The 279,151-nt window shown below is 43.1% G+C and overlaps 7 protein-coding genes across 15 annotated transcripts; 2 read left to right on the top strand and 5 right to left on the bottom strand.

The window, feature by feature from the left end:
• Positions 1-46,980: 46,980 nt before the first annotated feature.
• Positions 46,981-70,839, bottom strand: NXPE3 (neurexophilin and PC-esterase domain family member 3). 2 transcript variants are annotated; one of them, XM_056556275.1, is made up of 6 exons: positions 70,568-70,839; positions 65,962-66,152; positions 56,555-57,306; positions 56,139-56,212; positions 55,007-55,204; positions 46,981-48,335 (listed from the first exon to the last, which is right to left on the bottom strand). In XM_056556275.1, exons 2-6 carry the CDS (start codon positions 66,052-66,054, stop codon positions 47,791-47,793), a joined length of 1,662 nt encoding a protein of 553 aa, XP_056412250.1. In that variant the 5' UTR covers positions 66,055-66,152; positions 70,568-70,839; the 3' UTR covers positions 46,981-47,790. The 2 variants fall into 2 exon arrangements, with proteins under 2 accessions (XP_056412250.1, XP_056412249.1); XM_056556274.1 differs by having other exon boundaries at positions 70,443-70,838.
• Positions 70,840-92,890: 22,051 nt separating this feature from the next.
• On the bottom strand, positions 92,891-103,183 carry RPL24 (ribosomal protein L24). Its single transcript, XM_056556273.1, has 6 exons — positions 103,105-103,183; positions 102,884-102,959; positions 98,498-98,608; positions 96,260-96,396; positions 94,671-94,728; positions 92,891-93,023 (listed from the first exon to the last, which is right to left on the bottom strand). Exons 1-6 carry the CDS (start codon positions 103,107-103,109, stop codon positions 92,943-92,945), a joined length of 468 nt encoding a protein of 155 aa, XP_056412248.1. The 5' UTR covers positions 103,110-103,183; the 3' UTR covers positions 92,891-92,942.
• A 27,332-nt stretch (positions 103,184-130,515) lies between these two features.
• Positions 130,516-162,463, bottom strand: CEP97 (centrosomal protein 97). Of its 2 annotated transcripts, none has more exons than XM_056556272.1 (11): positions 162,277-162,463; positions 158,059-158,201; positions 155,349-155,507; positions 151,352-151,453; positions 149,486-149,599; positions 146,150-146,316; positions 144,334-144,498; positions 144,003-144,133; positions 143,078-143,741; positions 133,723-133,798; positions 130,516-133,316 (listed from the first exon to the last, which is right to left on the bottom strand). In XM_056556272.1, exons 1-11 carry the CDS (start codon positions 162,326-162,328, stop codon positions 132,663-132,665), a joined length of 2,427 nt encoding a protein of 808 aa, XP_056412247.1. In that variant the 5' UTR covers positions 162,329-162,463; the 3' UTR covers positions 130,516-132,662. The 2 variants fall into 2 exon arrangements, with proteins under 2 accessions (XP_056412247.1, XP_056412246.1); XM_056556271.1 differs by having other exon boundaries at positions 162,189-162,327.
• Positions 162,464-168,773: 6,310 nt separating this feature from the next.
• Positions 168,774-176,757, bottom strand: RPP21 (ribonuclease P/MRP subunit p21). Of its 4 annotated transcripts, none has more exons than XM_056556264.1 (6): positions 176,620-176,757; positions 174,366-174,428; positions 172,445-172,545; positions 169,953-170,035; positions 169,602-169,733; positions 168,774-169,451 (listed from the first exon to the last, which is right to left on the bottom strand). In XM_056556264.1, the coding sequence occupies exons 1-6, from the start codon at positions 176,677-176,679 to the stop codon at positions 169,363-169,365; spliced, it is 528 nt and encodes a 175-aa protein (XP_056412239.1). In that variant the 5' UTR covers positions 176,680-176,757; the 3' UTR covers positions 168,774-169,362. The 4 variants fall into 4 exon arrangements, with proteins under 4 accessions (XP_056412239.1, XP_056412241.1, XP_056412242.1 ...); XM_056556266.1 differs by lacking the exon at positions 176,620-176,757 and adding an exon at positions 175,994-176,417; XM_056556267.1 differs by lacking the exon at positions 176,620-176,757 and adding an exon at positions 176,000-176,417.
• Positions 176,758-176,792: 35 nt separating this feature from the next.
• On the top strand, positions 176,793-198,648 carry ZBTB11 (zinc finger and BTB domain containing 11). 2 transcript variants are annotated; one of them, XM_056556253.1, is made up of 11 exons: positions 176,793-176,919; positions 177,874-178,103; positions 178,927-179,158; positions 182,264-183,414; positions 188,425-188,598; positions 188,841-189,056; positions 191,172-191,316; positions 191,420-191,537; positions 195,305-195,463; positions 195,620-195,795; positions 197,514-198,648. In XM_056556253.1, the coding sequence occupies exons 1-11, from the start codon at positions 176,808-176,810 to the stop codon at positions 198,032-198,034; spliced, it is 3,234 nt and encodes a 1,077-aa protein (XP_056412228.1). In that variant the 5' UTR covers positions 176,793-176,807; the 3' UTR covers positions 198,035-198,648. The 2 variants fall into 2 exon arrangements, with proteins under 2 accessions (XP_056412228.1, XP_056412229.1); XM_056556254.1 differs by lacking the exon at positions 176,793-176,919 and adding an exon at positions 177,422-177,534 and having other exon boundaries at positions 197,514-198,646.
• A 3,369-nt stretch (positions 198,649-202,017) lies between these two features.
• On the bottom strand, positions 202,018-209,764 carry TRAPPC2 (trafficking protein particle complex subunit 2). Of its 2 annotated transcripts, none has more exons than XM_056556269.1 (5): positions 209,627-209,764; positions 208,993-209,104; positions 207,164-207,306; positions 202,758-202,845; positions 202,018-202,497 (listed from the first exon to the last, which is right to left on the bottom strand). In XM_056556269.1, the coding sequence occupies exons 2-5, from the start codon at positions 209,083-209,085 to the stop codon at positions 202,399-202,401; spliced, it is 423 nt and encodes a 140-aa protein (XP_056412244.1). In that variant the 5' UTR covers positions 209,086-209,104; positions 209,627-209,764; the 3' UTR covers positions 202,018-202,398. The 2 variants fall into 2 exon arrangements, with proteins under 2 accessions (XP_056412244.1, XP_056412245.1); XM_056556270.1 differs by lacking the exon at positions 209,627-209,764 and adding an exon at positions 209,371-209,573.
• OFD1 (OFD1 centriole and centriolar satellite protein) lies at positions 209,666-277,347 on the top strand. 2 transcript variants are annotated; one of them, XM_056556256.1, is made up of 22 exons: positions 209,666-209,806; positions 219,242-219,357; positions 220,816-221,013; positions 221,553-221,621; positions 221,714-221,744; positions 222,120-222,227; positions 222,745-222,881; positions 224,598-224,771; positions 229,677-229,783; positions 230,450-230,569; positions 233,253-233,326; positions 235,858-235,949; positions 239,997-240,186; positions 243,181-243,311; positions 244,994-245,105; positions 246,194-246,799; positions 249,181-249,316; positions 254,506-254,606; positions 267,242-267,361; positions 269,713-269,846; positions 271,991-272,107; positions 276,952-277,347. In XM_056556256.1, the coding sequence occupies exons 2-22, from the start codon at positions 219,262-219,264 to the stop codon at positions 277,009-277,011; spliced, it is 2,913 nt and encodes a 970-aa protein (XP_056412231.1). In that variant the 5' UTR covers positions 209,666-209,806; positions 219,242-219,261; the 3' UTR covers positions 277,012-277,347. The 2 variants fall into 2 exon arrangements, with proteins under 2 accessions (XP_056412231.1, XP_056412230.1); XM_056556255.1 differs by having other exon boundaries at positions 209,774-209,912; positions 276,952-277,346.
• The last annotated feature ends 1,804 nt before the right edge of the window (positions 277,348-279,151 follow it).

Here is a 279,151-nt window from a genome sequence, read left to right as displayed (position 1 = left end):
TCCGGCAGTGCTGACCTCATTCCACTTCCTGGGGATGCCGCAGAGCCGCTGGCGTATCACCGGCCGCAGTGATGTCCCGCCCCAGCTGGTGATAGGCTGAGCCCACTGTCATATAAGGAGCTCTGGCCGGCTCCTTACATGACAGTGGGCTCAGCCTATCACCTGCCGAGGCGGGACATCCCTGCGTCCGGTGATACACCGGCGGCTCTGCGGCATCCCCGTCCCCAGGAAGCGGAATGAGGTCAGCACTGCCAGACCATGAGGCCTGTGCCGGACCAACGGGGGCTCATAGGAAGGTATGTATGAGTTTATTTTGTTTATTTTTGAGGCCCGGGCATATATAAAAGTGTTCCACTACAGTTGTCCTTTAATTGTAAGAAATACTTTCGTCTTTACATAGTTGAATGTGCTGACAACAAAATCACACAAAAATTATCAATGGAAATCAAATTTATCAACCCATGGAGGTCTGGATATGGAGTCACATTCAAAATCAAAGTGGAAAACCACACTACAGGCTGACCCAACTTTGATGTAATGTCCTTAACCCCTTAAGGACTCAGCCCATTTTGGCCTTAAGGACTCAGACAATTTAATTTTTACGTTTTCATTTTTTCCTCCTCGCCTTCTAAAAATCATAACTCTTTTATATTTTCATCCACAGACTAGTATGAGGGCTTGTTTTTTGCGCGACCAGTTGTCCTTTGTAATGACATAACTCATTATATCATAAAATGTATGGCGCAACCAAAAAACACTATTTTTGTGGGGAAATTAAAACGAAAAACGCAATTTTGCTAATTTTGGAATGTTTCGTTTTCACGCCGTACAATTTATGGTAAAAATGACATGTGTTCTTTATTCTGAGGGTCAATACGATTAAAATGATACCTATTATTACGTACTTTTATATTATTGTTGCGCTTAAAAAAAATCACAAACTTTTTAACCAAATTAGTACTTTTATAATCCCTTTATTTTGATGACCTATAACTTTTTTATTTTTCTGTATAAGCGGCGGTATGGGGGCTCATTTTTTGCGCCATGATCTGTACTTTTTTTTGATACCACATTTGCATATAAAAAAACTTTTAATACATTTTTTATAATTTTTTTTTAAATAAAATGTATTAAAAATAGGAATTTTGGACTTTTATTATTTTTTTTCGTTCACGCCGTTAACCGTACGGGATCATTAACATTTTATTTTAATAGTTCGGACATTTACGCATGCGGCGATACCAAATATGTGTATAAAAAAAAATTTTACGCTTTTTGGGGGTAAAATAGGAAAAAACGGACGTTTTACTTTTTTATTGGGGGAGGGGATTTTTCACTTTTTTTTTTACTTTTACATTTTTTTACATTTTTTTTTACATTTGAATAGTCCCCATAGGGGACTATTCATAGCAATACCATGATTGCTAATACTGATCTGTTCTATGTATAGGACATAGAACAGATCAGTATTATCGGTCATCTTCTGCTCTGGTCTGCTCGATCACAGACCAGAGCAGGAGACGCCGGGAGCCGCACGGAGGAAGGAGAGGGGACCTCCGTGCGGCGTTATGAATGATCGGATCCCCGCAGCAGCGCTGCGGGCGATCCGATCATTCATTCAAATCGCGCACTGCCGCAGATGCCGGGATCTGTATTGATCCCGGCACCTGAGGGGTTAATGGCGGACGCCCGCGAGATCGCGGGCGTCGGCCATTGCCGGCGGGTCCCTGGCTGCGATCAGCAGCCGGGATCAGCCGCGCATGACACGGGCATCGCTCCGATGCCCGCGGTTATGCTTAGGACGTAAATGTACGTCCTGGTGCGTTAAGTACCACCGCACCAGGACGTACATTTACGTCCTGCGTCCTTAAGGGGTTAAAGGGGTACTGTTCCGAACAGCTGTGTGCGGGCTCCCGTGTTCAGGGCCGCCCCTCGTGAAGTCACGCCCGCCCCCTCATGACGTCACGCCCGCCCCCTCAACGAAAGTCTATTGGAAGGGGGCGCAACGTCAAGAGGGCATGATGTCATGAGAAGCGGCCCCGAACACAGAAGCCCGCACACAGCCGTTCGGAACAATAAACTTCCGGACGCTGGCGAGCGGAGCTCCGGAAGCAGGGCAGCGGAGTACCTCTTTAAAACAAGTCAAAATGAAGCTCAGTAGCGTGTGTGTGGCCTCTATGTGCCCGTATGACCTCCCTACAATGCCTGGGCATGCTCCTGATGAGGTGGCAGATGGTCTCCTGAGGGATGTCCTCCCAGACCTGGACTAAAGCAACCGCCAACTCCTGGACAGTATGTGGTGGATGGAGCGAGACATAATGTCCCAGATGTGCTCAATTGGATTTAGGTTTGGGGAACGGGTGGGCCAGTCCATAGCATCAATGCCTTCCTCTTGCAGGAACTGCTGACACACTCCAGCCACATGAGGTCTAGCATTGTCTTGCATTAGGAGGAACCCAGGGCCAACCGCACCAGCATATGGTCTCACGAGGGGTCTGAGGATCTCATCTTGGTTCCTAATGGCAGTCAGGCTACCTCTGGCAAGCACATGGAGGGCTGTGTGGCCCCCCAAAGAAATGCCACCCCACACTATTACTGACCCACCGCCAAACCGGTCATGTTGGAGGATGTTAAAGGCAGCAGAACGTTCTCCACGGCATCTCCAGACTCTGTCACGTCACATGTGCTCAGTGTGAACCTGCTGTCATCTGTGAAGAGCACAGGGCACCAATCTTAGTGTTCTCTGGCAAATGCCAAACATCCTGCACGGTGTTGGTCTGTAAGCACAACCCCCACCTGTGGATGTTGGGCCCTCATACCACCCTCTTGGAGTCTGTTTCTGACCTTTGAGTGGACATATGCACATTTGTGGCCTGCTGTAGGTCATTTTGCAGGGCTCTGGAAGTGCTCCTCCTTGCACAAAGGCAGAGGTAGCGGTCCTGTTGCTGGGTTGTTGCCCTCCTACGGCCTCCTCAACATCTCCTGATGTACTGGCCTGTCTCCTGACAGACACAGCAAACCTTCTTGCCACAGCTCGCATTGATGTGCCATCCTGGATGAGCTGCACTACTTGAGCCACTTGTGTGGATGTAGACTCCGTCTCATGCTACCACTAGAGTGAAAGCACCGCCAGCATTCAAAAGTGAACAAAACATCAGCCAGGAAGCATAGGAACTGAGAAGTGGTCTGTGGTCACCACCTGCAAAACTACTCCTTTATTGGGAGAGTCTTGCTAATTGCCGATAATTTCCACCTGTTGTCTGTTCCATTTGCACAACAGCATGTGAAATTGATTGTCAATCAGCAGTGCTCGTGTCATACCCAACAGGTTCAGGCTGCTATCAGCAGCTGGGGACCCGCCGGTAATGACCAACATCCCCGATCACGCGGATGTCCGCCATTAACCCCTCAGATGCTGTGATGCAATGTGTACGTTAAAATAGATGATCGGATCACCCACAGCGCTGCCGCGGCGACCCGCTCATCTGTAATGGTGGACAGAGGTCTCCTCACCTGCCTCCATCCGTCTCCCGGCGTCTCCTGCTCTGGTCTGAGATTGAGCAGACCAGAGCAGGAGATAGCCGATAATACTGATCAGTGCTATGTCCAATGCATAGCACTGAACAGTATTAGCAATTGAATGATTGCTAAAGATAGTCCCCTGTGGGGACATAAAAAGTGTAAAAAAAAAAAAAAAAAAAAAAAAGTTGAAAAATTTTAAAATAAAAAGTAAAATAAGGTGAAAAATCCCCTCCCCCAATAAAAATGAAAATTGTCAGTTTTTCCCATTTTACCTCCAAAAAGCATAAACATTTTTTTAAATAAACATGTTTGGTATCGCCGCGTGCGTAAATGTCAGATCTATCCAAATATATTGTTAATGATCCCGTACGGTGAACGGTGTAAACGTAAAAAATAAAAAAAAAGTCCAAAAATCTCTTTTTGTCACATTTTATTTCAAAATTTTTTTATAAAAAATGATGTAAAAGTTTTATATTTGCAAATGTGATATCAATAAAAAGTAAAGATGACGGCGCAAAAAGTGAGCCCTCATACCGCCCTATATACGGAAAAATGAAAAAGTTATAGGTATTCAAAATAGGGCAATTTTAGATTACTGATTTGGTACAAGAAGTTTTAGATTTTTTTTTAAGCGGTACAAAAATATAAAAGTATCTAGCCATGGGTATAATTTTAATCGTATTGACTCACAGAAAAAGAACACGTCATTTTTACCGTAAAGTGTACAGTGTGAAAACGAAACCCTCCAAAATGTGCAAAATTGTGGTTTTCATTTAAATTTCCGCCCTAAAAAAATATTTTTTGGGGTTCGCCGTACATTTTATGGTAAAATGAGAGGTTTCATTACAAAGTACAATTGGTCACGCAAAAAACAGGCCCTTATATGGGTCTGTAGATGGAAATATAAGAGTTATGGATTTTAGAAAGCAGGGAGGAAAAAACGAAAACGCAAAAATAAAATTGGCCTGGTCCTTAAGGTGAAATTGGGCTTGGTCCTTAAGGGGTTAAGCACAGGCATGGACAAAGTACAGTAAGTGAGGGTGGGCTAGCACTCCCCTGTGCTCTCTCCTGTCTGATAGTACTCCTCTGGGCTCTCTCCTGTCTGATGGTACTCCTCTGTGCTCTCTCCTGTCTGATAGTACTCCTCTGGGCTCTCTCCTGTCTGATAGGACTCATCTGTGCTCTCTCCTGTCTGATAGTATTCCTCTGGGCTCTCTCCTGTCTGATGGTACTCCTCTGTGCTCTCTCCTGTCTGATAGTACTCCTCTGAGCTCTCTCCTGTCTGATAGGACTCATCTGTGCTCTCTCCTGTCTGATAGTACTCCTCTGGGCTCTCTCCTGTCTGATAGGACTCCTCTGGGCTCTCTCCTGTCTGATAACACTCCTCTGGGCTCTCTCCTTTCTGATAGCACTCCTCGGTGCTCTCTCCTGCCTGATCGTACTCTTCTGTGCCCTCTCCTGTCTGATGGTACTCCTCTGTGCTCTCTCCTGTCTGATAGGACTCCTCTGGGCTCTCTCCTGTCTGATAGGACTCCTCTGGGCTCTCTCCTGTCTGATAACACTCCTCTGGGCTCTCTCCTTTCTGATAGCACTCCTCGGTGCTCTCTCCTGCCTGATCGTACTCTTCTGTGCCCTCTCCTGTCTGATGGTACTCCTCTGTGCTCTCTCCTGTCTGATAGGACTCCTCTGGGCTCTCTCCTGTTTGTTAGCTCCTGTCTGATAGCACTCCTCTGGCGTCTCTCCTGTCTGATAGGACTCCTCTGTGCTCTCTCCTGTCTGGTGCTCTCTCCTGTCTGACAGCACTCCTCTGTGCTCTCTCCTGTCTGACAGCACTCCTCTGGTGCTCTCTTCTGTCTGACAGTACTCCTCTGTGCTCTCTCCTGTTTGACAGTACTCCTCTGTGCTCTCTCCTGTCTGATAGTACTCATCTGTGCTCCCTTCTGTCTGATAGCTCCCCTCCGTGCTCTCTCCTGTCTGACAGTACTCTTCGTGCTCTCTCCTGTCTGTTAGCACTCCTCTGTGCTCTGTGATGTATGATAGTATTCCTCTGTGCTCTCTCCTGTCTGATAGTACTCCTCTGTGCTCTCTCCTGTCTGATAGTACTCCTCTGTGCTCTCTCCTGTCTGATAGTACTCCTCTGTGCTCTCTCCTGTCTGATAGCCCTCCTCTGTGCTAAACAGAAGAACGATGATCCAGCACTTGCAAAACGAATGATATGGTATGGTCGGCTTTACCTGTGTTCAGTGATCTTCAATAAAGCTTTTCGTTTTGCAAGTGCTGGATCATCGTTCTTCTGTTTTCCATTGGCGTGTCCTGCCGGGCATAGATCCGTGCACTGCTACGAGGTGGTGAGCTGGAGTACTTTGCTCTTTCTTTGTGCAAGTTCCTTCCTCTGTGCTGTCTGATAGGACAGGAGAGAGCACAGATGAGTGTCTGCCCACCCTCACTTACTGGGAGGGTTGCCACCTTTCTTGCTTAAAAAAAAAAATACTGGTCTTGCTAATTTGCATAATTCATTATATATGCGTGATTTCACAGGAAGCTCCGTCCATATCCAGACACGTCGTGTCATGTACCAGCACAGCGTCGGCAAATTAACCCCTCAGCCTCCAGAGTCTGGCAGTTAGGTCTACAGCGAGGGGCAGGGGTGGATTGACAACTCATGGGGACCCCGCGCATTTAACGCTGCAGATCCGCCGCTGAAGGACCGCTGCATGGTGGCTTTACATGTGCCTGCTCAGAGCGGCAATACACCACTACGAGCAGACTCACTGCGATGTGCGAGTTGCTGCGCATGCACGGTGTACTCGCACACATCGCGGCCGCTCCCCCTGCTCCATGATCTAGGCCGAGAGCTGCCGCGATGTGCGAGTATGCTGCACATCGCAGTGTGTCTGCTCGTAGCGGCGTATTGCCGCTCCGAGCAGGCACATGTAAAGCTGCCATGCAGGGGTCCTTCAGCGGCGGATCTGCAGCGTAAAATACGCTGTGGGTCCGCTCGTGTGAACATACCCTAAAAGTGGATGATGGGGAGCGCTAGGGTTGCCACCTTTCTTGCCTAAAAATATCTGCTATTCAAATTTACATAATTAAATATGCATGACATCTTGTTAATCCCCCCCTCTGATCCCCCTGTACTAAAATCATTCCAGTTGGTTCCCCCTGTTGCATACTCTTTTACTCATTTCAACTGATCCCCCCCCCTCTATACCCTGTATCATAACCATTCCAATTGATTCATCCCCCCCTTTCCACTGATCCCCTTGTGCCATAACGATTCCAATTGATTTATCCCCCCTCCCACCGATCCCCCTGTGCCATAACCATTTAACCATTTTAATTTATCCCCCCCCCCTTCCACTGATCCCCCTTGTGCCCCTGCTTCCTGTAGCTATTTACCTGACCTGTATATCTTCTGCAGGCTCAGGTGAAGCTTAAAGGCAACTGCCAGCTTTTCTCGGTGCCCGCAGGCGGAACTGATGAGGGACGTCCTTGGCGCAATATCAGGGCATCCCTTGTCAGTCGCTGCAGGCATCGCTGGCTGCTTGTTATGCAGCATGGGCCCCGGCCTTACAACAGTGAGCTGCGGTGGCTGCTGCAGGCAGGGCCAGGGCAGCGGGGCTAAGGGCGCATCATTTGATTCTGACCGCAGTGGCCGAGTACAGCTTTTGCATATTTTTTCTACAAAATTACCAGTAGAGGCATTAAAATACCGGCTGGATGGCAACCCTACTTACTGGACTTTGTCCATGCCTGTGCTTCAGCTTGGACAATGCCATGATTTCTATGAAAAATAAATAACATTTTCTTATTTAAATTTTAATGTTTTGCCAAAAATGTACAACTTATAAAAAGTTTTTGAATCTAACAGTGCCAAATTAAGCTTCTCTAGAGTTTAAAGGGGCGCTCCAGCATGAAGAATTACAATGGCTAGGTGAAAAAACTTCGGGATACCCCCATTGACCACCAGAACAGGGAACCTACTAGTCACAATCTGTCAAAAACACAGCCTGCCACTCCAATGTCTATGGCGCATGTGGAAACAACCAAGGTACCCAGCTGTGTTTCAGACCACCCCCACCAATCTAACGTTGTATGGCTGAATCTAACGTTCTATGGCTGAAATTGGTCACCTAGTGACTCCTTTCGGGACGTATGTGCTATTTCAAAAGCGCAACAGCCCCTGTTATTGCATCCTCTTAAAAAAAGCAACTACGTCCCTAACAGAGTCACTACGTGACTCAGTTCAGCCATATAATTTAATGGGATCCACTGCACCCCTTAAGAGTATACATCAGTATCTCATTTTTGGTAGGATCCTGACAGAATATAATTAAGGCGGGCAGGAACACAGTGTGGACCTAGACTTTTAGGGGATAAATGCTTCTGTCCACTCTCCCTCTTTAAAGTGGTCCTATCAGCAGGTTTTCAGTGTTTAAAGTAAGGGCATGGTGGTATGTAGGGACGGACCCGGATGCAAGAATTACACTTGCCTTCGATACCAAAATTAGCCCACGGCAGTATTTCCCTAACAGGGTGCCTCCAGCTGTTGCAAAACTCCTAGCATGCCTGGACAGTCTATGGCTGTCCGACAATACTGGGAGTCGTTGTTTTGCAACAGCTGGAAGCTCCATTTTGGAAATAGTAATAGTATTAGTAAATTTTTACACCCTAAAAACCTGCTGATAGGTCTGCTTTTTTAATGGAAAGTTGGTAACTATATCTCAAGTTTAAAATAGTTGCCCCTGAAATGAAGGATATGAGAATTCAGAGAGGAAGTTAATGGAAAGTGGAGTAAATTATTTAAAAATACAGTAGAAGGAAAATTTCAGCTCAAAACTATATGGGGTGTTGCTACATAAATCTTTTCTGGGGTTATAACCTAAACTTTTGGCCCTGAATCTGTACATACCTCTTATTAGTTAAATGACCCCTCTAGCGCCAAGTTTAAAAAGATCACAGGAGAGGTGGGGATTACAGTACCGCCTAGTAGCTGACAATCGGGGGGTAGAGGAGATGGCCAGGGCACAGAGGGGAGTGACTAACTGGTGAAGGGGCCGAGCTGTACTGGGCATTAGTGGTCAAGAGGCTCAATGGGCATATACAGATTTATGGTTTAAAACCCTATACAGCCCTCACTTTACACCCTAAAAACCTGCTGATAGGTCTGCTTTTTTAAGGGAAAGTTGGTAACTATATCTCAAATTTAAAATAGTTGCCCCTGAAATGAAGGATATGAGAATTCAGAGAGGAAGTTAATGGAAAGTGGAGTAAATTATTTAAAAATACAGTAGAGAGAAAATTTCAGCTCAAAACTATATGGGGTGTTGCTACATAAATCTTTTCTGGGGTTATAACCTAAACTTAATGATGCCCTATTGACATGGTAAATTGTAAAATGGAGTGTAAGAGTCAGACTCCCTTTTGTGGTTACAAATTAGACCAGAATAATTTAACAAGCACGTTTACTGAACTTTTCTGTCACTTAACCCCTTCCCGCAGAATGTCATATATAAACGCTGGGTTGTGCAGTGCGTTCGCGCATCCCGACATTTATAAATGACATTCAGTCAACCCGGCGATGCGCAGCATCGCACGGGTTAATTAGCAGAAGTCCCGCTGTTTCCAGCAGGGGAAAACTTCTGCTTCACCCCCAGGACCATCCATTGATGGTCCTGGTCAGCGATCACTGTGATTGGTCCCTGTCGACCAATCACAGTGACCTGGGGTGAAAGTTCAGATCCCCCGCACTGCCCGCCCCTGGAAGTCGGGCAGAACGGGGGACGATGGCTGCGGGGGCTCGCGGCATAGGTGGGGGAACACGTGGGGACCGGCGGACTTACCCGAACCAGCAGCGGGACCGAGGAGCAGCGCGGGACCGGCCACGTGGACGAGCAGCGACGGGACCAGCAGGTAAGTATATGGTCCTCAGAAGCAGCAGTGAAGATCTTCACTGCTGCTTCTAGGAATCTGAAAACTACAACTCCCAGCATGCCTAGACAGCCTTTGGCTGTCTGGGCATGCTGGGAGTTGTAGTTTTGCAACATCTGGAGGGCCCCAGTTTGGAGACCATTGTATAATGGTTTCCAATCTGTGCTCTTCCAGCTGTTGCAAAACTACAACTCCCAGCATGCACTGACTGTCCAGGCATGCTGGGAGTTTTAGTTCAGCAACATTTGGCCCTTCAGATGTTGCCAAACTACAACTCCCAGCATGCCCTTCAGCTGTCTGGGCATGCAGGGAGTTGTAGTTTTGCAACAACTGGAGACACACTGGTTGGGAAACATTGTCTGTTTCTAACTCAGTGTCTCCTAACCTGTGTGCCTCCAGCTGTTGCAAAACTATAACTCGCAGCATGCTCTAACAGACCATGCATGCTGGGAGTTGTGGTTTTGCAACAGCTGGTGCACCCCCCCCCCCCCCATTCACATGGACGAGGGTTTTACAGTGGGTTTCTCGCTGCAAGTTTGAGATGCAGCAAATTTTGCGCTGGGAAACTCGCTGTAATCCCCCGCCCATGTGACTGTACCCTAAAAACACTACACTACACCAACACAAAATAAAATAAAAAGTTAAAAACACTACATATACACATACCCCTACACAGCCCCCCTCCCCCAATAAGAATGTCCGGTACACCACTGTTTCCAAAGCAGAGCCTCCAGCTGTTGAAAAACAAAAACTCCCAGTATTGCCGGACAGCCGTTGACTGTCCAGGCATGCTGGGAGTTTTGCAACAGCTGGAGGCACCCTGTTTGGGAATCACTGGCGTAGAATACCCCTATGTCCACCCCTATGCAAATCCCTAATTTAGGCCTCAAATGCACATGGCGCTCTCACTTTGGAGCCCTGTCGTATTTCAGGGCAACAGTTTAGAGCCACATATGGGGTATCGCCGTACTCGGGAGAAATTGCGTTACAAGGTTTGGGGGGCTTTTTCTTCTTTAACCCTTCATGAAAAGGAAATGTTGGGGTCTACACCAGAATGTTAGTGTAAATTTTTTTTATTTTTTTACACTAACATGCTGATGTTGCCCTATACTTTACATTTTCACAAGAGGTAAAAGGGAAAAAAGCCCCCCAAAATTTGTAATGCAGTTTCTCCTGACTACGGAGATACCCCATATGTGGGCGTGAAGTCCTCTGGGGGCACACAACAAGGCCCAGAAGGGAGAGTGCACCATGTACATTTGAGGTGATTTGCACAGGGGTGGCTGATTGTTACAGCGGTTTTGACAAACGCAAAAAAAAAAAACACGTGACCCCATTTCGGAAACGACACCCCTCACGGAATGTAATGAGGGGTGCAGTGAGAATTTACCCCCCACAGGTGTCTGACGGATCTTTGGAACAGTGGTCCGTGAAAATGAAAACTTGTACAGACCACTGTTCCAAAGATCTGTCAGACACCAGTGGGGGGCAAATGCTCACTGTACCCCTTGTTACGTTCCTCAAGGGGTCTAGTTTCCAAAATAGTATGCCATGTGTTTTTTTTTTTTTGTGCGACATGCCCCCCGAGCGAAATTTGCTCTCAAAAAGCCAAATATGACTCCTCTTCTGAGCATTGTAGTTCGCCCATAGTGCACTTCAGGTCAACTTATGGGGTACCTCCATACTCAGAAGAGATGGGGTTACAAATTTTGGGGGGTATTTTCTGCTATTAACCCTTGCAAAAATGTGAAATTTGGGGGGAAACACACATTTTAGTGGAAAAAAAAAATTTTTTTTACATATGCAAAAGTCGTGAAACACCTGTGGGGTATTAAGGCTCACTTTATTCCTTGTTACGTTCCTCAAGGGGTCTAGTTTCCAAAATGGTATGCCATTTGAGGGTTTTTTGCTGTTCTGGCACCATAGGGGCTTCTTAAATGCAACATGCCCCCCAAAAGCCATTTCAGAAAAACGTACTCTCCAAAATCCCCTTGTCGCTCTTTCCCTTCTGAGCCCTCTACTGCGCAGCCGAAAACTTTACATGGACATATGAGGTATGTGCTTACTCAAGAGAAATTGGGCTACAAATATAAGTATAAATTTTCTCCTTTTACCTCTTGTAAAAATTCAAAAATTGGGTCTACAAGAACATGCGAGTGTAAAAAATGAAGATTGTGAATTTTCTCCTTCACTTTGCTTCTATTCCTGTGAAACACCTAAAGGGTTAAAATGATGACTGAATGTCATTTTGAATACTTTGGGGGGGTGCAGTTTTTATAATGTGGTCTTTTGTGGGGTATTTCTAATATGAAGACCCTTCAAATCCACTTCAAACCTGAACTGGTCCCTGAAAAATAGTGAGTTTGAAAATTTTGTGAAAAATTGGAAAATTGCTGCTGAACTTTGAAGCCCTCTGGTGTCTTCCAAAAGTAAAAACTCGTCACTTTTATGATGCAAACATAAAGTAGACATATTGCATATGTGAATAAAAAAATTTTTTATTTGTAATATACATTTTCCTTACAAGCAGAGAGCTTCAAAGTTAGAAAAATGCAAAATTTGCAAAAAACGCTCTGGTCCTTAAGGCCAAAATGGGCTTGGTCCTGAAGGGGTTAAAGTGGTACAATAGTGGTACAATAGTCTTTCAGTCTTAAATAAAGGTACACATTATTAGCAGTTACTTTTACACAAAGTAATGCAATCTCTTAAATGTTGGAAATGTAATGTAACCAGAATTGTAATAGTTTTAATTTCTTCAATCTGGATTCAGGATCCTGTTATTTTCACAGGAGTCACTTTCCTGCTTGTGCTGCCTCACATGGCACCATACCTATTTCTTGCCTTGACCATTATTTTAACCCACCAATATATTATTCATCCCAGCATGACAATCAAGTTGCCTTCTCTGGAACAGCATCCAGCCTGTGCTTCCTATCTGCTTCTGGTGTCAACCCTAGCTCTGCCCGTGGTGTACGCATCCCCCCCCCCCCCTCCAGTGTCTTAACCCCTTAAGGACACAGGGCGTACCTGTACACCCGTGGGAATTCCGGTCCTCGCCGGGTGGGGACCGGACCGGATGCCTGCTAAAATCATTCAGCAGGCACCCTGTGCAAACCTCTGGGGAGGTCAATTCAGATCGCCGATTCTGGGTCAATCGGGTCACCCGTGACCTAAAAAAAAAAAAACGGCACCTCCAAGACAGCACCTATCATCCTTTAGCAGCAGGAGTGCCACCTCACTATCGTCCTGATTCGTTGGCCGTTACCAGACGACGAATCAGGACTCCTGCTGGAGGGGGGGGGGTGTGTCCCTAATAACACCAGTTCCGTCCCTGTTCCGGAGGGCGAGAGTGGGTGTCGGGAGTTGTTAACTGAGTCAGGAGTGGAGTGAGCGGCGGCAGGGGGATCCAGCAGCAGGAGGTAAGGCTGGCCTGCTGTTGTTTAGCAACAACTCCCAGCATGCACAAAAGGGCATGCTGGGTGTTGTAGTTATGCAACTGCAGAAGGCACAACTCCAACTCCCAGCATGCCCTTTGATAGTTTGTGCATGCAGGGGGTTGTAGTTATGCAACAGCTGGAGGCACATTTTTTTCTATGAAAAAGTGTACCTCCAGCTGTTGCATAACTAAAAACCCCAGCATTCACAAAACACTGAGTAAAGTAACAAACTCTCAGTGTTTTGCAACCAGTGTGCCTCCAGCTGTTGCAAAACTACAACCCCCAGCATGTATGCACAGCCAAAGGGCATGCTGGGAGTTGTAGTTTTGCAACAGCTGGACGTTTGCCACAGCTCAAACTCCCAGCAGGGGAAACTCGCTGTAAACCCCCGCCCGTGTGAATGTACCCTAAAAACACTACACTACACAAAATTAAAAAAGTAAAACAGTAAATATACATACACCCCTACACATTTACCCCCCCCCCCCCCCCCAATAAAAATTTAAAACGTCCGGTACGGTACTATTTTCAAAATGGAGCCTCCAGCTGTTGCAAAACAACAACTCCCAGTATTGTCGGACAGCCATAGACTGTCCAGGCATGCTAGGAGTTTTGCAGCAGCTGGAGGCACCCTGTTAGGGAAACACTGCCGTGGGCTAATTTTGGTATCGGAGGCAAGTGTAATTCTTCATCCGGGTCTGTCCCTATGCAAATCCCTAATTTAGGCCTCAAATGTGCATGTCGCTCTCTCACTTCAGAGCCCTATCGTATTTCAAGGCAACAGTTTAGGGCCACATATGGGGTAATTCCGTACTCGGGAGAAATTGCCTAACAAAATTTTGGGGGGCTTTTTCTCCTTTTACCCCTTATGAAACGGTAAAGTTGGGGTCTACTCCAGCATGTTATTGTAAAAAAAAAAAAAAATTTTACACTAACATGCTGGTGTTGCCCCATACTTTTCATTTTCACAAGAGATAAAAGGGAAAAAAATACCCCCAAAATTTGTAACACAATTTTTCCTTAGTACAAAAATACCCCATATGTGGACGTAAAATGCTCTGCGGGTGCACAACAAGGCTCAGGAGTGAGAGCTCCATGTATATTTGAGGTGATTTGCACAGGGGTGGCTGATCGTTACAGCGGTTCTGACATAAACACAAAAAAACCACTCACGGAAGATAACAAGGGGTATAGTGCGCCTTAACACCCACCAGGTGTTTGAAGAATATCCGTTAAAGTTGGACGTGAAAAATTTTTTTTTTTTATTTTTACACTAAAATGCTGGTGTTATCCCAAATTTTTCATTTTCACAAGGGGTAATAGGAAAAAAGCCCCCCATAATTTGTAACACCATTTCTTAGTATATAAATACCCCATATGTGGATGTAAAGTGCTCTGCTGGTGCACTACAGGGCTCAGAAGAGGAGTGCCATTGGGCTTTTGGAGAGCCATTGGGCTTTTGGAGAGCCCCCAAAGTGCCAGAACAGTGGGACCTCCCCCCCCCCCCCCCCCGCCACATGTGACCCCACTTTGGAAACTGCGCCCTTCACGGAATGTAATAAGGGGTGCAGTGAGCAATTGCATCCCACAGGTGACCGACAGATTTTTTTGAACAGTGTTCCATGAAAATGAAAAATTTTGTTTTTTATTTGCACAGCCCACTGTTCCAAAAGTCTGTCATACGCCAGTGGGGTGTAAATGCTCAATGCACCCCATATTACATTTCATGAGGGATGTAGTTTCCGAAATAGGGTCCGTTGTTCTGATAGCATGGGGGCTTTGTAAACGCACATGGCCCCTGACTTCCATTCCAAACAAATTCTCTCTCCAAAAGCCCAATGGCGGTCCTTCTCTTCTGAGCATTGTAGTTTGCCTGCAGAGAACTTTATATCCAGACATTGGGTACAAATTGTTACATAGTTACATAGTTAGTATGGTTGAAAAAAGACATACGTCCATCAAGTCCAACCAGGGAATTGAAGGGAAGGGTGTAAGGGAATAAGGGAAAGGGATGTAGTTTTATAATTCTGCATAAGCATTAATGTTAATTTGTTCCAGGAATGTATCTAACCCTGTTTTAAAGCTGTTAATTGTTCCTGCTGTGACCAGTTCCTGAGGTAGACCGTTCCATAAATTCACAGTCCTCACGGTAAAGAAGGCGTGTCGCCCCTTTAGACTAAACCTTTTCTTCTTCTCCAGACGGAGGGAGTGCCCCCTCGTCCTTTGGGGGGGTTTAACCTGAAAAATGTTTCTCCATATTTTTTGTATGGGCCATTTATATACTTATATACGTTTATCATATCCCCCCTTAAACGTCTCTTCTCAAGACTAAACAATTGTAACTCCTTTAACCCCTTAAGGACATAGGGCGTATCCATACGCCCCCGTTTCCAAGTCCTTAACCCCTTAAGGACTCAGGGTTTTTCCGTTTTTGCACTTTCGTTTTTTCCTCCTTACCTTTTAAAAATCATAACCCTTTCAATTTTCCACCTAAAAATCCATATTATGGCTTATTTTTTGCGTCGCCAATTCTACTTTGCAGTGACATTAGTCATTTTACCCAAAAATGCACGGCGAAACGGAAAAAAAAATCATTGTGCGACAAAATCGAAAAAAAAACGCCATTTTGTAACTTTTGGGGGCTTTCGTTTCTACGCAGTGCATATTTCGGTAAAAATTACACCTTATCATTATTCTGTAGGTCCATACGGTTAAAATGATACCCTACTTATATAGGTTTGATTTTGTCGCACTTCTGGAAAAAATCATAACTACATGCAGGAAAATTTATACGTTTAAAAATGTCATCTTCTGACCCCTATAACTTTTTTATTTTTCCACGTATGGGGTGGTATGAGGACTCATTTTTTGCGCCGTGATCTGAAGTTTTTATCGGTATGATTTTTGTTTTGATCGGACTTTTTGATCACTTTTTATTCATTTTTTAATGATATAAAAAGTGACCAAAATACGCTTTTTTGGACTTTGGAATTTTTTTGCGCGTACGCCATTGACCGTACGGCTTAATTAATGATATATTTTTATAGTTCGGACATTTACGCACGCGGCGATACCACATATGTTTATTTTTTATTTTTTTTACACTGTTTTATTTTTTTTATGGGAAAAGGGGGGTGATTCAAACTTTTATTAGGGAAGGGGTTAAATGACCTTTATTAACACTTTTTTTTTACATTTTTTTTTGCAGTGTTATAGGTCCCATAGGGACCTATAACACTGCACACACTGATCTCTAATGCTGATCACTGGCGTGCATTAACACGCCTGTGATCAGCATTATCGGCGCTTGACTGCTCCTGCCTGGATCTCAGGCACGGAGCAGTCATTCGTCGATCGGACACCGGGGAGGCAGGTAAGAGCCCTCCCGGTGTCCGATCAGCTGTTCGGGACGCCGCGATTTCACCGCGGCGGTCCCGAACAGCCCGACTGAGCAGCCGGGTCACTTTCACTTTCACTTTAGAAGCGGCGGTCAGCTTTGACCGCCGCTTCTAAAGGGTTAATACCGCACATCGCCGCAATCGGCGATGTGTGGTATTAGCCGCGGGTCCCGGCCGTTGATTACCGCCGGGACCGACGCGATATGATGCGGGATCGCGGCGCGATCCCGCTTCATATCGCGGGAGCCGGCGCAGGACGTAAATATACGTCCTGCGTCGTTAAGGGGTTAAGGACCGAGGGCGTATGGATATGCCCTGAGCATTTCCGGCCCCCACCGCTAGCCGGAGGGGAGCCGGGGCTGGACGCCTGCTGAAATCGTTCAGCAGGCATCCCGGCATATCGCCCAGGAGGGTCATTATGTCCCCACATGTCGGCGATTACCGGCCGACCAATCAGGGCGCCTGCTGCGGGTGTCACTCCCGCAACCCGCTCCGCCCCTCTTCCGGAGGACGTGAGCGGGTGCGGGAAGACAACCCCGGGTGCTGGGGACCCCGATCCCCGGCGTCCCTGTTGGGATCGGGGCCCCAGGAGCGGCAGCGAGGGACAGTCCTGCAGTGTGGATCGTTGGAGGTGAGTGACAGCCTCCTGCTGTTGCTTAGCAACAGCTCCCAGCATGCAACAAGGGCATGCTGGGAGCTGTAGTTATGCAACAGCAGGAGGCAGACCACCACAACTCCCAGCATGCCCTTATGGGCATGCTGGGACTTGTAGTTTTGCAACAGTTGGAGGCACATTCTTTCTATGGAAAAGTGTACCTTCAGCTGTTGTGTAACTACAACTCCCAGCTTGCACAATCAGCTAAAGTGCATGCTGGGAGTTGTAGTGGTGCATCTGGTGGTTGCATAACTACAACTCCCAGCATGCCCGTTGGCTGTCGGTGACTGCTGAGAGTTGTAGTTTTGCAACAGCTGAAGGCACACTGAGTTAAGTAGTAAACCAGTGTGTCTCCAGCTGTTGCATAACTACAATCCCCAGCATCCCCAGCCAATGTAGTATGCCTCCGGCTGTTGCATAACTACAAGACCCAGCATGCCCTTCCGCTGTCCGTACATGCTGGGGGTTGTAGCTTTTGCAACAGCTGAAGGCACACTGGTTGCAAAACACTGAGTTTGTTACCAAACTCTGTGTTTCACAACCTGTGTGTCTCCAGCTGTTGCAAAACTACAACTCCCAGCATGCACTGATAGACCGTACATGCTGGGAGTTGTAGTTTTGCAACAGCTGGATGTTTCCCCCCCCCCCAATGTGAACGTACAGGGTACACTCACATGGGCGGAGGATTACAGTAAGTATCCGGCTGCAAGTTTGAGCTGCAGCAAATTTTCTGCCGCTGCTCAAACTGCCAGCGAGAAACTACTGTGAACCCCCCGCCCGTACGACTGTACCCTAAAAACACTACACTACCACAAAATAAAATAAAAAGTAAAAAACACTACATATACACATAGCCCTACACAGCCCCCCTCCCCAATAAAAATGAAAAATGTCTGGTACGTCACTGTTTCCAAAACGGAGCCTCCAGCGGTTGCAAAACTACAACTCCCAGCATGCACTGATAGACCGTCCATGCTGGGAGTTGTAGTTTTGCAACAGCTGGATGTTCCCCCCCCCCAATGTGAACGTACAGGGTACACTCACATGGGCGGAGGATTACAATAAGTATCCGGCTGCAAGTTTGAGCTGCAGCAAATTTTCTGCCGCTGCTCAAACTGCCAGCGAGAAACTACTGTGAACCCCCGCCCGTGTGACTGTACCCTAAAAACACTACACTACACTAACACAAAATAAAATAAAAAGTAAAAAACACTACATATACACATACCCCTACACAGCCCCCCTCCCCAATAAAAATGAAAAACGTCTGGTACGCCACTGTTTCCAGAACGGAGCCTCCAGCTGTTGCAAAACAACTACTCCCAGTATTGCCAGATAGCCACTGACTGTCCAGGCATGCTGGGAGTTTTACAACAGCTGGAGGCACCCTGTTTGGGAATCACTGGCATAGAATTCCCCTATGTCCACCCCTATGCAATCCCTAATTTAGGCCTCAAATGCGCATGGCGCTCTCACTTTGGAGCCCTGTCGTATTTCAAGGCAACAGTTTCGGGACACATATGGGGTATCGCCGTACTCGGGAGAAATTGGGCTTCAAATTTTGGGGGATATTTTCTGCTATTACCCTTTTTAAAAATGTAAAATTTTTGGGAAAACAAGCATTTTAGGTTAAAATTTTTTTATTTTTTTACATATACAAAAGCCATGAAACACCTGTGGGGTATAAAGGTTCACTTAACCCCTTGTTACGTTCCCCGAGGGGTCTAGTTTCCAAAATGGTATGCCATGTGTTTTTTTTTTGCTGTCCTGGCACCATAGGGGCTTCCTAAATGCGGCATGCCCCCAGAGCAAAATTTGCTTTCAAAAAGCCAAATGTGACTCCTTCTCTTCTGAGACCTGTAGTGCGCCAGCAGAGCAATTTTTACCCCCATATGGGGTGTTTTCTGAATCGGGAGAAATTGGGCTTCAAATTTTGGGGGGTATTTTCTGCTATTACACTTTTTAAAAATGAAAAATTTTTGGGAAATCAAGCATTTTAGGTAAAAAAAAAATATTTTTTTTACATATGCAAAAGTCGTGAAACACCTGTGGGGTATTAAGGTTCACTTTACCCCTTGTTACGTTCCCTGAGGGGTATAGTTTCCAAAATGGTATGCCATGTGTTTTTTTTTGCTGTCCTGGCACCATAGGGGCTTCCTAAAGGTGACATGCCCCCCAAAAACCATTTGTCGCTCCTTCCCTTCTGAGCCCTCTACTGCGCGCGCCGAACAATTAACATAGACATATGAGGTATGTGCTTACTCGAGAGAAATTGGGTTTCAAATACAAGTAAAAATTTTCTCCTTTTTACCCCTTGCAAAAATTCAAAAATTGGGTCTACAAGAACATGCGAGTGTTAAAAATGAAGATTTTGAATTTTCTCCTTCACTTTGCTGCTATTCCTGTGAAACACCTAAAGGGTTAATACACTTACTGAATGTCATTTTGAATACTTTGGGGGGTGTAGTTTTTATAATGGGGTCTTTTATGGGGTATTTCTAATATGAAGACCCTTCAAATCCACTTCAAACCTGAACTGGTCCATGAAAAATAGCGAGTTTGAAAATTTTGTGAAAAATTTCAAAATTGCTGCTGAACTTTGAAGCCCTCTGGTGTCTTCCAAAAGTAAAAACTCATACATTTTATGATGCAAACATAAAGTAGACATATTGTATATGTGAACCCAAAAAAAAAATTATTTTGAATATCCATTTTCCTTACAAGCAGAGAGCTTCAAAGTTAGAAAAATGCAAAATTTTCATTTTTTTCATCAAATTTGGGGATTTTTCACCAAGAAAGGATGCAAGTTACCATAAAATTTTACCACTAAGTTAAAGTAGAATATGTCATGAAAAAACAATCTCGGAATCAGAATGATAACTAAAAGCATTCCAGAGTTATTAATGTTTAAAGTGACAGTGGTCAGAATTGCAAAAAACGCTCCGGTCCTTAAGGTGAAAAAGGGCTTGGTCCTTAAGGGGTTAATCGCTCCTCATAGCTAAGATGTTCCATGCCCCATATTAGTTTAGTCGCGCGTCTCTGCACCCTTTCCAACTCCGCAGTGTCCCTTTTATGAACAGGCGACCAAAACTGAACAGCATATTTCAGGTGAGGCCGTACCAATGCTTTATAAAGGGGGAGTATTATGTCCCTGTCCCTCGAGTCCATGCCTCTTTTGATACATGACAATATCCTGCCGGCTTTGGAAGCAGCAGCCTGACATTGCATGCTATTCTGTAGTCTGTGATCTACAAGTACACCCAGATCCTTCTCTACCAGTGACTCTGACAGTTTAATCCCCCCTAAGACATACGACGCATGCAGGTTATTAGTACCCAGATGCATAACTTTACATTTATCCACATTGAACCTCATTTGCCAAGTGGATGCCCAGACACTTAGTCTATCCAAGTCATCTTGTAACCTATACACATCCTCTATAGACTGTACCGTGCTACAAAGCTTGATGTCATCTGCAAAGATAGAAACATAGCTGTTAATGCCATTCTCTATATCATTGATAAATAAATTAAACAACAGCGGGCCCAGTACAGAACCTTGGGGTACACCACTAATAACCGGGGACCAATCAGAGTACGAATCATTGACCACCACTCTCTGGGTACGATCCATGAGCCAGTGTTCAATCCAGTTACAAACTAAAATTTCCAAACCCAAAGACCTCAACTTACCTGTCAGACGTCTGTGAGGGACAGTATCAAACGCTTTGGCAAAATCCAGAAACACTATGGGGGGCATTTACTAATCTTTTACTATGTAGTCTGGTTTTTACCCTGTTTTTTTCTACTTCATTTTTGACTATGTGCGACAAATTTACTAAATTGTTGCACGGCATTAATAAATTTGGCACACATAGGCAAAAGTGGGAAATTTACTTCATGTAGTAGAAAAAATAGTCTGTTCCTTTTTCCTGCTGTCTGAATAGGTTTGGCTGCTAGGTTTCCTTCTGGATCTTTTGTTTTTGAGTTTTTTTTTTAGCTTTTTCACCACATCTAAATAATTCAATAACTACAGTGGTCCCTCAAGTTACAATATTAATTGGTTCCAGGAAAACCATTGTAAGTTGAAACCATTGTATGTTGAGACCATAACTCTATGGAAACAGGGTAATTGGTTCTAAAGGCACCAAAATGTCATCCAAAAATAGGAAAAAGTGACAAAGAAAAATAAGTAGATAACTGATATAGATAAAGCAAATCCTTCCATATAAAAGTAATAAAGATCTGCTGGGAGCTGTAAATCACTGTCTATGTCAGTGTTTCCCAAGCAGGGAGCCTCCAGCTGTTGCAAAACTATAACTCCCAGCATGCCTGGACAGCCAAAGGCTGTCCGGGCATGCTGGGAGTTGTAGTTTTGCAAAAAATGGGGCCACCCTGCTTGGCAAACACTGGTCTATGTAGAGGACAGGAGCTTCTTCAGGGGTCCTGTACAGTACAGGCAATGTCCCAAACAAGTAATGGAGTTGCCCTCACCTGGTGTCCAAAAGAGCAGCTAACCCTGATACAGGTAAAGTGTACAGAACATGTAATACCAGACACCAGTCAGTGCATACACTTCAGTAATACAGGGGTTTTACCAGTGAATGCCCATTTTGATTGGTTGGTTCTTCCAGCCATTGACACGTTTTACAGATCTGGACTGTCTGTAGCATTGTATGTTGAGTCTGGTTTCAACTTACGATGGTCCAGAAAAGACCATTGTTTGTTGAAACTATTGTATGTTGAGGCCATTGTAAGTTGAGGGATCACTGTAAATTGTAGTCATGGCTCAGAAGTGGTAAACGGCGTTTAGTGTGTGTGTGTGTGTGTTTATTACATTTTTTTAACACAGTTTTTTTCTCCCTAAATGTACTTACACTTTTTTTTTTTTGGTTACTTCTTCTACAGATCTGTGTATCCTGTGGACTCCTTCGGATTCGGTGGACTACTTCGATGACCAGCGTTTTTCTTTGCTTGATGTTAATAAAATGGTTAACGAGGGCTTGTGGGGGAGTGTTTTTTGTAATAAATTTTTTTTAAAACCTGTTGTGTTTTATTTTTATTTTACTTTACTAGACAGGCTTAGTAGTGGAAGCTGTCTTATAGACTGAGTCCATTACTAAGCCGGGCTTAGCGTTAGCCACAAAAACAGCTAGCGCTAACCCCCAATTATTACCCCGGTACCCAACACCACAGGGGTGCCGGGAAGAGCCGGTACCAACAGGCCCGGAGCGTCAAAAATGGCGCTCCTGGGCCTAGGCGGTAACAGGCTGGCGTTATTTAGGTTGGGGAGGGCCAGTAACAATGGTCCTCGCCCACCCTGGTAACGTCAGGCTGTTACTGTTTGGTTGGTATTTGGTTGAGAATAAAAATAGGGGGACCCTATGCGTTTTTTTAATATATTTAATTATTTATTTAAAAAAAAAAAACGCATAGGGTCCCCCCTATTTTCATTCTCAGCCAAATACCAACCAAACAGTAACAGCCTGACGTTCCCAGGGTGGGCGAGGACCATTGTTACTGGCCCTCCCCAGCCTAAATAACGCCAGCCTGTTACCGCCTAGGCCCAGGAGCGCCATTTTTGACGCTCCAGGCCTGTTGGTACCGGCTCTTCCCGGCACCCCTGTGGCGTTGGGTACCGGGGTAATAATAGGGGGTTAGCACTAGCTGTTTTTGTGGCTAGCGCTAAGCCCAGGTTAGTAATGGACTCTGTCTATAAGACAGCTTCCACTACTAAGCCTGTCTAGTAAAGTAAGAAAAAAACACAACAGGTTTTAAAAAATTTTTATTACAAAAAACACTCCCCCACAAGCCCTCGTTAACCATTTTATTAAAATCAAACAAAGAAAAACGCTGGTCATCGAAGTAGTCCACCGAATCCGAAGGAGTCCACAGGATAAACGGATCTGAAATGAGAAGAAAACAAAAAAATGGGTTAGTACATTTATTATCACCTGCTCACACATCTCCCGCCCCGCACGACTACAACTGCCAGCATGCCCTTACAGTAAGGACATGCTGGGAGTTGTAGTTGTGTGGTGCAGGAGATGTGTGAGCAGGTGATAATAAATGTGACAAGCTTGTCCCCTGCCCCCAGCTGCAGGACTACAACTCCCAGCATGCCCTTACAGTAAGGTGGGGCGGAGGCCGGGCACAGTGTTTCCCAACCTGGGACTTGTAGTTTTGCAACATCTGGAGGCACCCTGGTTGGGAAACACTGTTTTAGGCCAGTGTTTCCCAACCAGGGTGCCTCCAGATGTTGCAAAACTACAAGCCCCAGCATGCCTGGACAGTCAAAGGCTGTCTAGGCATGCTGGGAGTTGTAGTTTTGCAACATCTGGAGGCAACCTGGCTGGGAAACACTGGAATAAAACAGTGTTTCCCAACCAAGGTGCCTCCAGATGTTGCAAAACTACAAGTCCCAGCATGCCTGGACAGTCAAAGGCTGTCTAGGCATGCTGGGAGTTGTAGTTTTGCAACATCTGGAGGCAACCTGGCTGGGAAACACTGGCCTAAAACAGTGTTTCCCAACCAGGGTGCCTCCAGATGTTGCAAAACTACAAGTCCCAGCATGCCTGGACAGTCAAAGGCTGTCTAGGCATGCTGGGAGTTGTAGTTTTGCAACATCTGGAGGCAACCTGGCTGGGAAACACTGGCCTAAAACAGTGTTTCCCAACCAGGGTGCCTCCAGATGTTGCAAAACTACAAGCCCCAGCATGCCTGGACAGTCAAAGGCTGTCCAGGCATGCTGGGAGTTGTAGTCTTGCAACAACTGGAGGCACCCTGGTTGGGAAGCCTGCGCAACTTACCGGCTTCCGTAGGATCCAGCGCTGCACGACACTGCCGCGCGACAGTGCCGCGCGACGATCTCCGACAGCGATCGTCGCTGGAGCCTCGGAAGGGTAAGTGAACCTCTTCGCCGGTCCCCTTCAGCTGTTTAGTTTTGCAACAGCTGGAGGACTACAGTTTACAGACCACAAACCAGGGATCTGCAAACTGTGGCCCTCCAGCTGTTGCAAAACTACAACTCCCAGCATGCCTGGACAGCCAATGGCTGTCCAGGCATGCTGGGAGTTGTAGTCTTGCAACATCTGGAGGCACCCTGGTTGGGAAACACTGTTTTAGGCCAGTGTTTCCCAACAAGGGTGCCTCCAGCTGTTGCAAAACTACAACTCCCAGCATGCCCGGACAGCCAAAGGGTGTCCAGGCATGCTGGGAGTTGTAGTCTTGCAACATTTGGAGGCACCCTGGTTGGGAAGCTTGCGCAACTTTCCGGCTTCCGTAGGATCCAGCGCTGCACGACACTGCCGCGCGACAGTGCCGCGCGACGATCTCCGTCAGCGATCGTCGCTGGAGCCTCGGAAGGGTAAGTGAACTTCTTCGCCGGTCCCCTTCAGCTGTTTAGTTTTGCAACAGCTGGAGGACTACAGTTTACAGACCACACACCAGTGGTCTGCAAACTGTGGCCCTCCAGCTGTTGCAAAACTACAACACCCAGCATGCCCTGACAGCCAAAGCCTATGGCTCTCAGGGCAGGAGCCCGGGCTGACATTACAGTGCAGCCGCCCGGGCTCCTCATACGGTCTCCCCGCTACCCCCCTTGTCTCCCGCCCGGGCTCCTCATACGGCCTCCCCGCTACCCCCCCCCCCCCCTTGTCTCCCGCCCGCGCCGCTCAGCTCCCGCTGCTACAAGACTACAACTCCCAGCGTGTCCTCACTGTAAGGCCATGCTGGGACTTGTAGTCTTGCAACAGCAGACAGATGGGAGTTGTGTGGCGCTGGCAGATGAGAGGGGGGATATAAATCACTGTAGTGTCCCGGTAGCGCAGTGAGGGTAGCGGGGAGAAAGTATGTCGGAGCCCGGGCGGCAGCAGCTTTTCCTGCTCCATGTTGGAGCTGGAGTAAATTTAGTCAATTTTTATGGCCGTTGCGACAGTTTATTGCGCAACTGCGACTGTCTCAGTTAATAAATTCCTGACCACTGCAAGTCAAAACTGAAAACTTGCGTAAATTAAGCGGGAAATTTTTTTTTTACTTTCTAGCTCTTGCTAGGGAAAGTCGCACAATTTATAGGGTAGGCGCAATTGCGACAATTTTGCGCCAAAAATAGTCAGAAAAAACTGACTAAACCCCTTAGTAAATGCCCCCCTATATCCACAGCCATTCCTCTGTCAAGGCTTCTACTCACCTCTTCATAAAAGCAAATTAGATTGGTTTGACAACTTCTATCCTTAGTAAACCCATGCTGGCTATCACTTATAATACAATTATCCCCTATGTATTCCTGTATGTAATCCCTTAGAAGTCCTTCAAACAATTTACCCACAATGCACGTTAGAGTTACCGGTCTATAATTGCCTGGCGAAGACCTAGAGCCCTTCTTGAAGATTGGCACCACATTCGCCTTGCGCCAGTCCCTTGGCACAATACCAGACACCAGAGAATCTCTAAATATCATGAACAAGGGTACAGATATTACTGAACTTACCTCTCTAAGAACTCTTGGGTGTAGTCCATCCGGCCCTGGAGATTTGCTTACATTTACTTTACTTAACTTACCTTGTACCATCTCTACATTAAGCCAGTTCAGTACATTATATGATGTGTTACCAGCACTGACCTGGCCAATGTCAGCTCCTTCTTCCATAGTATATACAGAACTAAAGAACCCATTCAGTAGCTCCGCCTTCTCTTGATCGCCCGTGACAACCTCCCCATTATCATTATGAAGGGGTCCTACATGCTCTGTCCTTGGTTTTTTGTATTTATATATCTAAAAAAATATTTAGGATTAGTTTTGCTTTCTTTGGCCACCTGTCTCTCATTTTGAATTGTTGCTGTTTTTATTACATTTTTACAGATTTTATTAAGCTCCTTGTACTGTTTAAATGTTATAGCTGACCCATCAGATTTGAATTTTTTGAAGGCTATTTTTTTGTTGTTTATTGCTCTTTTAACCTAATTTGTCAGCCATGTATGATTTAGTTTTAATCGTTTATATTTGTTCCCCTTTGGTATATATTTAGCTGTATAGTTACCGTATTTATTGGCGTATAACACGCACTTTTTAGGCTAAAATTTTTAGCCTAAAGTCTGTGTGCGTGTTAAAGGCCGATACACCCCCAGGAAAGGCAGGGGGAGAGAGGCCGTCGCTGCCCGCTTCTCTCCCCCTGCCTTTCCTGGGGTCTAGAGCGCTGCTGTCGGCCCTTTTCACCCCCTGGTTATCGGCGCCGCTGCCCGTTCTGTCCCCCTGACTATCGGTGCCGGCGCCGATAGCCAGGGAGAGAGAAGCGGCGCCGACAGCCAGGGGGAGAGAAGGGGCAGCGGCACCCATTGCCGGCACCGCTGCCCCATTGCCTCCCCCCATCCCCGGTGGCATAATTACCTGAGTCGGGTCCGCGCTGCTCCAGGCCTCCGTCGTGCGTCCCCGGCGTCGTTGCTATGCGCTGAACGGCGCGGCGCATGACGTCAGAGCGCCGCGCCGTGCATAGCAACGACGCTGGGGACGCACGACGGAGGCCTGGAGCAGCGCGGACCCGACTCAGGTAATTATGCCACCGGGGATGGGGGGAGGCAATGGGGCAGCGGTGCCGGCAATGGGTGCCGCTGCCCCTTCTCTCCCCCTGGCTGTCGGCGCCGCTTCTCTCCCCCTGGCTATCGGCGCCGGCACCGATAGTCAGGGGGACAGAACGGGCAGCGGCGCCGATAACCAGGGGGTGAAAAGGGCCGACAGCAGCGCTCTAGACCCCAGGAAAGGCAGGGGGGAGAAGCGGGCAGCGACGGCCTCTCTCCCCCTGCCTTTCCTGGGGGTATATCGGGGTATACATGCGCACACACGCACCCTCATTTTATCATGGATATTTGGGTAAAAAACTTTTTTTACCCAAATATCCTTGGTAAAATGAGGGTGCGTGTTATAGGCCGGTGCGTGGTATACCCCGATAAATACGGTATTTAGAGTTGATTTAAAGATGTCCCATTTACCTTCTGTATCAGCATTTGAGAACACCTCCCCCCAGTCTATGTCCTGTAGTGCAGCCCTCAGTCCAGGGAAGTTTGCCTTTTTAAAGTTATATGTTTTTGCTTTCCCCGTCTCTTTGTTTTCTACATTTTAAGTAAAAAGTAACTATATTGTGGTCGCTATTACCAAGGTTTTCCCGCACAGTTACGTTACCAACCAGCTCTGCGTTGTTGGAAATGATCAGATCCAACAAGGCATCACTTCTTGTTGGGTCCTCCACAAACTGGCCCATAAAATTATCCTGCAATAAATTTAGGAATTTTCTCCCCTTTGTAGTTTTAGCCAGCCCCCGGCCCCAATCTATATCTGGATAGTTAAAATCTCCCATTATTACCACTGTACCTGCCCGGGCGGCCCTCTCTATTTGTTTATACAGCCGACCTTCTATCTCTTCAGTGATATTAGGGGGTCTGTAGATTACACCAAATACTATTTTTTCAGTATTTCCCTCCTTTTGTAATTCTACCCACAGTGATTCCACCTCCTCAGAATCATCACACACTATGGCATCGTTCACACTGACTTTCATACCACTTCTTACATACAGACAGACTCCACCACCTTTTCTGTTCATTCTATCCTTGTGAAACAATGTAAACCCCTACAGATTGACAGCCCAGTCATGCGAGGAGTCCAGCCATGTCTCAGTGACCCCAACTATATCAATATGTTCCTCCAGTATCAAGGCCTCAAGCTCCCCCATTTTATTTGCTAGGCTTCTGGCATTTGTGAACATACACTTTACATTTCCATTAAGTTTTACACATATAGTCTCACTAATGGGATTTTCAGAGTTATTGGGGTTAATGTTATTATTTGAGTTATAAGGGCTAATTGTACTATTTAAGTTATTGGGGCTAATGGGATTTTTTGCGTTATTGCGTCTAACGTTGTTATTTAAGTTATTGGGGCTAACGGTATTTTTTGAGTTAATGGGGCTTATTGTAGTTATTGAGTTATTGGGGCTAATGGAATTTTTTGAATTATTGGGATTACAATTTTTCGGGCTACATTTATTTTTACAGCTGGTTTGTAACGCATGAATCTCCTTATCCACTGCTCTTAACCTCCCCCCACAGGACTCCTCTCCACCCACCATTATGTCCTGACCCCTCTCTAACCTATCCATCCCACTGTCTGCTTTCTTTGCTTTATTATCCTCCCCCCACTCACCTAGTTTAAATACTCAGCCACCCCTTCCAGGATTCTCTCCCCCAGCACAGCAGACCCCCTTCCATTCAGGTGCAAATTATCCGTAGAATAGAGTTTGTACCCCAATGAAAAGTCAGCCCAGTGCTCTAAAAACCCAAACCCTTCCCCCTCACACCACGATTTAAGCCATGCATTTAACTCCCTAAGCTCCCGCTGTCTTTCCTGCGATGCGCATGGCACAGGAAGTATTCCAGAGAACACAACCTTAGAGGTCCTTCCCTTCAGCTTGGCACCTAGTTCCTTGTAATTATTCTTCAAGGACCTCCACCTACCATGTATTCTGTCGTTGGTTCCCACATGGACCACGACAGCTGGGTCATCCCCAGCCCCCCCTAGTAATTTGTCCACCCTTTCCACCACATGCCGAACCCTGGCACCAGGGAGACAGCAAACCATTCGGTTGAGGTGGTCTTGGCGACAAATTATTCTATCCGTCTTCCTGATTATAGAATCCCCTACCACAACTAACTGTCTTGGCCTACCTGCGTTACCATCCCCCACACTACCAGTTGAGCTGTTCCCCCGGCTGTTAGGGAGACCAGTATCCACTAGGGTTGCCATCTCTGATACTGAGGCCCTCGCATAATCGCCCAACTTGGCAATTTTACCTGGGAGATCAGAAGCAGAAGTGACCTTCCTTTTACTTGCCCCCTTTCCAGTCCCTCTAACTACATTAACCCAGCTCCCTACTTGGGCCTCCTGGCTAGTTTCTCCAACCTCCATTTCTACCCCACTAACTGCTTGTTCTGTAAGATTGTCAATCACCCTCAATGTTGCATTTTGCTCCTCTAGATCTCTAATACGAGCTTCCAGGTGGGCAACAGGCTCACATTTGTCACAGCGGTATTCACCCTGAAGCTGCTGCTCCAGAGATGTATACATGTGGCATAATGTGCACTGAAGAAAACCTCCAATCCTGCTGTCCATATCCTTGGTGACAAACAGCTGTTATTAACTATTAAGAAAAACTACTTTTATCAAGGGAGTGTAATACTTACAGTTACAGTGGGTCCTGCTTACAACTCCTGCTTTTTAAACTTCTGCTTATAAAACTTCTCAAATGTAACACTTAATAATACAACACTTTAGAATACAGACCCAGCTTCAGCTAGACTCAGTCAGAGTGTGGCATTTTCTCCTATAACCTCTTGTTAAAATGGTAAATTTGGGGGGAAAAACTGCATTTTCCTGAAAAAACGCACCTAAGTGTTAAGGCTCACTGTACCCCTTGTTACGTGCCTTGAAAGGAGAAGTTTCCAAAATAGTATGCCATGTGGGGTGTTTTTTGCTGTTCTGGCACCGTAGGGGCTTCCTAAATGTGACATGCCCCCCCCCCCCCCAAAAAAAAAAACATTTCAGCAAAATTTGCTTTCAAAAAGCCAAATGTGACTCCTTCTCTTCTGATCATTCTAGTTCGCCCGCAGACCATTTTATGTCCACACATGGGGTATTTCCATACTCAGAAGAGATGGGGTTACAACTTTTTGGGGGCAATATCTCCTATTACCTCTTGTAAAAATTGTAAATTTGGGGAAAAAACTGCATTATAGTGGAAAAATTACATTTCATTTACACATCCAAATTTACCGAAAAGTCGTCAAACACCTGTTGGGTGTTAAGGCTCACTGTACCCCTTGTTATGTTCCTTGAGGGGTGTAGTTTCCAAAATAGTATGCCATGTGGGGGTTTTTCTTTCTGCTGTTCTGGCACCATAGGGGCTTCCTAAATATGACTTGCCCCCCAAAAACCATTTCAGCAAAATTCACTCTCCAGAATCCCATTGTCGCTCCTTTGGTTCTGAGCCCTCTAGTGCACCCACAGAGCACTTTATGTTTACATATGATGTATTTCTTTGAGAGAAATTGGGTTACACATTTCGGTGGGCTATATCTCCTTTTACCCCTTGTAAAAATTCAAAAACTGGGTCTACAAGAACATGCCAGTGTAAAAAAATTAAGATATAGAACTTTCTCCTTCAATTTGCTGCTATTCCTGTGAAACACCTAAAGGGTTAACACACTTACTGAATGTCATTTTGAATACTTTGAGGGGTGCAGTTTTTATAATGGGGTCATTTATGGGGTATTTCTAATATGAAGACCCTTCAAATCCACTTCAAACTGAACTGGTCCCTGAAAAATTCTGATTTAAAAAATCTTGTGAAAAATTGGAAAATTGCTGCTGAACTTTGAAGCCCTCTGATGTCTTCCAAAAGTAAAAACATGTCAACTTTATGATGTAAACATAAAGTAGACATATTGTATGTGTGAATCAATATCATTTATTTGGAATATCCATTTTCCTTATAAGCAGAGAGCTTCAAATGTAAAAAAAAAAGCTAAATTTTAAATTTTTTCATCACATTTTGGAATTTTTCACCAAGAAATGATATCGACAAAATTTTACCACTAATATAAAGAAGAATATGTCACTAAAAAACAATCTCGGAATCAAAATGAAAGGTAAAAGCATCCCAGAGTTATTAATGCTTAAAGTGACAGTGTTCAGATGTGCAAAAAATGGCCGGGTCCTACCCTGAAAATTGGCTGGGTCCTTAAAGGGGTACTCTGGCACTAAGACATCTTATCCCCTATCCAAAGGATAGGGGATCAGATGCCTGATCGTGGGGGTCCTGCCCATAGGCTTGCATTGAGGGGGAGGAGCGTGACATCACACGGGGGCAGAGCCGTGACGTCATTATGCTCCGTCCCCGTGATCGCTAGTAATCAGACCCGGAGCGAGCACGCTCCGGGGGCTGATTCTAACGGGGTGCAGCGTGGAAGATCACGGGGTCCCCAGCGATAGGGGATAAGATGTCTTAGCGCCGGAATACCCCTTTAAGGGGTTAAAAAGAAAGGAGAAAAAAAACACGTCAGAGGAGCTGTCAGGTCCTCTTTTAAATGGTTATAACAGTAGTTATACTACCCAACTCATTGCCCCATTTAAATAGTTTAATTTTAGAAAAAAAATTATACTGACTATAAATAAGGTCACTATTTTTATGTGTAAATTAAATATTAAAACAAGACCAATAAGTCACTGATTCCTCTGTTTCTTTTGTTCCACTTCTAATAGGATGCCAGTTTCCTTTGTTATGCAAACAGAAACCACATACATGGATCACATGCCCTGAGATACAGTGATTAATATTGGCACATCAGAAAAAAAATTGTGAATGATGAAATATAACAGCGTAATGACAAGGTCAGAGGATGGGTTTAGGGCTGTACCATTTGTAACATTTTATTAATAATGAGGAAAGACAGAAGCATTTCTCCAAAGACTCATACCATCTATTCAGAATGTTAAAAGAGGAATTCTCCAGTAATGTTGTAAATAAGGTTACCTAACAAAGCACTAGTACCTCATTGCTGCATACGTCGACTCTGTATGACATTGTATGAAGTCACACAGATTCTGTACAAATAAAATCAGGCCCCATGCCACCAGTGGAGTGAAGTAGAGCTGCCATACATCTTTGCACATCTCCCAGCATCCTCCAAACCCAGATTTGTCCATCAGACTGCCAGATAGTTAGACATGAATCAACATTCTAGAGAACATGTTTTTACTGTTTGCAGAGACCAGGAGCAGTAACCAGCATTTATCATTGTAGGTGTAGGTGAAGCATTTGTCTACACCTTTTTTTGTGTGCTGGTAATGGGTAGAAGCACCAAATTTATTAAATGGTCGCAGAGCATTTCATAAATTTTATGCAGGTCACATTTTCAGAAATTTCTCTCTTCACATACACCAAAAAGCTAAGCTAAGTCTGGGCTGGTGTAGTTTTAGAGACTTTTCAGTGGCTTTGCGCCTTTTTTGTATCAACCAGATTCTTTTCTTTTTACCTAATAGAAACAGATTAGAAAATAAAGAATATATTTCAGTATCCGGCTTATATTTTCTGATTGTAAGGCATCTATTATGTGTATAATGGTGTCTTCATTCAGTGTACTCCTGTCTGCGGTAATAAGTAAACTGATCTTTACAGAAGTTTCAGCTTAGTTTAAGGTTTAGTGATCAAAATTTCAAGATTTTAAAATATAGATAGTAAAAACGTAAAATTAGAAAAACATCAAACAAAATAGTTCAATATTAAAAATGTATTTCAGCAAGAGGTAATCTTCTGATGTCACATTCCATATAAATGGCCTAGTTGCAGAAAACTGGTGTGTGAACCTGTGTAACCTTTAACTCTTAAGGATCATGGGTTTTTCCACTTTCGTTTTTTCCTCCTCACCTTTTAAAAATCATAACCCTTTCAATTTTGCACCTAAAAATCCATATGATGGCTTATTTTTTGCGCCACCAATTCTACTTTGCAGTGACATCAGTAATTTTACCCAAAAATCTATGGCAAAATGGGAAAAAAAAATCATTGTGCGACGAAATTGAAGAAAAAACGCAATTTTGTAACTTTTGGGGGCTTCCGTTCCTATGCAGTAAATTTTTCGGTAAAAATGACACCTTATTATTCTGTAGGTCCATACGGTTAAAATGATACCCTACTTATATAGGTTTGATTTTGTCGTACTTCTGTAAAAAATCATAACTACATGCAGAAAAATTTATATGTTTAAAATTGTCATCTTCTGGCCCCTATAACTTTTTTATTTTTCCACATATGGGCTCATTTTTTGCGCCGTGATCTGAAGTTTTTAGCGGTACCATTTTTGTATTGATCGGACTTTTTGATCGCTTTTTATACATTTTTTCAAGATATAAAAAGCGACCACAAATACGTTATTTTGGAATTTTTTTGCGCGTACGCCATTGACCGTGCAGTTTAATTAATGATATATTTTTATGGTTCGGACATTTACGCACGCGGCGATACCACACGTTTATATTTATTTACATTGTGGTTTTTTTTTATGGGAAAAGGGGGGTGATTTGAACTTTTATTAAGGAAAGGGTTAAATCACATTAATTAACTTTTTTTTTTACACTTTTTTTTTTTGCAGTGTTATAGGTCCCATAGGGACCTATAACACTGCACACACTGATCTTATACCCTGTTATGGCTATGGCTTTGCAGTGATCAGGGTTATCGGCGGTCGATTTCTCAAGCCTGAATTTCAGGCTTGGAGCAATCAATCGCAGAGGGTACACGCCGGAGGCAGGTAAGATGACCTCCGCTCGTGTCCCAGCTGATCGGGACACCGCATTTTCACTGCGGTGGTTACGATCAGCCCCGCTGATCAGCCGGGAAGGTTTTACTTTCGGTTTAGCCGCGGCATTCAACTTTGAACGCCGCGTCTAAAGGGTTAATAGCGCACGGCACTGCCATCGCTGCCGCGCGCTATTAGCCCCGGGTCCCGGCATCAGATACATGCCGGGACCGACCCGATATGACACGGGGTCACCGCGTGACCTCGCTTTATGTCGCAGGAGCCAGCCAAGGACGTAAATATACGTCCTTGGTCGTTATGGGGTTAAAGACCTAGCCCATTTTGGCCAATTTTCATTTTTGCACCTTCTTTTTTTTCCTCCTCCCCTTCTAAAAATCATAACTCTTTCAATTTTGCACCTACAGACCCATATAAGGGCTTGTTTTTTGCATCACCAAATTGTACTTTGCAATAACCTCAATAATTCCATAACAAAATCTATGTCAAAACAGAAAAAAAAAAAAATATTGGTGGGGTGAAAGTAAAAGAAAATGCCATTTTGTAACCTGGGGGTTTCCGTTTCTACGCAGTGCACTTTTTGGTAAAAATTACCTTATCACCTTATCTTTATTCTGTAGGTCCATACAATTACAAGGATACCCAATTTATGTAGGTATTATTTTGTTTTACTACTTTAAAAAAATATTATAACCACATGCACCAAAATTTGTATGCTTAAAAAAAAAAAATTCCGCATACAGGCTATATGGTGGCTCATTTTTTGCACTGTGATCTGTTTTTATCGGTACCATTTTTGTTTTGATGGGACTTTTTGATCTCTTTACATACATTTTTTAACCTTACATTTTAATAGTACGGACATTTATGCACGTGAAGGTACCACATATGATTATGTTTTGATTACATTATTTGATTTAAAAAAATGACAAAAAGGGGGGTGATTTAAACTTTTATTAGGGAAGGGATTAATTTACATAAACTTTTTTTTTTTACTTTTAAGTTCCCATAGGGGGCTATAACATGCAATCTTTTCATTGCATAACTAATGCTGAGCTTTGGCTCAGCATTGATCAGTGGTATCGGTGCTCTGCTGGTCTAGCCTGCCATGGCTGGCTGGGGACATCAGGGCACCGATCGGACTGAAAGGAGAAAGGTAAGGGCCCTGCTGCCGTCCACTCAGCTCATCGGGACCCATGATTTTGCCGCGGATATCCCGATCAGCTCGGCTGAGCTAACTGGCACATTATCCCCAGCATTTAGACGCCGTGATAAACTTTGATCTCGGCATCTAAAGGGTTAATGCCAGGCATCTGCCCGATCGGCGATGTCTGGCATTAATCATGGGTCCTGGATGCTGATAGCAACCGGAACCCACCAGGTATGAAGCATGCTCAGCTCGTGAGCATGCTTCAAACCCTGGTAATGGGACCAGGGCATACAGGTACATCCTTGGTCTTTAAGTACCAGGACGCAAGGGCATACCAGTATGCCCTTCATCCTTAATAGGTTAATAAATACATATACAATATTTGAGGCAGAAGATACAGTACTAAAGCAAAACATTCAAGTCTAAACACCTAAAAATGCCTCTCTAGACAAGTTAGTGGATCCATGTGGCTGCAGACTATGATACAGAACATATAGGATGCACTGGTTTTTACCCTTGAACTCTCAACCAGGTCAGAGTTTCCAGAATAGCCATTAGTTGGGAGCCAGACACAGCAGCAATTAAAAAGGACTGGAACATGGGCACAGGACTGTCAGGCATGATCATGGTCTGGAGATCAAGAAATGGACTACATGTACCAGACTGAGAAAACAGTGGATGAGACAGGAGTGTTGTAAGGAATAGCTGGGAGTCAGAATTTACAGATGAACTACAAGTTCAAGGCAGGTGTGTAGTCAGTGTGGTAACCCACGGTGTAGGGCGGGACCACGGGGTGCAGCGGTGTAGGGGCAACATGGTATTAACCCCCAGGGCAAGGTGTTGTTAACCCCTAATGTTCGTGACGCCAGAGTGGTTTTTGAGTACCGGAACCAAGTGACAGTTTTAATTTTTCTTACCTCCCCCTCCCTCATCATTCCTCCTTTTCCCTGCTTTTTATAGTTTTTTTTATTTTCCTTACCTGGCTGCGCTTCGGCAGGTCAGGTCAGGGGGCGGGTCTTGCAGGCAGTGAAGCAGATGAGTGACGTCCTCTCACGGCTTCTCTGCACGGCATCTGTGACGTCACTTTTCATTTCCTGTAGTCACCGCCGAAAAGTGACATCCCTGATGCTGCGCAGAGAAGCCGGGAGAGGACGTCACTCATCTGCTTCACTGACCGCAGCCCACAAGACTCCCAAAGCGCAGCCAGGTAAGGAAAATAAAAAAAAAAACGATGAAAGGCAGGGAAAAGGGGGAATGATGAGGGAGGGGAAGAAGTTTTGGTTTTCAACCTGCGGACCTCCAGATGTTGCAAAACTACAACTCCCAGCATGTCCGGACAACCGTTGGCTGTCCGGGCATGCTGGGAGTTGTAGTTTTGCAACATCTGGAGGTCCACAGGTTGAAGACCCCATAGGAGGATCATGATGGGGGGGATGATGAGACAGGGGGAAATGATGGGGGGCATGATGACACAGGTTGGGGGGGATGATGAGACAGGGTGGGGGGAATGATGGGGGATATGATGAGACAGGGTGGGGGATGATGAGGGGGGAATAATGGGGGACATGATGAGACAGGGTGGGGGAAGTGAAGAGGGGGGAATGATGGGGGACATGATGAGACAGGGTGGGGGATGATGAGACAGTGGGAAATGATGGGGGGCATGATGAGACCAGTTGGGGGGGGGATGAGACAGGTTCGGGGGAATGATGGGGGACATGATGAGACAGGGTGGGGGGGATGATGAGGGGGGAATGATGGGGGACATGATGAGACAGGGTGGGGGGAATGATGGGGACATAAGACAGGGTGGGGGGATGATGAGGGGGGAATGATGGGGCACATGATGAGACAGGGTGGGGGATGATGAGACGGGAAAATGATGGTGGGGGGGAGGCACTAAATGCTTAATGTCTGTATGGCTAGTGGTGGTCTATGACGGGAAAATTATGAGGGGGGATGATGAGAGACATGATGAGACGGTGGGGGATGATGAGACAGGAGGAAATGATGGTGGGGGAGGCACTAAATGCTTAATGTCTGTATGGCTAGTGGTGGTCTATGACAGGGGGAAATGATGAGACATGGGGGGTGGCGATGAGAGGGGTAAATGTGGCACAGGGACTGATAAAAGGGAAGGAATGATGTGGCACTGGAGGGGACAGGACCAAACTGAGGTGCAGAAGAAAATGAAGTTGGGGGGGGATGATGTGGCATTTAGTCCAAGTCATTTATTTTACATTTTATTTTTTTACTTAAATTTCCCTGGGTGGGTGTTATACGCCAGTGCGTGTTATACGCAGATAAATACGGTAATTATCATGAGGCTTGACTTTAAACTGGACTTGACTATGGGTAGTGACAGCAGACATAGACTTTCGGCTTACTGGAATGACTGTAGCTTTGCGACCTTCCAGGTGCAGTTCACTAGCACTGAGATCTCTGATGTTTGCTGCTCTCAGTAAAGACTGATAGTACGAGAGACAGAATTGTAATGGCCCGCTCCTTATATAGGAGGGATGCTGAGCCAAAGCCCATTGGTCAAGCTGCGGGTCATAGGTTAAGCCGGTGCCCTCTGGGTAACATCATGTGACAACATAACATAACGTGACAGCTATACATTAATACAATGACTATAATGTTATTACCATAAATGACAGTATAGTAACAGCAAGGGAGACACTGCAGGAGAGCCCCAGGCCACTAAGGGACTCAACCTGACAGGGCCTAAGGGTAGTACAGAACCATGTTCTGTACTGGGACATTACATCAGGCATATCCAGGAATAAGTATCTAGAATGGTGCAACAGGTAAGGCCCCTTTCACACTGCCATCTCGCCTCGTCAAGAAGGTCTCTTTTTTTTTGTTCTCATGACAGGGCACAACTGGCAACAATGGGTCCCGACTGCTCCCATTTACATGGGGTCAATCAGGCGCCGTTGTTTTTTTGGTGTAATTCTCATAAAGGCAGCTCTCAGATGACTTACTAGAGTTGACTATGTTGACATGTGTTTTTTTTTTTTTTTTTTTGCCAGATGTTAATTTAAAGTTTATAATGAAATATAAATAACACTGCACACACAGTGTATTTCATTTTGTGGCGTAGCAATGGCAATTTTGGGGCGGGGTGGTGGTTTTTGTGTTGGCATTTTTCCCCATAAACTTCTCTGTAGCCTAACAGTAATGAGTATTAATCTATCCTAAACATTAATCTATCATAAATTTATCCTTAACGCAATTCTGCACAGTTCCTTTTTTAGATTCTGTTTCGCTGAAACGTGCAAATATATTTTTTCCTCTTCCTTATAAAAAATGTGGTAAACTATGAGGTTACGTAGTTCACATTTGTAGTCTCATTTGGCAACAATTCAAGACATATTTCTTAGGATTCTAAAATATAGTTTCACACAAATATGGGAACCAAACATTGTACCTCTTGAGCTGACCGTTAACCCATGGTAAGCACGTCTTTCTATAATGTATTGCTATAGAGAATATGTTATAATTGCTGCTAATAGCAGAAAGGCGCAAATCTGCCCTTCCTCCTTAGACTACATGCCAAGTTGACTCTATGGCAATATGTTTTCAGGAACACATTAGCTTAGTACACACACAACAATAAGATTCACCCTTTTAGTCTATAAGTAGTGAAGGATGGCATATGTAAGGCTGGGTTTACATGTGAATTACTCCAGTTTTCAGTCTGGCTTTCTGTTGCACAATTATTTTAACATGAAACACATTTTAACAGGATTGAAAAACTGCACTAATTCATGGTAAAATGTTTGTGGTATGGCTGAGCAGCATGCTACTGCTGAGTGTGAACCCATCCTAAACAAATTTGAAAATCTTGTACTCTAATGCCCCATTTCCACTGTGGCTAGGACCACTTGGAAATGTGCCATCTCCATAGAAGGCAATGCATTTTTGAATGGATTCTACAGAAAAGAATTAACATGTCAAGTCTTACTGTAAAGTACAGAATTGGAATTTCCGCAGAAGATTTTTCCACCACTGAAAGTATGCTGTGTGCACGGTGCAGCAGAATCCTTTTGAAAACAATGGGAGTCTGCTGCAGTAGGTTTCAACTTGAAAATTCGGCCGTGTAAATGGAGCTTAAAGTGGTGGCCATGAAGTGAATACCTTTGTGTAAAGGTTGTTAAAGTGTACCAATTGTTAAAAACTTTTTTTTTAATATAATGTAAATACCATTATATGTATATTTGTAATATACATTGTTTAAAAAATGTGTAATTTTGTCCCTACAGCTACTGTCTGTGTGGACAAGCGGGGGTCTGTGTGGACAAGCGGGGCTCTGTGCACTGAGGACAAGCAGGGCTCTGTGCACTGAGGACAAGCAGGGCTCTGTGCACTGAGGACAAGCAGGGCTCTGTGCACTGAGGACAAGCAGGGCTCTGTGCAGTGAGGACAAGCAGGGCTCTGTACACTGAGAACAAGCAGGGCTCTGTACACTGAGAACAAGCGGGGCTCTGAGGACAAGCAGGGCTCTGTGCAGTGAGGACAAGAAGGGCTCTGTGCACTGAGGACAAGCAGGGCTCTGTGCAGTGGGGACAAGCAGGGCTCTGTGCACTGAGGACAAGCGGGGCTCTGTGACACGCTCCTGACTCACACATGAGGATGATTGACAAGCCAGGAGCCTGTACAGATCCCTGCATGTCCAGCCCTCACTTCCTGTATTTGGACACTTCATAGAGACACACAGGCATAGGCTGCAGGGACAGCATTTTTTCACCCCAAAATATACACATTTTTTTAATCAATTTCGATTATAAATATACATATAGTATTATCTACATTGTATCAAAAGTTTTTGTTTACAACAGGTACACTTAAACCTTTACAGGCTGCTGGTGATGATGCAAGGGGCCTGGTGCCGACTACCCTGCCGAGAAGATGACACAGCATTTAAAGGGAATCTGTTGTTCTGGAAGTTGTTCATGCAACTACAATTCCCTTGAGCCCTGTGGAGAATGATCTTCCAACCCAGCAGTCACTCCACCCATTGAAGCAGACAGGCTCCTGACAAGGGATATAATGTCTCGAGATGCACTTCAACCTGGGAAAGTGAGACACTCATTTTGTATGCTGTAAAATATAAACCAAAAGGTAAAGAACACATAAGAATTGCGAGACTACCATCAACCACAGGTACAGACACTATATTATTATTATGAACAACCCTCATTTTACAGATTCTTTAGCACAATGCTCCGGCCCCTGACGTCACGATGCTCCGGCCTCTGTATTGCCCGTCATTACGCACAGAGCGAGTTTCCCCGAGGTCCCCAGCGGCGATCACGGGTGTCCCCAGCGGCGGGACCCCCGCGATCTGACATCTTATCCCCTATCCTTTGGATAGGGAATAAGATGCTAGGGGCGGAGTACCCCTTTAAGGACATGGCGTCCGAAACACGTTAGTCTTGCTTTTACAATTTGTTACATGACTTTGTATGCTGACAGAAAATAAATAAAGTAATTTTGGGACTACCTCGTGAGCCGGATTTTCTGTGAATACTGATCAATGCTGGGCTATTACACAGCATTGATCGGTGTTATCTGCACTCTGTTACTCTACCATGCCAAAGCACAAAGAAGATCGGACAGTACGGAGGCAGGAAGGGACCCTCTGGCCGTCATGTAAGTCAATTGGGGACGGCTTTAGGACCCACGATCAACTATGTTTGCGGAATCTAAAGAGTTAATAGCCTCTTAGCTGCGGCCCCTGGCAGTTGATTCCAGCCGGGGGTCGCACGGTACTGAGGGGATTATGTCACAATTCCGCTCCGTAGCTGCCCCCCCCCTTCCCAGGAGGTACCCTTTATGCCCTGGGGAGGGAAAGGGTTGAGGAAAGAAAAACACAGTATGACATATTAGTATTTAAAATTACATAACATATTTAACCAGAAAAGGTCCGTTATGGCCATCTGGGAATAAAGTATACTGCTCATGTCTCCAGGTTGGTTCATTCTTCCTTCCTCCTTTCAGAAAACAAGCCAATACCAGGTTCCGGTCGTGTGACCAATTGGTCTAAAAGGGGCTAAACTTGCTTTCAATGGGATTCTGCTGCGCTGTGCATATGGTGGAATTTATTCTGCAGAAACATCTAGAATTTAGGGATTAGCCAGATCATACAATTTCTATGCAGTTAAAAATGTATGTATTTTGTGTCCCATTATTTTTGGAGTTTGGTTTTGTACTTAATCTGGTTCCTCCTATTGATTAGGTCCATTCTTGATTAGGTCCGAGCTTTGCTATTTCCCTAACATAAGAGTCATTTTGGTTCGTTTCTAGTGTGAATTAGTTCTGTGTATCCTGATCTAGGTCGGTGTTCACAGGAGTGGGTCTTTGTGCGTTTTTGTATTTTGTCTAGAGTGAATTGGTTCTTATGCATCCTTACCTGTCTTACCTGTTTATATCCTGAATTTCTGGTCTAGGTTTGCCATTATATATTTCTAGTTATCATGTCTTGTTCATATCATATCTGCCATTTATCTTATTTTAGTTTCTGAGGCTGTTGTCTGTACACTAAATACCTGCTGCTATGATTCCCCGATATCTGTTTTGTAGTTTGCATTGCAGTCGTTATTCAGTATTCTGGTTTCCTGGCTTGTGTCCTCCGACTTTGTACAGTTCCTGTTTTATTGTTTTGACCATGACGCCCCTGAACTTTAGTTGGCATATAGACTGTTGCCCAGTTGTAGAGTCACCTTTTTAGGGTGGCTATGCAGGTAGGCAGGGAAAGAGGTTCAGGGTCAGCCTAGGGCTCACTCTTCCCTGCCCTTGTATTTGTTGTGTTAGAGTCGGATCTATCACTGCTGTAATTACCCACTGGCCCCTGGTTTTGCTTATCATGCACAGGTAGGTTAGTGTTAGGTCCTGTGCCACTTGAGAAACCTTGGCGTTGGTGTGCTGGCTCAGGTATGTCCTTCATCTAAGGATATACTGGCTAATGTCTCAATTTTAAAGGGGTTATATAAAAAAAAGTTTTTTCCTGGATATCAACTGGCTCCAGAAAGTTGTTCTTTTCTGTCTAAGTGCTCTCTGATGACACCTGTCTCGGGAACCGCCCAGTTTAGAAGTAAATCCCCACAGCTTCTACTCTGTGCAGTTCCCGAGACAAGCAGAGATGTCAGCAGAAAGCACTGTTGCCAGACAGAAAACAACAACAACTCAACTTCAGCAGCTGATAATTATTGAAAGGATTAAGATTTTTTAATAGAAGTAATTTACAAATCTGTTTAAATTTCTGGATCCAGTTGATATAAAAAAAAAAGTTTTTCCCTGGAATACCCATTTAACATCACAGTCCGATAAATAAGAAAATCATGGAGCACTCACCACTTAAGATGCTGTAGACAGGTACTTTCTTTACTTTCTTATAGTACATACAGACAACGCTTAAAGACAAGGAAGGTGGACCAGGTCTTGTGCGGGGGGTTTCAGGTGCTCACACGGGGCAACGACCGTATCCCGCTGTTGCGCTTCCTCGGGCCCCTGGCGTAACCGGACAGGTGTGTCTATATATCATGTGACTCATCACCATGGTGAAAATAAACAACAGGGAAGCTTAACCCATTAATAAACTTAACCCGCATGAATAATATAATTAAAACCATATCCTTTTCAGTGCACAGCTTAGCTGTTACTCGGAATTTATAACAAAGGGGAAAATTCTTGACTGTCATTTAGACCTAGAGGTCCATTTGCCTCCAGCCGGAGGATCCAACGAGCCTCTTTTCTTAATAGCTAATGATGTTGATCCATGTCGGGTATGGCGTATTCCACTCTCTCCAGGGCGGCAAAGCGGACAGCATCTCTGTGTCATTATTATGTTTATCTGCCATATGGGCAATAAATCTCGCTGACCCTATTCCCGTCCTAAGAGAGCAGAAATGCTCCCTAATCCTGTGAAAGGACAGGATTAGGGAGCATTTCATGTGTTACTAGTTCTACAGTACTATAAAAATTATATAAAATAATGAGAGAATAGGAAGGACAAAAAACATTTTTTCTGAAAAATACAAAACACTTTATTAAGTTTTAATACTTGAGACAGTTCTAGAAACTTGTACTAAACATTTGGACAAATTCTGTTAATTAAAATAAGAAGAAGTTTACAAAAGTAAATTATTCTAACAGCATGGAAAATATATCTCACTTTTCATAATGGATTGTCCAATAATACAATCTTTTCATTGAATGAAGCTTAGTTTGTACAAAAGATATGTTATACACTAATCACATGACATAACAATAGTAGACTCTGTCCCATAATCACCGAGCAGAAGTTTTCATTACAAGCATATCCCTACCTTAGACATTTATGGTCATATCCACGGGATATGCCAGAAATGTTTGATAAATGTAGCATGGATTCAAAAAGGTATAAGAAATATAAAGGATGGATTTAAACTCCTCCTCCCTGTTGTATTTTATGGACACTTATGGCTTTCGCTCAAAAACTGCAATGGCTTTTTTCAAAGAAAAAATATAAAAACCCTGTGAGTGAAACCATACTCATGGGAGACATAGAAACAGTTTAACACACTTACTTTGCTATTTCTAAGATTCTCATTAAATTGAACGTTCTTTCCAGCAAAAGATGGAGCAGATTTTATTGGTCATAATAGAATCGATACACGGACATACATGTATTTGGAGCAGGTGCGATAACTTTTGATGCAACCCTGCATAAATTAATAACCTCAAAAAGTCTTTGCAATAAAAAGGCATCAGAAATGTGCAAAATGAAAACAAATGAAAAAAAAAATATTACATATACACACACTATGTATATACCCCCATTTTCACATAAATATTGATTGTTAACTTTATGTATTTATTTTCACAAATCAACCTCCTTAACCCTTTAAGGAGACAGGATTAAAGGGGTACTCAGGCCCTGAGACATCTTATCCCCTATCCATAGGGGATATATTTTTCCTTAAGGACACGGTCTGTTTTGGCCTTAACCCCTTAAGGACTGAGCATTTTTCCACTTTCGTTTTTCCTCCTTACTTTTAAAAATCATAACTCTTTCAATTTTGCACCTAAAAATCCATATGATGGCTTATTTTTGCGCCACCAACTCTACTTTGTAAAGACATCAGTCATTTTACTCAAAAATCGACGCCGAAACAGGAAAGAAAAAAAATCATTGTGTGACAATGACAAAATTTAAGAAAAAAAAACAAAACACAATTTTGTAAATTTTGGGGACTTTCTACGCAGTACATTTTTCGGTAAAAATTACACCTTATCTTTATTCTGTACGTCAATACGATTGAAATGATACTCTACTTATATTAGGTTTGATTTTTTCGTACTTCTTGAAAAAATCATAACTACATGCAGGAAAATGTATACGTTTTAAATTGTCATCTTCTGACCCCTATAACTTTTGCGCCGTGATCTGAAGTTTTTAGCGGTACCATTTTTGTATTGATCGGACTTTTTGATCGCTTTTTATTTTTTCATGATATAAAAAGTGACCAAAAATAGGCTATTTTGGAATTTTTGGGCGCGTACGCCATTGACCGTGCAGTTTAATTAACTATATATATTTTTATAATTCAGACATTTCCGCATGCGGCGATACCACATATGTTTATTTTTTACACTTTTTTTTATTTTTAAATGGAAAAGGGGGTGATTCAAACTTTTATTAGGGAAGGGGTTAAATGATCTTAACTTTTTTTTCTGCAAGGTTATAGCTCCCATAGGGGGCTATAACACTCCACACACTGATCTTTTACATTGATCTTTGTTATCTCATAGGATAACATTGATCGATTATTCTGCCGCTTGACTGCTCCTGCCTGGATCTCAGGGTCTGATCAGTCATTCGGCGATCAGACACCAGGAGGACACCAGGAGGAAGGAAGGACCCTCCTCGTGTAATACAGCTGTTCGGGATGCCGTAAATTTCACCGCAGCGGTCCTGAACAGCCCTCTGAGCTAGCTGGGAGCAGTTCAAATCCACTTTAAACGTGGCGCTCAACTTTGAACGCAGTGTCTAAAGGTTTAATAGCACGCGGCACTTATCGCGGGGCCGCGCGCTATTAGCCATGGGTCCTAGCCGTTGCTAAGTGCCGGGTCGGACCCACGCCGTGGCCCCGTGTTATAGAAAGGGAGCGGACTCAGGACATACAGGTACGCCCTGCATCCTTAAGGGGTACTCCGCTGGAAATTTATTTTATTTATTTTTATCAACTGGTGCCAGAAAGTTAAACAGATTTGTAAATTACTTCTATAAAAAAATCTTAAATCTTTTCAGTACTTATCAGCTGCTGTATGCTACAGAGGAAGTTCTTTTCTTTTTGAATTTCTTTTCTGTCGGACAGAGGTGTCAGCAGAGAGCACTGTGGTCAATGTCAGGAACTGTCCAGAGTAGGAGCGAATTCCCATAGCAAACCTATCCTGCTCCTAATAGTTCATGACATGGACAGAGGTATCTGCAGAGAGCACTGTGGACAGACAATAGAAATTTAAAAAGAAAAGAACTTCCTCTGTAGCATACAGCAGCTGATAAGTACTGGAAGGATTAACATTTTTAAATAGAAATACAAAAAATAAAAGCAAACACTTGAACAACACAATGTAACACCAAGGCAATCACACTTCTGTGAAATCACAATGTCCACTCAGGAAGCAACAATTAACAATCAATTTCACTTGCTGTTGTGCAAATGGAACAGACAACAGGTGGAAATTATAGGCAATTAGCAAGACACCCCCAATAAAGGAGTGGTTCTGCAGGTGGTGACCACAGACCACTTTTCAGTTCCTATGCTTCCTGGCTGATGTTTTGGTCTCTTTTGAATACTGGCGGTGCTTTCACTCTAGTGGTAGCATGAAACTGAGTCTACAACCCACACAAGTGGCTCAGGTAGTTCAGCTCATCCAGGATGGCACATCAATGCGAGCTGTGGCAAGAAGGTTTGCTGTGTCTGTCAGCATAGTGTCCAGAGCATGGAGGCGCTACCAGGAGACAGGCCAGTACATCAGGAGACGGGGAGGAGGCTGTAGGAGGGCAACAACCCAGCAGCAGGACCGCTACCTCTGCCTTTGTGCAAAGAGGAGCAGGAGCAGCCCTGCCAGAGCCCTGTAAAATGACCTCCAGCAGGCCACAAATGTGCATGTGTCCACTCATATGGTCAGAAACAGACTCCATGAGGGTCGTATGAGGGCCCGACATCCACAGGTGGGGATTGTTCTTACAGCCCAACACCTTGCAGGACATTTGGCATTTGCCAGAGAACACCAAGATTGGCAAATTCGCCACTGGTGCCCTGTTCTCTTCACAGATGAAAGCAGGTTCACAATGAGCACATGTGACAGAGTCTGGAGACGCCGTGGGGAACGTTCTGCTGCCTACAACTTCCTCCAGCATGACCGGTTTGGCGGTGGGTCAGAAATAGTGTGGGGTGGCATTTCTTTAGGGGGACCTCCATAGGTTCATAAATTCGATTTCCATTGATAATTTTTGTGTGATTTTGTTGTCAGCACATTCAACTTTGTAAAGACGAAAGTATTTCATAGGATTCGTTCATTCTTTCAGATCCAGGATGTGTTATCTTAGTGTTCCCTTTATTTTTTTGAGCAGTGTAATTTATAAATCTGTTTAACTTTCTGACACCAGTTGATAAAAAAAATAAAATAATAATAATAATTATATATATATTATATATATATATATTATAGTGTAAATTTGAGTAGCCGTATTAGTCCAGTGATGCAAATCATAAAATGTTGCACTATATTGGACTAACAGCATTTTGTAGTCCAACTTGATAAAGGGAGGAATCCCGAAAGCTTGTCTCTACAAAATGCTGTTAGTCCAATAAAAAAAAGGTATTACAAGATGCTGCAACATTTTATGAGATATCTCTCTCTCTCTCTCTCTCTCTCTCTCTCTCTCTCTATCTATCTATCTATCTTTTCCACCGGAGTACCCCTTTAAGGACCAGGCCAATTTTATTTTTGCATATTTGTTTTGTTTTTAAAGATACATAACGGTTTTATTTTTTCATCCAAAGAGACAGTGAATCCCAGTGAGCAGCAGATCAGCAAAATGCAAATCAAACAAAAAATTATTTGACCTCCTGCCAATAGTTGGAACTTTCCTTCATACAGAATAATATGTATAAGGCTGGGTCCACACTACGTTTTGTCCCATACGGGAGCGCATACGGCAGGGGCGAGCTAAAAGCTCGCGCTCCCGTATGTGACCGTATGCGCTCCCGTATGCCATTCACTTCAATGAGCCGACCGGAGTGAAACGTTCGGTCTGGTCGGCTCATTTTTGCGCCGTATGCGCTTTTACAACCGGACCTAAAACCGTGGTTGACCACAGTTTTAGGTCCGGTTGTAAAAGCGCATACGGCGCAAAAATGAGCCGACCGGACCGAACGTTTCACTCCGGTCGGCTCATTGAAGTGAATGACATACGGGAGCGCATACGGTCACATACGGGAGCGCGAGCTTTTAGCTCGCCCCTGCCGTATGCGCTCCCGTATGGGACAAAACGTAGTGTGGACCCAGCCTAAGCCCAAGTCCAGCTAAAGGAAAAGCACACAACTGATAGTAATAGGTTAAGTTGCTACAGGAGGACACAGCTGAAACTGTTAACCTGCTAGGGGAGGATATTCATCCTGCTACCACCGTAATATGGAGGACTCCTACTGCTGTTTATTTAAAAGCATCCAGCATAAAGTAAAAGAGCAGCACAACATAACTTTAGAACAACCTGTGGATACCGGATCGATGAGCCAGAGCAGGAATTAGGAGCATTGAATGGGGCTAACCCATAATCAGAACCACAGCAAAATCTGCTGCATAAAAATTGACAAGCTGTGGGTTTACCTCAGATGTCCGCCACAGTTCCACAACAGATGTTTCTGATGGAAGCATAATCACTTTTCACCCCTGGCTTTAAAATTAAGGGCATTCTCAGATATTAAAGTATAAGATTATAGAAGATTGGGACTGATTATGTAAAAAAACAACAACATAAAAACAGCAAATAGTCTAGTTTGCGCTATCAAAGGCCTGCATCACACCCTGTATGTATAACATGCAGCTCTCTTTCATAATAAAAAAAGATAAGATAAGAAAGGTCGTTTTTCACTACTAGAGTCACAAACCGAGACAATTCCAAGGAACAAAACAGTGCAAATGAGTGGATAGCAGCCCAAACTACAGGTAAATAACACTATAGCACTGGAAGATTACTCCAGGGGTTCCTTTCTTTAGATACAAATTAATTTACTGCCAAAAACAATATGAAATAATAAACCTAAAAAACAAAAAATATTCAGTTAGGACAAACAAATGACAAAAACTCATCTATCTGATTCTTTACAATGATGCGGTCAGGATGTAATGCATGTGGTAAATAGTGTGCAAGTGACATCTCCCAAGCATCCACTATTTTAATATGAAGTCCAGAAAACATAGCCCTCATTACAGTGTCTAGTTGCAGTGAATACCAGTCACTATTAAAGAGACTCACTTCAGGTCCAAGTTCCTGGACATTGGCAGAGCGAATGATAACTGCTGTGTTTGGACTACGTTCCAGTAAGCGAAGAAGAGCAGCTCGTATGTTCCTTAGGCGTCTTATGTACACTTCCACTGGAAAGGTGCTGAAGTGAGACCAGATGGTTATGGCTACCACAGTGTTCTTTCCTCCCACTATACCATCCAATTCATTGGCAATGTAACGCAGCTCATTGCTTGACACTGTTGAAAAGCGAATAGGCGGCCCGTGACACCGGAATTTCAGCATTATATTATGTTCAATATCAATAGACAAGAATGGACCAACATTCTTAGGGCTCCCCAGGTCAAATGGCTTTAGGTCTAAAATAGAATAATATTAAAATAAATTGTAGAATTGAGAATACATATATGCAATCACAATAGGATAACAGTTGATGGGAATATATAAGGAAGAACTCCGTGATAAAGGGGGGGTTATCCAAAAAATAGAAAAACAGTGCTGATTTGTTCAGCACTACACCTGTCATCAGGTTGTGTGTGGTATTACAACTTGGCTCCATTCCCTTTAATGCAGTGCTTCTAAAGCGCGATCCTCAAGACCCCCCAACATGTCATGTTTTCTGGATTTCCTTAGTCTTTCACAGGTGATTTAATTGTGGTCAATGAATCGGGCATTACCACAGATATATCACCTGTGAAATCCAGAAAACATGACCTGTTGGGGGTGCTTGAGGACCGCGCTAGAGAAACACTGCTTTAATGGAACTGAGCTTGTAATACTACAAACAACCTGAGGACAGGTGTGGTGCTGTGCTGTTTTTTGTTTTTCTTTAAAATAACTCAGCTCTGTTTTTCAAACCTGGATAAACTCTTTAAAGAGAATCTGGTGGCTCCATTTGCTGAAAATACAATATGATAGTTGTTAGTGTATAAATGCAACCTGTATCCTTCCTCAAGCTGATTGGTGGTTGCCACACAATTGTGCCTTTTTATTTCTCAGCTAAGTGTCAAGGAGGTGGGGCTGAATTGCTTAGGTGCCAAAATCTGGCATGCCCCCTCATACTTGCTGCCCAGCCCAGACTCTCCTCGACTGATGTAAAGGGTTCTGTGTCAATCAAGGGGAGGTTGCAGTACCTGAGCAGCTATCCAATGGTGTCTGCAGCTCCCTTTAAATAATTTACTTTTTAAATGTCATACAAACATGTAAAAAAATGTAGTTTGTTGGGGGTCAGTGCTTCATTCCCTGGCTCTGTGCTCAATCCATTTCATTGCAGGAGTCGGGCCTTATTAAGTGTATGGAGCAGTCTCCTGCAATAAAATAAACTAAGCTGTCGGGCACTTCTCCTGGCAATATTTAGAGATCTGTTGGCGTCTAATTCCCCAGCTTATGAAAATGTTTCATAAGTTTGTTTTTAACCCCTTCATGAACCAGCAAATTTTTCTTTCTGGTTCACCTCTCATGATCTTGTTACATTTTATAATCCTTCCAGTTCACTGCCCCTATCATGATAAACCACCCCTGCCTTTATTTTTATTATATTTTAGTTTCCTACCTTTATATTGCTCTGTTTTTGCTCAGTCACAGTCAGATTCACAGACTGGGAAGGGGAGTTACCCAGCAGGCAAGACATCATCTGAAGCTATACAGGGGAGAACTTCCTCCCTCACTCGGCTACACACAGCAGCCCAGAGCAGTTCAGTGTGTGAGATGAGCTCTGATTGGATAAGGCTGCACCCCCCCCCCCCCCCTCAGCATTTCCTGATTTTGGACTTCTGCTAGGCCAGCAGGAGTCCAAAGTCTGTCCAAAAGATAGGGGGAAATGTGCTCTGGACAAGTAGGGAGACACCTAGTGGCAGCTTTTTTTTTTTTTAAACAAATAAAACAGAAAACAAAAAAAAAAAATGTAAACAAAGTACATTAGAATGATTTTTTTTTACCATAAGGAAAGCAATAGCAAAAAAAAAATGTAATAAGAGTGCCCATTTAAATAATTTTTGTTTCATTTTATGGAAAAAAAATTAAATGTAAAAACTTGAAAAAAAACAAAAAAACTTTGTTCATTACCCATATTATGTTCTCACCCCTATACCTTTTTTTTTATTTTCCCACCTACAGAGCTGTATCAGGGTTTGTTTTTTGCGCCATGAGCTGTCGTTTTTAATGGTACCACATTTGTGTAGTTCTGGCTTCTTTTTATTAAGTTTGTTTTTGGGATGTAATGTAACCAAAAATCAGCATTTTTGGCGTTTGGAATTTTTTTTGCGTTTACGCCGTTCACCGTGCAGGATCAGAAATATAATAATTTGGACAATTACGCACGCAGCAATAGCAAAGGTGTATTTTTTTCTTTTCTGTACAGTGTTTTATATTAAAAAAAAGAAAAAAAAAGTGGTTAAAATTTTTTTTATTAGGGGAAGGATTTATCTAGTGGTGGAATGGCACCACTAGACTCCAGGGAATAGCAGCAATTAATGTTTAAATGCTGTGATCTGTATAAATCACGGTATTTAACCAGTTAAATGATAGACATTACGTCATTACTGATAACAGCGGGCATCTCCAGGTTGTGATGCGGACCCGACCCACAGGCAGGAAGAGATGACACTAATGCTTTAAAGGGAATTGCGCTACAGCACGCAATGGAGGCAGGGAGTCAACTCGCCCAGCTCCCCTGACTCCTCCATATTCTTCGCCCACCCCCTTAATTATTATGCTAATGAATGCTGCGGATGAGCACACAGAGCAGAGTGCTAATCTGTTGCAATCATTAGCATAATAATAAGGATGCAGGGCAGACAGAGAATATGGAGGAGGATGGTGAGCCGACTCCCTGCCTCCATTGCACGCTAGATAGCAATGTAGCAAAAAGTATACAGTGCCAGAACTCTGCATATACTCAACAGATTTAAGTAAGTGACCTCTCTTTGTAAAGCTGTTCAACCGCACTATAACCCAGTATATTGGGTTTAGTATGGGGGAACAGGGTATCAGATTCTCCTTAACCCCTTAAGGACCATGGGTTTATTCATTTTGGAAACTACTAAAAAAATATGGTCCAGCAGAAAACCAAATTGATAGACTATAAACTCCCAGTATCGAAATTATATATAGAATCCAATTGATGTGATAGGAATAGGGGAGCCACTAAAACTTAACTTTTAATATGTGCTAATTAAAAGTATTCCAACATACAAAAAATTTGATATTAAATAAAAAAAAAAAAAACAACCATAGAGCTGCCAATCACTATCACTGGTTTTGCCGAATGTTCAATTACAAGGTTGGGATTTCGCCAACAGTAGGCAAGTATATATGTGGACGCAAGACGCTATCTCACATAAAGTACAGGACAATGTTGCATGTATTAACAGATTAGAAAAATATATAGGCACCAGACACGTTTCTGCCGGGATAATGCGGTGTCCTCAGGGGAAGCCTATATCAGTTATAATACGAATAAAGAAACCAATAAATGCTACAATATGTCCAGATGCTGTATAGTCACGTGCCCATAAGCAGAGTAAGTGTCTCCAATAGATGTCCTAAGAGACAAGCCAAGCCAAATGGTGGGGATAAAGATAGACCCAGTGGGGTATACAAGTAACAGCTTATCCCCCAAGAAACAGTCCGCATGACAATCACCAGCTTGAAGATACAGTCCTAAATAGTCCTCAAGAGTGCATACCTGCAATGGCAGGGAGCCGCGTACTAGCCAGCTTCTCTGCGCTTAGTCTTTTTTTTCTTTTTTTTTTGTCATTACAAAAGTACAATTGGTGACACAAAAAACAAGACATTATATGGGTCTGTAGGTGCAAAATTGAAAGTATTATGAATTTTAGAAGGGAAAGCGGAAAAACAAAAATTGGCCTGGTCCTTAAGGGGCCATCCAGGAATAAAAAAACAGGCCACCCCTCCCTCAAAGACCTCCCACCCTCCGCCTCCAGGTTGGGTGCGGCTCCGACGCTCAGCTCTCCCGAAGTGAATGGAGCCAAGCCGCAAAACCAAACCCAAAGTGGAGACAGACAGGGAGAGGTCCCCGAAAGAAAAAAGGCCCGTTCCCTGACTCCTGGACAACCCCCAGTACGCGGCTCCCTGCTTTTGCAGGTTTGCGCTCTGTCCTTATTTAACACCGGACTGCACAACTGTTTACCCCCGATACCATTGAGCAATGTATCTTCAAGCTGGCGGTTGTCATGCATACTGTTTCTTGGGGATAAGCTGTTACTTGTATATCACACTGGTTCTATCTTTATCCCCACCATTTGGCTTGGTTTGTCTCTTATATGACATCTATTGGAGACACTTACTCTGCTTTACATATAGTTATCCATATATTATAAACCTTTGGACACATGACGATACAGCATCTGGACATATTGTAGCATTTATTGGTTTCTCTATTCATATTATAACTGATATAGACTTCCCCTGAGGACGCCGCACTATCCAGGCAGAAACGCGTCAGATGCCTATATTTTGCTAATCCAAGGATAGGGGATAAGAAGTCTGATCGCAGGGGTCCCGCGATCTCTCCTGCAGCCCCCCCCCCGAGTCATCAGCTCTCCAGAGCTATGTTTGCTCTGTGGCTGATGACTCACCATACAGGGATCGGCGGTTTGTGACGTCATGGCTCCGCCCCCTCATGACATAACACCCCACCCCCTTAATGCAAGTCTATGGGAGGGGACGTGGCTATTGCCACGCCCCCTCCCATAGACTTACATTAAGGGGGCGGGGCGTGACATCATGAGGGGGCAGAGCCATGACGTCACGAACCGTCGGCCCCTGCCAGGGGCCCGGCTGCAGGAGAGATCGTGGGGGTCCCCAGCAGCGGGACCCCTGCGATAAGACATCTTATCCCCTTTCCTTGGATAGGAGATAAGATGTCTAGGGGCGGAATACCCCTTTAATACATGCAACATTGTCCTGTACTTTGTGAGATAGCGTCTTGCATCCACATATATACCGGGTGATCCAAAAGTCAAGACGAACTTTAAAAATTAATAATTCGAAAACGAATCAAGATACAAAAGATACGGTTTGCACCAAACAGATGGAAAAGAAAACGGGTTTTGTGTGGCAACGAAAAAAAAAATAGTGCTGTTGGCGACCAACAGATGGCGTTATACAGCATTTAGTAGCATTTCTTGCGTTATGGCAGACACATTTTGGCGGATGGCATCTTTCAGTGATGCCGGTTGGTCGCGGTACACTTTTAACTTCAAGAATCCCCACAGCCAAAAGTGGAGGCCATGCGTGACTAAAGTAGAGACTGATAATGCGATCCTCCCAAAATGTTAAGCGTAGCAGGCGTTGCACAGGCAGAGCAATATGAGGTGGGCTCCATCTTGCATAGGTGATTGATTTGAGTGCCTGTCGCGCTTGCAGTTCAGGAATAATGTTGTTCTGTAACAGTGCTAAATATCGCTGACCAGTGACAGAAACTGTTTTGAAACCCGTCGCCAACAGAACTTTTTTTTCTCGTTGCCATCCGTTTGGTGCAAACCGTATCTTTGTTTCTTGATTCCTTTTCGAATTATTCATTTTTAAAGTTTGTCCTGACTTTTGGATCACCCGGTACTTACCTACTGTTGGGGAAATCCCAACCTTGTAATTGAACATCCGGCAAAACCAGGGCTAGCGACTGGCAGCTCTATGGCTGTTTTTTATTATTAATATCACATTTTTGTATGTTGGAATACTTTTAATGAGCACATATTAAGATTTAAGTTTTAGTAGCTCCCTTATTCCTATCACAATTGGATTCTATATATACCGTAATATAAATTTATTCATTTTAGCACTTTCGTTTTTTCCTCCTCACCTAAAAATCATAATGCTTTAAATTTTGCACCTACAGACCCATATGACGGCTTGCTTTTTGCACCACAATTTTACTTTGTAATGACATCAATAATTTCATGACAAAATATACGACAAAACCAGAAAAGAAAAAAAAAATAGTGGGGCAAAATGTACAAAATTTTTTTTTTTTTTTTGATGGGATTTTTTGATCCCTTTTAAAAAAAAAAATTTCAGGGTATACAAAGTGACCAAAAAAAAATGCAGTTTTGGACTTTGGTATTTATTTATTTATTTATTTTTATGTATACGCCATTGACCGTGCGGTTTGATTAATTTAATGTTTTATAGTTCAGACATTTGCGCCCACAGCCATACCACATTTTAATATTATGTTTACGTATTTTTTTATATGGTATTGGGGAAAAGGGGGGGGTGATTTAAACTTTTAATATAGAAGGGGTTAATGGGTATTTTTTATTTTCTACACTTTATTAGTCCCCTTGGGGACTTTTAGGAGGAATCATTAGATTCCTCATACAGATCAATGTAGTTCCATAGAATTACATTGATCTGTGTACTCTGCGCTCGATTGATAAAGCCTAGTCCTGCCAGGCTCTATCAATCACAGAGCCACGGACTGGCCCTCCAGCCTACCTCCACAGTGGACCACTAGGGACTGTTTAAAAGGTCCCTTTAGACGCCGCTGTCAGTTTTCACAGCAGCAATCTAAAGGGTTAATAGATGGTCGCGGCGATCGCTGCATGTTGGCTATTAATGCCGACCCTCAGCTACAGGAATCACGCCATACACATTTTGCCATCTTAGGACATTCCTCCGGTACCCAAAGCAAAATTGCCGGGTGGGGTGAGATCATATATTATAAAGAGCGCAAGTGAAGGACAAACAGTGGAAATTTAGCGGAAGACAACTTAGCAATAAAAATAAAGTAAGTGACCCACATATGGACTCCTGTTCACCCACACTATAACCCAGTGACAGTTTTCCTTTAACCCTACAGTATTTAGGGGTGAAATCCACAGTGAATTTGCATGCAACACACGATTTTGCTATAGATTCGCCATAGAAAAATAAGCTGTGTGTGGAACTACCCATAGGACTTGTTTGGGCAGTTGCAAGTGAGTTCCTGTGTAAAGAGAAACACAAAAATACTGAGATCTTCATTGATGGGAATAAAACTGTTAAACAGTGTAAGATGTAAGATCACCTGGTACAACATCTGTGAGATACTCAAACCACTGTCTTATTGTAGAATCTCCAAACAAATGCACCACCTTCCCCTGTAAACAATCCGTGATATCAGAAGACTTGTCGAACTGCCATAGTATGGAGCTCCCAGAAATCCACTGATCTCTATAGTAATACCCCGATGGGAGAAACTTAGAGCTGGGAAGAAAATATTTCTCTAAAAACAAGAAACAAAACAATTAATATCTTCTGGTTGAAATGTAGTAATATTGACATACAATCTTCATCCGCACATTCTTCACACTTTATCATTTGAACTTTGACTGAGTGACAGCTCTCCCTGCAGTCATTTATAGTCCTTTAGTGCCCAAAGTCATGAACTATGAGATAACAATATTTATTGTTAACCTGACCTGTGTATCTGCATTTTCAAGTGACTATTCAGAATGTGCCGTCAAGTAAATGTGGTGCAGCCATTCTAAAATATAATTTTTATTCTGCACTTAGCAGTTTTTACATGTCTTCAGGCTAGTTTTCCCTGAACTCAGCTACAAAGTGGGTGGAGGCTAGCTGATGTGAGGTCTCCTATACACACACATACAGAAGAATAGAATAAAACAGCAGCATGCAGAACACTATACAGCAGTAACAAGCAGTGTAGCTGTCCTTCCTACACTAAGAAAAGACCGTAAGGGACATTTATCAAAACCTGTGCAGAGAAAAAGTGGAGCAATTGCCCATAGCAAGAAGCTGTAGATCAAATTAGGATAGGGGATAAGTGTCTGATTGCGGGGGTTCTAACCACTGGGACCCCCAGCAATCTCCTGCCCGGCACCCCGGCTCTCTCCATGAACAGAGCAACCTCCTCTCCACACGTGGATTACTGTTGACCACAGCATGAAGCTGTAGCTGACATGCCCCTCCATGTTCCTCTATATGAGAGCCAGAGTATTCATGTATCTACGGTTTTCCCATAGAGATACAATCCACAATCTTGATCTCCAATCTTCACATTGTAAGCTGCTGTCTTCAAGGAGAACAGATTCCCTCCCTCCCCCCCCAAGAGTCAGACAATAGGAAATAGTAAATGTACCCTCATATTTCTTGTGGGATAACCCTAATAAAAAATATGTATTATAGAAAGAAAATACCTTTCACTTTCCAGGGATGTACCATCACTGCATCGGGGCCCCTTGCCAGGATGGGTACTTTAATGTTTACACCACTTAAAGGAAACAAAAAACAAAAAAAATTTTTTAACTTAGATGATCAGTAATGCTTTATTTTTCTTTCTCTACAGGAAAAAAAAAAGAGATAATGTAACAAAACAGTTCACTATACTTGACTTCAGTACCATGCCAGGGGGACATATGCCTATTGCAGTTTTTCCCAACCTTGGGCTCGTTACTTTTGCAAAGCAACATTTCCCATAATGCCTGGACTGCTATTGAGGAAGACTGGCATTTGTCCTTGTTTGAGTTGCAATTGGTGACAATTTTAGCAGTCCCAGAGACTGTAAAAGAATGTATACATTATACTAAAAATAAAATCACTCAGCACAGAATACCTTTGAAAAAACATGTTATCATGGAAATTCAAAAGATTTTTCATATAACCTCCTTTTGCATGATTTACACGACTTGAGCAAGATAACTTTTCAGGCTTGTAGCAGAACCAAGGTTCTCCAGTCTTAAGATCAGTGTAATTGCATGATGGTTGCTTCTTAGGCAGACAAACATTGCACATTGTAGTTTCAGAAAAGTCACCTGAACGGAAGAGACTTTTAAAGTAAACTCTGTCTGGTTTGTCTTCACGTAATCTTTGAAGGACCTGAATCCCTTCACTCGGATGAACCAGAATCACTGAAACAGTCACCCTACCAGGCCAAAGTAATGTAAAGTACACACTATAGAATCCATTCTGATGGTCCAAGACTTTTCCCACTGCACCAGCTTTCAAGAAAGGAGAATGGATTTTTGCTTGCAAGTAGTCTCCTCCATAGGGCTTTGGATTTCCTTCAAAATCGTGCATTCTCACTAGCACTTCCACTACATCCCCCACCTTAAATGATGACTGAGACTGCAAGATGACAAAATGACTATGAGCAGCATCGGAGCTTTTCATAAACTCAGTCTCATGCAGTGGCCCAGGCCATTCCAGAATTTTCAGTAGAGATTTCTGTTCTTCATACTCCGATTTGGACAGAATTTGAAGGCGATAATCACAATGATGATTCCTGTTTACTGGGGATAGAGAATGAGCTGTATCACTGTGTACTTCTGTCCATCCTGGCTCTAGACCCATCCTATGATTTAGATGCTGTCAATATATAAAAAAGACAATATATAAAATTAATAAAGCCATGTGATACAGTTTACAACATATTCCAAGGAATAGCAAACCTACTTAGTTTGTAACATTGCTTCCTATACATATTCTGGTAGGTCACAATGTTTTAGGGACTTGTATTTAGTTGAAAAATATCTGTTAGTATACATGTAGTTTAGGTTTACATCTATAATTGATACACATATTGGCCGACATTTATCATTGTCTTTAGACAGTTTTTTTTTTTTGTGTGTCTAGAAAAGGCGCAAGCGGGGTTTATTTACACATTTCTGCTGATTTTGAGTTGTAATCCACTGATTTTGGCAAAACACATGATATGGAAGGGTTTTATGAACTGCGCCTTTTTGTGAAAAGGCGCAAAAAAGGCGCAAAGCCACTGAAAAGTCTCTAAAACTACACCAGCCCAAACACATTTCAGAAAATGTTTACCTGCACAAAATGTATCAAATGCTCTGTCACCATTTAATAAATTTGGTTCTCCTACGCATTACCAGCACACAAAAAAATAAATAAAAAAGGTGAAGAAAAATGCTTCACTTACACCTACAATGATAAATGCTTCACTTACACCTACAATGATAAATGCTTCACTTACACCTACAATGATAAATGCTTCACTTACACCTACAATGATAAATGCCGGCCATTATGATGTAAAGTTAAGTGCACATGACTTCTTTTGAGTCATTTTTAGATTTTTAGCTATTTTGCAGTTATATCCCAGAAAAATGGTGGTTAGCAAATTGCAGATTAGCATTTGATGTAGGCATAAAATATGGAAACAAAATGTATTAAAAACTCATTTTAAAAATTGCAACAAAAAAAAAAGGTGTACAATGCCCAAAAGACTGTAAATATTTTCTTTTTCGATGCTCAAAATGTTATAGACTTAGGGTGCGTTCACACTGAGGAATTCAAGAGGAATAATTTCTGTCAGGAAATTGTTGCCTTCTCCATCAAGCGGAATTTCCATGCGGAAATCAAGGAGGAGGCTAGTTAATCTACTTTTCTGAATTCCGCTCGAAAACGATGTCGGACAGAATTTTTTTTTTTTGCCATTGACATCTATTGGATTCTGCTCGCGGATTCCGCTTGAAGAATGAACATGTTCTTTCTTCAAGCGGAAAGGAATTCAGCGTCGGAATTCTGCTAGCAGAATTTCCGCAGTGTGAACAGGACAGCAGAAATAATATTAAAGTCAACAGGCAGAGGAGATGTGCATTAATTTGGAGCGGAGAATTCAAGAGGAATAATAAGGGAGCAAAAAAAAAATAATTATGTTAACGTGTAATTCACTTTATACATTCTGTGATAAAATGTTTAAAAATGATGACAACCATAGTAAACTTTTGCCTCGGTTAATGCAAATATTGTGCAAATAAATAGATGAACTCCTTAAAGACACAGAGAGAGCTGTGGGGCTGTTAAATAAAACTTAAAATGGCCCTATTCTAACCTCTATAACTTTTTTATTTTATTTATTTATTTCATTTACAAGGCTTTTAACCCCTTAAGGACCAAGCCCATTTTTCACCTTAACCCCTTAAGGAGCAGGGGTTTTTCCACTTTCGTTTTTTCCTCCTTACCTTTTAAAAATCATAACCCTTTCAATTTTGCACCTAAAAATCCATATGATGGCTTATTTTTTGCACCACCAATTCTACTTTGTAATGACATCATTTTACCCAAAAATCTATGGCGAAACGGAAAAAAAAAATCATTGTGAGACAAAATTGAAATTTTTTAACTTTTGGGGGCTTCTGTTTCTACGCAGTACATTTTTCAGTAAAAATGACACCTTATCTTTATTCTGTAGGTCCATATGATTAAAATGATACCCTACTTATATAGGTTTGATTTTGTCGTACTTCTGAAAAAAATCATAACTACATGCAGGAAAATGTATAAGTTTAAAATTGTCATCTTCTTGCCCCTATAACTTTTATTTTACCGCGTATGGGGCGGTATGAAGGCTCAATTTTTGCCCCGTGGCCTGAAGTTTTTAGCGGTACACTTTTTGTATTGATCGGACTTGTTGATCGCTTTTTATTCATTCTTTCATGATATAAAAAGTGACCAAAAATACACTATTTTGGACTTTGGAATTTTTTTTGCTCGTACGCCATTGACCGTGCGGTTTAATTAATGATATATTTTTATAAATTTCCGCACGCGGCGATACCATATAGGTTTATTTTTATTTACACAGTTTTGTTTTTTTAATGGGAAAAGGGGGGTGATTCAAACTTTTATTAGGGGAGGTGTTAAATGATCTTTATTCACTTTTTTTTTTTTTTTTTTTTTTTGCAGTGTTATAGCTCCCATAGGGATCTATAACACTGCACACACACTGATCTTTTACATTGATCACTGGTTTCTCATAGGAAACCAGTGATCAATGATTCTGCCGCTTGACTGCTCATGCCTGGATCTCAGGCACTGAGCAGTCATTCGGTAATCGGACACCAGGAGGCAAGGTAGGAGACCCTCCTCGCATCCCACAGCTGTTCGGGATGCCGCGATTTCGCCGCGGACATCCCGAACAGCCCCCTGAGCTAACCGGCAATGTTTTACTTTCACTTTAGACGTGGCGTTCAACTTTGAACGCCGCTTCTAAAGGGTTAATAGCACGCGGCACCGTGATCATTGCCGTGTGCTATTAGCCACGGGTCCCGCCCGTTGTTAGAGGCCGGGCCCGACCCGCTATGACCCGCCACGTCGTGGCCCCGCGTTATAGAAAGGGAAAGGACTCAGGACGTACCGGTACATCCTTGGTCCTTAACAGGTTAAAGGCATACTCTGCTGTAAGGGGATAAGATGTCTGATCGTGGGGGGCCTGCCATTGGGGACCCCCACAATACCCCTTGCAGCAGCCCGGAGCTAAGTTTTCTCTCAGGCTGATGACGGGCGGTGCAGGGGACGGCACTCAAAAGGATTAAGATAAAAGTTTTCCACCGGAGTACCCCTTTAATTCCCTTTTATTAACTTTTTCCTTTTTTTTAGCTCCCACAGGGGGCTATAAGATGCAATCTTCTGATTGATCAGTATATGCAATGCTATGCCATAGCGTAGCATTGATCAGTGTAACCGGCGCTCTGCTGCTCTAGCCTACTGCACAGGCATGGAGCAGTAGATCGCCAATCGGAAGACGGAGAGGCAGTTGAGGACCCTCTCGTCGTCTGGTAAGCTGATCGGGACATTGTGATTATGTCAAGATAGTTCCGATCAGCTCCGCTGAGCTGCCAGGGCAGTTTCACTTTCATTTTAGACGCCACAATCAACTTTGATTGTGGCATCTAAAGGGTTAATGCCGGATATCGGCCCGATCGGTGGTGCCCGGCATTAGCCGTGGGTCCTGGATGCCCGTAGTAACCAGGAGCCACGGGGTTTAACCCGTTCTCTGCTGGTGGGAATGGTTTAAATCCCATTAACGGGACCAGGGCGTACAGGTACTCCCTTGGTTCTTGAGTACTAGGGTCCGAGGGCGTACCTGTACGCCCTTGGTCCTGGACGGGTTAAGGGTGCGATTTTTGTGCCACAAAGTGTAGTTTTTAAATGGTACCATTTTAGTCTCACTTCTGGGACCCGCATCTCTCTCAAGAACTCTCATAGAACGCATGTCACGATTCGGCTGGCAAGAGGTGGATCCTCTGTGCCAGAGAGGGATTGGCGTGGACCGTGCTGGTGGACCGGTTCTAAGTTGCTACTGGTATTCACCAGAGCCCGCCGCAAAGCGGGATGGTCTTGCAGCGGCGGTAGCAACCAGGTCGTATCCACTAGCAACGGCTCAACCTCTCTGACTGCTGAAGATAGGCGCGGTACAAGGGAGTAGACAAGAGCAAGGTCGGACGTAGCAGAAGGTCGGGGCAGGCAGCAAGGATCGTAGTCAGGGGCAACGGCAGGAGGTCTGGAACACAGGCTAGGAACACACAAGGAAACGCTTTCACTGGCACAATGGCAACAAGATCCGGCGAGGGAGTGCAGGGGAAGTGAGGTATAAATAGGGAGTGCACAGGTGAACACACTAATTAAGCCAACTGGGCCAATCAGCGGCGCAGTGGCCCTTTAAATCGCAGAGACCCGGCGCGCGCGCGCCCTAAGGAGCGGGGCCGCGCGCGCCGGGACAGGACCGACAGAGAGCGAGTCAGGTACGGGAGCCGGGGTGCGCATCGCGAGCGGGCGCCACCCGCATCGCGAATCGCATCCCGGCTGGGAGAGGTATCGCAGCGCACCCGGTCAGCAGGTCTGACCGGGGCGCTGCAATTGCGAGGATGTTGCGAGCGCTCCGGGGAGGAGCGGGGACCCGGAGCGCTCGGCGTAACAACGCAATGGGAGTTTCGTAAACATTACAGCACCACTGGCTATGTTGTTGCAGTGCTACACTGTTTACGCAACTCCTATTAAAAAAGGGGAACTCCGATGGGAGGGAAAAATAAAAAAATTTAAATCAACTGATGCCAGAAAGTTAAAAACAAATTTGTAAATCCCTTCTATTTAAAAATCTTAATCCTTCTAGTACTTATCAGCTGCTGTATGCTCCACAGGAAGTTCTTTACTTTTTGAATTTCCTTTCTGACTGACCACAGTGATCTCTGCTGACACCTCTGTCCATGTCAGGAGCTATCCAGAGCAGGACAGGTTTGCTATGGGGATTTGTTCCTGCTCTGGACAGTTCCTAAAATGGACAGAGGTGTCAGCAGAGAGCACTGGGCTGAGACAGAAAGGAAATTCAAGAAAAACTTCCTGTGGAGCATAAAGCAGCTGATAAGTACTGGAAGGATTAAGATGTTTAAACAGAAGTAATTTACAAATGGGTTTCATTTTCTAGCACCAATTGATAAAAAAAAAAAAATTCCCAGCGGAGTACCCCTTTAAGTCCTATACGAGTCAAGTATATTGTGTAAAACAGCCGTTCAGCTACCACTGACCACTACAAAGAGTCTCAGAGGTGGGACCCACATCTAGATCTATGTCATGTCCTGTGGATATGCCAGAAATGTCTGAGATAAAAATATTTCTGCCTTGATTCATTTCTCTCTTTATAAATGCGAATAGAAATAAGTTTATTACTAAACTCCAATAAGGTGAGGAGAATCCACCAGGAGCTCCATTCCCAACTTGTTTTATAACCATAATCCCTCTGAAATGCAGCAAAATTTGAGTGTGAATCATACACCATGAGGCAGCCTGTCCATGTTTCATGTTGTCTGTTAACCCCTTAAGGACGCAGCTCATTCTGATTCTGAGAATGTTTTTTCGTGACATATTCTACTTTATGTTAGTGGTAAATTTTCGTCGATACTTGCATCGTCTCTTGGTGAAAAATTCCAATTTTTTTTACTTTGAAACTCTCTGCTTGTAAGGAAGATGGACATACCAAATAAATGATATATTGATTCACATATACAATTAGGGATCGACCGATATTGATTTTTTAGGGCAGATACCGATAATCTGTGAACTTTGAGGCCGATAGCTTATACCGATATTCCGGTATAAGTTATCGGCAATTTCTCCCCCCACCGCAGAAGCCGCTGCAGATCAATGATTTAAAGCGGACGGTCCACGCTATTTGGCCGCCAAATTCGCAAGCTAAGTACCTCATAATTTCATATTTTCATTTATTGCACTACAGCTGTATAGCTTTTCGTGTTCTATCTATATACTCATGTTTTATCTATATACTCATGTTTTATCTATATCTTTGTGCTAGCAGTGTGCTGCTGTATTCTCCTGTTGCTATATTATATATATATATATATATATATACATACATACACACACTTCATTTACACATCCGACTAACAAAAAGTCGTCAAACACCTGTGGGGTGTTAAGGCTCACTGTACCCCTAGTTACGTGCCTGGAGGGGTGTAGTTTGCAAAATAGTATGCCTTGTGTTTGTTTTTTTTTTTGTTTTTTTTTGCTGTTCTGGCACCATAGGGCCTTCCTAAATGTGACATGCCCCCAAAAAAAACCATTTCAGCAAAATTTGCTTTCCAAAAGCCAAATGTGACTCCTTTTCTTCTGAGCATTGTAGTGCGCCCGCAGTGCACTTGACGTCCACACATGGGGTATTTCCATACTCAGGAGAAAATGTCCCCCAAAATCTGTAACCCCATCTCTTCTGAGTATGGTGATACCCCATGTGTGGGCGTCAAGTGCACTGCGGGCGCACTAAAATGCTCAGAAGAGAAGAAGTCACATTTGGCTTTTGGAAAGCAAATTTTGCTGAAATAGTTTTTTGGGGGGCATGTCGCATTTAGGGAGCCCCTGCGGTGCCAGAACAGCAAAAATAAATAAAAAACCATGTCATACTATTTTGCAAACTACACCCCTCCAGGCACATAACAAGGGGTATAGTGAGCCTTAACACCCCACAAGTGTTTGATGACTTTTTGATAAAGTCGGATGTGTAAATGAAATGTATTATTTATTTATTTTTTCACTAAAATGCATTTTTTTCCCCCAAATTTTACATTTTTACAAGGGGTAATAGGAGAAAATTCCCCCCAAAATTTGTAACCCCATTTCTTCTCAGTATGGAAATACCCCATGTGTGGTCTGAGTATGGAAATACCCCACGTTAGGTGCTCTGCTGGTGCACTATAATATAATAGGAGAGGAGGAGCGCCATTGAGCTTTTGGAGAGAGAATTTGGTTGAAATAGAAGTCGCCTTGTGCGTTTACAAAGCCCCCATGTTGCCAGAACTGTGGACCCCCACACATGTGACCCCATTTTGGAAACTACACCCCTCACAGAATTTAATAAGGGGTGCAGTGAGCAATTACACCCCACTGGCGTTTGACAGATCTTTGGAACAGTGGGCTGTGCAAATGAAAAATTACATTTTTAATTTTCACGGGCCACTGTTCCAAAGATCTGTCAGACACCTGTGTGGTGTAGTTTCCAAAATGGGGTCACGTGGGGTAGGGGGGGGGGGGGGGGGTGTCATTGGCACTATGGGGGTTTTGTAAACACACGTGGCCTTCAATTCTGGACAAATTTTCTCTCAAAAAGCCCAATGGCGCTCCTTCTCTTCTGAGCATTGCAGTGCGCCAGCAAAGCACTTTACAAGAGAGAGACCTCCACCGCTGCCGCCGGTCACACTACAGTTCCCCCGTTCTGCCCTGACCCCTGATCCCCCTTATTTTCCAGGTCATCGGAGACCCATATGACCCGGAATCGCCGCAGATCGCCGGTCTGAGTCTCAGGACCCCCCTCAGCGATGTTCCGGGAACCGGAATTCCCACGGGCGTACCTGTACGCCCTACGTCCTTAAAGACTCAGGATGCAGGGCGTATGCATATGCCCTGTGTCCTGAGATTAAGACTTCCTTCACAAAGTTTTCTTTGCATGTACATAACACCAAGCACACCCACTGATCAGCTGCTTCACGAGACTTCAGTGCATGCCGTAGCCTTTTCATTTTTTTACTTTGGATTTTACATTGTGCATACTGGCACATTGACATACGGTAATTTTGTAGCAGCGGTGCTAGGTGCCAAATCAAGTAAATGAAAAGTTATAATATAAACACAGTAAAAACTATCAGCAGAGGTGCTAAAAGGCAGACACTCACCTATCTCATATTGACGACCTATCCTTAGGCTAGACCATACATTTTTTTAAATAATAAGGACAGGATTTGAATTCATTTTTATGGAAACTGTATGTACTCTTTAAATGAGAACTCCAATATGGGTGGGAAAAAACAACTTATCCCCTATCCTAAGCATAGGGGTTAAGTGTTAGATCGCGGGGGGTCCGACAGCTGGGCCCCCCCCCCCCCCCCCCCCGCGATTCTCCTGTACGGGGACCCGGCTCGCTCCTGCTCAATGCAGGAGCCGAGCGTTTTCGACCACAGCCAAAGCTGCGGCCGACAAGCCCCCTCCATTAGAAAGTTTACCTTCTGTTTGCCACACTGCTTCTCCTGCATTGCTCTGAATGAGGAGTGGGATGCCAGCACATGATTGACACTTCAGGCAAGCATCGTTCTGGTGACATCAGTCCGGTGCTTGCCTGAACGTGCACGCTCCCGATACTGATCTGTTAGTGGAGATAAGCATCGCATGTCATACACATTGGCAGTGATCCTCTTCCCCAGATTTTAATTACCATGGTATGTATGTTTACCACAGACCCTCCTGATGTCCTTAACAGTCCCTGGGCCCGGGAGCTAATGTGCCTACATCAGAATATGCGCTCCCATGAACCCCGCCAGGACAAGAAGATGGGTCGTTACGCAAGCACAGCCATTACTGTGATATCGCAGTGAAGGACATATCCATAGGCAACGAGCAGACAACGATCAAGATAAGAGGATGAGAACAGATGAACGGCTATGAAATGATAACATGATAATGATCTTTTTTTTCTGGGGTAGATTCATGTCAAAAGGCTAAGATGGGAATCGCCCCATAAGCATTACACCATTGGGGACAGAAATGAATGTTAGTTCTTCTGAGCAGGCGGCACTTTCTGTTGCCCCCTTTCTCTCTAGCTAATAAATTGAGGGCCTGAATAAAGGGTCTCCATCTCAACTCAAACTTCCCTAAAATGGTCTAATGGTTTAACACAGACAACCTAATTCATTCTCAAACAAATGCAGAAAAACAACTTACCTCTACCAGATGGATGTTACTAACCAACACCAGCACCACCAACAAGAAGATGAGAACAAAACAGATCTGGAACCTGTAGAGGGTACACCACATGTTTTTGTAGATACTTCAACTTCCATATTATATTCCTGGCCTGGCTAACTTGTGATAGTTTAGATCACCTGGGCATGTTCCTCTAATGCCATCTTTCCCTAAGGAGAAAAACAAGAGATGTAAAGCAGACTACAAGATGATGTGCTTTCATACAAGATGTTTTGATGCAGTTTTTTCAGCCAGAAGTAAATAAAAAGAATAGGAAATATAAAGGAAGGACTTCTACTTCTCCCTCCTGATGGATCCACTTCTGGCATCAAATAACGCAGACATGTTCATTCTTCAGAATCCACTCGGAAATGCATAGTGCTCAAAGAAGACATGTGAGGGACTGCCCAGAGCATGAGCAAATCTCTCCTGCTCTGGACAGTTTGTGACACGGACAGAGGTGTCAGCAGAGAGCACTGTGAATAGACTGTAAAGAACTACACAACGCTCTCTGTAGTATACAACAGCTGATAAGTACTGAAAGGATTAAGTGGTACTCCAGTGGAAAACCTTTTTTTTTTTTTCTTTAAATCAACTGCTGCCAGAAAGTTGAACAGATTTGTAAATTACTTCTATTAAAAAATCTTAATTCTTCCAGTACTTATTAGCTGCTGAATACTACAGAGGAAATTCTTTTCTTTTGGAACACAGTGCTCTCTGCTGGCATCTCTGTCCATAGCAGAATATGTTTGCTATGGGGATTTCCTCCTACTCTGGACAGTTCTTAAAATGGACAGAGATGTCAGCAGAGAGCACTGTGCTTTTGATTCAGAAGACAGCTCTGTGTTCCAGAAAGAAAAGAATTTCCTCTGTAGTATTCAGCAGCTAATAAGTACTGGAAGGATTGAGATTTTTTAATAGAAGTAATTTACAAATCTGTTTAACTTTCTGGCACCAGTTGATTAAAAAAAAAAAGTTTTCCATCGGAGAACGCCTTTAAAAAAAATATTTAAGTAATTTACAAATCTGTGTAATTTTCTTGCACCATTTGATTTTAAAACTTTTTTTTTCCTCTAAAAATACCCTTTAGGGCTTGTTCATACTACGTAACTCCCACAGAATTCCGCAATCAGAATTACGTGCTGTGAACATAAACATTAGTATGAATGCCTTCACGCAAAACCCGTTTACACTGAGCAATTTCAGCGGCGGACAATTCCACTGCTGAAATTGTTCTGTGCAAAGAAAGAACATGTTCATTCTTTGCGGGAAGTCTGCGAGCACTACATAGCCATCAATGGTGACGGCACAGTACCGCACGGTCCTACTACCAACGGTGGCCGCCAGAATGGAATCTGCGCTTGAGGAATTCTGCGAGCGGAGATTCCGTTCAAACTCCTTAGTGTGAACATACCCTGAGGGGGTAGGGTCTCAATTGGCATATTTTGCTGCATGTTTTCTGCAGCTGATTTTGCTACCCATTGACTTCAATGGATAGGAAAATATGGAGCAAAATACGGCACGTATGGCCCAACCCTTAATGTTTTACATTTCAAAAATGTCATTTTTTGTGTAATACCATATAACAATGGCAGATTCATGAAGGTCTTACTCCAATGTTACCAACACAATCCAGGCCGGATTAACCCAATGGGGCTGTAGCTGAGGCCTCTGATGCTGAGGGGGCCCTTTCTGACTCAAGCTGTATTTTAATTTTGTTTTTCGTCTCTGTGCGGCTGTACATTTTAAATTACCAGGGTGGTGCCAGGTTCAGAGCTGGAAGGGGGCCTCCTCACTACCAACATCACAAGAGTAAAGTCAGCACTTTAAGAGCACCAGCAAGGGATTCTGGTAGCAGATGTGTGGTGCCACGTGCAGACAGGTCTACTAATACGTGGTGCGTCCTTTACACCACAGACGTGCCAGTGTCCCTATCGTATTTACTGGCTCTGTCTATAAAGGACTCCATATATAGACTCTGCTGGCTCTGTCTATAAGGACTCCATATATAGACTCTGCTGGCTCTGTCTATAAGGACTCCATATATAGACTCTGCTGGCTCTGTCTATAAGGACTCCATATATAGACTCTGCTGGCTCTGTCTATAAGGACTCCATATATAGACTCTATATAGACTCCTAGTTGCCAGAAATGCAGATTTTTGGATCACATCATATAATCGAAAAAAAAAAGTTATCAAAAAGTCCCATCAAAACAAAAATTGTACCGTTAAAGGGGTTCTCCACCATAAGGTGATTTTAGTATGTACCTGGCAGACAGTAATGGACATGCTTAGGAAGGATCTGCGCTTGTCTTGGGGCTAAATGGCTATGTCATGAGATTACCATAACAGTGGCTAGCTTTTTGTAAACTTGTATTTCCTGTTTGACTTATTTTTTTTTTACTATAAATCCCACAATTCCATTTTCCTCCCTCCCACACATCAGCCACCCCACCCATTGAAATATAAATGAGCTGCATCCATTCAAAAGACCTGTGGTTTTCAATCAGGGTGCCTACAGCTGTTGCATTAGTTGCAGATTGATCCCTCCACTCATTGAAGCAGACAGGCTCCCTGTCATCAGCTGACTAGTGAGTCAGGTCTCGGCCGCATTGCAAGCTGGGAAAAATCTGAGACAACAGTCATTTTGTATGCTGGTAAAAATAAACATTGGGGTGAAAATCACATAAGAATTGTGAGAAAACCGTCACACACAGGTACAGACACTATATTATGAACTACAGTACACTAACTTTACAGCCCCTGTAGCATAGTCAAATAAAAAAAACAAATCTTGGAATACTCCTTTAACCCCTTAACGACGCAGGACATATATTTATGTCCTGCGCCGGCTCCCGCGATATGAAGCTTCTAAAGTGAAAGTGACCCAGCTGCTCAGTCGGGCTGTTCGGGACCGCCGCGGGGAAATTGCGGCGTCCCGAACAGCTGACAGGACACCGGGAGGGCCCTTACCTGCCTCCTCTGTGTCCGATCGGCGAATGACTGCTCCGTGCCTGAGATCCAGGCAGGAGCAGTCAAGCGCCGATAACGCTGATCACAGGCGTGTTAATACAGTGTGTGCAGTGTTATAGGTCCCTATGGGAGCTATAACACTGCAAAAAAAGTGTTAATAAAGGCCATTTAACCCCTTCCCTAATAAAAGTTTGAATCACCCCCCTTTTCCCATTAAAAAAAAAAAAATTAACATATGTGGTATCGCCGCGTGCGTAAATGTCCGAACTATAAAAATATATCATTAATTAAACCGCACGGTCAATGGTGTACGCGCAAAAAAATTCCAAAGTCAAAAAAGCGCATTTTTGGTCACTTTTTATACCATTAAAAAATGAATAAAAAGTGATCAAAAAGTCCGATCAAAACAAAAATCATACCGGTAAAAACTTCAGATCACGGCGCAAAAAATGAGTCCTCATACGTGGAAAAATAAAAAAGTTATAGGGTTCAGAAGATGACATTTTTAAACGTATATATTTTCCTGCATGTAGTTACGATTTTTTCCAGAAGTACGACAAAATCAAACCTATATAAGTAGGGTATCATTTTAACCGTATGGACCTACAGAATAATGATAAGGTGTAATTTTTACTGAAATATGCACTGCGTAGAAACGGAAGCCCCCAAAATTTACAAAATGGCGTTTTTTTCTTCGATTTTGTCGCACAATGATTTTTTTTTCCCGTTTCGCCGTGCATTTTTTGGGTAAAATGACTAATGTCACTGCAAAGTAGAATTGGCGACGCAAAAAATAAGCCATAATATGGATTTTTAGGTGGAAAATTGAAAGGGTTATGATTTTTAAAAGGTAAGGAGGAAAAAACGAAAGTGCAAAAACGGAAAAACCGTGAGTCCTTAAGGGGTTAATAAGTACAGATAATCACACAAAATAAAAAATGAGTGAACATACAACCACAAATAAGTAAACATAAAAAAAAGTTAAAGGTCAGAAAAGAGCAATGTTAAGCATATTATTATTATTAGATTATTATTATTATTATTATTATTTTTAAAGCATGCCTTTTTCAAGCAATACACCAAAAATAGTAAATCTATATCATTTGAGTATATTGACCTTCAGAACCCCCACCCCTTCAAAAAATAAACTTTTGGCTTTACAAGTGACTGCAGCTATGCTTGAATAAAACAGGTGCTGGATGTCTAGATTTGGTGAGTGTGCTTTTTTTCTTTTCAAGCAATGGTCTCAAACTGTGGCCCTCCAGATGTTGCAAAACTTCAACTTTCATGTTGGGAACTGAAGTTTTGCAACATCTGGAGGGCCACAGTTTGAGACCACTGCTTTAAAGGTTAATCCGGCCTTGAAAACAAGTGACTTTGCTCATGGTGGGTTAAAGTTTTCCATGCACATAGCAGGTGTATGCACCCTGTACTGTATAGCAGCCTGTGATGGGCATCTATGCATAGGACACTCCAGTACTGTTACCTAGGCTGGGTGTAATGATGAATGCCACTGGCACAGCCGACTTCCGAAATGCCAGTCCTCTATGTGTTCCCACCTCTGCAGTAGCCAAGGACCAGCTGTACATACGGGCACCAGGCACTGCTCACCTCTCCATTGCCAGGTCAGATGCCCGCTTCCGATGTGCGCCCCCTGGTGCCAGCACCTCGTCTTGCCGAAGACCTGCTAGGACGGGTAATCTATAAACATCCAGTACTGTTATATACAATGGATGAAGGGAAGGCCTAGCACTCGGCGGGGAAGATGGCTCCTCCTCTGTGTGAGGCGGGGGATGTGGAGGAGGAGGCCGGGGGCAGCGGCTGGGCACAGTCTCTTCTATTATCTAATGTCCTGCACAACAATATACGATCACGTCAGACCTGCTGCTGCCCACTTGTGTCCTGCCCATGGTAGCGGCAGACTGGTACCGAAGACACTATCTCAGCTCGTTTAGGAGGTCACTTGCTTTTAAGGGGTTAATGTGGTTCAGGTTTAATAGATAAATTGCACGATAATGTATGGGTGGATGTGGGAGATAGTTATATAGATATAAGATACATATGAGACAGATATATATATATATATGAGATAGATAGAAAGATAGATATGAGATCAGTGGCGTAGCTATAGAGGTCGCAAAGGTCGCAGTTGCGACCGGGCACCACTACACTATCGGCTGCACTGCAATTCACCTGACAGGGCGTGAGCGGGGGTGGCCCATCACTGCCTGCCCTTTTTTTTTTTTTATACTTCTAAAATGTTGGCCCAGCCCCTTTAAAAATTCAGCACCGGGCTGGAGAGGTCAGGGGTTGTGGGAGAAGACTGTGTGCCCCTCGTAGGCATGCACGTCTTCTCCAAGCCCCTGACGTGTCCCTGCCTGCAACCATGGGCGCCTTCGACCCCGCTACATCCCCCACCCTTAGTGCATTGATGCTGCAGCCTCCTCTCCGCCCCACGCTCCATGATGACCAATGCCGCTGACTCGCTACATGCTGAGCAACGCGTGGGGGGGTTTGGGTTGATGGTGGCCCGGTGTTGGTGGACGTTGTTTTGCTTTATGATGTGTGTGTATAAGTATGATGTCTGTGGATGTATGCATGTATGTGTGATGTGTGTGGATGATGTATGTGTGGGGATGATGTGTGTGGATGATGTATGTGTGGGGATGATGTATGTGTGGGGATGATGTATGTATGTGTGTGGATGATGTATGTGTGTGGATGATGTATGTGTGGGAATGATGTGTGTTGATATATGTATGTGTGTGTGTGGATGATGTATGTGTGTGGATGATGTATGTGTGTGGATAATGTATGTGTGTGGATGATGTATGTGTGGGGATGATGTGTGTGGATGATGTATGTGTGTGGATGATGTATGTATGTGTGGGGATGATGTATGTGTGTGTGTATGGATGATGTTTTTGTGTGTGTGGATGATGTATGTGGATGATGTATGTATGTGTGATGTGTGGGGATGATGTATGTGTGTGTATGGATGATGTATGTATGTATGTGTATGGATAATGTGTGTGGATGATGTATGTGTGGGGATGATGTGTGTGGATGATGTATGTATGTATGTGTGGGGATGATGTATGTGTGTGTGTATGGATGATGTTTTTTTTGTGTGGGGATGATGCGTGTGGATGATGTATGTATGTGTGATGTATGTGGATGATGTATGTGTGGGGATGATGTATGTGTGTGTGGATGATGTATGTATGTGTGGGGATGATGTATGTATGTGTGATGTGTGTGGATGATGTATGTGTGTATGTATGGATGATGTATGTATGTGTGATGTGTGTGGATGATGTATGTGTGGGGTTGATGTGTGTGGATGATGTATGTGTGTGTATGTATGGATGATGTATGTATGTGTGGGGTTGATGTGTGTGTATGGATGATGTATGTATGTGTGTGGATGATGTATGGGTGTATGTTTGTATGATGTGTGTGTGGGCTGCTGAGCCGGGGAGAGGGCGGAAAAAGTAGAATCCCCAGCCACTCACTGACAGGGGATTCACTGGGCCGACGTATATGAGCTGGCGGCCGCCTGCTAGGCTGGGGAGCCGCGGCTGTGGTGGACTGGCGGCGACTCTGCACATCATGATTCATGAGCTGTAATAACACAAAGTAAAAGTCCAGGGTGGGGAGGGTTAAATTACCTGCTGCTGCTCCTGGCTAACGCACGCTAGGTACATCACTGCTGAGTATTGTGCCTGTGATAACGCTGTCAGGTGATAAAGTAGCGAGCGACGTCCCTTGCGTGACCAAAGTGCGGCAGAGCATGGCAGAGGATGCTCGTCTGAGCTACAAAACAAGGTTGGAGTCAGTCGGCTGAGAGGGCAGAGGCGCATTTTAGTGTGGGTCAGTGCATCGTGATTCATGGTGCATGGTGAGTGGAACAGCATATGGAGGTACGGTTTATATAGGGACACAGTAAGATGGCACTGGCACAGGAATCCTGTGCCAGTGCCACCATATGTACTAAGGTGTAACAGAGGAGCAGGGAGGAGGAGGAGGGCAGAGGGGTCTGGAGTAGAAGGACAGTGCAGGGGTGGGATTCAGGTGAATTGAAAAGAAAGTGTGTGACAGTATTATTATTATGGGCCCAGTGTGTGGCAGTGTTATATTCAGGGGGTACAGTGTGTGGCTGTATTATATTCATGGGGTACAGTGTGTGGCAGTATTATATTCAGGGGGTACAGTGTGTGTCAGTATTATATTCAGGGGCACAGTGTGGCAGGATTATATTCAGAGTGTATGGTGTGTGGTAGTATTATATTTATAGAGTACAGTGTGTGGTATTATTATATTCAGAGAGTACAGTATGTGGCAGTATTATATTCAGAGAGCACAGTGTGTGGCAGTATTATATTCAGGGGTACAGTGTGTGGAAGTATTATATTCAGAGGGTACAGTGTATGGCAGTATTATATTCAGGGGTACAGTGTGTGGCAGTATTATATTCAGGGGTACAGTGTGCGGCAGTATTATATTCAGGGATACAGTGTGTAGCAGGATTATATTCAGGGGAAACAGTAGGTGGCAGTATTATATTCAGGGGGGACAGTAGTTGGCAGTATTATATTCAGGGGATACAGTGGGTGGCAGTATGATATGCAGGAGGTACAGTGGATGGTAGTTTTATATTCAGGGGGTACAGTGGGTGGCCGTATTATATGCAGGAGGTACAGTGGATGGTAGTTTTATATTCAGGGGTACAATGGGTGGCAGTATTATATGCAGGAGGTACAGTGGATGGTAGTTTTATATTCAGGGGTACAGTGGGTGGCAGTATTATATGCAGGAGGTACAGTGGATGGTAGTTTTATATTCAGGGGGTACAGTATTTAGCGGAATAAAAATGATTATTGTCTTCATGGAGAGGATGAGGATCTACTGACAAAGTGAGGAGTTAATGATGTCCGGGCGTCAGACTCTGCAGAGAAGATGGAGCTGAAAGAAGTCCTACCGTCTGGACCAGATGGAGAAGAAAAGAAAAGACAACAGAGAAGACATCACTCAGGTCACTGATATTATTGTGTTTTCTCCTGACTGTCCCATCAGAGGTGAAGTCACTTGTAAGTTCCACAGTGATGATGGGTGACAATGTACCCTAATCTGTGGCTCTCCATCTGTAGCAAAACTACAACTCCCATAATGCCTGAGGCTCTCCAGACATGATGGGAGTTATAGCTTTACAACAGATGATTGGTGGGGGTCCCAGCAGTTGGACCCCCACCAGAAAAATGGGCTGCTTATTGTTCAATGCCTGTTTTGTCTGTCTGGCCCTGCCTGTTAGTCACTTATATAGTTCTGTATTCTCCTGACTGTGTCCCATCAGTTTCGTGTTCACTGATATCTTTGTGGGGCCGAGTAAGGGGTCGTCCAGGATTGGGGAAGCAGGTCGTCAGGTGGTAGGGGGGCCCAGGGCAATTTTACGCACCGGGGCCCTGTGGTTTCTAGCTACGCCCCTGTATGAGATAGATGATAGATAGATAGATAGATAGATATATAGAAGATATATTGCTGGATAGATAATTAATAGACAGATATATATGAGAAATATGGATATGACATATGTATCAATAGATGGGAGAGATGGATATGAGATATATGGATTGATAGATATGAGATAGATAGATATGAGATAGATAGAGATAGCTAAAATAAAAACAAGGATAAGTTGGCCAGCACATACTGATACCAAACTATTGCATGGACCTGGCATACAGGTGCACGCTGCTAGGCTAAATATACATAAACAGGAGAATGCAGCAGTGCACTGCTAGCACAAAGATACAGATAAAACATGAAATGCTATACAATGCAAAATGGAAAAAATGTGCCTCTGTGCAATCAGTTACCAGGCTGGCAAGGTCTGGAACATCCAGCACCTTATAAGATGGGTGGGGTGCAGGAACCAACATGGAGGTAGCCACTCCCCATATGTATAACACAAACAAGGATATGTTGACCAGCATATACTGATACCAAACTACTGCATGGACATGTATATTTAGCCTATCAGCGTGCACCTGTATGTCGGGTCCATGCAATAGTTTGGTACCAGTATGTGCTGGCCAATTTATCCTTTTTTGTGTTATACATATGGAGAAGTGGCTTTCTCCGTGTTGGCTCCTGCACCCCACCCATCTTATAAGGTGCTGGATGTTCCAGACCTTACCAGCCTGCTAACTGATTGCACAGAGGCACATTCACAGTGTAGGGTCTGTCCCAATGAGGTCACCTTATCGCAGTGGGATGGTCCAAACTATTTGGCCAAATGGTGAGCAAAGTACCTCAATTTTTTTCATTTTTTGCATTGTAGCAATATAGCATTTCATGTTTTATCTGTATCTTTGTGCTAGCAGTGTGCTGCTGCATTCTCCTGTTTATAGATAGATAGCTAGATATGAGATAGATAAATAGTTACATGGTGACTTTGGCCGCAACATGATCCCTGCCAGTAAAGATCACCATCACATGCTCCCTTAATTTCCTGCATCTCTGCTAATGAAAGTGATCGCAATGACTTGCATTGAAAGTGTGACTTGAGATTCAGAGTCTTAAAGGGGTACTCCGCTGCCCCATCATTCCGAACGCTTGGAGCAGGCGGCGGGGGTCGTGATTTCACACCACGCCCCTTCAATGCAAGTGGGGGTTGTGACAGCACACCATGCTCCCTCAATGCAAGTCTATGGGAGGGGTGTGGTGACTGCCACGCCCCCTCCCATAGACTTGCATTGAGGGGGTGTGGTGTGACATCACAAGGGGCGTGGGCTTGATGTCACAACACCCGCCGCCGACACCCAGCGTTCTAAACGAATGCTGGGTGCTGCACAAAGATTGAGGGGGTCCCAGCAGCGGGACCTCCACAATCAGACATCTTATCCCCTATCCTTTGGATAAGGGATAAGATGTCTAGGGAGGGAGTACCCCTTTAAGATTCTGTAAGTTTAGAAAAGTCACTTATAAGTAGTCACACCTGTCTCTATAGAGAACGGTTTAAACTGTGTTTTAGGTTGTGTCATCCCCATTTGCATACAATATCCTCCATGTTAGATTATGCGGTCCAATGTACATCTTGTGCTATGTATGCATTCCCTGAATAACCATTTGACGGGGCATATTGCCGTGCGAGATGGGAGCTTGTGCACTTGGAAGCCTGGATCTAAAATGAACAACTTGAAACACTGAATGGACATTGTCAGATCCAAAGACTTTTTATATGTTGTTACTGATGAAAATTAAAGACTTTTTTTTAATATGGCTGTTACATTTTTTTGAATATTTAATAAAGAAAAATCCTACCACTAGGGGTCCTCATACCTACTGGGACACTAACCAATCCTGAAGAAGCATCATGCATGTCCATGAGTCACAGACAAGGCTGCATGAGCAGACACACAAATCACCTCTCAACACCACGAGGGAGGGACACACCCCCTTTCCCTGAGAGGATTTCTAACACTGTCACCTAATGAAAAGAGGGATTTTTATAATAAATATAGGTGTTAGAAGCATAGAAATTAGATATACAGTTCAGTATTAGGTACTGAGTAACATATTCATTATTTCTTTGTGTGTGTGTGATCTGACAAGTATGCTTTAAGTGCCAGGTTCGCACTACAGAATTATCAAGCAGAATTAATTACATTTTGAAATTTCGCTTGGAAATTCTGGTGCAGTGGGATTGGCAACGGGATTCCGCTGCACAGTGCACAGGGCAAAGGGACTTTCCGCATGGAACATTTTCTCGGTAAATCTGGTCAAAACATTTTGCCTGAACATTGAACTTATTCTGGTGGATTTCCGTGCCGCAGACATTGCTGTCTATGGGGACAGCAATGTCTGCTTGCCGCACTCAGAATCTATGGCCAGAAATTCTGAACAGCCTAAAAAGCAGGGATAATTACAGAATTTGGGTCATACTCAGGTTTACTCATTAACTGGGACAAGTCGGTCCTGTTGCCTCTAGACCCTTTACCAGAGGTGCCTCAGATAGCTATCTCTAAGATACAAGTAGTCTCTAGCTTTAAATATTTAGGAAATTACATTACTCCCTCCTTACATGATTTTGTTCCTCGCAATCTACTCCCCCTTCTAGATAAGAGCTCCCAAAAAGTGTCCGTATGGTGTAAGCTCCCACTCTCGGTTGTTGGACGTACTAATCTAGCCAAAATGGTTCTTATGCCACAACTGTTATATGTATTGCAGAATTCCCCGGTGTGGATAGAGATGGCTCACTTTCAGAGGATTCAGAGACTATTCAGGTTACTGGTTTGGGGGGGGGGGGGGCGCTAGGATTAAATTGGAAACATTACAGCGGGGTAAATCTTCAGGGGGGCTTGCATTACCGAATCCATGGTTGTATTATCTTGCGTCGCAGTTGCATCAGGTAAGAGGATGGGCAGCGCACTCCACATTGGGACCTACTGGTCGATTGTTTATGGCCAAACATGGGGGTAGGATACCGTTGCACATTTTAGAGATTGGGGCCCTTACCAGACCTCCTGACTCCTCTCCTACGACTCGTCTACTGTGTAAGCTCTGGGGCCACGCAAGAAAACTCTTGGGTATTACCAGTTATTTCAAATTTACTCCGCTGTGGCATAACCCTGGCTTGCCGGTCTTTAATTCCTATGCCGATGCTGAGTTCTGGGAGAGGAGGGGACTCTGTGAGTTGGGTCGGTTAGCTGATCAGGGGGTTGTTCAGTCATTTGAGGACATACGGGAGGAGTTTGCCCTACCGCGTTCCTCATTTTACCGCTATTTACAGATCCGCCATGCCTATGAGTCGCAGAATCGGGTGAGGGTGTTACAGGTACAGTCTAATAAGGTTCTGGAATCTACTGTGACTAAACGTGATTCTGCTGGTGTAATTTCTTGGCTTTATGGGGAACTACTTGGCTTCCATCATGAGGGTTTCCCTTTGACGGTTCGGTCTAAATGGGAGAGGGACCTTGGGATCCTGACTGATGAGGGCTGGAGTACTGTGCTGGCACTTACCCCATTTTTGTCTCTATCGGAATCTAATAGGCTGTCTCAATTGTTCTTTATCCACAGGGTTTATAGGACTCCCTCATTTCTTCATATGATAGGGGTAAGGTCTGACTCGGCTTGTCCGCGATGCGGTGAGCTGGAGGCACACCTGGTACACATGATGTGGACGTGCCCTTGTTTGCTGACTTATTGGACTGAAGTGCTGCAGCTCATTAGAACAGTGTATGGGGTGACCATTAACAGAGCTCCCAGGGAATGCCTACTTGGACTTATAGGTTGTGGTCAGGAGCCCTCCCTGGCGGAGGTTGGGATCCTGAGAATCTTATATCAAGCCAGGAAGTTGATCGCACAGTTTTGGATCAGATCAATTCCTCCGGGAGTGACTGATCTCATTGCAAGAGTAGCTCAAGTAGTGAAACTAGAAAAGGGGATCTATACTAAGCGCAATGTGGAGAGGAAGTTTGATGGTGTCTGGGGTCCCTGGGTGCAGAGATTCGATCCCCCTGCAGACGTATCTTAACTTAGGATGGGTCCTCTAATATGTGGTTCTGAATAGTAGGGCTAAAAAGAGAGCTAATGTTGGGGTGCCCTGGTATGCTGCGTCTCCCTCCCTGATGTGTATGAGGATGGCTGTGTAAGTGATTTAGTGGAAGGCGATTGCGAACGCTATGTTCCATGGCTTCGGGGGACTGAGTTTTTATATCCTTCTTTTTTCCTTTTTTCTTTTTTATTCAACTATGTTATTGATGTGGATTTGCTGGAGCTGGTTTATGGTTTCTGACTTATGTACACTGAGGGTTGTGGGGCATTGGTGGGGAGGGGCTGAGACAGAATGGTTCTGTGTGTGTGTGGGGGGGGGGTTGTTGGGGACTGTATGTTATTGTTAAACTGTGTTTAAAAACCTTAATAAAAACTGATTTAAAAAAAAAGCAGGGATAACATGAAGACGAGTCTGCTGCTCACTAAGCCAACAGTCTCTGGGGCAGAGGGAGGGTAGGATAGTGGGATGGAGGTGAAGGGGAGAGAGGTAGGTATATTTGTGACAGAAGGTGGGCTAGAGGGATAATGGTCAGGGAGGCTAGCCCTGAACAGTGTGTTGTCTTCCTGGCACAAGAGTTTGGCACATTGGGGATCAGGTGGACAGAGTACTGGCAGAGGCTTGTGAAGACCCAAGTATTTCAGGGACTTAGGCAACAAGCTTTTTTTTTTTTTTTTTTTTTTTTAAATAAACTGGTGCCAGAAAGTTTATAAATTAGTAAATTACTTCTATTTAACAATCTTAAAGGGGTACTCCACTGGCCAGCGTTCGGAACATTTAGTTCCTGCTGTGTGTCACGTTCCCTCCCATAGACTTGCATTGAGGGGGTGTGGCTGACCATAGCAGTGCGCACACAGAGTTTGGAACTAAATGTTCCGAACGCTGGGCAGGGGAGTACCCCTTTAATCCTTCCAGTACTTATCAGCTTCTATATACTATAGAGAAAGTTCTTTTCTTTTTTTCTTTTCTTTTCTGTGACCACAGTTCTCTCTGCTGACACCTCTGTCCATATCAGTACTGTCCAGAGCAGAGCGGTTTGTTATGGGGATTTGCTTGCACTCCAGACAGTTCCTGACACGGACAGAGGTGTCAGCAGAGAGCACTATGGTCAGACAGAAGAGAAATTCAAAAAGAAAAGAACTTCCTGTGTAGCATACAGCAGCTAAGTACTGGAAGGACACAACTTTTGAAATAGAAGTAATTTACAAATATGTTTAACCTTCTTGCACCAGTTGATTTAAAAAATCCAGCATAGTAGCCCTTTAATAATAAGACATTAGGTAAAACTTTTACCATCAGTGCCAGACAACGGCTGCAGAGGCTAATAAAGTCATGGAATGTGTCAAGAGTGACAAGGACATAGTTTTGTTCAATTTTGTGCACCTGTATAGAGGCTGAACTGGAGAGGGGGCAAAAGAGAGTGACAAAGATAATTGATATCAGGCTTGGGGTTTAGTTTATGATCAAATGCCCCTAAAGCTCCTTTCACACTATGAGTATCCGTTATTATACATCCTTTTTCTGTGTAAAAACAGATGTATAATAACGGGTGCTAACGGCTGAATAATGTCCGTCAAATTAACAGCATATTCATCCGCTAAGACCCGTTACAACATCCCTCATGTCCGGCCGTTTTAACACCTCTGCCTACAGACTACTACTACTCCAATCATGGAACAGATTTCTTTCCATGATGGGAGTAGTAATTCCCTGGCTGCGGGAGTCTGCCGGAGGCTGGTGAGGCTACATTAGTGTGTGTACTACAACCCCCATCATGGAACAGACTCTGTTCCATGATGAGGATTGTAGTACAGGGTCTGAGGGATTGATCACATCGGGTCTCACTTCTGAGACCCCATGCAATTAGAAGTTATTAAACAGGAGTGGGGGGCATGCTGCACTCACCTGCGATGTAGGATGTATTTACTTTCATTTTTGAATTCCCTGCCGGGAGCCCTGAATAGCCGGTACTGAGCAGCCAGCGGGGTTTTCAAATAGAAGCGCGGAGGTGGGGAAAGATATATAGAATCCCTGGAGGGGGGTATATATCTTGCCCCCCGCAGCGCATTTATATATGTTCCCCCCCACAGCGCTATGAATGAAAAGTATTCTACAGCAGCGCATCGGGCCTGCTGTAGAATACTTTTCATTCATAGCGTTGCGGAGGCATATGATTATAGAATGTGATTATATATGGATATATGTCTGACCCCTGCAGCACATCTATATACAGATGGCGCTTCAGCGCTATGAATGACAAGTATTCTTTCAGCAGTACATCACGCCGGCCAGATGCGCTGCTGTAGAATACTTTTCATTCATTGCGCTGCCGGGGCTTATGATAGCACTGCGGGGGGAACATATATAAATGCGCTGCGGGGTTCAAGATATATACCCCCCTCCAGCGATTCTATATATCTTTCCCCACCACAGCGCTTCTATTTGAAAACCCCGCAAGGAGCCCTGAATGGCTCCTCGGTGCTGACCATTCAGGGCTCCCAGCAGGGAAGTTAAAAATGAAAGTAAATACATCGTACATCGCAGGGGAGCGCAGCATGCCGCCCGCTCCCGTTTAATAACTTCCAATCGCATTGGGTCTCAGAAGTGAGATCCGGTGCGATCAATCCCTCAGCCCCTGTACTACAACCCCCATCATGGAACAGGGTCTGTTCTATGACAGGTGGTTGTAGTACAAACACTAATGTAGCCTCCCCAGCCACCGGCAGACTCCCGCAGCCAGGGAACTACTACTCCAATCATGGAAACAAGTCTGTTCCATGATGGGAGTAGTAGTAGTCCCTCAGCACTGCAGGAGTCTGCTGATGTCACCTCTTCTGAGCATGCTCAGAAGTAATAACGGATATTATAAACCGGGTGCAAATGGATGACACGAAGGCTCATCCGTTTGCCATAGACTTCAATAACGGCCGTTAATTTATCCGTTTCTTGTGACGGAAGAAAAATTAGTGCATGTTCCGTTAATTCTTCCGTCACAACTAACGTCCATTATTCATGACGGTCTATAACGGGTCATAACGGATAATAAAAAAATCCCAGACACTTTAATGGGATTTTGTAACAGACGAACAAACGTTTTTAACCCCTTCAGGACGGAGCCCATTTTGGCCTTAAGGACCGGAGCGTTTTTTGCACATCTGACCACTGTCACTTTAATCATTAATAACTCTGGAATGCTTTTAGTTATCATTCTGATTCCGAGATTGTTTTTTCGTGACATATTCTACTTTAACATAGTGGTAAATTTTTGTCGATACTTGCATCCTTTCTTGGTGAAAAATCCGTAAATTTGATGAAAAATTTGAAAATTTAGCATTTTTCTAACTTTGAAGCTTTCTGCTTGTAAGGAAAATGGATATTACGAATACATTTTTTTTTGGTTCACATATACAATATGTCTACTTTATGTTTGCATCATAAAATTGACGTGTTTTTACTTTTGTAAGACACCAGAGGGCTTCAACGGTCAGCAGCAATTTTCCGATTTTTCACAAAATTTTCAAACTCAGTATTTTTCAGGGACCAGTTCAGGTTTGAAGTGGATTTGAAGGGTCTTCATATTAGAAATACCCCATAAATGACCCCATTATAAAAACTACACCCCCCAAAGTATTCAAAATGACATTCAGTAAGTGTTTTAACCCTTTAGGTGTTTCACACGAATAGCAGCAAAGTGAAGGAGAAAATTCACAATCTTCATTTTTTACACTCACATGTTCTTGTAGACCCAATTTTAGAATTTTTACAAGGGGTAAAAGGACAAAATTTTTACTTGTATTTGTAGCCCAATTTCTCTCGAGTAAGCAGATACCTCATATGTCTATGTAAAATGTTCGGCGGGCGCAGTAGAGGGCTCAGAAGGGAAGGAGCGACAAGGGGATTTTGGAGAGTACGTTTTTCTGAAATGGTTTTTGGGGGGCATGTTACCTTTAGGAAGCCCTTATGGTGCCAGAACAGCAAAAAAAACCCACATGGCATACCATTTTGGAAACTAGACCCCTCGGGGAATGTAACATGGGATAAAGTGAACCTTAATACCCCACAGGTGTTTCACGACTTTTGCAAATGTAAAAAAAATAAAATAATTTTACCTAAAATGCTTGTTTTCCCAAAAAATTTTTATTTTTAAAAAGGGTAATAGCAGAAAATACCCCTAAAAATTTGAAGCCCAATTTCTCCCGATTCAGAAAACACCCCATATGGGGGTGAAAAGTGCTCTGCTGGCGCACTACAGGTCTCAGAAGAGAAGGAGTCACATTTGGCTTTTTGAAAGCGAATTTTGCTCTGGGGGCATGCCGCATTTAGGAAGCCCCTATGGTGCCAGGATAGCAAAAAAAAACCACATGGCATACCATTTTGGAAACTAGACCCCTCGGGGAACGTAACAAGGGGTTAAGTGAACCTTTATACCCCACAGGTGTTTCACGACTTTTGCATATGTAAAAATATTTTTTTTTTTTTACCTAAAATGCTTGTTTTCCCCAAAATTTTACATTTTTAAAAAGGGTAAAAGCAGAAAATACCCCCCAAAATTTGTAACACAATTTCTCCCGAGTACGGCGATACCCCATATGTGACCCTAAACTGTTGCCTTGAAATACGACAGGGCTCCAAAGTGAGAGCGCCATGCGCATTTGAGGCCTAAATTAGGGATTGCATAGGGGTGGACATAGGGGTATTCTACGCCAGTGATTCCCAAACAGGGTGCCTCCAGCTGTTGCAAAACTCCCAGCATGCCTGGACAGTCAACGGCTGTCCGACAATACTGGGAGTTGTTTTGCAACAGCTGGAGGCTCCGTTCTGGAAACAGTGGCGTACCAGACGTTTTTCATTTTTATTGGGGAGGGGAGGGGGGCTGTGTAGGGGTATGTGTATATGTAGTGTTTTTTACTTTTTATTTTATTTTTTGTGGTAGTGTAGTGTAGTGTAGTGTTTTTAGGGTACAGTCGCACGGGCGGGGGGTTCACAGTAGTTTCTCGCTGGCAATTTGAGCTGCAGCAGAAAGTTTGCGGCAGCTCAAATTTGCAGCCAGATACTTACTGTAATCCTCCGCCCATGTGAGTGTACCCTGTACGTTCACATTGGGGGGGACATCCAGCTGTTGCATAACTACAACTCCCAGCATGCCCGTTGGCTGTCGGTGACTGCTGAGAGTTGTAGTTTTGCAACAACTGTAGGTACACTGGTTATGTATCATGGAGTTTGTGACCTAACTCAGTGTTTCACAACCAGTGTGCCTCCAGCTGTTGCAAAACTACAACTCCCAGCATGTACGGTGCATGGTGTAAGGTGACTGCTGAGAGTTGTAGTTTGCAACAGCTGGAGGCACACCGGTCGTGAAACACTGAGTTAGGTAAAAAAAAACTCTTGAGTTTCACAACCAGTGTGCCTTCAGCTGTTGCAAAACTACAACTCTCAGCAGTCACCGACAGCCAACGGGCATGCTGGGAGTTGTAGTTATGCAACCAGCAGATGCACCACTACAACTCCCAGCATGCACTTTAGCTGTTTGTGCAAGCTGGGAGTTGTAGTTAGACAACAGCTGAAGGTACACTTTTCCATAGAAAGAATGTGCCTCCAGCTGTTGCAAAACCATAAGTCCCAGCATGCCCATAAGGGAATGCTGGGAGTTGTGGTGGTCTGCCTCCTGCTGTTGCATAACTACAGCTCCCAGCATGCCCTTTTTGCATGCTGGGAGCTGTTGCTAAGCAACAGCAGGAGGCTGTAACTCACCTCCTGCTGTTGCTTCATCGCTGGACTGTCCCTCGCCGCCGCAGCTGCTCCTGGGGCCCCGATCCCAACAGGGGCGCCGAGGATCGGGGTCCCCAGCACCGGGGGTCGTCTTCCCGCACCCGCTCACGTCCTCCGGAAGAGGGGCGGAGCGGGTGCGGGAGTGACACCCGCAGCAGGCGCCCTGATTGGTCGGCCGGTAATCCGGCCGACGAATCAGGGCGATCGTGAGGTGGCACCAGTGCCACCTCACCCCTGCAGGCTCTGGCTGTTCGGGGCCGTCAGAGACGGCCCCGAACAGCCAGTAATTCCGGGTCACCGGGTCACCGGAGACCCGATTGACCCGGAATCGCCGCAGATCGCTGGACTGAATTGTCCAGCGATCTGCGGCGATCGCCGACATGGGGGGGCATAATGACCCCCCTGGGCGATATGCCGGGATGCCTGCTGAACGATTTCAGCAGGCATCCGGCTCCGGTCCCCAACCGGCTAGCGGTGGGGGCCGGAATTCCCACGGGCGTATGGATACGCCCTCGGTCCTTAAGGACTCGGGATGCAGGGCGTATCCATACGCCCTATGTCCTGAAGAGGTTAAAGCTTTTTTTAACGGATGTTTATAACGGATCTTTTAACGGATGAATTTTATAGTGTGAAAGGGGTCTTAATAAGTGGCCATGGGGGGAATTTATCATTGGTTGTAGATGTTTTTTCTGTGTATTTCTGTCTGCAAAAATTTGTGCAGTGGTCATATTTGTGCTTTCTGTGCATCAGTTTGGTGGAACTTTTTGTTTCGATGTTTACGTTCAGGTGTGCCGTGGAGCTCTTTTTCTGTGGACAGCGATTTAATAACTGTGGACTTTGTTTCAGCGCACAAATAATGCGCAACTGGCCTTTTTGTGCACAAATATACACCAGCTCAGAGGACATATATGTATCAAAGCTACAGGGAAGGGATGAGGTCATTTCTATTATTGTACAAGATATACAGAGACGCTAGTGCTCGGTTGAACTCTTGTTTTTTCAATAGGAAGAGGGTCATGTGACACATCAAACTTATTGGGAATTTCACAGGAAAAACAATGATGTGCTTGGTTTTAATGTAACTTTATTATTTCATGAGTTATTTACAAGTTTCTGACCACTTATAAAATGTGTTCAATGTGCTGCCCATTGTGTTGGATTGTCAATGCAACCCTCTTCTCCCACTCTTCACACACTGATAGCAACACCACAGGAGAAATGCTAGCACAGGTTTCCAGTATTCGTAGTTTCAGGTGCTGCACATCCGTATCTTCACAGCATAGACAATTGCCTTCAGATGACCCCAAAGATAAAAGTCTAAGGGGATCAGATCAGGAGACCTTGGGGGCCATTCAACTGGCCCATGACGACCAATCCACTTACCAGGAAACTGTTCATCTAGGAATGCTCGGACCTGACACCCATAATGTGGTGGTGCACCATCTGGCTGGAAAAACTCAGGGAACGTGCCAGCTTCAGTGCATAAAGAGGGAAACACATCATCATGTAGCATATTTGGCATATCCAGTGGCCTTGAGGTTTCCATTGATGAAGAATGGCCCCACTATCTTTTTACCCCATATACCACACCATCCCATCAATTTTTGTGTTCCAACCGTCTTGGAGGGATCTATCCAATGTGGCTTAGTGTCAGACCAATAGCGGTGGTTGTTTGTTTGTTATTTTCATCATTCACATAAAAGCTTGCCTCATCACTGAACAAAATCTTCTGCGTAAACTGAGGGTCCTGTTCCAATTTTTGTTTTGCCCATTCTGCAGCACCTGAAACTACGGATACTGGAAGCCTGTGCTAGCATTTCTCCTGCAGTGTTGCTATCAGTGTGTGAAGAGTGGGAGAAGAGGGTTGCATTGACAATCCAACACAATGGGCAGCACATTGAACACATTTTATAAGTGGTCAGAAACTTGTAAATAACTCATGAAATAATAAAGTTACGTTAAAACCAAGCACATCATTGTTTTTCTTGTGAAATTCCCAATAAGTTTGATGTGTCACATGACCCTCTTCCTATTGGAAAAACAAAAGTTGGATTCAAAATGGCCAACTTCAAAATGGCCACCATGGTCACCACCCATCTTGAAAAGTTCCCCCCCCCCCCCTCACATATACTAATGTGCCACAAACAGGTTAATATCACCAACCATTCCCATTTTATTAAGGTGTATCCATAGAAATGGCCCACCCTGTACATTGAATAATGATAAATGTCCCCCCATGTGTATGTGTGTGTGTGCAGTGTTTTCCAAGCAGGGTTGTTGCAAAACTACAACTCTCAGCATGCCTGGACAGCCACTGGCATGTTGTAGTTTTGCAACAGCTGGAGGCACCCTGCGTGGGAAAGTGTGTGTGTAAAATATATATATGTGTGTGTGCGCATATTTCTGTGTCTGTGTAATATACCTATTTGTGTATAGATCCGGGGAATGGGTGTATGTATCTGTATAAAGAGTGTGTGTATATATACGTATGTATATATATATACATATATATACACATACACACACACACACACATATATATATATATATACATACATACATATACATGAAATGCATAGATCAGTGTAATCTGTGCTCCATTGCTCCAGCCGGGATCTCAGGCTTGGAACAATGGAGCGACAATCAGACAGCGGGAAGGAAGGTAAGCACCCTCCTGCTTTCCTCTTAGTTGTCTTGAACAGCCCACTGAGCTAACCGGCAACTGTTTTCTTCTGCTTTAGATGCTGCGATCAGCTTTCATCGCAGCGTCTAAAGGGTTAATACCGGACATCAGCCGGATCAGCAATGTCCGGTATTAGCCGCGGGTCCTGGTTGCAGGAAGCAACCAAGACACCAGTATATGCACACGCACCTGCTGAGCGCGAGTCATACCTCGGGATGCCACAATGGACTTAAATTTACATCCATTTGCGGCAAGGGATTAAGTGCCAGGCACCAGCTGTAATGAGGAAAATAAAGTAAATACTCACCGTGCTCTGGTGCTGGCCCATGCTATGTGACCTAATACTACTACACCCCACGTATGTGCACAGTGCCATCACTGTGTATTATCCCTGCACTGTGACATCACCGTGTAGATTATCCCTGTACTGTGCCAGCACTGTATTATTCCTGCACTGTGACATCACTGTGTATTCTCCCAGCACTGTGTATATTATCCCTGCACTGTGACATCACCGTGTAGATTATCCCTGCACTGTGCCAGCACTGTATTATTCTTGCACTGTGACATCACTGTGTATTATCCCTGCACTGCGACATCACCGTGTATATTATCCCTGTACTGTGCCAGCACTGTGTATTATCCCTTCACTGTGTATATTATCCCTGTACTGTGACATCACCGTGTATATTATCCCTGCACTGTGCCAGCACTGTATCATCACCGTGTATATTATCCCTGCACTGTGCCATCACCGTGTATATTATCCCTGCACTGTGCCATCACCGTGTATATTATCCCTGCACTGTGCCATCACCGTGTATATTATCCCTGCACTGTGCCATCACCGTGTATATTATCCCAGCACTGTATTATCCCTGCACTGTATCATCACTATTATCCCTGCACTGTGACATCACTGTATGTATTATCCCTGTACTGTGACATCACTGTGTATACTGATGTCACAGTACAGGGATAATATACACAGTGATGTCACAGTGCAGGGATAATACAGTGCTGGGATAATATACACGGTGATGGCACAGTGCAGGGATAATATACATGGTGATGGCACAGTGCAGGGATAATATACACGGTGATGGCACAGTGCAGGGATAATATACACGGTGATGATACAGTGCTGGCACAGTGCAGGGATAATATACACGGTGATGTCACAGTACAGGGATAATATACACAGTGAAGGGATAATACACAGTGCTGGCACAGTACAGGGATAATATACACGGTGATGTCGCAGTGCAGGGATAATACACAGTGATGTCACAGTGCAAGAATAATACAGTGCTGGCACAGTGAAGGATAATCTACACGGTGATGTCACAGTGCAGGGATAATATACACAGTGCTGGGAGAATACACAGTGCTGGCACAGTGCAGGGATAATACACAGTGATGTCACAGTGCAGGAATAATACAGTGCTGGCACAGTGCAGGGATAATACACGGTGATGTCACAGTGCAGGGATAATATACACAGTGATGTCACAGTACAGGGAAAATATACACAGTGATGTCACAGTACAGGGATAATATACACAGTGTATATTTTCCCTGTACTGTGACATCACTGTATATTTTCCCTGCACTGTATCATCACTATTATCCCTGCACTGTGACATCACTGTGTGTATTATTCCTGTACTGTGACATCACTGTATTTTTCCTGTATGGAGGGGGTTTGAATAAATTATTAAACAATTGATATTGGAGGTGTCCTAAGCAATTGATATGGATGGGCACCCCCCCTGAACAAGTGACATACAGGGGTCCCCAAGTGACATGAAAAAGGGGGGGTTTCCTGAACAATTGACGTAGGGGGCCCCAATCCATTAGCATACGCTGCCCGCAGTATAACACTGCCAGTCACTAAGATGACACCCTGTGAATACAATGCACACAGTTGCCAGACATCACCAGCCGCACTACATCACATCTGCCAGAACTGGAAGTTTGGCATACATTGCCACAAATCTTTTGTTGCATTTTGCTCTACTACTACGGCCAATAACTCCACCTGACCGAAAAGGTATACTTGGACTTTACATGGAGTCTTCCACTTGCACTACGATCGATGTATCACCTATGTTGTGGTAAGTATTTTTTTTACAGATGTGTTGGTCTCCTTATGAATATGTATGATAAAGTACAACTATAATCCTACTTCATTTACTTATAGTAATTGAATGACACTGCAACAGGATGTGATGTCACTTTGTACACCATATTTAACCCCTTAAGGACCAAGGATGTACCGGTATGTCCTTGGTCCTGCTCTCCTGATATAAGGCGGGGTTACACAGTAACCCCACATCATATCACGGCGGGCCCGGCGTCATAGTGAAGCCGAGACCCGCCTCTAATAGCACGCGGCGCTGCGCGCTATTAACCCTTTAGAGCCGAGCGGCTAAAAGTGAAATTTGCCAGCTAGCTTAGTCGGGCTGTTCGGGATAGCCGCGGCTAATCGCAGCATCCCGAACAGCTTACAGGACAGCGGGAGGGCCCCTACCTGCCTCCTCACTGTCCGATCTCGGAATGACTGCTCAGTGCCTGAGATCGAGGCATGAGCAGTTATGCGGCAGAATCGTTGATCACTGGTTTCTTATGAGAAACCAGTGATCAATGATGAAGATCTGTGTGTGCAGTGTTATAGGTCCCTATGGGAGCTATAACACTGCAAAAAAAAAGTGGAAAAAAAAAAGTGAATAAAGATCATTTAACCCCTATTAAAAGTTTGAATCACCCCCCTTTTCCAATAAAAAAAAAAAACCAGTGTAAATAAAAAATAAAGAGAAACATATGGTATCACCACGTGCCGAAATGTTGAATTATAAAAATTTATCATTAATTAAACTGCTCGGTCAATGGCGTGCGCGCAAAAAAATTCCAAAGTCCAAAATAGGACTTATTGATCGCTTTTTATTCATTTTTAAATGATATAAAAAGTGACCAAAAATGCACTATGAAAAATGGTACCTATAAAAACTTCAGATCACGGCGCAAAAAATGAGCCCTCATACCGCCCCATACACTGAAAAATAAAAAAGTTACAGGGGTCAGAAGATGACAATTTTAAACGTATACATTTTCCTGCATGTAGTTATGATTTTTTCTAGAAGTACGACAAAATCAAACCTATATAAGTAGGGTATCATTTTAATTGTATGGACCTACAGAATAAAGATAAGGTGTCATTTTTACCGAAAAATGTTCTATGTAGAAACTGAAGCCCCCAAAAGTTACAAAACTTTTTTTTTTCCAATTTTGTCGCACAATGATTTTTTCCGTTTCACCGTAGATTTTTGGGCAAAATGACTGACGTCATTACAAAATAGAATTGGTGGCGCAAAAAATAAATCATATGGATTTTTTTAGGTGCAAAATTGATAGTTACGATTTTTTAAAGGCAAGGAGCAAAAAATGAAAATGCAAAAACGGAAAAAACCCCGGTCCTTAAGGGGTTAAGTACTGTACTCCAATACCTGAACTGCTTGACAAAGGTCACAAGGTGAGCAAAAAGTCACTTGTGTGATTGAATAAATAGCCACCATTTAATCAGTGATCTTTTTATACATAGGCCACTGACCATGACAAGGGCTCATCCTCCAAGTCTAGAGGAAAGTGTTTCGCCATCATCACAGATGAGATTCCTTGCTGTAAGCAGTGAGAATATAAAACTGTGCCAAGATCTTGTGATGTCTGACAAGCTCAAAGGGGTCCTGGATGTTTGTCTAGAAAACTATATTACAGGTTATGGAAACTATTCTGATATTGAACAGTTTGTCCCTTTAGATCTAAAGTTGGAAAGGAATTTCTCCTGTCATAGGGCATATGGCATCATCCTTAGACAGTTTTTGCCTTACTCTGGAACACTCTAAGGTTTTAGGTTGAACTTTATGAATTTTTTTCTTCAACCTTACAGACTAACTTGTTTACTCACCTACTACCCAAATTAGTAGAGCTACCTAAATCTATCGTCTCCAAAAAACAGGCACTTCTGTATGCCAGCCAGACCTGGCCTGTATCCATTTCACTGTGCACACCGGAGTCATATAGTGACTCTAGTTGGCTCATTTTTGCCTCTGGTTTTCTGACCGTGATATGCCCGGTTTTAGGTCCAGCCAATAGAGATGAGCGAACTTACAGTAAATTTGATTCGTCACGACCTTCTCGGCTCGGCAGTTGATGACTTATCCTGCATAAATTAGTTCACTTTCCGGTTCTCCGGTGGATTGGAAAAGGTGGATACAGTCCTAGGAAAGAGTCTCCTCGGACTGTATCCACCTTTTCCAGCCCACGGGAGCACCTGAAAACTGAACTAATTTATGCAGGATAAGTCATCAACTGCCGAGCCGAGAAGTTTGTGACGAATCGAATTTACTGTAAGTTCGCTCATCTCTACCGGTCACAAAAGATCTCCCAAAAAATGTTTTCACCCCATGGCCTCTGCAAAGTTATGCCAGCAAAATATCCTAGACTAAAAGTAGGCCCCAAATTCCACACAGCACACCTTCATGTCTGAGGCCTGTGTGTGAGACACGTGTCAGAATTCAGGGAATAAATCTTGAGTTGCATTTGTCAACACCTGCTGTGTTACAGAAAAAAAAAGATAAAATTAAAAATCAGCAAAAAAAATTTACATTTTAAAATCCCCCCTCAATTAACCCTTTAGGCATTTCACAGATATACAAGCAAAATAAACTGTCATTCTGACTACTTTTAGGGGTTTAAAATGGTACTCTGCTGCTCTACGTTTGGAACAATGCTGCTAAACTTCTACACCTTCTAAAAAAGTTAAAGAATGTTTATCAAATGATGGGAATATAAAGTAGACGTATTGTAGATTTGAATCAATTAGTTTGATGTGGCATTACTGTCATACAAGTAGAAAATGTAAAATCTAGAAAAATGCAATCTTCATAAGTAAGAGCGTTCTGAGCAAATTGGCACATCAGATTTAGTCTGTTTTGATCTTAGTGGCAAAGGCAAATTTTCTGAGTAAAGGGGGTCAGAAGAACATTTTTTAAACATGCCAGTTTTTGTACAAAGTTTTTTGTTTTAAAGTAGTAAATTAAACCTAAATAAGTTGGATATCTTTAATTATAGGGACCTACAGAATAAATATTTTTACCAAAAAGTGCACTGTATAGAATCGGAAGCCCCGAAAGTTAAACATTTTTGGTTTCACTGTAGATTGTGGTGAAATTGATGTAGTTACAAAATACAATTGGTGGCGCAAAAAACAAGCCATCATATGGGCCTGTAGGTGCAAAATTGAGTGGAGAGGAGTGTTTGTATTTTCCACTTCACCTTCTAAAAATCAGTGTAACAATGTGAAAGAAAAGAGGGGTTAAACACATGCTCTCATGTCAGTGAGCTGCACAGCGTTTATGACACCTTAGACTATTGCTGCTCAACCAGGGTTTCAGCAGTTGCCAAACCACAACCAGACAGCCTTTGGTTGTCCAGGCAACACTGCTTTAGAAGTACAATTACACACTATGGGGGACATTTAGCAAAACCTGTCCGGAGGAAAGTTGCCACGAGTAACCAGATCGCTTTTTCACAGGCCCTTTTCAAAAATTAAGGCCAAAGCAACCAGATTGCTTCTTTCATGTTTGAAAAGGCATGTGAAAAATGAAAGAAGCGATCTGATTGGTTGCTTTGGGCAACTGCACCACTTCCTCTGGATAGGTTTTGATAAATCTCCCCCATTTTAATATCAAAACAGCAAATTGTAACATCCAGAGAAGTGGTATGCAGGTGAATAGCACTTCTAAAATCCATAGAAACAAAGACAGTGCTATGCACGACTGGAAGACTTCTAAATATAATTCAATGGTTCGTTTTGTCTAATACATTTTTAGACACCGAAAACTAAAGAAAAAAAAAAAAAACAATCTAATTGGATTTTTTTCAAAACTAGTTTATTAGCATGGCCAAGTGTAACACAATGCTTAGCGTTTTCCACCAACACGTGGAGCCTGCATCTTCACGGGCTTCACAATCTTCTGCTTGGGTGCAGTCTTTGATGGTGCCTAAACAAATATGAAGGTTAAACGTTATTCAGGCTCAATACATGGCTATTGCTTAGCTACTGCTCATGTAAATTTTTTTAATGTATACCATTGACACCATTTTCATCGAGTTCTAATATGAAGGGGTACTTCACCCCTAAACATCTTATGCCCTTTCCAAAAGGATAGGAGATGTCTGATTGCAGGGGTCCAGCTGCTGGGACCCCTGCAATCTTTGGCGCTGCAACCCAGTCATTCCGATGATTGGCAACCACAGCTGTCACGCCCCCTCCATTCATGTCTATGGGAGGAGGCATGACAGCTATGTACCGGCTGTCACACCCCCTCAGACACGGAGAGGTTGTGGCATCATGAACACTGAAGCTCCAAGCGCCAGCCAGAGATTGTGGGGGTCCCAGCAGCCAGACCCTCCACGATCATACATTTGCATAAAAGATAAGACGTAAGGGCGGAGTACCCTTTAAAAGTGAAAAATGGCTGCTACGTGTCATGTCGGCCATGTTTAAGTTGCGAGAAGCTACAGGAGAGCAGTAATCGCAGTGGAGCATGGTCGTGTTTATCTTGCCAGGCATCTACATTCTACGGTCAGCATGTTGGCTGCGCAGAGAGGGAATATACCTGGCACCCATCTTACCTTTGAGTGTTCCCCCACCTTTTGAAGTGTACTAGTCTCCGCAGTGACTGGCCCCTCAGCCAATGACAGACCACAGCATTGTCCCAACTAAGCCAGTTATTAGCTGAATGGGCCCGTCCCTGCTGGTGGAATTTTCAAGCGGCAAAGTCCTCAGAAAATCCACTGCAGCAGAGTCCCATTGATTTTAATGGGATTCTGCAGCACTGTGCACACTGGGGAATTTCTGGCCGTGTGAATGTGTGACTTGCCAAACACCAGAGTACGCACACACTTTCCACAATCTTTTTTGCATACAGAGGAGACCAACAAGCAATATACAGTTGAACTGAGCATGTCTGACCAGGTCACTGGATGCCCTAGAAATGGTCAAAACCAAGGGCAAGAGGGCAAAACAAAGGCAGCCAATTTGGGATAAGTTTCTCTCACGGTACATTTGAAAGGTTTAATTTCACATAATGTACATAGTTTAGGTCAGTTGTCTTTAAACTGGGTTTTCTGAGAGTTGTAGACTGGAGGTTCACCAACAGCTTTGGGAATAATGGTGGAGATTTAGCAAAACCTGTGCAGAGAAGTGGACTAGTTGCCCATAGCAATTACAGCTTTTTTTTTTTTTTTTAAAGGCCTCTGCAAAAAAGGAAAGAATCTTTGTTACTACAACTACACAGGTTTTCACAAATCTTCCCAAATCAGTGTGTGGTAATGGATTGTGAAGTGTTTTCCCATGACTGTAGAAGTTAATAAATGCTGTAAGCCTTTTCTTCACATACCTAGCGTTGAACTTTTTTTTAGGTTGCAATTCTAATTGCAGGAGATTTATCAAAACCTGTGCAGAGGGAAAGTTGTTGCGCTTAGCAACCAAGCAGATTACTTCCATTTTAGGAGTTTTATTTTAATGAAGGAAAAACTCAAAATGAAAGCAGCAATCTACTTGGTTGCTATGGGCAACAACTTTTCCTCTGCCCAGGACTTTAACAGAGAACCTCTTCATTGTGTTGAGTGCTCTTGGCACTTACCTTGGCAGGAACAGTCTTTTTGGTAGCCTGCTTTGCCTTTTTTGCCTCTTTTGCAGCCCTAAAACAAAGAATTATATAGTCTGTTTATCACTGACCATTAGGTAACTTAAGATCTAAGTTGGAGCAAGCATTTAAAGTCAATGTATTTCACCCTACTTTGGCAGCATCCTTCCTGTTTCATAACAGAATGATGGCAGATAAGAACCATTCGGCCAATCTAGTCTAATATTCTAAATAGCATGAATAATCCCTGGCCCTATCTTGCATGGCATAGGGCTATCGTTTATGTACGCTTAAAGGAAAACTGTCACACGTTCTCCCGCACTATAACCCGATACACCAGGTTATAGTGCGGGTGAACAGGAGAGCGATGCGGGTTCTCTGACTGCTATACTTGGCCGAAATGCCAGCAGACAATGCACAGAAAGTTGTCCCAAACCGTTCTAAAACCAGAGGTAGCTACAGCAATTCAGGCTATAACCACTCCTATTCCAGTGTGACATCCTGGGCACCAGACACCACTTCACTGAAATAAAGTGCAGGCCTAGAAGCAGCACTATCCCTGTAAATGAAGAGGCAAAAGTCTGCAAAGCTGTGATGTCGGCAGTGTCCTTGCTGTCAATCAGGCTAGAAGAGTGGTGATCTCTGTGGTGCCCAGGCTGTCACCCTGGAATAGAAGTGGTTCTATCCTGGAGCGCTGTAGCTACCTCAGTTCAGAACATCTAGGGACTACTTACACCTCATTTGCAAATGGTGCTAGTCCCTCCACAATGTCCAAAACAGGGCCCATCGCAACTTCCTCCCCTCCTTTGTTAGGAAAGGAGTACAGAGATTAGGAGAGAAGTGGGAGGAGAGTATAGTATACAGGCAAGTGAAAGCAGAGAGGAGTATGGAAGAGAGGAGTGTAAGATAAGAATAGATGAGGAGAGTTGGGGTGAGAACAGAGATTAGCATGTTGGCGTGGCCAGCGGCTGCTACATGTCATGTCGGCCATGTTTAAGTTGCGAGAAGCTAAAGAGCAGTAATCGCAGTGGAGCATGGCCGTTTATCTGCCAGGCATCTACATTCTGCGGTCAGCACGGTGGCTGCGCAGAGAGGGAATATACCTGGCACCCATTTACCTTTGAGTGCTCCTACACCACCTTTTGAAATGTACTAGTCTCAGCAGTGACTGGCACCTCAGCCAGTCACAGGCCACAGCGGTGTTCCATCTCAGCCAGTGATTATATGAACGGGCCCGTCCCTGCTGGGACCAGTTTGTCTTGCAAGGTGGGAGGCAAAGCACTGGGGGGTATGAGACTGGCCCCATTCTGGAGATTGCAGAGGATCCCAGCAGTGTGTAGCCACAGTACCCCATGTAATTATATTATATTCCATGACTGCCATAAAATGTGTAAAAAGGGATTATACCCTTAGAAGACCAATCAGCTTTGCTAGCATGTCAGTAAATATTTTTAAGCCAAATATTCTTGACAGATGTGCTGACCAAACCTACTAAGTTCAGCATGCCAGGTAGATTATTTAATATGTATGGTGTCAGGGGAGAGAAGGATTGGGCAGGTTTAATTTCAATTTCCAGCCAGACTCACCGGATGGCCTGTTCCCGCTGAGCCTTTCGCACTTCAGGCTTCTGGTTCCTCTTTGCCATAATTTCAGCCAGAGAGGCACCAGTGATTGCTCGCTGGAACTTTACAGCACGGCGGGAACGTTTCTTCTGGATTTCTTCCTAAAAAGAAAAAGGAATAAAAATGTGAAACTTATGAAAAACAAAAAAAACACAATGGCCCTGATTTACTATTGTAAACCTGACATGTTTTGTTGGGTTGTGTGACATTGTCTCATTGCGCTAGAAATGAAAAAACCTGACCAGGGGCATGGCTGCCAGGGAAAAGGGGCATGTCCCTGACAAAAAAAATATACTAAGGTTTCCACAGAGTGCGGTGGATTTGAGCCAAGGAAAACCCTACAGATCAGAACATGTGTTAAAAAAATAAAAAGCAAAATGCAGGAAAACCTTATTAATTACCATGAACATTTATTAGAGAAATAAAACTACACTCCACTCTTCGTAAGTCAGGGCCAGTGTGTGCACCAGGACTGACTTACATCAATGTCACAAAGTGTAATTACTAAATTAACGTTTTAGAGCATTTGTTTTTTTGTTTTTTTTTTACAAGATCTGCAAATTGTTGTATATAAATTAGGGATCGACTGATTATCGGTTTGGCCGATAATCACGATTTTGGACATTTTCGGTATGTAAAAAATTTACTTTGAAAAAGAAAATGTCATAACTGCACATAATGTGAACTGCCTTTACCCCAGGTGAACTCAATACTATAAAGTGGTTGATCGCCATCAGTCCAATTAGGTGAACAGGAGCAACAATAATATTGTACACACAAAGCCAAAGGATTCATGGGAAGTGTGGACAGAATTAAATAAATTTGTAATGGCATTGCAAACCAGTATAGCTGCCACATCAGCTAAAAAGGTACAAGATATACAGTGATCCCCCGACCTGGGATGGCCGACATACGATATTTAACATACGATGACCTCTCAGAGGCCATTTTCATGTGACAGGTTCCCTTTAACGACCATGTACATGACCAAGCACATCAGCGGTGCTCACGTCATGTACTGCATTCAGCAGCCGGGGACCCGCCGGTAATGGCAGACATCAGCGATTGCACCGATGTCTGCCATTAACCCCTCAGATGCTGTGATCAATACAGATCACAGCATCTGTGGCAATGTGGATGTTTAAAAAGATGATTGGATCCCCATAGCAGTGCCGTGAGTGATCCAATCATCTAAAATGGTGGCCGGAGGTCCCCTCACCTGCCTCCAGCCGTCTCCTGCTCTGGTCTGAGATTGAGCAGAAGATCACTGATAATGATCAGTGCTGTGTCCTATGCATAGCACTGAACAGTATTAGCAATCAAATGATTGCTATAGCTAGTACCCTATGGGGACAGAAGTGTAAGACAAAACGTTAAGTGTAAAACTTGAAAAATTCTCCCCCAATAAAAATGGAAATGGTCATCCCCATAGTACCCCCAAAAAGCATAACTTTTTTTAACAAACATTTGTTATCGCCGTGTGCGTAAATGTCCGATGAAAATATGTTAACCATCCTGTATGGTGAACAGCGTAAACTTAAAGAATTTTTAAATTGCTGCCTTTGTGTCACATTTTATACAATTTTTTTTTTTTCTAAAGTATAAAAAAAGTCATTTAAAAGTTTCACATACGCAAGTGTGGTATCAAGAGTACAGATCATGGCACAAAAAATTTGCCCTCATACTGCTCCATCTACGGAATATGAAAAAAAAGTTATAGGTTGTCAAAATAGGGCGCCTTTAAAACACTGATTTTGTACAAGTTAGATTTTTTTTTTAAGTGGTACAATAGAATGTTAACCATGGGTATCATTTTAATCGAATTGACACACAGAAGAAAACATGTCATTTTTACCATAGAGTGTGGAGTGTGAAAACAAATTTAAAATTTAACATTTTATGGAAAAATGAGGTTTCATTACAAAGTACAATTGCTCACGCAAAAAAAACCAAGCCCTTATATGGGTCTGTAAATCCAGTCTGTAGTTGGATTTTAGAGGGCGAGGAGGAGAAAATAGGCTTGGTTATTGGTCCTTAAGGGGTTAAAGAGGTTGCCCCTCCTATAAGGCCCTACACAGGACTCCTTTATAAGCAGGAACGGTGATCACCAGGGAAGGACTGCAGATTGCACCAGGGAGGCCTACTAAACAGTCTTTGGAGACAGGTCCCCATCATAGAACCTGATCGCTGTACAATACTTACTGACTGGCCCTTCTTGTGTTTCCTCCTGTAGAGGACCGTCCAGTTGATCTGACGTGGGTTCCTCTTGGACAGGAATGCAGACTCGCATTTTGCATTAAGGAACTGGAAGACCTGATAAGAACAGATCATGTTAGACAACCTTCCTCCAGTAGTTTACTATATACATATGGGACAGAGACGTCATGACTGACCAGGACCACCACCACAAGGCAAGGAAAGCATGTTTAGACAAAGGAAATTGTGCAAGGAATCGAATTGCTGAAAGTTTTCTATCGAACTGCGGAACAGTTTTATGCTGAAGACCAAAGTTAAAGGGGTATTCCAGGAAAACACACGCATACACATCTCTCAACTGGCTCCAGAAAGTTAAACAGATTTGTAAATTACTTCTATTAAAAAAATCTTAATATTTTCAGTACTTATGAGCTTCTGAAGTTAAGGTTGTTCTTTTCTGCCTTAATCCTCTCTGACACCTGTCTCGGGAAATGCCCAGTTTAGAAGCAAATCCCCGTAGCAAACCTCTTCTAAACTGGGCGGTTCCCGAGACACGTGTCAGAGGATTTAGACAGAAAAGAACAACCTTAACTTCAGAAGCTCATAAGTACTGAGAGGATTAAGATGTGTTAATAGAAGTAATTTACAAATCTGTTTAACTTTCTGGAGCCAGTTGATCTATATAAAAAAGTTTTCCTGGAATACCCCTTTAACCTCTGAAAATCAAGAGGGCAGCGGATTCTGCACAAACAAGTTAAATATAGTATAGTGAATGGGTTTCCGTTCACAAATTCACAATTTGGAATTTGAATGGAAAATTAGCTTGAAAATTTTCGCCTGAAGAATGGTGTTGCTCATTCAGGCAGAAATACTCGCGGAACACAGTCTATTGGAGACTGCAGTGTCCGCGTGGTCCTAGTGCCAACTGATTCAGTCTGGAAATTCTGCAGTGTGAACCTAGCCTAAAAGGGAACCTGTCCATGTCACCAGCACCAACTTACAGGCGTGTAGGGCAGATGACACTGACAATACTTACCTACCCCCGATCAGCTGTCATTCTCCTTATAACAGCAGCAGGAGCACGCCGACCTCACCACTCACTTTTCCGCTGAGAGCAGGCTTGGGGGTAGCAGTAGTAAAGTTAACATGCTCCTGTCATAACGCCAACACAGACCATAGTGAAACATTTCAAACACAAATCAATCTTTATTAACATAAAAATTAAAAAACAGCAGGTGGGCAGAAGAATGAGAGGCGAGTATAATGATTTATTTGTTACATTAAGATGCAGATGTATACATGAACATGTATCCCCATGAGGATAAGGTAAATTGAAACTTGATAAAACCCAAAGTGATATAAAGTATCTCAACCAATGTAAAACAGATGCAAGAAGTTGCCATTAATGTACTGGTTGGAAATGCCACTTACAAGAGTCACAGCCAGGGACCATAAGAAAAGGGTCAATGACAGCAGATAATGAACGCACAAGAAACATGACCATGCACCCTATTAGGAACACCTCACCTCAGAACCAGGTGAGGTGTTCCTTATAGGGTGCATGGTCTTGTAAGTGGCATTTCCAACCAGTACATGAAGGGCAACTTCTTGCATCTGTTTTACATTGGTTGAGATACTTTATATCACTTTGGGTTTTATCAAGTTTCAATTTACCATATTAGTATATCCTCATGGGGATACATCTGCATCTTAAAGGGGTACTCCTGTGAAAACCTTTTTTCTTTTAAATCAACTGGTGGCAGAAAGTTTAACATATTTGTAAATTACTTCTATTAAAAAATCTTAATCCTTCCTGTACTTATTAGCTGCTGAATACTACAGAGGAAATCCTTTTCTTTTTTGAATGCTCTCTGACGACATCACGACCACAGCTCTATCTGCTGACGTTATAACAACATATATAATAATAACGCTTTATATATTGTTGTCCTTAGTGGGATTTGAACCCAAGCCCCAGCACTGCAAGGCAGCAGAGCTAACCACTGAGCCACCATGCTGCCCTTAGCATACATCTGCTATGCACGGTTGCTAAAATGGACAGAGATGTCAGCAGAGAGCACTGTTCGTGATGTCATCAGTGTTCCAAAAAGAAAGGAATTTCCTCTGTAGCATTCAGCAGCTAATAAGTACTGGAAGGATTAAGATTTTTTTTACTAGAAGTAATTTTCAAATATGTTTAACTTTCTGCCACCAGTTGATTTAAAAGAAAAAAAGGTTTTCACCGGCGTACCCCTTTAATGTAAGAAATAAATCATACTCTCCTCATTCTTCTGCCTGTGTATACTTGTGTACCCACCTGCTGTTTGTATTTATGTTAATAAAGATTGACCTGTGTTTGAAATCTATTTGTTTCACTATGGTCCGTGTTGCTGGTGTTTTTATGTTGGATTGACCATGTGATAGAGGTTCTCAGATGGCCTTTATATATTTTTGGGTAATCATGCACCAAGCCTGCTGACAGAATAAGAAGTATGATAGACTAACAGGACCACGGATCAGGGGTAAATAAGTGATATTCAGCATCACCCGCACTACCAGCCTGTACCAGGCTAAAGGAAAACTGTCAGACTAGTCACCTGCACAAACCAGTGGTACTGCGGGTAACGCTGAGAAAACTGATTCTTACAATGCCTGGATGCGTTGCTCTGTTCATCTGAAATCTCCTTTCTGAATATGCAAATTAGCAGTAAGTGGCACAGGCGGGGTTAAAATTTAAAAATCAGCTTTCAGGCACTGGGACGTCAGTGCTGTTTCTTCAGCTCTTGGCCCGGCTGATCATTCACTGCCTCCCTCCGCCTCTCCCCTCTGTAATCGCATTTACTGCACATGTCCTGCCTCCTGGCCACACCCAGAAGCGGCCTCAGCACAGTTATGAAGCCGCTCTGACGCCGCTTCCAGGTGTAGCCAGGAGGCTGCACATGCGCAGAAAACGCGATTACAAAGCAGAGAGGGGGCAGTACATAATTAGCCTGGCCGAGAGCTTAAGAAACAGCACTGACATCCCAATGCCTGAATCATAACCCCGCCTGTGCCACTTACTGCTAATTTGCATATTCAGAAAGGAGATTTCTGATGAACAGAGCAACAGATCCAGGCATTGTAAGCATATGTTTTCTCTGCGTTACCCACACTACCAGGCAGTACCACTGGTTTGTGCAGGCGACTATTCTGACAGTTTTCCTTTAAAGGGGTAGTCCAGTGGTGAAAAACTTATCCCCTATCCTAAGGATAGGGGATAAGTTTGAGATCGCAGGGAGTCCGACCGCTGGGGCCCCCCACGATCTCTCTGCACGATGCGGCGGCCGACACGCCCCCTCAATACATCTCAATGGAAGAGCCGGAGATTGCCGAAGGCAGCGCTTAGGCTCTGCCATAGAGTTGTATTGAGGGGGCGTGTCGGCCGCCGCTTCGTGCGGAGGTCTACACACCCTCTTCCCGCGGGCTGTCGGGGCTCCGTACAGGAGATCGCAGGGGGCCCCAGGGGTCGGACCCCCGCGATCTGCAACTTATCCCCTATCCTTAAGATAGGGGATAAGTTGTAAACCACTGAGTCACCACTGGACTACTCCTTTAAGGCAAATCACATTGATGAGGAATTTCCTTACTTTAAAGGGAATCGGTCAGCCTTATATAGAAGCCAATGCACTATATAAAGTGATGCGGAGACTTGCGGCCTCCACAGCTTCCATTAATTCCAGTTAAGGTGCAGTTCACACGAAAGCCCCCATCACAAGGGCAGTCTAATGACCAGAATAGTGCTACATGCAGACGCATGGTGACAGTACCACACTGGGTGCTGCTGTATCAGTCATGTGACAGACTGGGCAGCACTTTGTCTCCCATTAGAAAGAAGCCAAGTGTGAACAGCGCTATACAGAGCTAAGAGAAGCAGCTTCAGGAATTATACCAGCAAGTCTCCAGCTGCTGCAGAACTACAACTCCCAGCATGGCCAGACAGCAAAAGGTTGCCCAGGCATGCTAAGAATTGTAGTTTTGCAACAGCTGGAGGTGCACTAGTTGGGAAACAATGGCCTACACACCGCTCTGTATCAGTGTTCCCAAACCTAATCCAAGACTACAACTCCTAGCAAAGGCTTTTGGGGATGATGGGAGTTTTGCAACAGCTAGAGAGCTACAGGATGGGACACAGCTATACGATCAGATCACGTGTCCCACACAGCAGAGCCAACCAGGCCGGAAGTGTCCGGTGCTTCCCGATAGCACGCCGGCCTGCAATACACAGCCCCCCCGGTCACCGACACACACAGCCCCCGGTCACCGAGACACAGCCCCCGGTCACAGAGACACACACAGCCCCGACACAGCCCCCCCGGTCACCACCACACAGCCCCGCGGCTCCCAGCACCATACCTTCCCGTCAGTCCTGGCGTACCGCCGCCCATGGCCCGGGTAGATCTTGTAACCGCTGAAGCTGCACAGCTCGACCCTGCGGACACAAAATATAGAGCGGTGAGGGAGCGGAGAGCCCGGCACCACCACCTCCCCATAGCGGCGGGGAGAAGGACGGGCGCGGACGGCAGGATGGCAGCGGATTCATACAACACATTTCAGAACACTTAGATATCGCTTACTTCATGACGCCGGCTAAGATGGCGAAGAGGAAGAGAGGATTGTGGGTAATGGCTTATATATAGTGACGCCAGGAGGGGCGGGGCTCTGCTGTAACACGTTCGGTGCCGCTGATGTAAAGTTATCTACGATCCGTCGAAAACTAAGAGCGCATGCGCAGCTTCCTTCCACTGCGCAGTTAGCGTAGGGCGGCTAGCGTATGTTTACTACGGACTCTGGGTGCGTAGTTAGCGTAGGTAGCGTAGTGTAGTAGGCAGGGAGTGAGGGAAACCAGCGTAGGGATAGCTTAGTTTAACATTAGTATAGCGTAGCTAGCTTAGATTGTAGCGTAGTTAGCATAGCTTAGGTTTCAAACAAAAAAGGACGTAAATTACGTTTTAAAGTAAAGGGACTACAACTCCCAGCATGCCCAAGCAGCCTAAGGCTGTCCATGCATGCTGGAAGTTGTAGTTTTGCAGGTTTAATAGTGAAGGGACATCAGCTTCCAGCATGCCCACAGCTAAAGGCTGCCCAGGCAGGATGGGAGTTGTAGTTTTACACAGGTATAAAGTAGTTACAGTAAGGACATGCTGGGAGTTGTAGTTGTACTGTGCGGGCAAGTGACAGGCTTGTTACCAGTCCCCGCCGCACAACTTCAGCTCCCAACATGTCCTAACTGTAAGGGCATGCTGGGAGTTGTAGTCCTGCAGCAGGGGGTAGGTAACAAGTAGGTCACTCACCCACACATCACCTGCACCACCCACCGACTACAACTCCCAGTATGTCCTTACTGTAAGGGCATGCTGGAAGTTGTAGTCGTGCGGTGTGGGAGATGTGCGAGCAGGCGACAATAAATGGATTAACCTAATTTTTGTGTTTTTTCCGCTTTGGATTAGGTGGACTACATCGATGACCAGCATTTTTCTTTGTTTAATGTTAATAAAATGGTTAACTAGGGATTGTGGGGAAGTGTTTTTTTGGAATAAAATATTTTTTTAAATGTGTTGTGTTTTTTTTTTTTATTTACTTGACAGGCTTAGTAGAGGAAGCTGTCTAATAGACGGAGTCAATTACTAAGCCGGGCTTAGTGTTAGCCCCCAAAACAGCTAGCGCTAACCCCCAATGATACCAAACGCAACAGGGGTGCTGGGAAGAGCTGGTACCAACAGGCCCGGAGCATAAAAAATGGTGCTCCTGGGCCTAGGCGGTAACAGGCTGGCATTTTTTGGGCTGGGGAGAGCCAGTAACAATGGTCTCGCTCACCCTGGTAACGTCAGGCTGTTGCTGCTTGGTTGGTATTTGGCTTAGAATAAAAATATGCGTTTTTTATTTAATTACTTATGCAAAAAAAAAAAAAAAGCTTAGGGTTCCGCCTATTTTTATTCAGTTAAATACCAACCAAACAGTAGCAGCCTGACGTTACCAGGGTTCAATATATCAAATTTTTTTCAAAGCTGCATATGGTGTTCTGAAGTCATTTATTGGTTTTTGCTTATGTAAGCCAAATTTATCTACCCACTGTGATAGTATGATAAATATGTCATACAAAAGCAAAACTAAAGCAAAAAAAAACAAAAAAACCTACAGAACTCTCTTGCCAAAGCAACAATGATAAATGTCCCCGATCATAGTTTTACACCAGCGTAGTGTTAGCGTAGTTTTACACAGGTGTAGTGTAGCTTGCTTAGTTTTACAGGCAGATAAAACGTAGTTTAGAGAGTGTAACGTAGGGTGTTGCTTAGCTTAGTCATACAGTGAAGGCTACAACTCCCAGCATGCCCAGACAGCCAAAGGCTGTCCAGGCAGCATGGGAGTTGTAGTTTTGCAACAGTAGAAGAGGCCATTGCGCTCTGCTATATAGATGGCTGTATACGGTGATCAGAAGGCCACCTCCGTTCCTGCTCCGTCACTAGACGTGGAGCAACACAGGAACATGACAGACCTGGGGCAAGGGTGGTAAGTTAGGCTCTCCAGGGGAGAATCCCCAAAAATGTACTAACCCCTTTTTGTGTTTTTATTCTCTTATTGTTTCAGATACGTGAATGCGGATGAATATGTCGGATTCGGTGGCCTATGACGATGACCTGCTATTTTTTTTTTATATATAAAATGGTCAATGAGGGCTGTGGGTGGAGTGTTTTTCCTAATAAAAATGTTTTAACTTTTATTACTTTTCAGGCTTAGTAGTGGAAGCCGCCAGCTGTCGCTAACCCCCAGTTATTACCCCGGTACCCACCGCCACAGGGGTACCAGGAAGAGCCGATTCCAACAGGCCCAGAGGGCCAAATATGCGCTCTTGGGCCTAGGCAGTAACAGGCTGGCATTATTTAGGCTGGGGAGGGCCAGTAACAATGGTCCTTGCCTACCCTGGTAACATCAGGCTGTTGCTGTTTGGTTGGTATCTGGCTGAGAATGAAAATACGTGGAACCCCACACTTTTTTTTATTTATTTATGGAGAAAAAACGTGTGTGTCTTTTTATCCTCCACCAGATACCAACCAAACAGCAACAGCCTGACGTTGCCACGGTAGGTGAGGACCATTGTAACTGGCCTTTCCCAGTCTAAATAATGCCAGCCTGTTACCACCTAGGCCCAAGAGCGCCTCTGGGCCTGTTGGTATCGGCTCTTCTCGGTACCCCTGTGGGGGTGGGTATCGGGTAATAATTGGGGGTTAGCACTAGCTGTAATTGGGGCTAATGCTAAGCCCTGGCTTAGTAATGGACTTTGTCTATAAGACAGCTTCCACTACTAAGCCTGAAAAGTAATAAAAAAAAACACACACAAGATAAAACATTTTTATTAGGAAAAACACTACCCCCCCCCACAGCCCTCGTTAACTATTTTATTTTTAAAAAAATATAAAAAATTGCAGGTCGTCGTAGTCCATCGAATCCCACGTAGTCCTCCGCATTCACGTATCTGAAATGAGAAGAGAAGAAAAACACAAAAAATGGGTTAGTACATTTTTGGGGGTTCTCCCCCTGAATAGCCTAACTTATCACCCCTGTCCCAGCTCTGTCATCTTTCTGTGTAGCTCCATGTCTAATGATGGAGCAGGAACGGAGGTGGGTAAGTGACCTTCTGATCAGAGTATACAGACATCTACAGTGGGAATCAAAAGTTTGGGCACCCCAGGTAAAAATTTGTATTAGGCTAGGTTTCCACTTGTTTTTTTTTTACAAAAACGCCAATAAAAACGCCCATTCTGCCACATGGCGTATTTTTTTGTGAAAAAACGCTGTGGCCAGATGTTAGCTGCAAGTCAATAGTAAACTGAAAAATGCCAAATCCACTTGGCGTTTTTCAGTTTGGCATTTTTTTTTATCCTTTTGGCATTTTTGGGCTCCTTGGCAGTTGTTAAAAAACTACCTCTTTGGCGTTTTTTCGGGAAAATCGTGGCGTTTTTCTCCCATAGAAGTCTATGGGAGTGAAAAAAACGCCAAGAAAAACGCCATGTGGGTTTTAAATTTGGCGTTTTTCTTGGCGGTTTTTATTCTCTTTTGGACTTTAGCGATCCAAAAAAGTGATGGAGATACCTTTTTTTTTAATTTTGTAGTGTACCATTAAAAAATAATAAAAAATATACAGTAGTGATGGAAAAAAATTGTATTTAACGAAATGTATATTTTTTATAACAAAATTTTAATTATTTTTAAACAGGGTCCAATTTATGTGGGAGGGTAGGGCACTAAAAATGTAGCCGACAATAATAAAAATGTAGTGTGTGTGTGTGTTTTTTACTTTTTATTTTATTTTTTACATTTTTTAGGTAGTACTACTACTCCCAGCATGGAACACACTGTTCTATGATAGGAGTAGTAGTTACCTGTATTAATTGAAAGATCGAAGGGGTCCGTTGCGATCCTTCTGTATAATGTATAGATGCGGCCGCTCTTCTATGGTCCCTGCACTGCTGTATATATACACATATTCATATTTCCTGCAGAGAGCTGTGATTGGTCAGATGGTTCCAGCCAATCAAAACTCTATGGGAAATAGGAATATGTGTATATATACGTCAGTGCAGGGGACCATAGAAGAGCAGCCGCCCGTATCTATACATTATACAGGGGGATCACAGCGGGTGTCAGGAAGAGTGACACTCGCTGCAATCTGTCTATTAATGCAGGTACTACAGATCCCAGCATTGAGCAGAGTGTGATCCATGTTGGGAGTAGTAGTACCTGCAGTAAGGGACAGATCACAGAGGATGTCACTTCTCCTGACACACGCTGCGATCGTCCTGAAGTGACTGTCGGGATTAGCTGTTCTCAAGGCTACAGAGCCGGGAGATCAGCTGATGCTGAGCAGTAGATATACATCGTATACCTACTACCCAGCAAGAACTTACAGTGAGCCTGCAATGTGTATACAGTATTCACATTGCTGGCTCACTTAACCCCTTGCTGAGCTGTGTGCTAAGCCAGTCCGGCAAGGAAAGAGTTAACTTACACTGCTGGACAGTGTAGGATAACCCTTTGGGCGGTATACACTATATACATCTATCTATCAGAAGAGGGAGAAGTCCCCTTACCTCCGTCCAGTCCCCGTGGGTCAGTGTAGCTCCACACCCTAGTGATGACGTCATTAGGGGGCGGAGCTACAGGAGATCCAGGCTAGTAAGTCTGAAGCTCTCTTCACATTGTCCGTTTGGATAATGGGAACAGACCCTTCTGCCAGTGTCTACCCAGACTGGGAGACTCCAGCTGTTGCTAAACTACAACTCCCAGCATGCCCAGACATGTCTGGGCATGCTGGGAGTTGTAGTTTTGCACCAATTGGAGGCTCCCTGTTTAGGTAGACATTGCATTATGGGCGCTTTCCCCTGCAGAGTTCTTATTCAGAGTTCAAGTTCATCCGTCCTAACCCATTTTTTGTGTTTTTTTTTCTTCTCGTATGTATGCATAGGATTACAACGGATTCGATGGATTACGACGGATGAACTTGATTTTTTTTATTTTAATAAAATGATTAACGAGGGCTGTGGGGGAGTGTTTTTTAAAATAAAATAATTTTTCCAATGTGTTTTTTTATTGAATATTCAGGCTTAGTAATGGAGGCTGTCTAATAGACGGAATCCATTACTAAGTCAGGGCTTAGCGTTACCCCCAAAATCAGCTGGCGCTAACCCCCAATTATTACCCCGGTACTCACCGCCACAGGGGTGCCGGGAAGAGCCGGTACCAACAGGCCCGGAGTGTCAAAAATGGCGCTCCTGGGCCTAGGCGGTAACAGGCTGGCGTTACTTAGGCTGGGGAGGGCCAGTAACAATGGTCCTCGCCCACCCTGGTAACGTCAGGCTGTTGCAGCTTGGTTGGTTTTTGGCTGATACTGAAAATAGGGGGAACCCAATGCATTTTTTTTTTTTTTTATTTATGAAAAAAAAACGCATAGGGTTCCCTGTATATTCAGTATCAGCACGATACCATCAAAGCAGCAACAGCCTGATGTTACCAGGGTGGCCCTCCCCAGCCTAAATAACGCCAGCCTGTTACCGCCTAGGCCCAGAAGCACCAGTTTTGACGCTCCGGGCCTGTTGGTACTGGCTCTTCCCGACACCCATGTGGCGGTGCGTACCAAGGTAATAATTGGGGGTTATTAGACAGCCTCCATTACTAAGCCTGAATATTCAATTAAAAAAAGACACAACACATTGGAAAAAAAATGTTATTTAAAAAAAAACACTCCCCCACAGCCCTCATTAACCATTTTATTAAAATAAAAAAAATCAAGTTCATCCGTTGTAATCCATCGAATCCTCTGCATACACGGATCTGAAATGAGAAGAAAAAAAAACACAAAAAAATGGGTTAGGACATTTTTTGCGCTCTCTGCTGGGGAGAGCGCCCATAATGCAATGTTTACCTAAACAGTGAGCCTCCAATTGGTGCTAAACTACAACTCCCAGCATGCCCAGACAGCCTTTGGCTGTCTGGGCATGCTGGGAGTTGTAGTTTAGCAACAGCTGGAGTCTCCCTGTCTGGGTAGAAACTGGCAGAAGGGTCTGTTGCCATTATCCAAATGTGAACAGAGCTTAAGACTAGCCTGACTCCTGTCTGTAGCTCCGCCCCTAATGAAGTCATCACTAGGGGGCAGAGCTACATGGATCGGCGGTGACAGAAACGAGGGAGATAAGTGGACCTCCTGTTCTGTATACACTATATACAGCTATCTATAGATAGCTGTATATTCTGTATACCGCCCAAAGGGGCTATAGGAGCAGGGAGTCCTGTCAGTCTGGTGACAGGATTCCCGACTCCTGTACAGTATACACGGGTACACTATACACCCCTGTATACTATACGGCCGTGGGTGGTGAGTAGTGATGCTGTACATCACTCCTCATCTCCTTACACTCTGTGGACCGGCGCTCAGCATCCGAACCACAGAGTGGTACCTGAAGACAGTGAAAAAACTGCAACAGGGGACAAATTTGGCTGTTTCCACACACCAGGGAAAACGTCAGAAAAAACGCCAGAAAAACTGCCAAAACCTGTGGCAGTTTTTCTGGCGTTTTTGCTGGCATTTTTTTTTTAGGTGTAACGCCCCCCAAAAAAAAACACCAAGTGGAAACCTAGCCTAAATGTGCATAAAGAAGCTAAGGAAAGATGGAAAAATCTATAAAAGGCATCAAATTACAGATTAGACATTCTTATAATATGTCAACAAAAGTTAGATTTTATTTCCATCATTTACACATTCAAAATAACAGAAAACAAAAAATGGTGTCAAAAAAAGTTTGGGCACCCTGCAGAGTTAATATCTTGTACTGCCCCCTTTGGCAAGTATCAGAGTTTGTAAACACTTTTTGTAGCCAGCCAAGAGTCTTTCAATTTTTGTTTGAGGTATCTTTGCCCATTCTTCCTTACAAAAGTCTTCCAGTTCTTTGAGATTTCTGGGCTGTCTGTCACGCACTGCTCTTTTAAGGTCTATCCATAGATTTTCAATTATGTTGAGGTCAGGAGATTGTGAAGGCCATCGCAAAACCTTCAGTTTACGCCTCTTGATGTAATCCCCCGTGGATTTCGAGCTGTGTTTAGGATCTTTATCCATTTGTAGAAGCCATCCTCTCTTTAACTTCAGCTTTTTTACAGATGGCATCAAGTTAGCATCCAAAATTTGCTGAAATTTTATTGAATCCATTTTTCCTTCTACTTGTGAGATGTTCCCTGTGCCACTGGCTGCAATACAACCCCAAAGCTTGATTCTTCCCCCTCATGCTTAACAGTTGGACAGAGGTTTTTTTTCATTAAATTCTGTTCCCCTTCTTCTCCAACGTACCTTTGCTCATTCCCGCCAAAAAGTTCCATTTTAACCTCATCGGTCCACAGAACTTGTTTCCAAAATGCATCAGGTTTGTCTATATGTTCATTTGCAAAGTTCAAATGCTGATTTTTGTGGTGAGGACATAGAAGAGGTTTTCTTCTGATGACTCTTCCATGAAGACCATATTTGTACAAGTATCTCTTTATAGTGGAATAGTGAACCACAACTCAAGTGTCTGCCAAATCTTTCTGTAGGGATTGTGCAGTCAAACGTGGGTTTTGAATTTTTTTTCTCACAATCCTGCAAGCTGCTCTGTCTGATATTTTTCTTGGTCTTCCAGATCTTGCTTTGACTTCCACTGTTCCAGATGACTGCCATTTCTTAATTACTTTCCGACAGAGGATATTGACATCTGAAAACGTTTTGCTATCTTCTTATAGCCTTCTCCAGCTTTGTGAGCGTCAACTATTTTCAGTTTCAGATTTCTAGACAGCTGCTTAGAAGAACCCATGGTGCTGATTGTTGGGGCAAGGTCAGATGAGTCTGGGCATTTAAAACCTTTGAGATTGACATTACCTGGTCTTTCCAGATGATGATTGAGAACAATCCATGACACTGGCAGGTCTCAGCTTTGCAAAGGGGGCAGTGCATGCTATAAATTCTGCAGGGTGCCCAAACTTTTGCAGACGCCATTTTTTTGTTTTCTGTTATTTTGAAAGTGTAAATGATGGAAATAAAATCTAACTTTTGTTGACATATTATAAGAATGTCTAATCTGTAATGTGATGCCTTTTGGAGATTTTTCCATCTTTCATTGGCTTCTTTATGCACATTAATAATTTTTTTTACCTGGGGTGCCCAAACTTTTGATCCCCACTGTATATAGATGGTTGTATACCTCTAATAAACTAACAAGCACAGCTCAGGGCGCATTCACCTCTGCTTCATCAATGTAGCAGAGTGCAATTGCCTCTGCTACTGTTGCAAAACTACAACTCCCATCATGCCTGGACAGCCTTTTGGTTGGGCATGCTGGGAGTTGTAGCCCCTTCACTGTATGATTAAGCTAAGCAACACCCTATGCTACACTCTCCAAACTACTGAATACCAAAGTCCTAAGAAAATGCACCATACACTCCCATGTGCCCCAATGACACCCATAGGGGAGTGTGTACTAATCCTGTCAAGGACAGGGGAACTCCATAAATGAATGTATACAGAGAAATTGGAGTTATAACACCACCTTAAGTATAAACGTATAAATCTTTATTGAAATTGTTTTACATAAAAAACATATAGATGCAAAAAAGTGAAGTATTGCAATGGAAATCCAACACAGAAATATCTGGTGCAGAGTAAAAATAGTACATACAAATGAGTACATAGAAATTGTCCACACCCTATATATAGCAATCTATGGAATAACACAGTTTGGCCACTATGGGCTATCCATACAAATGCTGCATAATAATATATCAAGATTAGCTAGTAATATAGCCTAGAGCTGGTGTATAGCCAGGTCTGAGAGTGCATAGTGAAATGCAATGATATTGGGGACAACATATCTAAGTACTCAGTAAAAGTCAATGTGTAACCTACCCATGTGGGATAGCGAACTCTGCGACCGACCCCTACGATCGTTTCGGTTTCCCTTTTTCAAGAGGTACTCAAACTACTCTCCAAACTACGCTCCATCTGCCTGTAAGACTAAGTTAGCTACATAAACCTGTGTAAAACTGTGCTAACACTACGCTACACTAACGATGCTACACATGTGCAAAACTACGCTACGCTAACTACTCTAAACTGGTGTAAAACTGTGCTAACACTATGCTATGCTAAACTGCTGTAAAACTACGCTAACACTACGCTATGCTTAAACCGGTGTAAAACTAGGCTAACATGCTACGCTAAACTGGTGTAAAACTACACTAACCCTAGGCTACGCTAACTATGCTATACCTGTGTAAAAACTATGCTACGCTACAGCCTTGTAAAACGACGCTAACACGACACTATGCTAACTAAGCTAAACTGGTGTAAAACGATGCTAACACTATGCTATGCTAAACTAGTGTAAAACTACGCTAACGCTACCCTAACTATGCTAAACTGGTGTAAAACTATGCTAACACTATGCTACGCTAAACTGGTGTAAAACTACACTAACACTGTGCTACGCTAACTATGCTAAACTGGTGTAAAACTATGCTAACACTACGCTATGCTAAACTGGTGAAAAACTACACTAATACTACGTCACGCTAACTACGCTAAACTGGTGCAAAACTATGCAAACACTATGCTACGCTAACTATACACTATGCTAACTACGCTAAACTGGTGTAAAACTATGCTAACACTACGTTACGCTTACTACGCTAAACTGGTGCAAAACTGCACTAACACTAGGCTAAACTGGTGTAAACCTACGATAATACTCTGCTACGCTAACTATGCTAAACTGGTGTAAAACTACGCAAACACTATGCTACGCTAACTACGCTAAACGGTGAAAAACTATGCTAACACTATGCTACGCTAAACTGATGTAAAACCACGCTAACACTACGCTAAACTGGTGTAAAACTAAGCAAACACTATGCTACGCTAACTACGCTAAACTGCTAACACTATGCTACGCTAACTACGCTAAACTGGTATAAAACTACGCTAAACTGGTGTAAAACTACGCTAACCCTAAGCTACACTAACTACGCTACACATGTACAAAATTACGCTAACTACGCTATACCTGTGTAAAACTACGCTTACACGACGCTACGCTAAACTGGTGTAAAACTATGTTAACCCTACGCTATGCTAACTACGCTACACCTTTGTAAATCTACGTTATCACTATGCTACACCTGTGTAAAACTACAACTCGCATCCTGCCTGGGCAGCCTTTGGCTGTCTGGGCATGCTGGGAGTTGTAGTCCTTTTACTTCAAAACCTAACCTACCTCCTTTCACTTTAAAACCTAAGCTACACTAACTACGCTATAATCCAAGCTAGCTATACAACACTAATGTTAAACTATGCTAACTCTATGCTTACACTACAATAACTACGCAGGTCTCCCTCCCCGCTCCACTATACTACCTACTCACTACGCACCCAGAGTCCATAGTAAACTGTGAGCGCATGCGCTCACAGTTTACTACGGACTCCCCTGACTACCAACTGCGCATGCGCGGAATTACGCTAGCCCTACGCTAACTGTGCGGGAGTAGAGACCTGTGCATGCGCTCTTAGTTTTCTACAGATCGTAGAAAACTTTACATCACCGCCTCTACACTGTATTGTGGCTGCTTGTGTCAGTAGTTGTTGCCCCTATAATATCTTGCCAATCACACAGGATGCGTAAGTGCCAACCACAGAAGTCCTTGAAGAGGCCGTGTTCATCGCACACAGAATCACACAAATGCTTTCCTAATGCTGTCTACATTTCCCATAATTCCTTTGGATAGGGGCCGGAGCCTGGTGATCACCTGGTTATTTAATGACCCGGTTAAACCCTAGCAGCTTAGAATATTGAGTAGTTTGGGGTCAGTTCACACATGTGGATTTTTGGTGCATGTTTATTGAAACACTTAAAACTCTCTTTGATTCTTTTTCACCTTGACTATTGTAACTATTTACTAATCATCTTCCCTTCTATAAACTCTCCCCTCTCAAGTCCATCCTAAATGTCTCCACCAGACTCCTCTTTCTCTCCAGTTACACCAATGCCCGTGTTAGTCCCTACACTGATTGTCCATTCAGTCCAGAATACAGTACAAAATCGTCATGTAACACTAACGTTTCAGAAGACAGGAACCCCGGTGGATGTGGATCCGCTGGACCTGTGTGGCAGATGACTCAGACCGTACTAGGGAGCGGAGTCTAAGGTGCCGCTGGTTTTCACCAGAGCCCGCCGCAAAGCAGGATGGACTTGCTGTGGCAGGCGTCCCCCAGGTCGCTACCCCTGGCACGGCTCGACCACACAGGCGGCTGAGGAGATGCGAAGCACTGGAGGGACAAGGCAGTTGGTAGTCTGGATAGCAGAAGGTCAGGGCAGGCGGCACGGTTTTGTAGTCAGGATGTAGCAGGAGGTCAATAGGCAGGCAGCAGAGAAGCAAGTTCGGGTCACAAAGCGAAGGATCAGATACACGGCAAGGCAGAAACAGGAATGCTTTCTCTCAGGCTCAAGGCAACAAAGATCCTGCAGGGGAGTGAGGAGGGTGGAGGAATATATAAATGAGCCACAGGTGAATCACACTAATGAGCGCACTGGCCCTTTAAATCTTTAAGCTCCGGCTCGCATGCCCTAGGGGACGGGGTCACGTGTGCCGAAGCAGTAAGGCAGAGGCTGGAGAAGGAGAAGCACCAGGTGAGTGACAGACTGGGGCTCGCATGCGGGAGCGCCCCGCTATGCGGGTCCCAGTCCCACCGGCAGCAGCAGGTAATGGGACCATGCGCTCACGGCCATCGTGTGTGGCCGGAGAGCATAACGTAACACCTCACACTCCTCCACAAAGCTCTCCTCAGTGCTGCACCTCTCTACATCTCCTCCCTCATCGCTGTCTACATTCCTACACGTGCTCTTCGCTTTGCTAATGATCTAAAACTAACATATATAATAGGAACCTCCAATTCCAATCTCAAAGACTTTGCTTGTGATGAACCAGTTCTCTCTCAGTTTATGCCCTAAAGACCCTTCTCTCCATGCAGGCCTCTAACATTCCCTAATTTCTCTCCCCTACTATTATCTTGGGCCCTTTTGAGACCTTTGGGTCTTGGAGATATCGAAAGTTCTGTATTTGGCAGCCAACCTTCAACCCTTGCTCTATGCAGTTCAGACATTCAGAGAGTGGCTGATGTAACCTATCCTATTTATAAAACAAGGCTGGACGATTCTATCAAAACAGCATTTTCTGCCTTTTTTCTCAACCCTTAGTGGCATTACTAGGTCTCCAAAAGAGCAGGGCTAGAGCCAATAGCCCAGCCATGCCCCTTACCACTTCCTAACCACACCTCAGTCACGCCCTCATCATGCCCAATGGTACCTAGCCTTCTCCTTCAATATACTCACTACTTACAGGGGGCAACCTTACAGTGAAGTTGCATCAATCACACTCCTATTACCCTCACACAACCTGTACTTACTCAGGTAATATGTATGTTCTGAGGGCGATAAGAGTGTGATTGCTGCAACTTATTATCCTCAGGCAGCCTATACTGTACATGCCAAGATCTCACGAAAGTTTTTTTTTTATCTTACTTTCTAAGTAAAAAGAAAAGAATAAATATGTAACATTAACATAGTATATGTAACGTCTATGCATAAAAGGAGGAATATTATCACCATAAATATCATCATCATACTGTAACTGACCAAATCCTGTTTACTGAGACCAATATTACTAATAATACCAGTATACAAGGAACAATAGTATCACCATACATATTACTATCATAGTGTTACTGACCAAATGCAGTATACAGGATTCGGTGATTATAGTTACATCCAGTGACTCACAAGAGACATCTTTTCTGATTGCGGTTGTCCAATTTTCTTTTCATCTCCGTCCAGCTTAGACCGCCATTCCAGCCAAAACTCTTTTATTCAGCAACGTCAGGACAAACATTTTAGACTCTGCATTTTTTCATTGCTTTCCCCATTCCTACACAATCTTCCCATCTATAGGCCCCCAAACTGTAATAATGCTCCCCTTTGTCTCCCAAAAAGTAAAAGTGGGTAGGTTAGAAGGTTAGCGTAGTGAGTCTACTATAAATCCCAGGTATTTGTTGAGGTTCAACAATAAGCTGTGGGACCACATAACTTGTAATGCTGTGTTCAAATGCTGAATCAGAAGATGATTCAATGGAGCTCTCTCCAGTCAGTTGTCTAGAAACACAAATGCCTTGTAGTCGGATGGCTGCCGTCAGCACCACTGCCACCTTGGTGAACACTTTGGGTGCTGATGTGATGGCAAGCAGCAGGCAGGTGAATTACAGGTGAGGTATCGCTGCTCTCCGGAACGAAATGTAGTATGGGAAAGTAGAGATATGCGTTCTGGCACATTTGTCCCAATCTTTTTTGAACCATTCCCTCAAGACGTGGTAACATCTTACTGCAAGATGGAGGGAAGTAATACAGCTGGTTCTTTTTTGACTTATGGCCAACCTCTTTATCCAACATCTTTAACTGCTGGAAAATAAGTTTGGAAACGTTATCCTCAGGTAACAGGTAAACATCATCATACACTCACTCATATGATTCTTCAGACTTGCTACTGTCTGATATGGTCTGACTGGTAGAGGAATCAGACAATGCTGGTTAAGTGCAGCTGGCAGATCTATGCTTCTTAAAGGAAAAGGATACCTTCAGGTCTCTAAAGGTACTGCACATTTGGTTATTAAAGGGGTATTCCGGGAATTTTTTTTTTGACTATGCTACAGGGGCTGTAAAGTTAGTGTAGTTCATAATATAGTGTCTGTACCTGTGTGTGACGATTTTCTCATAATTCTTCTGTGATTTTCACCCCACTATTTATTTTTACCAGCATACAAAATGACTGTTGTCTCGGATTTTTCCCAGCTTGCAATGCGGCCGAGACCTGACTCACTAGTCAGCTGATGACAGGGAGCCTGTCTGCTTCAATGGGTGGAGGGATCAATCGGCAACTAATGCAACAGCTGGATGCACCCTGATTGAAAACCACAGGTCTGCAGCTCATTTATGTTTCAATGGGTGGGGTGGCTGATGTGTGTGAAGGAGGAAAATTGAATTGTGGGATTTGTAGTAAAAAAAAAAAGAACAGTCAAACAGGAAATACAAGTTCACAATAAGCTAGCCACAGTGTTATGGTAATCTCACAACATAGCCATTTAGCCCCAAGATAAGCGCAGATCCTTCCTAAGCATGTCCATTACTGTCTGCCAGGTATGTACTAAAATCACCTTATGGTGGATAACCCCTTTAAACCAATTGAAAAATACTCATGGCTCTATTTGAATAGCCTTTAAACAGGTGTCTTGCTCCAAGAATTCTAGAAGTGGCTGTTAACACTGTGCACACACATTGGGGGACATTTATCAGGCTTTTTACACTGCTTTTTGGTGTAAATTTGTTGCACTTTTTGCGAAAGTGATTTTGACTAAAATGACTAAGGCACACACTTTTGCTTTTTCACTTTGCAGTGGTAAGAGATTTATGAAGTGTGACTTTTCTCAAGAAGTCACAGATTTGTTGCCCTCAATTACACAACAAACATATACCAGCCCAGACCTGGCCTACAAAACTGACTGTAGATAGCAGTTTCAAAAAGTTGCACGGGTGGAAAAAGTCTCAAAAAAACTGCAGAGAAGGAGTCATACAAAGTGGTGTTCTGAAGTGAAATTTCACAAAAATGTGTACTACCCCCATATTTATCACTGGTCCTGCACTATTTAATACATTTGGTGCATGTACACTCCAACTACACCATCAAAATATGTGTATAACATCATTACACCTACACTGACTCTGATAAATGTCCCCATTGTGCCCAGTCTTCCTCTTTCTTTTTTTTCCCCCTGCATGCCACATCTGGGGAGAAAAAAAAGGGTTAGGCTTGGTTCACACTAACAAAGCTCCAAACGGAAAACTTCGGTCTGGAGCTGCCAAGTGCTGAATCAGTGGGCACTAGGACCGTGTGGACATTTGATGTGCCCATAGACGACAATGTCTGTAGAATGGTGTCTGTAGTCTGCACTATGCAGCAGTATATCATTGCCAGCAATTTCAGAACAGAACTCCGATCAGAAATTCCGTAGTGTAAGCCCGGCCTTACAGTGAGCTAGAAGAACAATCATAGGAAGGCTAAATCTCAATGGAGACCTCCTCCAGAGCTAGCCACATTAAAGGAAATCTGTCATCAGTGTCACTCGCACTTACCAGTTATACAGGCTTGTAGTGCAGGTGACACTAATCAAAATGATACTGTCGCTTCATTCCGCCATTCATTTTCTTTTTTACTGGTATGCTTATGAGCAGCTTAAGGCCTGCTCGTTTTCAACTCTACACAGCGGCTCAGAGTAGGCAGAGGGAGGCTATTAATATTGATGAGCCGGGAGAAGCGCTAAGCCAGCAGCGGTGACGTCACCATGCCCGGGGAAGCCAGCAGAGCTCCAAACATGCCCCAAGCTGCTCATTAGCATACCGGAAAAAGATCAACGGCAGAACGGAACAGCGGATACCAACAGGGTAAGTATCATTTTGATCAGTGCCACCTGCACTACAAGACTGTAGAACAGGATGATATGGGTGACACTGATGACATTTCTTTTAACTACCTCTGACCAGCTGATGGATCTGTTGAGCACAGTTCTGTAAGAGAATCACTGACTTTTTCAAACCAGAACATCTGGTCATGTGCTGGATGAAATGCGCCCAATGCCATGCTCCCAGGACGCTAGCGTAATGTCCAGACCCACCACCATGATGGATGCTTCTGTGCTGGTCCTCCAGTTTACCACCGCCCCCAAGAGAATCCTCTTGGACAGTGGAGGGTATGGCTGGTGGACTGGAATAGCACTTGGTATACTGTTGTACCGAATACTACCTTTAGGGACCAAGAAACCCCCTAGTCTAAGGTGAGACTTGTCTCTGAACTTGTCTTCTTCCAAGAGAAGAAAAAATACAAGTGTCTGGTGTTTTAGCACTTTCCTGTCTGATAGCACTCCCCTGTGCTCTCCCCGGACAGGAGAGAGCTCAGAGGAGTCCTATCACACAGGAGAGAGCACAGATGAGTATTATCAGACAGGAGAGAGCACAGAGGAGTGCTATCAGACAGGAGGGAGAACAGAGGAGTACTATCAGACAGGAGAGAGAACAGAGGGGTCCTATCAGACAGAACAGAGAACAGAGGAGTACAGTTAGAGAGGAGAGAGCACAGAGGAGTGCTAGCTCTCCCTCGCTTACTGGACTTTGTCTATGCCTGTGCTTCAGATTTAATAAGCCATGATTTCTATAAAAAGGAAATATAATTTTTTTTATGAAGTATATTTTAAGTTAATGTTTTGCCAAGATGTACAACATATAAACAGGTTTTTTTTTTTTTTTATATCTGCCCATTTAAGACCAGGGTGCTGGGTGTTCGAGGATATAACTCTCTCCTGTCTGATCGCACTCCTCTGTGCTCTCTCCTGTCTGATAGCACTCGCTCTCTCCTGTCTGATAGTACTTCTCTGTGCTCTCTCCTGTCTGATAGTATTCCACTGTGCTCTCTCCTGTCTGATAGTACTTCTCTGTGCTCTCTCCTGTCCGATAGTACTCCTTTGTACTCTCTCCTGTCTGATAGCACTCTCCTGTCTGAGGGTACTCATCTGTGCTCTTTCCTGTCTGATAGCACTCCTCTGTGCCCTCTACTGTCTGATAGGACTCCTCTGTGCTCTCTTCTGTCTGATAGGACTCCTCTGTGCTTTCTCCTGTCTAACTGTACCCCTCTGTGCTTTCTCCTGTCTGACTGTACTCCTCTGTGCTCTATTCTGTCTGATAGGACCCCTCTGTGCTCTCTCCTGTCTGATAGTACTCCTCTGTGCTCCCTCCTGTCTGATAGCACTCCTCTGTGATCCCTCTTGTCTGATAGGACTCCTCTGTGCTCTCTCCTGTCTGATAGGACTCCTCTGTGCTCTCTCCTGTCTGATAGGACTCCTCTATGCTCTCTCCTGTCTTATAGCACTCCCCTGTGCTCTCTTCTGTCTGATAGCACTCCTCTGTGCTCTCTCCTGTCTACTAGTACTCCTCTGTGCTCTCTCCTGTCTGATAGCACTCTCCTGTCTGAGGGTACTCATCTGTGCTCTTTCCTGTCTGATAGCACTCCTCTGTGCCCTCTACTGTCTGATAGGACTCCTCTGTGCTCTCTTCTGTCTGATAGGACTCCTCTGTGCTCTCTTCTGTCTGATAGGACTCCTCTGTGCTTTCTCCTGTCTAACTGTACTCCTCTGTGCTCTCTCCTGTCTGATAGGACTCCTCTGTGCTCTCTCCTGTCTGATAGGACTCCTCTGTGCTCTCTCCTGTCTGATAGCACTCCTCTGTGCTCTCTCCTGTCTGATAGCACTCCTCTGTGCACTCTCCTGTCTGCTAGCCCACTCTCGCTTACTGGACTTTGTCTATGCCTGTGCTTCAGCTTGGACAAAGCCATGATTTTATAAGCCATGATTTCTATAAAAATAATTTTTATGAAGTATATTAGAAAGTTAATGTTTTGCCATGATGTACAACATATAAAAAGGTTTTTTTTTGTATCTGACAGTGCCCATTTAAGGAAGACCAGTGCAAAATGCAGCTCAAAAAATGGATCACATACCAGAATAATCGCCTGAATTTTTCAGCCATTTTTGCATGAAAAGCAGCCTTTTCCTTATAAGCAAATTTCATTTTATGAGCAATAGAGGTGGTCTCAATTGCTTAAAAAAAATATATAAAATTAGCAGATTTGAAAAATACAGTTTGCTCAGGAACAGCTAAAAGAGATTTTTCCAAGTAAGGTGCATTTTTTTAACCCCTTCATGACCTAGCAAATTTTTTCTTATAACTTACGTTTTCTTCCTCCATATAACCCCCCCCCCCTCACTCACACATATTCTTTATTTTTACTGACAAAGTTGTATTAGGGCTTATTTTTCGTGGCACAAGTTGTACTTTTCATTCAAAAATATATATTCGAGCCAAATTTGAAAAAGATATGGAATTGCATAATTTTGTGGGCAATAATTTTCACGATACGGTAAATCTGACATGCTAAGTTTATTTTACGGTTCCTTACGATTCCAATTATACCAAACTTGGATACATTTTGCTTTGTTTTATGGTAACTAAACATAGAAAAAGAAAAAAAAATCTATTCACCCCTTTTTTATTTTTCCACCAACTGAGCTGTGTTAGGGTTTATTTATTGTGCCATGAGCTGTTTTTGATGGTAACACTATTGCGTATATATATTAACAATTTTTTTGTTTGTAATTTTTGGCCATTTATACCATTCACCGCTCAGGATCCGTAATGCGATAATTTCATAGTTCTGAGAATGACACATGCGGCTATACCAAATATGTTGTTCTTTAACATTTGTTTTTTTTATCGAAAAAGGGGAGTGATTAAAATTTTTTTTGGATTACATTGATCTATTTTAACGGCGCTAGATTGCTAAGGGCTGCCTAAGGCACCAGGAAGACTGAGCACTAGGAAGGACAGGTAAGTCCCCCTTTAACCCCTTAAGGACGCAGGACGTAAATGTACGTTCTGGTGAGGTGGTACTTAACGCACCAGGACGTACATTTACGTCCTAAGCATAACCGCGGGCATCGGAGCGATGCCCGTGTCATGCGCGGCTGATCCCGGCTGCTGATCGCAGCCAGGGACCCGCCGGCAATGGCCGACGCCCGCGATCTCGCGGGCGTCCGCCATTAACCCCTCAGGTGCCGGGATCAATACAGATCCCGGCATCTGCGGGAGTTCGCGATTTAAATGAACGATCGGATCGCCCGCAGCGCTGCTGCGGGGATCCGATCATTCATAACGCCGCACGGAGGTCCCCTCACCTTCCTCCGTGCGGCTCCCGGCATCTCCTGCTCTGGTCTGTGATCGAGCAGACCAGAGCAGGAGATGACCGAAAACACTGATCTGTTCTATGTCCTATACATAGAACAGATCAGTATTAGCAATCATGGTATTGCTATGAATAGTCCCCTATGGGGACTATTCAAGTGTAAAAAAAAATGTAAAAAAATTTAAAAGTAAAAGTAAAAAAAAAGTGAAAAATCCCCTCCCCCAATAAAAAAGTAAAACGTCCGTTTTTTCCTATTTTACCCCCAAAAAGCGTAAAAAACATTTTTTATAGACATATTTGGTATCGCCGCGTGCGTAAATGTCCGAACTATTAAAATAAAATGTTAATGATCCCGTACGGTGAACGGCGTGAACGAAAAAAAATAAAAAAAGTCCAAAATTCCTACTTTTTTAATACATTTTATTTAAAAAAAAATTATAAAAAGTGTATTAAAAGTTTTTTATATGCAAATGTGGTATCAAAAAAAAGTACAGATCATGGCGCAAAAAATGAGCCCCCATACCGCCACTTATACGGAAAAATAAAAAAGTTAGAGGTCATCAAAATAAAGGGATTATAAACATACTAATTTGGTTAAAAAGTTTGTGATTTTTTTTAAGCGCAACAATAATATAAAAGTAGATAATAATGGGTATCATTTTAATCGTATTGACCCTAAGAATAAAGAACACATGTCATTTTTACCATAAATTGTACGGCGTGAAAACAAAACCTTCCAAAATTAGCAAAATTGCGTTTTTCGTTTTAATTTCCCCACAAAAATAGTGTTTTTTGGTTGCGCCATACATTTTATGATATAATGAGTGATGTCATTACAAAGGACAACTGGTCACGCAAAAAACAAGCCCTCATACTAGTCTGTGGATGAAAATATAAAAGAGTTATGATTTTTACAAGGCGAGGAGGAAAAAATGAAAACGTAAAAATTAAATTGTCTGAGTCCTTAAGGCCAAAATGGGCTGAGTCCTTAAGGGGTTAAGTCACATGATGAAGGGATCAATTTTTTTATTTTTTTTGCCTTTTTTCACAAAAAGAGAACCTGTATTCACTTTCATGCTGCCCAAACTGCAAGTAATTGTGGTGGACCCTAGTGGATTCTCCCTGCTTGGGTATAAGGAGAGATCGATCAATGAAGGCCAGTAGTGCAGGCATAGACCACTGAAGGGAGATTTATCAATACCTGTACAAAGTAAAAGTTGCCCAGTTGCTCATAGCGACCAATCAGATTGCTTCTCTCATTTTGCAGAGGCCTTGTTAAAAATGAAAGAAGCAATCTGATTGGTTGATATGGGAAACTTTTCCTCTGCACAGGTTTTGCTAAATCTCCCTCCTGGAGACCATCCTGGTGACTTGTGGTTCAGGCAGCATGAAAGCAGCGATAGGTTCCCTTTAATAAATTTGTTGGATAGCTGTTGGGCAGGCCTTTCCTGCTGAACTTCATCTACTTTTTAAAAGTGGTGAGGGAGTGAAAATTAGCAAATTATAAAGAAAATTTAGAGTGCTATAATTTGGGACCTATTAAAAAAATAAAATAAGTAAAAATAAAAAAATGGAAATGGAGTGTTCCATTAATATTATAACTGTCAACTAATAAACATTGCTATGGTATTTCTAATATGATGCTATTGGGGATTTCCGTATAATGAATCACTGTGTAATTGGTATAGTAGTATATATGTGAGGTGTGAGTCACTGTACTTTTAACTATACCCTATAATTATTACGTGGATAATATAGAAATATATTTAGCATAGTAGACTTGACTCATTCTAGATTGTGACATCCGAGAAACACAGACTGACTAATGTGACAAGTGGTAGTATCATTTTGCTGCTTTGAGCTTGGCCTATTGTACACCTACACAGAGAAATAACAATATGGTGAAGATGTGGCTGGAGTTCCACAATGACACTGACCACAATGCATCCATGAGTAAAAATATGGAAGCAACCTTATCACTATCACAAAACTTTCAACATAGGGAATACTTGATGTTACTTTGGGACTTTTTGTGCCTTTATTTTACTTTCAAATTTTAAAAGGGGAGCTTTTTTTTTTTTTAAAAAACCTTTAAAAAAAAAAAAAAAAACTTTAAAGGGGTACTCCGATGACCATTGTGTTTTTTCAGTTTCTACTTACCCTTGCAGGTGAGTTTTCTTGTTATCTCTGGTCTTGTGCTTGCTCTTTGTGTATCTTTCTTTTCCTTTCTTTGCACAAGTGTGTCCATGTAGTGTAGCATCTATTTCCGTTTTGCCTTTGTTTTAGAAACTACAGCTCCCAGCATGCCTCGTAGCCTATCTCCTCTTTCAGTGCCCAGCCCAACTTGTTTTGCGTTGCCGCCCAGCCCTGTTTGTGGCCGGCTTTCCACCCCCCCCCCCCTTTAGCACTCCCTTTCCCCGCCCTGCTCATTAGTATACTCATCCCACCCTCACTGTCAGCTTCTCAACCCACATTCCCCACATCAGGGAATTAATGAATTGCAGGGGGAACTGATCATATGTGACCCGTGGGCGCTGCTCTGCTTCTAGCCCCCCCCCCCCAAAAGCAAGGGTTAACTGTGAGTCATTCTTCCCATGTCAGGGAATGAATGAATTGTCATAAGCAGCGTGCTGTCCCCACATGAAATCATGATGGCACTGCGGCTGACATGTTACTAATTACCCCGCCATGGGGACCGTGCGCCTGCGGGGGGAATCATGATAGCCGATTCCCCCGATTCCAATCCAATCCAAAATTAAATTTTTAACAATCAGTAAACGGGCATAAAACAACATTCTTAAACATATATATTTTTTTCATTTTACTTGATACCCGAATCCTCACCCAGGAGTGCTATCAGGGGGGAGAATTCCATACATACAGCAGTTATGTCTACAACTTTACAGTATATTTCTTTCCAATAATAAACAATCTCCAGACAGCTCCATAATAAATGTATATGTCCTGCTTTCTCTGTATTTATATCTGTTACACTTCCTTTCTTCCCTGATACCTATCCTTTCCAGGAAACAAGGTATATAATAAAGTCTATATATAATTGTATTAACCTATAATTCAAATTTTGAGATACTAAATTAATGTTCTTCCTTACTGTATCCCATTTTATCGCTTTAATGGAGCCAATCTCCTCTTCCCATTTCTGAAACCTCTTCTGAGTTATTTTTTTATTTGTCAAAGCTTTATACACATAGGACATATGTCTTAATTATTTTACCATCCATTATTTTAATTATAATATCAGGATAACTTTTATATATAAATCCTGTTACTAATAAACTCAAAGGCTTTTTTTTAGACCAATGTATTCCAACCATCCTCCCTCCTTTAGATTGAATTCCTCTTTCAGTTCAGTACAGTTTTAAAATTTACCTCTCCCCCATACTTCTTTTATCCTAATACATCACATATTATTATAAAAACTTATTTTTCCCATCTCACTTCAGAAATATTCAAATTATCCAATAATAATGCCCTATCCATTACTCCCTTAATATCCATCTCTTTCCTGAATATCTTCCAACCATTAGAATCTTCCTCCATCTACATTCTTCTAACTTCCCCGATTCCAACAATTGGAATAAATCCTTAAATATCACACCACTCTCAAATAGCAGAAAGCTGAAGAAATCACATTTTTCCATTCGATCAAGAAGTACATTTGACCTGCCAGGAAGTACTTATATATATCCGGAAAGTCTATCCCTCCATTCTCCTTTTTTGACACAGTTTACTTCTTGTTCTTTTCCTGCCCCAAATCAATGAATAAAAAGTTGAAATAATTCTTCTAAACAACCCCATTTTGCACCAAATTGGTGCAGATCGAAATTCATACAAAATCTTTGGCGTCAAGATTGACTTGATCAATATTATCTTTTCTGCTTTAGACAAATTTAAATCATTCCATATATTTACTTTTTTTTCCATTTTGCTAATTCATTTTAGGGTATTTAACTGATGATATTTTCCCATCTCACTTGATACATTTATCCCCAAGTATTTAAACTCCTCTCCTTTATTTATTACCCTTAATCGATATGTCCTACCTATATTTTCTTCTCCTAATGGCATAATAACCGATTTTGACCAATTTATTGCCAGTCCAGAAAATCTACCATAACGGCTTATTATTTCTATCACTCTACAACCAATCAGTCCACAGCATAGGTTATAAAGGTAACAGGCACACAGGTAAATTCCTTCTTCTTTCCTGTGAATTGGAAGAAAGAACTTGGAACTTGAATGAAGACGTCATAGGAAAAACAATGATGAAGAAACTTCAGATCAACGCAGAGGATGAATTCTGTAGACCATCCAGTAATAGATGGAGATGCAGATGGTAAATGGGAAGGAATCATTGTGGAGCTGTAGGAAGAGATAAATGTAGATTACAGGGATGGGTTGTAAATAGGGGGAGGGGGGGGGGAATAATACTCGCGTTTTGTCTTTATTAAAATCTACATTTTCCGTCACCAAGGATAGGAAAATTCCCAATTTCAAGGCAAGACAAAATGCTCATATTATGCTAGTTTAAAGCTAACTATGTAAACACAAATTATATCAATATCAATTTAAAATACATCTAATAAAAGGAAAATGTATAATAAAACCATAGATACATGGGAATCAGGTCTAAAATAGAAGGTTTTGAAAGTAGAATCAGAGGACCAGTTGGCGGCTTTTAACACATCAGAAAGAGAAGCCCCTGATTGGAAGATTTTCGTGGATACAGCTCCTCTGGTGGAGTGAGCGCCGAATTTTGAAATATCAATACCTGCCATATGCATGGTTTGTCTGAACCACCTATCGAGAGTGGGTGAAGAAACAGGAGCGTGGGGTTTACAGAATGAAATAAGCAATTGAGAAGCAGATGACAATCTAAGAGATTCAGTTCTAGATTCGTAAGTACGAAGACAGCGAACTACACAGAGTTTATCAGAGGAAACGCTGGATAAAAAACTGAATAAAGATTAGTTTTTGTACGACGAAAGATAGAGAAAAGGACTCCTTGAGGGGTAAACTGTCTGCGAGAAATATCCAAAGATCGAACATCTGAGATGCGTTGAATCTATATAAGACAGAGGAGAACTGTCAATTTGAAAGAGAGACGTTTAAGAGAAAGAGACTCGTTGTCTTCCCAAGAAGTGAACATATTAAGGAGATTAACATCCCATGTAGAAGAATATTTAGGTAAAGGGGGTCCTCTGAAGCGAATACCTTTGAATAATTGACAGATTAAAGGATGTTTTCCAATAGGAAGAGAATCGATAGGAAAATGTTTGGATGAAATGGTGGAACGATAAAGATTTATGGTTCTATAAGCTTTACCCTCATCATAAGATGCTGAAAGGAAAATTAAAATGTGAGGGATAGGTGCTCGTAAGGGATCCAAATCCCATTTATTGCACCAACAAATCCAAAGTCCCCAGGCTGATCTGTAAGCTGCTCTGGTACCCGGAGACCAGGCGTCCGACAGGATGTCTCTAGTTAATTGAGAAAATTGAAGGTCAGGTCTTGTTGTCCTGAGATCAACCATGCGATTAGAGGTAACTGACTGGATAGAATTAAGGGATGGTAATTCCCTTGAGGATCCAGAAGAAGATGAGGGAAAGATGGAAGGAGTCGTGGGAAATCGATTGGGGAGATTGAGTATTTGAGGGAACCAGGATTGGGTTGACCAGAGTGATTGGGCTGACCAGAGTGGAGTGATAAGAACTAGAGTGGTCTTCTGAATAATTGTTTGGAAAAGAACTCGAGGAATGAGACTGAATGGAGGAAAAGCGTAAAGTATTTTCCGTGGCCAGGATTGAAGGAAGGCATCCACGCCCAGAGCTTCTGGATCCGGACGCCAACTGAAGAAGAGAGGATTGGTGAATGAGAAAATATTATTTAAGAGATAAAAGAGGATTAGGATAAACGGGCAATAATGGAAAACACTGAGAAAAGGGGAAGAAATAAGTGAAATAATAATAATAATACAGAAAATATTCAGTATGAAAATACTGAAAACCGGATAAATATAGGACCGGAGAGAAGGGAGTAAAAATAAATAACAGAATATTGAAAAATAATGAAAGAACAAGTGGTGATAAACTAAATAAATTAATCAGAAATATTTTATAAGTAATAAAAATGAACAAAAAATTGCAGGGAATGCAATATAATTTTGTGAGAGAAAACTGTTGTAGAGCAAATAGTACTTATCTTCACACAACTGCTGTGCAGCAAAGAAGAAGGAATCTACCTGTGTGCCTGTTACCTTTATAACCTACGCTGTGGACTGATTGCTTGTGTTATTCAGCACTATAGGTTGCACTCTAGTTTATGTGTTTATATGCATTTCATATGTAATTTTTTTTATTTCTAATACTTTCAATATCTATTTGCTGCTGAGAAAGTAAAGAAGTTGAATAAGCATAATATGAGTGTTTTGTCTTGCCTTGAAATCAAGTCTCCTCCCATACCATACTTTCCAAGCACCCCCCCAGAGAATATGGTGAGTGTATAACTTGCATATTCCTAAATCAGTGCAAAGGTTTAGTTCTAAAAGTACAGTAGTGTGCCTACAGCTTTTGCAAAACTACAGCTCCCAGCATGCTCAGACATCATTTGACTGTCCAGGCATGCTTAGAATTGTAGTTTTGCAACAGCTGGAAGCACATGTTTGGTAAAACTCTGTGTTACATCAGTGTTGCTGTAAGCTGTGTTCCTCCTGCAGACTTGTCCATCAGCCATCACGTGTCCATGACCCTTGGTGGACACACTCATGCTGCTGTGGTACTCATCAGTAGGCAGTTTTCTTTAAAGAGTACCTATAATCAACTAAACTATCCCTAATCCCCCCCCCCCCCCCGCATCTGTCCTTGACTCTCACTGACACTCCATGCATTTTTTGTTTTGTTTAAACAGTTGCTAAATACCTGATCTTCTCATATCCCTACTGCTGGCCATGTGTGAGTGAGGAAGGGGGCATAGCCCGGCAGACACGTCATCTGAAGCCTGCTTGGGCTCACTTCCACCCTTCTTCCTCTATGCTGCGATTCCTCTTGGGAACGCTGCATAGAGGCTCTACACACAGCACGGCCGGCAGCTGCTTAGTCTCCTCCTCTCTGTTTAGTACTGTACGTGCCATACAGCGAGGAGGAACCGGCCGGCCATGTCAGGAGCTGTGCTGCGGGCGCAGTGCTTGCTCCCGCCTGTCTGGTTGACAGGCAGGGAGCTGCACTGTGCTCGTCCCGTGTCCTGGCCGCAGCATGAGATTTCGGACTCATGCCAGGCCAACATGACTCCGAAATCTATAAGAGACTTGCCGCCAGGACATGTAGGGAGGCCCCTAGTGGTGGGTTTTTCAAACAGAAAATAAAACCTAGAAATAAACATTTTTAAATAACATGAATATAGGAAGTTGTTAGGGATACATTACTATACAATATATCAAAAGTTTTTTCCATGACAGGAACTCTAATAAAATGTGAAATTTTTTTAAAGTAGTATATTAGTAAAACTATTGTTTTGCCAAGATATAAAAAATATAAGAAGTATCTCTGACGTAAGACTTTCTGTATCCATCCCCCTTTTTGTTATATACCAAAGGAGATTTCCACCTGTCGCAACCTGAACAGGTACATATATAAAAGGACTTGTTGCTTCATTCACACAACACTTCTACTGAGGAAAGGGTCATATTACTAAGCACCCTGAAACGCGTCTAGAGAAAACTACCGCAATACCACCACAACTATATTGCACTACTCCACAACCCCTGAAAGACCGCTATCCTTGATTATACACCCATTTTTTTTTCAATCAACTAACCCAGCATTCCACCTTGCCGGTGTTTCTTCCAAATTACCTGGCTGACGTCAGACGCAGAGGTCTCCTCCACAAGGCTGTTTCCATCTCCGGAGCATTTCCAACTACCTCCAAGACCAGCGGCTTTTCAATGGCCTGTGGCAGGCAGGCCAGCCGCTGCAGCGCACACCAGCGCTTCAACACATCCTCGGGTCTGCATATCATCTACCTCCCGGACGTCTGGCATACAGCAACATTTTCTACGAACTGTCAATCTATAAGCTGGTAACTACAAATGGTGATTTGTTGTGTCAATTTGGACATTTATCATACATCTATGCGGACTGCATCATACAATCATTGACTGTGAACTTTGCTGGTCCTTCAGATGCCGGATTAATGGAACTGAATGCACATTTAGCGTTTTTTTTAAATATTTTATTGGATATTTATTGTATGATTTATTACTACCTCCCCACAAGGGCCCTGTGTAAGGAAGCTGTTACTTTCATTATCATTATTATTATTTTTATAATAAATTGTCTTTTCATTACACAAATTCAAAATCTCTTTCTTATCGTTGATATGAAGCACAGTTCCATTTAAACTAGTCATCATGTATCAGTATATCTGGTATTAGTCTGGAGGCTTATGGTACCCCTTTTCCCTTTTCTTTTAAAATATAAGAAGTGTTTATATCTGACAGTGCCCATTTAAGATGTTATGTTCAATATTTATAAGTAAAGAAATGATTTAAAGAAAAACAACAAGATGCTCATATTATAAAAATAACCTTTAATGGTTTGCTTGTCATCATAAGCTTGTTTTACTGCTTAAAATGAAAAACAGATTTGCACACTAAAAAAATACACACTATATGTGATAAAATAAGGTTTTAAATAATACATGCACTCAAATGTACAACTGTTCTCAGCAATTTCTTACAAAATATTTTTCATGAAAGCTTTAAAATATTTCTCTGAAAGTCTGCTTTCCTCTTCAATAAATAATATTCTTAGAAGCCTATACACTATTTAAGCTGTGTTCACACTAGCATCATGGCTTCCATTTGTAATGACTGATGGATCCCAGTGACCCCCATGATACTATTCTGGTCAAATGGAATGAAAATCTCAAAACCCCTGCCGGTGGCTCATCTGCAAATCTGAGCAGAGCCCAGCATTAACTAGTAGTTTACCAGTGCATGCATGGTAGGATTGTGATTCAGACAGTGGTATAAAACTTTTAGATTTCCAGGTATGTGGAAAGACTTACTCCTATTCTAGCATGTCCTGACAGCTAGCATACTGGGAGTGCCAGCTTCCCCACTAGTGTGCTCTGTTGTAAATACATCTGTGTCGATTCACAATAATATGGAAAACGCCAACAAACTTTATAAATACAATAGTATAAATGTGCTTTGAAAAATTAGTATATCAAGCATTATACAAATCACAGCAGCACATGCATAGGCAGACAACAACTCAAGCAATGAGGACAAACTGGATTACGTTCACTACGCCCAATTTTGCCTTTATGCTGTGGGCTGGACTTACAGTAAAAGCCCTGGGCTGAAGCAATCTGAAGGCAAAATTATTTCAGTGTGATCCATGCCACTGCTGCTGTCACAGCCCAGCCAGCTTATACCTGCTGACCTTTGCATTGTCTCATTAAAAGTCTTGTCAGTGAGACATCTCTTCCTTCCTATTGTGCTGACAATCCTTGCCCATATGACTTATTCGATCCTTATTAGGACCACTCTCTACAGGGGTGTAGGTAGTAGTTGCACCTGGGTCCAGATGCCTGAGCAGTCCAAAGACCCCTCTGCCACACAAGAAAACAGGGTTTATAAATGGCACACGGCAGGTGGGGACCAGGAGCCCGAATTAGAAAACAGTGCTGATTTCTTCCAAAAGCAGGACTACATCTGTCCTGTGATATTGCAGCTCAGTTCCATTGAAATGAATGGAGCAAAGTTGTAATCCCACACATAACATGAAGACAGGTGTGGTGCTGTTTTTGGAACAAATTTGCTCTGATTTTCTAATCCTGGATAACCCTTTTAAAGTTACACCTCTGCCTCTATGAGCCAGAATGGAGAATTGCTCTGTAAAAACAGCTCCCTTTCTGTCAGATTTAACGTGTGGAATAATACAAGAATGGCTATTTTATTTGTCACAATGTAACACTACATTTCCTCTTCAGCAGGCTGATTATGGCTACCTACAGTAAAATAAACTGTCTGCCAAGAGTGCTAGGGATAAATCAGCTTTTCACCCCTGTGGTCACATCCTGAGGGGGGCTTGTCTATGATGAAACAACTCTTTTAAGTGATCATATTTCTGTTATAGAAATGATAAAGATTTGTCCCCGGTAACTGTTTTAGAGAAGTTGGAGAAGGCTGATTGACTATTGATGAAGCATAACTATACATAGTAGGGAGAGCTGATGGTAACATCTAATTAAGCTGTTGAGATCTACATTTCCATTCTTGTTAATTAATGTTTCTGCTTCTGTCATGTTTTTTGACAAACCAGCTACTCTTTTTGGAAGTGGCAGCAAGGGTATTTCCTTTCTATCAATATTACAATATGTTGCACGTGACAAACCACTCATAAGCATGACAGAAGTCAATCAACAATAAACAGACATGTTACTAATCTTTTCTGATATTGTACAAAGAAGATGTGCCACTATTATCTAGACTATGGAATGTGAATTAATATGGTCTGTATCTTTATTGGTGCTGCGTATTTTGGAAAAAAGATCTCTAATCTTAGGTCTACCTAACCAAAGCTTGATGATCACTCATCATAACCCCCGATCTGTATGTAGGAGTACACCAGCTAGGATTCACCTTCCATTTCCAGAAAAGCCTACTACTGTACATGGACGAGACCAAGAATGCAGCAGGACAAGCCTCGCCTTACTGCAGATATTCTCCCTCTGGTTCTTCAGTACAAGTGTCCTGTGTTGCTAGCAAGCTTGGTGCTTCAGAGGATTGACAGACCTCTTCACGTGTGTCAACGCTAAGCTTCTTCCCATCCTCACAATCATGACTGAAGCTACTGGAGAGGGAATCAGTGTATACTGAACTGTTGCTAACTTCAGGTCTACTTTCCTCAGTCACATCACTTAGACTTGTGTTGTCCTCCGCTTGCTCAAGTTGCTGTACTGTATCTAGATATTGCTGCAGGAGACTGTTGTCTTGTTCTATAATGGAATCATCCTTGCTATGTTCACTGTGATCTTGGGCTGTTGTCTCATGATCTTCTATGAAATTGGGTAATGGTTGTTCATAATGTTTTACTGTTTCCAGAGATTGCTCAGAAGACCCACTTCCCACAGTGGAGCTTTGCTCAGAACTGCTCATTTCCGGATGAGAAGTTTGCTCTATATTAATGGAATGGAAACCCGAGTCTGGAATGTCAGGGGTGGTTTTTCTGCTTGAGGTTTTAGGAGCAGATTCATTTGAAGATGAGTGCTGAGCTGCTGACACCCCAGATGGAAGGACATCAGACTTTGAAAAACAATAAATCTGGTCACTTACTTTGTTTTGCCATTCTTGGATGGACCGAACCTGAGCAGACACAAAATCCATAGATGCACAATTAATTTTAGCTGTTCATTTGGGTATTGATAACAAAAATAAAGTAAAGTATACACAAACTAAATATTGAAGTTTACGGATCTGACAAATAACTGGAGATGTAAATTATTGTACTATACATTGATTGACACCCCAAAGTTATTAGGATAATTATATGTTGTATAAAAAATACCATAGGCAAATGATCCTTCTGGTTTGCGTTTTGATGTTGAGTTGTAACATGTAAACGTATAGTTGGCAACATTATTTATTGACAACCATACATCAATTTTATTAAGTGATTTGCATTCTGTAATTTTTTTGTTGCTGCTATACATAAATTACAATTTGTAGATTAATCTTTTCTGTCTCACATTATTGTCTTCAATAAAACTACCTGGTCCCATAAATACTGGAGAGCTTCCTCTTGTACAAGCCTCTGCATCCGTTCCTCATCTCTTTCTTTCTTCAACCTAAAGTCCAAAGAAAAATATTATTATTATGTGTTTTCACAATACATATACAGCCAAATAAATAGTTATCTTAAATGTGTTGTGCTTAACTCACATCTCCCAGCTATCTACACCCTGCTGGAAGGCCTTTTAGACTTATAATAGGGCCACCCTGTGAAGCAGGGCCCATCGCTGCTTGACCAGGGAGTGAAGTGCACTACTGTGTACTTCTCCCTGCTCATTCTATTCTATTCAGCACTGAGACCTTAAAGAGGTATTCCGGGATCTATGCTTTTATCCCCTGTCCGCTGGGACCCCCGCGATCTCCCTGCAGCACCCGCATTGAATGCGGGGCTGTGTCTTCAGTGACGAAAACTTCCAGGTTTCCGAGACTGGAGACGTTTCGTAACGTCACGCCCCCACCGTAATGTCACGCCACCCCCCCTCCATTCATGTCTATGGGAGGGGGCATAATGACCGTTAGGCCCCCTCCCATAGACATGAATGGAGGGGGCGTGACGCGACGTTACGTCAAGTCTCCAGAGTCGGAAATTTCCGGTTTTCCAAGACTGGAGATGTGGCCCCGCATACAATGTGGGTGCGGCAGGGAGATTGTGGGGGGGTCCCAGCGGAGGGCCCCCCGCGATCAGACATTTTATCCCCTATCCTCTGGATAGGGGATAAAAGCTTAGAACCCAGAATACCCCTTTAACCAATCAAAATTCTGACAAGTCTCTAACATTATATAAAAACACTATGTAACTTATTAAATGGTTGCTGCAAATGAAGAAATGCTACTCCACAAATAAACAATTATGCTCTGACTTTTCCACATGGGGAGCACAAATCCTCAAAAACATTATTTAGTAAGATGCAGTAAATAGGTACTAAAAGGAGAAGCTTTTGAACTCCTACTCCTAATGTGTTCTATGAAGTGGCCGTCACGTCAGTGCTGGTATTTTGTTTTCATTTTACACTGTGCGAACACAGTCTCAAAGTATAGGGTTAAACAGATACAATAATGTGTCAGATCTGTCAGCAGGAGCTTGGTGATCAAGGTCACAAATTAATTTTCCACACGTCACATAATAGATCTGAACATGAATCATCACTTTAAAACCACATTGTCTACAGTATACAAAACCAAGCTGTGAAAACCAGGCATAATATTTTAATAAAAGTAATGTTTTATAGGAGGTAGATGATTAGAAAATCTAGAAAAAAGAACTTGAGTTAAAGGGGTTATCTAGTGTTTTATATAAAAAAAATAAATAAATAAATAAATATGTTGCCGTGGCAGGGGAAAGCCCTGGTCCCCTGCAGCTTATGTTTGGCTCCAATTGGTCCACCAATCTTTTTTATTCTTCCGTCTTCTGAAATAAGACCTGCCCACTCAGCCAATCATTGGCCATAGTTGTGTCCAGTTATTGGATAAGAATGCTAACATCACATTAAAACAAACTTGTCGATGTCTGTAGTTAGCCATAGTGAGAAGAAAAGGGAAGCAGAGACATAATGGAGGGGAGGAAAGTTGTAGCAGCAGTAGGGCAGGTTCTAATGAATGCATGTACACAGGGCTAGAGAAAGTTCAGGAGCCAACAAAAAGAAGAAACAGGCTATTTCCACAAGGCTTTTTTGTGTGCAGTATTTTATGGGGGTATGGGACTCCCCACCATATACCTCTGCCCTATAGTCACTAAGAGGCATCCCTCATATGACTCCCAGAGTAAACAAATGTATACCATGTGATATAGTTTGTTTACTGGCTTATTTTCTATTACATTGGACAGAAGTCGGCACCATTTAAACCAGCTATTAATTGGGAACCGTGACGAAAAAAACTTAACAGATGCCAAAATGACACTATTCTGGCCTCCATCAGGTGATTCGGGTGAGTCTCCATATGAACAGCCAGATAACACAGTAAATGTACACAACAAATATGGTGTGAAACAATTTAGCTGCTTTTGCCTACTTAAAATGGGCCTGTTAGCAGGTTTTTAGGGTATAAAGTAAGGGCATGGTTGTAAGGGGCAGAGGTATATACAAATTCCGGATCAAAAGCTCTATACAGCCATGCCCAGAATTTATACCTTGTTGACAGGCCTGCTTTATGTTTTTGCCTTGAAGTTTTGCACTATAGTTATTAGATTATGGACAAGGGTTGTTGATCCAGGGATTTATTCTGATTGGGAGTCAGGAAGAAATTTTTCTAAAATCAGTAAAGTTGGCTTCTACCTCATGCTTTGTTTGTTGTTTCATTTTTGCCTTCCTCTGGATCAACATTATAGGGTAATAGGATGAACTAAAGGTTGTTTGTCAGCCTTACAAACTATGTAACTATGTCTATAGTACAATTTCTTCCATACCAAAGTCAACATTTAGTCCCTCCCCACATTAGTGTGACACAGACCCTACCTGTAGCCTCAGAGAGTTAATGTAGTCACACACTGCATGCTAGTGGCCAATGCAGGAACTACAACTCTACTTTCATAAAACAGGCTTCTGTCAATTACCGTACACATGAACCATCAAGGCTTCAATATAAAACAGTTAACCTTTAACTGTAGAGCATGTCATTTTGTCTTTAAATACAGTATTTGCTGTTTCCATATTAATTTATTGTAACTTGACACTAAAACTCTATAGAAAACTAGTAATTGATTCTGAAGCCCTAAATATGTTAACACAAAATAAAAATGGATGACATTAAAGGCTCATCCTTTTTCCATAGACTTCAATGTTAAATTTACTGTATACGTTTTATCGACGGAAGGAAAAATACTGCATGTGCCGTTTTTTCTGCTGCCAAAAAAACCGAAATGAGTGCAGACAGGTACAAACGGATGTAAACGGATTGTAAAAAAAATCCAATTGACATGAATGTTTTAAAAAAAAAAAAAAAAAAACGTTTTTTAATCCGTTTACAGCCTGCAAGAACGGAACCGAAATGGAGATAAAAAAAAAACGGGAACGGCCGTGTGAATGCACCCTAAGTTAAAAAGTACTACATAAGTACTACAACATATCAATAAAAATTTGGTGACAGTGCCCATTTAATTAATCGCTGGCTAAGGTGGGTCACTGCTGTAGGCATCAGGGATCAGTGAGCAGTAGATATTCGGGCCCTGATGGGGGAATCAGGTAAGTAAGTGCCCCTTATTTATACTTTTAAACTAAGCGAGCCTTAATAAAAATTCACTCTATTTAGGGACAACTCCTTTTTAATGCTGCTGCACCTTAAGTCTAAGGGTTGATAGGGGTCCAGGCAATCAAACCGCCATCGATCAGTCAGTGATGTCACAGCGATAAGTAGAAATCACTTACTACCGTGGGAAAACCTCTTTACTCTAAACCAAGACATTCTTTTGCTGTCAGATGCTATTTTTAAGTCATGAAATAGCACTGATAAATAATGTAGACAGGTAAAATGCATCACTGGCAAACACATACCTACATACATCCAGATAGCTAAAACCATAGAGTATTATATAGGTTTGAGTTATTTATAGCACAGATTTTGCTATAAATAATCCTGTAAAATGACATAGTTCATCAGTCTAGAGAAAACATCCTAAAGTATGCAGAAATTGTTCAAATGGTTTCCTTAGGTGTATATTACTGTTCTATATATAGTATTCATACTAAAAATAGGGACAAGTCAAAAAGCCACATTTAGAACAATGTCGAGCAAGATTCTTCAATAAATCATGTTTGGCCTATAAGGGTGACTAGTAATCAGTCACTGAAAAGACCTGAGCCGAGTTTACCTCATTATTTCTGAATAAGGATAAGTTTCCACTTGGTTTATTTTCTGGCAGTTTTTGGATATCTGCCACTGCAATTTTTGAACCAAAGTCAGAAGTGGATCCATAAGGGAGGAGAAGTGTAAGTCCTTCCTTTATATGTCCTATTCCTTTTGAATACATTTCTGGCTTTGGCTCAAAAACTGCAGTGGCAGATATCCAAAAACTGACAGAAAAAAAAACAAGTGAAAACATAGTCTAAAGGAAATGGAGCAAGAGCAATAAGTGACAATGAAAAGCTAGTCACTGATGGCTGCTTTTATAAACATTTATTAAAGGGGTACTCCAAGGAACTGTACTTTTTAGACACTTAGAAACCACAGCCGCATGTACAAGTCTACCTTTAAATGGGGGAGAAAAAGAGAAACTCTAATGTGTGCCTATCTTGACAACCATATGTACATATATATATATGTGTATTACTATTGATTGTATCATACACTCATATAGATATTATGGCAACAGGCACCCCCTTAAAGGAATCAGTATAGCCAAATGTAGACTCCTATTGCATATATATATATATATATATATATATATATATATATATATATATATATATAAACACACAGAAAATGGAGCTTCTCAGAGAAGTAGTGCAAAAAAAAATCACAATAACTTCATTGAAGTTGAACATACATAGAAAATATAATAAGTAGCTCCATATTCTTAGTGTTTATATATTTTTAGACACATATCCCCTATACTGTGGATTAGGAATAAGTGTCAACCTCTGAGACCCCTGCGATCTCCTGTACTGGGCCCGTCCTACGTACCCGTCCTTGGAGCGGCCCCCCCCACCTTTGACGAACAGCCTGCTCAGCCAATCACTCGCCGCAGTAATGTCCCGCCTCAGCCATTAATTGGCTGAGTGGGCCTTAACTTGCGTTTGTCCAGGAAGGTGGGGGACAATCTGCTCCGAGGAAGGGTAGGTAGGATGACGACGACACTTATCCCCTTTACTTGGGAAAGGTTTTAGTTTAGTCTGTCTGTATCCGGGCTCCATCTTGTTGGTATTACAGTAGCTGATTCTTTCTGTCCTCTCAGATTGGCCTTATCTGCTTATGCTAATACCTCTAAGAGACAAATTAGAGGTATTAGCATTAAAGGGGTATTTTAAATTATTTAAAAACACAGTATAGTCTGCTAGGGCTATAAAATACAGTACAGGGTATTCACCTCACTTAGTCCACCCAGTGTTTACTATGCCTGAAGTCATGTTTTTTTTTTTTTATTGAAATTGTTTTTATGTTTACAAGACAAACAAAAACAGAAGGCAGTAAATTAACATCATAAGGGGTCTAAAGACCCTAACACTGTCGGCAAAACATTGTAAAGTAGAGCATAAAATAAAGTAAATTCATGTTCTAGTGATGATGTTCTGAATTGTCTGTAGCCAATAATTTAAGGGGTTATCTAGGAATCGAAAAACGCTTGTCCTCGGGTTGTGTGTGGTATTGTGGCTCAGTTCCATTGAAGTGACTATAGCCATACTGTAATACCACACACCGGAGGACAGGTGTGATGCTGTTTTTGGAAGGAATTAGCTCTGTGTTTCTTTTCCTGGAAAACCCCTTTAACCCTTACATCAACATGAACTGAAAAAGATAAAAGGTATTAATCCTATTTACAGAATAAGCCATAAATAGCTTTATATTAAACCTTGGTAGCACAACAAACTTAAAGGAAATCTGTCATCAGAATCACCCGCAATAAACCTGTTACACAGGTTATTCATGGCTGCCTCATCGCAGTCTTCCTCCTGGTGTAGGTCACGTGGGTAGAACGCCGCTTCCGGGTGTACGGCGCTACCCACGTGACCTACATGACAGATTTCCTTTAAAGGGGTACTCCACCCCTAGACATCTTATCCCCTATCCAAAGGATAGGGGATAAGATGTCTGATCGCGGGGGTCCCCGCAGCACCCACCTGTATCTGCTTCCGGCAGCGCTGGAGGTTCTGGCTCCCGACCACGGGAACAGAAGATCGTGATGTCACGACTCCGCCCGCATGTGACGTCACACCCCGCCCCCTCAATGCAAGTCTATGGGAGGGGGCGTGACAGCTGTGATCGACAGTAATCAGACCCGGAGCGAACACGCTCCGAGGACTGATTTTAAGGGGGTGCGGCATGCAAGATCACGGGGGGTTCCCAGCGGCGGGACTCCCATGATTAGGCATCTTATCCCCTATCCTTTGGATAGGGGATAAGATGTCTAAGCACCGGAGTACCCTTTTAAAGGGGTACTCCGGCAAAAAACATCTTATCCTCTATCCCCTGGGGACCCCCACGATCTCCAGCGCGGCACCCCGGTCATTCGTGCATGGAGCAAAGTCCGCTCCATGGCAGATGACTGGCGATTACTGCCACCACCATTCAGGTCTATGGGTGAAGGCGTGGCGGCTACGTACTAGCGGCCACGCCCCCACCCATAGACATGAATGGAGGGGGCGTGACATGGCGTCATGAACACGGAAGCTCCAAGCTTCCATGTTCCAGACACTACCAGCCCGGAGATCATAGGGGTCCCCAGCGATCAGACATCTTATCCCCTATCCTTCCGAAGTACCCCTTTAAGAACCTGGTGGGAGAAAGGGGAAATATTGTCCTGAAAGGGAATCCAGAAATCTCCTGGACTGTCCTGCTTGGCACCAGATATCTTTTTTACTCTCTACCTGGGCCCTGTAATAAGTGGGCTGCCATTGAAGTACACAATTCCAACAGCTTACTGTGAAAATAGATAAAATTATTAGGATTATGAAGATACTGGTTTTGACACTATAATAAAAGTCCAGTTTTTCTGACTGTACCATAAATTTGTATGAAAGGGCAGCATGTATGCTGAACTGCTACTCTATACTAATGCCCCCTTGCCATGGCTGTTTAGCTAAAGAGATATCATTGGCCAGATTCCTTCTACTATCCATGAAGAGCATTCACTGGATGAAACTGCCAAAATCACTGATGAAAACCCAATTTTAAACTTTAAAATATACTGTCTTCAGCGCCATCTACTATCTAATGGTAGTGTATGACCATGTACGAAACAAATAGAAGTTATATATCCTTTCCAGGACCAAACTGCTTATTCTTCATTGAATAATGGATTTTCTTGGAATGACGCGCCATCATTTTTAGATGCAAAATGGTCAGACTAAAAATAATTCAAGGAATTCTTCAAAAATACAAATACAATTAAATTAACTGAGCATTAAATATGCTGTTAATTTATACTGAATCATGGTCTTATATGAATAATCACAACTGGGTAAACAGACATCTGTGCTTGTTCACCAAATTAATTACCCATGTATGAGAAGTAGCCAGCTTTTTCCTTTAGTTAGAAGGGTCCCTCATATAAAAGAAGATCACAGCAATCACCTGTAATCTGCAGGAGAATCTGGAAACAAGAGTCCAATCCTCTTGTGGTGGTTTAACCTCCGAAAAAAGGAGGCATCATATAGTCCCCACTGAAATTACGGGACACCTACGTAAAGCATGAATATATCTGGATATCTGGCGGGAGAAGCTCTTTGTAGTAACTCTGACAAATAGATAAGAGCTAAGTATGTGAGACCTCTTCTCTATTAACTTACAAGTCCCTTATACAGTATTTTAAAATGATAACTCCTTTAAGGGTAGGGTCACACGTGCCATATTTTCTGCAGCTGATTTTGCTACCCATTGATTTCAAGGGGTAAGAGAAAACGCAGCAGCTTATACGGCAAGTGTGACTCGTGGGACAATGTTAGGTTGAGCAAGAGTAGACTAAATTTATATAATGAAATAATTGGGCACAGAGGGTTAAAGGTGTTTTCCAGGGGAAGTTTACCAATAGCCTATTTACAGGATAGGCCATGAATAGTTGGAAAGTGGGGTGCCAATACCAGGCACCCCCACCGATCAGCTATTCTGTACAGCCATGGCTTATATGAAGAGACAGGGTATATGTTATTCTTTGTTTCTGGAAATACATTTTACTGTACAAATGGGGGAAGATTTATCAAACCTGTGTAGAGAAAGAGTGGTGCGATTTCCCATAGCAACCAATAAGATTGTTGCTTTTATTTTTTTAAAAGCTTCCGAAAATTTTAAGAAGTAATTCTGCAACTGCACCACTCTTCTCCTACACAGGTTTTGATAAATCTCCCCCATCATGTCCGATCAGGAATGCCAAATTCACATGGATTCACATGTACAGTATCCTGCACATATTTAATACGCAAGATTTGAAGCAGCAGATTTCAATGGAAACTAAATGACTGAACATAAGATCAAATCTGCAACTTCAAAATATGTGCACCATATACCGTATTTTTCGTCCTATAGGACGCACCGGCGTATAAGACGCACCCAATTTTTAGGGGCAAAATCTAAAAAAATAAAGATTTTGAACCCAATAGTGGTCTTTAATCTGCGGACCTCCAGATGTTGCAAAACTACAACTCCCAGCATGCCCGGACAGCCGTTGGCTGTCCGGGCATGCTGGGAGTTGTAAATTTGCAACATCTGGAGGTCCGCAGATTAAAGACCACTGCATAGGAGGTAATACTCACGTGTCCCCGCCGCTCCGGACCAGTCACCGCTGCCCTGGATGTCGCTCCATCGCTGTCGCCGTGTCCCCGTCGCTACGGAACGTCTCTGCTGCCGGCCGGGTATCCTCGCTCCTGTCGCCGCCATCACGTCGTTACGCACGCCGATGCATGTACGCGACGACGTGATGACGAGGAAGGAAAGCGCCGGCCATACAGGGGATCCCTGAACGGAGAAGACACCGAGGAGGCAGGTAAGGTTCCTCCCGGTGTCCTGTAAGCACTAACCCGGCTATTCAGTCGGGCTGTTCGGGACCGCCGCGGTGAAATTGCGGCGGTCCCAAACAGCCCGACTGAACAGCCGGGTTAGTGTCACTTTCCCTTCAGACACTGCGGTCAGTTTTGATCGCCGCGTCTGAAGGGTTAATACAGGGCATCACCACGATCGGTGATGTCCTGTATTAGCCGCGGGTCCCGGACATTGATGGCCGCAGGGACTGCTGCGATAGGGGTGTATTCGCCGTATAAGACGCACCGACTTTTTCCCCCCAGTTTTGGGGAAGAAAAAGTGCGTCTTATACGGCGAAAAATACGGTATACGCAGGATACTGCATGTGTGAACAGACCCTGTAAAGACAAAGGAAAGATGAAAAAGAAAACAAACTTTAACTCACCTTTCTGTGTTCCCCCGTAGTACCGCTACAGCTGTTTGGTCCTCCAGTCCGGTCTTCTTCCGTGCTCAGCATAGCACAGCCGCAGCGATGTCGGGCCACTGAGCACAGTGTGACGATCCGTGCACATGGAAGAAGACCGGACCGGAGGACCGAACAGCTGTAGCAGCCCTACGGGGGAACAAGGAAGGAGAGTTAAGGTTTCTTTTCTTTTTTTTTTTTGCAGCCTGGGCACAACACTCAAGTTACTTGTCAGTACACTACTCCTTTAACAAACAGTAAGACATACCTGCAGACTTCTTGACTGAGATAGACAATGTGCTCCTGCATTCGGCTTAGTCTGATCTCATATCGTACTTCTTTTACTTTGGAGTTATGTTTCCTTGCATAAAAGCCTCTCCAGTACGACTGCAGTTTTGTTGCGGCATTATTCATACAACGTAAGCGGTCTGTGTCTTTATCTTGCATCTGTAATGCTTTGCCGTCTACTGTATCACTGTAAGAGGAGGAAGCACTGGATTGCTGGATGTACTCTGTAACACTGTCACAAGAGGAGTGATAGCTATTATATTCTTTCAGGAGTTCAGTAGACTGAATATTGAAGCTGCTCCCTGTTGTGCCAACTTTAGTCTCTTTTTCATCTAAATTCTCAGAAATACCTTTGCTCATTTCTGTCACTGTGTTATTGGCACTTACGTCATTTGTTATGCCAGGCACCCTAAGCTCTGCAGTGGGAGACACAGGGGACAGACCTGGAGCAACAGGCATGAAAGTAGACTCAGAGGAAAGAAGGCTACAATTCAGCTTGTCCTCATCAGTTTGGATGTCTTCAAGATAAAGGTTGTGATAATGTGACGGCCCAGAATGAGGACTAGAGGAAACATTTCTTGAGGTGTAGGATCTGTCTTCTGAATTACTTGTGCCAAGCCAGGTGTCCACATTGACCACTGGTTCTAAGAAAAGAAAAGCAAGTAGTATATGGAAAAATAAGATTTCGTTCTGCAAACTTTCTAGCTTCTCTGCTCACAATAGGTGTAATTCGTATACGGTATATTAGCAAATGCATCAAAATGGAATATTCGCCTTATTGTTGCAAAATCTGTCATCAGCCAGTTTTATAAGCAGTCGAGATAAATAGTAAAGCGTGACTAAATTGGCAATTAAGAAATCTACAGGATTTTTTTATTTATACACATGAATATATGTTTACTTACCACTATTATGAGATCGATGAAGACTCCGAGTTGGGCTCTGCTGCTCAGCAGAAGAATAGGATCTTTTACTGGGAGTTGAAGAGAGATGGGTCTCATTCGGAATCTGGTGCATTAGCTGCCTCTGATGTAACCTAACCAAAGAAGTGAAGGTAAGAAGAAGTTTGTACAAATAATATAAACTTACTAACTAAAGATTAAACAATGGCCCAATACGTATGTAAATAATAATAATAATACAACAAAAATGTTATTATATATATATTATTAAGGAAACATAAGGATGTGAGTATTCAGAAAATTCCAGCTATTACTACAAGACATACAGTTATACCTTTGTTTGCACAAAATTTTTTCTAGCTTGGCATCCTCCTCTGTTTGTAGACCATGTGCAGATGTCAGGGGACACACGGATGCCAAGTACTGCACAAGTGGAACATGCTGGCCTGGTCGGTATGATCTTCCTTTGCCTTGGCTGTAAAGCCATTCTGCTTTTAAGCTACAAATGATAGCAAGAGAAGTAGATGAAACTATAACAAAATAACTGTCCCTAAAATTTAGCACAATGCTATGTGTACACAATTTTTTTTAGTTGTAATTTTTTATTTTTTTGCTATAATTTTTCAAAACAAAAAACTGCTGGAAAACCTCTTTAGGGTGCGTTCACATGTGCGTATTTTTGCTGCAGATCTGCAGCAGATTTGCTGCCCATTGACTTCAATCGGCTGCAAAATCTGCTAAGGAAAATCTGCAGCAGATCTGCAGCAGAAAATACGCATGTGTGAACCTACCCTAAGGGTAGGTTCACACGAGCGGATTTACAGCGTATTTTACGCTGCGGATCCACTGGTGAAGGCCCGCTCTATGCTGGCTTTACGTGTGCCTGCTGGTAGCGGCAATACGCCGCTACCAGCAGACACACTGTGATGTGGGAGTCGCAGTATACTCGCACATTGCGGGAGCTCTCTGCCTAGCTCAGAGCAGGGAGAGCGGCCGTGATGTGTGAGTACACTGCGCACATCGATGCAGTGTCTCTGCTCGTAGCAGCGTACTGCCACTAATAGCAGGCACATGTAAAGCCAGCATAGAGCGGGGCCTTCACCAGCAGATCCGCAGCTACATACACTGCAAAAATCTGCTCGTGTGAGCATATCCTAAGGGTAAATTCAGGCGTGCGAATTTTCGCAGCGTATTTCGCTGCGTATCCGCAGCTGAAGGACCTCTATATGCTGCCTTTAAATGTGCCTGCTCGGAGCGGCAATACACCACTCTGAGCAGACACACTGCGATGGCCTAGCTCATTGAGCAGGGGAAGCGGCCGCAATGTGTGCGAGTACACCACGCATGCACGGCGACACGCACAGCGTATTGTCACTCCGAGCAGGCACATTTAAGGGCACCATACAGAGCTCCTTCAGCGGCAGATCTGAAGTAAAATACGCTGTAAATCTGCACGTGTGAATGTACCTTTAGGTACCCTAAGGGTACATTCACACGTGCAGATTTACAGCGTAATTCACACATACAGGATCCTGTGCAGATTTGATGCGCAGGATTTGTAATTGAAGATTAGAAGCTGTGCTCAGTCATTTAGTTTACATTGAAATCTGCAGCAGAAAATCCTGCGCATCAAATCTGCGTACATGTAAATGTACCCTTAAGCTGAATGGGCCTCCTGACGTCCGATGTAGTATAGGTCAGCATCCCTTTTGTTACAGAATGCTGAAGACTATCTATGTGAACCCAGCCTAACAGTTAAAAGGAGTTATCCAGTGGGAGTTTTTTTTTCCACAACTTTGCCTATAAAAAAATAAACCTTTACTTACCTCCAGCTTTTCCCTTGGTGTCCAGCTCCAGTCCCTGGCCGTGATCCTCTTCCTGTCAGAAATGTCCCACCACAGACAGTCATTAGCAGAGGGGCAGAGAGACCCTTTGGTCCCCAAGAGTCTAGATTTCTGACAGGAAGAGGATCACAGCTGGGGACCAGAGCGGGACGCCAATGGCACCTCAGCAATGCTGGAGGGGAGTAAAAGGTTTATTTTTTTGATATCATGTGCAATAGGCAAAGTTGTGAAACCCACCAAATGCTGGATAACCGCTTTAACTTGTATGCAAGCAACAGAACTCAGATAATACATTTAGTATTTTACCTTTCTTTTTGAGAAACTATATATCCATCTAAAACCTTCAGGTTCAAGCACCAGCTGACAATATATGGCCTGTAGTCAAAACCAGGAATAGATGGAGTGGCCATTACACAGGGATTGTTCATGATTGACAGCTGTTCTAGTTCAGAGAGGCTTGCAAGGAACGACACCTGGATAAAAAGGCATACAAAAAAAAAACAAAAACGTTAACTTATATGCTACAGGCAACGTACAAGGTGTGGTACACAGGAAATACCAAAACGGAAACATGCTAACAATTTTCTTTCAACAGGTAGTCGTGACTTGCAGCACAATAGTTATTATAGACAAGATTATATTCTAAATAATATAATATTCCAGTAAAACCAGTTCTGTTCCCTTTGCACATGATTAATGCTTAAAACTAGAGATGAGCGAACTTACAGTAAATTCGATTCGTCACGAACTTCTCGGCTCGGCAGTTGATTACTTATCCTGCATAAATTAGTTCAGCTTTCAGGTGCTTCGGTGGGCTGGAAAAGGTGGATACAGTCCTAGGAAAGAGTCTCCTAGGACTGTATCCACCTTTTCCAGCCCACGGGAGCACTTGAAAGCTTAACTAATTTATGCATGATAAGTCATCAACTGCCGAGCTGAGAAGTTCGTGACGAATTGAATTTACTGTAAGTTCGCTCATCTCTACTTAAAACAGTATCGAACAAATGGCAGCTTTAGGCCAGATTCCTACAATATGGGGGAACTTATCAAGCTGTTTGGATGTGGTTTTTTTTTTGTTTTTGTTTACTTTTGTCGCAATTGTCAGTTGCAGTCAAAAACCTAATAGATCAGAAACAAAAGCCTTCTATGTATCAAAATAAGCTTGAAAAACAGCTACTGGTTCCATTGCGTTTAATGGAAACATCTGCACAGTTTTAATTTAGTAAAGCGACACGTTTGGTGCATGTTAAAAGTTTTGATTGGCTGAGACTCCCTCGAACCATTAGAATAACCTATCACTTTCTACACTGCAGGAGAAGGTCTCCATATATTTTCTATGGAATCTATCTTCTACAGTGAAAAGATAGAGACAGGAGAGCAGTGCTTAGCTGATCTTTTTCCAAGTTCGTTCTAGCAATTGGCTGGAGTCTCAGTACCACTTATACATATTCAACATAGAAAACATGCCAGGAAGGTAAGGGGTGGATTAGACCCATTGATTTGGTCTAATCTGCCTTTAAAACTGTAACAAAATACAGGTTAAAATAAATGAAAAAGGTGTCAGCAGAGAGCACAATGGTCAAACAAAAAAAGAACTTCCAATGATCAGACAAGAAAAGAACTTCCTGTGGAGCATACAGCAGCTGATAAGTACTGGAAGAATTAAGATTTTTAAATAGAAGTCATTTACAAATTTATTTAACCTTCTGGCACCAGTTGATTTAAAAAAAAAATTTCCCACCCGAGTACCCCTTTAAGGCATAACCATTACCATAAAGCTGAAATATTAGAGAAAATGATCAGTCATATTAACTCGCTCCCACCCCTCCTCACAATCACTATTCAAACAAGCAAAATAATGGACACTAGTATGATCACCATATTGATAGACAACCAATATGGCTGGCCAGTATAGCTTTGACCAACTTTACCATGATACGTGCTCCAATTTTTCTTCAAAAGTTTTAAAAGGCTGCTTTTAAGTATAATAAAAAGTTAGGTGACAATTCCTCTTTAAGAAGTAATAAAGGTCAAACAGATTTTGGCATTCCCAGAAAAACTAGTCTATTTCAATAGTAATAGATTAACTAAAGTTATTAAATAAAAATGGAATTTGTAGGTTTCCATATCTACAGTATAAGTGTATAGTGTACAGTATATAGTGTTAGACATAGGCCCAGATTTATCAATCTGTCTGAAACCAAAACGGTCTAGTTTTGCCCATAACAACCAAGCACAGTTGATTTTACATTTACCAGAGCTCCTTCAAATATGAAAGCTGAGCTGTGATTGGTTGTTATGGCCAAAATGGGACAGTGTTAGTTTAATCCCTTAAGGACAGTTTTTGCATTTTCGTTTTTTCCTCCTCACCTTTTAAAAATAATAACCCTTTCACTTTTCCACCAAAAATTCTTTATTATGGCTTATTTTCTGTGTCACCAATTCTACTCTGCAGTGACATTTGTCATTTTACCAAAAAATCCACGTCAAAACAGAAAAAAAAATCATTTTGCAACAAAATTGAGGAAAAAACGCAATTTTGCAACTTTTGGGGGCTTCAAATTTCTACGCAGTGCATTTTCGGTAAAAATAACACCTTATTATTCTGTAGGTCCATACGGTTAAAATGATACCCTTCTTATATAGGTTTGATTTTGTCGTACTTCTGGAAAAAATAACTACATGCAGGAAAATGTATAAGTTTAAGAATGACATCTTCTGACCCCTATAACTTTTTTATTTTTCTGCATATGGGGCGATATGAGGGCTCATTTTTTTGCGCCGTGATCTGAATTTTATTGGTACCATTTTAGTTTTGATCAGACTTATTGATCGCTTTTTATAAATTTTTTAATGGTATAAAAAATGACCAAAAATATGCTATTTTGGACTGTGGGATTTTTTTTTTCATGTACGCCATTGACTGTGCGGTTAAATTAACAATACATTTTTATAGTTCAGACATTTACGCACATGGCGATACCACATATGTTTATATTTATTTACATAGTTTTTTTTTATCTAGGAAAAGGGGAGTGATTCTGACTTTCATAAGGAGGGGTTAAATCACATTTATTAACATTTTTTTTTCACTTTTTTTGCAGTGTTATAGCTCCCATAGGGGGCTATAACATTGCACACACTGATTTCCTACACTGATCACTTCCATGCATTAACATGGCATTGATCAGTGTTACAGCCGCTCGACTGCTCCTGCCTGGATCTAAGACACTGAGCAGTCATTCAGCGATCAGACACGCAGGAGGCAGGTAGGGATCCTCCTCGTGTCCTGCAAGCTGTTCGGGATGCCGCGATTTCACCGCAGCGGTCCCGAACAGCCCGACTGAGCTGCCGGGAAACTTTCAGTTTCACTTCAGATGCAGCGGTCAACTTTGAACGCCGTGTCTGAAGGGTTAATACCGGGCATCACCACGATCGGTGATGTCCGCTATTAGTCGCGGGTCCCGGCCGTCGCTGGGACCGTCCTGATATGATTATATCGCGGGAGCCGGCGCAGGACGTAAATATACGTCCTACGTCATTAAGGTGGATTGCTAAATGTGGGCAACATTGTGAGTCCATTAGATTCTCATCCCAGTTCTGCCCGAATTCTACTTTTCCTATTCAGATTATATATCTTACCTCATTCAGATCTCTGATTTCATTCTCTGCCAGTGACAATATAGACAAATTATGGGGAAGGCTGGTGGAAGCTGTGCGTAAAGAGGTGATATTGTTGCCATGCAGGAGTAAGGTCTGAAAAACAATGCATGCTGTAAGAATACTGTATGTATAAAGATGTCAAAAAACAACAACAACATAGCACTATCCCAGTTAATACTTTTTGACCCCCCCCCCCCCACAAATGACCCTTCTCTTCTTCCCCTTGTGTCTTGTCCTAAATGATTTCTTTAATTACTTAGCAACTCTATATAGTTGTGTTCAGTATGTATGATATATCTGTATCTGTCAACTTTTGACATGTCCAATTTTTTTTTAAATCGGTCAGGGTCTGAGTGTTCAGACCCTGAGTGATGAGAAAAACTAGACAGATGAGAATGCAGCCGTGTGCTTCTGTCTCTGCGCTGTATCTACGATACCCGAATTGCCTAACCTACCTACTTATATCAGTGTTTCCTAACTAGGGTGCCTCCAGCTGTTGCAAAACTACAACTGCCAGCATGCCCGGACAGCCTTCGGCTGTCCGGGCATGCTGGCAGTTGTAGTTTTGCAACAGCTGGAGGCACCCTGGTTGGGAAACACTGGCTTATATTATGACACTGCCCAAGTCACGTGACACAGAGCTGGGAGAGAACATGCTAAGCACACTTCCTGCTCGTTTTCGGTCTGGGTCTTAACACCCGAGAGTTAAAAACTCTATTCAATGACAGTGTGCACTTAGGTAGGGAGGGCTTCTGCATGTGCAGGTACTGGTCACCTGTTCAATTTTATTGTTTCTTTGTGCAAACTCTTAATATAAATATATAATTATTCATTTATGAATTATTATATAAAAAGCAACATCTCTCACACAACTAGAGATGAGCGAACTTACAGTAAATTCGATTCGTCACAAACTTCTCGGCTCGACGGTTGCTGACTTTTCCTGCTGACTTTTTCAGCTTTCAGGTGCTCCCGTGGGCTGGAAAAGGTGGATACAGTCCTAGGAGACTCTTTCCTAGGACTGTATCCACCTTTTCCAGCCCACCGGAGCACCGGAAAGCTGAACTAATTTATGTAGGAAAATCAGCAACCGCCGAGCTGAGAAGTTCGTGACGAATCGAATTTACTGTAAGTTCGCTCATCTCTACACACAACCATTGGGATAAAACCTATTTACACAAAGTGGTTGACAAATATAATTAAATGTTCAACATGGCCCACCATTCTTCTTTATTTATTTTAGAAATGGGAAAAATTAGTTTTTACTGTTTAGTGAACAACGTCAGCTAAACAAATGATAGAAGTTTATTATAAAGTCTGTCATCGCTAGATGAACCGAAGCTTTCCAGGATTGCTGAAATATCCAATGCTCATTTCTAGAGATGAGCGAACTTACAGTAAATTCGATTCGTCATGAACTTCTCGGCTCGGCAGTTGATAACTTATCCTGCGTAAATTAGTTCAGCCTTCAGGTGCTCCGGTGGGCTGGAAAAGGTGGATACATTCCTAGGAAAGAGTCTCCTAGGACTGTATCCACCTTTTCCAGCCCACCGGAGCACCTGAAAGCTGAACTAATTTATGCAGAAAAAGCCATCAACTGCCGAGCCGAGAAGTTTGTGACGAATCGAATTTACTGTAAGTTCGCTCATCTCTACTCATTTCATTGAAGGCTCAACTATGCAACATAAGGTCATTACCAGTCCTCTAGAGGAAAAACCACTCTTCACAGCCCACACTGGCCCATCCAAGAAAAACAACCTATATCTATACAGTCTATCTGCTCTAACACAACAAAAAGAAAAGGACTTTGCTAATATTTTTGGGTGGTAAAATAGTTTATGTTACCTTAAGACACAATAACTTGGAGAGATCACCAATCTGAGATATGTTATTGTCTGATAAGTCCAGATGCTGCAGGGATGTACAATTGTTTATCTGATCTATAACCTAATGGGGAAAAAAACAACAGCACACGTCAGTATATAACTTCATGACACAATAAAAGAAACCACTAGATCAGTGGTCTTCAACCTGCGGACCTCCAGATGTTGCAAAACTACAACTCCCAGCATGCCCGGACAGCCGCTGGCTGTCCGGGCATGCTGGGAGTTGTAATTTTGAAACATCTGGAGGTCCGCAGGTTTAAGACCACTGCACTAGATGGTCAGCACATGCCCTCCTAGGGATCTGACATCATGTACCATTATGTCAGCTGCTCGTTAGTAGCAGTAGAATTCCCTGTACTGAGACAATGTCAGTGTATAATGATGAGTGCTTTAGATACATACATTTCCCTTTTTCATTATACATTAACCCCTTCATGACCCAGCTAGTTTTGGCCTTCATGACCCAGTCCGTCTTTCCAAATCTGACATGTGTCTCTTTAAGTGGTAATAACTTTGAACTGCTTTTACCAGGCAAAGTGATTCAGAGATTGTTTTTTCGAGACATATTGTACTTTATATTAGCGGTAAATTTTTGTTGATACATGTAGCGATTTTTGTTAAAAACTCTAAAATATTTCTCTATGTTTGAAACTCTCTCCTTGTAAGAGAAATAGTCGTGCCAAAAAAATTATATATATATGTATATATATATACACACACACACACACACACACGTGTATATCTATATATATAAAACTCAATGGGGGAGATTTATCAAAGGATTTAGACTGGTTTTTCATGTCTAAATTTGTCGCACAGAAAGTCGCAATCTAAATATGTGCGACTTTTGCTGTAGAGGATTTTTAGAACATGATGCATGCAAGTCTATTTTAGACGGAAATGCATTGGAAAATGCATTGGTGCTGAATTTATCAAGTGCGACAAGTCGCATCTGCCCAAAATACGCTGAAATGTCAGACCATGTTGGAGCAGGTCTAAATGCAGTTTAAGCTGTAGACCCTGAAGTCTGAGCACAGAATTTATCAAGGGCTGTGAGACCTTAGATAAATTAGGAGCACAATAGACAGGAGACTACCACATACGCTGGCCTATAAGCATACCCGGAATAGACTAGATTAGGAAATCTCCCCCAATGTGTGTGTGTGTGTGTATGTGTGTATGTTCCAGCATCACGTCCAAACGGCTAAAGATATTAACATGAACCTTGGCACACATGTTACTTATATGTCAACAACAAACATAGGATAGGTGATTTAACCCTTACTCACCCCCCATTTGCCAGGGGCGGGGTTTATGTTTAAGGTCCCATACAAGTCTATGGGAAATATATGTTACTGCATAACTTCCAAACGGCTGGAGATATTTTGAAAATACTTGGTCGCATGTTACTTATATGTCCACTTAAAATATAAGATTTTAAGTGGACATAATTTAACCCTTAACCATTAATTTAACCCTTAACTACCCCCCATTTGTGAGGGTCAGGGTTTTTTGTTTAAAGTCCCGTGCAAATCAATGGGAAATGTATGTTCCCACATAACTTCCTTACGGCTGGAGATATTTCAATACCTGGTACACATATTACAGGTCGGGATAGGAGGACGGGATAGGAGGACGGGATATGGGGTTAGGATAGGAGGACGGGATAGGAGGATGGGATATGGGGTTAGGATATGACAACAAAATATGAGGATGGGATATGAAGTCAAAAGCTTCCTCTGTTGATTTGCCTCCACAACAAGGATTAGGAAGGAAAAACCGGGCAACGCTGGGTACTCTGCTAGTGTATATATATATATATATATATATATATATATGTATGTATTTTTTTACTTCTGTACAACAGCTCCCCCTAGTCAGCTCCCCCTACTCTATAGTAACAGGGACTGTTCCCCAGGACTGGCGCATAACAAACGCGGTACCAATATTTAAAAAGGGAACAAAAGGTGACCCCAGAAATTATAGCCCTGTTAGTTTAACCTCCGTTGTATGTAAATTGTTTGAGGGTTTCATAAGAGATGCTATTTTGGAGTATCTTGATAAAAATAAATGCATGACCCCATATCAGCATGGCTTTATGAGGGATCGGTCCTGACAAACTGACCTGATCAGCTTTTATGAGGAGGTGAGCTCCAGACTGGACCAGGGGCAATCGCTGGATGTCATATATCTGGATTTTTCCAAAGCATTTGATACAGTGCCACGTAAAAGGTTGGTGCATAAAATAAGAAGGATGGGGCTGGGGGAGAATGTGTGTAAGTGGGTAAGTAACTGGCTCTGTGTTAGGAAACAGAGGGTGGTTATTAATGGTACTTATTCTGATTGGGTAACTGTTACTAGTGGGGTACAACAGGGGTCAGTCTTGGGTTCTGTTCTGTTTAATATATTTATTAAGGATCTGGAAGAGGGGTTGAATAGTAAAGTAGCAATCTTTGCAGATGATACTAAACTCTGTAAAGCGGTAAACACTATAGAGGACAGTGCACTGTTACAAATGGTTCTGGATAGGTTGGAGGTTTGGGCTGGGAAGTGGCAAATGAGGTTCAACACTGATAAATGTAAGGTAATGCACATGGGGAAGAAAAATCTGGGCTGGGATTATGTATTAAATGGGTGAACACTTGGGACTACTGACATGGAAAAGGACTTAGGGGTCTTAGTTAATAGTAAATTTAGCTGTAGTGACCAGTGTCGGGCAGCTGCTGCCAAAGCAAATAAAATCATGGGGTGCATCAATAGGGGCATAGATGCCATCAACAAGGAAATAATTCTACCGCTGTACAAATCACTAGTCAGAGCATACATGGAATACTGTGTACAGTACTGGGCACCAGTGTACAAAAAAGATATAGTGGAGCTGGAGAGGGTTCAAAGACGGGCAACCAGGGTAATACGGGGAATGGGAGGACTACAGTACCCACAAAGATTATCAGAATTGGGGTTATTTAGTTTAGAAAAAAGAAGGCTTAGGGGAGACCTAATAACTATGTATAAATATATCAGGGGACCTTACAGAGATATCTCCCATGATCTATTTATACCCAGGGCTGTATATATAACAAGGGGGCATCCTCTATGTCTTGAGGAAAGAAGGTTTCTACACCAGCACAGACGGGGATTCTTTACTGTAAGAGCAGTGAGACTGTGAAATTCTCTGCCTGAGGAGGTGGTCATGGTGAACTCTGTAAAAGAGTTCAAAACGGGTCTGCATTTTTGGAAAATAATAACATCACTGGTTATGTATACTAGATTTATAGGGACAGAACGTTGATCAAGGGATTTATTCTGACTGCCATATTTGGAGTCAGGAAGGAATTTTTACCTCTAGTATGAGGGTTTTTTGCCTTCCTCTGGGATCAACTCAACTCAGTAGGGACTCACTAGGGTTATAGGTTGAACTTGATGGACTCTGGTCTTTTTTCAACCTCATGAACTATGTTACTATGTTAGTGTTTAGTGCACAAAAGATGCAGTAACAGGTTTAGGACACTAGGGGGATTTTTACTGGACTTGCTTCACCCGGAAGAGAAGCATGCAGGCGGGCACAGTGTCGGCAGCTCGGGACGGGTAAGGGACACTGCTGACTCCTAGCAGAGCAGTGTGTGTGTCCCGATCCCCGTGATCGGGACACACACACCGCGCTGCTCAGGATTTTTATGTCTGAAATGCTGCCATCAGCTAGTCAGATTAGACTAGCTGATAGGAGCAGTCGCTGTGTGTGTGTTGGGGGGGTTGAAACCCCCCTAGGTCCCGAGGCAAGATGGTTGGCTATTAGTGATAGCCACCATCCTACCGGTGTGGCAGGATGCCGCGAGTAGTGTACAGTATCTGCATGACGTACATGTACGTCATAGGTCGGGAAAACCTTCACGGTCATGACGTACATTTATGTCATGGGTCAGGAAGGGGTTAACAAAGAATTATACCAGATATACCTTCAGATTGTTTCCTGCAAGATTAATCCATTCCAAATGCACCAAGTCTTTGAGTCCTTCCACATATCCTATACTGTTGTGAGGTAGATTTAATACTCGCAAATGGACCAGTTTTGAAACTCCCATCATCCGAACAAGGCGGTTATTGGCCACAGAGAGCTGCAATAAGGCAGAGACAAAAGAAGACATAAACAGGAAGGTAGGGAGCTCACCCAGCAGGGGCACGAAACCAAGGAACCCAAGTCCAAACCAACAGCTGTAGTGAAAAGAAGCCGGCACTCATCAGAAGCTAAAAATTCTCTTACTTTATTAAAGGGGTATTCCAGGATTCTTTTTTGTTTGACTGTGCTACAGGGGCTGTAAGATAAGTGTAGTTCATAATAAAGTGTCTGTACCTGTGTTTGATGGTGATCTTGCAATGTTCCCCAAGTGCCCCAATGTTCATTTTCTCCAGCATACTAAAGGACTGCTGTCTCAGCTTTTCTGAGGCTAAAGTGCAACTCGAGACATTACATCACTAGTCAGTGTTGAAAGGGAGCCTGTCTGTATTTCAATGGGTGGAGAGACTGCTGAATGGGTGTGTGGGGTGAGGGGTGGTGATTATTATGGCACAGCATGAAAGGTAGCTCAGGTGTGTTTCAATTGGTGGGGTGGCTGATGTGTGGGAGGAAAGAAAAGCGACCTCACACTTACAAACAAAGGATCCTAGGACTTGTAGTTGGAGGGAGGGAACAGCAACAGGAAATAGCCATTTAACAAAAAAAAAAAAAAAAGCAGCAACATTATGGTGGACTCACAATACTGCCATTCAGCCCCAAGAGAAGCAAGGATTCTTCCTAAACATGTCCATAACTGTCTGGCAGGTAAGTACTAAAGTCACCTTATGGTGGATAACCCCCTTTAATGACATCTTCAAATCATTCTAATCCATCGCAATGATTAGAAGCTAGTTTAGCTCAAAATGCTTTGGTTCTCTCTCATCATGCAAAGGTTCACCTGTAACCATCATGGACTCTTGTTTCTGGATTTTAAGATGCCATTAGTAAAGTAGAATGTTATCTTCTTATGAATGCCGGCCTCTATTCACTGCAGCTGGACACAAAACATATATGAATAAACAGCAGTATGACTGAATAATTTGAAGATACAGTCAGTTACAAAGTTGCATGATTCTACATGTTTCATTTTCCTTTTTGCTTTGTAAAAATGTGCTGTAAAACAACTGCATTACAAGATGTATGTAATACATTGTTCTGATCAGTGCTGTGGAGTCGGAGTCGAGGAAATTTTGGGTACCTGGAGTCGGAGTCGGCAAACAATGCACCGACTCCGACTAAATAGTTACTGCAATGCCACCCACCCAAGTCAGTGTCAAAAGATTATTTTCAGCCCTAAAAATAATAGTCTGACTTAAGAGCCTTTATGAAAGAGGATCTGGTAGAGGCAATTCTCTTCCTTAGACCTATACATTGAATTGATTTGCATTTGCTAAGCCTATAACTACATTTCAAGATTAGTATAAACCATTTCTAGGTTTTACAGATTTTGTTTTTGGTTCATATAGATAAGCTTTGTTTTTGTTTTAAAACAACCAAAAGTCTCTATGACAAGGCACCATTGCTCTCAGACATGGCCGCCACTACCTTAGAGACAACTACTTCCGCCCACGGTCCGGATCAACCACGGAGATCCCCGGCTACCAATAATCTGTCCAACACTTTTGTACTACACTGGCATGTCATTCCTGCATGTCACCACCTGGATTGTATTCTCATCTTGATTCTACTTGTCTTTATTCATGCTAATGTCGATTATTTGTTTTTTCTGCAAGTGATGCTTCATTCACTGCATTGTAGTTTGGCCCCTCCCCCTTTTATTTTGGCACCAAATGTAACTGTATTTAAACCCTGTATGTACTGTATAGCATTATCACTGATCTGAAGAAGGGGCGTTGTCCCCTGAAACGCGTTATCCTGTTTACTTTGCTTTATTCTCAATAAAGAGGTCCAGCTTTGTTCCACATCACTTCTCTGGTCCGATCCTTCTTTTCCACACTGGAAACCACAGGATTTTTTTGCATAATTTCATGGTACTTTCTCCAAGTTTGGCAAGCCCTTTCCTGAACCCTTGGCTCGGCAGATGTCTCCAGCATTGTTACCCTGCTTGGTGGGTTGATACACGAGTTTTCCACTCGCTCCAGGTGAGCACCCAGTAATGACCCAGGTGAGCTTTACAATAGCTGGAGAGCCACTTGAACCAAGGTTAATGGTGGGGGTCTCAGCATTTGGACCTCCACCAAAAAAATGGGCTGCTTATTCTAGAATGCCCGGGCCTATTTTTGATTCCAGTCCGGCCCTGCCTGTAAGTCACTTATATCATTGTGTATTCTCTTGACTGTGTCCCATCAGTGCTGTAGTCACTGATATCTTTGTGACATGTATGTTGCCTTTCTTTCCTTCAAGGAATGTATAAAATGCATTTGCATATTAATACAGAGGAGTCGGAGTCAGAAGTACAAAAAACTGAGGAGTCGGAACATTTATCTACCGACTCCACAGCCCTGGTTCTGATCAGTATCTCTGCCCCCTCAGATAGAGCAGCATAAAACTAGTGACTGTTTTCAAGCATAGAATTTAATGCTTTGTAAACACTTTTTAATGTAATGAAAAAGGACTGTGAAAACTTTAAAACCAGCATCCTATTTACTAACCTGGGTAAGATTTTTGCATTTCTCTAGATGCTCCAATTTGATGATCTGATTTTTGTCCAGAATCAGAGTGCGAGTTTCTGCTCCACATGGCAATGAGGTGCTCAGCTTCTGCAGGCCCTGGCCAGACAGATCCGCCACGGTCACTTAGGTAAATATAATAAAAAGGGGGTCAGATAACATTGGTGAATGATGTATAGTTGTACAGTGGTCCCTCAAGTTACAATATTAATTGGTTCCAGGACGACCATTGTATGTTGAAACCATTGTATGTTGAGACCGGAACTCTATGGAAACCTGGTAATTGGTTCTGAAGACCCAAAATCTCATCCAAAATAGGAAAAAGTGAAAATTAAAAGAAAAACAAGAAGATAACTAATATAAATAAAGCAAATCCCCCTTACATATATATAAGTAATAAAGATCTGCTGGGAGCTGTAAATCACTGTCTATGTCAGTGTTTCCCAAGCAGGGAGCCTCCAGCTGTTGCAAAACTACAACTCCTAGCATGCCCGGACAGCCAAAGGCTGTCCGGGCATGATGGGAGTTGTAGTTTTGCAACAGCTGTGGGTACCCTGCTTGGGAAACACTGATCTATGTAGAGGACAGAAGCTTCTTCAGGGTCCTGTACAGTACACAGTGTCCTAAAAAAGTAACATGGAGCCGTCCTCACCTTGTGTCCAAAGGAGCAGCTAACCCTGGTACAGGTAAAGTGTACAGAACATGTAATACCTCTCTGTACTATAGGGGGCGCTACCAGACACCAGTCAGTGCATACGCTTCAGTAATACAGGGGTTTTACCAGTAAAATGCCCATTCTGATTGGTCAGTTCTTCCGGCTATTGACACGTTTCACAGATCTGGACTGTCTGTAGCATTGTATGTTGAGTCTGGTTTCAACTTACAATGGTCTAGAAAAGACCATTGTATGTTGAAACTATTGTATGTTGAGGCCATTGTAAGGGATCACTGTATAAGTTTCTTATTAATGGTGTGAGAGACATAAATGTGCAGTATTGATATTTCATAACCCTGGTCCTCTGCAGTCACCTACAGTTTGTCTCTACGCCCCTATTTCAAGAGGCGAGGTGGAAATAGGACCTGCCCGCTCTGCCAGTCACTGTCTGCAGTGGTGTCCTACTTCTACCAGTGATGAGCAGGCAGGTCCTGCTTGGACTCCTTGTCTCAGAAGCAGTGAGAAGAGATGAAAAGCAAGGCAAAAGGAAGTCCCTGGAACAGAAGCTGGGGTAGGTAAGTATCACTTTCACAGGAATACCCCATTAAATAGTGGTTTGCTAGCTGCTTCCCCATATACAGAGCTTTCACCTCCAACCTAGATCATGAGGAGCTTTATACAAGTGTTATTCCACTCACTTGGGTGACAGGGATGTGGAAATCCTATCACCCGATGCCCAGGATATACAGTTCCGGGTGCCGGGCAAGTTAATGGGGCAATCCACTCTAGAGGTAGGAGTATATAGATCAATGGAGTTCAATAGAACTGCATTGATCTGTATGAGGAATCTAATGATTCCTCCTAAAAGTCCCCTAAGTGAGCTAATAAAGTCTAAAAAAAAATAAAAAAAAAGTTTAATAAAAATTTAAAAAAAACACACATTAACTTTCATATTAAAAGTTCATATCACCCCCTTTTCCTATATAAAACATAATAAAAATAAACATATTTGGTATCTCTACAAAATTGTCCGAATTCTACATAATTGTCCGAACTATTAACCCGTTAAGGATGCAGGGTGTAACTGTAAATGCTGACTAGTTTTACTTTTTTATTTTGTTTTCACATTCTCTTTTTGGGGTACTGAGTGAAAATTATAGGAAACATTTAAAATAATAATAAAAATTTAGAACAGGGCCACAACTTAACAAAATGTGATAAAAAGTCCCATTTGTAAAAAAAATGTCTGTCTGGCGCTCACTGCAAGAGACCGCATCCATTACAGTCTATAAAGCCAGTCATCTGCAACGTGATGGATGGAGCTCTGAGAAGAGGAGTGCAGCTCTACCGCACGCTTCTCCTTGCTGTTTCTAGTGATGGTGACCTGACCAATATATATATATATTTTTTTATTGATAGTCATTTTTTAATTATTAATGGATGGTTCTGGTTATAAAGCTTTTCATGTCCATCCTGGATGAATTACTGGACCTGTGGGGTCATAGGCAGGTGAAATTGTGATCTTTGGTTGCATGAGTTAAAGGGGTTATCCAGGAAAAAACTTTTTTTTTTTATATATATATACCAACTGGCTCCTGAAATTTAAACAGATTTGTAAATTACTTCTATTAAAAAATCTTAATCCTTTCAGTCCTTATGAGCTGCTGAAGTTGAGTTGTTCTTTTCTGTCTAAGTGCTCTCTGATGAGACCTGTCTCTGGAGCTGTCCAGAGTACAAGCAAATCCCCATAGCAAACCTCTTCTACTATGTGCAGTTCCCGAGACACGTGTCATCAGAGAGCACGGTTTCCAGACAGATAAGAACAACTCAACTTCAGCAGCTGATAATCATAAGAAGGATTAAGATTTTTAAATACAAGTAAATTTACAAATCTGTTTAACTTTCTGGAGCCAGTTGATCTTAAAAAAAATAAAATAAAATAAAAGTTTGTTCCTGGAATACCCCTTTAAGGCAAAAGTTTCTGTGTATGTCTATCCAATGATAAAGTTCAAACCTTCATCGAGATTCCAGTCCAGACACAAATAAAGGAGCTGGATGGTCTCTTGGGTACTAGAGATGAGCGAACTTACAGTAAATTCGATTCGTCACGAACTTCTCGGCTCGGCAGTTGATGACTTTTCCTGCATAAATTAGTTCAGCTTTCAGGTGCTCCCGTGGGCTGGAAAAGGTGGATACAGTCCTAGGAGACTCTTTCCTAGGAATGTATCCACCTTTTCCAGCCCACCGGAGCACCTGAAAGATGAACTAATTTATGCAGGAAAAGTCATCAACTGCCGAGCCGAGAAGTTCATGACGAATCGAATTTACTGTAAGTTTGCTCATCTCTATTCTACTTCTGTGTAAACTGTGTCAGAACTAAAGCCATGACAGATCTGTCAACCATACGGCTTAAATGACTTATGTTCACACAAAGATTTTCTGCCTGTTTTTTTTGTTTTTTGTTTTTTCCTGGGCCAAAATAAACAACTTTTTTTTTTTTTTACTTTGGATCCAATGAAATCCAATGGGGAAAATGGCTTTATCCACATACATACTCATTTTAAGGCTGTGATTGTCACATTTGCCAAATTAATCGTTGGCTTTTTTTTTTTTTCCAGCAACTGACATAAGATAATGACATAAAGATATGGCTGTATTGACTTTAGTAACCTAAGGGGGGGAATTAATGGCGAAATTTGTTCCAATCGCAAACTATCACTTTTGGGCTATAGCTTTTTTGCTGTTGAGCTGAATATATAAGTTTGCAATTTTAGCCATTTTATGAGACATCAAAATAGCGTGCACACATGGCTTTAATGTCACACTGCTTGCTGCGCTATTCTCCTTGGTAAAAGTGGGGGTACCCCTGGCGAATGTCTCCAATGTTTAGGTGAACAGTGTTATGGCGTCACGTCTATTTTATTCCACATAACACACAGATGTCAGGATTGGAATTATGATTTTCCATTCTTATTTGATTTCATTGTGGTGCAATGTAAAAGGAATACATTATAACAGTGGTTTACATCCTGCGGACCTCCAGATGTTGCAAAACTACAACTCCCAGCATGCCCGGACAGCCGTTGGCTGTCCGGGCATGCTGGGAGTTGTAGTTTTGCAACATCTGGAGGTGTGCAGGTTGAAGACCACTGCATTATAGGGTCATATCTTCATACCTCCAGAATACATAATAGGTAAACTGTGAGGAGGTGACATATAAAGATATGGTATTGTGCACAACAACCATGAAGAATATGACAGAATATAGAGGTGATGTTTTTAGAGATTTGCTTGTCACATTAACCGTCACAATAACAATGAACGTGAATGACGGGAAACGTAGTCCTGCCACAGGCAAAAACGGTCAACTGTAGAACTGGAAAAACCACAACTCCCAAGAACCCTTGCGGCAGCCCCGAGCCCGCTATTGTCCCCGCGTCAGAAAATTAGTGATTACCGTCTGCACAGCAAAGCCCAGCAATCCCGCACCGACACCCCATGGAGGGCTCCGCAGCCGCTGACTCGTCTGAATGCATTTCATTTACCTATCTCGTTGGTAGACTCTCCTGGAGACGATGTCACCTCCTCCCCCGCCATGTTACAACGCAGCTTCTCAGCTCCCCGGCAACCGAAAAAGTGTCACCGCATCACTTCCGTACCACACACTGCGCCTGCGCAACATACTCCTATCTGCCCACACTACCACCTAGTGGATTCTCATGGAACTGCATACTCCTTTTGTCAGTACTGCACCAATATCATTTACTGTAGTAATATTCATACAGTAGATCTAAAGTTTAGGATAGAATAGAATATCCTGGGAAAGGAAACACTGGCCCAGATGTATCAATCTGTCTAAAATCAGATCTGTCTGATTTGTCCATAACAACCAACCAATCACAGGTCAGGTTTCATTTTAACAGAACGTATTAACATATGAAAGCTGAGCTGTGATTGGTTATTATTGGCAACACCAGACAGTTTTAGTTTTAGGCAATTTGATACATCTGCGCCACTTAAAGGGGTATGCCACCCCCTAGACATATTATCCCCTATCCAAAGGATAGGGAACAAGATGCTTGATTGAGGGGGTCCCGCTGCTGGCAATCTCCATGCAGCACCTGGTATTCTAAACAGTATGCGGGAGACGTGACATCACACCACGCCCCTTCCATTCATGTCTATGTTTGGGGGCGTGACAGGGTTAAGATGTCTAGGGTGGAGTACCCCTTTAACTAAAACTAATTCCCTATTCTAAGGGGGATATTTATCAAAGCTGTCTATGTCCCGCATCAATATAGACCAAACTACAGAGGGTTAGGCCGGTCGATTGTGCGCCTAATTTATCAAAAGGAGCACGACTCTTGATAAATTCTGTGCACAGACTTCGGCATCTATGCTTTAGGGTACGTTCATACGCACAGATTTTTTTTTTAGCGGGTTTTCCGCTGCGTATTTCAAAGTGGGCGTGCTCTTCTCGGCTGTCCGCAGCAGATTTTCCACCAAAGTTCCTACTGACTTCAATGGGGCCTGCGGCGGGTTTTCCGCAGTGTACATTCCACCGCGGAAAATCTGCTGCGAACAGCCGAGAAGAGCCCGCCCACTTTCAAATACACAGTGGAAAACCCGCTAAAAAATCTGCGCGTGTGAACGTACCCTTAGACTGTATTTAAACCTGCTCCAACATGGTCTGACATTTCAGCGTACTTTCAGCCGATGAGACTTGTCGCTGAAAAGTCACTTTTGATAAATTCAGCACCAATGCATTTTTCTGTCTAAAACAGACTAGCATGCATCACGTTCTAAAAATCCTCTAGAGCAAAAGTCACAAAAAAGTTGCTCACATTTAGACTGACTTTCTGTGCGACAAATTTAGACAGGAAAAAACAATCAAAATCCTTCGATAAATCTCCCCCTAAGTGTCTAAATGCAGGGGACCACTAGGACCCCACAGCACCTCCTAATGCAGGCTCCGTCTCTTGCAGGCGTCACTTCTCTTCAGCACCAGCGGTCTCCAAGTGTGGTGGCTGAAGCATGCTGAGGGGAAGAGACGGCTAAGACCTGGGGCCCTGTACAGGAGATTGTGGGGGCCCCAGCATTCAGACCCCGATCAGGTACTAATTACTAAGGATACGGTTTTATTACGGTAAGTATTTATTTTCATTTATTAAGTACCTTAAAACTGTCTATGGGAGCACCAGCGATAGACAAACGTAGTACTCAGGTACTTGAGTGCTTCCATAAATAGTACAGGGAGCACGTGCCAATATACCACTCCATGTACAGGGAGATATGGGGCTCCACTCTAGAAACTGCAGGGGTTTCAGCAGTAGACATCCCCCACAATAAGACGTGTAGGGCGGAAGTTGTAAAATACTTTTTATATAATGTAGAAAACATATGTATATTTGTAATATACGTTGGTTAAAATTGTATATTTTGGGGTAAAAAATTATATCCCTGCAGCTATTGCCTGCATCTTTGCAGAGACAAAATAGTGGGCGGGACAAGCAGGGCTCGGTGAAGACTCCTGGCTTGTCAATAATCTTGCTGTGAGTCAGGAACATGTCACAGGGCCTCAGCACACGGAACCCTGCTTGTCCACTCAAACTTCCTGTATTTTGTCTTTACACAGAGACACAGCTGCAGAGACAAGACAGGATTTTTTTCACCCAAAAATATACACTTTTTTTAAACAATGTATATTACAAAAAAAAAAATATATATATATATATATATAATTAGATAATATATATATTCTACATTATATAAAAATTCCAAGTGACAGGTACACTTTAAGGCTAGAAATACACATTGCATATACTGCACATTTTCTGCAGCAAAAAATTAGCCAAAAGACAGAAGTAGATTCATCTGGAAGGTGAAATGTAAGTGAAAGTGTTAAGTGAAAAGTGTTATACTTGCCCCTCCCAGCTGGATCCATTCCTGCCTTTGGTTTATTTTCTGCTGCAGAAAATATGCAGCATATCTGCAACATGTTGCCCTTCACTTTTAGGGGGTGGTGATGTCACGAGGGGTGTGGCCGTGAAGTCACAACCCCCGCAGCCTGCACCCAGCATTTGGAACAAAATGTTCCGAATGCTGGGGCAGTGGAGCACCCCTTTAAAGTTGAAAATTCTAAATGTAATATGAAATTTTTTTTGATATGTAAAAGGGTAGGGTCACACAAGCTATATTTTGCTGCTGTGTATTTTCTGACTCATTGAAGTCAATTGTTAGCAAAATCAGCTGCGTATTTTGCTGCCCATTGACTACAGATGCATTTTTGGGCACTTATTATAGTCACAAGTCTTAATGCAGGTCTGATGACAAACCGACAGACAAAAATACCTGGTGTTTTTGTGCAGACTAAGGGTATATTCACACAACAGAATTTATGCACATCTGTACGAATTCCAAGTCCACATTCATTTAGGTGGTTTCTGGCATGTGCAGATTTCATGCGGAATCCGCATGCTGAAGTGTGAATGGAAGTACGGAATCCCCTTGAAGTCTATTGGGCTTTAATTTGATGCAGAATCTGTGAAGAATTCTGCATGCGGAAATTTTGCTGTGTGAATGTACCCTTAGCTACCTTTCAACCATGAATTAGGAATGTGGGGGGGGGGGGGGGGGGGGGGGGCACTACAAGTTGGCATTACCAGAAGTTTGCACTGCTCAATTGGTTGTGTCTGGTATTGCAGCTTATCTCCATTTAAGTGATTGAAACAGAAAAAAGCAGCATGGTTCATCCCAAGATCAAAAATTATACACTATTCATAGGATAGGCAATAACTAGCAGATCATGGGGGTTCAACCACTGGGACTCCCATAAATTCAGAGGTTAGTTAGCCAAGAAATGAATGGAGCAGCAGCACGCATGTACAGACAGCGCTCAATTCATTCTCTATGGAACTTCTAAAGGCTATTCCCAGGGAATTGTCAGGGAAATTCAAGGATTCCCATTTTAATATGTTGCTTGAGGCCAAATTGGAAAAAATTTACAGGCCTGGGAGAAGACATTAGACACAAAACCAGTGCTGTAGACAGATTCTTCTGAATTTACTTAGGCTGGGTTCACACCAAGTTTTTGCAACAGTTTTTTCTTCAGGTTTTTGATAAAAAAAAACCAGATTCCTCAAAACCTGACTAAACTGTATCAAAACGTGTGTACAAAGTTTTATCTGTATACGGTTTGAAAAGTGATGTCCGGTTGCATCCATTTTTTAAGAAAAAAAACCGCATACGTTTTGAACTTTTCACTCCATTATGAATAAACTTTCACTTGTTTGATTGAAATTCCAAGAAAATAAACTGCAGTCAAAAACCGTACGGTAAAAACTGAATGGAACTGTACAGACACACAGTTCTGTACAGTTCCCATTGACTCCCATGTTAAAAAATAAAATGAATAAATAAACTTATACGGGTCTATACGGTTTTTCACCTGGACCAAAAACCGTGGTAGGCCACGGTTTCTGTCCAGAAAAAAATTAAAAGTAAAAAACCGTGTGGTGTGAAAAATGGAGGCAACTGTATGCAATATGGTGCATACGGTTTTGAATGGAAAGTCTATGGGCACGGTTTTCTGTACAGTTGCATACGTTTTTTTTTTTGTTTTTTTTTAAACCGTATCCAAAAACTGTATAGAAAATCGTGGTGTGAACCCACCCTTACAGAGACCAAGATTCTTCTAGCACACAAGGAAGGATGGCACACTGCCATATTATATGTCATAAGCAGGAAGGAGGAGATGTATGCGTGTACATTTTTTTTTTTAAAGTGTAATAAAGACATAAGCTGCCTTCCCTCACAGAATCATTTTTTAATTTTGGTAAAACCCCTTTAGTTCTCGGTTCTGCTGATTTTGCCACTTTTTACATCTGTTCTAATACAGTTTCCATTTTCCTATCTAAATAGGTCTTGAGCACCAGTTTGTTTATTTATTCTCCATATTTATACATCAGGGTACAGGTGCATCGCTGGCTAACTCGATCTAACTAATTGGTTTTATACATTGAGCCATTCCATTATTTATTTCATGCTTATTTACTAATTCAGTTGGTCAAATAGCGACATACAATGCAGATTGACCTGTCATGCCTTAGTCATTGCTTAACCCCTTAAGGACTGAGGGGTTTTCGGTTTTGGCACTTTAGTTTTTTCCTCCTCACCTTTTAAAAATTCATAACCCCTTTCAATTTTGCACCTAAAAATCCATAATGGATTATTTTTTGTGCCACCAATTCTACTTTGCAGTTACCTCAGTCATATTACCCAAAAATCTACAGCGAAACTGGAATAAAAAAAAAAAATCATTGTGCAACGAAATTGAAAAATGCCATTTTGTAATTTTGGGGGCTTCCGTTTCTATGCAGTACATTTTTTTCAGTAAAAATGACACCTTATCTTTATTCTGTAGCTCCATACGATTAAAATGATATCCTACTTATATCTGTTTGATTTTGTCGTATTTCTGGAAAAAAATCATAACTACATGCACGGAAATTTAGAAGTTTAAAATTGTAATTTTCTGACCCCCTATAACTTATTTTTCCACGTATGGGGCAGTATGAGGGCTAATTTTTTGCGCCGTGATCTGACTTTTTTAGCAGTACAATTTTTGTATTGATCGGACTTTTTGATCGCTCTTCATTAATTTTTTTCATGATATAAAAGGCGACCAAAAATACGTTATTTTGGACTTTGGAATTTCTTTGCGCGTACGCCATTGACCGTGCGGTTTAATTAACGATATATTTTTATAGTTTGGACATTTACGCACACGGCGATACCACATATGTTTATTAAGTTTTTTTTTTTTTTTTTAAGGGAAAAGGGGGGTGATTTGAACTTTTATTAGGGGAGGGGTTAAATGACTTGTTAACTTTTTTTCCCCACTTTTTTTTGCAGTGTTATAGCTCCCATGGGGACCTATAACACTGCACACACTGATCTCCTATGCTGATCCCTGCAGAGCCATAGCTCTGCACGGATCGGTGAAATAGAGGATCGATTGCTCAAGCCTGTAGTTCAGGACGCGGACACAGGTAAGGAGACCTCCGCCTGCGTCCCAGCTGATCGGAACATCGCGATTTTATTGCGATGTCCCGATCAGCCCGACTGAGCTGCCGGGAAGCATTTACTTTCGTTTTCAGACTTGGTCGTCAACTTTGATCGTCGCGTCTGAAGGGTTAACAGCGCGCGGCACAACAATCGATGCTGCGCGCTATTAGGCCTGGCTATGATTAGCAGCCGGGACAGACCCGGTGTGATGCGGGGTCACGGCGTGACCCCGTTTTTAACACCGGGAGCGGGCTTAGGACGTACAGGTACGTCCTAAGTCCTTAAGGGGTACTCTGGTGCCAAGACATCTTATCCCCTATCCAAAAGGATAGGGGATAAGATGCCTGAATGAAGGGGTCCCGCCGCTGGGGACCCCCGTGATCTTGCACGCAGCACCCTGTTACAATCAGACCCGGAGCATGTTCGCTCCGGGTCTGATTACTGGCGAATACGGGGGCCGGAGCATTGTGACGTCACGGCCCTGCCCCTGTGTGACACTCCGCCCCCTGAATGCAAGCATATGTGAGGGGGCGTGACATGCTCCGGGGACTGATTGTAACAGGGTGCTGCGTGCAAGATCACGGGGGTCCCCAGCGGCGGGACCCCCGCGATCAGGCATCTTATCCCCCATCCTTTGGATAGGGGATAAGACGTCTTAGCACCAGAGTACCCCTTTAAAGGCTTTAACTCAGATTCCAAAAACAGCATTACATCTGCCCTCAGGTTGTGAGTGGTATGGCAGCTCAGTTAGTGAAGTGAATGGAGCCAAGTTGAATACCACACACAGCCCGAGTACAGGTGTAGTGCTGTTTTAGAAACAATTAGCTCTGTTTTTTTCTATTCCTATATGTCCTCACGCACTGGTGTGAGAAACAGATTTAATCAAAGGATTCCATCAATTCACACAAAAACTAATATAAGGGTGTGACATGTCTCCTGGAGGACATAAAAAACAAACAGATATACAGCATTTAGGTATAGAGTTGTCAGTTTATTTACAGTAGTTTTACACTTATCAGCAATATGAAATGTTTTATGGAGGAGTAAGTAATACAATTCTGTTCACAGTTAAAGGGGTTGTCCAGTGCAGCATAAATCCTTTTTATAACAGGCTGTGTGTAGTACTGCAGCCCAGTCTTATTCACTTCAGTGGTGCCAAGCTGCAATACCAGACACAAACTGGACCGGAGTGCAAACTAGAATCAGCATTTTTTCTTATACTGGACAATCCTTTAACATGCACCCTCCATTATAGTATAGTATATCTCACCCACATCTAATATAGACAGGGAACTAGAGCAAGGAAAACAGTGGGTCTAATCACAACAACCAGATTACAACTCATTCTGCAAGTGAAGGGTTAGAAAATGAAAGCAAGCATTGTTATTTTCTGTTGGAGACGCAGTGTTTTTCCTTGCACTAGTTTTTACACATGACATCCAATGTCTAGTTTAGTCACACACACCACATGCTGTAAGCACAAAGTTTAACAAAAAAAAAAAAAATCTGAAAATAAAAGTGCCCATTCATTCCCATTCATAATACAGGGAGTGGGCTGTAACATGCTAGGAGGTAATCTTGATAGCATTCTGTGTTTCGGCAGAAGATTCATTTCTTTCTTTTGGTAAGTTTTGATGAGATCCAGGGTTCATATCTAGGCACAGAGGATTAAAACAACACATATTATAGTAGAAAAAATAAATGGGAATAAGTTCTACGAGAATTACAACAATTTAAATAATCTTTCCACCAACAAGACACATTTGAAAGAAACACACACACAAATATAACAAACCCTTTGTACCTGGTTTTGGTTGGTTTTCTAGTAGGGCTTCTGGCTGTTCACTCCAGAGCTTGTAGTTTGGATTATTTAGGAAAGGTTTAGTAAGTCCGCAGCTTAGACATCTGACTATAGTTAGTCTTTGTCCTCGACGTTCTGTATGAAAAAGGAACTGTTATTTTGTTTCTTTAAATGCCCTATTTGACATTATTATTGTAAAAATATCTAAAAAAGGATTATTGAACTAGGCAGTGACTATATATCAGCATTTAAGAAAATTGGCATGTGTGGAGCATGGCGGCAGTCTTGTGTATATTATACAGTACTCTACAGGGTCTGTTCCTTTAGAAGAAAAAAAAAATGCTGATTTCTTACTTCTTTGTCTTACAGTACATGTGATGCCTGAAAGTAGGAGAGAGCTGCATCTCTTGCAAATTGTTCTTTTTATAGAAGGATCCCTAGAAAAAGAGGCAAGTATTATACATATTTAAATGGGCACTGTGAGATACAAATACATTTGATATGTTGTAAAACATGCACAACCAGTAGGTTTTACAATTTCTTTCATTAGAAAATTCTCAGTATTTCATACTAAAAAAAAAGCCAGTCAAACAACTGCCCCCCTGCCTGCTTGGACACATACTAGTCCTGCTGTGTCATTGCATCATCACTTATGTCATGGACACACTTCCTTGATTGACAGCTGTGAGTGCAGAGCTCACAGCTGGAGGAAAAATCCTCCCACTGTCAGCTTGTGTCCCGCTACTGTCAGTGAGGACAAGCTGGGAGTTGTAGTTTTGCTAATGATAGCGGAGATGTGAGCAGACAGCATACTGAGGGAGGGGGCGGAGACCTGCACTGTGAGGCCACGCCCCCTCCCTTTGATAGGAATTCAGACTAGAGAGCTAAATTAAAAAAAAAAAAATGTAATAAAAGGTGCTAGACACATAAATTTGATGTACATTGTCAGTATTAGGTACTGACCGATTATAAAAAAAAATGTTTTTGTTGGATCTAACGGGTATGCTTTAGATAATTAACAGGCTAGTAAGATATAAGTCATTAGGTTAGCTGCCAACAGCGATTTGTCTAGATATCCACCATCATTAGAGGTAAAGAGCTACAAATCAGATAGGGGTCTGAAGAAATTAAAATGGCCACAGACACCGTGATAGATTAAAATTATAGGACAGCACTTTGCAAAACAAAATATTGTTACCCTACAGCACTTGAGCCTAGGAAACTGCTGTGACCCCCATAAATTGGCCACAGTCAGGGAAGCAGCTATGACACTACATCCAGATGCCATAAACATCCAAGTCATATAGAGCCGATGGGGTGTAGTTTCTATACAGTTGTAAACACATGGAACCAAAATTGTGAGGGTTTAGGAGTTGTGTCTATTTTGTCTACAGCGGGTGTTAGCTGTAACAAAGCTGTAATGGCAACATCTGAGATACTCCAACTCCAATGTTTTACGCATTAAAGGGGTATTCCAGGATTTTTTTTTATTTGACTATGCTACAGGGGCTGTAAAGTTAGTGTAGTTAATAGTGTCTGTTCCTGTGTGTGATGGATTTCTTACAATTCTAATGTGATTTTCACCCAATATTTATTTAACAGCATACAAAATGACTGTTGTCTCAGATTTTTCCCAGGTTGCAATGTGGCCGAGACCTGACTCACTAGTCAGCTGATGACAGGGAGCCTGTCTGCTTCATGGGTGGAGCGATCGCTTGGTGGGAGAGAGATCAATCTACAACTAATGCAACAGCTGTAGGCACCCTGATTGAAAACCACAGGTCTTTGAATGGATGCAGCTCATTTATGTTTCAATGGGTGGGGTGGCTGATGTGTGGGAGGGAGGAAAATGGAATTATGGGATTTGTAGACAAAGGAGGAAACTCAAACAGGAAATACCAGTTCACAAAAAGCTAGACAGTGTTATGGTAATCTCACAACATAGCCATTTAGCCCCAAGACAAGCGCAGATCCTTCCTAAGCATGTCCATTACTGCCTGCCAGGTATGTACTAAAATCACCTTCTGGTGGATAACCCCTTTAACATTCCCATAATCTTCCTTGGTGCCTCCAATATAAGCAATGAAATGGAGAACAAAAGTTTTTCTGTTGCTACAAACAGGACTGCAGTCATGTATAACAGCTTTCGTCCAAATTACTCCAGCACAGAGGCATTGACGTAATACAACATTTCAGTACAGCTTAGGTCCACTAAAGACTGCGGCTTGTGCTACAGTATTGCACTGGTCTTCATGAGGTTAAAGTAGTTATCCCAGAATGGAAATTTCTCACTAAGGCCTTGTTCATACAAACAAAAATGGGCGGATTATCAGCCTGGAAGACACGGGCTTACATGCAGCACATTTGCTTAATTCAGCAGCAGAACCGCTCAGAAATGCACCATCTTCATAGACGGCAATGCATTTCTGAGCAGAATCCATAGAAACAAATTTTTGTTTCTGCGGATGCCGGAATCTGGATTCCCGCCATGTGCATAGTGCAGCAGAATCCCATTGCAGCAGAATTTCTAAGTGGACTATTCCCATGGAATTCCGCTCAGAAAATCTGCTGTATAAACAAGCCTTAGAATGAATAAAGAGCTGCAGCTTCATTTGTTCAGTGGACAATTTTCCTTCATTCTCTGTATTGGTGCCAGCAGTCTAATTTCCTATCCTGTGGATATAGGACACATTTGCATCTTTGAATAACTCCTTCAACTGAGTTTATTATACAGAGATACAAGAAATTACTCCTGGGATTTATTTGTGTCTTTATGCAGTTGCACGAGTAAAATATCAGCTCCCTATAAAGTGGTCTTAAGCTTATTCCAAGTAAAGTAAACTTACTGCCTTAAAACTAAACGTTTGCCAATAGTTTTTTCTGTATGACAGTAGAATCGAGCGAGTTCCACATTCTCAGGGTTTGCAGCCAAGACACAATGTGCAGCCTAGGGGAGAGAAAATAAAAAATGGTAGGATTACACTGTTTATAAAGTCTGTCACTTATGTTTACAGAGTCACAATGGGGTGGGTGGGTCTCCTGACCCACCAGAGGGAATACACTTTGGGTCCATCCTTCGTCTTTAAAGAACAAATTTTATTATAACCACAGAATAATCCCTGGAAGAAGGCTCATCCACAAATGTATGTAGGGGTTGGCGCTCCCGTGGCTCCCTGGCAGTGTTCTGATTTGGGGTAATGGGCTGTTGCACCTGTACACCCTGGTCCCGTTACCGGTGTTTGAAGCATGCCCACAAGCTGAGCATGCTTCAAACCTGGTGGGTCCCGACCGCCATCAGCAGCCAGGACCCAGAATTAATGCCGGGCATCATCGATTGGGCCTATTTCTGGCATTAACCCTTTTAGACGCCACAATAAAAGTTGATTGCGGCAGCTACAGTAATGAAATTTAAACAATCCCTTAAGAAAAAAAAAAAAAAAAAAAAAAAAAAAAATTAATAAATCTGAATTAGCACTTCCCCTAATAAGAGTTTGAATCACTCCCCTTTTCCCCATTTTTTTTTTTTATTAAAAAATGAACACATGTGGTATCACCGTGTGCGTAAATGTCCAATCTATTAAAATACAAAGGTTCGTTAAATTGAAAAATTGTGCATTTTTGGTTACTACTTCATATATCATAAAAAGCGATCAAAAAGTCCCATCTATAAAAAACTACAGACAACGGCGCAAGAAGTGAGCCCTCATATAGCCCCGTATGACAATTTTTTTAATTTTATTTTTATAGGGGTCCGAAGATGACAATTTTAAACATAAAAAAAAACTACATGCACCAAAATTTGTAAGTAGTAAAATAAAACCTACATAAATTGGGTATCCTTGTAACTGTATGGTCCTACATATAAAGTTAAAGTGTAATTTTTACCGTGCGCTGCATAGAAATGAAAAAGCCCCCAAAAGTAACAAAATGGTGTTTTTTTATTTTACCACACAAAATATATATATATATATATATATATATATATATATATATATATATATATATATATATATATATATATATATATATATGTATATATATGTATATATATTTTTTTTTTTTTTTTTTTTTTTGATGATTTTAGAAGGGGAGGAGGAAAAAAACTAAAGTGCAAAAACTAAAATTGCCCGGGTCCTTAAGGCAAAATGGGCCGAGTCCATAAATTAAAGGAGAACGCCAGACCATAAAAATTGTCCCCCATAGTGCCGGCAGTAAAAAAATAAAGATGTACATACCTTCCTCCGCGCCTCCAGTAACCAACTCCGGTCTCCGCCGCAATCCACTTCCTGGTTGCCGGTGGTCGGATGAATCAGCCAATCACCAGCCGCAGCGCAGTCTGACTCGGCCGGCAATAGGCAGTGTGAAAATGCTTCAGGACACAAAATTTCTCACTACACCGGCACCTGCGGCCGGGGCCAAAAACGTCACACTGCTGCTCAGCCTATCGCCGGCCGACTCGGACTGTGCTTCGGCTGGTGATTGGCTGATTCATCCGACCACCAGCAACCAGGAAGTGGATTGCGGAGGAGACGGTTACCGGAGGCCTCGGGGGAGCGGAGGAAGGTATGTACATCTTTATTTTTTTACTGCCGGCACTATGGGGGACAATTTTTATGGTCTGGAGTTCTCCTTTAAGGGCTTAATCAAAAAAGCAATTTGGTTGCTATGGACAACTGCTCAACTTTTCCTCTGCACAGGTTTTAATAAATCTCCTCCCTAATGTATAACCTCAGTGACATGAAAGAAAACAGTGTGCGCAACTTTTACCTGGTACAGAAAGTTTAGTCTTTGAAAAGCTTCTTTGTCTTTAATCTGACTTGCCATCTTCAGCTACAATAATGAAGCAGAGAGATTATTCACACAAGAAATCCACATTTTACTTCAGATTGAATCTGTGAAAAAGAAATACTTGTTTTACATTTAAAAACTTACATGACCAAAAAGTGCACTGCAAAACCATGTCAATATGCATGTAGTCTGGCTTTGGCTCAAAAACAGTATAAAAAAAAACAAAAAAACACAGACATTTATTTTTTTTAATAAAAATTGTTCTCATGTGACTAAACGGTAACTTGCTGTGTGAACGAGCCACCAAAGTGATCTGCGCAGGGTCCAGCCATCCTGGTGTCATGGAGCCTGGGCTGTACACCCAACATGCAGGGGGAATGTCGATCACCAAGCTGCAGTACGTTTCGAATACACTTCTCCTGATCATCATTGTGACAGCAGTTTCATTTGAAAACTGGTGATAATGGCTTCTCTTTAAACAGGTTATACCAAGATTAAAGCATTAATGTCATCTGAAAAAAGTTTTGACATTTTATGACAGTTGAAGGGGTTATCTATGAAAAAAAAACTTGATATATCAACTGGCTCCAGAAAGTTAGATTTATAAATTACTTCTATTAAAAAAATGTTAATCCTTTCAGTACTTATGAGCTTCTGAAGTTGAGTTGATATTCTTTAAGTGCTCCCTGATAACACGTGTCTCGGGAACCGCCCAGTTTAGAAGCAAATCCCCATAGCCAACCTCTTCTACTCTGTGCAGTTCCCGAGACAAGCAGAGATGTCAGCAGAGAGCACTGTTGCCAGACAGAAAACAACAACTCAACTTCAGCTGCTGATAATTATTGTAAGGATTGAGATTTTTAATAGAAGTAATTTACAAATCTGTTTAACTTTCTGGAGCCAGTTGAATGAAAAAAAAAAAAAAAATATATATATATATATATATATATATATATATGGGGGGGGGGGCTTACACGGAGCTCCCAGTGGAAGCCTGTATGAGTTAGCAGGACAGCATGTGAGTAACAGGAGGCAGAACGGGGCACACGGGGCACATTAAACAACTGTCAGTTGCTGAAGTTGTCAGCGCTGTCAGATAGCTGTTTGTACGATGGCCCCGACACACAGCAGCAGCATATGTCGATGCTGCCTTCAACATACGATGGGCTCCGAGAGGCCATCATATGTTGAAATGATCATATGTCGGGGCCATCATAAGTGCGTCTCTAGTTACAGGCTGTCCGGGCATTCTGGTAGTTGTAGTCTTGCAACATCTGGAGGTCCGCAGGTTGAAGACTACTGTAGTGGGTTTCCAACAATTGCCAAATTCAGCAGGACATTTGCTTTTCATTCTGGTGATTACAGGAGGTCCGGTTCCCACTGATCTACCAGTTATCAATCTGTAGCTAAAGAAAGTCTTCAGATCAGTGTTTCCCAACCAGTGTGCCTCCAGCTGTTGCAAATCTACAACTCCCAGCGTTGGAGTGCAGCCTCGAGATGCTGCTTTATAGCAGGTTTACATACAAGTATAATTATTAAGAGTTGTGAAAAGTATTGTTGAAATACAATCACAGTCTATTCAAAAGACTACATATACCTCATTATACCTCTACCTTGTCTTCACTATCACGCCCCACAGGTAACCGCAGGATCCCCCAACTCGATATATATGAGCTCTTCCCTCCACTTCCATAAAGCCACTCCTGGACACAAGAGGTCAGGCTGGCAGGTCTACAGTTCAACGCGGACAGGAAGACACGATTATCATACAAATACTGAACGAGGTCTCCGGTAAAATGGCCGCCGCACTACAAATCAGCTCCTGTAACTAGAGACGCACTTTAAAGCGTGTTCTATGTGTAGAAGTGTTTCTTTTTTGTTTGCTGGTTAAAATTGAAACCCCGCCCATGGTCTATTCGTCACTTCCGGTGGTGCAGCAGCCATTTTGCCTTTCCGTGAGAAGTGCCTTGGTCAGACGTTCCGCCGTTCTCTGCAGTTCCTCGTGGAGCTGTCAGAGGTAGCGGTGCACCCATACGAGTTCCGCCGGCAGGAGGATGTCCAGTGAGGAGAGCTACCTGGCTATCCTCCGCTATCTCACCAATGAAAGGGAGCCCTATGCCCCGGGCACCGAGGGCAATGTCAAGCGCAAGATCCGCAAGGCTGCAGCCTGCTATGTGGTGCGGGAGGGCACCCTGTATTATCAGCGCAGGCACCGGGACAAGGAGCGCTTTACCGAGCTGGAGGTCGTGCTGCAGCCCGAGCACAGGAAGGGGCTGATAGAGAAGGCGCACATCGGGGCGGGAGGCGAGCACCTGACCCGACACCAGACATGGCACCTGCTGTCACAGCGCTACTGGTGGAGAGGTGAGGGGCCAATCAGGGCGCAGCTTACATTGTTATGAGCAACGATCTGATTGGTTGATGAAGACAACCATTTGTTTCCATAGTAACACGTGCTTTGACCTTACCTTCAATGTCTTCTCCATCACTTTAGGCAGTCCTATATGGCTGCAATGTACAAAGCATAACCAATGTAATGTTCAGTTCAATGGACTTTATTGCATACCCACTTATGGAGGATTCAATAGGTGGTCTAAAAAAATAAAACCATATTATTTATCAGCCATCTTGTTTTCCTTGTGATCACATGACAGTTTCAGTTGTCAGAGGATTGTTGGAGTCCGAGTGTTCAGATTCTCCCTGATCAGTGATCCCAGTTGTGCCAAACAGGCTCCGTAGACTTATAGCGGAGCCCATCTAGTGCAACTGGTTAGAGATCAATGCAAGCGGGTAGGGGTACTCCGCCCCAAGACATCTTATCCCCTATCCAAAGGATATGGGATAAGATGTCTGATCACGGGGGTAGTATGACAGCTGTCGGGGGGGGGGGGGGGGGGGGAATACCAGGAGAAAAAATACAGCGTGCAGCGTCTTTTTCTCCCACTGAAAAACAAGGGCGTCCAATGGACCCCATTGACTATAATGGGGTCCATTGGGACCTGTTGTGCATAGTCAAAACGACTGCCGTCAAAACTCCCCCCCAAAAAAGTGTGACAGTTGTTCTTGACGGGGCGCAGTGGCTGTGTGAAAGAAGCCTAACCAGAGCCTGAACAACTGCAGGAAAGATGAGATCAGCTACAGCGTCTCGGTATGTGTCCAGTTCATAGTGATGTCGCTTTAATGACTGTGCAATGTAAAAGGTAGCTTTTTAGCCATGAGTGTTGTAGCCAGTCCTGTTGAAAAAGAATAGCAGGGCTGAAAATAACTTTGTAACCCAGCACTGTAATAACTGATGGACTAGACATTTGGGAAGGTTCTAATGTAGTGAGACTTGTCTAGAAAATAACCTGTGTTGCTTCCTCCCCTTTAAGTTAGTACTGGGGGAGACGAGTTTGAACGGTAGTTGGAAGTCATTGAAAAGATGGTTGTTTTGCAGATGGCATTGAGATTTAACATCAAATCAGAATCTTTGTTTCATCATCTCCAGGTATTCTGAAAGAAATGAAGGATTACATCAAGAAGTGCAGCAAATGTCAGGAAAAGGCTGACCGCTCCCGCTCTTCCAATGATCCCTCCGAAATGTTGGAGGAGTTTGGACTTGAAGTGCATTCAGACAGCAATGAAACAGATGATGAACTCAGCAACTCCACATCTGGAGCCAACGCAGATCCTAAGTCTTTAAAAAAGAAGGCGGTGGCAAAGCATGAACTGGTTTTTGTACGTGCTCTGAATTATAAATTTTATTTTTATTTTGTAACTGTGGTCTGTGTTCTTGACACATTTACTCTAATGTATTTTAAAGGCTTTCCTGAGATGTTGAAATTGACCTATACTTTTAGGCTCAAACTCCATACCCCTAGCCCAAATGATCAGCTGACTGAATGTAACATGGCTGCAGTACCAGGCACAGCCACTACAAATTGTACAGTACAATGAATGAGACTTGGCAATCACTGGAGCACTGCAGGCCTCTCAATCAGTTGACTGTTGGGAGGTGCCAAGAGTCAGACCACCACTAATCTGATTTAGTATTTTCAAGGATACCCTTAAAGGGTACTCCGGTGATAAGATGCCTGATCGTGCATGCAGTACCCCAGTTAAAATCAGTCCCCGGAGCATGTTCACTCCTGGTCTGATTACCGGCGACCACTGGGCAGGCGGCGTGTGAAGTCACGCTCCGCCCCTCAATACAAGCCTACGCTGTCACGCCCCCTCCCATAGGCTTGCATTGAGGGGCGGAGCGTGACATCACACGGGGGCAGAGGCGTGACGTCACACACTGCCTGCCCTGTGGTCGCCGGTAATAAGACCCGGAGCAAATATGCTCTGGGGACTGATTTTGATTAGGGTGCTGCATGCAAGATCACGGGGGTCACCAGTGGCGGGACCCCCACGATCAGGCATCTTATCCCCTATTCTTTGGATAGGTGATAAGATGTCTAAATGCTGGAGTACCCCTTTAAAAGCTCCATCATTACTCATGAAGATGATATGCAGACCTCCTGTATTTTAAGAATGTCTTCACTTTTTTTTCTGTTAGGTTGACAGTAAAGGAATAGTAAAACAGTCCTCTCTTAAGCACGGCCAGGCAGTACTGGATCAGTTAAACCAGCAGAGGATTGCTAACCAATTCTGTGATGTGACATTGCTCATAGAAGGAGAGGAATACAAGGCTCATAAGTCAGTTCTGGCAGCCAGCAGCGAGTACTTCAGAGAGCTCTTCATTGAAAAAGGAGCAGTCTCGAGCCATGAAGCTTTTGTGGATCTTTCAGGTAAAAGCTTTGCTTCGATAAGTTAATGTGAATTGCTGACAAATTAAGGTAAAATATTTGCATATTGTTAGTGTAGAGATATTTTCCCTGCATCAGGGATGTGGAAATCCTATCCCCCGACGCCCGGGACAAGTAGTTTTGGGCGCCGAGCAGGTGAATTGTTCATAGATTTAGCCCTGTATCGCGCTAGCAGGGACAGACCGACGTCCCCCTTATTTTCTTTAATGCCGGTGTGAGGTGCAGGAGCCGATGCAAGTCTGCACCTCACACCGGCGCTCAGAGTGTATGGAGGGGGCGGTGGCGGCCCCCAGCTGATTTCAGTAGCCGGGGGCCGCTGCTCAGAGCCCCCCCCCCCCAGCCGGTGTGAGGGGATCTCACCTCACAGCTGAGCCCAAGCAGAGCCAGAGGTCGCACGTCTGCTGGAGATGATTAAGCCACGCCCCCTCATCCCCCCCCCCCTCCCGGAGGATGGAGAGCGCAGCTCTGCATAACACAGGAAGATGGGGAGAATGAGGACGTACACAGCTCCTCCCTCCCCCGCTCTGTCTACACAGGACCTAATTCATCACGGGGAAGTTTCAAGTATTCACAGGGGGAAACACAGAGCGGGGGGAGGGGAGAAGACGTGTGTGAGGAGACTGCACTGCACGGGCTGGGGATTTCACCTCACACCGGCTCAGGTGAGGAGGCCGAGCATGCAAGTGGCGGGAAGGGTGGTTGTATATGTATGTAATGTATGATTAGGGGGTGTATGTATGATGTGTGCATATGTATGTGTCATGTGTATATGTGTATGGTTGTGTATGATGTGGGGTGGGCAGCGGCAGGTGTATGTATAATGTGTGCATATGTATGGTGTATGTGTCATGTGTATATATGATGTGTGTATGGTGTATGTGTGTATGTAATGTATGATGTGGGGGGGGGGCAGCAGCGGGTGTATTTATGATGTCTATGTATGATGTATGTAATGTATGATATAGGGGTCAGTGGCCGGTGTATGTATGTGTGCATATGTATGGTGTATGTGTCATGTGTATATGTAATGTATGATATAGGGGGCAGTAGCAGGGGTATATATGATGTCTGTATGATGTGTATGTAATGTATGATATAGGGGGCAGCGGCAGGTGTATGTATGATGTGTGCATATGTATGGTGTATATTTATGGTCTGAGTGTATGTATGTGTATATAAGATGTGTGTATGTAATGTATGATGGGGGGCAGCCGCGGGTGTATGTAGGTATGTATGATGTGTCTATGTATGATGTATGATATAGGGGGCAGCGGCCCGGTGTATGTATATGTGTATGTATGATGTGTATGCTTGTATGTTTTGTACAGGGGCGGACTGACAAGTGCTGCCAGCAGTTGTGCTATCTAATTTTATTTATTTTTTGTGGTTTCTGGCCACCCGCACTAAATTGCACCCCCAGAATCCCGCCCCCTTCATACTCGCCCGACAACCAAGAGCCCCACAGATGCACGCAAACACGCCCGAACCAAAACTACAACTCCCAGCATGTTGCACCGTAACCTAAACTGTAGAACTATAAAGTGTAACATGCTGGGAGTTGTAGTTTTGGTTCGGGTCAGCTGCATAGCCATAGGCTGCATCAGGGCATGCTGGGTGTTGTAGTTACTAACTGTAATTCCCAGTATTCCTTGACACATCCTATGGCTCTGCAGCTGACACAAACCAAAACTACAACTCCCAGCATGTTACACAATAACCTTAACTGTCCTACTGTACAGTGCAACATGCTGCAACACCCACACACCCATAGGCTGTATCAGGGCATGCTGGGTGTTGTAGTTATCTAGTAACTAAATGCAATTTCCAGCATTTTCTGACACCTAAATTAGAGTAAATAAAATGCACCATATAAACTGGAGAAGCAGAACCCCCCCCAGTAACACAGCGCTGTTCACTGTTACCCAATCAAAAGACTCCATATATAAGTCCCTATGAAGACTGAAAAATAGTGATTAAAATATTTTAAGAAGTGCGTATATATGTGAATGAGCCCCTTTCCTAATAAAAGTTCCGATAATAAATGGTTCCGGGTTTCTGGGCTTGCCTCGGTTGTAAAAGGAGCTACAGCTCTCCCTCCGCTAATAGCCCGGCATGCTGCGATCACCGTGGCCGCTATTAAACCATTAGATCACCGCTGTTAAAGTTGACAGCAGTGTCTAAAGGGATCTTATATCCATCCCTGGTGGTCTAGTGGGGGGGATCGTATTATTTTGGTTGAAATTATTTTATCTACCAGGACAAGTGGATTTTCTTGAGGGACAAGTAGATTGTGTTCCGCTTTCGTCCCTTGGACAAGTAGTTTTTTAAATTTATTTCCACACCCCTGCTGCATAGTATATGATGTCGCATTGCTAAGATATGCCATCACATATGGATCCCTAAAATACATTTTACGTCACATTGCCATGTTGTAACCAGGTATTTTGTGGTACCTGCACAGAGCCAGGTTAGAAGTGGGGTTGTGCAGGTGCCAAATCCAAAGGGACTACTGTGCTCCAGGATACCTTTTTTATTTTTTATTTATTTATTTATTTATTTTTTTTAGTGAATTGTGGGGCGTCCAGTAGTTGGTTTTTAAATCATGTTTAGTTTTTAAAGCAAAACGTGTCAAGTTCGCACCTGGAAAATGTGTAAAGTAAGGTAATATTATTTAGCCAATGTCTAACATCTCAGGCAACTGTGCATATTGAAAGTGGTCTGTTAGAGTGGTGGTCTTCTCAGAGAATAGCTACTATACACAGGCTTTGAATGCAATCTGTCAGCATCCCTACCTTAGGGCATAAACCTGGTCACAGGGACCCTCATATTTTTCTTTATAGTTGCCATGTGCCTGATAAAATACTCAGTTAATCACAGTGGACTGAGTGAGTGCACACTCAGTAGTCTGCAATATTAATGAGCTGCCACTCTGGCACCACCGATAACAGATAAATAGTAGATCAGTAGTTGTCTTCTCAATGGGATTTCTTTACATGCCAGTGACAGATCTGTCCTTTTTACTATTAAAATGTATCTACTGAGATATGTTCACATTATTACTATTTATTTAGTTTCTTTCATTTCTAGGATTCTGCAAGGCCAGTTTCCTGCCCCTGCTAGAGTTTGTTTACACCTCTGAACTGTGCTTTGATTTCTCCAGCATGGCAGAACTGGTAATGCTGGCACGACACCTCTTCATGCATGAAGTGTTAGAAATCTGTGAGTATGTGCATAAACAAATGGAAGAAAAGCAGCTCACTTTGTTTCAGAAAGGAGAAGTTCAAACTGTATCTTCAGAAGAGAACGTGCAGGTTGTCCGGTTGGAAGAGAGTGAGAATGTAGGCATGCCAAAATTGACTGTTGTAAAGGAGGTGCTGTGTACCCAACAGATTCTAACCCTGGAAAATATCAATTGTCAAGCTACGGAAGAAATTCTAGTAAGTGCTGCTCACCAGCCATTGTCTGTGGATGCCACTATACAACTAACCAATGACAGTGAACTTCCAGTTGGCTCTGTTGGTGGCACCAAGGTCAGCTCTGTTGATGGCACTACAGCAATTTACATTTCAAATTCCACTTCAGACCAGCAGCCTACAGTTCTTTTTCCTACCATCATTGATGTGTCATCTGTTGAACCCCAGCAATCCGTAGAAATAATCCAAGAAGTTGTAACATCTGAAGTGCTAACTTCTGAATCAGCAGAAATTCAGCCATCTGTCACTAGTGTCCATGGACCTGAATTACAGGAGGTGCCTAGCCATGAAGGAGTTGACGAGGAACCGACAGACTTATCTAGAAATACTGTACACTCAGAAATGACAGATCCTGTTGGTGCACAGGGATCACCTAGTGTGGATATGGATGCAGATGGTAATATTAATGAGCAAAAGGAACTCAAATCAAAGTCTAAAGAAAGCCTAAAGAGGAAACGTGGTAAGCTGCCAAAGTGTAAATCACCAGCTGTTGAAGGAAGTGCCTCTGTCCCAACAATACCAGATGTCGATAAAACATGTAGTGAAAGAACTACTAGTAACAGTGCCAGCTCCCCCATTGTGGGCAGTCAGACCTCTGGAGCAGATACTGCAACATCTGAGAGTCCAGGCTCTTCAGAAACAGACCCCTATAAAAGCAAGTTACGAGAGCGCTCTGTTGAAGAAGGTGGATACATTCAGTTGCACAGAGGCAAAGAAAAGAAAAACTTCAATAAAAAAGCAGTCCCCAAGTCTGCAGTACAGCAGGTACGTGTTTGAACCAACATTTTCTTCTTTGTTTTAAATGGGCACTGTCAGATATAAAAACCTTTTCATATGTTGTAAATCTTGGCAAAACAATAGTTTTCCTAATATACTCAACATATTGGGGGAGATTTATCAAAACCTGTCCTGAGGAAAAGTTGCTGTGTTGCCCATAGCAACCAATCAGATTGCTTCTTTCATTTTGCACAGGCCTTTTCAAAAATGATAGAATCGATCTGATTGGTTGCTATGGGCAACTCAGCAACTTTTCCTCAGGACAGGTTTTGATAAATCTCCCCCCATTGTCTTTGATTGTAGAGCACAGACAATCTCCAAAAATCATTGTGTGTGTCTGTGTTTACACAGCATAAAACCAGAGAGGAAAGGATTACAGAGCAGGGCTTCCAGACTCCCAAAAACAGTGAGTCAGCAGAGTGAGGGACAGGAGGAGGGACATGCTCCCTCCCTTTTGACAAGATGGAAAAGACAGTGGGGTGAATATTCAAAAACTTGTGTTATTAGGGCTCTTTATTTTGCTCCTTTTAAAGAGTGTTAACCAGCTCAGCGCAGCTCCCTGCCTTTCAATCAGACAGCTGGGAGTGCTGTGCTCACTCTCATACCCCACTGGGCTCTGTACACTTAGGTCAAGCGGGGCTCTGCAAATCATCCCCCCAGCAGGCTTCTGTGACGTAGCGCTGGGGCATGCCCACATCCTCCTACAACACACTATGTGAGCAAAAAGATAGGTAAGGTACAGAGCTTTTTAAAGCTTTTAATACATTTTTAAGGGCAGGGGGGTGTTACGAGTAGTTAGGGAACATAGCCTGAGTTAGTTTAGAAAAGTTTATTTAGTGACAGGTACTCTTTAAGCAAATGTGGTGCTAAATTCTTTGAATATCCCCCTCCCTGTGAGCACTGTTAATATGCAATTTTTTTTTGTGAAATATCGGTCATAGTTAACTCCTTGGACGGAGGGTTTTTTCATTTTTTCCTCCTTACCTTTTAAAAATCATAACCCTTTCAATTTTGCACCTAAAAATCTATATGATGGCTTATTTTTTGCGCCACCAATTCTACTTTGTAATGACATCAGTCATTTTACCCAAAAATCTATGGCGAAACGGAAAAAAAAAAAATCATTGTGTGACAAAATTGAAGAAAAAAAACTCCATTTTGTAACTTTTGGGGGCTTCCGTACGCAGTAAATTTTTCGGTAAAAATGACACCTTCTCTTTATTCTGTAGGTCCATACGATTAAAATGATATCGGGGGAGATTTATCAAAACCTGTCCAGAGGAAAAGTTGCCCATAGCAACCAATCAGATCGCTTCTTTCATTTTTAACAAGGCATCTGCAAAATGAAAGAGGTGATCTGATTGGTTGCTATGGGCATCTGGGCAACTTTTCCTTTGCACAGGTTTTGATAAATCTCCCCCATCCTACTTATATAGATTTGATTTTGTCGTACTTCTGGAAAAAAACAGAACTACATGCAGGAAAACTTATACGTTTAAAATTGTCATCTTCTGACCCCTATAACTTTCATTTGTCTGTGTACGGGGTGGTATGAGGGCTGATTTTTTGCGCTGTGATCTGAAGTTTTATAGCGGTACCATTTATATGTGTTGATTGGACTTTTTGAAATATTTTTATTCATTTTTTTTCATGATATAAAAAGTGACCAAAAATACGCTATTTTGGACTTTGGAATTTTTTTGCACGTACGCCATTGACCCTGCAGTTTAATTAACAATATATTTTTTTATAACTCTGACATTTCCGCATGCGGCAATACCACATATGTTTATTTACACATTTATTTATTTATTTATTTATTTATTTTTTTAATGAGAAAGGGGGGGGGGGGTGATTCAAAATGTTATTAGGGAAGGGGTTAAATGATCTTTATCCCCCATAGGGGGCTATAACACTGCACACACTGATCTTTTACATTGAGCATAGGAAACCATTGATCAATGATTCTGCCGCTTGACTGCTCATGCCTGGATCTCAGGCACTGAGCAGTCATTCGGCGATAGGACACCAGGAGGCAAGGTAAGGAACGCTCCTGCTGTGTCACAGCTGTTCGGGATGCCGCGATTTCACCGTGGACATCCCGAACAGCCCTCTGAGCGAACCTGCAATGATTTACTTTCACTTTAGACGCGGCATTCAACTTTGAACGCCGCGTCTAAAGGGTTAATAGCGCGCAGCACCGCGATCAGCCATGGGTTAGCCATGCCATGGCCCCATGTTATAGAACGGGAGCGGACTCATGATGTACCAGTACGTCATGGGTCCTTAAGGGGTTAAATAAAATGTACATGATTAGGAGGAGGTACTGAGTAACGTATAACAGGGTTTTTTTGGGGGGGGCAATCTGACAGGTACGCTTTAAGAGTTATTTCCATTGTATGAAGAATTGTTATATACCATGAAGGGATCGACCGATATGTTTTTAAAAAAAAATTTTTTTTAGGGCCGATACCGATAATCTGTGGAGGTTAGGGCCGATAGCCGATAATTTATACCGATATTCCGGTATAAGTTATCGGCTATTTATCCCCCCTCCCCCGCTGCAGATCATTGATTTAAACTGCAGCGGCTTTTGCGGTGCCATAGGCCGCCGCTGCCACCCGCTTCTCTCCCCCTGCCTGTCCGGGGGTCCTGAGTCCTATCACAGACACCGCACCCCCCACCGTACTGCCCCGGCCCCACTGCCTCCCCAATCCCCAGTTTTATAATTACCTGTTCCCGGGGTCCACTCTACATCTGGCTCCGGTGGCATCCTCCTGAGCTGTCACTGTGCGCACTGACGGTGACGTCGCGTCACGTCACTCGTCATTGTGCACAGCGCAGGAGCCAGAAGTAGCGTGGACCCCCGGAAACAGGTAACTATAAAACCGGGGATGGGGGGGGGGGGGGGTGGATGCGACGCAGTGTGGTGGATCGTGGGTGGGGGGGGGGGGGGGGGCGGCGGTCGCGTTGTAACGCCCAAAATCGTGAATATTGGCTAATAATATTGGCCAAACCAATAATCGGTCGATCCCTAATACCATGAATATGCCATAAGGTTTTAATCAGTGGTGGTCCAACTTATGGAATTGCACCATTCCTGAGCAAGCTCAATAGGGGCTGCAGCATGGTGGCCTGATGAATATTTTCTGCACAGTAACACTTTCAGCCCCCACCTGTTGAGGGGATATCAGTCAGCTCCACTCAATTGTATGAAACTGGGCTGTAGTTTCCCTGCACTTTGGGTGATTTTGGAGGAAAATATTGGAAATAGGCTGCAGTACTATATAAAGAGACAGCAGATCCTAGACATATACAAAGTCCAGTAAGTGCGGATGAGCTAGCACTCCTGGTGCTCCCTACTGTCTGATAGCACTCCGCTGTACTCTCTCCTGTCCTATCAGACAGGAGAGAGCACAGAGGACTGCTATCAGACAGGAGAGGGCACAGAGTAGTGCTGTCAGCCAGGAGAGAGCGCAGAGGAGTGCTGTCAGCCAGGAGAGAGCACAGAGGAGTGCTGTCAGCCAGGAGAGAGCACAGAGGAGTGCTGTCAGCCAGGAGAGAGCACAGAGGAGTGCTGTCAGCCAGGAGAGAGCACAGAGGAGTGCTGTCAGCCAGGAGAGAGCACAGAGGAGTGCTGTCAGCCAGGAGAGAGCACAGAGGAGTGCTGTCAGCCAGGAGAGAGCACAGAGGAGTGCTGTCAGCCAGGAGAGAGCACAGAGGAGTGCTGTCAGCCAGGAGAGAGCACAGAGGAGTGCTGTCAGCCAGGAGAGAGCACAGAGGAGTGCTGTCAGCCAGGAGAGAGCACAGAGGAGTGCTGTCAGCCAGGAGAGAGCACAGAGGAGTGCTGTCAGCCAGGAGAGAGCACAGAGGAGTGCTGTCAGCCAGGAGAGAGCACAGAGGAGTGCTGTCAGCCAGGAGAGAGCACAGAGGAGTGCTGTCAGCCAGGAGAGAGCACAGAGGAGTGCTGTCAGCCAGGAGAGAGCACAGAGGAGTGCTGTCAGCCAGGAGAGAGCACAGAGGAGTGCTGTCAGCCAGGAGAGAGCACAGAGGAGTGCTGTCAGCCAGGAGAGAGCACAGAGGAGTGCTGTCAGCCAGGAGAGAGCACAGAGGAGTGCTGTCAGCCAGGAGAGAGCACAGAGGAGTGCTGTCAGCCAGGAGAGAGCACAGAGGAGTGCTGTCAGCCAGGAGCGAGCACAGAGGAGTGCTAGCCCACCCTCACTTACTGGACTTTGTCCATGCCTATGCTTCAACTTGAATAAAGCCATGATTTTTTAAGCCATAATTTTTATAAAAAGGAAATAAAATTTTCTTAGGAAGTAAATTAGATCGGTTAATGTTTTGCCAAGATATACAACATATAAAAGGTTTTTGAATCTGACAGTGCCCATTTAAATGCCATTCCAAGGTCTTCATGTGTGTAAGATAGGACAAACATATTGTACAGCTTTGCCCAGTATAATGCTCTATGAATAATGTGAAATGAACATCCTACTATTATCATTGACGGTAATGCAACATCTCTGCGCTACTCTGGTTGAATACCCATTCTTGCAATTCTCTATATTTATTTGCCTTACAACTGTGTTCCCATTTAATCAGTATATTCATATTTAATATCCACCTTGCTCAAAAGGAACATAAAATAAAGTTGAGTTCCCTAACTATTGTATTGCATCTACTGATCTGGACTTGCAGCCTACAACATGAGCTGTGCTCCTTATGTTATACTGTGTGTTACAGTGCATTCTGGAAGGAATGGTATCTGCTGTGAAGTACCATAGATTACTGGTTGCAGCTAGAAGGACAAGACCTGGCTCATAATGTCTGTTACTCAGGATTAGTACATAATAATCTTAGCAACACTGCAAATGCATTGCTTTATTATGTATAATTCATTCATATGTAAAATACTGCTTAAATGTGAACCTACACTTGATGTGTTGTATAAAACATGTTCCTATTTTATTGATGTAAATGATTTTCCCTTCTTTTAAGGCTGCTAGGAAATTGGTGGAGAGGGGGAAAAAAAGAATGATGCCACCTAAAAAAGAAGCCCCACAGGCAGAAGAGGAGCACAAGTGTAAGGAATGCGGAATGGTGTTTCTGCGCAAGTATGCACTTATCATGCACAGTATGAAGCATGACCGCATTAAAGAATTCAGGTGCCCGGTAAGTCACATAGTTATGTTAATGTCCCATACTTCATGACCTGGCTTTACATGACCAGCCACTCATATTAATGATCACAATGTATTGATAAACTTCCTCTGCAAGAGAAAGTAATGCCCGCTGTGGCCATGGGTTGGAGATGGCAGATCCACATGTAGTTTTTTTTTAGTTTTTTTTTTTTTTACAGTCAACAAGGAAAAGATATGCAGTAGTTCACATGAGATATTTTTAATGTCTTATAGTTGTGCAAGAAGGAGTTCCAGTACAGAGCATCATTACGTGCCCATTTGATCAGACATTCTCGTAAAACCGAGCCAGTAGCCTCAGAAACGGAAGCAGCCAAAGGAAGGACCAAACGACAATATATATGTGACATCTGTGGACGAACCCTCCCAAAAATGTGCTCTTTGAGACTACATATGCTCAAACATACTGGTGTGAAGCCACATGTATGCCAGGTAAGTTTGGGGCTCCATTGGAAATGTCATACATAATCGTAGTGCACACGTGAATTGTGAAGACTAAAGTCCAGTCATTCTGAGCCCATGTTTATCTGAACCAATGTATCTCATGGTCTGGGTGGCCCTATGTATTCAGCACTTTCTGCCCTAAGGATGGGCACTTCACAATAGTTACGTTCATATCTGTTGTGTGTGAATGTGGTGTCATAAATGGTGTTTGCTACTCTGCTCAAAAAAATAAAGGGAACACTAAGGTAACACATCCTAGATCTGAATGAATGAACTAATGAAATATTTTCGTCTTGACATAGCTGAATGTGCTGACAACACAATTACACACACACACAAATTATCAATGGAAATCAAATTTATCAACCCATAGAGGTCTGAATATGGAGTCACATTCAAAATCAAAGTGGAAAACCACACTACAGGCTGATCCAACATTGTGTAATGTCCTTAAAATAAGTAAAAATGAGGCTCAGTAGTGTGTGTGGCCTCCACGTGCCCGTATGACCTCCCTACAACGCCTGGGTATACTCCTGATGAGGTGTCAGATGGTCTCCTGAGGGATGTCCTCCCAGACCTGGACTAAAGCATCTGCCAACTCCTGAACAGTCTGGTGCATGGAGCGAGACATGATGTCCCAGATGTGCTCAATTGGATTCAGGTTTGGGGAATGGGCGGGCCAGTCCATAGCATCAATGCCTTCCTCTTGCAGGAACTGCTGACACACTCCAGCCACATGAGGTCTAGCATTGTCTTGCATTAGGAGGAACCCAGGACCAACCGCACCAGCATATGGTCTCGCAAGGGGTCTGAGGATCTCATCTCGGTACCTAATGGCAGTCAGGCCACCTCTGGCAAGCACATGGAGGGCTGTGTGGCCCCCCAAAGATATGCCACCCCACCGCCAAACCAGTCTTGCTGGAGGATGTTGCAGGCAGCAGAACATTCTCCACGGTGTCTCCAAACTCTGTCACGTCTGTCACATGTGCTCAGTGTGAACATGCTTTCATCTGTAAAGAGCACAGGGGGCTAGTGGCGAATTTGTTAATCTTGGTGTTCTCTGGCAAATGCCAAACGTCCTGCTCGGTGTTGGGCTGTAAGCACAACCCCCACCTGTGGATGTCGGGCCCTCATACCACCTTCATGGAGTCTATTTCTGACCGTTTGAGTTGACACATGCACATTTGTGGCCTGCTGGAGGTCATTTTGCCGGGCTCTGGCAGTGCTTCTCCTGCTCCTCCTTGCACAAAGGTGGAGGTAGCGGTCCTGCTGCTGGGTTGTTACCCTCCTATGGCCTCCTCCACGTCTCCTGATGTACTGGCCTGTCTCTTGGTAGTGCCTCCATGCTCTGGACACGCTGACAGACACAGCAATCCTTCGTGCCACAGCTCACATTGATGTGCCATCCTGGATGAGCTGCACTACCTGAGCCACTTGTATGGATTGTAGACTCAGTCTCATGCTACCACTAGAATGGAAGCCCCGCCAGCATTCAAAAGTGACCAAAACATCAACTAGGAACCATAGAAACTGAGAAGTGGTCTGTGGTCACCAGCTGCATTGGGGGGTGTCTTGCTAATTGCTTAATTGTCTTGCTAATTGCCTATAATTTCCACCTGTTGTCTGTTCCATTTGCACAACGGCATGTGAAATTGATTGTCAATCAGTGTTACTTCCTGAGTGGACAGTGTCATTTCACAGAAGTGTGATTGACTTGGAGTTAGGCTGGGTTCACACTGCGGAATCTCCGAGCAGAATTTCTACTGGAGATTGAACCGGCAGCACTAGGACCATGTGGACTGCATTACCATCCCCATAGATGGCTATGCATTTCTAGGTGGATCTTTTGAGAGATCTTCTCAGAAATGCATTGCCATCTATGAGGACAACAATGCAGTTCATGCGGTCCTAGTGCCGCCGGCTCGATCTCCGGCAGAAATTCTGCCCGGAGATTCCGCAGTGTGAACCCAGCCTTACATTGTGTTGTTTGTGTTCCCTTTATTTTTTTTGAGCAGTGTATTAGAAGGACTGAGATCACATGTCGTACACTCAATATTAATGAAAGTGGGGTTTTTGTCATTTTTTTTTTTTTTTTGTTTTAAGATTTGTCAGAAAACATTTACTCACAAGCACGGTTTAAAGATGCACCAGGCATTACATGAAACAAACAAACAGTTCAAGTGTCTTATGTGTGAGAAGTCTTTTGTGACAAACCGCAGTCTCCAAGAACATGTGAGCACACATACAGGTAATTTATGAATTCTATATCTGCAGCATGAGTCTTTGTATGGATATTACTATATCTGGATTGTATTTAATTCTAATTTAGTTGTTTTCACTAAATGTTTTAGGTGAAACAAAGTATCTTTGCACAATGTGTGGAAAAACTTTCCATCGAGCATCTGGCCTTAGTAAACATCTGAAGAAGCACAGGCCCAAACCTGAAGTTCGAGAATATCACTGCACTCAGTAAGGATCTGGTTGTCTCTTTTCACGATAATGCCAGTACAGATACATGCAAGGCACTTACTGAAGTTTGCAGTTTTCTTTCTACTGACTTCTATAGCCACATTGAAAATGTATATTGCATTTCCATAAAAGTTTGTAGAAACAGTTTGTAGAAGTAGTTTGTTGGCTTAGGGTGCCCATATACACCATGGTTGTGCTGCAGTAAATGCTGCACAGCAATGCTTTACAGCTAGTTGCACCACAACTGATGCGTGTTAGCCTATGGCGATCTCCGTGTAGCACCCGGCATTCTGTGCCATGCACTGCTCCAGAGACATGACGTCATTCCACACCCCCTCCATTCAGGTTTATGGGAGGGGGGGTGTGGTGTGACGTCATGTCTCAGTCTCTGGAGCAGTGCCCGACACAGAATGCCGGGTGCTGCACAGAGATCGCGGGGGGTCCCATTAGCGGGACCCCCGTGATCAGACATCTTATCCCCTATCCTTTTGGATAGGGGATAAGATGTCTAAGGCTGGAATATCCCTTTAAAATAATTTGTTTAGCAGGGACCAGGAACAGCACAGTAGCATTCTGGCATTGCTGCTGGCAGACTACATATCCCGGTAGAGGTTTAGCCTCCTCTCTTATGTGGTAAGAAGTGCCTTCCCAGGCTTGTGAGCACTGCTGCTGTGCTCAAGTCCATATATGGCCTCCACCTCTCACTGTCTGAAATGACACTTCCTTTTCACACAGTCACTGCTTATTGTATTATCAGATGAGGCTCTTAAGTCTCACTAGAGGACCATGCTATCTACTTCAAAACCAGGGAAGCATAGCTAGTGTAAATTTTCTTAGGCTGGCTTCACATCACGATTTGTGTTCGCTAAACAGATACGATTTCAGAAGCTCAAATCGTCCGAAATCCTATCTCTGCACATGTATGGGCCCATTAACTATTATGGGGCTGCGGACCCAATCGTAGTCAGCTAGTGACTACGATCTGGTCATTTTCTCAGCATGTCAGATTTTTGACACGGACTGAAAATCATGGTCTGTCTACGATCGGGTCCGCAGAATAGTTTATGGTCCCTTACATGTCCGTGCAGAGATACGATTTCAGCCGATGTGAGCTTCTGAAATCGTATCTGTTCAGCTGACACTGAAATCGTGATGTGAAGCCAGCCTTAGCAAAAGTCTTGGATGTCCCCAAGTTCTGGAGCAAAAACTCTGAAGGAGGTGAAAAGACACTCAATTGTCAAACTGTCCCAACTGCTGAGAAAATTTTCACTAGCTCCACCTTCCTGGTTCTGAAGGAGGCGCAGCACTGTACTCTAGTGAGAATCCAAAGAGCCTAATCTTATTTTAGTAACATCTGGTGATAAAATAAGCAGCACCCAGGTGGAGAGGAGTGCTTTTTTTCTATTTAGGCTTTTTAACACTTGCACAGCTACAGTTTCAGTGTAGAGTGGAGCTTGAATTCTGCTGCAGCAGCGGGTCCATTAGGGAAACTCTTTCCCACGTGTACTACATAATATTGTGTCTGTGAGGGGCCCAACCATATATAGGTTTAGTGGGAATTTGGCCATTCAGGAGAGAGACTTTACTCACTAGTAGACTGTTTGGACTATTAAAGTTAGGCCCCTTTCACACTGCCGATATGCTCCAGCAAATTCGGCCATCCAACTCCTTTTTTTTTTTTTTTTTGCAGTTTACTGGCCTTAATTTTGCCGGCAAATAACTGGTCCCGATGGACCCTATTGTATCAATAGCCGCCGTTATTTTCGGAGAGAAAAGCCGGAGAAAAAGATGGTGCAAGACGGCTTTTCTCGATCCTAAAAGAATGGGCTTCACACTGCCAGAGACAACTGGTAGAGTGAACGTAGCCATATTTTGTCCACTGTAGGTATGTTTTGGTACTTTAGCATCCTGATGTACAGTCATGGCCGTAAATGATGCCCCCCCCCCCCTAAAATTTCTCACAGAAAAGGATTGCAGGAACACATGTTTTGCTATACACATGTTTGTATTGGAATTAAACCATAAAAGGGAGGAAAAAAAGCAAATTGGACCTAATGTCACACCAAACTCCAAAAATGGGCTGGACAAAATTATTGGCACCCTTAACTTAATATTAATAACTGAAATCAGTCGTTTCCTATAACCATCAATAAGCTTCTTATACCTCTCAGACGGAATGTTGGACCACTCTTCTTTTGCAAACTGCCCCAGGTCTCTCTTATTGGAAGGGCGCCTTTTCCCAACAGCAATTTTAAGATCTCTCCACAGGTGTTATATGGGATATAGATCTGGACTCATTGGTGGCCACTTCAGAACTCTCCAGCGCTTTGTTGCCATCCATTTCTGGGTGCTTTTTACGTATGTTTGGGGTCATTGTCCTGCTGGAAGACCAAAGATCTCGGACGCAAACCCAGCTTTCTGACACTGGGCTGTACAGTGTGACCAAAAATCCATTGGTAATCCTCAGATTTCATGATGTCTTGCACACATTAAAGGCACCCAGTGCCAGAGGCCGCAAAACAACCCCAAAACATCATTGAACCTCCACCATATTTAACTGTAGGTACTGTGTTCTTTTGTTTGTAGGCCTCATTCCATTTTCGGTAACCAGTAGAATGATGTGCTTTACCAAAAAGCTCTATCTTGGTCTCATCTGTCCACAAGAGGTTTTCCCAGAAGGATTTTGGCTTACTCAAGTTCATTTTGGCAAAATGTAGTCTTGCTTTTTTATGTCTCTGTGTCAGCAGTGAGGTCCTCCAGGTTCTCCTGCCATAGCATTTCATTTAAATGTTGACGGATAGTTTGCGCTGACACTGATGCTCCCTGAGCCCTCAGGATAGCTTGAATATCTTTGGAATTTGTTTGGGGCTGCTTATTCACCATCTGGACTATCCTGCGTTGACGCCTTTCATCACCTTTTCTCTTCTGTCCACGCCCAGGGAGATTAGCTAGTGCCATGGGTTGCAAACTTCTTGATAATGTTGCGCACTGTGGACAAAGGCAAATTTAAATCTCTGGAGATGGACTTGTAACCTTGAGATTGTTGATATTTTTCCACAATTTTGGTTCTCTAACCTTCAGACAGTTCTATTCCCCTCTTTCTGTTGTCCATGCTTAGTGTGGCACATGCAGACACACAATGCAAAGACTAAGTGAACTTCTCTCCTTTATCTGCTTTCAGGTGTGATTTTTATATTGCCCACACCTGTTACTTGTCCCAGGTGAGTTTAATGGCACATCACATGCTTGAAACAATCTTATTTTTCCACAATTTTGAAAGGGTGCCAATAATTTTGTCCAGACCATTTTTGGATTTTTTTCCTCCCTTTTTTGGTTTAGTTCAAATACACTCAAAGGGAATAAACACGTGTATAGCAAAACATGTGTTACTGCAATCCTTTTCTGTGAGAAATACTTCATTTTCTAGAAAAATTTCAGGGGTGCCAACATTTTAGGCCATGACTGTATATACATTGACAGTTCAGTGACCTGGCACCTAAAGAAGGAGTCTGATATATATTCCATGCTGGCTTCCTCCTCCAACCATTAGCTGTGATTGTAGTTTCTTTAAAATATAGTGATTCATGGTTGAGTGAAGAATGCAACTCCTTCTTTTGGCACCAGCTCAAAGAACTTTTAATTGTGGTTATTTAAGAATCTCCCAAAAGCTTGAAAAAAATATATAATTTTATATTTAGCCCATACTGCCCACCCCTTTGTGTATGGACACTCTTACATGAAGGACTGTTGTTTTTTGTTGGCTATAGGTGTGAAAGAAGTTTCTCCGAAGCACGAGATCTGCAGCAGCACATGAACAAGCACCTTGGTGTGAAGCCTTTTGAGTGTGAAGTTTGTGGAAAGTGTTACAGCTGGAAGAAGGATTGGTATTCACACGTAAAATCTCATTCTGTAACAGAGCCGTATAGGTGAGGAGATTGTCTTATTCCTTCTCCAAAGTAAAATTGACTGCAGAGGAATTTGCCCTGAATTCACGCCTACCTTTATGCCTCCATATGTATCTGCATGTCTTTTTGTCTTTGTATGTGAGCACAGCAAATGTATTCTTTTTTTCATTCTCTCAGGTGTAATGTTTGTGGAAAGGAGTTCTTCGAGAAGTCATTATTCAGGAGACATGTCAATAAGGCAACCCATGGCAAGAAGGGAAGAATCAAGAGAAATATTGAGAGAGTTTGTAATCATTGTGGAAAATCCTTTACCCAGCTAAGAGAGTTTAGAAGACATGTGAACAACCATGAAGGTAAAGTAAAGACTTGTAGAGGTTTTAATATGACATTCTTGTCCGATCTTAACGAACTATAACTAGCTGTGACTATAGGAGGTTTGTAAAAGAAAAAAATAGAAAGGGAGGACCTACCCATAAGCCCTGCGCCCTCTATGATGCAGGGTACCTGTACGCCCTGTGTCCTGGACTGGTTAAAAGGCCTCTAAGAAATAAAAGAAAGCAATCTAATTGGTTGCTATGGGCAACTGCACCACTCTTCCTCTACACAGGTTTTAATCCCCCCCCCAAAATGTACTTTAAATAGTATTGTATAACACTATGCCAAAAAGGACACTGGCTAATAATCTATGAGCATAGGAGAGAGATTCCATATTTTAGACAATAAATACCTTATTTTTCGCCATATAAGACACTCTGGCATATAAGACGCACCCATTTTAAAGGAGGTAAATCTAGAAAAAAAAAAGATTCTGAACCAAATACTGTAGTAAAATATTTTATATCAGTATAGTTCCCCCACAATAGTTGGCAGTATAGTTCCCCCACAATAGTTGGCAGTATAGTTCCCCCACAATAGTTGGCAGTATAGTTCCCCCACAATGGTAGGCAGCTCCCCCCCCCCCCCCCCACACAATGGTTGGCAGTATAGTTCCCCCACAATGGTAGGCAGCTCCCCCCACAGACATACAGCTTCCAGCCATATACAGTGTACGGCTGGAGGCTGTATGTCTGTGTGCTGCCCCCACAGTGTTCCGGTCCCCGCTCCTCTGGCCCGGTGTCACAATCTACTGCTATGGTCTATGGACCATAGCAGTAGGTGCCGGGACCGGAGGAGCGGTGACCGGAACACTGAAAATTACGCGCCGCCGGTCACGGGACGTCACGGAGGTCCTCTGCGTACAACCATAGAGAGGCGGAGGATCGCAGGAAGACCGCAGGAGGACGCACATCGGCCGGGGAATGGTTCGTGACCCGCGGACATCCTTATGTCCCGTAAAGATTTTTCGGGACACAGGGATGTCCGGCATAGGAAAACCTATGATTATCTGCCCGGGCCGGCTCCTGTGTGCGGCTGCAGGCGGGGGCCGGCCAGAGCAGGTAAAAACGAATTCATGTATACTAAAAACCAGGGGGCCTCCAGCTGTTGTGAAACTACAACTACCAGCATGCCTGGACAGCCTTTGCTGGTCCGGGCATGCTGGGAGTTGTAGTTTCACAACAGCTGGAGGCACCCTGTTTTTTTTTTTAGTATACAGTTATTAGTAAATCTGTATGTTCCAGGCGTAGGGCAATAAACATAGCCGTTGTGAGGTGAAAAGTTCACCGGCGGTCATGAGGCTGCTGCGGGCGGGGAGCGGGTAGTCAGCGCTGTACCGCACCGCCGCAGCCTCTGTACTTACCGCTGACTTCCCGCTCTCGCCCGCAACAGCCTTGGGCGTATATTCGCCATATAAGATGCACCAACTTTTCCCCCCTCGTTTTGGGGAAGAAAAAGTGCGTCTTATATGGCGAAAAATATGGTATTTCCCATGAAAATGTACTTCACTGACAAGTTTTTTTTCAAGATCTTAAAGAGAGAATGGAAGCAGCCATCCTGTGTTTCAGTAGGTTTAAAAAAAAAAAGTAGTTTGCAGTGTATGATGTGTCTCCTTTCCAGGTTACAGTATATAAATATAATGACATTACATAAAAAAAATAATAATAAAGGTTTTTTTTGTTTTGTTTTTTTTAAGGTGTAAAACCATTTGAGTGCCTAACATGTGGTGTAGCCTGGGCCGATGCACGTTCCCTAAAACGACATGTGAGGACACATACAGGAGAGAGGCCGTATGTTTGCCCTGTGTGCAACGAAGCCTACATCGATGCCCGCAATCTACGAAAGCACATGACAAAGTATCATAGCAATTATATTCCTTGCAAAATTATGCTGGAGAAGGACAGTTTACAGTTTCACCACCAAGGAACCCAGGTGGAACATGCGGTCAGCTTTCTGCCAAATGACATTGTAGAGTCACAATCTGAGATTGTAACGGAGGAGATTGAGACTGTTTTAGTATCTGGAGATATGGTGGAATCAGTTGAAGAAGTTCCTAGCACTGCAGATGGTGCAGCCGTGTCTACTCTTACTGACCAAAGCATCATGCAAGTGGTTAACTATGTGTTGTCCCAACAAGGAGGGGTTAAGCTGCCTGAAGTGACTGATCACATTGAGACTGTAGAAGTGGAGGTTGGCCACGTGTCTGAGGTCCTATGACATTCTATATAAATGGATTTAGTTGTACATAATGTAGCACTTACAAGTTCTGCCAATAAAGTATGTGGCCCTTATGTGTATAGAAATATTTAAGTGGTTTGCTTATATTGTGAATTTGCACAGATTGGTTTCAAGTTCCATTCTTACAGCTATGGTTATTAAAACAAACTATACAAGTTGTAATCTTTAGAGTTTTTATTTAATATATATAATGATTTTAGGGTTTCAAACCAGAGTTCAATGAACATAAATGAATTAAACTTACACAATTGTAGTTGTTGATCTTTTATTAACCCCCATCCTGACCACCCAAAGTTTAGATTTGGTTTTTATTCTTATATATTTAAGTTCTGTTCACCTTTTGATAACATTTTTGATTTTCCACTGACCATAGTATTAGGGCTTATTTTATGCAGTAGCTGTTTTTTTTAACCTAGAATGTATTACAGGGCATAAATTATAATGTATTGTAGGGTGAGATTGGAAAATGCAATTGAGCAAATTTGTGGGGCAAACAGGTTTTACTGTACAGTACTTAAAGGGGTACTCCGCCCCTAGACATCTTATCCCCTATCCAAAGGATAGGAGATAAGATGTCAGATCGCCGGGGTCCCGCTGCTAGGGACCCCCAGGATCTCCGCTGCGGCACCCCGCTATCATTACTGCACAGAGCGAGTTTGCTCTGTTCGTAATGACGGGTGATACAGGGGCCCGAAGCCCGTCATTACGCACAGAGTGAACTCGCTCTGTGCAGTAATAGCGCGGTGCCGCAGCGGCGATCCCGGGGGTCCCCAGCAGCGGGACCCCCGGCGATCTGACATCTTATCCTTTGGATAGGGGATAAGATGTCTAGGGGCGGAGTACCCCTTAAGGACTCAGCCCATTTTGGCCTTAAGGACTCAGACAATTAAATTTTTACGTTTTCATTTTTTCCTCCTCGCCTTCTAAAAATCATAACTCTTTTATATTTTCATCCACAGACTAGTATGAGGGCTTGTTTTTTGCGCGACCAGTTGTCCTTTGTAATGACATCACTCATTATATCATAAAATGTATGGCGCAACCAAAAAACACTATTTTTGTGGGGAAATTAAAAAGAAAAACGCAATTTTGCTAATTTTGGAAGGTTTCGTTTTCACGCCGTACAATTTACAGTAAAAATGACGTGTTCTTTATTCTGAGGGTCAATACGATTAAAATGATACCCATTATTACATACTTTTATATTATTGTTGTGCTTAAAACACAAACTTTTTAACCAAATTAGTACGTTTATAATCCCTTTATTTTGATGACCTCACTTTTTATTTTTCCGTATAAGCGGCGGTATGAGGGCTCATTTTTTACGCCATGATCTGTACTTTTTTTTTAGTTCGGACATTTACGCACGCGGCGATACCAAATATGTCTATAAAATTTTTTTTTTACGCTTTTTGGGGGTAAAATAGGAAAAAATGACGTTTTACTTTTTTATTGGGAGGGATTTTTCACTTTTTTTTTACTTTTACATTTTTTGTTTACACTTGAATAGTCCCCATAGGGGACTATTCATAGCAATACCATGATTGCTAATACTGATCTGTTCTATCGGTCATCTTCTGCTCGATCTCAGACCAGAGCAGGAGACGCCGGGAGCCGGAAGGAGGAAGGTGAGGCGACCTCCGTGCGGCGTTCTGAATGATCTGATCCCCGCAGCAGCGCTGTGGGCGATCCGATCATTCATTGAAATCGCGTACTGCCACAGATGCCGGGATCTGTATTGATCCCAGCACCTGAGGGGTTAATGGCAGACGCCTGCGAGAGCAATAGGAGAGGGAGGTAGAGCCTTTGACCTGAAGGCCACACAAACATAAAATAAACTACCCCTGCACTAACCAGAGGTACTGGCTGGTAGTGTGGGGGATGCTGATCCATATGCTGCCTACCTGGTGCTCCTTCTGGCACTGACGTCTGCGCCGCCCGGCTTAATATTCATTCCCTCCCTCCGACTGTTCCGCCCTACTCTGTGGTGGACTACACTGAGGAGGGAGGGAATGAATGAATGTTCATAAGCTGGGCAGCGCTGACATCAGTGCAAGAAGGAGCCTTGTAACCCAGCATGTGCCAGTGAGCAGCTCATTTGCATATCCAGAAGAATGCAGATAACTGGCAAACAGCGGGACGGATCCTGGCATGGTAGGCTTCATATTGATCAGTGTCCCCCGCACTACCAGCCAGTACCTCTGGTTAGTGTGGGGGGAGTTTAGTGACAGTTTTCCTTTAAATGTTGTTTGATTTCCAATGGCTTTTAGTTTTCTACATTTGTGTCTTTGAACCCAAATTCCCTTTACTTATAACGCCATTTCGGCCCTTTCACTTTAACATATCAATGGACAAAGACTTTTAGTGTGCAGTTCTGAAGCCTAGTAGAATGCATGGTTTCAAATGTAACAAAACTTAAAATCACCCCGGTACCCACTGCCCTGTGTCGGTGGGTATCGGGATAATAATTGGGGGGTAGCGCTAGCTGTTTTTGGGACTAACGCTAAGCCCAGCTTAGTAATGGACAGCTTCCACTACTAAGCCTGTCAAAAAAAAAAAAAAAAAAATTCCAATAAAAAAAACTCCCCGCAAGCCCTTGTTAACTCTTAACATTGAACAAAGGGGAAAAAAAGCTGATCATCAATGCAGTCCACAAGATACATGTATGTGAAATGAGTCAACCGCCCGTGCATACCCCGTGACACACGACCAAAACTCCCAGCATGCCCTTACTGTAAGGACATGCTGGGAGTTGTAGTCATGCAAGCTAGGGAAGCAGGCGGTAATGCGCTCTGCTCCCTGGCTGGCAGTGATCAAAAAAATCGCTATCATTTCATATGTCACAGGACCTGGCGGGAAATTTTAAATTACAGGAAACTCCGTGGCACCGTAGCAAAGGGAGCCCTGGGCTTACATAACACTGCAGCCGCCTGGGACTCCCGCAACCGGGCCGGGAGATGTGCAGGAACCATCCCTGCCATCCCTCAGCGTGTAACAGCGCTGAGGGATGGCAGGGATAGCTCCTGCACACCTCCTAGCCTGTCTGCAGGAGCCCCGGGCGGCTGCACAGTGATGCCAGCCCGGGCTCCTTTTAACATATAACTGAGCCGCAGAGTTTTAGTCCCCACTGTAAGATCAAATTTCCCGCCAGGTTCTGTGATAGGCTACTCTGTCCCGGCCAATTACAGGACCCAGCGGGAAATGTGAAATTACATTAAGGACGCCAAAGACTCTGCGGGCTGATGTTAAAAGGAGCCACAGCTCCTTTGTACAGTTGTAACATCATATTTCCCACTGGAGCTGTGATCACGGCTGCTGGAGGGAAATATAAAAATTTTCTCTCCAAAGCAGTTTTGTAAGCCAGGTCCAAGCTGGCTTACATTAACGCAGTTTGAGGGCTTGCGACTTTTGCACTTGATAAATCCATGACCACTGCAAAGTGAAAAATTAAATTTACTTTCTTAGGCTCTTCTGTAGCTTTTTGCTTACAGCCAAAAGTCGCACAAAAATTTGTGACACTTATGTTAAAGCTAGTTGCATGATCTAAAACATTTTAAAGGGATACTCCACCCCTAGACATCTTATCCCCTAAGATGTCTGATTGCAGGGGTCCCACCGCTGAGGACCTCCGATCTCCCTGCTGCACCCGGCGTGCTTTTAGAGCATCGGGTGCAGTGCTGGAGGCTTGTAACGTCACAAGCCTCCACCCCGTATTGCCAGTTATCCGGGAAAGTTTGCTCCGTGCACCGATGTCTGGGGTGCCGCAGCAGAGATTGCTGGACCCCCATGATCAGACATCTTATTCCCTATAAGGGATAAGATGTCTAGAGGCGGAGTACCCCCTTTTAAAATGACAAGTGAGCAGAAAAAGTCTGGTGAGAGGAAAAATACTTTTTTCCACCTATGTAGATCTCATTTAGTTAACCACAAAAAAATTTCTAACTAACAAAAAAATAAAATACTGACTCACAGAAATGTTTATTTTTCATGGCCTAAAATATTTCTGAAATTGCACACATAAATAACCAAATCTGAACAAGCATGAATGTCACAAGTATGTCAGGAAGAGATCTACAAACAAAAAGCAATACAATAAGTACATAGCAATAAAGTATTTGTCCAGGACATACACTATATACATGGCTTATATTTACAATTGTGGGAATGATCAGATAATCCGACATGAAACAGCCCTTCCATCTGCCCACCAAATACCACATCCTTTGAAAGATTATTATTGTGTTCATATGCTTATATGACTTTCCATTGAAGTAATTCATTTGTGGCTCCCACCACAGATCACAACATCTGTAGGATCTCACATGTCGGAATGTAGCCCCTATTCAGCTTAGTAGATGTTTCTTTCCAAGGAACTGGATTTTGCGGTCAAATGCAGTTGATCGTATTGGAGTATTCGCTTCATAAAATGGATTCATAGCAAACTGCAAAAATAAAAACACAGCCGGTTTAAAGAAATACATAGGGGGAGATTTGTCAAAACTTGTCCAGAAGAAAAGTTGCTGATTTGCCCATGGCAACCAATCAGATTACTTCTTTCATTTTTGAAAAGGCCTCTGAAAAATTAAAGCAGCAATCTGATTGGTTGCTATGGGCAACTCAGCAACTTTTCCTCTGGACAGGTTTTGAAAAGTTCCCCCATTATGTTTAGAGTTAGATACTGCAAATAGGGTCACATACACACCTTAATGTACAAATCATACGCTTCATTGAAGAAATTTTTAATCCCATCTTCTTGTCGAACATCATGGAGCATAATAAATCTCATATGTAAAGAAGGAAACCGTGCTAAGGAAAATTTTGAGGTAACACTTTACGGTATAAAAAACATCACCAATACGTGCATATAAGTGCTCAAAGTAGTTGTATCTTCTGTTTATAGGCACTTAAATGATGATATTTATACAAAATAGCTTTGGTGACATTCCTATAGAGGACATTCATATTAAAACTTAAAAACAAGAACATAAAATAATAAAGTGTCTGTTGTAGAGCTTAGCATGATAAGATTTAATGGATAATTTGTTTTCCCTTAGTCTCCTCAGCAGCACAATATGGGGAGTTTCTACCCCTGTGCACCCCGCAGGACAGAATTTTTTAATAAAAATTAAGCAATTAAATATGCAAATCGGATATCCCTCACCCATAAAGGGCTAACTCCCCCCACACATCTTAGAGTTAATAAAGCCAATAAACTAGGGAGGGAGTCTTGTGCTGCTGAGGTGATAGAAAACAGATCAATCAAATCTCATGTTCCCTGGCATCCCTCAGAAGCACAATATGGGGAAGTAGCAGGCAGTTTCCACCATAGGACAGGCTTACTGCTTAACGGAGGAAAGTACAGAATTCACAACATTTTGTATCTATTCTGTAGTATTTAAAGAAGGTCTGCAGAGTAAACCAGGCAGCACAAAGAAAAATTTGTTCAACCAGGACTGAACACCTTTCAGCCCATGAGGAAGATACAGCTCTAGTAGAGTGAGCCTTGGTAAATTATGGGGGGGGGGGGGTTTATCGTCAGCAAAAAAAAGCTAATTTTAGAGAAAGGAACTTCATCTCTACTCCAGAGGTTCAAAGGGATGTTCAGCTAGTCTTCTCTCAGGACTAAAGGTAGATCTCACGAAGACACAGGTGGGTCTGAGGTGCCGAAGGGCCCAGCATTTATAGATGACGACATTAACCCGAGGAACCTCATGAGGGTATGTAGAGAGACATGGCGAGGTCTGCGTAGAAACTTGATGATGCAGTCCCTCCTCTCTCGAGACAGATATATTCTCATGAGAGTAGAGTCGATTATGAAACCAAGGAACTTTTTCCTGTTGGATGGAGTCAAATTGGATTTCTCCCGATTTATTAACCAGCCGAGTTGATCCAACAGCTGAAGGGTTATTTCTGTTCGTACCTTAAATAAAATCGCTCAACTCTGCCAATAGCAGCCAGTCGTCTATGTAGGGAAGGAGCCATATTCCCTTAATCCTTAGGACCGCTACCAGAGGACACACCTTCTTGAACATGAAAATCGCGTTTTTTCTATTTATGCTAATGAGGGCCTTGGGGCACAGGTTGAGCTCCGATACGAGCTTGGGGCACACGGACTTCATCTTCGCCAGACGGCTGCTCTGCCTGGCTCATCAATCTTCATAACCCCCTCCCTGCTCCTTCGCCCGTGTAGTGTACGGTGCATGGACCGCTATGTACTCCCGGAGGAGTCGTTCCCCTCGGCTTCACTGCCGGAGAGGGAACGCCGCTTCCGGGGGTACACAGTAAGTAGCGCGTGCGCTGTACACTAACACTGGCAAAGGAGCAGAGAGGGGGGTTCTGAATATTGATGAGCCAGACAGAGCAGCCACCTGGCGAAGATGACGTCGGTGTGCCCCAAGCTCGTATCGGAGCTCAGGCCGTGCCCCAAGGCCCTCATTAGCATCAATAGTCAAACGCAATTTGTGGCGGAACGCTGGGTGAATCTGGACAATGTGAGTACTGTTTTAATCAGCATCACCCACGCTACAAGTGCGGGTGATACCACTGACAGATTTCCTTTAAGTCTAAGGACGCAAACAAACAAAAACAAAACGGATAATAGTACTTTCTTCCCCATATGAATTATCTCCATTCTGAATCTTTTCACAGTTATACTCTTGTTGAGATAACGAAGATCTATAATTAATCTTTGCTTGCCTGAAGGTTTTTGTACCAAAAATACATGAGAATAATCCCTGTTTCCTACATGGCTCTTAGAGCTAGAAAGTCCATTATGGAACTCTCCAAAATCTCCTTTTTCGGAAACCTTAGTGGAGGGGAAATTATAATCCTCTCTCCAGGGCACAGAGAGGGGGAAGGTAAATCTCCCGTACAATAGAAAGGACATAAGAGTCCTTGATTACCTTTTCCTAGACTTGAGCAAAAAGATGGAGATATCCTCCTACAGGAAGACGAACAGCATGAAAAGTCCTTCTTGGAAGTGTCCTTAGAACTAGGGCCCTTCTTCTGATCACTATAAAATCTGCCTCGGCTTTGCTGCAGACCCCACCTAGAGCGAGGAGGTCTTCTGACATCCTTACATACAGTCTTAGGCTAAAGTAGGGACTTTCCTTTCCAGTTGGTGAGACCCTCCATGATGGGGTCCAACTGCGGACCAAATAAACGACCAGGTGAAAATTTAAGATTACACAGAATTTGGAGGTATTGTCACCAGACCAAGGGCAGAGACACAAGGCTCTGAGGGCAGCCATAGATAAGGCCATGGCTCTGGAGGCTAAACATACCTTCTGGGCAGCCGCATCAAATAATCTACAGTGAGATTGACTTTCTTAACACAATAAAGAAAGTCATCCCTAGCAATGCCAGAGTCTATGTCATCCTGAATCTGGGACAGACACTTATTTACGGATTTCCCAACATCATGGGAAGAAATTGCGACCGTATTTGATCCAAAGGCAGCAGAATAGGATCTTTTAAAGGGCCACTTCTATGCGCCGATCACTCTTCATCAGGCACAATATTCCGCTTATAAAGTTTTGCTATCACCATATAGACCTTGGGTGGATCCACTCACTCAGCCAACTCCTCCTCAGAAACTGCATTGAGTCTTGAATCGCTTAGCCAGGATAGGAGCTTTTTCAGGGTTTTTAAAAGGGGCATTCCAGGAAAAAACTTTTTTTATATCAACTGGCTCCAGAAAGTTAAACAGATTTGTAAATTACTTCTATTAAAAAATCTTAATCCTTTCAATAATTATCAGCTGCAGAAGTTGAGTTGTTGTTTTCTGTCTGGCAACAGTGCTCTCTGCTGACATCTCTGTCTATCTCGGGAACTGCAGAGTAGAAGAGGTTTGCTATGGGGATTTGCTTCTAAACTGGGCGGTTCCCGAGACACGTGTCATCAGAGAGCACTTAGAAAAGAACAACTCAATTTAAGAAGCTCATAAGTACTGAAAGGATGAAGATTTTTTTTTATAGAAGTAATTTACAAATCTGTTTAACTTTCTGGTGCCAGTTGATATATATAAAAAAGTTTTTTCCTGGATAACCCCTTTAAACTCTCTTCATGAGAGATTACTTATTTTCATCTACTTAAAAAGGTCCTAGGAGCCTGGAGGTGGACAGAACCTCTCCTGACTTAACCAGACCCTTGGGACCCTTGGGAAGTTAGCCTTTTATGGGTGAGGGATATCTCATTTGCATATTTAGTTGCTTAATATTAAAGAATTCTCTTGTCCTGCGGAACGCACAAGAGCAGAAATTCCCCATATTGTGCTGCTGAGGGAAGCTAGGGAAATGGTTCACTAACAATAAGCTCATGGAACTGTTGCCTGAACCTAAATCTCCCCCACCCAGGAGTGGTTACCCCTAAAGAAAGACCTGTGTGTCAATCACACAGCTGTAAAGGGGATAGGAGTGTCAACTGCAGGGCATAGCAAAACCCTGGCCACGCCTATCCGACTGTTGGTAGCTACATACAAAAACCATTTTTGTGGTGATTAAAACTGGATTAAAAAATAAAAAATAAAAGGAGGGCTGTATTACTATTCTGCTTACACTTTAATAGTCCCCATAGGGGACTATTTATAGCAATCATTCGATTGCTAATACTGTTCAGTGCTATGCATAGGACATAGCACTTGTCAGTGTTATCGGTCATCTTCTGCTCAATCTCAGACCAGAGCAGAAGACCCGTGGAAGGTGGCAAAGGCAGATGAGGGGACCTCCGTCTGCCGTTCTGGATGATCGGATCGCTGCGGGCGATCCAATCATCCATTTTAGTGACCGCACAGCCACAGATGCTGTGATCTGTATTGTTCACGACATGAGGGGTAAATGGCAGACAACAGCGCGATCGCGGATGTCGGCCATTACTGGCAGGTCCTGGCTGCTATCAGCAGCATCGCTCCGATGCTCGCAGTTATGTATAGGATGTAAATGTACGTCCTGGTGCGTTAAGTACCACCTCACCAGGACGTACATTTATGTCCTGCATCGTTAAGGGGTTAAATGTGCCCATAGGCTTTAAATTCTACGATATAAATGAATGTTATGTGGGGGTAAATTTTTGAAGCGAGACCTTCAATAATAAAGCTGCAAAAGGATATGTCCAGCAGTTACAAATGCAGAAACAAACCATTCATTGAATTTGTCAACTGTCTTGAGGTACATGTTGTTGGACAGCCACATGTTCTCATCCACAAGGTCCAGGGCTGCATGTGCTATGAACTGGTTCAGATGGCGATGATCATCCTTGAATTATCAAGAAGGAAAAGCCCAATTATACATTACTATATATTGTTAAAAGTGAATTTATCTTTTCGTCTCTACAGATGCACTATTTATTGTGAACACCAGAGTATTTCAGTGGTTAATCACTATTCATAGCATGGCTTGACTAACTGTGGATTTAAAGGGGTACTCAGGTGGAAAACTATTTTTTATTAAACAAATGTGGACCGTACAGCAGTACTGGAGGGATTAGGAATTTTAAATAAAAACCTGTTTCTGGCACCAGTTCATTAAATTTTTTCCCCCACCGGAGTACCCCTTTAAAACGAATGCCACTTAGAAAACAGAAAGATACCCTATTAAAAGGGGTGGTGCGGCGAAAACTAGTTTATCCCCTATCCACATGATAGGGGATAAGTAGCTGATCGCAGGGGTCTGACCACTGGGACCACACAAGATCTCCTGCAGGGCGCTCTGGCACAAATAGACATATGAAAGAGTTTCCTTTCATTATGTCATATAACCCCTTTTATATGGTATTTTTATCTGGACAATTATGGCATATCCATAGGATATGCCATACATGCCCAGCCCACACCTACCTGGCAGTGCCATGCTGTTTGTCCAGCTCCTATGGGAATCTGTCATCAGGGTCACCCGCACTTACCTGTTGGTACAGGCTGGTAATGCCACTCATGAAAAGGATACTTATTATGGGCCCTTCCATCACTCCATTCATCTGTTATCCTCCTTATTCGGGTGGCAGGATTGGTGCACGGGCGAAGTCCAGTAGCACGCAGACATCACTGCTGCTGCTACTTCTTCAAGGATCGGGGGTAGATAAGTATCGTTATCATCAGTGTCACCCATACTAGCTGCCTGTACCAAAAGGTTAGTGCAGGTGACACTGATGACAGATTCCCAGATGCTCTGGGGAAGTTAAGAAAAATAAAAATGCCCTAAAGCCACAGCAATACCTGTTTTGTGTCCCTTGTAGTTATCCTTGTGATACCAGTCCTGTGGCCCCTGCTTGCAGCCCAGACTACAACTCCCAGAAGTCAGTGCAGCTCTGTGTAATGGCTGCCAGCCAATTGCTATTACTATTTGTGTGCAAGCTGCGTTGTTGTAAACACAGTGAACAGCACACACTGTACATGTATTTTCTTTCAAACTATCCTTTCCCCCAGCAATAAATCATGCAATGCTCTGAATGGCAGAAGTCAGTGATTAGATCTACAGCAGTTGTGACTGAGAATCTTCACAGGAGATGCTGGGCTGCTAGACAAGACAGAAATCACATAGGGGAAAGACTTATCAGAGCCTGTGCAGAGGAATAGCTGCCCAGTTGCCCATAGCAACCAATCAGATCGCTTTTTTCATTTTTAATAAGGCCTCTGCAAAATGAAAGAAGCGATCTGATTGGTTGCTATGGTCAACTGGGAAAGTTTTCCTCTGCACAGGACGTCTTTCTCTCACTCTCTGCATGTAATTGACAGCTGAAAAGGGAAACTGCTCTATATAGCTAAAGAATGGTATATAGAGAAATAAATAGGTTGGTGAGAGGGAAAGGACGGGCTATTGTTTTAATTTCCTGGAGTACCCCTTTAAATGCACAGCCAGTCTAGACCACCTGCAGTAGCCAAAACCAGGCGAGACGTGTTTCAGGGGTGGGCCATACACCCCTTTATCATTTTAGTAGGCACAAACCTTGGATTCAGTCTTTCCTGGAGGCAGAAATTCCATCTCAAATACTGGATTGTCATGATGTCCCACAATAACGAAATAGAAGCTGCCAGACATGGTCCTCCGTTATGGACACCTGAAACACAAGCACAGATCTCATAGGATGCACAACTAGAGATGTGTGTTTCCCAGCCAAACTACAACTCCCAGCAAGTGTTTCCCAGCCAATCTGTGTTGCAACACTACAACTCCCAGCATGTCCAGACAGCCAAAGGCTGTGCAGGAATGCTGGGAATTGTAGTTTGGCAATAGCTGGAGGCCCCCTGGTTGGGAAACAATTTCAGTTCTGAACAGTAGGGGACTGTTCACATTTCATTTCAAAACTACATATGGAGCATGAACCTTAAAAGCTCCTTTCCCTGGAAAACAGGTAACAACTACCATCTAGGACTCAGGAGGGCATACAAATGAAGCAGAGCCGAATATGTAATGTGGGTTTCTATTCAATTCCATTGCAGGTAAACCCAAAAATAACTATCACACTCGGCTCTGCTGTTCCTGTTCCCACTCAGAAGAAGTATTTGCTTCAATTCACACGCTCTTCCTGAACTGACGCGATATTGAAAACCGCACTTGCCCTGGTGCTCGCGCAGCTTACCTCAGCCTCAAATATTGACATCCGCCAACTAGGAAGCGAAATGACGTCACGCTGTCATCCACTCAGCCGTCTCCATTTCCGCTGTTAAAACAACTTTATTTAAAACTAACAGAATTTTCGGAAAGCGAGGTTTGGAACGCGATAAGGGGCGGGTACACCACAGCTGATTGGATGGTCTTGGTAAGGGGACTGGTTGCCATGTGAATAGGATTTGAGGCGGTTATGTGCTATGTTTACGCACAGGCAGGCGGTTAGCAGTGTGAACGCTCTTCTACGCCTCAGGGAGGTGAGTATCGCGTATTGTGTTATATCAGCTGCCGCACATGTATACATAGCATAGCCACTGGACTCCGTGGCGGACTGTATCTCCTTCATGTACATTATCGTGGAATGCTTCAGGTTACAGCAGTGTTTCCCAACCAGTAGGCCTCCAGCTGTTGCAATACTACAACTGCCAGCATGCCCGGACAGCCGAAGGTTGTTGTAGTTTTGCAACAGCTGGGAGCTCACTGAAGTCAGTAGTGCAGCCTAAATGTCAGAATCTCCTCAGAAGATGGCAGATCATCACACACCAGTCAATGCCAACATCCTGGAATCTGTAGAGCAGGGCTCAAGTCCTGCAGGAACTCATGGGAACGGAGTTCCTGCACTTTTCCACAGCAGGAACGCAGTTCCCATTAGCAGGAGTCCTGCAGGACCAGCCCTAGGGGTACTCCGCCCCTAGACATCTTATCCTGGGGGTCCCGCCGCTGGGGATCCCAGCAATCTTGGCTGCAGCACCCCAGACATCCGGTGCATGGAGTGATCTTCGCTCCGTGCCGAATGACTGATGATGGGGGGGCGCGAAGCTTGTGATGTCACGGCCATGCCCCCTCAATGCAAGTCTATGGGAGTGGGCGTGACGGCTGTCATGCCCTCACCTATAGACTTGCATTGAGGGGCTGTGGCCATGACATCACGAGCCTCTGGCACTGCACCCAATGATCTAAACGAATGCCGGGTGCAGCAGGAAGGACGCAGGGGTCCCCAGTGCCGGGACCACCGCAATCACACATCTTATACCCGATCCTTTGGATCGGGTATCAGATGTCTAGTACCCCTTTAAATGGAAATCTTGGGTGAGTTCCCACACTTTTTTCCCCAGGACTTGACCCCTGCTGTAGAGCAAATAAACAATACTGCTATACTGCAGAATGTGCTCAGTGCTGCCCCCACCTGCCAGTGTTTCCTAGCCCAGGTGCTTTCCTGTGTTTCTGATTTTTGTAGCGATGATTGGAACCACATCAGGGTGTGCACAGCTATTCCCATGTCATAAAGTGATGGCCTAATATTCCAAAATCTCACTTTCATTGAGGGTCTGATCTCTGAACCTAGTGATAGCCTATCACTTTACTAAATATGCAATCTGCAGGCATTATGTTATACAACAGGAGCTGAGCAGATTGGTATGAAGTTTTGTGGGAAAATTTCCAGGATAACTTATTATTCACGTAAATCTGCTTATTTTGGGCTGAAAGGAGTACTTCGCCCCTAGACATCTTATCCCCTCTCCACCTTCTTGGGCCTAACTGAGCTGTAAAAGACTATTCCATCTGTCTGTCTCAGTAAAGCTGCCGTTGTTCCTTAATGGTGTCTGAGTCATTATTTGCCCCTGTGCCTAGCCCAGGATCCAGTGCAGGGATGTGGAATTCCTATCGCCCGACTCCCGGGACTAGCAGTTTTGGGCGCCGGGCAGGTGAATTTGTCCGGCCCTTAGCCCGGCTTCGGGAAAGCAGGGCCGGACCTGACAAGTGCGGCGGCAATCTGCAGTCTGTATGGAGCGGGCTCCCGACTCCTGCCCGCTCCATACTCTGCAGCCTGTGTCCTCCGAAGCAGAGCAGGGGAGATGAGAAGCTGTGTATGTCTTCTCTCCCCTGCTCTGCAGACGTGCGGGGGGAGATGAGGGGGCGTGGCTTATTTCTCCCCGTGCAGACCTGCGTCCTCTGCCTTCGTTCACCGCACGTCTGCACGGGGAGACTGTATGTGGCGCTCACAGGGGAGTATGGAGCGGGCTCGGGATTCCTGCCCGCTCCATACTCTGCAGCCCCCGGCTGTTCTCAGTAGCCGGGGGCCGCCGCTAATAGCCAACATGCGGCGATCGCCGCGGCTGGCTATTAACCCTTTAGATCGCCGCTGACAGCGGCGTCTAAAGGGACATGTGAATGCTCCCTGGTGGGCTAGTGGGGTGGATCGCCCCCCCGCAGCGCGATCGCAGGGGGGCTATCCACTATAGAGGTAGCCGGAGGACTTACCTCTGCTTCCTGCAGTCCCAGCTCTGTCATTGATAGATCCTGGCTGGACCAGGCTCTATCAATGGATCACAGAGCACACAGATTAATAGAGTTCAATAGAATTCTATTCATCTGTCTGAGGAATCTAATGATTCCTCAGAAGTGTAATAAAGTGTAAAAAAAAAAAATAATAATAATAATAAATAAAAGTTATAATAAAAGTTTGAAAGACACATTAACCTAGTGGTCTTCAAACTGTGCCCCTCCAGCTGTTGGCTGTCCGGGCATGCTGGGAGTTTTAGTTTTGCAACATATGGAGGGCCACAGTTTGAAGACCGCTGCATTAACCCCTTCCATGTTAAAAGTTCAAATCACTCCCTTTACATGTTTTTATATAGGAAAACATAATAAAAATAAACATATTTGGTATCGCTTCGTGCGTAATTGTACGAACTATTAAAATATAACATTATGTATCCCGTACGGTAAATGTAAAAAAAATACCAAACCACAGATTTCCAATTTTTATAAAAAGTTAAAAAGCGATTAAAAAGTCAGATCAATACCAAAATGTTACCGATACAAAAAACAGATTATGGTGCAAAAAATGAGCCCTCATACAGCCTGGTATGCGGAAAAAAAATAAAGCTACAGGGGTTAAAAAATGGCAATTAAAAAAAATTTGAAAAAGTTCAGAATTAGTAAAGCATGACGTAAACGATACAAATCTGGTATCGCTGTAATCAGGCGGCCTAAAGTATAAAACTAACATGTTACCTCAACCACAAGGTAAATGGCGCAGAAAAGAAAAACCACCAAATCTGCTAAATTATCTTTTACTATTTTAATTTCACTTCCCTTAATAATTATATATATATATATATATATATATATATATATATTTTTTTTTTTTTTTGGTTCAGAGAATATGTTTTTGAAAAATTAAAAGGTATCATTATGGTAGGTAGTTATCATTATAGTAGGTATTTATGGCTATTATAGGGCGAGGAGGAAGTGGATTGTCATGAGGGACAAGTAGATTTTGCTCCATTTTAGTCCCGTGGACAAGTAGTTTTTTTATAAAATTTCCACACCCCTGCAGTGGTATACCTTCGGGTGGTGTAGAGGTAAAACATCGCCCTGGCGTCGTGAACACAAGGGGTTAATGCCATCTGCCCCTAGGGTAATAACATCTTCCCTCATCACACCCTCACCACACCCTTATGACCTGGAATCACCGCAAATCTCCGGTCTGAATTGAGGACCCCCCCAGGCATTGGCACGGAATGCCTACTGAACAATTTCAGCATGCATCCCGTTCCGTTCACAGCCCGGTTACTCGTGGTGAACGGAAATGCCGAGGGTGTACCGATACACCCTTGGTCCTGAAGTCCCCCGACGCAAGGGCGTACCTGAACACCCTTGGTACTAGACAGATTAATGATTTAATTGAAAGATTTCATGAGGCCAAAATCCGTTTTCTCCTCCTTCACAATTTCTCCCCGATGACAATGTACATGCTACTGTGTTATTTCTCCTGTAAGTCCCTCCTGACATGATTTTCTCTCGAAGCTGCTGTGCAATGAACACTGACGTCAAGACCACTGTAAAAACCCCGAGCATCTCTGCTTCCCTGTATGGACCCCGTGCATTTCTGCTTCCCTGTACGGACCCCGTGCATTTCTGCTTCCCTGTACGGACCCCGTGCGTCTCTGCTTCCCTGTACGAACCCCGTGCGTCTCTGCTTCCCTGTACGGACCCCGTGCATTTCTGCTTCCCTGTACGGACCCCGTGCCTTTCTGCTTCCCTGTACAGACCCCGTGCCTTTCTGCTTCCCTTTACGGACCCCGTGCCTCTCTGCTTCCCTGTATGATCCCCGTGCCTCTCTGCTTCCCTGTACGAACCCCGTGCATTTCTGCTTCCCTGTACGGACCCCGTGCATTTCTGCTTCCCTGTGCGGACCCTGTGCCTTTCTGCTTCCCTGTACAGACCCCGTGCCTTTCTGCTTCCCTTTACGGACCCCGTGCCTCTCTGCTTCCCTGTATGATCCCCGTGCCTCTCTGCTTCCCTGTATGAACCCCGTGCATTTCTGCTTCCCTGTACGGACCCCGTGCATTTCTGCTTCCCTGTACGGACCCCGTGCATTTCTGCTTCCCTGTACGGACCCCGTGCATTTCTGCTTCCCTGTACGGACCCCGTGCATTTCTGCTTCCCTGTATGGACCCCGTGCATTTCTGCTTCCCTGTATGGACCCCGTGCATTTCTGCTTCCCTGTATGGACCCCGTGCATTTCTGCTTCCCTGTACGGACCCTGTGCATTTCTGCTTCCCTGTACGGACCCCGTGCATTTCTGCTTCCCTGTATGGACCCCGTGCATTTCTGCTTCCCTGTATGAACCCCGTGCATCTCTGCTTCCCTGTATGAACCCCGTGCGTCTCTGCTTCCCTGTATGAACCCCCTGCGTCTCTGCTTCCCTGTATGAACCCCCTGCATCTCTGCTTCCCTGTATGAACCCCCTGCATCTCTGCTTCCCTGTATGAACCCCCTGCATCTCTGCTTCCCTGTATGAACCCCATGCATCTCTGCTTCCCTGTATGAACCCCGTGCATCTCTGCTTCCCTGTATGAACCCCGTGCATCTCTGCTTCCCTGTATGAACCCCGTGCATCTCTGCTTCCCTGTATGAACCCCGTGCGTCTCTGCTTCCCTGTATGAACCCCGTGCGTCTCTGCTTCCCTGTATGAACCCCGTGCGTCTCTGCTTCCCTGTATGAACCCCGTGCGTCTCTGCTTCCCTGTACGGACCCCGTGCATTTCTGCTTCCCTGTACGGACCCCGTGCCTTTCTGCTTCCCTGTACGGACCCCGTGCCTTTCTGCTTCCCTTTACGGACCCCGTGCCTCTCTGCTTCCCTGTATGATCCCCGTGCCTCTCTGCTTCCCTGTATGAACCCCGTGCATTTCTGCTTCCCTGTACGGACCCCGTGCATTTCTGCTTCCCTGTACGGACCCCGTGCATTTCTGCTTCCCTGTACGGACCCCGTGCATTTCTGCTTCCCTGTACGGACCCCGTGCATTTCTGCTTCCCTGTACGGACCCCGTGCATTTCTGCTTCCCTGTGCGGACCCCGTGCATTTCTGCTTCCCTGTGCGGACCCCGTGCATTTCTGCTTCCCTGTGCGGACCCCGTGCATTTCTGCTTCCCTGTGCGGACCCCGTGCATTTCTGCTTCCCTGTGCGGACCCCGTGCCTTTCTGCTTCCCTGTATGGACCCCATGCCTTTCTGCTTCCCTGTATGGACCCCGTGCCTTTCTGCTTCCCTGTATGGACCCCGTGCATTTCTGCTTCCCTGTATGAACGCTGACATAGAAATGCACAGCGTTCATACAGTGATGTTCATGTCCTGTACAAACCCCATGCATTTCTATGTCCTCTTTATGGGGCTAATGAACACCCCATGAAAAAACAGAAACCCACCCGTGCAGTTCCTCATCCCCCTTGCAGCCCAAGGAAACCTGCGTTATACACAGCACACTAATATATATATACAACCCATGCAGAATTATACACAGCACACTAATAAAAATCAGCCTGTGCAGAGTTATACACAGCACACTTATAGGACTCCTCACCAGTCTATGAAGTATGTCTCCCCATCCCCCTTTTCACACATAGAGATCATCCCCAGCTTTATTCCCCATCCCGTGCAGTTTATACATCCCCAGCCCGTGCACTTTGTCATCCTCCCATTCAGAGAACACAGGCAGTGCTCAGAGAGAAGAGGAGGGAGCTGTGTACGTCCTCTCTTCCCCTGCTCTGCCTTCGCTATGCCCTCCCCCCAGCTCTAGCTTCGGAAATCTTTGGAGAGCTGAGGGGTGGGGGCGGAAGCAAGTCTGCACGGGGTGCAGATTTGCACCTCACACCGGCATGCAGCGACGTCTGGGGAGCTGCAGCCGAGATCGCGGAGGTCCCCAGCAGCTCGACCCCCGCAATCTGACATCTTATCCCCTATCCTTTGGATTGGGGATAAGATGTCTAGGGGCGGAGTACCCCTTTTAGTAGTCATGTTGGCAGTCCTGATCAGTTATTGATAGCTCTTTATATGCACACTTATACACAGATAGCTGTTCATCACTGAGTAGGATCACTAATGCGCCTTCTTAGCCCTGAATTGGAAGAGATTTGCATGAATAACTGACAAGTTATCCTTGAATATTTCCCAAATCTATATCAGCTCCTCCTCCTCTATAGCATGCTGGAAGATTGGACTGCATTTTCAGTATATCATGTTCCCATTAGGGGTACGTTCACACTGCGGAATCTCCACTCACGGAATTCCGCGGTAGGACCGTGGGCACTGAGCCGTCACCATTGATGGCTATGCAGTATTCACGAAATTCCGTGCAAAGGATGAACATGTTCTTTATTTGCGCTGAACAATTTAATTGGCGGAATTGTCCACCGCTGAAATACTGCAGTGTGAACGGATCTCACGGAAGACCTATTCACACTGATCGTACTGTTCACTGCGCGGAATTCCACAGTGTGAATGTACACTTACTCACATTGCAACAAGCAATAGTACAAGTAGTGCAGCCACCCAGTATGATTGACTCCTAACATCATGATCATACCCCAGGTTGCAAGCAGTGCTGAAATATATAGTTCAGCTGTGCCATCTAGTGGACATGTGGGTGCAGACTATATGGCCTGCTCACTAACAGAAATCAGAATAGATTGTAAGAAGAGCAGAGTATAGGCTGCAAGGGGTGTGTCCAAGGCAAGTACTGAATCCGCCCACACTGACCATGCATTCACTAACCCCCCCCCCCCCCCCCCTGAGTATGTGCTGTGCTGGGTCTCTTCATCCAATCACTGCAGGCTGATCTGTAACCCCCTCCTCTCTGTTTTCATGCTGTAGTCTGATAGGACAGGAGAGAGCACAGAGGAGTGCTTGTGCCACCCTCACTTACTGGACTTTGTCACTGCCTGTGCTTCAGCTTGGACAAAGATGATGCTTTAGCTGGACAGGATTATGTTCTGGATGGTATTCGGACTAGGGATCGACCGATTATCGGTTTGGCCAATATTATTGGCTGATATTCACGATTTTGGACATTATCGGTATCGACAATTACCTTGCCGATATGCCGATAATGCCCTGCCCCGGCCAGAGACGACCGCCGCCGCCCTATTGCCTCCCCCATCCCCGGTTTTATAATTACCTGTTCCCGGGGCCTGGGGTCCGAGCTACTTTTGGCTCCTGTGACGTGCTGCGCAGTGCAATGACTAGTGACGTCCTCAACGTGACGTCACCGTCAGTGCGCATAGTGACACCTCAGGACGCCGCCGGAGCCAGAAGTAGCATGGACCCCAGGAACAGGTAATTATAAAACCGGGGATGGGGGAGGCAATGGGGCAGCGGTGGTGGTGGTTGGACTGGGGAGGACCCCAGGACAGGCAGGGGGAGAGAAGCGGGTGGCGGCGACGGCGGTCTCTGGCCCTGCAAAAGTTGCTGCAGTTCATTGATTTAAAGCGCACGCTTTAAATCATTGATCTCTGTGTGTGTGTGGGGGGGAATAACCGATAACTTATACCGGAATATCGGTAAAGTTATCGGCTATCGGTCTGAAAGGTCGCAGATTATCGGTATCAGCCCTTAAAAATCGATATTGGTCGATCCCTAATGTGTACCCTTAGTGGTCTTTTTTTTATAAGCCATGAAGTATATTAGAAAGGTTAATGTTTTTCCAAGATGTACAACATATAAAAAGTTTTTGATTCTGACAGTGCCCATTTAAAGGAGTTGTCTACTGAAAAGCTTCTCCAGGCAAGCTTTAACTAACGTTCCCCGTAGCGCTGCTACAGCTGTACAGTACTCCGGCCTGGTCTTCTTCCTTCTTCTGTGTGCATGGATCGTCACACTGCGCTCAGTCTATCACTGACCACAGCGATGTTCCGCCTCAGCCGGTGAAAGGCTGAGCGCAGTGTGATGATCCAGGATACAGCTGTATCGGCGCTACGGGAACTGGAGGATGGTGAGTAAAAATTATTATTTTTTTTTTTTTGCAGCCAGGGCACAACGGACTGGAGATACTGTACTTTTTCAGTAGACTACTCCTTTTAAGTAATTTTTGCAAATTCCATGTGGGCTTTACTGAGGAAAGGCTGCTTTCTGACCACTATCCTATAAAGCCCAGATTGGTGGAGTGCTGCAGTAATGGTTGACCTTCTGGAAGTTTATTCCATCTAAACAAAGAATCTTTGGAGCTGGTCATCTCTCTAACCAAGGCCATTCTCCCCTGATTACATAGTTTGTTGGGATGGTCCGCTCGAGGAAGAGTCCTAGATGTTCCAAATGGCTTCCACTCAAGAGTTATGGAGAATGTGTCCATGCACAATGTTCCTATTTCCTTTTTAATAGAATTTTTAATATTTTTTTTTACATTCTTTTAATGGGGTATTGAGTGCAGAATGATGACGGAAAACTAGGCTTTTATTTTATTTTTGCACAAGGCCACAACATAACACAATGGGGGGAAAAAAGTTAAAGGGTCTGTAATATGCCTATTTGCTAGCACTATGGAGCCAGTTATGTTTCATTAAGTTTTGTATTACTATTGTTGTTCGTAGAAAATTCTGACATTGCAAAATTACTTCAAAAATGCACTTGTATGCATGGAAGCAGAAGTAGGAGGTTATTGGGAAATTGTAATTTCCTTAAAGGGGTACTCTGCCCCAAGACATCTTATCTCCTATAGGAGATAAGATGTCTGATCGTGGGGGTCCCGCCACTGGGGCTGCGATTTCGGCTGCGGCACCCCAGACATCCGGTGCACGGAGCGAACTTTGCTCCGTGCCGGATGACTGGCGATGTGGGGTGGAGGCTTGTGACTTCACGGCCACACCCCCTCAATGCAAGTCTATGGGAGGGGGCGTGGCGGCTGTCATGCCCCCTCCCATAGATTTGCATTGAGGGGGCGTGTCACGAGCGGGACGTGGCCGTGACGTCATGAGCCTCCGGCGCTACACCCGACGCTCTAAACGAACATCGGGTGCAGCAGGGAGATCGCAGGGGGTCCCAGTGGTGGTATCCCCCGTATCAGCACATCTTATCCCCTATCCTTTGGATAGGGGATAAGATGTCTAGGGGCGGAGTACCCCTTTAAGCTTCCTGACAGCCTAACAACCTGTGTTTGCTATTTCATATACAGAATACAGGCTGCCATATTTGTGACTTGCTGTAGATGTAGATATGCTATAATACAGACCATAGGTTGGGACTATATAGTAGATATACTGCAATGTTACAGAGTTCTTCAACACTTTTAACTTTTTTTTTTCCAATAGATTTTACCGCACCCGGACAAATGTCTCAAAGTGACTTAAAGTCCTTATCCCAAGATGAACTGCGGAAAAGACTTTATCAGACCTTTAAAAAGAAGGGGGTTTTAGATTCACTGAAGGTAATTCTTTGATTTCTTACTTTCTTATTAAAGATGGTCACCCTAATATGCAAAAAGAGAATGCCCTAATGTACATCTGCTCTTCATTTTCTTGTAGTAGCAGAGTAGGCTCACATCATTTGCATAATATACTGACCTAAATAAATCCATAAGACATTTTTTATACCCAATCCTAAATTATTACACATTTCTGGCTGGTTATTGTAACTGTCTAGAACTGTATACAAACTTATATCTCTATAACACTTGCTTTGTCACGTTACAATAATTATACTAATACATGTTTGCTTCCAGGAATAAAGTTTATTTAATAAAATTAATAAATAAACCTAGTAATTGATAGTAATTCAACTTTTTATTATACTTTGTATTTTAGTTTCTCACAATTTTCAAGATTTTTGCCTGTTGTAATTGAATGGAATCATTCCTGTATATAAGGATAGATGGAAAATGTATGATCACTGGACCCCCCGAGTGACTATAGTGGTAGTGGGCATATGTGGCCAACATTCCATGCACACCTACGACTTTGATAGCTGAATGCGCTCTCCCTTAGTCCCATAACTCCCATAAGTGTAGCAGAAGCTTTGCAAGCATACTACTGCTCCAGTCAAAAGTGGTGATCTCCTTAGGGGAAAGTCTTCAGGTAGTCGGACACCCAGCGATCTACATTTGTTAAAGCGGTTATCCACCAAAAGGTGATTTTAGTACATACCTGGCAGACAGTAATGTACTTGCTTAGGAAGGATCTGCATTTGTCTTGGGGCTAAATGGCTATGCTGTGAGATTACCATAATACTGTGGCTAGCTTTTTGTGAACTGGTATTTCCTGTTTGACTTTTCTTTTTTTGACTACAAATCCCACAATTCCATCTTCCTCCCTCCCACACATCAGCCACCCCACCCATTAAAACATAAATGAGCTGCATCCATTTAAAAGACCTGTGGTTTTCAATCAGGGTGCCTACAGCTGTTGCATTAGTTGCAGATTGATCTCTTTCCCACCAAGCGATCGCTCCACCCATTGAAGCAGACAGGTTTCCTGAATTGCTTGGGATCAATTTAATGGATGGTTATGTATATGACTAGTGAGGTCAGGTCTCGACCGTATTGCAACCTGGGAAATCCCGAGACATAAGTCATTTTATATACTGTTAAAAATAAATATTGGGGTGAAAATCACAGAAGAATTGTGAGAGAACCGTCACACACAGGTACAGACACTATATTATGAACTTCACTAACTTTACAGCCCCTGTAGCATAGTCAAATAAAAAAAAGTCCTGGAATACCTCTTTAATATTCCTGTGGGTAGCTGATAAATGCTTTTACTGGCTCAACCACTTGAAGCATTATCTACATAAATCCGGAAAGAGTATTGGACTATTTTAGAAATTATTATATTCAATATTTCAAATTTCCATCAATAACCTTTTCCTATTAATTTCTTTTCACAAGACACAACTGAGAAATCAGCTCATTCAGGATCTGAAGCTGCGGGCACTTAGTGGCGAGTCCATTCAGCCTCCACTTGTTTCTGGCGACACACTGTTACATAGGGCCTGTAATAGCCTAGTAGCAGATCACCTGAGAAGATGTGGTTACGAGTTCTCTTTGTCCGTGTTTTACCCAGAATGTGGACTGGAAAAAGATCAGGTATGTTGGATTTGCCTTGATTTACTCTACAGACGTACGTGCCATGTGTATATCTACTAGTAAATGTCACTAGTATTTCACTTTATGACAGGAAAGACCTAAACATTACCAATTTATGTATATTTTTTTTATGTTTTTACATAATGTTCTGATTTGTACTTGTTCAGTTGTGGTTAATATATAGCTGTGTATAAGCTTGGTTCACATAACAATTTTGAAATGCATTTTTGATGTATGCTGTCCAGTGTGTATGCTTGAAGTCCTGTATTGTAGAAAACATATCAGGTATAGCACATGTTCTTCATTTTCTGTGGGTTATCCTTGCATTGATAAGTATAGTACTATTTGATATAGTCAAAAGAAAGTGTGCTGTCCAAAAGTATTCCCATAAGACACTCTGTTTGCATACATTTTGATGTTGAAGTTAACATTTGGTGTATATGTTTTGAAAATGATTCTGGTGTATATGCCAAACACGCATCCTCAACCTGATATCAGATTAAACAAACAATATTCCTTTTTTTTTTTATCTAATGAAGGATTTCACAATCCATGATATAATGCAAGTGATGAAGATCAGCCCCAAATCCGAACTCTACAGCTCTCTGGTATTGTGGATTTTATTGTTTGTTATAGTCCCCATGCTTAATTTTTATGATTTTTATGTTAATTAACTTTTCTTGTCCTGTTTTTCCTGCAGACATCAGCTCACCAAAATAGCAGTACAAAAGGTATAGTTGTTTATTTACTTGTCACCTGTTAGACCATGACAGCCATAAAATAATGCATTTGTTTGTATCCTTTCAAACTTTGCATGCTGAGCATGTTTTAACAAGGGGATTTCCCTGGTGAGATGCCCCTTCATAGGAAAAATGCTGCTAGAACCCCCTTGCAGCCAGCTGTCACCACCCAGCAAGATGCTGGAGAGAATATGTAAGGTCTTACAGCACTTCCTGAATTGCTTGGGGTCTATTTAAAGGATGGTCTGTTCCCAGACAGCCTAATAAAACAATGTTTGTGAATTCAGATATATACTTTTTTTGAAACTTTAATGGTTATTTGCCATTTATTTATATTATTATTATTTTTTTTTATTTGCTTTGAAGGTTTTCTTATGCAAATCCTGACACAACTGATAGACTTCCACCTCCATAAGGATGGCAGAGATGTTTATAGCCAGACAACCACAACTTCACCCTACAAAGAGTCAATAGGTACTGTTTTTTTTTTATTTTTATTTTTTATAAAAAAATTTTTTTCATGTTCTTTCACCACTGTTGTCACTGTTTCTTTGATGAATAATACATACAAATTAGTTTACACCATTTTAGCAATTATCATGGGTAGGTGTACAGGAAAAGATAATGCCTATGTATAGATAACAGAGAATCCATCATTTTCAATAGGTGATGGTGATCACAGCTTCCCTCTTCCCCTTCCCTACACACTGACCTCTGCACATGTCACTGAGCATGCCCACAAAACTCTTCCATAGAAATCATTATGTGAGCTCCAGACTACAGGTTCTTAGTCTATTAAGGTGCTAAAAAGCTGGTCTTTCAATGGTGTTAGCATCTTAAGCCACCACTATATAACCTTATACAAAAAACTTACAACCAGAAAATAAAACAGGTTTGTTAAAAAATTATATGGCATATTAGCAGGTTAGATTCTTTTAACCTGCTGTCAGTTTTCCTTTAATAGTCTCTCAAATTTCTTCTCATGCTATAGTGGAAAAAATGAAGTTTATTGATGAACAGTTTGAAGAAATGTATCCAAAACGTCCCAAATTTGAGTCCATAGAGGGCAAGCTGTCTGAATATCGCAGAGAAATAGAGGAACAGCTCCAGCAGGAAATGTCTCAGAAGGTTCGTATTATTCTCCTTGTTGGTGACATGTTTCAAGCAAAGCTGTGGAGTCGGTAGATAAATGTTCCGACTGTGCAGTTTTTTGTACTTCTGACTCCGACTCCTCTGTATTAATATGCGAATGTATTTATAAACACTTACAGTTGATTCCAAGAAGCTGTTCCACCAAGTTCTTCTAAGCTCTTCTAGCAGAGAGAGGTAGTTGGGCAGAAGCTGCTGCCTTCTCCTTTTTGTGTGCTGATCTGCTGCTGTAGATAGGGCGTTGGGAGGATCCAGGAAGGGGCATTTATTATAAAACATGATTTCCCTAGTAGAATCCCATAGTCATGTTTAAAGTTTAAGCTAACAGTCGGAGTTTACAAGTTTTCATAGCCTTAGCTGAATGGCAGCAGTTTTTCCAATGGTTTACAGCTTCAGTCTTGAACTATTGACCCTCCATTCCCTTCACTTATACAAGTGTCTCTAGTCCTGCAAAAAAACATATTTACTTAATCCCTTATCAGTGAGAGGCTAGGTTACCCATGGGTTCCCTGTAACAGCAGAACACAACACTATGGAAAGTATAAGTATTGCTGCTCCTAAATGTGCGTTGCGTGCCATATAGTGAAGCATGTGAAAAGCATTCTTCTTCACGGTCACTTAACGTGTTCGTTTTTCGGTTACTTGAGGCACTGCATGCATTGGTCTTTAGTCTTACAGTAGAGAAGTCGTTAGTTACAACTTTTTGTGAATTGGGACATTTAAACTTGCTTTTTTTTTTAAAATTCCAATCTAAATTTAGGAGTCGGAGTCGGTGCATTGTTTACCGACTCCGACTCCAGGTACCCAAAATTTAGTCCGACTCCACAGCACTGGTTTCAAGGCATTTGACCACACATAGGCAAATCTGTATTTCTTGACCTAACAAAAGAATTGTGTAAATCCTTTCCTAAATTGTATTTATAACCTGATATTCTTATCTAATCCCTATATTGTGAGCCATAGTATTAGACTTGCAAAATGTCACTTAATTGATTTTTTTATTTATTTCTCAAATAAATGTAGTTGGTGCATATGGCAGGGGCCTTGTGTTTTAATGCATTAGTGACTAACTAATTTTAGCCAAAAGGCATAGTATTTTTTTTCCATCCCTCCCTTGTTTTTGTGTTGCTGCCCCATAACATATTTTTATTTTAATGTGGACATGGCTGTATGAGGCTTGTGTTTTTTTTATTTTTTATAGGCCAGCTAGTACGTTTTTTTAATGGAAACATTCTTTGGGTACATACAACTTTTGTTATTCCAGTTTCTGTGAGAATAGATGAACAAACCTTTCGCCATCTCATAGACTGCAATGCACTGCCGTGCAGAGTCTGCAGAAAGAATAGACATGTGCGGACACCAGAATTTGAATTTCTGCACCAGATATTTCCGGCACGGAAATTCTGCTATGTGAACAATGGGACTCTACTGCTGCAGAATCTCTGTGCGAAATTCCATGGTGTGAACATAGCCTTAGAGTAGCAGCTCACTCTGCAGGCACACTGCCTTAATGTATGCTTGTTCATAACAGTATTGTCCTTTTCCTGTAGAATGAGCACAGCTCTGTGTTATCAATACAAAGGGTTTACATTATAATTTTTAATTGAAGTATAATCTGGTTTCATAACACAGAATTATAATTTGAGCAAATATTATGTTTCATGAAATTAATATAAATGTTTATTTTTCTCCAAGTTCCAACATTTTAAAGATGTTGAACTTGCAAAAATAAAACTGGAAGAAAGAGAAAAGTCCCAGAAGGAGCTTTCTGATTTACGAAGAGAATTGGAAAAGACCTATCAGCTGAAATATGATTCCTTAACATCACGAGAGAAGAATGCTATAGAGCGACTCCAGAAGCAACAGGAGGTAAGAGAAAGGTGATCATTTTATAGTTTGTAGAATTATGTTTTTAAATAAGATAAGACTGCAAAGTTAACTTGTAATTAAGTTAGTTTGTATTAGGCTCAGTTCACACTGTGTGAATACAGACTAATACAGGATTGATTTAAATGATTCATTGTGTGCTTTTTCGTGATCTATCAGTTAAACTGATTTCATTACATCCTATGGCTGACAGATGCACCGATTACATATAGGCCCAGATTTATCAACCTGCCTGAAACCAAAAGTGTCTGTTTTTGCCCATAGCAGCCAAGCTGAGCTGTGATTGGTTGCTATGGACAAAACCAGACACTTTTGGATTCAGGCAAACTGATAAATCTGGGCCATAGGCTCTTACGTCATGAAAAGCTATTGAAAGCTCATAATGTCTCTGTTAATAGAATGCCTGTGAGGTGAGGGACTAGGTAGGATATTTATTAAATTTGTAGCATACTACTACTATGCTAATCCATACTTCATTTTTGGTATTCTACTGATGTATGCTTATTATGTAAAGGCCAAATGCACACTTCCACTGTCTAATGGTAAAGCATTACTGTTACTAAAAAACAACTTTTAACATGTCATGCAGACGTGTGAAGAATTTTGATGGGTCAGAGTCTCAGTGTTGAGACCCCCACCGATTGCCAGGCTCGGTACTCGATCCATCACTTTGCAGATTACAGGCTCCATAAACTATACAGAAATGTAGGTGCACTACTGTGGTAGATGTATACAATGACATTGGCTAATCCCTCAACACTGATGTTAAAATTGAGACATTCGCCAGTGTATCCTTATATTAAGGACACACCAGAGCCCGCAGACCAACGCCAAGGTTTCTCAGATGGCACGGGACCTAACGCTAACCTACCTGTGCGTAATAAGCAAAAACCAGGGGCCAGTGGGCAATTACAGCAGCACTAGGTCGACATGTAGCCTGCTCCCAGTTCCCTCCAGCGTGACTAAACACACATACAATGGAAGGGGGGAGAGAGGCTACAAGCCCCACCCAAGTTGGCTGATATAGGTGCATGGCCTCACAGGTGCAACCCTAATGCTGCCTGGAAAATGTTCAAGGCGCATTAACATATGGAGTTTACACACCTCCATGTATAAATTTACAAACAACAAAAAAAAAAAAAAAAAGGCTCCATAAACTATAATAAAGCCCTTCTCCTACAATGAGTGCAGAGCCAAGGAGTAAAATGCACCCATCCCTGGTTTTATAATTACCTGGGCCCGGGGTCCTTGCTACTTCTGGCTCCGGCGGCGTCCTAAGCTGTCACTGTGCGCACTGACGGTGATGTCACATTGAGGACGGCACTCGTCATTGCGCTGCGGGCCCCGGGAACAGGTAATTCTAAAACCAGGGATGGGGGAGGCAATGGGGCGGTGGCGGTCTCTGGTCGGGGAGGCGTGGAGCAGGGCATTATTTGCATATCGGCAAGGTAATTGCCGATACCGATAATGTCCAAAATCGTGAATATTGGCCGATAATATCGGCCAAACCGATAATCAGTCAATCCCTAATACCTAGCCAATGTTGCGGGGTCTTGGCAGGGAGAACCCGACTCATCAAAACTTCTGAATTTTTTTTTTTTTATAATGCAGTAAGGCTTTTAATATATATCTGGAGTTTTCCCGATGTTCGTGCTAAATGTACATTGCTCAAAAAAATAAATAAAAAAAAGGAACACTACGTCCTGGTACGGAGGTACTTTGCGCACCAGGAGGTACATTTATGCCCTGTACGTGACCGCAAGCATCGGAGCGGTGATCGCTTCATGCACTGCAGCCGGGGACCCGCCGGTAATTGCGGACATCAGTGATCGCGCTGATTTCCGCCATTAACCCCTCAGATGCCGTGATCAATACTGATCACTGCATCTGCGGCAATGTGCATGTTTAATAGATGATCGGATCACCCGTGGCGCTGCTGCGGGGATCAAATTCATCTAAAATAGCAGCCGGAGGTTTCCCCTCACCTGCCTCTGGACGTCTCCAGGGGTCTTCTGCTCTGGTCTGGTCTGAGATGCAAAGGGCATAGCTCTGGACAGTATTAGCAATCAATTGATTGCTATAGATAGTCCCCTATGGTGACATAAAAAGTGTAAAAAAAAAAAAAAAAAAAAAAATGTAGAAATAAATTAGAAAAATCCCCTCCCACATTAAAAATGAAAATTGTCCCTTTCTCCCATTTTACCCCCAAAAAGCGTAAAAAAAATTTTCAATAAACATATTTGGTATCGCCGCGTGTGTAAATGTCCCAACCATAAAAATGTAATGTTAATGATCCTGTACAGTGAACAGCGTAAACGTAAAAAAAAAGTCCAAAATTGCTGCTTTTATCACATTTTATTCCCAAAAAATTAGCGGGGCGTGACGTCATGAGGGATCATGATACCCCGTCCTCTGTATCGCCCATCATCAGCCACGGAGCAAACATAGCTCCAAGCTGCTGATGTACAGGTGTGCAGCAGGAGATATCGTGGGGGTCCCCAGCGCCAGGTCCCCCGCGACCAGACATCTTATCCCCTATCCTTTGGATAAGGGATAAGATGTCTAGGGGTGGAGTACCCCTTTAAGGTCAAAATGGGCTTGGTCCTTAAGGTGTTAATCCTTTAAGGACACAGCCTTTTTTTACCTTTTTAAAGGAGATGTCCGGTGCAGACTATTCCTATTCCATCCTGCCCGGGCTGCAAAAAAAAAGAGAAAACAAACTTTCACTTACCGTCCTATGTTCCCCTGATCGGTTGGCTGGGCTTCCTACTTCCTTTAGCCCAGGACGTCACAAGGGGCTTCAGCCTATCACCGGCCGCAGTGATGTCCCGCCTCGGCCGGTGATAGGCTGAAGCGCCGTGTGACGTCCTGGGCTAAAGGAAGTAGGAAGCAGGCAGCCCGGCTGACCGATCAGCTGTATCGGAGCTCCGTGGGAACGTAGGAAGGTAAGTGAAAGTTTGTTTTCTCTTTTTTTTTGCAGCCCGGGCAGGATGGAATAGGAATAGTCCGTACCGGATATCTCCTTTAATGACGAAGCCCTATTTTTCAAATCTGGCATGTGTCTCTTTAAGTGGTAATACCTCTGACATGCTTCTACTTAGCAACGCAATTTTGAGATTTGTTATTTCGTGAAACATTGTACTTTATATTAGTGGCAAATCTTTGTTGATTCATACAGCATTTTTTGTGAATTTTTTGCAATCCTGGTCTCTGCAGCTGTGGTGGGACCCTGGCTGTGATTGACAGCCGGGTCCTGCTGGCGATCTCCTGCAGTGCATCGCAAAGGAGATCGCTAGGACGTATGCATACATCCAGTTGTGCTAACTAGCTAGCAACTTGGACGTATGCATACGTCCTAGGGTGGGAAGGGGTTAAAATTATTTAGCTTGTTGTGATCTTGAAGAACCCTAGCGGAGATTTTCCAGAAAATTTAAACCTCCCCATATCTGCTTTTAACTAGTTGTTAACTTCAGCTTGCTCGCTTTTCTTCTCTGTTGAGGCATAGATATAGTCACATAGTTAATAAGGTTGAAAAAAAAGACCAGAGTCCATCAAGTTCAACCTATATTCCTATTGTGTCACTCCTGTGTTGAAGATAAAAACCCCTTTTATAAGGTTGATGCCAATTGTCTATGTAGAGCCCCCTGATAAATTTATACATAGTTATTAGTTCGCCCCTAAGCCGCCTTTTTTCTAAACTAAATTACCCTAATTTTGATAATTTTTCTGGGTACTGTAGTCCTCTCATTTCCCTTATTACTCTGGTTGCCCGTCATTGAACCATCTCCATTTCCTTGGCATGTACATCTATGCCCCTATTGATGCCCTCCATGATTTTATTTGCATTGGCAGCAGCTCCCCGACACTGGTCGCTACATTTGCGGTTAACAAACTCCTAAGTCCTTTTCCTTGTCAGTCGTCCCAAGTGTTTTCTCATTTAATACAAAATCCCAGCCCGGATTTTTCCTCCCCATGTGCATTACCTTACATTTATCAGTGTTGAAAATCATCTGCCTCTTCCCAGCCCAAACCTCCATCCTATACAGATCCATTTGTAATAGTGCTCTGTCCTCTATTGTATTTACTGCTTTATAGAGTTTAGTATCATCTGCAAAGATTTATACTTTACTATACAATCCCTCTATAAGTACTGTAATAAATAGATTAAAAAAAAAGAATAGGACACAAAACTGACCCCTGTGGTACCCCACTAGTAACAGTCACCCAATCAGAATAAGTACCATTAATAACTACCCTCTATTTCCTAACACAGAGCCAGTTACTTACCCAATTGCACACATTTTCCCCCAGTCCAAGCATTCTCTTTTTATGCACCAACCTTTTATGTGGCAAGGTATCAAATGCTTTGGAAAACTCAAGATCTAGCACATCCATCGATTGCCCCTGGTCCAGTCTGGAGCTCACCTCCTCATAAAAGCTGATCAGGTTAGTTTGACAGGACCGATTCCTCATAAAGCCATGCTGATATGGAGGCATACATTTATTTTCATTGAGATATTCCAATATATCATCTCTTAGGAAACTATCCAATAATTTACATACAACAGAGGTAAAACTAACAGGCCTATAATTCCCCTCTTGGAGTATTGCCACCACATTTGCTATTCACCAGTTTTGGGAACAGACCCTATCACGGTAGAGTCCTTGAATATTAGATATAGGGGTTTGTCTATTACATTACATTGTTCCTTAGAACACAGGGTTAATCTATGATTAGTGACCTAATTTGTTTCACTGGGCCTAACAAACAACTAGACTAGTTCTGTTGTGATTTTTACAAAGAAAGGTGACTAGAGAATCTTGGTAAGACAGTTGGTAGCCTCTGTTAAATAGTGTGTTCAGATGGAGCGCCTTTTCTCTTTACAGATTGAATCCAAGGAAATATATGCTCAGAGACAGACCCTGCTCAAAGAGATCGAGACAATACGAAACCGGGAACTGGACCTTCGCCAACGCATTGAAGCATTTGAGCTGTATGTTTCAATAAGTGCTTTGACCATTTATTTGCCTTCGTTAAAGTATATGATTTATATAATAAATGTTATTTATGTGAGGAGGAAGCACATTATAATAAGTATAGGAAAGTGTATTTACCCATGAGAGAAGTATAAGAGGTGGTAACATAATAAACTGTGACTTTAAAAAAAAAAAAAAGGTGTAGAGATTTATCTTATGACTAATTGTAATGCATTGTAAGACAATAATATTATGTTTATCGAGGTCTCCTGTGGGGGAGAAGGCTAAATTGCCTACAGTTGATTTAGTTCTTCCTCTGAATAAAATCACTAGAATTGTGAATGGTGAAATCTGTTTGTGATTAAGAAAGTTTTTTTTTTTTTTTTTTTTTTCCTGGGACAAGGGGCCAGGCCATCTGTATCAAATCGGTTGGAGTCTGATTCACAGGACCCTCTCCACCCTACTTCAGCGAGTGTTATGTCCCTTCATTGTTTACTATGTTCCCTCCATACGTTTTGTACTGGATGTGCCTGGTTCTGCAGCTCAGTCTCATTCACCTGAATACACCATCATTATCAAAGTCCCAAAAACCCTTTCAGTTTTCCATTCCTCTTTTAATATTTTTAAATTGTGTTTTTACCTTTTTGCCTAACTTTATGCAATATCAATATCCTTTGCTTTAGAGCTCAAAAGTTACAAGAAGAGAAAAACAAAAGTGTGACTGAACTGCTCAGGAAGCGAGAGCTGGATGTAAAGAATATTGAAGATACATTTGAACAGAAGCTTAAAGATGAATGTTTACGGTTGGTATCTCGTCTGCTTGTGTGCTCTACTACAAGACTTGAAAATTAGCTTTTTCTGCATGAGAAGGAATAAGGGTGCATTCCCATACTCTATCTATAGGATACGGTATAAAAAGCTTGATGGTGAGGGTCTGACCACCAGGACCTCTTCCAGTCCCCAAATTGGGGAGTAACTAACTTGTCTCTGGAATAAATGGTGCTCGGAGTAGGCCAACGTTTGTTCGGTCTCTGTGGGTTCGCTGAATAGTGATGAGTGCTGAACTCTCCAATGTATGGCGGCCCCGCAGAGCATTAATGGAGTTCTGGCCGAACATGCACAGCGTGCACCATTATTACCAGAGACAATTTTTAGCCCCACTCTTGGGATCCACTGATTGGCTTGTTATCTCTGATCCTATGACTAGGGGATAACTTCTTCAGATAGAAATGCCACTTTAAGGACATTCTTCTCTGTTGTGTTTAGTTGCTAAGTATAATCTCATGTATATGAGCAGCAAAACACTCTCTAAACTAAAATGTATTATTACTGATTTAATTTATTTTAGGCAATTTTTTTCACTGCCATAAAACTTTTACTGCACGTTAAACCTTTATTCATTACATTATTCCTATATCAACATATTACCCAGGGACCTAAATCCTGTAGCTCCTCTGCTTTTGACAACACTTTCTCATTTGTTTAGGATATTAAAAGGGTCCTCTGGTTTAGAAAAAACACTTTTCAAATCCTTTTGTTATAGAATTCTCAGTTACTAGGCTGGTGTCTTGTTTAGTAACCTCTTAAATTAGAAGTAAAGAATGACTACAAAGTGATCCTCTCACAATATTTGTTACTTCCATGAAATATATGGACAGCCGATTCTATGATTTTAAATGGAATGTATCGCCTAGGTTTTTTTTTACCTGATTAGAGCCATGTACTAAAACATGTTTCTCTCTATTCTGTTTCTATCGTCTGATTTTGTTTTTTATTTTTTATTTTTTTTTGTACATGATTATGGGGGCTGCCATCTTGCCTAAGCTGAACCCATGGAACTAGACAACAATGGACAGAACCTGTCCCATTCAGCTAATGCTACTGAGCATTCTCTGTGACCTTTTTAGGGGCCATTCTATAGGAGGGATACTGATCTCTGTTGTGGATCAGTGTTATCTCTCTAATGGTATCACCTTTCACTCTGCTCCTGAGAAGAAAGGCATTACTTGAAAATTATCTGTACCAAACAGAAATTCTCAGCTTATTTGTAGATCTAGTGGCCAGAATGGAAACTACAGCATTTCAGGATTATTATAAAATATAGATAGTGAAATAAAGAAATTTGAAAAATGTGGTGGTACTGGAAGAGAATTGGTGGCACAAGCAGTGGGATACCCTGTGATTGGCTTATCGTCATAGGACCGTGCTAACAAAAACTGGTGTCCAATGCAGTTAAACCCTTAGGCTAGGTTCAGTCTACGGAATCTCCAGGCAGAAAATTTCCGCCCGGAGATAGGACCGCGCGGACACTGCAATCTCCAATAGACTGCAATGTGTTCCGCACGGATTTCCGCCTGAAGAAAGAGCAACGCCTTTCTTCAGGTGGAAATTTCCAAGCGGATTTTCCGTTCACAAATTCCACTTCACAAATTCCAAAGTGTGAATTTGTGAACGGTAAACCATTCACTACACTATACATTTTAGCAAGCGGAATTTCCGCCTACAATTTCAAAGCGAAATTGCAGGCGGAAATTTTGTAGTCTGAACCTAGCCTTAAAGTGTCCACACAGACATATTATTAAATGGATCCGAATCAGGACTACCATCACATAAGATTTAAATATAGGTGTGAGTGGTAATCATGGTCCATGCTTTCTATGTATGACAGACATAAACAACCTGAAAATAATTTAGCTGAGTTTATATTTATTTTTAAATGATGGACCATATACACAGAAACTCCTGGTCATAACCCCCTACCCCCACTCTGCATTTATGGTTATCATGGGTAACAGATGTTAATTGCATACACTTTCCACTAGGAAATACTGGATGGATTCTGCTTTCAGGATCCTCCTTGAGAATCAGCACTTAAAGGGGTATTCCAGGCCAAAGCTTTTTTTTACATATCAACTGGCTTCGGAAAGTTAAACAGATTTGTAAATGACTTCTATTAAAAAAATCTTAATCCTTGCAATAGTTATTAGCTTCTGAAGTTGAGTTGTTGTTTTCTGTCTAACTGCTCTCTGATGAATCACGTCCCGGGAGCTGTGCAGTTCCTATGGGGATATTCTCCCATCATGCACAGCTCCCGGGACGTGACATCATCATTGAGCAGTTAGACAGAAAACTTCAGAAGCTAATTACTATTGGAAGGATTAAGATTTTTTAATAGAAGTCATTTACAAATTTGTTTAACTTTCCGGAGCCAGTTGATATATAAAAAAAAGTTTTTGCCTGGAATACCCCTTTAATGTCTGTGGCAATTCACTGCAGCTCAGCGCTGGGACTTCTCTGATGGATTCTGCTGAAAGATTGGACATGTTCAGTCTCCAGAGAAAATCCAGTTCCGTGTTGGATGTCTGCTGCATGAAAAAGTGTTCAGAATTTACTTCTAAAATTCCATAGTGTGAATGGGACGTTATTGTGTCCTTTATATTTTCTTAGAATATAGTAGTAGACAATACTTTTGTTTTTGTATGGTAGGTATCAGATTGAACTAAAAGAAGAATATTTGAAGAAAACTCAGAAAGTCAATGAAGATGACAAGAAAAACAGAGGTTGGTAGATGATTTTTTTTTCTGCCTTTATCCTGTTGTTTTACCCTTAAAGGGGTATTCCGCCCCTAGACATCTTATCCCCTATCCAAAGGATAGGGGATAAGATGTCAGATCGCCGTGGTCCCGCTGCTGGGGACCCCCGGGATCCCCGCTGCGGCACCGCGCTATCATTACAGCACAGAGTGAGTTCGCTCTGCACGTAATTATGGGCGGTACAGGGGCCGGAGCATCGTTACGTCACGGCTCCACCCCTCGTGATGTCACTGCCCGCCCCTTTCAATACAAGTCTATGGGAGGGGGCGTGGCGGTTGTCACGCCCCCTCCCATAGACTTGCATTAAGGAGACGGCCGTGATGTCACGAGGGGCGGCGCCATGACGTCACGCTGCTCCGTCCCCCGTATCGCCCGTCATTACGCACAGAACGAACTCGCTCTGTGCAGTAATGATAGAGCGGTGCCGCAGCGGGGATCCCTGGGGTCCCCAGCAGCGGGACCGCGGCGATCTGACATCTTATCCCCTATCCTTTGGATAGGGGATAAGATGTCTAGAGGCGGAATACCCCTTTAAAGAAGCACTGTAAGTTTTTTTGCCCATATCATACACACTTGCCATCATGAGTACAGCGCCATTTGTTTCATTACAATAACTTTATCCTGTGATGACCAGTCTGACCCACAGAAAATCACAGTGCTCAATCAGTCAGAGGAAGTGGTCAGTCCTGGGTCAGGTGACTTCCTGTAAATTACAGGATGACATCATCACCTATTATTCTTCTAGCCCACAGACCTCTCCATATCTGTATCTTGCTGCTATTATAGGATCATGATATATAGTAGATATACACCTCCCCTAAAGCTGTGTTCACACAGTTTTTTTTTTTTCACTGTTTTTTTTTGTTTTGTTTCTGCTGTGATTTTCCCAAAATCGCATACAGTGCTATTTACCACAATTGTACAAATCTCTTAAAAATGTGTAATTGTATTATTTTATTGTAATTTTGGAAAATTGGAAAAACTGAGAAAAGACATAACATTTTTTATAAAACACACCTAATTGTGATTTTAAGTCTAGTCACTTTTACGCACGTTACAATATTTCTCACACCTTGAAAAAAAAAAAAAAGACCATATCTGAATGTAGTGTGAACTGAGAATAACCCACCTATTGATCTAATCTGTTCACCTGGGGGAACTCCAGCACCAGCAACCTAATTAGATGACCAGATGCAAGGCTCAAACTCCACACCCTCAGTCAGAAAATTCACAGAAAATATAGACCGCATTAGGAATCGCAAACCAGTATAGAGCCAATCTCATGTCTGTCACATCAGCTACAGCTGCACTGTATAAGCAAAATAAATAAATCCTGGAGTGCTTACATTAAATCGCCACTTTTTATCATCACATTATTTCTAGTTAAAAATGCTATGCCGCTATCTACATACATACATATATATTTATTTCTGTCAGTTTTAGCTACCAGACAAAGAACTGGCAGATTTACTTATTATTCTCCTACAACTGTCACTAGAGGGTGTTTAGCCTTTTACTGCATACAGTTTTATTTAGTTCAACAAGCAATATTATGAACATAGTTGTAAATTGCTATTTGTTAACATGTTTTCTGACCTTTACTTAAGTCAAGATGTTTTTCAAGTCGGAGACTCCTTTCTGGCTAAGCCATGTCTTCATCAGGTGAAGAAGTACACAGATGTGTACCTCCTGATGTGTTTCATCTATTATTATTTGTATGGATCAGGTCCTAGAGAGTAGTATTATCGTATGTCATAAACAGATTCAAAGCAGAAAAGATCTGAAGCACTCACCAGGTGATAGTGATAGTAGTATGTTTATTGTTCATAATCCACATAAGTAACCGATGGGCCTCATGACATGCCTCTTTGCATGAAACGGCCGCCATCGCCCGGTGCACGCTACTGCCTCTGCTCCCTGCTTTACACTGCTACAGATCTTTTACCTATGTGGATTTTGAACAATAAAGATACTACTATCAAAATTACCTGGTGAGTGCTCCAGATCTTTTCTGTTTTGCATCTGTTTATGCCATCATTGGAACTGTTTCATATCTGTGATGCACAGCTGATTTCAACATACCATTTAGCTCACCTGTTTCCCTGTATATTATTGGACAGCGTACACACTACATCCAGTGCCAGGTTCTTATCTTTCTTATTATTCTTTCAGTATTATCGTATGTATTTTGCTTATGTTTAACCATTTATCTTTGATACATCTAATGCCCATAACATTATATTACAAGTATTAGTGCATTTAATAATAATAATATTGCTGAGGTGGAAGTGGTTCCCTCTTTTTATGGGGTTCTTGGGTGGCTTGTCTACTATGTCAGAATGAGAAATTCAGTGAAAATAATTTTTACAGTATTTGATTAGATTGGATGTCTTTTGGTGATTTTTGTGGTCAGATTTATAGGTTAAATAGAATCATGTTTATTGTTGGAACGTATATTTGATAGGGTTTGGTACCATTCTACTTTTATATATGTTTAGAGGAAGCTTCGCGGTTGCGGGAAGATACAATTGTAATCAACATGAAGAAACAGGAAATGGAACAAGCTATCTCTCGTACAACACAACTTCAGGTGAATTTTGCTCTGTAATTTTTTGGTCCCATAAAAAGTTTAATCCAACCCAACCTATCCTTTCCGAAGGAGCAGGAGCAGATCATGCAGGTTAAATCTAGAATCTAGATGATAAAGTTAGCCTGTCAGGCCTCCTTTACTGTGCTAGCATCATTCACCTTTCTTAGGTTAACTTTTATAATTTTCAAAAATGAATTTTATTGAACTATGTACAACAAAAGCCTGGCATGTGAAGAAAATACAGTCATGGCCATAAATGTTGGCACCCCTGAAATTTTTCAATAAAATGAAGTATTTCTCACAGAAAAGGATTGCACTAACACATGTTTTGCTATATACATGTTTATTCCCTTTGTGTGTATTGGAACTAAACCAAAAAAGGGAGGAAAAAAGCAAATTGGACATAATGTCACACCAAACTCCAAAAATGGGCTGGACAACATTATTGGCACGCTTTACTTAATATTTGGTTGCACACCCTTTGGAAAAAATAACTGAAATCAGTTGCTTCCTATAACCATCAATAAGCTTCTTACACCTCTCAGCCGGAATGTTGGACCACTCTTCCTTTGCAAACTGCTCCAGGTCTCTCTTATTGGAAGGGCGCCTCTTCCCAACAGAAATTTTAAGATCTCTCCACAGGGTTTCAATGGGATTTAGATCTGGACTCATTGCTGGCCACTTCAGAACTCTCCAGCGCTTTGTTGCCATCCATTTCTGGGTGCTTTTTGACGTATGTTTGGGGTCATTGTCCTGTTGGAAGACCAAAGATCTCAGACGCAAACCCAGCTTTCTGACACTGGGCTGTACAGTGCGACCCAAAATCCGTTGGTAATCCTCAGATTTCATGATGCCTTGTACACATTCAAGCCACCCAGTGCCAGAGGCAGAAAAACAACCCCAAAACATAATTGAACCTCCACCATATTTCACTTTAGGTATTGTGTTCTTTTCCTTGTAGGCCTCCTTCCGTTTTCGGTAAACACTAGAATGATGTGCTTTACCAAAAAGCTCTATCTTGGTCTCATCTATCCACAAGACGTTTTCCCAGAAGGATTTTGGCTTACTCAAGTTCATTTTGGCAAAATGTAGTCTTGCTTTTTAATGTCTCTGTGTAAGCAGTGGGGTCCTCCTGGGACTCCTGCCATAGCATTTCATTTCATTTAAATATCGACGGATAGTTCGTGCTGACACTGATGCTCCCTGAGCCTGCAGGACACCTTTCATCAATTTTTCTCTTCCGTCCACGCCCAGGGAGATTAGCTACAGTGCCATGGGTTGCTAACTTCTTGATAATGTTGCGCATTGTGGACAAAGGCAAATCTAGATCTCTGGAGATGACTTGTAACCTTGAGATTGTTGATGTTTTTCCACAATTTTGGTTCTCAAATCCTCAGACAGTTCTCTTCTCCTCTTTCTGTTGTCCATGCTTAGTGTGGCACACACAGACACACAATGCAAAGACTAAGTGAACTTCTCTCCTTTTTATCTGCTTTCAGGTATGATTTTTATATTGCCCATACCTGTTACTTGCCCCAGGTGAGCTTTTAAAGGAGCATCACATGCTTGAAGCAATCTTATTTATCCACTATTTTGAAAGGGTGCCAATAATTTTGTCCAGCCCATTTTTTGAGTTTGATGTGACATTATGTCCAATTTGCCTTTCTTCCTCCTTTTTTTGGTTTAGTTCCAATACACACAAAGGGAATAAACATGTGTATAGCAAAACATGTGTTACTGCAATACTTTTCTGTGAGAAATACTTCATTTTCTTGAAAATTTTCAGGGGAGCCAACATTTACGGCCATGACTGTATATACAGTTTGGTAGATTAAATAGCCATGTCTGACATGCTATCACAATATCACGAAAATAATCAGAAACAATGTGAATTAGAAGGTTGATGTTCTGTGCTAGTAGTCCATTTACTGCAGACATGCTACAATGGTATCACTTCTGTAAAAACTGTGATGCTATAGCTTGTTATCACAAGATAAGTGTCATGCACACAGAAAACCAAATGCAATTAGAGAATAAATAATATAAGATCCTATTGCTTACGTTAGATAGGCCCATTGGTCTAACCAATCAATGCTATGAAGCACCAAATAACTCAAAGTAGAAAAGCAACAGACAGAATTAGTTGACCACTTTCTTATTCCGATGTAATCCATCGAGAAGCATGATCAGAATCAACCCTGAATTTCTCGGCTCAGCCTCTATGATCCGGGTGTTGGGATTCCATAATCTCATGATTAAAGAGTACTGTTGCCATGAGGATTGCATTCTATTCAAAAGTCCAAATTTTTTAAAATTTTTATTACAGAGAAAAAACTATTCAAATGCTGCCTGAGTCTTTTAAAGCTCACGCAGCAACTGACATTGCTGTTGAAAAAGCGGTCAGTCATATCCACATTCACAAGAGAATTATTGAGTAATGGCACTGAGGAAGTGTACTTCAGTGTCTTGCAATAGGTGGACTGTAGTATAAGTTTCCAAACTGTGGACCTCCAGATGTTTGAAAACTACAACTCCCAGCCTACTGTTCAGGCGTGCTGGGAATTGCAGTTTTGCAACATCTGGAAGTCTACAGTTTGGAGGCCTCTGGCCTAGGTGTGGCACATAAATGGAGAAACAACAATTACTGCAGGTAGGGCTGGGCGGTATACCGGTTCATACTGAATACCGAAGTTTTTGTGCTGCACAATATGAATTTTTCCCATACCGCAATACCAGTTTGGCACCTCCCCCTCGGGAATGAATGAATCAGCCCAGCGCTGCGCTGTCCTCACATCGGGGAACTAATCCTATGTGACCTTAGAGCGCTGTTCTGCGCCCCCCCCCCCCCCCCCCCCAAATTATCAGCCCAGCGCTGTCCCCATCAGGGTACTACTCACATGTCACCCGCATGCGCTGCCCTCCTCGTCCTGTTTGTTGTCGCCGCCGGCACTGACACTCTATACCAGTGGTCTCCAACCTGTGGACCTCCGGATGTTGCAAAACTACAACTCCCAGCATGCTGGGAGTTGTAGTTTTGCAACATCTGGAGGTTCGCAGGTTGAAGACCACTGCTCTATACTGTGCGGTAACCCTATGCCCGGGCTGCAAAAAATACACCAAATAAACTTTAACTCACCTCCCGTTGGTCCGGTACCGGCCTAAGTTGTTTCCTGGGGACGGGAACGTCAGACAGCCGTCAGCCTATTACCAGCCGCAGCGATGTTCCGCCTCGGCCGGTGATAGGCTGAGCCCACTGTCATGTAAGAAGCCGGCTTCTTACATGACAGTGGGCTCAGCCTATCACCGGCCGAGGCGGAACATCGCTGCGGCTGGTGATAGGCTGACGGCTGTCCGACGTTCCCGTCCCCAGCGTAAGGCCGACGTAGGTGCGTTTAAAGTTTATTTTGTTTACCTTCACAGTATAGGGTGCCAGTGCCAGCGGCCGCAACAAACAGGACAAAGAGGGCAGCGATTGCCGGTGACATGTGAGTATTTACCCCGATGGGGATGTGGGCTGATAATTAATATGGGGGGGCTAGGAAATACCGTTATATACCGGGGAACCGCCAAAAGTTTAAAAAATGCCTTGATACACACATTTGGTCATACCGCACAGCCCTAACTGCAGGTACAAATTTAGTTAACCAGCATACAAAAGGCAGATTAATGGAGAGTTGGTGTGCCGTCTGAGGTACTCACACGTAGCTATGTTTCAATAGGTGCAACTTTATACAAGCATCAAAAAGAAAGACAAGTACGATTGTAAGCTTTGGTCGTCCTAGCTTTATTGCATATTGAAAATACAGTTAACACCAGGTGCAGGGAGAGAGTAGACACATTTGTATACAGGGGTGTAAGGTGAGATGGCGACCCATTTTGAGTCTACTGATGCTTCATTCGGTATTATTGGGGTTGTCTCACTAACAAATATCTTCTGTCCTTAGGTATTTAGGAGAAGGTATGACAACATTAGTAATGGTTAGCTAACACTGCCTTGACTCGCATGTTTGTATAATCTACAATGTATACGTTTGTTTCTTTACTTAGGTAGAGGTGGATACCCTAAAAGCACAGCTTTCCTTTGTGACTCAACAGAACGAAAACCTGACTGAAAAGCTAAGAGAGTTTGCAGCTTACCCCCTAGTTCAAAAAGAGAAGGCAGAAATGGAGGCTCAGGTTAAGTGGTTTAAACAACAAATAGAAGAACTCGGAACAGAAAACCAAATCCTCAGAGAAAGTGAGTGATGCTATCTCTTAAAATGTGATGAGGATCTTTAGTCTTATAAACAGGTCTATTATGTTAGAACCTGTGACTTATTAAAATGTCCCTCCAATGTTACTTTCCTGTCCGACCATCAGATCATGAATGGAGAGAGACACAACTTGTTTTAGGGTGCATTTTGTGACCGGACCAAAGACCGTAGTATACCACGGTTTTAGGTCCGGTCACAAAACCGGATACGTGGCAAAAATGATCCGACCGGAGTCACTATCTGACTCCGGTCGGCTTATTCAAATGAATGAGATGCGGGCTGGGTCCAGCTTGGATATGGGAGTGCCCGGTTTTCCCATCCCCCAGCAGGATCCGGTCCCTGTATGTAATAAACATGGTGTGAACCCAGCCTTACAGATGGAGCTGTTCAACACCTAGCTAGTTCTTTAAATGGGCACTCTCATTAAAACTATTTTGTGCTATTGCACTCCTTATGGTAAATAAGAAATCTTTCTAATGTACTTTGTTTAAAAAAAAAGGAAGTATTCTATATTTTATTTGTGTGTTAAAAAAACTGCCACTAGGTGTCTCCCTACTTGTCCAGAGCACAATTCCCCCCATCTCTTGCACAGACTTTGGACTACTGCTGGCCTGGCAGAAGTCCAAAATCAGGAAATGCAGTCTGGGAGGGGGGGGGGGGTGCAGCCTTAGCCAATCATAGCCAATCATCTTACACTGAACTGCTCTGGACTGTGTGTAGCAGAGTGCCCGGTTCTCCCCTGTATGGCTTCAGATGATGTCACAGCCGGCTGGTAATGCCCTTTCCAGTCTGTGAATCTGACTAAGTCTGAGCAGAAACTACAGAGCAATATCAAGGTAGAGAACTAAAAAATAATAGAAATAAAGGGGGTGGTTTATCATGATGGGGCAGTGAACTGGGAGCATTATAACATTTTATAAGATCATGATAGGTACTCTTTAAACTAGAATAAACCCGCTAAGTGCTCCTAGCTACCATAGCAACCCATTGGCACTTCTCTCAGTCTGTAATATATCTGAGGGGGATAAACTGACGTTATTGGCATTATTACCACTTCTGGGCTATACAGGGTAGTGTCATGATAGCTCCTGTGCCTAGACCATCAATTTACTGTGCTTGCTGCTAGCTACATAATGTCAGCTTGTGGTTCCATAGGTTTTATCTATCTTCGTAGCACTTAGTGCTACATATACAGAACTTTGAGAAGGAGATTTATCATTCTTTTCAAACGTATGGCTTTTATATGAATTTTTTTTTACCGTATATACTGGAGTATAAGCAGAGGCCCCTAATTTCACCCCAAAAACCCTGGAAAAATTATTGACTCCACGATAAGCCTAGGTTGGGAAATACATCATCCCCCCTGTCATCATCCAGACCCCCGTCATTAACACCCTCATCATCATCACCCTGTCGTCATCCCCCCCCCTTCATCATCCCCCCTTCATCATCACCGCTTGTCATCATCCCACACACCGCCTGTCATCATCCCCCCCTTCATCATCACCGCCTGTCCTTATAATTACCTGGGCCCCGGAGTCAGCGCTACTTCTGGCTCCGGCGGCGTCCTGAGCTGTCACTGTGCACACTGATGATGATGTCGCGTTGAGGACGTCAATCGTCATTGCGCAGCGCACAATGTAACGCTGGACGCCGCAGGAGCCAGAAGTAGTGCGTGCCCCGGGAACAGGTAATTTTAAAACCGGGGATGGGGGAGGCAATGGGGCAGCGGCGGCGGCGGTCTCTGGCCAGTGCGGGGGGGGGGGGCATTATCGGATTATCTGCAAGGTAATTGCCAATACCGATAACTTCCAAAATCGTGAATATCGGCTAATAATATCGGCCAAACCGATAATCGGTCGATCCCTACTAAAAATAACATGAAAAGTTGGAACTAAACCGCTGTCAGCTTTGAGGGATAGTAAGCAACATTACTGAAAACAAATAAGAATGTACAAAATGCAGTGTGAAAAATGGTTGGAAAACTGTTCCACTTTCTGAGTGGAATTCAGTTTTTAAAGGGGTTCTCCGGTGCTTAAGCATCTTATCCCCTATCCAAAGGATAGGGGATAAGATGCCTGATTGCGGGAGTCCCGCCGCTGGGGACCCCCGGGATCATGCACGCGGCACCCCGTTTGTAATCAGTCCCCGAAGCATGTTCGGGGACTGATTACTGGTGACTACAGGGCAGCGTGTGATGTAACGCCTGCGCCGGCGTGTGACGTCACGCTCCGCCCCTCAATGCAAGCCTACGGTAGGGGACGTGATAGCTATCATGCCCCCTCCTGTAGGCTTGCATTGCGGGGGCGGAGCATGACGTCACACGCCGGCGCAGGCGTGACGTCACACGCCGCCCGCCCTGTAGTCGCCCGTAATCAGACCCGGAGCAAACGGGGACTGATTACAAACGGGTTGCCGCGTGCATGATCCAGGGGGTCCCCAGCGGCGGGACTCCCGCGATCAGGCATCTTATACCCTATCCTTTGGATAGGGGATAAGATGTTTAAGCACCGGAGAACCCCTTTAAAATTCCGATGCAGCAGAGTCCCATTGCTGTCAATGGGATTCCTCTGCACAGTCCACCCCACAAAATTTCTATGGTGAAGATTTTGACACAGAAATTCCAAAAGTATTAATTCTAATCTGTGCAAAAGACACTTCCATCTATGAACACTGATATAGTTGGCATTGGGCACACTCGAAATCTGGAAATTCCTGAGTGTGAATCTAGCCTTATAGTCCATGATTCTATTTACCTATTCCTTTTAAATTTCAACTCAGAAACGTGCTTTTTTGCTGCCCAATATTCCTGTATTGTAATAAAGAATGAATGTACTTATCCAGCATCATTCTACCTCTTCTTGTCAGTTGTATATCCAACATATTCATTTGTTTAAAAAAAAAGCAAAGATTGCCTTATTTCAAAATTTTATTATAAATATTTATAATACTATAAATATTATTATACTAATTGACAGAAGCCTCTCAGCCGTCTCATGAGTTACTTAGCCTTCAAGATGAAATCAACCAATTGGAGTCTGCAAGAAAGTTTGAGCAAAGTGAATTCAAAATACAAAGGGAAATCCTTGAAAAACAGCTAGAGTTAGAGGTACCTTTTCTTAATTTTTATTTCTTTTTTTTTTTATTGAATAAATAGTTGTTTGGTACATGAAATATATACATAGGAAAGTTTATGCTGTGTCATATTCTAGCAGGCACATAGCTATAGGGGGTACAGAGGTAACAGTCTTAATTAGGTTCTGATATATGAGGGAGCCCAAAGGCCAATCTGCTATGTAAGAAGATACCAAATATTATAAATGGCATGTGATGTGTAGAGTCCCAGTTACAGCTATTGCACTAGAGATTTAATGAACCACTCCAATTTTTCTTTTTCCTGTAAAATACTTACCATTACTGTTCCTGCAGTGTTTTCTGTTTCATCCCAGCTCAGCTGCATCAATATTTGTAATAACGGCAGGCAAATCATGTGACCAGCACACAGGCCACCAGAAGCTTGATCAAATGTGTGGACAGGATGTCAGTCTCGTCTGTGTTATTAACTGCATATGGACTACAGGATAATTACCAATGATAATACTCAGACCCCTTACCTTCACAACTTATCTCCACCCTCTTTATTACCTCCATGCGCAGAACTGCTAAGATAGAGGCCCAGATTTATTTGTTTGAGACAAAAATGTGTCTGATTTTTGTCTGAAACAGACAGAAGCCAATCACAGCCCTTTCATTTTACCAGTACAGTTTGAGAAATTTTAATTCAGACACATTTATAAATCTGGGTAAGAATGTCTGCCCTCTTAAAGAGACCAGGAGAGAAGTGATATTTCAGTAAGTCAATACAGAGTTATACATATCCCCTGACGCAAACTGTTTTCTCAACTATGTTCTGTGTGCAGCTTTTTCTAATGTGTACTATATGGTGGAGCCTGACACTGCTCTCCTGTGTGTGTAAGAGCAAGTACAGTGATGACACTCCATCACCACTCTCTGCAAAGTCAGATGCATCATGGGGAAATGTGCCATAGTGGAGGGACAATCAAGATGGCAGACCAACTATGCATGCCACATCAGTATAATATTCACAAGACATACACGAGACGTTTTGTTCTAATAAGAGCCTGTGCTGCACTATATTAGCAAAACAATCCCAGAATACTTCTCTTTAGGCCTGTTCAGGAAAGATAATGGGGAAGTTAAATAGAAACTGTTGAGCTGTTCTGGAGAAAAATGGATAGATCCAAATATACTGGTCCTGGTATAATGGGGGCATTCCCAGCCACCTGGTGCACCATTCTGACTGGCCAGTAGGTCCCGGTAATCCAGCCCCTTAATAAATATTTATCTTCTGCTTTCCAGCACCGTGTAATTATGTGCTGTGTGCAGGTCATCTTGTACAGCCCCGGACCACGAGCGTGCAAGATCCGCTACCACCCTTGTGCTGGAGAGCAGAAGATGAATATTTATGAAGGGGCCAGATTACAGGAACCAGCCGGCCAATCAGAACAGTGCTAATGGGGCTGGAAATGCCCCCAGTGCATCAAGGCCAGCATTTGCATATTTGGGTTTATCTATTAGATCCACCATCACCTACCCTGTTACCCTGTATAAACAGGTTAGTGCTGTTGATGCTGCTGACAGATTCCTTTTAAGCAGTCTCCTTTTTACCACAGAAAATCCCACTTTCCTGTAAACCACATTTCATAATGAACAAAGTGTAAAAGTATCTATAAATTGTTGATGATCCTGCATATACTGTTGGGTTTTCAGATTGAACGCGGTTTGGAGATGAAAATGCAGTTATTAAGTCGGGAAGAATCTTCAAAGCGATTAAGTGCCCAAGTTGAACTACTGGAGTTTCAGCTGAGACAAACTCAACAAGGTTTGTGTGTGTTTTTGTGTGTATGGTAGAAAGTGCCCCCCAACATTCAGGAAAAGAATCTTGGGTCTTGATGGTGACTTTAATAATCACCAATGTGTAGCCTTCAGTCCTGGTACATGGACATAGATCTAAAACAAAGGATCCTGGCTGCCTGCAGTTGTGACTAAGGGTAACGTGAGAGATTAACCCATTATGAGGAGCCAGGATGTAGAATACATAGGATGAAATTTTATTAAGCCAGTTTTAAATTGAAATGTGTTGGAGTGAAATTTGACAAATCTATGAAGAAGCGCAATACTCGTAATAAAGTTTGAGCATTTTGAATTGTCCTAAAGGTAGAAAGTAAAAACTAGAGTTTGTCATTTTCTGCTTTTTACTCTCCTACCCCTGTCAGGAATCTTATTAGCCTTGCCCTTCTGGTTAGCCCTGCCATTTTTTTTTTCTTTTTACTTTTTTCACCACTCTTCCAAACTGGCAGTTAGTAAAAGAAATAGGTTGTGAAGGCTAATTATACAATAAAACATAGGTGGAGTTTATCATTATGTTTCAGCCACAAAAAATTCCCACCCTCTGCTGAGTTTACACTTTCTCCAAAAAGTGGACAGAGTTCAGCATAAAAGGGACTGGGCCTCTTCAGCCTGGCAGATTTGCTAGAATTCACATGAAAATTTGTACTGTTTTGGTTTTATAGTGGATACCATCCTGACAAAATACTATGACATGACAACTAATGTTGAAATGTGACAATATTACCTGTGTAAAATAATGGAACCATTATTGGATATAATGGATATAAAATCTCTTGTGTATGGTAGCGTTATGCCCGTCCAGCTTTACTTGCCTTGGTTGATAAATATTATCCTTTCCAACATAATAACCTAATCTATACTTTAGGAAGTTCTTTGCTTTGTTTGCAATCTTTCTTTCTCTCTTTAAATGTATTTTCTTCTTTTGTGCAACGATATGAGATACTGCTATATGACATAATCCCTTAAAGTAGGGATCTCTTTAAAATTTTGGCTTAGTCAATGATTTTTCACGCTATAAAATTTCTTCTATTTTGCTTTCCTTTCCTCTTGCTTGATCAGCCCTCGAAAATGAAGTCTATCGCCACCCCAAGTCATCTCTGCTTGATCGTCCAACACTAGGCTTTCCTGCCAGCAGGATCGTGAGCCCTGATAATTATGATGAAAAACCTGCTTTGAAAAGCCACCGATTACTGGGCTCTTCTGTTGAAACAGGTGGCATCTCTGTACAAAGGCATCGACACAACGATGGCACCAGAAGCAGTTCCCCTGACTCAGATCTGGAGTTTGTGGCTACCACCAAAGCACGAATTAAAGATCTTGAAAAAGAAGCTGAGTTTTTAGAGGAGGCTTATCGAAACTATCAGCATAGAGTCTTTCACACTGCTTCAATTGAGAACTACCCACTGCCTACCGATATACCAAGCAGAGGATACTTAAGTTCTGTGCCTGCTTTACCACATCACAGAGTGACTTTTTTAGAGGACAACCTCACTCCACAGCAGCATATTCTCTTAAACAGGCTAAAAATGGAGAAATATGAAGGTCTCCTATCAGCTGAAGTAGATCTAACCCCACCACGCACCAAGAAATCCTCAGCCCGTAGACTGTCTTCAACTCCTGTGTCGAAAGCAGAAAAGAGTCAAGAAGAGCGAGTTTCTTTGGATGGTAATATTAGAAATTTAAAAAATTTTTATTTTGTGTTAATAAGAAAAAAATGATTCTAACATTTATTCATTCTTCGATGCCGCCTGTAGCTATTACTAGACTAGCTATAAAGTAATCCAACCAATCAGTGATGTGCCTGTTGGTACACTGTACAGTGCTGGTTTAAAGATCTCCCGTGAGGTAGAATAAGAGTTTGAGTGTCTTGGCATTTGAGAACCCTCTGTGGAAGCACATCCGGGAACTTTCAGGGACATTTTATACACAACATAGTATCAAGTTTACTCCTGTAAATACAGTTTAAAGGGGTATTCCGGCTATAGACATCTTATACCCTATTCAAAGGATAGGGGATAAGATGTCTGATCGCGGAAGGCCTGCTGCTGGGATCCCCTGCAATCTCCGGGCTGCAGCTCCAGTCTCGGAAACCTCTGTGTATCCGGGACTGAAGACGTGACATCATGCCATGCCCCCTTGTGACATCATGCCAGGCCCCCTTGTGACATCACGCCATGCCCCCTTTTCCACATCACGCCCCCTCCATTCATGTCTGTTAAATCACGTCTCCAGTCCCGGAAACACAGAGGTTTCCGAGACTGGAGCAGCAGCCCAGCAGAGAATGCCGGGTGCTGCACAGAGATCATGGGGTGTCCCAGCGATCAGGCATCTTATCACCTATCCTTTTGGATAAGAGATAAGATGTCATTGGCTGGAATACCCCTTTAATGAGCTGCCATCTGATGAGTGTCTTTTAGCAGTTCAGAGGAAGTATGGAGCCTTAGCATTACTTTCATGTGCCAGGTGTCTCAAAGAATTAGCATATGATATGATTTCTTGTAGTATTTTTCCTAAAAAAATATGATTAATAGGCCATCAGTCGCTGATTGGTGGGGTGCCGGCAGCCAGTGATCAGCTGTTAGGTGTCCCACACTATACAATGAACCTGGCCAGAAGCTCTGTAGTGGTGGCACATTGTAACTGCAGCTCAGCTGCCATTCACTTCAGTGGAAACTAAGCGGCAGTTACCTGGCACCACCACTATATAGTGGGCATGGCAGGTGTTTCCAGCCTTGTTCACTGTATAATGTGGGGCACCAAACCGCTGATCAGTAGGGGAGCCGTGTATCATATCCTGCTGATCAGCGATTGGGCATAAATCATAGTCCCAGGAAACCCCTTTCAGTATTTTCAGTATTTTATGTATTGGTTGTGATAATTTTATGTGATTGAAACTTATAAATATATTACACTGGAGTTCTTCTTTTTACAGTACAGTGATCCCTCAACTTGCAATGGCCTCAACATACAATAGTTTCAACATACAATGGTCTTTTCTGGACCATCGTAACTTGAAACCAGACTCAACATACAATGCTACAGACGGTCCAGATCTGTGAAACATGTCACGACTGGAGGAACTGACCAATCAGAATGGGCATTTTACTGGTAAATCACCTCTATTACTGAAGTGCAAGCACTGACTGGCTTTCTGGTAGCGCCCCCTACAGTACAGGGAGGAACTACAAGTTCTATACTACTCCTTACCTGTGCCAGGGTTAGCTGCTCCTTTGGACACCAAGTAAAGGCGGCTCAATTTGGGACACTGTGTGTACTGTATAGGACCCTGAAGAAGCTTCTGTCCTCTACATAAACCATTGTTTCCCAACCAGGGTGCCTCCAGCTGTTGCAAAATTACAACTCCCATCATGCCCGGACAGCCGTTGGCTGTCCGGGCATGCTGGGAGTTGTAGTTTTGCAACATCTGGAGGCACCCTGGTTGGGAAACACTGACATAGACTTTGATTTACAGCTCCCAGCAGATCTTTATTACTTTTATATGTAAGGATTTGCTTTATCTGTATTAGTTATCTATTTATTTTTCTTTAACCCTCACCTTTTCCTATTTTTGGATGACATTTTGGGGACTTCAGAACCAATTACCAGGTTTCCATAGAGTTCTGGTCTCAACATACAATGGTTTCAACATACAATGGTCATCCTAGAACCAATTAATATTGTAATTTGAGGGACTACTGTATTTTATTTTCATATTACTGTATTAGTCCGTTCTAGAACCACCATTGCTAAAGAGCTATTCTCATCACATAATGCTAGGATATCTCCTCACTTTGATTGGTGGCAGTCTTTTCTTCCTTGTACAGTGGCCCCTGGATACCTGGCTGTTCAGGGGACTGTGGTTGGCTGCAAATGTGGTCTTCAGAAATGCCACTGTGCTGCTGCTTCCACTCCATTCCTGTGATCCGCAAGGACCCAGAGGCCAGACCCAAATATACTCCTTTAAATGATATACCTATATAAATGGATACAGTTTTAAATGACATATCAATGATATATTATGTACATATGTATTTCTCTCATTACAGATGGTTCCTATATTTCATCATCTCACCATAGCTTTAATAATAGACTTTCTCCTATTCCAAAAACTGCAAATCTTCCTACACAGAGACATGATGTTCTAGATAATGCAGTAGGAGGTGAAAGAGAACAGCTGTCCAGGTAAAAAAAATCCCATCTAGTTAATCTTAATAATAGAAAGAAGCATGTTAAAAGCATGTAGTGTCATTATATGTATAGAATGTGTCATTTTTCTTTATATTTTTATTACCGTATATACTCGAGTATAAGCCGAGGCCCCCTAATTTCACCCCAAAATCCCAGGAAAAGTTATTGACTCGAGTATAAGCCTAGGGTGGGAAATACATCATCCCCCTGTCATCATCCAGACCCGTCATTAACACCCTCATCATCATCACCCTGTCATCATCCCCCCTTCATCATCACCGCCTGTCATCATGGATGATGTCGAAAGCCGCAGTGGTCTTCAACCTGCGGACCTCCAGAGGTTTCAAAACTACAACTCCCAGCAAGCCCGGACAGCCGATGGCTGCCCGGGCTTGCTGGGAGTTTTAGTTTTGAAACCTCTGGAGGTCCGCAGGTTGAAGACCACTGAGGGCGGAGAGTTCACTCGAGTATAAGCCGAGGAGGGTGTTTTCAGCACGCAAAATCGTGCTGAAAAACTCGGCTTATACTCGAGTATATACGGTATCTGTATTTTTTTGGTAGATAAAAGATTAAATATATTAAATAGTTTTTGCAAGATCTGAAAAATTTCCTGAAGAGGGAGAATGCCATAAATGAGCAAAATATCCATCTAATATCCTAATTGAGCCTTCACCACTCCTATGGTGCCTGCTTTGTTTACTTGGCTACAGCAAACACAAAAACAGGAAGTCTCAGCTTAATTTTAGACCTAGTGGCCAAACTAAAAACTGCAAGATTTCAGGATTATTCTATATTGATACACTTTTGATTTCCTAATTGTGGGCCTCCAGCTGTTGCAAAACAGCTGTAGGGACATGCTGGGAGTTGTAGCTTTGCAACAGCTGGAGGTCCACAGGTTGGATACCTCTGATAGAGACAGTAAAATGGAAGATAAGAAAAAAAAAATCAACACAAATCCTTAAAATATATTTTAATCTAAAAATGTATTCAAACAATAGGTCATTTTCTAATAACAAATTCCCTTTAATAACCTACTAGTTGCAATCGGTGTCAATTCTTGTGTTTTATTCTTTTTACTCTTAGCCACCATGCACTTTCAAAACTGCCTTTATTAGATATTAGACTTCATATATATATATATATATATATATATATATATATATATATATATATATATATTTTAGATATTAGGCTTTTTACAGTTGTTCAAAGCCTTGTACAGTAATTTGGGAGCAGTCATTGAGAGTATAATATATGTGTCTCAAAGTTGTTGTCCCCTTTGGACATTCTGTTTTTGTTATTAGCGACCTCCAATGAGAAGTAACTTGGAGGGAAGAACCTTTAGGGTACGTTCACACTAGAGATGAGCGAACTTACAGTAAATTCGATTCGTCATGAACTTCTCGGCTCGGCAGTTGATAACTTATCCTGCATAAATTAGTTCAGCCTTCAGGTGCTCCGGTGGGCTGGAAAAGGTGGATACATTCCTAGGAAAGAGTCTCCTAGGACTGTATCCACCTTTTCCAGCCCACCGGAGCATCTGAAAGCTGAACTAATTTATGCAGGAAAAGTCATCAACTGCCGAGCCGAGAAGTTTGTGACGAATCAAATTTACTGTAAGTTCGCTCATCTCTAGTTCACACATACAGGATCTGGTGCAGATTTCATGCGTCATTTAGTTTACATTGAAATCTGCAGCAGAAAATCCTGTGTATCAAATCTGCGTACATGTGAACGTACCCTAAAGGAGATGTGGAAAAACCTATCCAAAGGATAGGGCATAAGTTTTAGGCTGCATTCACCCTTCGTTTTTACGTTACGGGTGCTGGATCCGGCTGGGGTAGGGGCAAACTGGGCTCTCCCGTACCCCAGCCAGACCAGCGCTGAACTCCATTTACTTTAACCCCTTAAAGACGCAGCCCTTTTTCACCTTAAGGACTGAGCCCTTTTTTGCAATTCTGACACGTCGCTTTATGAATTAATAACGCGGTGCTACTTGCATCCTTTTTTGGTGAAAAATCCCCAAATTTCATGCGAATTTTGAAAATTTAGCATTTTTCTAACTTTGAAACTGTCTACTTGTAAGGAAAATGGATATTCACAATAAATTTTATTTTTTTTCACAAATACAATATGTCCACTTTATGTTGGCATCATAAAATGGACATATTTTTGCTTTTTGAAAAAATTAGAGAGCTTCAAAGTAGAGCAGCAATTTTCAAAAAATTCATGAAAATTGCTAAATCTGAAGGGACAGATGTTACAGAACTACAACTCCCAGCATGCCTGGGCAGTCCAGGCATGCTGAGAGTTGTAATTTGGCAACATCTGGAGGGCTACCGTTTGGGCAACACTGTAACAGTGGTCTCCAAACTGTGACCCTCCTGATGTTGCAAAACTACAACTCCCAGCATGCCCAGACAGCCTTTGGCTGTCTGGGCATGCTGGGAGTTGCAGTTTGGCCTTCCTAGTGGTTGCCACAGTAAAGATAGTTTTACTTTCACTTTCAATTCCCCCCCCCACCGACGATTTCCTACCTGAGCCAGGATCCAGCAGTCTCCAGCGAAGATCCCGGGTCCCCAGGCATCTTTTCCTGTAGGTACGGCCTCCATCTTCTTCCCACGATCCCCTCGACATCCAGGGGCAAGTAGAACAGGGAGTTGCCATGGCAACCCCCTGTCCTGCGCTGCCATTGGTCAGAACTCCATTCTGATAATGGCAGGGGATAGGAGGAGATCGCAGCTCTGCGACCTGACTCCTATCCCTTAGGCTGATCGGGGCTGTCGCTGACAACTCCGATCAGCCCTATTTTCCGAGTGATCGGGTCACCAGAGACCTGATCAGCCTGGAATTGGAGAAAATCGCATGTCTGAATTGACATGCGACTTTCTCAGATCGCCGACATGGGGGGGGGGGCTATTGTGTGTCTCAGGACCCCCCTGGGCGATGTGCCGGGATGCCTGCTAAATGATTTCAGCAGGCATCCCGGTCCCCAACCGGCTAGCGGCGGGGACCGGAATTCCCACGGGTGTATCCATATGCCCTCAGTCCTTAAGGACTCGGGATGCAGTGCGTATGCATACGCCCTGTGTCCTGAACAGGCTAATGAGCCGACCGGAGTCAAACAGTGACTCCGGTCGGCTCATTTTTGACCCGTATTTGGTTTTGTTACCGGTCAGGAAACCGCATAAGGGTTAAAAATTAGCTGACCGGAGTCACCGTTTGACTCCAGTCGGCTCATTAAAGTAAATGGAGTTCAGCGCTGGTCTGGCTGGGGTACGGGAGAGCCCGGTTTTCCCCTCCCCCAACCGGATCCGGAACCCATAACGTAAAAGTGAAGTGTGAATGCAGCCTTAGACCGCAATTTCCTCTACAGGGCCCCACCTTTCCCCAGAAGTATATATCTCTATGGGAGAGTGTTCGGCTATCTTCGGTTCTCCCATAGAGATATATGGAGGGGGCTTGTTGGCCGCTGCTTCATGTGGAGGTCATAAGGCTCCGCTCCCGGGGAGAGCTGGGGCCCCGGATAGGAGATTGCAGGGGATACCAGAGGTCAGACCCCCAGCATATCCCCTATCCTTTGGATAGGGAAGAAGTTGTTCCCCCTGACACTCCTCCTTTAACTCCTTAACGACAATGGACGTAAATGTACGTCATGGTGCGGTGGTATTTAATGCACCATGACGTACATTTACACTCTGCCATGACCGCAAGCACCAGATCGGTGCTCGCGTTATGCGCGTCAGGTCCCGGCTGCTATCAGCAGCCAGGGATCTGCCAGTAATGGTGGACATTCGCGATCGCGCGGATGTCCGCCATTAACCCCTCAGATGCCGTGATCAATACAGATCACGTTATCTGTGGCAGTGCTGTACTTTAAATGGATGATCGGATCACCCGCAGTGCTGCAGCGGGGATCCGGTCATCCATAATGGCGGACAGAGGTCCCCTCACCTGCCTCCGTCAGTCTCCTGGGGTCTTCTGCTCTGGTCTGAGATCAGAGCAGAATATCGGTGATAACACTGATCAGTGCTATGTCCTATTCATAGCACTGAATAGTGTTCGCAACCACAGTGCTCTCTGCTGACAAATCTGTCCGTATGAGGAACTGTCCAGAGCAGGAGAGGTCTTCTATGGGGATTTGTTTGTACTCTGGACAGTTCCTGACATGGGCAGAGGTGTCAGCAGAGAGCACTGTAGTCAGACTGAAAATAATTCCAGAAAGAAATACAACTTCCTCTGGAGTATACAGCAGCTGATAAGTACTGGAAGGAATAAGATTTTTTTTAATAGAAGTCATTTACAAATTTGTTTAACTTTCTGGCACCAGTTGAAAAATACACTCTTTCTCTATTTTGTCTATTTATAACTCTGAGAGTCGGAGGGGTACTCCGGTGAAAAACGTATTTTTTTTTTTTTTTTTTTTTTATCAACTGGTGCCCGAAAGTTAAACATATTTGTAAATTACTTCTATTTAAAAATCTAAACCCTTCCAGTACTTATCAGCTGCTGTATACTACAAATTAAGTTCTTTTCTTTTTAATTTTATTTTCTGTCTGACCACAGTGCTCTCTGCTGACACCTCTGTCTGTCTCAGGAACTGTCCAGAGCAGGATAGGTTTGCTATGGGGATTTGCTCCTGCTCTGGACAGTTCCTGACATGGACAGAGGTGTCAGCAGAAAGCAGACAGAAAAGAACTTCCTCTGTAGTATACAGCAGCTGATAACTACTGGAAGGATTAAGATTTTTAAATAGAAGTAATTTACAAACCATTTTATAAAAAAAAAAAAAAAAAAAAAAAAATCCACCAGAGTACCCCTTTAAGTAGTAGCCCAAGCAATTATTTTATTACTTCTCACCAATATGCTAGTTAAACAGTCACCCTGATTCTTACTCTATGGCTTTATTCCATCATTATATTGGTGTTTTGCCATCACTCCTGACCCATGTGACTTTCCAAATACCACAGCGACTGCAGTGTGGACCGGAAGTCATTTTCCTTATCCATCTCTATAAGACACAATATGAGTCTTATAGAAAAGTGCCTTCTAATTCACACAGCAGTAGCAGTGGTATTCAGACAGCATAATATAGTGAAAATAAAGCTACTTTAATGTAGCACTGTACAGAAATACTGTGACCTCTTTTCTTCGTTAATAATAAATAAGGCATTTCTCTCTAGTGCTCACATACCAGCCAAGAAAAAATTGGATTTATCCCACCATTCTACTCCTGAAAAGTTACATCCAGAGGACCTGAATCGTTCAGACTCATCGCTACATGGTAAGGTCGCCTCATTTAGAAGGGTCCTGGGGGGGACCGGAAGCTGAAAAGGAATTTGTGAGCAGCTGCTTGATCTGAATTGCTGCACTGTGTCCAGCTTTTCTGGCATAAAGCTAAATATGTGACATCACTTTTGCGAATACAGTGTAAAATCTGCTAAGTTAAAACACAACAGGACATAGTGTACTGGGATTTTATTAGCAGAATTCAGGAGGAGGCTTTTCTATATCTATACAATCTATTTAGTATTCATCGGTGGAAGGCCATGTTCTGTGTTCACGTACAGTGCTGTAGTGCTTAATAGACAAAATAAAAACACATGTTTAGTACTAATATATATATTTGTAATTTAGAGAAACAGAAAGAACTGGTGTCTAAAGGAAATCTTATATTTATATATCTTATATTATTGAGAGTTGGAAACAATGAAGTTGCGGATGAGCGGGGTCCTTCTTTGTTAAAGCAGAACTATATGCAATAGTGATCTATACAATGCACCGCGCTTCTCTTGCTGCTAAGAATTAAAGGGGTAGTCCAGTCCTGAAAAACGTATCCCCTATCCTAAGGGTAGGGGATAAGTTTTAGATCGCGGGGGGTCAGACTGCTGGGGCCCCCTGCGATCTCCTGTACGTGGGCCCAGGAAAGGGGGCGTGTTGTTGACCACCACACAAAAAGGCGGCTGACATGTCCCCTCAATACAACGCTATGGCAGAGCCGGAACGCTGCCTTCAGCAATCTCCGGCTCTGCCATAGCGCTGTATTGAGGGGGCGTGTCAGCCGCCGCTACGTGCGGTGGTCAACAACACGCCCCCTTCCCGCGGGCTGCCGGGGCCCTGCACAGGAGATCGCAGGGGGGTCCCAGCAGTCGGACCCCCCCCCCCCCCCCCCCCCCCCCCCCCCGTGATTTGAAACTTATCCCCTATCCTTAGGATAGGATAGGGGATACTACTCCTTTTAAAGTGTTGTTCTGGGCTGGCGAGCGTGCGTATGTGTCTGTTTTATGTTTTACTATTGACTAAAGATATAATAAAAATTTACTGACTCAAAAATAAAAATGGACTAGACTGATACAAATGTGGATAAAACAAATGGGTTAGACTGATACAAATGTGGATAAAACAAATGGGTTAGACTGATACAAATGTGGATAAAACAAATGGGTTAGACTGATACAAATGTGGATAAAACAAAAGTGCAAGAGATACCCAAACAGATAGAATTAGTACTGAAGTAAACATAAAAATACATATGGACATATGGATAAAATAAAAACTTAGTTAGCAACAGGACATGAGAAATGATAAGAATAAAATAAGTATTGATGCAAATATAAATAGAACCAACTTTAATACACAGACACATACCTTATAAACAGTAATGAAGGGGACTCTGAAGAAGGAGTATGTCTAAAATATAGAGAAAGATTAGGATATTCTGATATGACCTGAAAACATAGATGAGCAAGGGAGGGGCTAGAACTGAAGCACCATTGGAGCGCTGGTAAACAGCTTCCCCTGATGGGTCGTTGACTGGAGCCCAATCCCTATGTTTCCAAGAACCTAAAGCGTTCTATATTGGTATTAAGGCCTTTAGAAATCAATGAGTTGAACTCAAAAGTCTTCCGTAATCCAGCCCTTAACATCTTGCCAATATAATTACCCCTCGCCAGTCTTGCTTCAGTAATTGGCTGCAAATCTGGGATCATTGGGGTTGCTATTGTGATGTTCTTTAAAATGTAATCTTAGGGGGTGTTTGTCATTCCTCTTTTTAATGTTATTTCCAGAATTTGTGTCTTTAGTGCCTGTGAGGTCCTGCCTATATACTGCTTATGGCAAGGACACTCAATTACATATATTACAAGATGATAGAAGAAAAAAACATAGCTTAGCTCACCGCCCTGTATGAACAGGATATAGAAGGACTTGGGCAGTAATGAAGTTTGCTGAGCACGGACTGTGCGGGCCACCTCCCGGGTAGTACAACTTGAAGAAAAGGGATGTCAGTGGAAAATCTGTTAAAACATAGCTTTTACTAAAACATGGAACCAACTAAAACATGTTTTAGTGTGATTTAGTAAAAGCTATGTTTCAACAGATTTTCCACGTCTGTGAGCTGGACATCCCTTTTCTTCAAGTTGTACATAAATTACACCTTTGCTAGAACAGTTCAAAAATTCATTGATCCTCCATTCAAAGGTATTGGCCATGAATTCAACTACACATGTTCTTTTTGAAAAGTTGGTAGATTTACAATTCGGACATTGGCCATATCTAAAAAATCCTTTAAGGTCTAATAGTGTGCTACTTAACTTTTTTTGTAATGAGTATTAAAAGGAATGATTCATTTAGGAGTATTGTCTTCTGGTTGTGAATGACTCGATTGATCAATGATTTCAAAAAATGTGTCTCTTTTCAATTGATGGACTTTGTTTAGAGATGCCTGTAGATTAAGTGGGGGATATTTCTTGACTAAAAATTGATTGTTTAGAGCTTCAGCTACGATTTCAAATTGACGTTTTTGAATCTCCTGAACTGGCTGGTACGGACATTAAGTTACCATGGAGGAAAATGGCAGCTGGTGTGAAGTATAAAGCCATTTTTGGCAACAGGTTACCGGAAAGTGCTACATGAGTTTATCATCAGTGGATGTAATAAGATCTTTTAAGAATTCACCAGATTTTTTACTAATATGTGGTGTGAATTTCATATTTAAATTATTGTTGTTTAAAGAAGAAATAAATGTATCTAATTCTGGTTTTGAACCACTCCATATCAAAAATATGTCATCTATGTACCTTTGCCATGGCACAAGGCTGCCCCCCCACCCCCCAGCTGGGGAAGGATATCCTCTTCCTCCCAGCTGGCCATAAACAAGTTGACATAACTGGGGGCAAACCTGGCGCCCATGGCAGTACCGTGAGTTTGCAGAAAATAGTCAGATCCAAATAAAAAATAATTGTGAGATAGGATAAATTGGATACTGTCAGTGATTAAATGAATCTGTTCTGGATTCTGGATGTGTATCTGTTTTATCTAGAATTCAATGGATAGCTTGAATGCCCTGAGTGTCGTCGATTATTGTGTATAGAGAACTTACAAGTGTAGCTAAATGCCAGGATTCCAAGTAACTGCTCCAATGATCTGAATAATTTGTGTAGTGTCACTAAGATAGAATAGTTTTAGTGGTTTTAACCAGTGGTTGTAAAAATTTGTCAATATATTGAGATAAGTTGGCTGTTAGGGAGTTTATACCAAAAACAATAAGACAACATAAGGGTTCACTTGGGTTTTTATGGATTTTGGGAATCGTGTTTAAAAAAAAAAATAATAATCCTTTTTATGTTTTTCAGATACTTTTTGGGTATAAGGGTCAGTGTTGGTTTTGCTTGGTCTATTTCTAGCACTTTGGTGGTGAGCCTCCCCTACCTGCCTCTCAAGCTCGGTCAGGCTGGATGGGGACCAGAAGTATTTTCAGGGTTATCTAGAGATGTTCAACTGGGTCAAAGTCAGGGCTGGGCTATTCAAAAACATTCGCAGTTGTCCCTAAACCACTCCTGTGCTGTCTTGGCTGTAGGCATAGAGTCATTGTCTTGTTAGATTTATCTTCAGACCTGTCTGAGGTCCAGTGCACTCTAGATCAGGTTAATTTTAGGAATAGGTCTGTACTTTTTTCCATTCAGCTATCTATCAATCCTGACCAGTCTGTCTGTCCTAGCCACTGAAGACCATCCCCACTATGCTTCATTGTTGGATGGTATTGGGCAAGTGATGAGCAGTGCCTGGAATCCTCTTAACATGTCGCTTAAAATTGAGGCCACATGCCTCCTGGTGTCCGATCGCCGAATGACTGCACAGTGCCTGAGATCCAGGCATGAGCAGTCAAGCGGCAGAATCATCAATCAGTGGTTTCCTATGAGAAACCATTGATCAATGTAACAGATCAGTGTGTGCAGTGTTATAGCCTCCTATAGGTGCTATAACATTTTTAACTTTTTTTTTTTGCAAAGATCATTTAACCCCTTCCCTAATAAGTTTGAATCACCCCCCTTTTCCCATTAAAAAAAAAGTGTAAATAAAATTAAACATATGTGGTATCGCCGCGTGCAGAAATTATCCGAATTATAAAAATATATCATTAATTTAACCGCACAGTCAATGGCGTACGTACAAAGTCCAAAGTAGCGTATTTTTGGTCACTTATATCATGAAAAAATGAATAAAAAGCGATCAATAAGTCCAATCAATACAAAAATGGTACCGCTAAACTTCAGATTATGGAGAAAAAAATGAGCCCTCATACCGCCCCATACGCAGAAAAATAAAAAAAGTTATAGGGGTCAGAAGATGACAATTTTAAACGTATACATTTTCCTGCATGTAGTTATGATTTTTTTCAGAATTACGACAAAATCAAACCTATATAAGCAGGGTATCATTTTAATCGTATGGACCTACAGAATAAAGAGGTGTCATTTTTACCGAAAAACTTACTGTGTAGAAACAGATGCCAAAATTTACAAAATGGCGTATTTTCTTCAATTTTGTTGCACAATTTTTCCCCCCCCTTTCGCCGTAGATGTTTGGGTGACATGACTGATGTCACTGCAAAGTAGAGTTGGTGGCGCAAAAAATAAGCCATCATATGGATTTTTAGGTGCAAAATTTAAAGCGTAATGATTTCTAAAAGGTGAGGAGGAAAAAACGAAAATGCATATACGGAAAAACCTTGGGTCCTAAAGGGGTTAAGTGCTTTATTGCAATCGCTAAGCTGGCTTTTATGTGAGGAGAGGGCCTTTTTGGCCACTGTTCCATAAAGCCCAGATTGGTAAAGGGCCGAATGATGGTTGACCTTCTGGAAATTAGACACCATCCCCTGTCAGTGTCTAATTTTTCCACTGCCCCAGTGTCTGAAATATTTTGTTCCGAAAGCTGGGTGCAGCTGCCACGCCCCCTCCCATAGACTTGCATTGAGGGGACGTGGCATGGCATCACTAGGGGGCGTTGCCGTGATGTCACGACCCTGTAGCCTGCACCCGGCGTTCAGAACAAAATGTTATGGATGCTGGGGCAGTGGAATACCCCTTTAATTTAAAGCTCTGATTTTTACATATGCATCTTTCTCAGTTACCATAATTACCATATACCCCACAATGCAGAAATATTTTTTCACAATTACTGAGGGTCAGTGAGCTATTTATTGAAATAATATTTATATAAAAATATTTACACTTTTCACACATTTATGTTTATTTTCTGGCTTCAAAATAGTTTTGTTAGTAACACGATGAACTCTACATTGTGCTAATCCAGATTCTTAAGGATTTGGCAGTGGTGTTACAGGTTTATGTGTTGTGTTACCATGGATGGGTACATGTTGTAATACTCCCTTGAGACCAACAGAGGTCGCCTGCTGTCAGAACAATTTGATGATACGCAGGACGAGTGGAACATTTCAGCACCATTGCTCATGTTTTATGTCAATGACCACAGAGAATGTTTTCATAATCTAATGTCCCTACGGAGACCGTAAACAACCATTAGACAATTGTATGAACCACAAATAAATCCACATCACATCATCTGTGCGTAATAAACTCTTCATTGTTTTAGATCTGTTCAGTGCTGTCATTGTCCTACTAAACAATATACACTGCTCAAAAAAATAAAGGGAACACTTAAACATCACAATGTAACTCCAAGTCAATCACACTTCTGTGAAATCACACTGTCCACTCAGGAAGCAACACTGATTGACAATCAATTTCACATGCTGTTGTGCAAATGGAACAGACAACAGGTAGAAATTAAAGGGAATTAGCAAGACACCCCATAAAGGAGTGGTTCTGCAGGGGGTGACCACAGACCCCTTCTCAGTTCCTATCCTTCCTGGCTGATGTTTTGGTCACTTTTGATTGCTGACGGTGCTTTCACTCTAGTGGTAGCATGAGACGGAGTCTGCAACCCACACAAGTGGCTCAGGTAGTGCAGCTCATCCAGGATGGCACATCAATGTGAGCTGTGGCAAGAAGGTTTGCTGTGTCTGTCAGCGTAGTGTCCAGAGCATGGAGGTGCTACCAGGAGATAGGCCAGTACATCAGGAGACATGGAGGAGGCTATAGAAGGGCAACAACCCAGCAGCAGGACCGCTACCTCCTCCTTTGTGCAAGGAGGAGCACTGCAAAATGACCTCCAGCAGGCCAAAAATGTGGATGTGTCTCAAACGGTTAGAAAAAGACTCCATGAGGGTGGTATGAGGTCCCGACGTCCACAGGTGGGGGTTGGGATTACAGCCCAACACCGTGCAGGACATTTGGCATTTGCCAGAGAACACAAAGATTGGCAAATTCGTCACTGAGGCCCTGTGCTCTTCACAGATGAATATATCACACAAACTCGGAGCCTTAGCCCAGGGCACAAATCCCTTTTAAAGTGTACCCCCCAAATTAAAGTAAAATATAACTTTTATTGTGTTGGTATAAAATGATGACAAGTGATTAAAACCACAATTTCACAGTTCCGGATAATTAGTAAATTCTGGGATTGACCCAGTAGTCTCCTATCTTATGGGTCTGCAGTACCCAAACAAATGGAATCTGTGAAATTGATTAAAATCTGAAATTTGCCTCCTCTACTAGTTTCGGCGCATCTGCACCGTCCTCAGGAGGAATAAACGGCAAACAGTTTGCCGTTTATTCCTCCTGAGGACGGTTTTTACTAATTATCCGGAACTGTGAAATTGTGGTTTTAATCACTTGTCATCATTTTATACCAACACAATAAAAGTTATATTTTACTTTAATTTGGGGGGTACACTTTAAAAGGGATTTGTGCTCTGGGCTAAGGCCCCGGGTTTGTGTGATATATATTAGTGGGATCCCTGACCCACCTAAGGGTTTTTTTGTGGTTGCTTCACAGATGAAAGCAGGTTCACACGAAGCCCATGTGACAGACGTGACAGAGTCTGGAGATGCCGTGGAGAACGTTCTGCTGCCTGCAACATCCTCCAACATGACCAGTTTGGTGGTGGGTCAGTAATGGTGTGGGGTGGCATTTCTTTGGGGGGCCACACAGCCCTCCATGTGCTTGCCAGAGGTAGCCTGACTGCCATTAGGTACCGAGATGAGATCCTCAGACCCCTTGTGAAACCGTATGCTGGTGTGGTTGGCCCTGGGTTCTTCCTAATGCAAGACAATGCTAGACCTCATTTCGCTGGAGTGTGTCAGCAGTTCCTGCAAGAGGAAGGCATTGATGCTATGGACTGGCCGCCCGTTCCCCAGACCTGAATCCAATTGAGCACATCTGGGACATCATGTCTCGCTCCATCCACTAATGCCTTGTTGCACCACAGACTGTCCAGGAGTTGGCGGATGCTTTAGTCCAGGTCTGGGAGGTCATCCCTCAGGAGACCATCTGCCACCTCATCAGGAGCATGCCCAAGCATTGTAGGGAGGTCATACAGGAACGTGGAGGCCACACACACTACTGAGCCTCATTTTGACTTGTTTTAAGGACATTACATTAAAGTTGGATCAGCCTGTAGTGTGGTTTTCCACTTTGATTTTGAGTGTGACTCCATATCCAGACCTCCATGGGTTGATAAATTTGATTTCCATTGATAATTTTTGTGTGATTTTGTTGTCAGCACATTCAACTATGTAAAGACGAAATTATTTCATACGGTTAGTTCATTCATTCAGATCTAGGATGTGTTCTCTTAGTGTTCCCTTAATTTTTTTTGAATAGTGTATTAGGGCATAATGTAAACCATTTTGTCTTGGCAGTTAACATAATAGGTTGGATTTTTTTTCGACCACAAGGTTTTGTAAGTCTTTCTTTGTCAACAGATGCAGTGTTTCAGTGATCCAGGGTGCTTCCAGCTGTTGCAAAACTACAACTCCCAGCATGGCTGGCCTGACAATTCTTTCATTTGTCTTCCTGGTCCTGACCTTGGCTTGCATGACCCCGCTTGTTTGTTTGAATCTCTTGCTGTCTTCCTGGCTCTTATCATGTATAGCATCCAGTGTGTCTCCAGCTGTTGCAAAACTACAACTCCCAGCATGCCCGGACAGCTGAAGGCTGTCTGGGCATGCTGGGAGTTGTAGTTTTGCAACACCTGGAGGCACCCTGGTTGGGAAACCGTGGAGTAATGGAATAATTTACAGCACATAAAGATCTCTAAATACTGTGTCATCTACTCCATTACTGCAGTAAGGGTTTGTAATACCATAAACAAACTGTTGTAATTTAGTGTCAATCTTTAATGTTATTGAATTATCAGAATGTATAAATGTGTAATTTGATTGTCACCTATATTTTCTATTCTTCAATCCCAATGGTACTGTTACGTGATCAGCACAAAATAAAACCTACTCACAAGGCTAAATAAGAGCATTCACCTTATTGGCACACAGCCAATGGCCAGAGATAACCTATATATTAACTTCAATCTGTGCAATACAGAAAACCTTCTGGGGACGACCCTGCTTTCAATGGTTCCTTATTTTTGCACTATCCAACTTCCTTTTGGTAGAAAGGGACACCATCCCTTGGATGCTGGGTGACACTGGTGGAGATTTCCGTAAAATATAGAGTTCCTAAAGTGTTAAATGCTGACTGTAGTTTCTGGTGATAAGCAGTGCCCTGAAATAAATTATGTATCATATGTATTATTAAAGTGTACCTGTTGCCAACAATGTAGATAATACCATTATATGTATATTTGTAATATACATTGATTAAAAAATGTGTATATGTTTGGGTGAAAAAATGCTGTCCCTGCAGCTATTGTCTGTGTCTGAGAAGTCCAAATACAGGAAGTGAGGGCGGGGCTCTGTGCAGGCTCCTGGCTTGTCAGTCATCCTGCTGTGTGAGCCAGAGGCGTGTCATAGAGAGTCAGTGTACAGAGCCCTGCCCAGCTGTAGGGACAAAAATATACACAATTTTCAACCAATGTATATTGCAGATATACATATAATGGTATTATCTACATTATATATAAAGTTTTTGTTGACGACAGGTACACTTTAATTATGGATTCTAAAGTGAATTATTACAATTTTCAATTAATACTTATAATTGTGATTTTCCCACCGCAACCAATCACAGCTCAGGTAACGAGCTGAGGTAAAGTGAAAGCTGAGCTGTGATTGGTTGCTGTGGGAAAATGACTCTATTTTTTTCTCTCATACAGTTTGATAAATCTGAGCCTATGTGTTGTCATACCCCAAAGAGAATTTTCACCTAAATGTATTTTAAAGAAAGTTTTGTAACTAATGTAGATCCTATCCAGATTTGGTCATGACAAAGAAATCTCCATTTAGCAATCCTCGGTCACCATCTTTTATTCTGTGGAAATACATGCTATGTAGTCCTATTAAATCCGGCATAAAACATACTGAAAAGTATCTCTACTTATAAGGCTGCTTTCACACTATAAAGTTCTTCCGTTTTAAAGAGCTGTTATAATGTTCCATTATGAAAACCCTTAAAAACGGCCATTGCAAAATCCCATTAAAGTCAATGGGATTTTTACATTATCAGTTTTAACCCGTCATAGCCCGTTATTAATAATGGACATTATTTTGTGACTGGAGAAAAATAGTGCATGTACCGTTTTTTCTCCCGTCACAAATAACGTCCGTTATTAATAACAGGCTATGACGGGTTAAAACTCATAATGTAAAAATCCCATTAGACTATAATGGGATTTTGTAACGGCCGTTTAACCCCTTAAGGACGCAGGACGTAAATGTACGTCCTGGTGAGGTGGTACTTAACGCACCAGGACGTACATTTACGTCCTAAGCATAACCGCGGGCATCGGAGCGATGCCCGTGTCATGCACGGCTGATCCCGGCTGCTGATCGCAGCCAGGGACCCGCCGGCAATGGCCGACGCCCGCGATCTCGCGGGCGTCCGCCATTAACCCCTCAGGTGCCGGGATCAATACAGATCCCGGCATCTGCGGCAGTTCGCGATTAAAATGAACGATCGGATCGCACGCAGCGCTGCTGCGGGGATCCGATCATTCATAACGCCGCACGGAGGTCCCCTCTCCTTCCTCCGTGCGTCTCCCGGCGTCTCCTGCTCTGGTCTGTGATCGAGCAGACCAGAGCAGGAGATGACCGATAATACTGATCTGTTCTATGTCCTATACATAGAACAGATCAGTATTAGCAATCATGGTATTGCTATGAATAGTCCCCTATGGGGACTATTCAAGTGTAAAAAAAAATGTTAAAAAATGTAAAAGTAAAAGTAAAAAAAAAGTGAAATATCCCCTCCCCCAATAAAAAAGTAAAACGTCCGTTTTTTCCTATTTTACCCCCAAAAAGCGTAAAAAACATTTTTTATAGACATATTTGGTATCGCCGCATGCGTAAATGTCCGAACTATTAAAATAAAATGTTAATGATCCCGTACGGTGAACGGCGTGAACGGAAAAAAAATTTAAAAGTCCAAAATTCCTACTTTTTTAATACATTTTATTAAAAAAAAAATTATAAAAAATGTATTAAAAGTTTTTTATATGCAAATGTGGTATCAAAAAAAAGTACAGATCATGGCGCAAAAAATGAGCCCCCAATACCGCAGCTTACCGTATATACTCGAGTATAAGCCGAGTTTTTCAGCACGATTTTTCGTGCTGAAAACACCCCCCTCGGCTTATACTCGAGTGAACTCCCCCACCCGCAGTGGTCTTCAACCTGCGGACCTCCAGAGGTTTCAAAACTACAACTCCCAGCAAGCCCGGCCAGCCATCGGCTGTCCGGGCTTGCTGGGAGTTGTAGTTTTGAAACCTCCGGAGGTCCGCAGGTTGAAGACCACTGCGGCCTTCGACATCATCCAGCCCCCTCTCACCCCCCTTTAGTTCTGACTACTCACCTCCGCTCGGCGCTGGTCCGGTGCTGCAGGGCTGTCCGGTGAGGAGGTGGTCCGGTGGGATAGTGGTTCCGGGCTGCTATCTTCACCGGGGAGGCCTCTTCTAAGCGCTTCGGGCCCGGCCTCAGAATAGTCACGTTGCCTTGACAACGACGCAGAGGTGCGTTCATTGCCAACGTACTTCTGCGTCGTTGTCAAGGCAACTCCTCTATTCCGGGCCAGAAGCGCCGAGAAGAGGCGCCCCCGGTGAAGATAGCAGCCCGGACCACCTCCTCTCCGGACAGCCCTGCAGGACCGGACCAGCGCCGAGCGGAGGTGAGTACTCAGAACTAAAGGGGGGTGAGAGGGGTCTGGATGATGTCGAAGGCCGCAGTGGTCTTCAACCTGCGGACCTCCAGAGGTTTCAAAACTACAACTCCCAGCAAGCCCGGACAGCCGATGGCTGCCCGGGCTTGCTGGGAGTTGTAGTTTTGAAACCTCTGGAGGTCCGCAGGTTGAAGACCACTGAGGGCGAATGATGACAAGGGGATGATGAAGGGGGGATGTGCGGGATGATAAGGGGATGATGAAGGGGGGATGTGCGGGATGATAAGGGGATGATGAAGGGGGATGTGTGGGATGATAAGGGGATGATGAAGGGGGGATGTGTGGGATGATAAGGGGATGATGAAGGGGGGATGTGTGGGATGATAAGGGGATGATGAAGGGGGGATGTGTGGGATGACAAGGGGATGATGAAGGGGGGATGTGTGGGATGATGACAAGGGGATGATGATGAGGATGTTAATGACGGGTCTGGATGATGACAGGGGGGGGATGATGTATTTCCCACCCTAGGCTTATACTCGAGTCAATAACTTTTCCTGGGATTTTGGGTTGAAATTAGGGGTCTCGGCTTATACTCGGGTCGGCTTATACTCGAGTATATACGGTATATGGAAAAATAAAAAAGTTATAGGTCATCAAAATAAAGGGATTATAAACGTACTAATTTGGTTAAAAAGTTTGTGATTTTTTTTAAGCGCAACAATAATATAAAAGTATATAATAATGGGTATCATTTTAATCGTATTGACCCTCAGAATAAAGAACACACGTCATTTTTACCATAAATTGTACGGCGTGAAAACGAAACCTTCCAAAATTAGCAAAATTGCGTTTTTCGTTTTAATTTCCCCACAAAAATAGTGTTTTTTGGTTGCGCCATACATTTTATGATATAATGAGTGATGTCATTACAAAGGACAACTGGTCGCGCAAAAAACAAGCCCTCATACTAGTCTGTGGATGAAAATATAAAAGAGTTATGATTTTTAGAAGGCGAGGAGGAAAAAATGAAAACGTAAAAATTAAATTGTCTGAGTCCTTAAGGCCAAAATGGGCTGAGTCCTTAAGGGGTTAAAGGGTTTTCATAACGGAACATTTTATCGGCTCTTTTAAACAGAAGAACTTTATAGTGTGAAAGCGACCTAAGGCATAAAACAAAGTGTATGTTGAATAGACAGACCTATTCCCTGCTTCCCATTGTTCACCTACTATTCTTTTAGCGGCTTTGTTTCTCCACTACGCTGTGGTAGCGCGGTGACAGCACTGCTAATTAAGAGGTTAAAAGAAACTTTTTTTTCTGCCTTAATAGAATAGAGCCTAATGCTACATAGTGTGTGAACTCAGTGATTCCCAGACAGTTTTGCCAGGCCCAGCACCACAAGATAATAGAATCATTGTTAAACTCCCCCTCCACCCTCTTTCCCGCAGACCAAGAGGACATACCAGAGCAGCTTGAAAGTGACTTGTCTCATCCATCTGGGGACTCTGTCCATGACATTGGTGTCACTGCAGATGTGCCAGGGGCAGCTCATTCAGTGCTTGACTTGTGTAAGTTAAATGGTCTTCCCATTATTACAATCAGCTTTTATGTAGAATTATTGTTTTTCTTAGAGATGACGAACTTGCTCCTCATGTATTTCTGAGATATATATATATATATATATATATATATATATATATATATATATCTCTATTACACATAAATGATCTCATACAGTGAGAGTGACTGTGAATAGAACCTATACCCTCTATTTAATAATAATTCTGAGTTTTTAGTTTGTTTTTGATATGGATGGAAAGTGCTGAACTGGGTTCTGATCTCTCAATTGTATTACAATCCCATTCTTATACCTAACTACATAAATCCTATGTGCATTTAGCACTAATAGCGTCTCTCTCCCCAATTTCATACCCTCAGGGGTTTGGGAGCCTTAGATGCTTGTGCAATCTCTGTACCCTTGACTACTGTGACCATGATGAGGGCGAGTAGGATATCCAGCACCACTTGAAAGTTAGAGTAGATTTAGGCAATACAATGCAATAGAGGTAGAGACGCAGTACAATGCGCTCCATAGACTTACATTCAATCACGTGACACAGAACAGCGAGAGAACTCCTCCCGACTCATTCTCTTGGTCGGTGAAGGCCTGACACTCAAACCACCGCTGTTTTATACTTTTGACATGGCAAATGTTTTTCCAAATGACACAAAAACCTTTATACCAAAGTGAGGAAATGGCATGTAAAATGTAATCTTTAATTAAACGGTTAAAAATCCTAATATTCAGTGGTAAAGTGATAGTGATCCAAAATAATGAAGAACACAAAATATGTATTTACATTGAGATATGGCCTTGGATGATAAGAGATACGTTATAAAGGAAAGCTAAGACTCTGGGTGTTCTGCAATGGTCACTACTAAAGACAGATGAAAGCTATCCGACTAAATATTCCGGTTGAGTTTCCATAGTGGTGGTGGCAGGTAGGACTGGGGCAGTATAATAATATGGAGTCTGTCCGCAGGGAGAGATTCATGACTGTATAACTATATATGATCTACAAGCGGCTTATAAAAACTGCAGATCTGCATTGTCACCCAATAAATGAAGACTGTTGCTATGCAACTGCCGAGGCAAATTCAGGTTGATATCTTATTAGGCAGTAAAGAAATGGCTTCTACTTCATTACGCCAGATTCTTTATTACATAAAAATGTGTCCATGTTGAATCAGACATGAGGTTCTGGCTTTGTTGCTCACCATTGACAACACAATTGTCTACAATCATTGGCTGAATGATATTATCATATTTGTCATTTCAATAGGGCTTTGATATTAATGGTGGGTGCCGCTCGTGTTCAGGAGAAACAAGAATATTTCTCAGGGAAAACCCATCCTGTCACATAATAATAATCGGAATATCAATCTCCCATTCAAAGTTTTCCTACAATGGTGGGCGGTAGAAATATTTGTATTTGCACTGATAGATGTGGAGATTTATCTTAAAGGGGTACTCCGGCCCTGAAAAATCTTATCCCCTATCCAAAGGATAGGGGAAAAGATGTCTCACCGCGGAAGGTCCCGCCACTGGGGATCCCCGCAATCTTGTGTTTGCCACCCACCTGTTTCAGCTGCATGCTGCGGTGCCAGCTCACAAACTGCCGGGTGGAGACAGCGGGTACGAAGTATGGTGACGTCAAGACTCCGGCCCCGTGTGACGTCATCCCCCGCCCCCGCTATGAAAGTCTATGGGAGGGGGCGTGACTGCCGTCACGCCCCCTCCCATAGACTTGCATAGCGGGGGGTGACGTCACGATACTCCAGCCCCGTGGTCGCCACCCGGCAGTTTGTGAGCTGGCACCGCAGCATGCAGCGCAAACAGGTGGGTGGCAAACACAAGATTGCGGGGATTCCCAGCGGCGGGACCCCGTGGTGAGACATCTTATCCTTTGGATAGGGGATAAGATGTTTCAGGGCCGGAGTTTGCTTCTATTACTTTTAAAAAAAGACCTCTGAAAAATGAAAGCAGCAATCTGATTGGTTGTTAGGAGCAACTGCACCATTTTTCCTTTTATACTGGTTAAAGTATAAAAGGAAAAATGGTGCAGTTGCTCCTAACAACCAATCAAATTGCTGCTTTCATTTTTCAGAGGTCTTTTTTAAAAGTAATAGAAGCAAACTGGTTGCTATGGGCAACTGCACCACTGCTCCTCTGCACAGGTTTTGATGATTCCCCCCCCCCTCCCATAGATTTTGCACAAAGACATATTGGGTGTGAAGTGAAAATCTTTGGAAGAGTTAATAATAATCCCCTTGCACATACAGTATGTACCGGCTGCATAGTCTGGGTGGGCAGAGCTGTCACGCATACCATATGCTACAGTATAAACCTTCTTTTTAGTCGGCAGTAGAGAGAGAAGTGAAAATTCTAACAAAGACTTGGACAGGAGCAAGGTGACATACCCCCAGGAACAGAAGGAAGAATCCATTCAGGACAGCTCCGAAGTACAAGAGAAAGCAGATGATCAGGCGCAGGTAATGTCATTGTCTATAGTGATAGTGATAGTCCTGACAGGTACATTTCATGGCTGTGGATAACATGGGAAAGTTGTCACATCACGTAGTATTCCATGTCAATAACCTTTGATGGCGGTCTTTTCAGCATTTATCTTAAATAATACTTTCTGAAGTCCTACTTCCACATCTAGACATCACAGAGTCCCCCTGCCCCTCCAGAAGCCCACAGGCCATATCACAGAACTGCAGAGAACAACCCCCACTGCGGCAGACTGAATGCGGCCTTGTATTACAATTGTATGGACGCCATTTATTATTCCATGCGAATAAGTGACAGTGTGAAACATGTCTACAGCTGATCACGGGGGGTTAGGCCTCACGCCACAGCCCTATGCATGAAATGGGATGGAATATAGAACACCATTTCCACTGTTTGGGCTACTACTGTGCATATACATGCATCTCATTGTTTTTTTCTCTGCTGGATTCCTGAAAGGGGTACTCCACTGCTCAGAGTTTGGAACAAACTGTTCCGAACGTTGGAGTCTGCAGCGGGAGCTTGTGACATCATAGCCCCACCCCCTCATGACATCACACCCCGCCCCCTCAATGGAAGTCTATGGGACTTTGCTGTTGGGGAGACGGATTGGAAAGTTGGAATTTAACATGTATGATTCTCTGTCCCAGCTGGAGATAGGTGGCAATGAGATTGCCTGGAAGCTACCTATTCCTCTAATAGAGAGAGGCCCTACCCTGAGAGAGAGGTTGCAACGCGGAAACTTTTAAAGGGGTAAAGAAGAAACATTTTCTCACATAAACTAGTGACAGAAAGTTATACAGATTTGTAAATTACTACTATTTGAAAATCTGAAGCCTTCCAGTACTTATTCCCCTGAGGAAATCATGTAGTCTTTTCAGTCAGACTGGGTGCTCTCTGTCCAAAACAATAGCAAATCCCCATAGGAAACTTCTCCTGCTCTGGACAGTTCCTGACCAAACAAAGGTGGCAGCAGAGAGCACTGTGTCTGACTGGAAACACTACACAATTTCCTCCAGGACATAGAGCAGCTGATAAGTACAGAAAGGTTTGAGACTTAGGAAAAGTCTAAAAGATATATATTTAGCAAAAGTAGTCTCCTACCTAATGATTCTAAAAAGACCTAATTAGATAAGACACTATGTGGAAATGTCATTTGTGGACATAGCAATATTGCAATATCTTCTTCCCATTTAAACAGTAACTATAGGTGGTGTTCAATATACATTACATTAAAACACATGAATTGCAGGTCTAATTCCATAGTTATCTTTTGTCCATTTATTGGCAGTAGTATTAGAAGTCTGGAGGTGAGGCTCAAAACCACCCATTTTTAGAGGTTTCAGTCCAATTGATAGACATTGCCTTAGCGACATTCCATAGCATGACTAGGCTACGCGAATATGCTGGACAACAGGTCTGATAGCTTTGCTTGACAATGCGATAGTTTACACGTGAAACAGCTGTTGCCTTCTTTCACGTTGCAGATAGTCCTGTCGCACTAATGTTTTATATGAGGATTGCAGAATAAGGAACCACTCATCCAAAGATTGTCAAGTGTTGCTTTTTCCTCTCTTTTGTGAATATAATACCTGATCATGACCCAAAATATACTTTTACACCCAGGTACATATTAATGCACCTGGAGCACAGTACTGATCTGTTTTTCTTTGTTTTTTACTTTGTGTGGACAGTTGACATAAATATAGTAATTTCTATATTGTTTGAACATATATAGTAGGTTCAGTATCAACCGGTGCTACAAAGTTATACAGATTTGTACTTCTATTTAAAAATCTTAATCCCTCCAGTACTTATCAGCTGCTGTATGCTCCAGAGGAAGTTGTAGAGTTCTTTCCAGTCTGACCACAGTGCTCTCTGCTGACACCTGTGTCCATGTCAAGAACTGTCCAGAGCTGGAGCAAATCCCCATAGCAAATCTCTCCTGGTCAGACTGGAAAGAACTTTACAACTTCTGGAGCATACAACAGCTGATAAGTACTGGAAGGATTAAGATCTTTTTAATAGAAGTAATTTACAAATCTGTATTCCTTTCTAGCACCAGTTAATTAAAAAATGTTTTCCACCGGAGTACCCTTTTAACATCTTTATTTTCTGTATTAAGGCTTCTGCAGAAAAGGTTCAAGAGGAAAGCGTAAAGGATAGTAACCAAGAAGTAAATCCCTTGGACAGGTACATGCAGTTGCTCCTTCAGAACAGAAATGAGGATCAGTCTGATAAGGTAAGTTGTCATTTAAAGGCTATCGTATCAGAAGTTTGACCAGTGCAGGTCTGGATGCTGAGGCCCAAGAATAGTTGATAAAATGAAGGGACAAGTGGTGTCCACACTCTATAGCAGTGGTCTCCAAAACTGTGGACCGCCAGCTGTTGCAAAACTCCAACTTTTGCAACAGCTGGAAGTCCACAGTTTTGGAGACCACTGCTCTGTAGACTTTCTATGAGCCCACACACCATTCTCTCATCAGAAATGAAGGGACACAATGCTGAGTTGAGCACTTATGGATACTCTTAACCCCTTAAGAACTAAGCCCAATTGGGTCTTAAGGACTCAGTCAGCTTCATTTTTGCCTTTTCGTTTTTTCCTCCTCACCTTGTAAATTCCATAACTTAATTTTTTTGGCGTGACCAATTGTACATTGTAATGACACCTTTTATTTTACCATAAAATGCACAGTGAAACCAAAAATAATTTATTTTGTGGGGAAATTAAAAAGAAACCCGCAATTTTTGCAACTTATGTAGGGTTTAGTTTTTACGCAGTGCACTTTACAATAACAATGGCATGTTCTATATATACTGTGGGTCAATACAATAAAAATGATACACGTGTAAACGTTTTACTATTATTGTACCACTTAAAAAAAATCCTCAAACTTTTTTTAAACAAAATTTGTATGTTTTAGGTCGCCCTATTATGACTCTCTATAGCGTTCTCATTTTTTGGTATACGGGGCTGTATGAGGGCAAATTTTTTGCCCCATCATCTGTTTTTATTGGTACCACTTTTGCTTATATGTGACTTTTTGATCACTTTTTATTACATTTTTCTGGGATGTGATGTAACAAAAATGCAGCAATTTCTGCCTTTTTTAAAATGTATTTATGTTTACACCATTCACCGTACGGGATCATTAGCATTATATTTTCATAGTTCGGACATTTAAAGGAGTAGTCCAGTGGTGATTCAGTGGTGAGCAACTTATCCCCTATCCTAAGGATAGGGGATAAGTTGCAGATCGCGGGGGGTCCGACCGTTGGGACCGTCCGACCGTTGGAGCCCCGACAGCCGGCGGGAAGGGGGCGTGTCGACCTCCGCACGAGGCGGCGGCCGACACGCCCCCTCAATACAACTCTATGGCAGAGCCGAAGCGCTGCCTTCGGCAATCTCCGGCTCTGCCATAGAGATGTATTGAGGGGGCGTGTCGGCCGCCGCTTCGTGCGGGGGTCGACACCCGCTATCTCGGCGGAGAGCCGGGGCCCCGTACAGAGAGATCGCAGGGGGCCCCAGCGGTCGGACCCCCTGCGATCTCAAACTTATCCCCTATCCTTAGGATAGGGGATACGTTTTTCACCACTGGACTACCCCTTTAAGCACGTGTCGATACCACATGTAAATTTTTTTTTTTTTACCCTTTTTTTTGGGGGGGGGAGGTAATTTTTATGTTTTATTGGGGCTTATTCACTTTTTTTATTGATTTTTTTTAACTTTTCATTACACTTATATAGTCTCCATAGGGGACTATTTATAGCAATCACTTGATTGCTAATACTGTTCAGGGATATGCATAAGGCATAGCACTGATCAGTATTATCGGCTATCTACTGCTCTGGTCTTCTCGATTGCAGACCAGAGCACAAGACACCAGGATGACGGCGGGTCACAGGTGAGGAAACCTCCGCCCGCCATCTTGGGTGATCAGATCCCAGCTGCAGCGCCGCAGGTGATCCGTTCAAAGTGCCGCAGATGTCGTGATCAGCATTGATCACGGCATCTGAGGGGTTAATGGCTAACATCAGCGCGATCACTCTTGTCCGCCATTACCGGTGGGTCCCTGGCTGATAGCAGTTGCGACCCCCCCCAACCCCCGTGCATGATGCGAGCAGTGATCCGGTGCTCGTGTCATGTATAGGACATAAATGTACATCCTGGTGCGTTAAGTACCAACGCACTAGGATGTACATTTACGTCCAAAGTCATTAAGGGTACTATTTATATAAGAAAGACATAGAAGCAAGAAAGGGGGAGGGGCACATAATGTCATAGAGGAGTAGGAAATGCTAGCAGAATGCTTGGGTATAAAGGGGCATTAGCAGTAGAAAGAGAGAAGTGCTCATGCCGCTGTTCAGAGAACTGATGAGACCTCACTTGGAGTATTGTGCTCAGTACTGGAGAATGTATCTCTAGAAGGATATAGATATATTGAGAGTTCAGAGAAGAGCTACTAAACTACTAGTACATTGGTTGAAGGATGAAACCTATCAGGAAAGGTTAAAGGACCTTAACATGTATAGCTTGGTCGAAAGAAGAGACTGAGGGGATATGATAGAGACTTTTAAATACATAAAGGGAATCAACACAATAAAAGAGGAGAGCATATTTAAAAGAAGAAAAACTACTACAAGAGGACATAGTTTTCAATAAGAAAGGCAAAGTATTTTTTACTGAGAGAGTAGTGGAATGTAGTGCATGAAATAGCCTTTCTGCGAAGTGGTCGCTGCACATACGGTGAAGGAGTTTAAGCATGCATGGGATAAGCATAAGGCTATCCTTCATACACTGCTCAAAAAAACGGGAACACTAAGATAACACATCCTAGATCTGAAAGAATGAACTAATCCTATGAAATACTTTTGTCTTTACATAGTTGAATGTGCTGACAACAAAATCACACACAAATTATCAATGGAAATCAAATTTCTCAACCCATGGAGGTCTGGATATGGAGTCACACTCAAAATCAAAGTGGAAAACCACACTACAGGCTGATCCAACTTTGATGTAATGTCCTTAAAACAAGTCAAAATGAGGCTCAGTAGTGTGTGTGGCCTCCATGTGTCCGTATGACCTCCCTACAATGCCTGGGCATGCTCCTGATGAGGTGGGGGATGGTCTCCTGAGGGATGTCCTCCCAGACCTGGACTAAAGCATCCGCCAACTCCGGGCCAGTCTGTGGTGTTGGTGGATGAAGCGAGACATGCCTTCTTTACCATAAGAACTGTGAACTTATGGAACAGTCTACCTCAGGAACTGGTCACAGCAGGAAAATTTAACAGCTTTAAAACAGGGTTAGATACATTCCTGGAACAAAATAACATTAATGCTTATGAAGAAATATAAAATCCCATCCCTTCCCCAATATTGCGCCACACCCCTACCCTTCAATTCCCTGGTTGAACTTGATGGACGTATGTCTTTTTTCAACCGTACTAACTATGTAACTATGATGTCCCAGATGTGCTCAATCGGATTCAGGTCTGGGGAACGGGCGGGCCAGTCCATAGCATCAATGCCTTCCTCTTGCAGGAACTGCTGACACATTCCAGCCACATGAGGTCTAGCATTGTTTTGCATTAGGAGGAACCCAGGTCCAACCGCACCAGCATATCGTCTCACAAGGGGTCTGAGGATCTCATCTCTGTACCTAATGGCAGTCAGGCTACCTCTGGCAAGCACATCGAGGGCTGTGCGGCTCCCCAAACAAATGCCACCCCACACCACTACTGACCCACCACCAAACAGCTCATGCTGGAGGATGTTGCAGGCAGCAGAACATTCTCCACGGTGTCTCCAGACTCTCTCACATGTGCTCATTGTCACATGTGCTTTCATATGTGAAGAGCACAGGGCACCAGTGGCAAATTTGCCAATCTTGGTGTTCTCTGGCAAATGCCAAATGTCCTGCACAGTGTTGGGCTGTAAGCAGGCCCACATCCCACCCACATGGAGTCTGTTTCTGGCCGTTTGAGTGGACACATGCACATTTGTGGCCTGCTGGAGGTCATTTTGCAGGGCTCTGGCAGTGCTCCTCCTTGCACAAAGGCGGAGGTAGCGGTCCTGCTGCTGGGTTGTTTCCCTCCTACGTCCACGTCTCCTGATGTATTGGCCTGTCTCCTGGTAGTGTCTCCATGTTCTGGACACTACGCTGACAGACCCAGCCAACCTTCTTGCTACAGCTCGCATTGACGTGCCATCCTGTATGAGCTGCACTACCTGAGCCACTTGTGTGGGTTGTAGACTCCGTCTTATTCTACCACTAGAGTGAACGCACCACCAGCATTCAAAAGTGACCAAAACATCAGCCAGGAAGCATTGGAACTGAGAAGTGGTCTGGTCACCACCTGCAGAACCACTCCTTTATTGGGAGTGTCTTGCTAATTACCTATAATTTCCACCTGTTGTCTGTTCTATTTGCACAACAGCATGTGAAATTGATTGTCACTCAGTGTTGCTTCCTGAGTGGACAGTGTGATTGCACAGAAGTGTGATTGACTTGGAGTTACATTGTGTTGTTTAAGTGTTCCCTTTATTTTATTTTTTTGTGCAGTGTATAAGATAAAGATAGGTATAAGGTAGGGACAAGGACTAGTCAGATTATTGGGCAGACTAGATGGGCCAAATGGCTCTTTTCTGCCGACACATTCTAGGTTTCATTTCAGTTAGGGTCTCAGCACCTGAACCTGCACAGATGGTGACCCACAAATTGGTACGATGTTTTCGGTCACATTGTGACATTTTTCTGAAGCCATTCTGAATGCTGCTAACCTTCCTGAAGTCATTGTGGATTTGTATCTGTACATGCCAGTAGAGTGTAGTTTTGCTCTTAAATACATCTCCAGATATGTACCACTTACCCCTGCAGACTTGCTGTATACATTGGATTGCAATGACTTCCTCTTCCATGGAGATCTGAATGTCAGACTGAGCAATACAGATACAATCTGGTGTTTGTATAGTGAATATATGAACTTGTGTCCTCTCTAGAAAGCGGGGATTGTGTATGAAGAAGGTTTGTTTATTTTAAGCACTGCTGTCTGTGAATTTTAATATTTTAGCATTTCTTTTAGGGTACTAAAGAAATCTTTGAAGATGTGTCTGTGGAGGAAAAACTTTCTAATGATAGGTAAGTAATACTGAAAAAACGAGCCCTGTGAGAGGCTTCCATGTTATCACTAGTGCACATAACTGGCTCAGTGACTGCCATGTTTATGGTTTCTTTTAACCCTTCAGCTAAGATGCACCCCCATGTTGTCCCCCAAGAAATTGCCTGCTGCTTTCAGCTGTATCTCGCGCTGCACTATGAGACAAAGCGTCCCGCTGCGTCCCTGTAGGACCCGTCTGCAGCAGCGAGACACTGCCATAGAATTACATTATGCTGGGTCTCTGCTGGAGACGGCTGCTATGGGGATGCAGGGAAAAGTCTCTTATGGCAGAAGCGAGACACTGCCATAGAATTACATTATGCTGGGTCGCTGCTGGAGACGGCTGCTATGGGGATGCAGGGAAGAGTCTCTTATGGCAGAAGCGAGACACTGCCATAGAATTACATTATGCTGGGCCTCTGCTGGAGACGGCTGCTATGGGGATGCAGGGAAAAGTCTCTTATGGCAGAAGCGAGACACTGCCATAGAATTACATTATGCTGGGTCTCTGCTGGAGACGGCTGCTATGGGGATGCAGGGAAAAGTCTCTTATGGCAGAAGCGAGACACTGCCATAGAATTACATTATGCTGGGCCTCTGCTGGAGACGGCTGCTATGGGGATGCAGGGAAAAGTCTCTTATGGCAGAAGCGAGACACTGCCATAGAATTACATTATGCTGGGCCTCTGCTGGAGACGGCTGCTATGGGGATGCAGGGAAAAGTCTCTTATGGCAGAAGCGAGACACTGCCATAGAATTACATTATGCTGGGCCTCTGCTGGAGACGGCTGCTATGGGGATGCAGGGAAAAGTCTCTTATGGCAGAAGCGAGACACTGCCATAGAATTACATTATGCTGGGTCTCTGCTGGAGACGGCTGCTATGGGGATGCAGGGAAAAGTCTCTTATGGCAGAAGCGAGACACTGCCATAGAATTACATTATGCTGGGCCTCTGCTGGAGACTGCTGCTATGGGGATGCAGGGAAAAGTCTCTTATGGCACAGCAATATAGAGCTGAGAGCAGCAGAGTTTCCTGATACCTGGAAAAAGGAGTTTAAGGATGACTACCTGGGGGCCCCTTCTGTGCACAATGTCAAAAATCACTCTGATAAAACACCTCATAATCAGTGTGAAATGTGCTGTGCATTATGTGATTTTTTTTTTTCAAGCTTCTGTTGATTTCAATGTGAATTTCCAAGTGGAATTACTCTAAAAATGTCACTTTTTTCGCAGTTTTTTGTTTAACTGCATTTTTAAAAAAATCTCATTTAATAGGAGATAACTGCATTTTTTAATGCAGTTTTTTTCTGTGTGTACATAACCTTTGACCTTATTATAGTGCTATGCCAATTCTAAAGACACCCATTGAATTCAATGCCCTATAGGTCTTGTGTCACTCTGTTCCTCTTAGACTCAGGAGATAAGTAAGCAGTGAGTTAAAGGGATACTCCGGTGGGAAAACATTTTTTTTTTTTTTTAAATCAACTGGTGCCAGAAAGTTGAACAGATTTGTAAATTACTTTTTAAAAAAAAATCATAATTCTTTTTAGTACTTATCAGCTGCTGTATACAACAGTGGAAGTCTTTTTCTTTTTTAATTTCTCTTCTGTCTGACCACATTACTCTGCTGACACCTCTGTCCATGTTAGGAACTGTCCAGAGCAGGAGAGGTTTGCTATGGGGATTTGCTCCTACTCTGGACAGTTCCTGAGACAGACAGAGATGTCAGCAGAGAGCACTGTGGTCAGACAGAAAAGAAATTCAGCATGAAAAGAACTTCCTGTGGAGCATACAGCAGCTGATAAGGACTGGAAGGATTAAGAATTTTTAATAGAAGTAGTTTACAAATCTGTTCAACTTTCTGGCACCATTTGATAAAAAAAAAAAAAGTTTTCCACTGGAGTACCCCTTTAACAGCTAGATCTGTAAGCACAGACATATGAAAAGTCGTCAATCATTGGACTCTTTAGTCCACAATGATCAATAAAAGTTATAATGATTTGTCCCCAACAAAGCTCTGTATCAATCTGCTCAGCTCTCTCTATTTTTTTGTAATTATGCTCATATTTGATCCATAAGGACACAATTTAGAGAGAAATGCTGAGGAATAGATTTCTGATAGTT

This window comes from Hyla sarda, chromosome 2, assembly GCF_029499605.1.
Source record: "Hyla sarda isolate aHylSar1 chromosome 2, aHylSar1.hap1, whole genome shotgun sequence".
Lineage (NCBI taxonomy): Eukaryota > Metazoa > Chordata > Amphibia > Anura > Hylidae > Hyla > Hyla sarda.
Note: the sequence above shows the minus strand (reverse complement) of the source record. Positions and strands in the feature narration are given on the sequence as shown.

Excerpts from the sequence above, each read along its gene's own strand:
- NXPE3 (XM_056556275.1), bottom strand. The coding sequence starts at position 66,054 with ATGTGGTGTACCCTCTACAGGTTCCAGATCTGTTTTGTTCTCATCTTC. Across the intron at positions 56,213-56,554 it reads GATAACATGTTTTTTCAAAG|TGGTGTAAACATTAAAGTAC; the intron begins GTATTCTGTGCT and ends GTTTCCTTTAAG. Across the intron at positions 55,205-56,138 it reads ACATCCCTGGAAAGTGAAAG|AGAAATATTTTCTTCCCAGC; the intron begins GTATTTTCTTTC and ends TCTTGTTTTTAG.
- RPL24 (XM_056556273.1), bottom strand. Across the intron at positions 94,729-96,259 it reads CAGCGGGAACAGGCCATCCG|GGCTGCAAAAGAGGCAAAAA; the intron begins GTGAGTCTGGCT and ends TCTTTGTTTTAG. Across the intron at positions 93,024-94,670 it reads AAAAGACTGTTCCTGCCAAG|GCACCATCAAAGACTGCACC; the intron begins GTAAGTGCCAAG and ends ATATTTGTTTAG.
- CEP97 (XM_056556271.1), bottom strand. The coding sequence starts at position 162,267 with ATGCATTCAGACGAGTCAGCGGCTGCGGAGCCCTCCATGGGGTGTCGG. Across the intron at positions 155,508-158,058 it reads AATGCAAAAATCTTACCCAG|CTCTCTGTGGCCAATAACCG; the intron begins GTTAGTAAATAG and ends GCCTTATTGCAG. Across the intron at positions 151,454-155,348 it reads TTGCAGGAAACAATCTGAAG|GTTATAGATCAGATAAACAA; the intron begins GTATATCTGGTA and ends TTTCCCCATTAG.
- RPP21 (XM_056556264.1), bottom strand. The coding sequence starts at position 176,679 with ATGTGCGCCTTCTCTATCAGCCCCTTCCTGTGCTCGGGCTGCAGCACG. Across the intron at positions 172,546-174,365 it reads GACTAAACTTTCTGTACCAG|GCTGCACATTGTGTCTTGGC; the intron begins GTAAAAGTTGCG and ends TCTCTCCCCTAG. Across the intron at positions 169,734-169,952 it reads ATGTACTGTAAGACAAAGAA|AACGTCGAGGACAAAGACTA; the intron begins GTAAGAAATCAG and ends TTTTTCATACAG.
- ZBTB11 (XM_056556253.1), top strand. The coding sequence starts at position 176,808 with ATGAAGACAACCATTTGTTTCCATAGTAACACGTGCTTTGACCTTACC. Across the intron at positions 176,920-177,873 it reads ATGTACAAAGCATAACCAAT|GTATTCTGAAAGAAATGAAG; the intron begins GTAATGTTCAGT and ends CATCATCTCCAG. Across the intron at positions 195,464-195,619 it reads TCTGTAACAGAGCCGTATAG|GTGTAATGTTTGTGGAAAGG; the intron begins GTGAGGAGATTG and ends TCATTCTCTCAG.
- TRAPPC2 (XM_056556269.1), bottom strand. The coding sequence starts at position 209,085 with ATGTCTGGCAGCTTCTATTTCGTTATTGTGGGACATCATGACAATCCA. Across the intron at positions 207,307-208,992 it reads CAGGAAAGACTGAATCCAAG|GATGATCATCGCCATCTGAA; the intron begins GTTTGTGCCTAC and ends TGATAATTCAAG. Across the intron at positions 202,498-202,757 it reads CGTATGATTTGTACATTAAG|TTTGCTATGAATCCATTTTA; the intron begins GTGTGTATGTGA and ends TTATTTTTGCAG.
- OFD1 (XM_056556256.1), top strand. The coding sequence starts at position 219,262 with ATGTCTCAAAGTGACTTAAAGTCCTTATCCCAAGATGAACTGCGGAAA. Across the intron at positions 233,327-235,857 it reads AGATGACAAGAAAAACAGAG|AGGAAGCTTCGCGGTTGCGG; the intron begins GTTGGTAGATGA and ends ATATATGTTTAG. Across the intron at positions 245,106-246,193 it reads GCTGAGACAAACTCAACAAG|CCCTCGAAAATGAAGTCTAT; the intron begins GTTTGTGTGTGT and ends TTGCTTGATCAG.